Here is a 237,895-nt window from a genome sequence, read left to right as displayed (position 1 = left end):
GACAACACCCAATTATTCATGGGAAAGATCTTGACCGAACGTGATTGACTATTTCCAAGAGATCATTTAATACTTTCGATAACATATGCAGAAGTGATAGTTCTTAATATGTTTTGTATAGTTAAACTGGGTGAGTCAAGTACATTGTTCCGATTGACCTTTTCGTCTATTATATATTATCTTCCTTATCTATTTTCCCACGTACACGATATACGTATATACCAATAACACATCAGAGTTCGTGCGAATTTAATGGGCATGTTACGTCAAGTTTACGTTTACGTTCGCAAATCGTATTTTACAAAAACAGTGTTGCATACAAACATCCATGCATACGCATACTCAAACATACACATATATATATACGGTCTCGTAACGGTATTTACCTTTTATTATTTAAGTAGATTATATAATTTATGTTACGAGTCTAGACTCTTTTGATACATGCATTTATTATATATGTATATATATATATATAGTGAGAGAAGGAAGGAACTGAAACTAGAGTCTCACTCGATTTCATTTTAAGCTTAGAATGATGATTATCGTAATAGGTGAAATTTTACATAGAATTATTTTTAATAATTCAATTATTCATTCGTAGAAACAGGACACGACGAACAATACATAAGTACATACTTATTATACGATAAGTATTATCTGTGAGTTATATTAATTGTCTTTTGTTGATAATTTTCTACTTTTTTTGTTTCGAAATTACAAAGGATCCTTCTTCGTTATAACAATTTCTATACATTCATTATGAACGTATATTTGTCATTCGTGTCGAGAATACAGGAAGAAATTTAAGCTTAAGAGGAGGAAGATATAATACTTTTCACTGTGGAGGAAGATCTACCTTGACCCACATCCTGTCAAGTTCATTGCTCATCCGCCACGATGACCTCGACGTGCCTTCCTCGCATAACATGACGCATACTTTTACGTTCGTGGAGATCGTTCATCTTCTTATTGTTAGTATGTTTATTTTCCTTACTCTTTTCTTTTCTTCTCGTATTAATTATACAGGATGTTTCATAAATAAATATTAATACTTCAAGAGTTATGTCTACACACTAAAATTAGTATAGAAAATATTATATATAAACATATATCTGATATATTATTATTTCGAGTTTAATGATGATTAAAGAAAATGTTCAATATGTCCGCTTTTTTCCTATAAATGGATGAAAATATTCTACTATCCGTAATTATATATTTCAGGAAGTTTTCTAGTCCATTTCCATTGGCAACACACATTTATTGAAACTATAATAATATAAAAATGCGTTTGGTTAGTGTAAAAATTGGTGAAAACGTTTAGCAAATTAAATTAATATATAAGAGTAATTATTTAAAAGATTAAATAATTAGGTTTGGTATCAATATAATTAGTTTATTATTGTAATTAATATAATATATTAAATATATCATAAATTTTATTAGACGAAATTGAACAAAATCGATACCAAGCTAGCTAAATCGCTTTCTCTCAGTCTAATAAATAAATTAATTCCATTTACGTAAGAATTCTTACGCCTGTTCTTAAGATAAAATTGACAAATATATAAAAGTACAGGAATTACTTGCTTAATACTATAGGATTATAACAGACGAGAAGGCGCCATCCTAAAATATTAAAGAAACATTTCAGTAGAATAAAATATCTTTCAAATCAATGATTGTTGCGTAATTGACTAATAGCTTTTTATTTAAACAATATTCCTCATACATTTATAATTCATGAAGCAAGGAATACTAGTACTGTAATCAAAGATTGCATAATCTATTAAAGAAAAATACAAAACTAAATTTCACATTAAAATATTAATGATATGTAGTTCAATAAATTACCTTCTAATCCGTATATTGTTATGATTTAATTATTAATAATTAAAATTGATTATTATCAAAATCGCAATCGACATAAATGAGATTTAAGATAATTTTCTTCGAACTTTTACAGAGTCGAAGTTGATTATAGATTTCCACGTTTTACAAGAACATTTAAATTTCAATTAAGATTTCCATTAGAAGTTCATCAAGAAGATATACAGATATCATATCATTGTGAACTTCATTCGCCCTGTTTTCGCTAGGTAATTAATGGACTTAATGAACAAAACGATTAATCAACCCCAAAGAGAAATAGGAATAATACCGATCGATCCTATAGTTCTTTTATTACGAGGAATTACGAGAGTACAGTTGGAAAAGGGAAAGGATACTTTAATAATGAAATTGAAAAAAGTTAAAAAAGAAAGAGAAAGAGAGAGAGAGAGAAATATATGTCTGCCAATGGCTGATTATTATTAATGTAATTACATAAAGGAAAAAAAAAAGAGAAAAAGAAGGAGAAAGAATAAGAAGAAAAATAAAATAAAAAAGGAGAATAAAAAAGAACGTGGAAAAGAAGATAGAACGCGTAGTATTATTTTGCAGGCGGGTATAGCTTTCTCTTGCAGTAATCCCGACATTATTGGTTTTCGAATAAAAATCTATTGTCTAGCTACCGATCAATTAGCCCTAAACACTGGCAAGACGAATGGTAATTTCGTCTATCTTTTTCTAGGGCCACGCTGCTGCTGCGGCTTCTCATTCAGAGAACGAAAATGAAGGAGGAATCGTTTGAAAGAGAAAGGCCATGTCGAGAACAGAATATAAAGGAAACGCTCAAAAGAGAAAGGTAACGAGCCCGAGAGGTATGTTTCAACGCAAACAGATGTAGGAGAGACGAAAAAGAAAGACAAACGGAGAAAAATGGATGGGAAAGAGAAAAAGAATGAGGAAAAAAGAAAGACAGTGGGAATGAGAAAGAGAAAGATGTTACGAGACTGTTGTTGTGTTGGAAAAAGCAAACAGTGCAATCGGTGAAATGTAGCTCGATCGATGTATATACGCAAGAGGAAGAGAAATATATTCTTGTGTGCGATTCTATTTCGCAAGGACACACGCGACTAGTAACATTCAAGTAGTCAAACTTCCTTTTCTATGATACTATGACGGTTCTCTGAACATACCACGTATGTATATAATGTACATTGAACCGTTGAAGAAAGGGTGAAAGTCTCTGGAATGGGCCGCTTGCATCGATGGCAATTTTCAATGCTTTTGGAATTAATTGGACGATACACTTGACTAGATCTTTCCGAGGTAAGTGTTAAGAAAAAATATACGAAGAAAAATTAAATATCTTTATATATATATATATACAGAGGAATATCAACTTATCTCATGATCACTTTTGTAATTTTTGATCAGAATAACCGACTGATAACATTAAATATAGAATACATATTTTTATTATTGAATTCAAGTTTTTAATAACAATTATGCACTATTTATATTTATTGCGTTATCCTATTTACAAACAACATAAAATTTATTTGAAAAATTTGTCAATTATTGTCTGTACACTTCAGGATATGATTTATTTAGATATTTTATATGAATTTTTCCCATGCATTTGTGTAGAAGATAAATATTTTAAAGAAAGGCTTATTTAATACGCGATTTCATGAAAATTATTTATTGTTGGTTTCCATGTATAATTGTAACAATTGATACAAATAACCAAAATTTGCTATTTCGATTAGTTGAAAACTTTTGAAAATCATCACTCTTGTCTTGGCATCAGCAAGTTGTATGTTATGTATCGGGAATGTATCTCGATCGAGTTTGTTCGAACACGCCAATGTGGTTCTATATCTCTTCATATTAGCGAACGACACGATCAAGAAAAGTGAGAGGCAGCCGGAACGTGTGCTACTCTTATGCAACTTCTGATAGGAATCGTAGTATGGGTCACTTAGTCACTAACTCTTACGAAAATTCTCAACTCTCTTCTTTAAGGAATAGTTACGAACCTACTAGACGAATCCTTTTCAAGGACACGATTTTTAATCAAAATTCGAATAATATTTTGTAAGATATAAATATGTTCAAATTATTTTAAACTACAAATTAAATGTATAATTTCACTTTAGTAAGAAACATATATGAATTAGTATTTTATAACGAAATTTTTTGTCGATGAATTCATCAGGATATCCTATTGGTTTTCGTCATTAACGATATGAAAAAAAGTCATCCATGTCAAATCGAAACTAATCTTAACACGTCTTATTTTCAACAATTTGATTTATACCACTTTTAAAAAGGAATCTGTGACTTTCCGAAGGCCACATATGTATAACGAAAACAATATTTATTCTTTAGAAAGTCTTACAAACAAGAATCAATAAAAGTAATTTAACTGTCTTTCATAGAGGACAATGAATCAGTTTACTGTTGAATTTTTAAGAGAACGGTACGTCGAACTTATATTTCATGCTTTTAAACAACATTTTCTCTGATTAATTAACAATCATTTAGATCAACTATCGATCGATGTATCTCATACATACAAACACACACACATACACTAATACTAGAATTTTCCATAATTTCGTTTAACTGTCAATAGACTGTTGGTTTTTCCACTCCCCCCCCCCATTTTTTCAGGTATTTTTATAAAATTTTATTGTTACCGTCGTCTAAGAAGTTTAATTTAAAAAACAAAAAACTGGCACATGTAACGTTTGTCTTTCACTTTCTCAATTTAAACGAGAGTTATTCCTCTCAGGAAATTGCATTTGAAAAATATTCCGTTGAATCTCCTACGATAAGGTGATTGTATGAGCACACGCGTGTTTTTGAATGTATTTGTATATGCGTGATAATAGAGATTTCCTTCTCGATATTAGCTCTACCCAGAACGTGATGTATATCTTATGAAAAATGCAGAAAGGGAGGGAACAGGGATCCTGTACATACAATGGTAAGACGACGATGAAGGAGAAGAAGAAGAGTTCGAATTCAATGACCGGATATACGGCGCACTGATGATCGCATCTTGCGTATTCATTTCGTGTCTTCGATACAACCAAACCTCTGTAAATAAGTATCTGTAAATAAAACCATCATCTTTTAAATGTGTGTGCATGAAGCAGGTGCGCGCGCGCGCGCGTGCGTGTTTGTGTGTGTGTGTCAAAAAAGTAATAAATTGAAAACAGAGAAATCGCGTAGCCGGTCGGAAAATAAAACCAAAACTTTCCTACTCTCTATACTTTTTTGTCTTTCCCTTTCGTTGTTAATTACCCTCCACTAAAATAAGAATGAGTCTCAAGCCATCCGTGAAAAGAAGAAGTGGATCCACCCAGTGCCACTTGAGAAAGAAGTAATCTTTTGACGTTATTTCTATTGTATATTACAATGGGCAAATTGTCCCTCATAATTTGGATAAATACCATGCGAATCTTTGAGAATGAGAAAATAATATTATTTATTATAATTAAGAATAACATTATTTTTTATTAACAAAAAATGATTTTCTTTATTTTAATTATACAATTTTAATTATCTATACACAGATATTTAACTTTATATAGTTCATTTAAAAATACTTTCAAATTTATATTATTTATTCATTTATTTCTTATGTACGATAATAAATGATATTATATTCATAATAATTATATTTTACCGTACTTTCGACTTTTTTACGAACGTTTTAAAACTAATCTTAAAAAAAGCTATAATTAATTTTGCCCAGTAATCTTAGATCGATGCATCGTGCATAAACAAAGATTGAAATAGTATGCATAAACTACAATTTCTTAGAGTCTATAATAATTTGTATTATATCACTTACACGATAATGATACATATATATATGTGTGTAAATTTAAAAATAGTTTATTTAACAATGAAATAATCAAAATATCATACGTATCACAGGTGATAGCGGAGAATTCGACGGAGTCCTCTCCATCGTACGTTGACCTTGAAATTCATTCCTTTCTATTCTACATTCGAATGTTCTAAGCGAAGGAAGAAAATCTTCGTATATTTTACTTCTTACCAAGATAAATTCTTTCATCGAACGAGATATTACATAGGACAAGTTACGGGCTTAAAATCGACTTCTTTTTCTCTCTTCTGCACATCCATGCATGCATGATAACTCCTAGTCCATATACATGCACGTGAAGAAGCGAAAAGGATTCTGCGGAAACGTGTGTACGTATTTAAGTACATATACGTACATATATCTATACACACATCTGAGCTTTCCTTCGTCTATGTGTACGTTCCGGCCTAATGGATTGTACGCACACATACATAGAAATTCGTACCGATTTTTCTGACTTGAGCCAGTGAAAGGGAAGGATATTTCCAGTTCTTCGAGACCCAGATACTTAAGAACTCTCCTTTATACCCTTTATTTATATATTCAGTTTCCCGTTTATCTTCACCGTTCGATTTTCCACATTATTTTTGATGGACCATTTAATGGGCACTCCAATTGACCATTTTCTCGAGAATTCAACATTTTATATGAGACCACAAATCACTAAAAAACTATTCCTTTTAACGTACATGGTTAAGAATACAGATTCCGCTTGTGTATCCTGAGACGAGGAAAGATCGATGACCTTTTTAGTGTACTTCTATCGCAAAATGACATTCAAATCTTTTAGAAAAAATAAAGAACAGAAAGGGGGAGAGAAAAATGTTCTATAACTTTGAAACAAGCTCACTTAAACTTTCCATACTTGCGTGTAGTTCTTAAATGAAATAGAAAAAGATAAAAATAAAAGGGAGAAAAAAAAGTGTAATCTCGGTAGAGTGCTCGGTACGTTAACTATGCCATCGTTAATTAGTTATTCCATTACTCGAATAGAAAGGAGTCTATCAATAAACAATTTACGTTTTCACGAGGATCCATTATGGTTCATTAATAAACAAAAAAAAGATAAGAATATAAAAATTTCTTCTCTAGGCGTTTTACGATTAGAAAGGTAAAGAGAATCATATATTTCGTGGTCATCGAGTATCAAGTAAAATGATCCAAATATGAGGTTAGATTGTAAGATCGAAGAGAACAAGGTCACATAGTGATCGATCCAAGAAACATAAGTACGATCGATCCCTTCCGATCTTCGAAAAGTGCATCCAAGTGTATTTCCAGGATCCCGTTTTGTGTGGCCAATCAAAGGAGAGGCTTTCTCCTGGATCACCTTTCGTCTAGATCGCATCGAGTACACGTTTTATGGCAAAGCTTGTCTCTCTTTGGAGGGGAGTCTATATAGACTCTCCATTACGATGGTGCCCCTTCAAACTGTTCGCGTTTCTAAGACCGTACGCGTATACTCAAGTTGGATACCTCGTCGCGTGTTACCACCTGCGTTTTCATTATTTTCTTCTTCAGATTTAACAATATAAAATAAAGAGATAGACAAACACAAATAAATATAGGACATGCAAGAATATTCGTGGTGTTGTGTTATAGAGTGTCATCTACATTGTCAGTAATAAATATCTATTATTTATTTAGAAATTACATTTCTTTTTTTTATTGTCACGAAAGATAGAAGAATAAGAGATAAAGGAAGGAGGGGTGGTGAAACGACGGGGTCGCGACTATTTCTTCAAAGTCACCCTGCACAATGGTGAGTGTCCACGGGAGTGATTTCTTACATACCGTTCGTTCGTCATTTTTTTTTTTTACAAAATATCGTATCGTAGTTTTGAAATAACTTTCGAGCTTTTGTATGAAGAAAAAGTCATTCGTTCAAAGCGAGTTTTTTGTTTTATTCTGTTGTTTTCTACTTTCTTTTTATTTTCTTATTGGCTCCAAAGAAAATCACGCGCGAAGAACTTATATTTCTTGAACATTTATCTAACTTTCTTATATCTTCTAAAGTTTCCCCTTTTGTATATTTGCGTTTGCATACGTAAATATAGGATACCTATTCCATCTTGTTTTGTAAATTTGAATGAAACAAATGATATATGAAAAAAGTCAATGTAATTATTATTAAATTATCATTAATTATTTAAATGTGTAATAAATTGAAAAAAAAAATTGATTTTAGGATTAATTTCTTATTACAATTAATTACATTATAATAAAGATCATAAATTGAATGTTTTTTCTCTATTTTTTTTATTTATACCACACTTGATTATTGTAATGCATGTTTAATAAATTGCACGAATGCGATTAAATAAATCGATTTAGTCATTTTTATAGTCAAACTCATTGGCACTTTCGCATCCTTCTTCCTGTTGAAGAAAAATCAAATATAATGAACAAAGTAGTCAGAGGAGAGTCAGAGAATACGCCTCGGGGATCGAAATGGGGGTCAGTGTGTGAACGAACAGCTTCGTTCCTTATGTCGCAATTGAAGAGGTCGGTGAACATCCATCTTCCTAGATGTCGTATGTCGTGTCGACAATCTGTACAGCTTCCACATTTTCGTTTTATAGAAAATAGGAGGAAAAAAAAAGAGATAAATGTAAGACGAAGCATAGATATATTTGTTCTCATTGGGGTACGTGATTCTTCGTGTGGGTAATTCCTTTCTCGATCAAATCTCAATATCATTGCTGAACACGATTACGCAATTGGAAGGTTTTCATTTTCATGCTCGACCTGTCGCAAATCATTCCCGGATCTATATCTGGAGTTTTTGTCCCTTACCCCTACCCCCCACCCACCTCATTTTTCTTCCTTATTCATATATATTTTGTTACTCGACAAAAATATCTGTACGAATAAAAGAAACTATCCAAAAAAGTCTCGTTCCTTTCATATTCTACCGAAGAAATTAATTTAACTCTCTATCTATTATATTTTTATAATATTTTTATATTTAGGATTTATCATTTCTTAATCGTGGAATCAATTTTTTTAATTTTCAATTCTTTCCCATATTTTTTCCTAATGATTATTTATATTACGTGTTTCGGTGAAAAAATAAAAAAAAATATAAAAATAATAAAAGTGTATCGCGCATCACAATTAATCTTACAAAATACGCGTACACGGACAGAAACCCATGGAAAAAAATTCACCGAGTATCATCAAATTACAATTCTTCCGATGATAAATAGTATTTTCATTTTGCAAAGAAGGAACACACACACTCCTTTCTATCCAGAGATTTTTCTCATGTTTCTACATTACTTTCCGAGCGGATAGCCGGTTATTAGTTTCACTTTGAAAACTCGAAACTCCTGTGGACGGGCGTGTACCTCTTTCTCTCTTTCTCATCTTTCATCACTCGCTCTCTCTTTTTTTCCTCTCTCTCTTTCTCTCTCTCTCTCGTTCTCTCTAGAGAATAAGAAAAGAAAAAAGATATATTCATATGATTCGAGCGGATCCGAGAAAAGAAAAGAGACAAATGTAGTGGAACTGGTGGGAAGGTAGAACTCTCAAAAAGTTCGAAGGCGAAAGTAAAGGTGGGGCCAACGAAGAAAGTTCTATCGACGAGAGATATACGTAAAGTGGCACACCGATGAAACCTGTGTCCATTCATGTAAGATACCAATAGCACCAGTACCAGCATCAGCATCAGCATCAGCATCAACGATAGCAAACAGCAGCAGCCAACAGCTAAGAGAAACAAACCGGTCCTTCGATGGAAGCAATTCCATGCTCAGATTAACTAGAGTGGAAAAAAATGAAGAAAAAGCTATCTTCTTTTACGATTAGACTCGAAGAACATTTTCGAATTGTTCCTTATTGAAAGAGAAAGAGAAAGAAATAAATAATGAGATGCAACGTTATTAAATGAAGATTTTAGAGAGAAGAAAAGAAGCAATTCTCTTGCTCGTTCTACCATCACGTACATATTTACATTTTTCAGTGTACTATCTATGTTTCTTTTATTTTCAATACCAACACGGTCATGGTATGCAAGATAATATTTTATTTAATTGAAAAAAAAGAGTAATACGAAAGGTTTGATTAAAAAAGATACGAATACTTAACTGACATTTTTACATTCTTCTCTTTTCCTTATTTTTTTTTGTTCAATGACACAACAAAGCATATAAACAATTATATTTGATTTAATTATAAAGAAGTAGAGAATGAGAAAAGGTTTGATTAAGAAAAAAAGATATTTTTACATATTTTTTACTCCTCTTCTTTTTTTAATCATTATTCGTCTCGATATTTTTTTTTTTCATTTTCAGTGAATATTCTTTATTCTCTTTTTTTCTCATACGGATCTCAAAAGTCTCCATTCTCCTTTGAAATCTACTTCGTCGCAATAGTAAGTTCCCAATCCGTAATTATTCCAAGTATGCAATTTCATACAGCCGACATGTGGTATCCAAGCAATAATAACGTTCTATATTAGTATATATGTATCCAGAAGATGTTTCAATGTAACTATGTGTATATCTATATACATAATTCTCATCATTCTTATCGATCTGTCAAAAGTTCGCATTCTTGCGATAACATAGAATAGACGTTCGAGTTATGTTCATATTTAAATGTGCTTGTGTACGCATATTTACAGTTACAATTATTATTAAAATAGAATATTTTAATCGTTCGGATTCTACATGTTTCAATCGAATGATCAGTTTATCGATACATGAAGGAGAAATGAAAGTTCAAGAAACTAAAGGCAGTGCATACGAATAAGTGGAGCATGAAATTCCGAAGGTTGCAAATATGACATTTTCTTTGGTGTTTCCTTAATCATGTTACGTATTTAATAGATATCATTTCGTTTAAGTTGTTAGATGTTGTTCAAATTTCTCTCGATTTACGAATAGAACACGTTGAAGTTATTTATAGTACTTCAAACACCTCACACCGAGATAACCAGTATAGAACACGACGGATATTAATTTAAACATTGATTATCCTTAAATATTATAGATTAATGATTCTTTACGAAATTATCGGCTGTGTAATATTACGATCACTTTAAGTTATTGTAATCGATCTTCTTTACGATATTCTATCTCATAGAAATTAACAAATATATTGATAAAGTTCCAACATTGTTTGTTAATGGATTACAATTTTTGATGATTAAATTGGCATAAAGAAATTTCTATTGAAATTGTAGGAAATAATCTTTTATAAGATACAATGATATTAATCTTATTATAAAATGTATATAATATATAAATTGAATGTAATTAAATGTTATGAAATTATATTCAAGTAAAATATAATTTAATTCGAATGTGTAAAATTGAACTTTGAAAAAATACAAAATTTCTTTTCTTATTTAACTTTTACGATTTTGAGAACCTAAGAAGAAAAAATATTATTATTTTTATATTAACACGAATCAAATATTAAATAACGATAAATAAATATGCCTTGAATATATTAATATTATTTAAAATTTAAATTATTATGCATATATTGTTTATTTGTAACAACAAAAACAAATCTCAAGATTGTTATTAAAAATTTATAACTATACTATATATTTAAATGATAAAATAACATTTTCAAAGATAAATTCAAATATTATCCTATCATAATTTGGCACAGCGATGTCTCACCTATGTTTAAATAAAAAAAAAAAGAAAAAAAAAAAAAAAAAAAAAGATGAGAAGATGCCGTGTCGATTCCGGGCAAGGAGAGAAAGGTGCCGACCTCCTTTTTAACGCCTTCTTAAATACACGCGTTCTGTACACAGAGAAGGGATCGATAATTGCACGAGTTTAACGTTGAAATCGCTCTTCGTAGCGTTACGTTACGTGTCATGTTGCAAAGTTTTACAAGCAACGAGAGAAAAATCATTCCAAGCATCTATAGGTTTCTATCGAACGAAAGAAAGTAATTTTCTCCGGAATTATAAAGATTTCAACGAATATATCGATCGAACGACATTTTTTCTTCATATTTCTCAATTCAACTAAATTATAAATGATCGAACGAAAGAAAGTAAATTAAAATACATATACGTAGATTTAAAATATGCCAAACAAGAGTTTTAATTTATCGAAATAATTGAATTTCTTTATACTTTGTTTCTTCGTGATTAAAACATCGTTCGATTTTACAAAACAACGTGGATTTTTTCGTTCGAGAAACACATACAAAATATTATGCAAGAAAACTCGTTATAGGAATGCATTTTTACACTTTGAAATAGTTCGTAAGATATTTCGTTCGATTATTTCACACTCGAGAAACTTATTTTTTCTAAATGTAAATATAGATATATGCATAGACCGCTCGTCGTAGAATGCATTTGGCGAAGAAAGCAGAAAAATCGTACGGCGTGTCGGACACGCGATCTTCCGCAATGAAAATTGTTCGTAACCGTGTATCGTGGCACATAATCTAAATGATGTCAGTAGTACGTACTTATTATACATACATGATTGTTTCAAGCTCGAAATAACTTTCTCTTTATTCGCGAGAAAAAGCTCCACCAATTTGTCAAACTTTTTTCTCTTCTCTCTAAATATTTACATTAATTAATTAATTATAAAAGCGAATAATCACGGTAAAAAAAGATCCGGCAAAAATTAACTCGGCTCGTCTGTGTGTATTTATTAGAAATCACTGGTATGCTGTTGCTTGCTATGCTTTTAAACGTTTCACAGTTCGTTAGTTTGGTTGCACTCCAGATCTCACGTACAACTCGATCTCAACTCTCCTAATGGCAATATTAAAGGTGATAATGACAGCAATGATTAACAATTATAATGATGATAACAATGTTTATTTACAATCTCGAGAAACGGAGAAATGTTTTTTATTTTTTTTCCACGTTAGAACTTGTTTATTAATAAGTACGTTATCTGATATAATGATTTTAATTGAAACCGTTATTCTGGTCATTTCATTTGACATTCCAAAGGAAATTGGCAAATGACAAGAGATAATTTTACGTCCCTCACATTCGGGATTTATATTCGATCGAATGAATTTTGTCGAAATGACTGATTTACAAATACAGTAGATTTCCATATAACGCGGTTACTGTGTTACACGATGCATAAATTCGTGTTATAGGAAATCGGGTCGTTCGAACATTTTTTCTCCTATAAAATATTTTTTTCTTTTTTCTTTTTTCCTTTCAGATAATTTACAATTAATTCATGAAAAAATATGCATCAGATATAAATTATTCTTGATATTAGTTGTTTGAAAATTATCAAAAAAATATGATTACGAAAGAGAAGAAATTAATACAGATAAAGAAAGAAATGTGATCTCCGATTACTGCAAATTTCATTTTTAAATTCGAGAAGTTTCCGTATTTTATTATGTAGCGCGTTATACGAAAAATTGTTTTACATGACATAGTAGTCGCAATATCTTTGGCACGGTATAGGAATTTGCATTGTAGAAACTTGCGTTATACGGAAGTCTATCGTACACATATAACTTTAGAAAGATTTAAAAATAGTTTGTTTCATTTGAAACCTTTTATACTCGAATTTTAAATACTTTCGGAATGGAGCTTTTATTTAATAGAAAAAAAAATGTTTAGTTCAAAACATTATGATAAAAATAAAATAAAATAAACTTCTAGAAATGTAATCCTTTTTTAACAAAGTATTATGTACATAATATTGTGATAAAAAGACAAATGTTTATGAATAGAAAAAAAATTGAATTCAGAAGTTGAACACACACATATATATATATAAAAAATTTTAGAAAAAGATTTATTATTTAATTAATAAAAAAAATATAAATATAAATGTATATCACAGATAAATTTTAAAATAAAATTACTAGAAATATACTATAATACTATATGAAATATATATTATTACTAGAAATATACTATATAATACTATACTACTAATAATACTTAGAAATATAGATAATTTCGCTTTAGTGTGAAATATTTAGAATACTCGTGATGTGTACACATATATCTATTACATTAATAGAATTTCCGTTGAACAGTGTCATAAAGGAGAAGGTCAACTACATTCACTGTAGCACATTGCAACGGACAGGACATAAAATGTGGTTTACGCGGGAAAATGAATCTAGAACGTTCAAAGAAGATATTAATACAGCAGGATAATTCGAAGAACCGAAGTTGAGAAGTTTTCTTTACCTCTCCTCTTCCTCTCGAAATGATTTCATCCGATGTAACTACGAATTTCATGGTTCATCGTGTCGCTAGAAACATAAGAAAATCCTTCTCGAAAGGCGATTAGGAATTTGCGGAAGCGGAAATGAATCGGAAAATTGTATCGAGAATCGATAACGTATTTTCACACGTATACACACACACACACAGACACACATATATATACAGGCACACATATAGATACATTTAAATTTGAAAGACTTTGAGATGAAAAATCGATTGCACTTCTTCATCATCGTTTCCTCATAAAAAGAATGATTTTATTTGGTTTCTAATCGTAATTAACAAAATGATAGTATCCCATTGGCAAATCGAGAAATACGTACGAGATATCACGAGAAGAAGAATAATTTGAAAAGATTGAGAAGTTTTTAACGAAGTACTACGTTTAACTTCTGTCTCGTTACCACTAATAAACCGCAAGGATCCATCAGAAAATAGCATTGAGAGGAGTTAATTTATCGGTATCCCGCAAGAAATCTAAAGAATTTCTTATATATTTCGTGATCGAGTAAGACGAGATTGCGGTTTTATTTCGTTTTTGACATTATCATTACGGCAACGATATTCCGTATGATATTATCATCGTTTGACTTTCTACGAATTCCTTTGATTTATTCCCAAGTTGTTCAGAAGTTGTTATTACACGGGGAGAAAAGAAAACCGATGACATAATCGCGAATCACTTTTATCGAAATAAGTTAGTGAAAGTAACAAAAGAAAACGCTTTGAAATCCTCGATTTCGTCTATTCAGATCGTGCGGAGGTGCTGGTCGTTGATACTACTATCTACTGGTCTGATTCTATGCATAAGAATTGGTGGTATCAGCGGAGAACGATGGTCTAGACAAGTATCCAACAGCGACTGGATTCCATTGGCCAATCCAAGAAGTTCTTCGAGTCAAATCAGGCCGAGTAATAATGGAAATGGAGCTATTTCGTCGGGAAGTCCATCTTTACCGCATCTTTCATCTCTCTCTTTACCACCGGCACTTCAAGACCAATATCAGCAACAACTTTTGCAATTGCAAAAGACTCAAGAGAATATTCAAAAGTTGCTGATTTTGCAGGAACAACTTAGAACGCAACAACAGTTATTGCAGGTATTAATTTCATAAATGTATGTCAATACTTTCAGGATTTATATTTTTATGCACTAAAAAATTCAAAATATCATAGAACATATATGTGCAATATAGTTTATAATAGTTTTCGCGAATTATAGATGATAATTATTATAAATAAATAATTAAAGAATCATTCGTGATTAATTCTTCATTTTTAATCAATTCATTTTAGTCTCAAACATTTCTGCCGAGTGGCTTCAGTAGCCCGGAAAATGACAAGCGCATGCTTCAACAAAATACGATACCAAATTTATCAGGTGTATCGGGTTTAAGTTCGGACGTGCTGGTACCACCGTTACCTTCATCCGATGCCCTTCCACCCATTTATTCAGCTCAAAACTTCCTCGCCCAAGCACCACAGCGGTTTCATCAAGCAATAAGGGGTAATCAGAATTTAAACGTTAAATCTGAAGAATTCGGAAACTCGCATAACAGCAAAAGTCAAGTGAACTATAACGAAGGTCATGAAGATGGTTTGAGAGAAGGACAAAGTCTTGATCAATTGACCCAGGTAGATGATATTCGTGATAACGTTAAAGATTTCGTCGGGAAGCAAGAAAAATATCGGCCAACTGGAAAACAGGTGAAAGGTCAAGCGGTACAAGGTACTTCAGGCATATCTGAAAATGGAGAGAACGAAAACGAGGAGGTGAATACCGTTTAACGATTCTATCTTTCTAGGTTATGTTACTTTTTCACGTGTCGTAATAACTTATTCATTCTTTTCAGGTTCAACTAGTCTACGTTCCTGTAGAAACGTTAGCCCAACAAAGAGTTCAACCAAAAAGATTTCGAGGACAAAAGCAATATCCTTTCCGTCAGCAACAGCAGCAACATCAAAACCAGCAGCAGCAGCAATATCGAATAAACGATGAAATTGAGCAAACGACGAGAGAGCCGGATACTTTCGGTCGAGATTTTTTGGACCAGTTGAAGTTCGCAAAGGAAGAACGATCGAAGGAGGTCGCTCGAATAGAAGACGTTGAGAAAGCATTGGAAAGGAAGGCTCAACTTGAGCAAGAGATTCTACAAAAGGAACAGGAATTAGCAAGACAGAAAGAAGAGGAAAGAAGGAGAAAGGAACTCGAGAAAATCGAAGAAATAGCGAAGCAACGAGAACTCGAAAGACTTCGAGAGGTTAGGGAAAAGCAGAGATTGGAAGAACTTGAGAGACGAAGAATCGCGGAAGCTCGTGCGAAAGAGGAAAGACGCCGGCAAGAGGAAGAAAAGCGTCGGCAAGAGGAAGAAAAACGTCGACAAGAGGAAGAAGCGAGACAAAGGGAGAAAGAGAGACTCGCCGCATTGGAGAGACAAAAACAATTGGAGATTCAACGTGCTTTGGAGGAAGAAAGAAAATTAGAACAACAGAGGCAAGAGGAAGCGAGTACGAATGCTCCGAACGTCGATCAAAATCAGCCGGACACTCAAGCGCTTTCTTTGGCACGTAACAAGCAGTTACACCGACAACATATCGAGGAAACGACCCATAGGATAAAACACAGAAATCGCGTTAGACAACAACGTCCAAGAATCAATCAGCAGCCACCGACTACAACTGCACCACCATCGCCCAATCAACCTCCTCTTTCCGTTTACATGGGTGGTGATAGCATGGCACCGGACAGAGTCAAAATTGCGGATGTTTTGAGGATTCTTAAAGACGCTAAAACTATAGCAGTTTTAGACACAGTCGTACCTAACACGCCTAAGGTCTTTGTAGGGCCAACGAATTTAGATCCACCGGCTGGTTATACGAAGTTCGATCTCCCGTACTTATCGTCAATCGATCACAATCGAGTTGAAAGGAAGGTCGACAAATTACCCTTTTTCGTAGCGCCGCTAAGCTTCGATCCACCACCAGGATATTCTAAAATCCCATTCCCAGCGCCTCATATTGGATCCGTTGTCGTGAACACGATCGATGCTTCATCTCCCGAACCTGATACTCCAGAAATTATTCATAATCCAAGCCCGACGCCTCTTATAGAGCCAAATTCTTATATCGATGGTACTGGAAGTAATTTGGGTCGGATAGATCCTACTACCCTAGGCTACGAACATTCAACTACAGCTGGTTACACTCAAGAATTGTCGAGTACACCAAAGTACGATAATTCGTATTCCACAATATCAAATCCTGGTGGTTCTAGATTCCGATTTAGGCAATCGTACGGAGATAATAATCCTCCTTCGGTAATCGACACTATTTACCGAGGTGAATCATCACTTCCAACTGGAAAGTCCAAACAAAAGGCATATTACAATGAAGATTCCAGACCTGTAGCTCCTACTTTGGCACATGAAACTAGATTAGGTACCACTGCGGCCGCTTATCAAGAGGAAGCAATTTACTCGAGTACACCGAATTATCCAGAACACTCGTTGAGAACATTAGATGATCCTTCGACGAAAGAACAGGATTTAGCTGCACAATTAGCTTTGATTAACCACGAACTTGCTCAACAAAGAGATGCCAACAACAACAAAAACTCTTTTGTCGAACACCAAAACACATATACGCAATCGGATCCTCATCTGATCAATTCCTTCCAACCTCTACTCTCTCCGAATGATGTTAACGAAGTGAGAGAATCCGTAGGTCCAACGCAATATAATTTACCTGCTGAATTACCGATTTCACCCCATCTACCTGGCTTGGTAAATTCTTTGCTAGAGAAGCAGACAACGGTACCAACCACTACAACGACACACGTTGTAACAACACCAGCGTATACAAAGACTACGACCACAACTACTACAGCCAGACCACCCTCGACTACTTATAGACCACGTTCACGTCACAGGTAAATCTAATTACTACAAAGATGTAACAATATATACAAATATAATATGTGAAAATGAACACGACGATGTATTTTCAACAGGAGTAGGATAGTACCCACACGACCAACTACCACCACAACACCTACGACGTCTATTACTAGAACGACAGCAGACAGATCTAGAAGACCTTACAGCAGAACGAGAAGTGGGTCGAGATACACAACGACTACCGAATCATATAACGATTCGACTGCTTACGAACCTACCAAATCTAAGAATTCTGGAACTACGGAGAAATATAATTACGCAGATCACCACAAAAGACCAAGGGGTCAGAAACACAGGAATAACGATAAGACGGCTTATCAATCCGAGGTGAGGATTATTTATGAATAATGAAAAATGATCTCATATTTTATTTCCTTGAAACTTTATACGTGCAGAAAATGTATATTTCTTTTTTTAATACAGGCCTATGATCAAAATTACAACGTTCAAGCTCACCAAGCTGCGACTTACGAGCATACTGCTCCCGACGAATCGATCACTTCCTCGTCGACGGATCCATATTCGCAACCGGGCTCAAATTCGCATAATTCCAATCAACAAGAGTCAAATATACCTTTGTCGAACCTGAATGCTTTCTCCCAAGAAAATTATCCATCGACGAGTATCAGTTCTACCGAGAATTATCCACCTCCTCGTGAAACTACGACGAATTACAACACGCCGGTTGCATCCGAAGATTATTCTAAGATTCAAAATTATCCACAAGAAGCGAACTATCCTGTCGCTTATGGAAGTCAATTAAATGACTTGGACCAAAGTGTTCTCGAAAAAGCGCCGATCAATGGATTTAATTATCAGGCACAAAACAGCGAGACTCGTAATCAACCTACCGTTCAGAAATCTAAAGACACCGCTTATTACGCCGAGAAACTCGAAAATACGGACTTTGGTATAAGCGGTGGTACTTCGGAAAATCCGGGAAGTAAAATTGATAAAACAGCTCAACAATATTCTCCAGTTTACGATGTAGCACCAGTTCAATCGCATTTGAATTATCCTCCGACCGGTGAGAACGGTGACTTTGGACAAGTCGAGGATAGAAAAGTAGATGGGAGTAGCATTCTATCAGATCAAAATGAAGAACCGATATTCATCCCTCTTCCACCAGAAAAACAACAAGTTTATGATTTGTTAACGCCATCGACGGAAGAACCATTAAATGCGGTAAAATATCTGTTATATTAGTATATAATATAGAGTATATATATAGGATTCGGGAAAAAATGAAATTTCTGAAACGGAGGGGATTCGAACCCAGGATCTTTCGCTTTCCAGACCTCTGCTCTATCCATTAAACTATCCAAGATCATCGGTCAAATTCCCCACGAATACTTATTACATTTAGCACGGAGATGTTCGATCCCACATATACGTATAAATAATATCTACTTTACAAGCTCACTCACACTACTACCACTAGAAAATATTTTGTAATAATTCAATGTACGCGTATTTCACAGCATTTTCAAACACGATTATTTAAGAAACGTAGCCCCAAAAAATCTTACTCTTTCATTACGATTTATCTTCAAATGTAAAATCACCCTTAACCGGGTTGTATTACCTTTCCGGATACACCCTATATATCTGATATAAAATTTTAATATCGTGAAAAAAGATCAAATAGGTATAAATAGAGTTGGTGACGCAAATGCAGAGAGAATGTATCCCTTCTCTTTAATCCGATTACCTTGATCCTCAATAAATTACATGATTTATCTCCTTACTCTATTAAAAATTAATAATAAGGATATTTTATCTGTAAAGAGGGAAACGCAAACCAGTACGACAACGGAAGCAACTCCAGTTGTAATAAGACAACGTGTTCGTGGTCGTGTTGGTACACGTACTCATTCCGATTCGGTCGTGCAAACTCGTCCAAGAGGTTCGCAAGACGAGTACGTGCGTTTCAGTGCTGTCAATCATCAAGATTCCCCACGGTCGTCTAATATACATCGTCACAGAACTAAATCGAGATCTCGACCGCAAAGCCAAGTTAAAACGAGCGGTTACGAGTACGTGAAGATTCAGGCTGGTTCGCAAAGACAACGGCCTTATGTACAACAAACTACCCCATCGACGACAATCGCGACGACAACAACTACGACAACTACGACGACCACGCCGAGGACTACGACCACCACGACTACTGAACAACCATTAGAAGAAGATATCGATTATGGCTTTATAAGACCTCCTAGCTTCCGACCAGTGAATCCGGTAGACAATCGATTCCACGCACCACCTGTTACTTTCAAGCCAATACTTTCGCAAGTAAACAATTTACCCGTAAGTTTCTTTTTAACGGTATCTTCTTATCGGTTATAATACTTATCCAATGCGTTATCTGTTTTTTTTTTTTTTTTAAAATAGAAAAACCATCTTATAATTAGAAATTTTCCTCATTTCAAACATAGATGTAAACACGTACTCCTTGCTTACTTTTTTCGCAGTATCTTTTTCTAAAAGATATATTTATGATTAAATGTTAGACTCATTGTTAGTATTAAAAAACTATCATCCGCAAAGAAAATAATTAATGAGGTATGATCATCAAAACTTCATATTACAGATACAACAGCAGCCTTCTGGCAGTGCTCAAGAGATCGAAATAGAATACGATCCACCTCCAAATCATTCTTTAAAAAATCGTCCGAAATATCAAACGACGAATCGACGACCGTTAATTAAATCAACAATACTGCCGATTACGACGCCAATTACAACGACGACTACGGAAAATATATCACCGGCAACATTAAATCCCGATAATTCGGTGTACACGGTAAGACCAAAATATAAACCAGAAGATATCAAACAGAATAGAAGTCGCAGCAGGACTCGTCGACCCGGAGGAAGGAAACGTGTAACAACAACCACCACAACGGAATCCGGTTTTGATGCAAATAACGAAGTACCATTGGAGGGAAATTATCCGCGTATACTTTCACCACATCCGGCAGCAATCGCGGAACAACAAACTCTTTACGATGAAAATTTTGGAAGTTTATCCCAATTTGGTGAAACCTATAATCAGCCGGATCAAAATTATAAATCAGCCACGGAAAATGTAAGTAAAGTAAATTTTATTACATGGTTTATATGAACTCGCATCATAGAAAATTTGTATGTTGTATAAGCAATCGCATTATATGAAAACAGCAGTCGTAATATTTTTAGCTCGTTATAGAAATTCGCATTGTTGGGACTAATGTTATAAAGGAGTCCGCGATACATCGTATAGAATTAAATGTAATCCAGTATTAAATAAATCAAATCAAAATAAATTGATTATTTCAGTATCCACCGCAGGACTTTGTATTGAATTTCGGAGCGGTATCTCCCCAAACACAATTACAACAAGATGAATACGATCAAACTCAACTGGCGAGTAATTCTCCTCAAAAGTATGATCACTCAACACATTCAAAATCAACGACATTGAGCGATTCACAACTGATGCCTGCTGACATCTACGGTGCCGAGAGTCAATGGTCTACCAAATTATCACGAACCTCTTTTCAACCAAGCTTTGCAGCTAATTATGCTACCGATGGATTCAACGAGGCACGTAAAAAAGATGGAAACGTTAGAGAAGTAGCTGATATTATTACGGTTCGTCCGGAGAATTCAGTAACGTACGTGGTTTCCTCGGAATTAGAGAATAGCGATGAAACAAAATCGATAATGAGCGAAGAAGAGTCCATGATAAAGGCCACGACGGTATTTGGACAAAAAATGATGGCACGGGATCATACAGAAAATCCAATGAAACGTCAGCAAAAAGTAAGTTCGTACGAAAATGATGACGATGATGATGAAAAGTGGAGATCGAAGGAAGATAATTTGTCAAGGGAACCTACGGATAACGAAAACGGTGAGAAAATACCAAAGAAAACTGTGGATCCTGGTGCAGTCAGAAAGGTAAACAATGTTAGCTATTCAAATGTTTCATGAATTTTATTCAATTATTAATCATTATATCTTATCACATAACTTTTTGCGCAGACTAACAGAAGGAAAAGAGTACGAGTACGAGTAAGGCCAATCGTCGATGATTTTGTGACTGCCGAATCTCAACATATCAATGCTGCTGTTAATAGTCTAACGCACGATCAATACAAATACAATCCGATTCGGCAGCCAAGGCCTAATCTAGGTGAAATTAGTATTACGAGATCAACCGGTGACGGATCCCGACGATCCGCGTTACAAGATTTTCTTGAGGAAATGTTGAAAAGTGATGAAGTTTCAGTACCTGTATTGGCGACTTCGACTAGTACGGTATTACCTTTAAATGTTTGGCAAACATCAACACCAATAACATCTTCGATTGAAGAGGATGAAAAAGAAGAAGAAGCAGAAACAACAAATTACAAATTTTCACGTATCACTACCAGTATACCTACAACTATATCGGAAGAATTGGAAGGTACACTTGACCCTGAAGAAAGTTTAAGAGCTACCACTCAGTATTACGGTACACGCATCTATCCCAAAGATTCGATCACGAAGGATCCCACAGAAAATATGAAATTACCGACAATTCAGGAAACAGGAACAACTTCCAGCGATTTCAATAATTCTCAAACAACTCTAAATGATCTAAATTCTATCGATACCGCGTTAGAAACTACACCGATCACGGAAAAGTTAGAAACAACAACGATAAAACCGATCGATACGACAATAGAGGATTCTCCTATTGTTGAAAGTACAAAGACCGAGGAGTCAATGGACAACGACGATATCTCTTATCTGAAGAATCACCGTGCTAAATGGAGCGAGGTGAGATATCAATTAGATCCTTCGATAGCCTTAAATCATTCGGTCTTTTCCACTTGGAGTTACGATAAAAATGGGAAATCAGCTGATTGGAGTAAAACATCAACAAAGGATACGGCGAATAAAGAAGACAAAGATCCCGAAATTAAAATTCTCTCGGATTACGTGCAAACTGTATTCGACGATCTTAAGGGAACCAAAGAAAATAGTAAGGAGAGATCCGATGAGAAATCATTGAACGAGGAGAAAAATAATAAGGTCGGTACCTCGGAGAATTCAAGCGAAGACAATAACGTTAAGACAAATTCCCCAATGAAAGCTAGTACTATTAATGTTAAAAAAGAGATAAATCAAGTCGGAGATCGTTCCTTGACGAAATTGGAGAAAGAAGATACTCCAACGACGATAGTTGTTGAAAATATCGATGATAATTCATTTACGTCAGGTTATCATTCTAATCCAACAGTGATATTGGACACCACGATGCATGATATCTTATCCAAAGATGAATCTATGGTGACCGTAACACCAACGAGTTTGATCACGACAACGACAACAACGACAACGACGACGACAAAACCGACAATACCAACGACATCGGAGATCAGTCAACGCAATACAACGGAAACAATACTTGGTAAAGTGCTGAGAACTTCGACGACAACAAAGGTTTCGCACATGACCGAGATTTGTTACAGAGGAAGATGCATAATGACCAAACCAGACCGAGAAATTCGTTTGAGATGAAATAAGTCAAAGGATCATTGAGAAATGTAATTAAATTTCGATGTAGGTTTCTTACCGCGAAGTTCAACGAATGCAGAATTGTCCTATTTTACGACGAAGGGATGCGCATTCGATGGACCTCGCAATTAATGTTTCATATTTATTTGAAAACGTAGAAAAGAAGCTTGCTTTCGTCGAGGCCACTTTTCTCGGTTGCCCAAGTGATAATATAGAAAAGAAATATGATGAAAACATAAGCAATTATAAATACATAAATCCTTAGAATGTATAAAAATCTTATAAATGCGATCAAATATCTTAATACTAATATAAATGAAGAATTTCATTGCATCATACGACGAATCGTTTCCTAGTGGAATAGTTAAATACGCACGATAACATCACAACGCGGATATAAAAATATGATGTAAAAATGTATAAAGGATTTAGTTAATTGCATTCGTCGGAATCCTGCGAAATTCTTTATATTAAGTATTTCCATTATATAAATATTGTTAAACGGGATAAGAGTATACGAAGAAAAATAAAAAGAAGAAAAGAAGTAATGGCAACCTTGAGCACGGTCATTCCTACGCACCGTTGTTGCGCGTGTGTCGGAAAAAATGTGTGTAATTTAATTTAATTATTTACTGTCCCTAATCGCGTTGCGCGTGTAACTTTTAAGCGTCATAAATATTTTAATAAAATACGAAAAAACACGCGTAGATGTGATAATTACACTTTCCACCAACCTCTCCTTCATCTTCCAACCATTTTCTGTTTAGAAAGAAAAAATAAAACTAAAAGAACGACGCAATAGGCTACCACAATCAATGTACATATATATATTTCATCCTTCTTATAATCCAACACCGTAGGTATAAATATACAAAACGATGACGCAATATTCATTTCCCGAAGATACGAGAAAAAAAGAAAAAAAAAATAGAGAGAGAGAGAAAGAAATAGAAAGGGAGAAGGAAAGAGATAAAAGAGAGTGAGAAGTAATCGATCGTTTGAACGCGTCGACTCGCCGTCTTACTCGTACTCGTCACTTTCAATTATATTCCAAAAAGGACAAAAATATATAAAGAGTACCAAGAGCGCACAAGATACGTAAATGTCCATGAAGAGAAAGGGTGAAAATCTGATATGAGTCCATCGTACCGAGGATTGGCCGTGAATGGGAGGAACAACTTGCAGGAGGTGGTTGCATACGTCCTTGTCCTATAGAAACCAGCCCCCCTCTACGGGAAAGACGAGATTCATCGATCGGGAAGAGGGTAAATAGAAAGAGAGAAGATGAGACAGAGACAGAGAGAGAGAGAGAGAGTGAGAGTGAGAGAGGAGAATGCAGGTGAGAGGGACGGGCGGAGAGGTTAGGTGAGGAGGAAGAGAGTGCGACGACATCCGTGCAGATGGCGCGAGTTCGCAAAAGAGGACGTAGTCGTTGTCGACGTCGACGGTAGCGACTGGAAAACAAGGAAGAGAGAGAGAGAGAGAGAGAGAGAGAAAGTATGTGGGTAGGGTAAAGGTAAAGTCGGTGGGATATCAGTCCAGTTCAGGCGCAGGAGTTCTCGGTTAAGGACGACAGTCCTGCCCAATCGGGACATTATGCCAGGCGGCGAGGGGTCCCCGATCAAACTCCTCGACCACCACGGAACAACGTCGACAACCCCCAGCGGTACAACGTCGGCTCAGTGTCCGAAGAGCGATGACGAGGCTGAAATCACGAGTGGGAACGCGACTACTACTACCGAAAAGGACGCGAGTGCATCCTCGACGATGACGACTGTCCCGGCCGGTGAGGGACTTAGACGGAGGAAGGTCATACACGCGGCTAAAGAAACATTAGACAAGGGTAAGTTTATTTCAGACTTTTTCCTTTCTCTTAGCCTATTATCATCATCTATTTGATCATATTGTATTTTGATAAATTTCATTGTTCGTTATGTTAATTGATGAAATCTCTTATTGTAATATCGAATGGTGTGAAGTACGAATGGTACTTTCATTATTTTCTATCTTCCAGAACGTTACCCCAATTTATCTGCATCTCTAGGATTTTCTATGTCCTAGAAAAGGTGAATCTCCGACTCTCTCTCTCTCTACAATCATTTCCGCTTGGTTGAGAATCGTTACTTTGATTCTCTACGTGAAACACGCACACCCTGCATGTACCCCCTCTATCCCGTCTTACCACCCACCAACCCCATCGTGTTTCGATCGTCTCTCTCCCCACCCTAACAACTCTATCTATCTCTATCTTTCTCTCTCTCTCTATCTCTCTCTCTATTTCCTCTTTCTCTTTATCTATTTTTTCTCCTTCTCTTTTTTATTCTTTTATTTTATTCCTTTTTTGCACATTTGAATTACGCGTACATTACACACGCATATATGTATCTACGAGTTTTTGAAGTAGATTTTTGACCACTGTGGACGCGTTTTATGGTGAATAGACATCGCGAATAATGAAATGCATTATTGTGCTCTAACCGAAAAAAAAAGAAACGTGCGTAATATTTCACAGTGTATAATAATAAGCTAACGTCTAACAGTCAACTTGAAACAAAAGGGTCGGCGAATGCACATTGACATTCCGTTTTACACCAAACACTAAACAATGACCAACTCGCTCAAAGAAACTTTCTTGCCTTTATATTCTTTTCAAGTAATTTTGATCTTTAGACCTGGAACATTAGTGCAACGAGAATAGGGCTCTTGAAAATTGAGAAGTTGCTTTCTTTCATCCCTTTCTCTCCTTTTATCACGCTACTTGTTAATTGATAACAGCTGAGAACCTTGCGTGGTTTCCAAGCAAAGCACGTTTTATTCACGCGAAATCAACGAATAACGCTTTGTATAGAATATCTTTTGAGGTCGTTTGTCGAGCAACAAGGAATGTAACAAGTACATTGACTCTAATAGAAATATAAGAGCCCCTTTCGTGGCTTCCAACATGCACGGGTAAGTATATACGTGTGTGCGTGTGTGGTACTTATGTTTATACGTGTTTAGCAACGTCGTAATAAATCTAATTTTATTTTAGTACCTTCCATTTGGTATTTAAAAATAAGTTCACACCAGAGTCCTTCCATTACTGCAATATTGATTCATGTTTGTCTCTTTTCTTAGCATCACGTTTATTAAGACGTAAGATACCATGTACTGGCCACTTGATGACCCCCCGCCGCCTTTGGATACAAAAAGTACCAACTCAGGTTCGTACCAAAAATATACTTAAACAAAATAAGAAATATTCTATTTGTTTATCATAATCGTATTCTTAAATATTCATTATACTAGAAGAGAACATATTTGATCTCTTTATTAATGATAAGTCGTGCAAATTCGTGATATGACAAAATACGCGAAATATGCTTGATACTGAATAACCAAAGAAGAAAATAAAAAAGATATAATATAATATAATATAATAGCATATATTGTAAGAAAGGGAGAGCATGTATTGTGCCCGTTCGTTATTCATACCCTATAAATTATGAAAAGTTATTGTTCGAGGCATTAATGGTTGCTAGTTAACTGATAATCGCAAACGCGTTACGTGTTTGTAAACTTTCTAATGAATACGAAGGGCCGCTTTATCGCACTAAACCAACCAACGTTATTCATCGTTGTTGCTGTTTCGCGCAAAATGCCTAGTCCAGTTGTTTTCATTATTAAGAGAACGCTTTTGTATTGATTTTGAGTAACTTCAACAAAACTTTCTATTCACTAATGCGAGTGACTTTAACGTGTAGACATTGATAAAAGAACAGATAAGAGAAGAAGGGAAAGAAAAAGATAAAGAAAAGAAAGGGTAAACAGTTTCAACGAATAGATGAGTATATGAACATTCTTATACATGCGATCGGTACGATATTCATCAACGTGACGCTCGTTTAAAGAGTATTCTATGTAGTAGTTAATAGATATATGCCAATATCAGACAACCTGCTACTGTTCTGTGTATTTGGATGACAGCCAGGCCACGAAAAAGTCGTAACCCTTTGGCAAGATTCGCGGTTCAAAGCGATGTACCATATCAAAGTTAGAATCATTCACAGTTATCGTGGTTACGTTATAAAGGAAACGTGTTATCGTTCAAAAGTATCGTAATAATAAATGACGGAGTGAATTACAGTATCTGAGAACTGATACGTTTTTGATGTTTCTTTATGTTATAGAAATGCGACGTCGTGATGATGTTTCCGAATGGCGCAAGCGACGAAACTTTAATGTGGCTTTTAGGTCGACTGCGGGCTGGAACCCCTGGCCTAGTGGTTCACGTCAGGCATCATGCCTCCTCGGATAGTTACGGATTTTACTTAACCGCACCTTTTAGCGTGTAAGTACGTAGTAAGCTGTCTTATTGCCCGTTCAACATTGGACTCGTTAGAATTTTCAGGAAACGTTATACTTCTCTTGATACTTTACTCTTGGATTTTATGCAGTAGAAATTGTTTCCTTTTTTCCGTGCCACTTGTGTAACACCTTATACGTTCTAATACATGATATATATACGTTCTGATAATTATGACAGAGGGGACTGAATCAAAAAATTAAATAAATTCATTTTATGATTTATTTTATAATATAAATAATTCTAATATAAAATAATCACTTTGAAATCATAATTTTTTTCTATCTTTTGAAATATTCTTTTTGAATATCTCTTACCTGATCGATTATTCTTCTCTTGCACGAAATTCATCGATATAAAGAAAAGAAATCTTGTAGTTTGTTGAAAGCTGCAGAGGAAGTACACTTGCCAAAGGCTCTACGCCAAGAATATGGCGGAGGATTGAAGGAATTCGTAGGTTCGGAAGCGAGCTGCTTCGAAGGAAGCGACGACGAAGCTCATTTTTTTACTACTCAAGAAAGACAGTCCCTGGTATTACACTTACTTCATACGTTAAGAGCAGGTCCGCAGGATCTTCACAGTTTATCAGGATTAAAACTAGTTGAAGGACAAGCCATCATTCCAAAGTGTATCTCGGCAAGCATTATCTCACAGGTCAATATAAAAACGTATTCCCATTTTTATTTTCATTTATATTGACATGTGTAATAATACTTGATTAAAAACTCAACCCACAGGTCTTCCCATTACATGAACTACCGGCACTAGAACAATTACGAAAGACGTGGGTTCGTGCATTTTTTAGTCCCCAACCATTGGACGAAATTTGTAAATATTTTGGAGTGAAAATCAGCATGTACTTCGCATGGCTCGGACACTACACCACCGCTTTGATCGTTCCCGCTGCTGTGGGTGTCATATACTGGGTAAATATTGTAGGATTTGATTTATTGAAATATCAAATAAAATTTCTCAATATATTCTCTTTCTCTCGTTGCTCGTTCGTTCATCTCACACAGCTTTTTAATCATCCCAATTTACTCGACAATACATTATTTCCTTCCTTTCTTTTTGGCATGCACACTCAGGCTAGCACATATAACACAACACTTGTACATACAATAATCTTAAACGAAAAACTTGATAATCGTACGCTGCATACAACCACTCATTTACGGATACATACGCATACAACGTTCTTTTTCTTTCGTTTTTTGTTTTCGAATATACTTATTGTTGACATTATCTCAGCGCATCATACACCCTAACCTCATATTCTATACTATATTAATATATATTTTATAACTTTATGTCAAATGTCGATGATCATTAGACGTTTATCGCAAAGATTATTAATTCTAAGTAAAGTAAAAAGTTTTACAAGTGTTAATTTGATTAATTATAATCTAACCTTTATTAAGGTCGGCATCATCGGTAGGAACCAAGCGGTGGAGGACGTGGCATACGTGCTTTTCTCAGTCTTCAATGTAATTTGGGCGACAGTTTACCTGGAAACTTGGAAACGAAGAGGAGCTGAATTGGCCTACAGATGGGGTACATTGGATCAAAGAGATGACTTATTGGTCGAACCTAGACCACTCTTTACGGTAAAAATGTTGATAGATACTAATGATGGCTATTAATATATCAATGAAAACAAATAATAAATATGTCGTTTATCGGATGTCATATCATTTGATAGGGGACTTTAGAAATATCACCTGTCACGGGAAGATTGGAACCAACTTATCCAAGATGGCGAAGGAATGTTTTCCGATATTTTGTCAGCGTACCCATCATCGCCGCTTGTCTATTTTTCGTCTTCGTTGTCATGATCCTGAGCTTCCAAATACAGGTAAAATACGATATTATTATTATTATCCCTAATAGCGATTAATAAAACGTGTATAAATTTGTAACAACGAAAATATTCTAATTATCAGCGTTATTTCGTCGATTAATCAAAATCTTCACGGTATTTTTATAATCAGGATTGGTGGGATGCACGACTTGAAGCTGGAGGTTACGGATTTTGGTTGAGTTACGTGCCAAAAGTATTACTGGCCGTTGTAATCGCGTTAATGGATGAAGCGTACTTCAAAGTCGCAGTCTGGTTGAATGATTTGGGTATGTATATAAAGACAAAATTAAAAAGAGAAAAACGTATTAGACTACGTATCTTTTAATATAATCGTCCCGTTACGAATGCGGCCGATCTATACGAATATTAAACGATCGAGCAAGATCTTATCGATTGTCTCATAATGATCTTTCTTATTATATCCACGGGTACTTATATTTACCATATATATATAAATATATAATAAATATATAATATATAAATTTATATATATATATTATAATTATATATTATATATTATACATATATATTATTTTTATAATACAATATAATTTATAATTTATAATTATTTATAATATAATTTATATAATATAAATAAATACAAATTATATAATATATATAAAATATTATATATATAAAATATATATATATATATATATACACACTTGTGCACGTCTAGCTAAGAGGCCTAGCATATTTACTTCTAAATCTCTTTTCACGGCTTAGCTTCTATCTAGAAAGAACGATCAAGAAAGTACGATATATATCCTTAGACGATACTAAAAAGCTAGTCTCTTTTTCCGATTGTGTATATACTTCCGACATCTATCTACTCTTCTTCTCTATTATCGTTAAGAATAATTCTAAAATTATTCGGGATTTGGGTTTATTATATTATCTTATTACTTTATTTTTATACATCTTTTGGAGAACGCCTATCAATAGTCTATGGTAGATAGTATCTTTGATTTTTGTGTGTTGGACGCAGAAAACTATCGACTAGACACCGAGTACGAGAATCATCTGATCTACAAGGTGGCACTGGTAATGAGATATTTTTTGACAAGTCAAACGCAAATTATGAATGTTGTATTAGTATCGTCAATTTTGTCCTCCTCTAAATCGGATATTATTTCACGAGCTTCTCTCAAACGACAATATATTATCGTTTTTGAACTTCCAAAGTCTTGTGCTTTTGAAATGTCAATGCTAACAAAAAAGAAAAAAAAAAGAACAAATTTATTCAAAATCATTGCAAATTAACTATGCTCCAGTTAACAATAAGTAAATCATACGGTACGTATAACTATTGTCTTGAACCGTATAATATTCGTATTAATGATAATAGAAATGCACGTTCAATCAGATGTGAGAATGATTTCATGATTACAGATTGAAAAAAAGAACAAAAAAACAAACAAAAAATAATAATAAAAATTAATTGTGTAGTGATTTTTTAGAGGTGGACCTTTTAAAAAGTAAGATTAGATACTTCATTTTATTTGTAGTTATGATAAATAAATAAATGTCTCATCGTGGCTGCCTCTTCTATCGCTGCATGAAAATCCTACTTCAAAATTCGCTCTCTGCTTGCGCTTTTTTTCTAATAGCATTTAACAGTAATAAACGCTTTACTTTATAATCTTATAATAGTATCTATAGAAATATCTATTTTGCGTGTTATATATATGTGATATTCGTACATATATACGTATGCAAATGCAAAGAATAAATATGTGTATGTGACACTTAAGAAAAAAAAAAAAAGAAAAAAATAAGAAGGGAAGAAAATATAAAAAAAAAAAAATAATAATTTATTCTCTCAAGTATGGCGAGTGTACAGACAAAATTATTCATTTCAGTTTCAGTTCGTAAACTCCTTCCTATCGTTATTTTACATCGCCTTCTATCTTCAAGACCAAGAAAGACTCAAGGAGGTAAGGAACCCTCTCTCTTTCTCACTTTATTCTCACTACTTGTTAATAACTTCTAACTCACTCTTAATCCTTGTAAATGAACCTTTACTATTATCTAGGATAACATCACATTGTCGTGCACATACCTATGAAAGATTACAAAAATATCATGAATCATTAATGTACAATTGAATTATTCACGAGATGTTAAGAAATATAAACGAAAAAAAAAAAAGAAAACGTTAAATAACTAGCGAAAAAGTATGATATTTTATTTTTTAGCAACTGGCAGCTTTGCTAATAGCTCGGCAAGTGATTGGAAATCTTAAAGAATCCGCAATACCATATCTGATAGAGCAACTACGACTAGCGCAATTGAGTTTCGAGCTATTCGGTGCTCTGAGTCCAAGCGAAGCAAGATTACCACCTGGTAAGGACGAGGAGGACGAAAAAATCAAGAATTCCGATGAGAAGGACGAACGAGCGGAAAGTGGAAAGACGAAACAACCGAGGAACGTTAGCCAAGCTGAGTTGGAGAGTTCTCTCTACAGAGTAGGACACACCACTAATTCTCTTCTTAGTGACGTTACTTTGAAGGTTTGATTTAGATTTAGCCATTTTTTTCTTTCTTCATTCCTTTTATATTTTCGATGTACCTAATCAGAGTTCCCCTAAGAACGCACTAACGGATAACTCGTGCAAGAAAAGGAATACTGCAGTAACTATAGTCATTCAATTCTATTCAAACGCAAACATGCATGAACTTTGAAAATATTGAAATCTTTGATATATCGTAAAAATGTATCGAAGGTCGTTAGGACGTTAGTTCCTTGTAATTTGGAAACCCATAAATACTGCTGCTCTCCTATCTAATCATTTCCACTTTCCTTTTTATTTATTAACAAATAGCAAAATAATTTTGTGTACTATAATATCAGGTTGAGTAAAAAATTCGTTCACGTTTCTTCACTGTAATGTAAAGTATTATTATTTTAATATCAATGGTACATATATCATTTTGTTATGTCATGGCCTTATCCCATTTGTTTGCTAAAACAAATATTCCTTTTTCATAAATTTGTTATGTTTCTTCAGTCAACAAATTTAAATACATGTGTTTTTGCTTCTTCTGTCTTTTTCGAAGATCTTGGACTATTTTTTTAGCTTCTACCTTTGCAATGTTTAACATAAAGTAAATAAAAGTCAGATAATACACCAGATAATACACGTTACACCATACACATAAATACATTTTGTTTCTTCTACGCTTTCCTTCTTTCGAAGATAAAAAAGGATTAGATGGTGAAATGAATATTTTGTTTGCTCATATTTAAATATTTATGATTCGAAGACTAGCAAAAAAAACTGGCTAATTCTACGCAAAACATGTTTAGACTGTCCCTAATGAGATACGTTTATCGATTATAATCAATATGAACAAAAATATCAAACTATTATACATTAACGAGTCACCGTCGACGCGAACGGACTTTTTATTCAATCTAATAGAAAGAATTGAGTACATGATCACGTATAAAAAAAAAAGAAACTTCATATTTCATAGGTAGCTACAAATTATTGGTTATCTTAAATATGCCATTACTGCGATTGAAATAGTATCATGCATGCTCGTTAATAGAACGCAAACTACACGCAAAAAGAGCAAGCATGTAAATAGATAAATAGAAAATCGCACAATATAAAAAATATCGCGATAGCAAAAGTACAATTCGTTTGCTTTATGCTTTTGATAAACGCATCTGTATATAAAAAAATGACATTTTATTTACAGTACGATCGAGCATTTTCTGAACATCTGGAAATGCTCTCACAATTAGGATACGTATGTCTCTTCTCGTCAGCGTTTCCTTTAGCTGCCGTAGCCGCATTACTTGGTAACCTGATCGAATTACGAGGAGACGCATTTAAGTTGTGTTACGTGCTTCAACGACCTTTCGGGCGTAGAGTTTCTAATATCGGCACTTGGCAGGTAAATCGATCCTCCTTTTTACGAGTGTACCTATATCCCATCAATAATTTTCTAATCGATTTCATACCACGACATATGTATATTTTCTTTTCTATAGAACGCTATGGAAGCTATGGGATTTGTCGCAATTTTAGTTAATTGCGCGTTAATCGGTAGAAGCGGACAAGTACAACGTATGTTCCCAGAGATGTCAGCGACCCAAACAATTTTGTTGATAGTCGCTCTGGAACACATTATGTTGGCAATCAGATTTATCATCACTTGTGCCATACCGGATATACCACATTGGGTTGCCACGGAAATGGCTAAAGTTGAATTCTTGAGAAGAGAGGCAGTGAGAAGATTGTCCTCGACACCGTCACCTGAACAACAACCATCTACTATTATAGGTAAATATACGTTCACGTTGAAGAGATATATGTTACGAGTAATGTATATATTTCGGGCATTGTATAGAATACCCACGTAAATCGGGTAATGTTTATAACGAGCATCTATTTCACAGATTGCCCGGTCATTCTATGGAATGCCCAGAATGCTTCAACCACCCCTCCCACAATGAAGCACATTTTATAGAACGACCGAAACCCTCAGGGCTTTCTATAGAATGATCGGACATTTTATACAATGCACATAGTAATACATTGTTCGTAACATTTATATTTATATATGAGAAGGTCTAAGCTAAACGACGCACAGTGTTCCGAAATCTCGAAGAAGTGAAAAAAATATGAAGATGTAAGAAATAGACCCTATGAGATCCACTAAACATATTCCTATGACTTTTCCACGTTTTCGGGATTTGGTCATACTATGCGACGGTGGGACTTACCCAAGTTCGTCCCATTAGTCCTGAACCTTCTCCTATTAGCCTTTAATCTTGCTCAAACTCAGGGAGATTCGTGGTGAGTCCAGCAGACGGAGAAAGCGAAGAGCAAAACCTGTTGGACGAACGTACCGGAGAGACCTCGGTGCCCAGCCAACCAGATACACCTACTTTAGCTTCAACGACCCAAACACCGAGCAGACCATCTACTCCAAGTGCCGCGTCCATACCGAGAATCGCAGAGACACCATCGCTCACAGCCGAAACACCCGGTAGTATTGGAAGTAGCAGCGAGATCAGCAATTCTTTCCTTTCGGAAAATAATATTGGCAGTACTCGAGATATTCACAATACACCGAGATGCTCCATACCTGGAGGAGAGAGAGGTTCGAATATCTCCTAATATCAGTGTTTCGAAAATCCTTTAACGCGTTAACGCGTAACGTGAAATCACGTAACAAGTGCCAGCAATCAACGTGTTAAACAAATCAAAGAATCATATTATTTCGCGTTACTCGTTATTACAGGCCGACGATCAAGGGAGTGGTTAAACAACGAACCAGAGTCATCGAACACAGGAGATCACTACAGTCATCATTTAACGATCGGTCCTCACGGAGGTGTCGATTGGGTACGCAAATTAGGCTTGGAACCAGGTGGAAGAAAATCTAGCGATTCCGAAATAAGTGGGGTTGGCTCTGTAGCTGGAACTGCTGACGAATTAACTCTCCACAGATCAACCGACTGCATCGTTTCAAAGGATTTAGCTTCATCCTCGGACAGTGATCTATTAAAGTACGAATTAGAGATTAGATAAATATTATGTCGTTCTAAGGGTTTCTTTTTATTTTTTCTTATTAGTAAGTTTTATATGCACTATATTATTTATTTTATTTGTTATTTTACTGACAACGAGTACGATCCATTCTACTCTATATTATAAAAACGTAGGTAATAGGACAAAGAGAAATATCTTACATATAAAATTTACTAACATAACAAAAATCAAGAGACTTTAGGGACAACCTAATTTGCATCTATAACTGATAAATGTTTGTTTGTTTATGATCGTTAAGGTCTGCGCCACCATGGGTGATAACTCATAGAAATCCAAAGTTCCGTTTCTCGCCGGAGAAAGAGAAAGAACGAGAAAAGATCGAGAAACAGTTATATTATCAGCATCATCAGCAAAGAGAAACAACACACGAACATCGTGATCGACAAGCGTACGTTCCCGAAAAAGAAAAGGATTCGGGTGTAGGTGGTCTGTCAGATTCGAGCAAGACAATTTCCAGCCAAGAAGAAGAAAAACCAAGTAGGGAGGATCGGGAAGCAAAGAAAACGAGAGTTAAACAGAGTCTCATGAAGAGGGCACGCTCGGTCGCAATTTTCTCATTGAAATTAAAGGAACGAAGAGCAAGAGAGGCTGAACTTAAAGCTAAGGAAGCAGAAAGGGAAGCTAGATGGCAACAACCTCAGTCATGCGTCGGTGGTGAATTGTCTTGCATTCCCATAGAAAAGCTTATATCCGTGGACGACATTGCAGCCATGGAGATACGCAGAATGAATCATTAAAGAACACGCTTCGGAAACTTCGAATTTTGTTTTACCGCTAATAAGTAGAATTATTCGTATACGCGATCGCGATACATAAGAGAAAAAATATAAAAGGTAAGATAACAGAGAGAGAAAGAGAAAGAATGAGAAAAAGAGAGAGAATGAGATTAAGCACGTTTTTGTGTTGTTGTACAAAAAATACCGATGGATTCTCAAGAAAAAATTGTTTCAACGGTGATGATAGTGATTGGTAATAAAATGAGGGATTGAATGAAACGAACAGAAAGAGAAAGAAATTGAGAAAGAGAAAATGAAAGAGAAAGATAATATGAGAATGGAACAAAGGAACGTCGCACAAAATAACGAGTCTGCGCGAGATTACGGAACATCGTTCCAGTAGAGACGTCCATAGAAAACAAATCCTACACCACATACCATTCCTAGAGAGTCACGTTTTAACATAGATCATAGTCTCTTTGCAAAGTTAATAGAGAGAAATATCTCGTTGAGCTGTAAACGTCCTGCTAGTGCCGTCATTTTTGCTGTAAGTCCACGAGCGAGTAATAAACTAACTATTGACTTCTTTGTAACGTCGATTTATCTACGTTAACGCGTTTATCCTACATCTTTCCAAGATAACAAATTTTTCCTTTTATTTAAAATTGACCTTCTAAGAAAGGAAAAATAAGAAAAAAACAAATATACGATGCGTAAATGAGTAAAAATAACGTCAATCAGGCGTAATGCGTTACAAAGAAGCAGTTACCGCCACGAAATTGTGGAATACTTAAGATAAGCTAAAACATAAATATATATTATATAATAATAATATTATATAATATATATATATAATATATATACAATAACATTTAGATATTTGTAAAGTACATGCCAGATAGCTGACACGTTGGTAGCGAAATTCCGATTGGAAGATCACCGAAGGTGAAATTGTTATTGTTGCTGAAATATAAGTTGTTACTTACTGTTAACTAGACGTTGACGGGTAAACCGTTCAACGAGCGTTCGCTAAGTAAATTTCTAACAGAAAGCTATATCGTATAATGCACACACGCATGAGAGGTTAAGGGAAAACAAAAAAAGAAGGTAAACGTGCTACAGGTCGCACCGTACTTAGTACGCGAGCGTCTATTTCCGTTTTCCTGAAATTTTTCGAAAAACAATTTCACGCGTTCCTCTATGGTTCGCATAATGTTTTCCGTACGAATCGCGCGGTTAAATCGAAATGCTTCTATTTTCATTAACGTTGATGTTAACAATTTCTTACTTAATGAAGATTACAATATTTTTTTTAATACATCGAGTTTTAATGCGACGAATTTCAGGGTCGATTCTATTTGTATATAATCGAATTGCGCGACGAAGAAATATGAAAAACTACGAACTTATGAAATTAATTATATATGGCCTAGCACGCGCCTTCTCCCCTCTCGCCGTTCCTCCCCTGGCAGCCCTCTTGTCCTCTGGTTAAAAATATTTTTTATTTTGCATAGCGTGAAAGTATTTAATTCCACGTTTTATTACGAACTTTTAAGATCGACGATTATGAAAGATCAATGCGTCATTTAAAAACATATATAAATATATATATACAAGCGCATTCACACTTACATCCACAGACACATATACTTACATACAATATATTTACATACAAACATATTCACACTCCTTCACGAACATACATGCATACAACACACTCACGCTCATATACTACACACATATTTATATACACTTATACAATCAACAAGCGCGAGTTATCTTTTTAGCATATCCAACGAGAAAAGTGACAAAAGATTCATTCGATAAATGCAAAGTCGATAGAGATTAGTTGCTTCCGTAAAAGAAAAACCTTAAAAGCACTTCAGCGACAAGCATCTGTGTTTGTTAGATGTTTTGTATAAAACAGGAACCGAGCAAATAAAAAATATTCTATAAAGAACTTACTTGAAATCGTTTTTTTCTCATATCCTGTATGATACACTCACATGTTCATTGTTTAACTATAATATCTGTTGAAATACAAAATTATTTACATTCAGCCATTAATACGATTAGAAATAACTATAACTCTATTTTCAATATAACCCATATATGTATATAGCAGTACTATATCGCCAGGCTCTATTAGGTTAATTAATGAAGTGAGATAAAAAAACATTCTGCGCAAAATGTTGAGCGCAAAGTGTTGTGCGCAAAGAGTTGTGCGCAAGATATTATGTGCAGGCGATTACATATAAAATTAAATTATAGAACAAATATACACACACACACACACAAATAGTCACACGTAATATTAGAATATAACGTATAACACAAATTACTCATTTTCATAAAAAAAGCCTCTAATATATTTTAATAATAGGATATAAAACTTGTCTTATATAAATTGGTAAGAATAAAAGAAATAAATCAATTTTTTTCAATACTTTCATCCTCAAATAACGTATCTTAACATGTAAATTAACATCCCTACTATTTTTTATTTTATTTGTTATAAATTTTTAATAAAGCATTTAAAAATCCATACTTATAAAACATATTTTTTTTATTTTTACTTATAGAACGTAATGGTAAAATTTTTCAGAAAGAACTGGAACACCCTATATATAATCATTTTGTATCACTTGAACTTGCTTACAAACGATGTAGTTCACAGTACTAAAAATTACCAGTAGTTGTCGCTACGGTTCTATTTAAGTTTAAGTTGTCTGAAACCATCAAATGTAGCAGACAGCTCTGTGAAGCAATGAGGGTTATAACGATGATACGTTCTATAACTTTCAATCGTGAGTTTTGCGTAATTACACATCTTAAAAAAAACTTTTTAACATTATACATAACCTATATTTGGTGTTATTCTCGCATGATATATTTTTATTTAACATATATTTAATGATATATCTAATATTATTCACAACGTAAACTTTAATTAGTTATTTCATTAAAATGATTCGAATGAAATAAATTACATATTTTTTGGTCCAACTTTTTAAATGCAAGTGTTGTTAAAATTGTAACTGTGTTACATGATATATCTATACACAAAAGTAGAAAGTATTGTCACGTATCTATACAGCTCTTATACACGAGTTGCAAAGTCTTTTGTAACATTGTTCATCTATATTATAAATAAACTTATGGATTTTTGCACCAGATGTTACAAATTTATATTAACGTTAAAAAATCACTAATATTACTTACACATGATTTTTTTTCATGTTTTTCAAAAAATCTATTTATATGTTATTAATTTATTTATTGGTAAATATGTCCTTCTATCATATATATTTATTGGCATCATTTCTTTTTCAGAGAATTTACAGCAAGGACTGCTGTCCCTTGCTCGTAATAATGGAGCTGCGCTGTCATGTCCTGCTGTTACAGGAAATTTGGCTAAACAAATGAGTACCGCAGTTCAAAAATCTGACCCATCATTACCAGAAAAACCAAAGAAAGAACCGTACAGTCCTTTCCAAAATACCAGTAATGGAGTTGAATATGCTTTAGCCCGAGTAGATGATCTCTTAAATTGGGGTCGCAAGAATTCAATCTGGCCAATGACATTTGGTTTAGCATGTTGTGCCGTAGAAATGATGCACATTGCTGCACCTCGTTATGATATGGACAGATACGGTGTTGTCTTCAGAGCATCGCCTAGACAATCAGATGTTGTAATAGTTGCTGGTACGCTGACCAATAAAATGGCCCCTGCACTTAGAAAAATCTATGATCAAATGCCAGAACCAAGATGGGTTATTTCAATGGGTAGTTGTGCGAATGGAGGTGGATATTATCATTACAGTTATTCTGTAGTTAGAGGATGTGATAGAATTATTCCTGTGGATATATATGTACCTGGTAAAAATTCACTAAATAGTTATAGATGAAGTCATGAGAATGTACCATTCTATATAAATGCATATATTTAAAAATTTATGAATTTCTTTTAGGTTGTCCCCCTACTGCTGAAGCGTTGTTATATGGAATCTTGCAACTACAGAAAAAGATTAAGAGAATGAAGCTTACACAAAGTTGGTACAGAAAGTAGAATACATAAAATAATGCAACTGTAGTAATAAATATATAAGTTATTAAAAATTATAGGCTATATAGACGATTAATAAGTTAAAACTTGCAGTAAATTTCTAAATTTTACTGTACTGTATTTTAGCTTCTTTATCTTAAGTGTAACAAAAATATCTTTATATATCTAATAAAGAAGAAAATACAAAGATTTTTATGCGTTATATCTTAATATCATTTATGATAAATATTTTTGAAATAAATTTATCGTTTAGATACATTGCTTTTTATATATGTATTTTTAGTAGTCACATTAGAAACAAAAACTTAGTAATGTAGGAACTAGAAAGTAAAAGTCGATTCTAATAAACAAATTATTTGGTTACACTTTAATAACATTAAAACCAAGAAATATTTTTACATGATGTTCCTAGTTTATGGTTTCAGTTATATTTTCGTTTGTATATATCATACTTAATACAACTTTGTAATTTTGAGAATATATACATGACGAACATTTAATTTATTGGAGTAAGTAGTTTTAGGCAAAATTTATCACTTCTTATAGTCTACTAAGGCCCCATACACTATGTTTATGTATTGCTTGTATTAGCATTGATCAAGTTCTTTTGTAATTTGTAATCTTGCCTTTAATAACCTACCCCTTAATCTTTTTTGCTATTATTATACTTATTTGCATATTTCTATAATATAGCATATTTTATTAGAATATAAAGCAATTCCTATCGATTAAACATTTTAATTTAATTTTTTAGTAAAAAGAGTGACTATAATCCAAGAATTAATATTTGCACATCGATATATACACATATATATGTATGTATATATATATATATATATATATGTATATGTATATTTTATATTATATTATGTGCAGTAATATTTACCCTACATACATATATGAACCCATATCAAACAAGAATTACCATACAAGATACATGTGCTCTTGTATGCATTTAATATATGCTATAAGTACTATAACATTTTTTTACAAAATATTTTGCAGGTACTGTTATACAAGGTATAACTATGTTCCAATTTACAAAAATGCATCAGTGAATATATCTTAACCATTCATTTTCACCACAGCCTATAGTTTTAATGGCTACTTTAATAAACATACCAGAAGAGATTAAAATAAAATACATTATTGTCATTCTGCCAACTACTAACCACACCATATACAATTTTTGAATCTTGATATGTATCAGATACATGGTGTGGTAAAAAAAAGAAAAGAGATACAGACTGCAATTAAATGAAGATTTAATCACATATTTAATAGTGGAAAAAGCTGCAATACAGATAATGTCAGAAAAGCGTTTGAAAAAATAAATAAAACGTTCTTCGATTAAATTCGTATTAAGAAATTAAATTAATGCACAAAATGAGTTTAGTTAATATATTACTTTCTTATTTTATAAAACTCTTTTTCTTATCAGAGGAAAGTTAGAATTTACAAAAAATTCTATAAGAAATTTATTAAAATATTTATCTTAAATTGTTAAAATTTACTGTACATTTTTGCTATTATATAAAATAAGTTGTATCTCATTTTGAATAAAACTAATACAGAGAACACTCATCAGTCATTCTGGTAATCGCAATGTTTATCAATTATTGATTATCTTGAATATTATCATTTCTATCATTGTCATTATCAACGTTATTTTAACTTACTTTACTTTGGTATGATGTTATCATGTTAACCCTGCAATAATTAATCTAATTTAATCTAAAACTAAATTTCTTTCTAATACACAAATTAAAATATAATAACATTAACTTTTTTAACATAATAGCAAATTACATATAAAATTAATGATAAAAATATTTTTACTGTATTAATAAAAATTAAGAATACTCTAATTTTAATATATCTAACATACATAGAATATTATTACATGTAATATTCCATTAAATTCACTTAAAATAATATAATTTAAAATTAACTAATTTTTTTTTAATTTTCTATACATCTGTTTTATCAGGATGTGCGTTTTTCTCTGTTCATATCGTCTAAATTTGAAATAAATGTTATAGAAGAAATCTATATACTAAAGAATATTACATTTTTCTAAAAATAATAATAATTCAAACGCCCTTCTGATAGCCTTCAAATAACTTTTCCATATTAAATATACAATCAACACATGTCATTCTATGAAATGAATTCTAAATATATAACAAACTTACTTTTTATGTATTAAGTTTTGCACTATTAGTTTTTTTTTTCCTTTCTTGCATAATGACCATTCAGCAACACTATCACGCAAATCTGACATACTTTCACATTTTAACAACCATATACTTTAAGTAAATAAGCAAAATTAGTATTTTTTAATTTTATTGAAGAATTGTTTGAGATGTGGAAGGTGGTGGGTCATTTGGCAAAACAGGTATAGGACCATCTGTCCACTGAATAAGAGCATGCTCACTCATTTGTGTACTTTGAAAGTGGTCTTTTAAAAGGGTTTGAGAAAATGTACAATGCATTTGATATGCTTCATTTTCACGATTAGCATCCCCACAAAGTCTATACAAATCTAAAATTTTTAAGATAAATTAAAATATATAAAATCATATTTATTCATATATGTATGGTATATTAATTATATTCAATTACCTTTCAAAATAGCAGTAGCCCATAGTTGTACATGCACATCTGGTATTTTGGAAGCAAGTTGCATAGCCGGTGTTACCATATTCATTGATTCTCTGCTATTTCCTAATGAAAGAAATATATGTCCTAACAAAACGAGACTACAAGAAGTTAATCTATTTAAATCCTCTGCGCTTGCCATTATCAATGTTTCTCTTAGGTATCTCCTACAAAAAATGTTTAATCGATATAGAATGTATATTTTTAGATACTTTAATTACATTTGATCACAAATTACGTACTTGGCTTCATTATGCCTAGCTCCAAAAAAAGCTTGGAGACCTTGAACATAGTACGATGCTGCTCTTAAGGAATGTGAGTGTGATGGTAAGGCATCTGGATTTATTCTTTCCATTAAAGCACCCAATTCTGTGTCTCTTTTTGTTCTGAGATATACTATGGCCAAATTTAAATTAGCAAATGTCCACAGTTCTCGTTCTTGAGATGTCTGTAACATATAATTCTATATTATTCTAACACACATGCAAATTTTAAGGTACATAATATATGTTTATATATATCAACAATAGCTCTTCATAATTCTTATAGCTTTATATTCAAATTATCTTTTTTAAACTTATAATTTTACTTTATCACTTTTACAGTTTGTTTAATTATTTAATCTTCTAACCCTAAGAGCAGCTGTAAACTGAGCTTCAGCAGCTTCCATACAATTCATAGACATTGCATATAATCCCAAAAGAGCATGCAGTTGTGGTCGATGAGCTTGCAGTAATCTTGGTTGTCGCCTACAAAGTTGACATGCCTGAGCTATTTCCGCAAGCGCCACACTTTTATTTCCCATAACAAGACGACACATAACTATATGTTCTAATAACATGAGTTGAAAGACAGAGAGTATCGGCTTATTGTCAACGACTGTGAATTAAAACATGATATAATTAAGTAACTTAGTTATACAAAATTGCAAACATCGCACAAATGAATTTCAAAAAATTTGTAATATATTTATATGAGTACTTTTTAATTTTTCAATTTGAGTAAGAGCCTTATTTGTGTATTTTTGTGCTTCATCCATATAGCCAGCTTGCATGGAATGCATAACAGTTACAAGATAAACCAAAACATATAAATGATCCTTTGGCATCCATATGAACATATCTCCTATATTAGAACCTGTAACTACATCATCCGTTGGCCAATTAGGAGACATGATCGTTTGTATACTTTGTTGTAGTTGTTTTAAACAAGGCTTCACACTGTTTACCTGTTTCATAATAAAAATTTAATATAAAGTAAATCAACAAAAATATAATGGATAGATACTAATAATAATGATTTAGTCATTACCTGTCCAGCCATAAGAAAATGACAAACTTGAAGCACCAAATAATATACTTTCAAGTATTCTTTTTGGTACGAACTTCCTTGCCAATTTTCAACATGATGACCAGCCGAATTTAAAAGTGCATTAACTTCGCCAAACTGTTTATCTATTAATAAGACCATACATCGACTTAATAAAAATAATACACGCGTATAACTTGCATTACTAAGATGTGAATAATCAACGCCAACGCTCAGTAAACCATTTGCTGCTACAAAATCTTTCTCAGATGTGTGTATTTGCTAAAAGTACAAATAACATAAATAATTAATATGATATATTATAAAAAAAGCACAATTTATTATTAAACTTACCGCCAATTGAAATATAAGTCTACAATGCCAATAAACATTATGCTGAGATAGTTCTATGGCCTTTCTTAATATTGGTTTACTTAAATTTGGCTGTTGCTGTTGTTCGTACAATTCAGCCACTACACTTACTGATTCAAATTTAACATCATCAAAGGCGTTTATACTTTGACTTAAACGCCACTGAAAATAATGTTCATTTAAAAATATTTGTAAACTTGCTTGTTGATAATAACATATATAATATTGTTATCAAAACATACAAAGAGGTTAGAAAAGGAATCATTGTTATGTAGTTCTCAAAATAAATAATAGATTATGTAAGAAGGAGGAATGTTTAAAAATTCCTTAATAGAAAAAGTAGCGAATATAAAAGTCAATAAAGTTTTAATCAAAAACTTACCGCTTGTTCTAGATGCGATCGCGCCAAATCGATATTTTTTGTATGGGTAAGCAGAATATTCCCAAGTTGTAAATGAGTACGAGCTTCGACCCGAGGTGGTGGTTTGAAATGAAATACAGCTTGAAGACACTGAATACATGATTTAATATTCGGTGGGTTCGATGTTCGAAAATTTTCAGCTAAACCTAGCAACGATAGATACCAGGCGTCCTGTGAAGACGCCATTTTGGCATTTCTCGTACGAGTATTTTTTCGACCCTTTCAGCCTGTTGAAAGGCCACAATATATTCAACAATTGGATCATTTAAATACACCAATCAGGAAATTTCCACATCCGCAACAGAACTATATTGATTACAACCTTTTAAAGATTCGGATATCTAACTCGATCATCGTTTTAAAAGTTCTACGATGTATGAATGTTTGGTCAAGTTCGAAGATAGCTTTTAATACGAATGTACATGACAGAACGCGTGTGAGTGCTACGCGCGAAATATTGCGCATAAAGTAACCTCTTATTTGGATTAATACCATATAAAATACATATAAACGTGTAGAATTTTCCTTAAATAAATTTCCACGATAATACGTGGAAATAAATTTACATAGTTAAAAAATGTGTCATTACATTGATCATACGAAAAAAAGAAAAAACAATAAAACAAAAATCTAAAAGATTCGCTTAAAATGACATATTTCAGTTGACGTGTGCGTAGAACGTCGACCAATCAGATACGAGACTTTTGTAGAGAATCATTGGGAAGAATACACACGAACCAACACAACCATAGGAACGGTGGTGCGGTTGGGAGTTACAAGTTGAACGCAATACCTTGTTCGTATTTTGGTTTGGGTATTAGTTTCTAATACGACGGATAGGAACTGTAGAATAGGATTTAGCTAGATAAATAAAGATAACGATGACCAGCGAGTGGCTTAAAATGCTACACGCCGGAAATGAAGGTGGAATTTGGCTGGAAAAGTTAAAACACCACGAAGAAAGTGACACAGTAGAAGAGGCAAGAAAGTGCGAGAGCCAGCTATCCTCGATGAAGGCAAACAGCTGTTCGCCTTGCATAGCTCCTAATCGTACTATAGAAATGGAACAAGAGGACAACAATTCCTGTTGGAGCAATCTGCCCAGTGTTATTTTGCAAGAAATATTTTCATATTTATCTCATGAGAACAGGATAATAGCCTCTCAGGTATACTTTTACTTTTTGTTTTTTTTTTCTCCTGTCAACTGACACAGTAGGTAATCAAACGATTATATTTCACATAGCCGTTTGATGTTTACGAAACTCGACCTTTCTATTCATTGTATGTAAACTACAACGATTAAATGCTTGTCACGCGAGATTTCTTTCTAATTATTAATATTTTAAGAGTCAGTATGACGTATGTCATGTGTGTACGCACACACACACACACACATATATATATATGTATATATAATATCTATATGTCATTGTAAAATCTTGTATAATTTATGCAAATCTAATGCACTTGTAATCATTTATTTAGGTTTGTAGAAATTGGAGAACTACATTATTCCATCCGATTTTCTGGAGAAAAATCACTTTTGTTTTGAAAGACAGTGATAGTATTTTATGGTCTAGGTCGGTAATAGAAGCTTTCAATGATAAATGTATAGTGTCAATCTCATATACATTTGAATTGTACAATTTTATAGGAGTCTGGCAGATAGTTTTGGACTTAGTGTCCACGAAGCAACCATAAAATGTGACATAGCAAGTGATATTGTAGAAACTTCTTATATCCTGAAAAAATTAAGCTGTAATAGGCAATTACGAAAATTATTCTTGGAATACAGTAGTAACATATATGAAAGTCCTAATTGGTACATGGAAAGCGAGACTAACAGGTAGAATCATGAAAATATTGTTTTTTACAAATATTTAAAAGATACATTTAAATGTGAGCTTTTTCTTTAAAATGTTTCTAGTCCAACAAACAGTGTGTCCCTAATGAAATCTATTGCAAAAATTATTGAAAGATCTAACCGTTTGGAAGCTCTGAGTCTAGGATACATAGAAGAGTTAGCAACAAATGCTGATTTAATTTTAGAACCATTAATTTTACATCATGCTAAACATTTAACGCACCTCAGTTTAGCATCCGTCAAAGATGATCCAGAGCATTATGACTTTATAGAATTGGAAGAATATAATTTTAAATCACTTATTAGATTGACAGTTTTGACAGTAGATTATGACGTTGTTAACGATGCCTTACTCAGAGCTTTAGACAGTGGCACTATGAGAAAGTTAGTAATACATGTACATGGTTGGCATAGTGAGTACTTAGGAACATCAAATGCAGGCTGGGAACTGTTTGTTCAAAAGAAGTAAGATTATGTAATTCTATAAAATATTACTATTTTTTCAAAGATTAGTTTCTCATTAACTCGATTAATATTAATGAAAATTATTTTTAGTCCCAAATGTGAGTTACGACTAAATCTCATACATTCTTACATTGGTGTACAAGTATTACATACGGACATTCTTCAACCTGCTATGCCTCTAACACAATTAAAAATATTATTCTGTGAAAAATTTAACATGGAGGTACTACATCGATTATCAAGTTGGTATTTTGATACATTCAAATCTCTCATATGGATAGATTCTATAGATACGACGGTAAATACTCCTGCTACATACGACCCTAACGAGCCAGATAGGTAAATAATTAGCATTGTATTTTCAATGCAAATAATCAATGACGATAAAAGGTAAAATTAATTTGAAATCTGTTACAGCCCAGATCCTCTAGTATTCGTGGCTTGGAAGTGCACTAATCTCGTGGAAATAGTGTTCATAGGACACAAATATTACCAAGAGAATCTATTAGCCATCGCACGTCTCAGAGGAAATAAACTTGAACATCTTATATTTGCAGAAAGTGATATTGCGTCTGACAGCGAATCGTGGCATAAAACTGATGCCATTACTCATGTGAGTAAATCTATTATTTTTCATTGCATAATTAATAATAAATAATTGATCTTTGTATTATAGGAAATACAAGAGATAATGGGTAGACAATGGGCACCTTTAAGTAGGGAAGAATTACCAACAGTAGTGTTGAATCCCTTTGCCGGTGACAGCAGGGAGGTTATTATGCCATTTATCCTCTGTGACGAGAAGTAACTTCCAAGAAAAAATGCCAAGAAAATGTCATCCGAGGACTATCTACTAATTACCACGACCACTTATGGAAGGAGAACATTTTCAGAAGTACAGCTGTAAAGTTATATTCTTTATTTTTCTATAAGATTTTTTTTTGTACACAACGCGGTGAATACGTATAATGAGTTAATAGTCCAAAATCTAATTAACGCATACTGCCATCCGTCAGCTAGTTGTTAAATGTAACTTATTAAGTAGGAAGAGGATGAAAATAGTCGTACCGTACTATCGCGCCGTGATATTACCAGTTCTTCTATGGATGTGATATGTATACGGAGCTCGCATTTACAATTGCGCTATACGTTTGCGAGTTTAACGTGCATCAATGTTCCTTCTTTAACGATCATGCTTTATCTGAAACCATTCCTTAAAGGAAGACTTATTCCTTATATGCACAAAACTAAATTTGTGGCACAACCAAGGGAGAAATACATAGTTAATGGTGTTATGGATCGTCGTGGATCATCGATGTTCGTAAGCTCGATTACCGATGTATAGTACACGATCAATCCCTAATTCTCTATCGATAAACCTACCTCTCGTGTCTTTCTAACGACGAAACGTCCAAATTGAACGCAAATTACAATGTAATATTAATTACAATGATTATGAGAGAAAGAGAGAGAGAGAGAAAGAGAGATAGAGATAGAGATAGAATTAGAAAGAGAGAGAGAGAGAGAGAAAGAGAACGATTTTCTATAATCCTTACGACGGATGGTAGGAATGACTTATTTATGCTGTGATTTTTCTTCGTTGGGGAAACTATGCAGGGAATCGCGTCTTTATATTGACAATGATAATCTTAAACTATCAGGTATATATATCCTCACCGCGATCTTTATTTTATACCGATCGTTCCTCTCACCCAAGCAAATATCATCGATACCCCTGTGAGGAAGAATAATAAGTAAATTTCGTGTAGATATAACTCAGTACCTTGGTGGTGTATGTGAGAATAGGGTTAAATACAACCAAAAATTGAAGAAGATAACGTCAAGGTCAAGCTACAAGAATAGCATTTTTGACGTATACATAATGTTGTAGCGTATCATTACAGATAATATTTAATAGCCAAGGTAAATAATTTGAAGAAGAAAGACGATCATCTATGAGATAGACGTGAGAGAAATTCCATATTAAACTATTTAGAAAAAAAAAGGTAGAGAGGTACGATCTTATGATCTTCCACAGGAAAACTAATTAATGCGAAAATTCCAAAAACGTTTATGTGTATAAGTAGAAGAAGAGAGAAGTGTCGTTCTTAACGGATATTTTTTCAATCCATTGAAAGAAAATGAATGTAGATAAGAATAAATAAAGAAAAACAGGGGGTGCCAAGCGTTCGTTAAGAGCATGCTGTGTGCTGCGACACTACTAAGAGGGATATTTAATAACAACTCGATAGAATATACATACTTTTAAACGAGTATTGCGTAGTTTGTATTAAAGACACAGGAGGTACAGAGTCAAACTCAATAACGAGAAGTCGAACAGCGTTCCGAGGTTATTTTTAATACCAAAACCAATCGGACGCAATTGTAAAAAAGAGAAAAAAAAGAAAAGATACGAAGAAGAGGAAAAAAGCTAGAAAAAAATGCTTTAACACGAATGCGCGCACACCGAAGTCGGTGAAGGAATGTATATATATATATATATATATATATACATGCATACAAGAGATATAGCCGAGGAAGATGAATCATGCAGAATATCGTACGGCGCGATATGTGTGTTATATCATATAAACTATGATCAACAACTGTTTGTTCTGTACGTATGTACCATTTTTCTCCATCATGCTCTTAGCGAACGCCGATATGCGATACAGGAGTAATATAGTTATCTAACGAAGATCGAAGATAATTGCTCCACTAATCGTATATATACATATATGTATAAGCATATGTATGTATATATATGTAAGTATATCTGTACTACTAATCTATCGAAGTTTAAACGTTTAATATTTGGGTGCGATAAAAAGCACTCGCATTTCTATCGTGCGATTAAAATATAATGGTGATGATTTTGAATGTTATTTACAAAGGAGCCATATATATAATAATATAACACGTGAAAAAGGGAGGAATAACACACAAAATGATGAGTAGAAAAAATGGAGAAAACAAATAATGAAAAGAAAAAAAAGAAAAGAAAAAAAACCAACGTATATACTACGGTTAATACTATTCTGAGATGCGATTTACTTTTTTTCAAATCCTTGTATAATTATTAACGTCGTCGTATGTACATCTTAGTCACGTATTATATTTCATTCTTTTTATTCATGTGATCCTGTACATACACCTCATGCGTCGAAATCTTTAAACGAAAAGAAGAAAAAAGTAAAAAAAGAAAAAAAGAAAGAAAAAAAAAAAGGGAAAAAGAAAAGAAAACAGAAAATCAAATATCAAAGCAGAAGTATTTCCACACTTATATGCAAGAGAAAAAGCCGCGATAATGTGCCCCCTTAATAACACTGTGTGTGTAATTAAAATCAAGAATAAGAAATGCGAATAGCAATTGTAATACGTGTAATATATATATATACATATATATGTATATACATATGTATGTATTTATATATGTTTATGTACATCACGCATGCAGAAGATTCGATCAAGTGTAAGGCATAAAATTGTATGCGAAGGAACGATATTCCTCTAGAGTGAACATATAAAAACGAAAGTGAGAGACAATGTAATATGCCGCTATAATACAAGATGAACGGGCCTTAATATGTACCTGAGTCGCGGTGTAAGAATAATTTTGACGGAACGTTTGACGCGCGACGTTCGCGATAAAAAAAAGAAAAAAAAAATAAGAAGAAAAAAGAAAGAAAGAGAAGAAACATACACGTACACGCTAAAAATCTAATTAAAAAAAATCTTTAGTAGACAATTTTTGCGAACCATTTGGTAATAACGAAGCCAGTTGTTTATCAACAAAAAATGACTAGAGGTTAAAATAAATGAAGAAATGCGTTTGCGACCGCCCTTTCATTTCGTACTACATGCGTGAACAATTAATTCATTGTATTTTCTTTCTATTGAACGATGTGTGAAAACGTTTAACACGAAAAAGAGAATTAGAGAGAGAGAGAAAGAGAGTGGTAAAAGGGAGAAAGAAAGAAGCAAACAATTAGTGAGAAATATATAAGACTCGTATAATAATAATAATAATAATCGAATAACGCGCGCGCTCGTAGTCGCAATTTTAACGCGCGAAAGTCTGCCATTCTTTCTTTTCCCCCCTCTCTTTTCTTAACTTCTTTTAGTGTGTACTTTTTCTTTCTTTCTTCATTTAACGATTAATATTTTAATCATTTTCGTTGAATTTTTTTTTCCTTTTTAAACTTCGAAAAATCGCGTGTTTATAAATATTATTTAAAAAACTAAGGCATGTGTGCTCGCGTGCGTGCGATGCATGCGAGACCATGAATGAGAGTAAGAGAGAGAGAGAGAAAAAGGTCGAAAAATTGCGTATGTATGTTTAAAAGATCATGCGTGCTGTGTTTGCATTGCGAAAAATTTATCTATTGTGTGCGTGTGTGATGACGAGAGAGGGAGAGAAAGAGAGAGAGAGAGAGAGAAAGAGAAATTAACTAGAAAAGTAAAGATGAAACTATAGCAGGAAAAAAAGAATAAATCTAGATGATAATGTATAGTAACATCTCTGCGCGTTAAAAAAAAAACAAACAAACAAAGAAGAAAAAGAAAAACAGATTATTTAAAATACGTACGCGTGCAGCCGCTTAATAAGGGCACAACGCGAAAAGGTACACAGCGTGCGTATGTATTATTGATTATAGAGCGCGACGAGATTACAACAAACATAAGACTGATCTTACCTGAAAAAGGTTTATTTAAACAAAAATATGCATACACACGCGCATATTATACATGAAATTTTAAGCGAGCTGCACGTTGCGTAACAATCGAGATATCATATTTATAAAAGAACACGCACGACCTATACGTATGTATAATGCAAATAGGCGGAAAAAAATGAAAAAAAGAGAAAGAGAGAGAGAGAGAGAGAGAAGATAGAGCGAGGGAAAAAGAAAGATAGATGAGAGCAAGATTTTTCTCATTAATCCCCGGTTATTTATTGTCTTAAGAACATTGCCAGCGTTCTTATTATTATTCTTTTTCTTTTCCTTTTTTTCATTTCCGGTTCGCTTGATGGTGGAAAAACTTAATATATGTAAATGTATCATATGTGTGCATGGTGATTTCGTGTATTTTTTTTTTGTTTTTACTTTTTTCCGTATCGCTAAACGTTAACTGTATTTTGCTCGACACGCATTACATACAGATTTTCATTTTTTAATTGCTTCTTCGTATATCCTCTCTTGTTTAATCTATATGTATATGTCAGCATTAAATTGTATACTTTGGTTAAATCGTGGAAACGTCTTACCAGAAATAACTAGGCGTTTTTGGGAAAACATATAAAAGGAATTTTATTATACACTAATACTAGTAATTTTAGGAAATAAGGAAGTTATATATAAACTCACACGAGGCAAATAGTTAAAGTATGAGATTGAAATTTGATTCAAAGTATAAGAAAAATATTCTTCGATTTTGTTTCAATATTTGCATATATTACATTGTTGTAAATCAGGAGACAGAAAATGTGTTTTCGCGTTTATTTTATTTTTATTTTAACAGTTTTCGAAGGAAACCTTAATTAAATCTCTTAAATCAATAGAGAAATTCTATCTCGAGATTAGATAACCTTCGTTTAGAAGGCCTTCAAGTGAAGAAACATTTATAACAGTGTAATATGAACAAGTGTTGAAACGAAACTGAAAAATATTATTTCTATATTTGGAATTGAATTTCAATTTAATTCCTTAATTATTCGCCTCTTGTAAATTCATATATTACTTAAAATTAGTTGAAAAAAAAAATAATATGTAATTCTATAATATATATAATTCTGCCGTCTTTCATATTTAAACAGGTTCGTATAGTTATTTAAGGGTTTAGCTGGTCATTTCACGAATTAACGGATTTCACAAAGTAATGCTACATATATATAATAATTTTAGGAATATATGTTTGTCAACGTCAAATGAATCAATGTGAAAGATTATACAAGAGGGGATATTAAGAAGCAATTAATATGAGTGAGATTTGTGTGTAGTGCATAGTACGCAAAGTAAAACTAATATTAAAAAGCAATTAAGAAGAAGAGATATTTGTGTGTAATGCTTATTACACAAAGTAAGACTAATGTTTAATGATACGGAACAAGTAAAAACGAAAAGAAAATATAAACAGAAAAACCTCGTACACACGTATTATCCATGCTAAAAAAAACACGTACACGTACACGCAAACACACTGTATTCCTCGTTTTGAGGGTTCAATCGATAATGGTTCTCTCATAGCCGATAATTAAACTTAAGCAGCCTGCCAAGAATCAAAATACATAAAATATGTAAAATATCAAACGAACGCTAGCCAGTACAGAATGCTATAAGATCTATTTTTTAAGACGCGAATGTATATTTTTGTACTAAGGCAGGCCTTAGTGTGCGTGATCGTAACGAGAAAAACAAGATAAAAGAAGAGGAAAAAGAAAAAGAAGAAGAAAAAAACTTGCGAAAAAAATGGAAAAAAAAGTAATAATATTAATAAATACTAATAAAATAAATACTAAATAATAATAATTAATAACAAATTCCTCTTGAGCGCGCGCACAAGAACGCCAAAATGGAGGAGAGCTGTGATTAAATCATGTCGGCTTAAAAATAAAAAAGAACAAACGTAATAACTCCACGTTTAAACCATGCAAGCAAGCAAGCAAGCAAGCAAGAGGGATGGGCAATGTCAATTTTGGTCGATCCCGTTGCTGGATATTATTATACATCATGCATACATAATGTATGTTGTACTGATGTGAGTGGGCCACAAGAATAAAGAAGATGAGAAATCAGAGAATCGAATAAAAAATGGAACGATATGTGATGAAGAACAAAACATCTGTGATAAAACTAAAAATAAAAGAAACCAATATTAAAATCCTAAATAGGTGCTCGCTGATAAGGAAAAGTAAAGAAGGAAAAAAGAAAGAAAGAAAGAAAGGAAAGCAAGAAAGAACTATAACAGGAGATATCAAGAATCTTTAAAATAGGTCTAAAGAAAATGAAGACGAGTGCACGAAGTATATGATTCCTACAAGAAGAGAAGAGGTGTTTTCGATCGAGTATGATTCCGATGAGAGAGAGGGAGAGAGAAAGAACGAACGAACGAATGAATGAGAGAATGAGATACAAGATTACTATCTATCTATACGTGTGATCGATCGATCTATTTGCAAGAAACAAAATGGGAGATATTTAAAACGATACGAAGAGAAAATTAAAACAAAAATAAATAATGATAAAATATTGAAATAATATGAAAAGGATATTGAGAACACGTCGACCCAAACCTCCTCAAAAGAAAAATGCCGATCTAACAAAATCCTCGCGAAAATTCAACGAACGTCCAGTCTCGTCTATTCGCGTATTATGTAATTTTATCTTCTAAACGCGTTTAGACGAAAGTATGCGCGTATGCGTACGTAGTGAAAAGAGCGAAAGAGAAACAGAGAGAGAGAAAGAGAGAGAGAGAGAGAGATATTTAGTTATGTAGATAAAAACAATCGCAAGATCGTGCGACTAAAGGCCATAACACACAACAAACACACACACATATATATATACAAAAAACACGTAAAACACACAGAGAGACGCGTAACAAATTTAGTTCCGTGTAAAAGTGCACTCTGACATTCCATTTGGAAAAAGAAAAAAGAAAAAAAATGTATAAAAAGGGCGAACATCGTTGCCCGAGATCGAATGTTTCTTTCTCTTTTCTTCTTTTTTTTTTTTTTTCTTCTCTATATCAATTAACACGTATTAAGTAAGTATATAATTATGTGAAGCATCGATTCAACTAGAATTCGAATTTGAATTCGTGTATTTAGTATTAAAGTTGTGAACTCTAGTAAAACAGTTCATACGAAAAGAAAAATGTAAGACGAACGATTTAGAAAATACGCTGGACCTATCAATTCAATCGATTTTCGTGTCTTTGCTTTGCAACGAAAAATTCTTATATGCGTGTGTATAGACATATATATATATATATATCTTCTTTTGAATTGAATTTGAATTAATTGACAACGAGTATATAAAAAAAAAGAACGAGATAGGGAGAAAGGGGAAATTGAAAATATAAGCAAAAATTCAAAAAAGAAAAGAGATTGAAAATAAGATCACGAAATGCGTAACAACGTAAGACCGGTCCAGGGTAAAAAATACCACGAGCAGTATTATAAGTTCCTAACAAAAGAAGAAGAAAAATAAGAAAGAATTTCGCACTTTGTTTTATAGAGAACAACATAACATATAACATACGTAGATATTTAAAATATATCGTAGCTTCGTCGAAATCGCGCGAAATAAAAGAACAATGTGTTGTTCGAGCAAGATATAATCTTTTTTCATCGATCGATTACTTACTTTCGTATTACCAAAGCACTTAACGTGTATATATACGAAACATGACACACATACATACATAACACCTATATATACATTACCAATAGCGTTATCATAATTTACATACACCAAGTATGATCCATTCTAATTATAAACAAAAAATAAAGGACAACCGGTGATAATTGCGTTCGGAAGATCGCGTAGATCGAGTGTGCGAAAATGAGAGTTCTCATTAAAGAGAGAGAGAGAGAGGGAAATAGTATATCTCTTCATTTCGTGGAATTATTATATACGAATGTGTTATATATATATATATATATATTATGTGTCGAAAACAAGTATGAGCACAGAATAAATTGTTCTAAAAACATTCTCTGTACATCTGTAAAAAATTACGATTATATATTCGAATTTGTTTATTAATATATATCTCTCGGATTAAAGTTTAAGTATATTGTAACTCGTGATGATAAATTTTTTTTTGTTATTATGTCAATAAATATATATATATATAAATCATGGAGAATAAATTTTTGTTCAGTAAAATAGATTTTGACGCATTTGAATTTTGTTTCTTGTTTTTTTCTTTTTTGTTATTGCATGCCTATTTGATCCTTACGACTTAAGATAAAACTTTCAAAACGAGAGATATATTTAAGAAATAAAATAATCGTACTTTTTTTTTTTTTAAAGATTCGCATAGAATAATATATAGGAAAATTTAGTCCGTGTCGATAATTTTGTTCAACACTGTATGTATATCACTTGTCTAATTACAGGCAACGGAAAGAAAAAGAAAAAGAAACACACAATAGATACATATGCACGAATAAACTACACGATCTTATCGAAAATCTAACGCTCTCCTTGATCGATAATAATACACGTAGAAAGGAAGTTAATAAGTGTAACGTACGTAAGAAATAAAAGAATAGAAGCTTGCAGTAAGAGAGAATAAAACATACGTATAATACACAACATAACTAAATACATGTTTTCGTCATTGCGCAAACGGAAAAAGAAAGGACAAATAAAAAAGTACGTATTACAACGACTACATACCGATCTTTTTCGAGTTTTCAGAGAAACGAGATCAAATTATAATATAAAAAAGCGCAAAAATTAAAGCAAAAGCAGAAAAAAAGAGAGAGAGAGAGAGAGAGAAGACGAGAGAGAAAAATTGACCGTCGTTCGAACTTTCGCGCGTATCGTATTATCGCGAAAAAAATGAATGATGAAAATAAAATTAAAATTAAAAGAAAAAAAGAAATAAAAGTATATGTCGTTCGTCGTCACGTATTCTTTCTATCGCAAGAGAATAATAATAATTGAATATAGACGATCCAACGAAAATATTCAAATTCCCATGTTACTCGTTCCTCGAAAAGTTCGATCTTCGACTGATCTTGTATTTTCACCATTCAATTTCTCCGTTTACATTATGATCGTAAATATTACAAGAATTCCCCCATCGATAATTACTTCTCTCTCGATGTTAACGAACCGTGAAATTATTATTAATAAGCACAAAAATGAAATAATAATATGTGATCGCAAAATATGCTTCGCGATTTATACGAAATATAAAATAAAACAATAGTAGAAGAAGAAGAAGAAAAGAAGAAGAAGAAGACAAATGATCGAAAAAATTGAACGAAAGAAAAAAGAACTTATTGTTAAGAATGAATTTTACATTTTTCTCTGTACGAGCCAAACCATTGTGTTCTTATTCGGAGTTTGTGTGCGTGCGCGGGTGCAAACGGAGCACAAATTCGTTCGTAATCCTTGTTGCATTGTGTTCCATATACTTGTCGATGATGATGGCGAGGACGATGACGACAATGATGATGACGATGATTATAATGATGATGATGACGGTGATGAAACAATGACGACGACGACGACGACGACGACAACGACGACGATGATGATTCGTGATTGGCAGAGCTTGGTTAGCTCACGAATCGATTATGCGACAAAAGTCGTTTCTTCTTTCCTTTTATATTTTGAATTTGCGCGATCACTATACTATACTTGTATATATCCATCGACATAGTTCAATTATTCGACATGCTTGTGACGAAAACAAGAAAACAAAATGATTGAAAGAAAGCAAGGAAAGAATTTAATTTAAACGTTAACTTTTCTCTCTCTAAATTATTATACAAAAAAATTGATTATTTCTTATAAAGTATTGATGATGACGGTGATGAAACAATGACGACGACGACGACGACGACGACGACGACAACGACGACGATGATGATTCGTGATTGGCAGAGCTTGGTTAGCTCACGAATCGATTATGCGACAAAAGTCGTTTCTTCTTTCCTTTTTAATTTAATTTAAACGTTAACTTTTCTCTCTCTAAATTATTATACAAAAAAATTGATTATTTCTTATTAAAGTATCTATATATATATTTTGACAAAATCGGCTTATATAATTAGTATTATTATTATTCTTATTATTATTATTATTATATTATCATTATTATTATTATTATTATAATTTTCTTTTATAATTATTATTGTTATTGTTATTGTTATTGTTATTAATTTTTATTATTATTATTATTATAATAATATATTCGTATATACATCGTTGGCAAGTTCAAACTTATCTTCTCACAAGCTCGCTAACTTTGCACTGTCGATACACGAAGAAGGAACGAAGAATCGTCGTATTTAACGAAGACACTGATTTTTTTTTTTTAATTTACCATATGTAATAATATCTCGCATCGTTCTTGAATTCTTTTCGTCGTCGATGACAAGTCGATAAATTTAACGTAAAATAAATATCTATTGTATATGTATTTATATGTATATGTGTTTGAACGCACTGAAAAGACGCCTTTAAGATTCTATGCAAAGAAAGCGAGGGAAATAATAGAGGATTAAGAAATGAAAATAAAATTATAATAATAAGAAAGAAGGTGTCTTTTCGAGATCGACTCGAAACGTCGATTACTTCTTTTCTCTTATTTTTTTTTTTTAATTTTTTTTTTCTTTTTAGAATAAAAACTTGCTGTATCGTAAAACTAACCTGTAAGGATATTTTAAGCGATGAGAATTTTTGCCGAGTCTCCGTGTTGTACGGGTTATATATAATATATCACCGACCACTCGACCTAATTTCAAAAGAATCGTTGTTTTTAATTCGGAAAAGAACGAAGATAATAGTAGACTCGTTTCTTTTCTCTTTGTAAATCTTAAATGTACGTATTTACATACATACATAATTACATTCATTACATACATATTACATACATATATAAAATACATACACACACACATACATATAACAAACATACCAAACACATATGAGACGTGCTAATTTTACATCGATTTAGATGAGAGTTTTAAGGGACTCGGTTGAACTACATTAAATTGTTTTATCGTAAATGGCCCAAATAAATGGATATGTATATACACACACATACGTAAGTATATATATTACGACGTATATTTAAAGGAGAAAAATAATAAGAATAGAATTAAAATAATAGAAGAACAAAATGTAAGCGTACGTATATATATATATGTATATATATATATGAAAGATGGTATTCAGTAATCGAAGAGAACGATTTATTGAGATAACTCGATAATAATAGTCTTTATATTTGGATCTAGATGTTAGAGAAAGATATCGCACGGGAGAGACCCCTATGATCACCAAAGTTGAATGCTTTCCCGATGATTGTGTATGTATGTCGTGTGTGTGTGGTGTATGTTCTCGCGTATATATATGTAAATACATTATGTACGGCGACAATATCGATGATAATGATGAATTTGATGCCGCCCTACTACACACTCGGGATATTATTACACGAAAGTACGTCTCCGTGATTCACATATTTCCTACGTCCATTTTATTTTTTTTTTTCATTCCATATATTTCTCTCTTTTTTACTCCTTTAACATTTTATTTTCTTGCATTTAACAGACGTCAATTATATTACTGCATCGAATACACGATTCTTATTTCTATCTGTAGAAAATTTATATTATTCGACTTTATTGCATCAGATTCATCGTAAATCATGATTTTTCCGTACGAATGATCGAATTACTACTCATGCGAAATGATTCTCAGCAAAGAGTTATATGACAGTATTAATTGTTATTAACTCTTTGGCATTTTTGTATTAAAAAAAAAAAAAAAACAAACAAACAAACAAACAAACAAACGCGCAAGATCTCTTAATACTTAAAAACTTCGACGTACCTTCGAAAGCGAGTTTCGCGATATCTCTCTTTAGCTACTGGATATAAATATATCTGGACCATGCTCAGGACGACCTGACAAAAACAATTTATAAAAAGCGTATAAATATCTCATCGAAACGTAAAAGCAAAATATGCTTTTACGACAAACTGTAGTTTCTGTACTATTCGCGGGAAGAACAACAACCGATGGATGCTGCGAGACACGTGAGATTATATATCGTTCTAAACTCGTGTAATGTTTTGGTAAACGTGTAATAAGAAAGAAAAAGATTAAGATGTAAAAGCCGAGGAAATAAGAAGCGACTTCTTTTTTTTTTTTTTTTTGGGGTATAAAAAGTCCATAACGCGTTAGTGAATGTTATTTTAAAAAGATACAATTTCGGGTTAAATATTTGATTTCTATTATTATTATTGGTAATTATCAAGCGCGTATACAATGAATTTGCTTCGGAATGCAATTGTTATTCATAATATGAATAAATTATTAAGGAGAAAGTAAAATCACACAATATATCTATCTTCGTCGGGAAAAAAATTTGATCGCGTTCTAATATTTTACGAACTCTTGCTAAATCAATTGATGTTCGAATCGATGTTCGCGAATCGATATCGAAGAATCGAGGAGAAAAATGTAAGTTTATTAGAATAAATATTCCATGCATTCGTAAATATAATATGTATATATGTACATCGTATATACAACACTTCGACTATCAATTCGTAGCTCTTTGTTTCCTTGTTCGGTGATTAAAAAAAAAAAAGAAAAAAAAAGAAAAGAAAAAAAAACAAATCAAATGTTTTTGATCGTCTATTAATGTAACGAATTACATTTTTATCGCACAATCACAGTTCTCTCTTACCACTCGACAACCTCTGTGTGTGGTTAATTAATTATCGATTTTCGTATACAGATTATTTTATTTATAGTTTATCGAATTTCTCTTTCTTTTCCTATTAGCCGAGCTAATTTCGAACAATATATTCTTTATTGCGATAAAGTCCAATTTATTACCGCGCGAAGGTATAATCGTCTATCGGTTTGAGCAATTATTCAAAATTTACCAAGATTTCGTAATGTTTAAAAAATATGTTTATCTTTTTAATATACAGTCGTCGATAACTGAGGACATACTTATCTTTTTCTTTTTATTTTATTTTTTATTTATTTATTATTATTACCATTATTTCTTTTATTTTTGTTTTTTTTTTTTTTCTAAGAGAATTATTATCTCGCTTAATGCGTATCTAATTGGTATTAGTTTCTATTATGAACAACATTTACTATGTGCGATGGTCGGTTTATAATTTAAATATTTAACGTAATCTCTCTTCGAATAATAGAAAAAAAAAATCAAATGTTTTCTCAAATGTATGAATCGATTTTTAAAAGTGTATCAATCGATAAATAAATCGTGCATGGCATAAAAATGTACCATTTATATTCTCAACAATCCCATATCTATACTTACACCTATAAATATACGGTTATGAACTTTTGACCATTCTTCAATTATTAAAATTAGAATACCGATCATCTTAATCGATCCTTACAAATATTACTGCTAATATTTTTATCAATAAATTAAATCGTACAATTAAACTATAACGTTCGATTAAATAATTGTTTGCTATTAATAAAAGAGAAAAAAAAAACAAAAAACAAGAATTTATATGCTACCTTATAAGCCTTGAAATAAAAAAAAAAAAAGAAAACAAACTAATTCGATCGAGTAAGATTTAGAAGATATTGATAATTTCGATGTGTCGCGCGTAATAATAATGATGGAAGGAAAGAGAAAAAAATGAAACAAGGTGAAGGGAAGGGATGTGTTAGGGAGGAGATTGTGAACGACGCTTAAAGCGCAGCAGCTGTCCTCGTCGCACACATTCGTGTATTTTCCAAAGTCCGTGGGGTGCTTCCGGTAAGCCCCGTAGCCAGCGGCACTTTCTCGGCTCCTTCGCGGCGCTATCGGTCGCACGGTAGGGGCGAACACAGTGGCGGCTTCGGTGGCGATAAGGTCCACGGTCCATCCCCACCCCTTATGCGCGCCGTTACACCTCGGCCTGTGCCTCTCTTCATGCCAAGAGAAATAGGGATAGAGAAAAAGAGGAGTGGAGGGGGGAGAGAGAGAGCACGGACCGGAGGAAACAACGACAGCGACGATGCCGGGCAGCATCGAAACAAGGGCGGAGAAGAAATTGGAGGGGGAAGACATCGTGGCGGACAAGGACGCCATATTGAATCACTCTGGTTAATTTTTGTGCAGGGGAAGCATACATAAGCGAGCGAGGAAAAAAAGGGAAAATTTATAGAGAGTAAGAGAGAACAAGTAAAAGAGAGAAAAGTAGACGAAGGAAATAGTTGTTCGCGTAATTTAATACAAAGGACGAAAAATCGTTTGGTGGGTACACAACCTCGTGCTTACACAATTCCGTGCTGTGATTAAAAAAAGACGATTGTATTTTCGTGTCTCCTCGCTTGCTCTTTTACTATTCCCCTCTCTCTCTCTCTTTCTCTATCCATCTATCTCTCTCTATCCTTTTTCATTCGTCGGAAGAAGCGCGCGTAAGAGAGCGCGTAAACCGGCCACGGCGGCGTGGCGCTGCTTTGGCTGTCGTAGTCCGTTCATCCGTCCGTTTGTCCATCTGTTCGTTCGTCGTACAATTCGTCCATCAGCCTGTCCGTCCGTCGGTCTGTCGGTCTGTCCTCTCTCTTGCTTTTAGCAGTTAGGCGCGCCGCGCGGCGCGACGCGACGAACGACCCAGCGATGCGCGAGCATGCACGGAAGAAATTCACGCGCGGAAATTCTACGATCCCGACGACGATCGCTGGACGATTAATAGTGTCTCGTGTATTACATTTTTATCCAGTTTAATTAAAAAATTAAGTTGGACCGATGTACCAGTTAACGCGCGTGCACATCTGTGTTTCTACTTAGTGGGCCGACTTGTACAACAGAGAGAACGTATACGACGTGCATGTTGTGTGCCCGTGCAACGTGTAACCTACTCTATATGAACATAATTGTGGATTATTCTATCGTCGTCGTAGTGTCATAAAAACAAACGATTGTAATGTGATATTGATGGTGTGGCATCGTTTAATGCGAGAAGAAGATGAAGAAAAATTAGAAGCATTGTGACTAAAAACGTCCAACCGATTTAGCCGGCTCTTTCTTTTACATACGTTTACCTGTTCCCTTGCGTCTTTTCTGTAATCGATTTACATACATACTTGCTTCGTTTATTTCTCTGTGTATGTATACGTATGTAAGGATTACCGAGATACTCAGCTGAACGAATTTTCAGGTACGTCATATTGCTATTATTATTAATTATTCTCCTACTGTATTAGAATTAATTATCGTTCTGCATTATTTCGGAATCAATTGACTCGAGCGAACTAATTTTCAGATATATTTTATAGTATTTTATAACATATATATTATTGGTATTATTCTTACTATATTGTTTTAACACTACTACTACTACTATTACTACCAGGAACACTGAAATAAAGTGGTCCTGTCAAATGCTCGTTATGTATATATATATGTATATACGAAACGGTCGAGATGGCGAGCAGCGTTACTTTTGAAAATGGAGTAGATTCAACGATTGTTTTAAGTTAACCAAACGCGCAAGGCCGATCTCGTGGTCAAGAGCCACGCGTTACGATGCTCCACTCTCTCTCTCTCTCTCTCTCTTTCTCACTCCCTCCCCTCCCTCTCCCTTTCCCTCATTCTCATCTTACCCTCTCTCTTATTTATATAAGATTTATCTTTTCTTTCTCGTTGAGGATGATCGAAAAATGCGATCGAACTTCTTTAATGCGGTCTAGGATCGTCCTTGAATGGTCGGACTCTTTGGAGTTTCTTTCCCCTTCCCTCGGTATTCTCTCACGCAACAGCGGTCGACGTACGATCGTAAAATGTCCGATACTTCGCATCGATATCATTGGACAGGCTCGCCGATTTTCTTCTGTGCATATTTTCTTATGATGATCTTCGGTATCCCCCTTTTTTTAACCCAAATTTCCATATCTTACAAACTTTCGCTTTTCAAAATCAATACTAATTGAAATATCAATTTTCTTTCTCTAGATAAGATGAGAAAATAATTAAGACCGATTAACGAGACATTTAGTCGTTAGTCAAAGTTTTGACTCATTTCAAATCGAATTTCTTCGATAACATTAAATTATCATTCAAAGTGATGAGTTAGCTTCGTTTCAGAAATTGAGGAAAAAATATTTGCAATTAGTCCATCCATCCATTAAGCATGGTTAAATATGGAGAGGGGAGAGAGAGTGAGGGGGGGGAAGAGAGAGATGAGTCGTCTGTCTCAGCGAATTGAGAAGCGTATTACGATTTTGGACAAGAGTCACGTGATGCCTAAGCGAGGGAAGCGGGAAATCCAAAAGAAAAGAGGGACTCGCTTTTTTTTCGTGTCGTTGACACAAAAGCTGTCTAAACAATGCAAATTACGATGACAATGGCAATAGTAAAGATGACAAGAACGTCAAATGTTAATGACAATAGTTTAATCGTCGGGCCATTCCTCGACTTGCGAGTATGACACTCGTTTCTATGCGCGCACCTCGCGCTCGAAAGAAAGGAGGAAGCAGCGAAATAGATGTCGCGAACAGAGGTCGCGACGAAAAGCGAGGTGAAATCGTGAGAGTAGTATGGTAGAGGGGCGGGTTGGTAGGGGGGTAGGGGGGAGAGAGAGAGAGAGAGAAAGATGCGTGAACGGATAGCAAATTCGTTGGAAAACCGTTGCACCTCTCTTCTCTACGCGCTCGTCCACGTCCCGTTGCTGCTCTTGCAAGCTAGCAGTGGGAAGGCCCAGGCGAAAAATCGATTTCCCGTAGGGCAGAAGGGCATTCGAGAATTGGTAGGGAAGGAGGGCAGGCAAGGGCGAGCAGGGAGGGAATGGTACTGAGACGAAATTCGGGAAAATCTGCAGAGAAGAGAGTGGGAGTCAGAGTTGGAGAAGTAGTAGTAGTGTATTACGATGAGTATGAGGTGGCAGAGGAGAAGGGTTGAGAGTGGAAGGTGTTGTGGCGAGGGGTAGAGAGTGGATGGGAGTGAAAACAGAGGGGGTTGGTGGAGAGGGACAAACAGACAGAGGACAAATATATTGCTTTCCAGTGCGATTCCGGTGCCACCACCACTGTAGGATGTCGGCGGCGAGCACGCGCGTGTGTAGGTGAGTAGCCGAGTCTCGTTTGTGGCAAGGGGGTAGACAGTGTGTGTTTAGACGGGGTGGGAGGAGAAATAATTAATGTGCGAGCGTACCTCTTTCCCCTCTGGGTACTATGATGAGAAGGAGGAGGAGGAGGAGAAGGTGGAGGTGGTGGTGGTGGTGTTGGTGGTGGTGGTGGCAACCCCTCTTCCCTTCCATGATCTTATACAGCTACGCTTAGAGCTGCCATTGTGCAGAGACGCCACTTTCGAAGCATCGAATTTGATTCTTCTCGATCGCCATTCGTAAGGTATATACGCGCGAGGAAAGAACGAATCTAAACTCTACGAGATAAAGAGAGAAAGCTGCGTGAATGTGCGCGCGCGCGTTTGCTACTTTTTGTCGAACAGAACCCAGGACGATACGTCGTCCTTCATCGATATCTTCTTTGAAAGAATCGCGTCGTACGACATGTTAATTGTCGCTTAGTTCTTCGATAACGAGAAAACTACGAAAGTTAGGTTAGAATTCTACTTTTTAGGAATACACATCTCTCTTTCCTTCTCTTATGTGCTAACTTAGCGGTTTGCTTTGCTTTCTACATTTCATTTTAGTCATACTACTCTTCTTCTTCGTTTTTATCATAATATTTTCGTCTATTATAAGATCGTATGAACCCTCTGTGTTATCTCTTCACGTACGATGTTCGTATATTTGGAGATTGCTATTTCTAAATAACGAAAAAATTCGTTCTTTTACCGTACACATATGATTATTGCAGTGTTGCTGGGTAATTATATTCATTTTTCTTATAATTGCTCGAATAACCATGAACATCAATAGTATATTGGAACATTACGTATATCACTTAATTTACGTAATTACTCACTAATTGTTTCTTACCATTCCATGAAAATATTAGTTTTGGCTCTATAATATTGTTAATTTGCGCACGCGCGGCTATTTATTAATAAATATGCTTTTTGTAGATTCACTGTGCTTAAGGGAATGGAAACCATGGAGTTAGATGGTGATGCAGTAGTAGATCTGAGTGTAAGGTAAACAAACACTTCCATTTAAACTTATATATTTATTGTAAACTAAGAAACATTAGTAATTGATGATAAGATTTCTTTGTTGATGTTTTTGTTTTAGAAGCATAATAAGAATAGAATAAAGCGGTAAAGATAAACATATTAGATTTTTGATAAAACTATTATTTTTATTTTAGTAGCAGTGGCAGGAGAAATTCCCCATCTGTAAATACAAATTCAGGTGATGTAGGTCTACCTTTGGATCTTGGAATTCATTTTGCTGCAAATCCTAATTCTAATCCTTTGGAAAGCAATGTGCCAGAGGCACGTAATATTCAAAATGCAGCAAGAGGCATATTGGGTCCAAAAACAGGAGATGATAGGAGGACTCGACGTAATCTTAGACCAAGAATTGAAAGAAGTTATGCGGAGAGTCCTGATGAACCTAGAATAAATGGATTTTTAAATGGAAATGGTTCATCGGATAGCGATGAAGGTTATATGTCACTTTATCTATCAAATAGGATTGCAATGCTATTGAATATTCTTTTAATAAATAAAATTACAAATAATATTTCTTCAAACACAGTTGAAATGCCACCATTACTTCCAATCAAAGAACTGTCTTCAGATGAATTGGCTGAACGTGAAAGGACATTAAGAAAGTTGAAGGAGGAGTTACGATCAGAGGAAATGAAATTGGTTCTGTTAAAAAAGCTGAGACAGTCTCAACAATTAAAAGAAAATATAGCAGCAGTTCCCAAAGTTCCCAGCAAGTTGCCACCACCAGTAACAGTACAACCAACGCCTCATGGGTAAAACTCTACTGCAATGTTTTCTTCCAAGAATATAGTTTTATATATTGCCATGTTAAATTGGAATAACAATGGATTACAGACATAGAACAGGGAAAGCACCACCACCTTTGCTTAGAGGACAACCAGCACCAAGTAGAAGTAGCAGTCTTCATGCACCACCACCTGGAATGCTGTTACCACCTACAACTGGACGAAGTTCTACTTCAAGTACTGGAATGCCTCCTAATATGGTAATACCTCAACCACCACATCCTCGAGGTAGACCACCTAGTGCAACGCCAAGTGTGCCAACTTATCATGCTCCGGCTGATAGGACTGAACGTTCTACAAAAGATCCTACCCCTACACCAGCACATCAAGTAAGTACAATGATTATGATAATTACTTTACAAGGAGTTTGTTTCTATTGACATTTTAATTTAAAACTAATGGCAATTCTTATATTTTATATAATGTGAATAATTTACCAAATTTTATAATGTAAAAACATTGAATAATTAGAAAAGTTGCCAATAGTTTGTATATATATAACATGCATCTTTAATTAGATATATATATAAATGATATTTTCATATCTTATAAATAACAATAAAATTATTGTAAATTCAAAGCTACTTGTTGGATCTCAAGAAAATAAAACAACAGCATCTTTAAATACGCCCGTAATTTCGGAACAGGTATATTCATTGTCTGACCTATACTCGCTGTATGATCAGATTGACTTTTTGCAACTCTTATACAATTTCTACCTGTCCTCCTTTCTGCTCTTATTCTGTATGTGTGTTCTTTTTTTCTGCTTATTGATCTTCATTTTCATTCTATAATGTTTTTAACAAAAGCTTTTATATATCAGCCTGAGAATTATAGCTACGTACAATTCTATGATATTGCATCATTACAATAAAATATGATTGCTATTGGATTTTTTTACTATGTTTAGAGCTAATAATGTGTTATGAATATATAGGATAGATCGAGAGAAGATAATCAAACACCGGCGCAACGGCAGGCTGCTGCTAAGTTGGCTTTAAGAAAACAACTAGAGAAAACTCTTTTGCAAATACCACCGCCGAAACCTCCACCACCGGAAATGCATTTTGTACCAAATCCATCGAACACAGAGTTTATTTATCTTGTTGGCTTGGAGCATGTGGTCGATTTTATTACGAAAGAACCTGCTATACCTCCTCCTCCTGAGCCATTTGAATGTACACAGTGTAAAACAGACTTTACGCCTGTTTGGAAGTGGGAAAAACCAGTAGGTAGTGGGAAAAAAGAAGGTCCACGTGGACAACATGCCACTTTCCAACGACCTCCAGCAGGTCGAGATCCTAGAGTCATCTGTGAACATTGCGTGACATCCAATGTTAAGAAAGCTCTCAAAGCAGAGCATACAAATCGGTGAGTATATTTCTTATGTTTATCAATACTTTTAACATGTTTTTAAAATTAACTCCTTGTACTACGATTCAACACATAGAGTCGATGAAATAGTAGATCCCACCTCGATTCATATAAACAGTTCAGTGAAACATTCAGATATGCCTCAAACTTTTTGTGGTAAGGTGTATCGCGTCTCAAATACATTATAGTGCAAGAGGTTAAATAATTATTAACATTTGGCCGACCGATTTGTGTTTGCGAATATTATGAAATGTACCACTGCATAAACTGCCATGCTTTTGAACGATACCTCTATTACTTATACTTTTTGAACAACCTTCAAAAAATAATTGTTATGTACTTTTAATTTCACTTTTTGTATACAAAATTTGAGAAATTGTTATCGCAAGATATAATTGATGACTTCAATAATTTTCAGACTTCTTTGGTTTCGAGTATTAAATATCAGTCCGTGTCACTTATGAAACATGCGTGATAGAAACCGTACAGTTCGCTGCGGCGCGTGTGGTCGGCTAAGTGTTAAGTTAGCTAATGAAGCCATGCATTTGCCGTTTATGTACTCAAAAAAAACTACATGGACTTATGGCTAATCTATATATGTTCTATAATGCTCTTTACAGATTAAAGACCGCTTTTGTGAAAGCTCTACAACAAGAGCAAGAAATTGAACAAAGGCTTGCTCAAGCAGCATGTCCAAGTCCAGATCCACCAGCTCCAAAACCAGTTCCAAAAGCAGCAACTCCTACAAGGAGAATAGCGACACCTCCTGCTCCTCCTCCCCAGGTGCCACCAGCACCTACGCTTACACCAACACCACCTACACCTAAAATGCAAGAACACCCGTTAGTTAAACTGGCTGAAAGTGGAAAATTCAGTCCTCATCATGCGGCTACTGCAGCTGCTTTACAACAGCAATTGTTAAGAGGTAAGTAAATTTAACTGCAAACATTTATAAAAATATCATTTAAATATGTATCTATTTGTAATTAATTTTTCTTACATTTTTCTCTATTTCTTTAGAACTAGCGAAGAATCCTGTGACAAGCTTACCACATCAGCCTCTTCCTGCCCACATGATGCCCCCGTTTACTTCTATTTTATATCCATATCAGTTAGCAATGGCACAGGCAACTGGAGGTAAAGGTCTCGCAGAATTGCAACGGCAAGCAGCAGATCTTCAACGTCAGTACCTGCTTGATATGATTCCATCGCAAGCATCGCAAGCACAAGGCAACCAAGCTCCACCAAGAGCTCATCCGCATAATTGGAAAACGTAACCGGACGCATTTAAGGAAAGAACAATAAATCCAAGTAAATAATTATAATAAAACGGAGTAACGAAGTAATTCAAGAACAAGAAAAAGGTTCATGGTTATTGCGAGAGACACGATATATCTCAAATATCACGTCGTTGTGATTGGGAATATTGTGATATATCAATATGTTATTGGTATATCGCTCATTAAATGATAAGGAAGTATAAGGTATAATCCAAGAAATATGTAAAATGATTACGTGATTCTTCAAGTAACGGATTAACGTTTTATTTCTTATTATCGAACGATTTTATTAGTTCGACTTGTTTCAAAATTAATAAGTGTGGACAATGAAATCTTAAAAATTAATCGAAGAGCAGCAGTATGTTTTAATGTTAAAACTACAAGCAGTGTCTCTTTTTGATATTACTCTGCATCGATATTAGATATTTTACCGAAAAAAACAGATAAAGACGTTATTAATATGTAATGTTAAACACATATGTAATGTCTGAATAAAATGAAAATAAGAAAACAAATGGAATACTTGTTAAGGCACTAAGAGACGGTAATAAATAGAATATAAAAATATCGATGCATCGATTATTAAAAATGAATAATCTGAGTTACAAAAGTAAAAAATCATTGCGTTACAGTAAATTAAAATTGAAGTTAAGAATCCTTTTAGGCTCTTATAATGAAGCCTATCTTTGCCGCTGGATTGAATAAATCATTAACCAGCGGCGGTACCTGTACTATGTGTATATCTCTTTATTTTCTTCAATCGTGAGTATTTTTAAGGCGAATACATTGCATGTGTGAGAGACAGATATAGAAAGAAAGAGAGAGAGTGTATGAATTATAATTATAAATAATAATCTTCCCATGGAAATGTGTGAAAGAATAATTAAGCGAACATGTGAGCGATAAGAAAAATTTTTTGTTGCCAATATATGGCAGAGTATGTGCATCGACATGTTTTTAATAGAATGACAGAAATGTCATTCGCGCACAAATCTAATAAGAATTTTCCATGTATGGCAAATCGGCTAAAAAGTTTTTCTTCATCAAGAGGTACATCAAGACGATACACATTATGACTCGATAAAATTTTTCTATACATATACTATGATCAACGAATTTGAAAGAAAGAAACGTACGGACAAGAGTCAAATTTTCACATCACGATTGTTTTGATGTGCCACAATTCATATAAAGATATTAAAGTCATCAACAAGACGTGTGCATAATCGCAATTTTTCGAAGTGTTAAGGTGCGAGATAAAAAGAAAAAAAGGGTCTGGATTTTTAGTCCTCTATAAGAAAAAAAAAAAAAAGAAAAAAGAAAAAAAACAAGTTTGCACATATAACAGTTAAACTCTCTGGCACTCATCCCGAGCAATACTATTAATTATTATCACCTTCGCTAATAGCCTAATTTCTATGACTCTGGCTAACAAATCTCGGTCATACATTTCTGAATCAATAAATAAATAGTACTATACTGTAGTCTTGATATTTCTCGGTATTATGATACATACAAGTTAATAAACTAAAATAGCATAATCATCTCTCTTTGTATTACGTGATAGGTTTTGAGCTCGTACTGATATACATGTACACCATAATAAGTCTACGATCGCATAATAGATCAAGATCTGTGTTTTTTGTGTAAGAGAATTGAAAGAATATGTCGTCAACCTGCACTGTCGCCAGTGATACTATACTGCTGCCACCTTTTTACCATCAAACATGATTATTTCAAATTAGTGTCACGCAAAGAGAGGAGAATAGGAGAACACGATTTTTAATTTACCTATACATACATTCAAAAATGTACTTGTAATTCTATGCATTTATTATAAATTAATATTAATTATTTTGTTAATTAATTACTTCGTTTCTCTTTTTTTTTATTAATTTATTCAAAGAGGCTATAAAGTTTTATTCCACAACAACAACGGACGATCAACTAACCGTTCCGTTTTCGCGTTCTCCTGTTCCTTGTGAGAGCGTTGTTATTTAATGATAAAGATGTTTTTATTGAAATGTGTGATCCTTAAAAAATGGAGTAATTTTTATGTGATCGAAACAAATTTATAATGATATTAAGTACGTAACGTACTACGATTGTTGAATCAGAATTGAGGGTCTTATCCGATATTGATCATTTCACTTTATTGTTTTTTTTTTTGAAGTTATACTTCTTTTTTTTGACTAGTTTTTTTTCCTTTTTGTCTAGTCTGAATTTTCAGCTGGTGTTGTTAGAAAGTAATGCACTTAGAACGCCCAGAGAGATCTTTGCATTCGACAAATGTGATGATCGTAACAGCAAATACAAAATATAAGAAAAAAAAACAACTAAAAATACGATAACGAGATAGTGTGCAACGTTAACACATGCCAATTGCACTGGGTTGTGCAGCATTCGATGGCGGCCAAAACGAACGAACGGTATCGCAGGATTAGAATGTTAAGGTATTCTTCAAAAAAGCGCTATACAATCGAAAGCTTCATGGGAGAAAGGGGAGGAATAAGAGGAGGGGGATGCAGACTTATAAATAAAACTAAGCAAAAAATATAAAAGAAATCAGGTTGTGTAAAAGCTCTCGGAAGCCAAACTACTACTACTACTACTACTATTACTACTACTACTACTATTACTACTACTACTACTACTACTACTACTACTACAATTACTACTACTATTACTCGGCCCATTATCGAGATTGCGTTTCGATATGATGAACGTACGAAATCTTTTGAAAAAAATTGACACGTCGTAGAAAAACTAAAGCAATTGTCCAGTCCAAATTTGTATTTCGGCCTTAAAGAAAATGTAGGCGTATAAAACGCAGATGAAGGACTCTGCCCCCATAAACTTATATAATTAGTTATTACGGATTACTGAATAGTCTGAAAATAACACGAATAAAGCTTGTCAATGATTGTACCTAAGAGTAATTAATATTCATTTATACTATATGTATGCATATATTTACATAACACACGCACAAATAAATACATATACACGTTGATTAGTATCTATAAAAAAATTGCTGGTAATAATGAATTTTAATGGACTTAGAACGTTAAATTCTTTCGTGTTTGATTATCAAAAAAAGAAAAAGAAAGGGAAAATTGAGTGAAGACATAAAACACCAAACCAAACTCAATTGAACAATTCAAACAATTTGTACATTGCTGTGATCCCTAATCTGTTCATTTGGCTAAAGCTGCAGATTCATGTGGAACACCTGAGGTCCAGCTTCTTCTTCTCTGTTTGAGTCTTATTATCAGGACATTCAATGTCCTTGGCAAAGATAAAATACTAAACTCGGCATTTAAAACAAGGATAAGTAATATTTAAATCAAGGTTGCTTGGTGTATAATCGATATATTAATGTATAAGAATAAACATAAATATTCGGTCTTTCACCGACGTATTTGAAATGATCTCACCGGCGCCAAACAAAATAATTTCGATTAGACATGCGGAAGGCATAGTTTAATAGCCAACACGGATACTTTTTTAATGCTTATCAAAAATATCAAATATTTACAATATTTCAGTACTGTAAATATTCAAACTTCATTTGTTTAAAACTTTTATCGGTAAGAATTGACGATGTTACAATATCTTTTGTTTGTATGCTGGCATGTCAAAGAAATTCATAGAATTTATTTGGTTTTTTTTTAACTATTATCATATTATTTATTTACTTTTATTCAAAGAAATTTATTTTCTGATGAATAAGAATGATAAGATCAGTTGATAAATGTTATTTTCAAAATATACATATGTCTCTATTTTTAGTCATTTTGAAAACATAGCCTTACTTGAATACATTTGTGGGATAAGCCTATAATTTTAGTACTAACATAAGATCTAGTAAGTTCTGGTAATAAAGGTAACGCTGATGTACAGTTCAAGCATGTTTTCTTAAGTTGAGTCGCGGAGAAAGTCGGGATGACGACATTACACTCTCGATACCGTAGGACGACTATATCATTTCATTAACTTGTCCCATGCCGTAGGTTATTCCCCCCAAGAACATCGATCCTTGCGAGGTATCGATACTGCTTTGAGAACTTACCACGAGCTGTCGCTCGCAACTAGATGCTAGGGACTTTCCGTTGATTCCTACACCTTCTATTACGATAAATCGATTTCTTACCTAAAAAAAAATTTTCTCGAAAAAAAAAGTAGACAGGACCTGTTTATCCAGGTTAACGAAAGTATTATATTTCCTTTTACACGTTCACACACGGACACAACTCAAAACGTTAATTGACTGCGGTTAGATTATATTGTCTGAATTATTTGATATTATTTATTTTATTTCATCCTTTATATATCATATATATGTTTAGAAATCTTATGTAAATAGGTTTAATTATGCAATAATGCCTCTGATCGAAGTATAATTCTATCTTTCTTTTTTTTTAAATTAAACGTTTAATATTCAATATAATTCGACTACATTGCAAGAAATAAATATTGAAATGTACTTATTTCCATTGCATATACAATGGCAATAACAAATTGGACGGTTTCACATTTTTAAAAATTATCTAACAAAGATACAGAGAAAAAAGTTAAATAACGGTAAGAAAGAAAGAAATATATACATATAATGTATATAATTATCTTTTATGTTAATTTCTTTTGGTTCATCTGATTCAAACACTTTTTAAAATGCTTTGAACAAAATGGATATAGAGTGGGGTGATCGCACGTTCTACAGGCAGCTGCAAGATGCGAGCAACATCTCAGACTCTCGCGACAACAAGATGCCCAAAAATCGGGACCTGCTGCGGCACAATTATGACAATAACAGTCTCCTGAAAAAAAATATATTTATACAAAAGAAATAAGATAACAAATATCTTAAATAAAAAGCACTATCATAAAACGATTTTTCTATTTTTAATGATCGTTTGAAAGCAAATGTTTGATGTGGATTCATCTTCGGAAACAATTTTACTAATTTCAAGCTAATGAAGTTTTGTATAACTGTATTTTTATTAACATAATTTATAAAACACCCAGTATTATAAATCTCTCCTACGATTTTTGAATTCGATTAAAATTATATCCGAACTATGAATCATAAACAGGCGTAACGCATAAGATACAAATTTGTGCGAAAAAGAAAAAAGCCAGAAAAAGGAGCACTAAAGAGGCAACGAAAAAAGTAAAGTTTGTCTCGCGTGTCACGTACACCGCACGTGAAATTTTTCACCGATTTGCGAAACTGGTTTTAAATCTACATAGATACGCAACTCGCGTTCGCATTTCTGTGTATATGTGTACATATATATATACACATATGTAAAATTAAATAATACAATGATTCGGTCGCCGAAGTATCATTTCTCATTTCATTGTTCTCTTTCGCAGAATCCTCCGCGGAATTTCTCTTTTTAATTTATTCGAAAAGAATAATTTATTTGAAACTAGTGGGTAGAACGAAAGAATGCTTGAGAATGATAGCTAGTTGCATTTATAACAAGATACTTTTAATATGGTTATCTATCGATGGGCGTTGTTCGAATGTTTTCAAGCTTTTTTATACACATACATTATTAGTTATATGTTTATGTGTATTATGCATATAGATATACTAACTGAAATCGGGTTAAGTAACAAGCGAAAAGTGTCATGCGTCCACTTTGTTTCCCGCGCAGCAACATAAAATAAATCAGACAAGCGAAAGTGACAATTTTTCAAACGTAGGAAAAACGAAACGAAAACCTGAAAGAGAAACTATTGTACTTAGCGTTATTTCTTTTTTCATTTAAAAGCTCCTGTTAATCCGAGAGAGAACGTTTCCGTTACATACTCGTTTCACACCTGTCATTGACTAAAAACAGGAATTTATAGGAGTGGCTATTGTCAAGGTTACCTTTTGCATTGTAACATAGTGTTATTTTTTTTGCTTTTCTTTTCTTTTCTTTGTCATTATAAAAGTGGAAGAAATCATCTTTGATCCCGTATAAATTATTTCGTCAAATTTTAGAACAAAATGAAATTTATTTAACTTATTTCCATTATTATAATTTTATTCAATTTTGGATGATACTAAAAATTTCCAATAAACCTCGTCACCTGAATTCGTGTGACGCTTATAATATTATCTATTCGCGGATGATCTTAATGAGAATTTGAAAAGAAAATAAATATCAATTTGATGAAAGTAATAAATTAGTTATGCAGAAATTATAATAATATCATTTCCATAACCAGAAATAGTTTTTTATTCCAAATTTTTTCTGAATATGAAATTTAATACATAATAAATGTATACATATGTAATAAAAGACCGAAGGCGTGGCCTTACGGTGTTTTCTTTGTTTATTCGGATGGCATTTTAAGTAATTAGATTGTTATTCGTGTAAGATATTATTAATATGATAATAAGATATTATTCATTATAATTACATAAGAAAGAAAATATACAAAAAGTAATAGAGTTTACAGTCTCAGATTCTTATCTCCAAACACACCGAACATTCTCTCAATTCTCGACTCTTCACTCTTTCACTTTGACGCTTCACTCTTTACTCTGATTCTTCACTCTTACTCTGATTCTGATACTCTTACTCTCACTCTGGCAATCTTACTTTGACTCTCTCTCTGTCTCTCACACACACATACATTTAACTAACGCTAGAACCTTCCATACTTCTCATACACTCACATTCCTACATTTATATTATATTAATGAATTAACTAATTACCTTCTGGACAATCAACGGATCTACGAGCTTCCGCTCTTCTACAATCTAGACCTTCTTCACCTTTCGGACAAGACGTTGAGGATTCCTCAATCGAATTTTCACCGAGCAACGTATTAATCTAAAAGAAATAATAAATACGATCATTTCCTCTTGATTAGAGACAAATTAATTTATCTATGTCGATCGTTTATGCATTCCACAGTAAGATCAACGTTTCTAGTTCTACATCTATTACAAAACAAATCAGGATTGACATATTCCTACATATGGTATGTACGCTCGACCACACACTGTCGTTTTTCCTATTATAGAATCCACGAATTTTTTTCACGAATGCAAGTAAAAAAGAGAGAATCGAATAGAATGCGTTAATAGTCAATTAAACGAAGAAAAAATTTGTCTCCATCTCTAAAAATATAAAAAGAATAAACAAATGCAATGATATGCGCTATTTAAATTCTACAATTTCGTAAATGTTCCTAAAACAATTTCAAATCAGTTAATTGAACAGATTTGGATTGTTATCGCTACGAATTTGTTCGATCGGCAAAAGCGCGGGAAATATACGAAACCGTTTGAAATGCATGATTTATCGATAAGAAACGCATCGGACGTCGTGAAATCAAGTATTTTGCTTACTTTCTCATACGTAGTATATGAATACTTATGTATGTCTCAATAAACATACAATGTCTGTTTCACTCACCCGTTTAAACGCTCCCGGTTTGGAAAACATCCTCACCAATTTCGCGAGCGCATCTTCGTTTCGCGTTTCTTCAGTAACATCGGTTACATTTTCCTCTGCATAACATTGTAAACAATTGATTAGCATAACAATAAATAAGAACAATAACGTGCCCCGCAAGGACATATTGCAAAGGATTAAATTCAGCTTCAGGTACGACGCAAATTTAAATCACGACTGAACAGGTGATTGAGAGAAGTGTCCTCTACTGCTTTAGATCTCTTTCTCTCTCCCTCTCTCTCTCTTTCTCTCTCTCGATACTTCACTTTCTAGTGGGGATACGTATTTATATGTTAGATATACATATATATTATGCGGATGGAAGACGCTCATTCGTGTTCATATCGTTTCGAATGTTGATCTAATTAGATTTATTAATTTTAAAATAATCAATACGAATATTTTCATATCGTTGAAATTTTCTAACTTCGGTAAGTGCTACATATTTTTTTACATATGTTAAAATTAGATTAATTAGTATATTCAGTGTCAAACATAAACGTTTTGATCGCTCCTGTTGTACAAGACTTCGATCGAAAAAAACGCGCGAAATATTACCTTTTTCAAATTTGCGGAAAGGAAGAAAAGGAATTTACTTTTTGTAGGAAATTAATTAACAAATTTGAAAGTCGTTCATATACGAAGGAGATAATTTCCACTTTTAGAAGTTTTTTTTTAATTTTAGCATCAGAGTACTAGATTGGTGTTTAACTTTTTATATTTAAAATAAGTTTCTTTAATAATTTGCTTTTTAAACAATAAAATGACCAAAATTGTGTAGTAGTTAAATAATAAATGATATAACATTGCATATGCCATGTATTTGCACAGTTAAAGAAAATAAAACATGAAAAGTTAGGTCTAGCAAAATAATCGACACATCTATAACGATCGATGGCATCACGTTATCTAATAATACACGCGATTTCCCAAAAACAATCATTTAATCTGACTTTTAATCTTTCAGCAAATAACTAATATTGAAACGTCTTTTATCTACCATTTACCGTGGCTTGGTTAATATTATATAAAAAAAAATTAAAAATATATTGAATTATTTGAAATTAAATATTATTATATATAAAAATTGGCGCGAACGTTTAATGGAGGTTTAGTGACCTTCGGAAGAAGAAGTATTGGAAATGAAAGAAAAAAATAAGAGCAAGTATTCCAAGAAATGAAACAATTAAGCTTATTAAGATCTCTTAGATCAACGTTGCTTACGTTGAATGTTTCTTTGTGCTGAATAAGCATGAAATGAAAAAGACACGAGTATTATAATACACTTCTGAGTTTACGTTCATAGAGACCGGTCAGCAACATGTCGGCGTTGGCCGAAGGTGGAACATCCACCAATCGTCTTTAAGGTGGTTAATAACAATCGCATAAATGACATCGGGCAATGACGCGTTTCAAAATTCAAAGAATGAAATTTTTTATATTTTTGTCAATCTTCTTATTCGGCCAAATCGTGGTGTGCAGTGGAAGCTTTCGAGAACGAAGTACCGGCGATGATAAACCGCCAACTAATATAACCTCAAAATTGCCTGTTGAAGTTTCGAATGGAACGATACAGACGACAACGTTAATGTCAAAAGAGGTTGGTTAGGCCTAACTCATTATAGACATGGCATGCATGTTATGCAATATAAATATTTTTCTTGTATAGAAGACAGAAGAAGGTCATCAAACGTCCTTGAATTCTGGAGCTCTCCTACGTGGCTTTTGTGTCTTTATAGGATTGAGCATTTTGGTTATGGCCTATATCGTGTTCCGTAATTTTAGGTACGCACTGCTATAAATTAGTATGACTTTCGTTTTAACGTTTCTAAATTAATTAAATCTAAAACTTTGTTTACAGGTTAAGTAAAACACGAGCACAGATGATTCGAAAGTACGGTATTCTTGCTCATAGGCAAGATGTTGAAATGCGACCATTACCATTAGAAGAAGAAGACGATGAAGATACTACTGTTTTTGATGCCAGCAATGTTTTAACTAATAATGCTCAACATCTAAACTTGTGAAACTGTTTCTGTCAGGAACATGTCATTTTCTGTGCTTTTATGTATGATATATTAACAATATGCCTCTTTAACAGTTTGTTAAATCGAACTAATCTTTTTAAAAATGGCATTTGTACAAAACAAGAGAAAAAAGATACTTTATACTTGTATCTTTATTTAATGGCATTATTATATTACTAACAAAAAAAAAGCCAATATATCCTGCCATATGAGGGTATGCAGCCAATATATTGGCTGTAATGATTCTGCTATGTAGCATTGAATATATCATTATTGACAAAATATTCTTTGTCTTTCTAATGCAAATATATATATAGTACTATCAAATTTGCGGCACCAAATGTATTAATAAAAAAATATCGGGTTGCCACATCTACTACTACACAAAGTAAACTATGTTGTTATAATTAAAACTAAACAAATACAGATTATCTCTATTTTATTTAATGCTAAACATTTAATAAAAATTATGAATAAAATGGATTAAATTTTACTTATATATTTAAATTTTATAAAAATCCTTTTTCTACAGCATGAACAATTACATCTGCTAAACGTATTCTTTTTTCCTTTGTATCTAAATTATCAAGTATCCATACATCACATATATTCACTTGTTCATCTCCTTTTATTAATGTATCCAGGTCAAATGCTTGTGAATTAGGTAACATTGTAAATGGTATAGCTTCTATTGCAAAAACAACTCCATAGAAAAATTGTTCTTTTACCTGAAATGAAATTATATATGATATATTTATTATAATTCGACAAAAATGTTATGTTTTCAATAAGTTAACGATAACATACCTCTTTCATAAACGTTTCCCATGAATACAATTTGTTTGCATCTGAGCCAAGTGAATTAATTACACTAGTTAATTTATCGTAATAAATTTTCAACATTTCATCAAATCGTTCTCTAAGAGTTTTGTTTGTACAAGAATAAATAAAGAATGATACATCAGGAATTGGACTGACGCAACGTGCTAATTGAAAATCAAGTAACAGCGCTTGCTTTCTATTTCCTTCAATGGTACGTACTAAAACATTTGGAGCCCAAGAGTCTCCTTGATTTACAACAGATGTTGGAGCATCTAAACGATCACATATTTTACAACACATTTCCACGAGTGAACCAATTTTGTAAGAAGTAAAACGCTTTAGCGCTTCGCTGTTTGGATATTCAGTAGCTAATGCATGCGTTGCTATTTCCACCAATCGTTTCTACAAAACAGATCAGAAACTATGTACCGATAAAATAATTAAATTTTGAATCAAACATAATAGTTTTACTTACATGAAATCTTTCATACCAACCCCAATATTTTGGGCTAAAATATGTCTCTCTTAAATGCGATACACACTCATCAAATTCTTCTTTATTTTGATCTTTGTGAGCAAACGAAATTGCATGAAAAGTAGCAAAAGCTTCTAAAATCACAGTACATTGTTCCATATCTACACAGTTTTGACGAGTTATAGGGCCATATCCTAAATTGCAAACATTTTCTAAAATTAAATAGTCATTTTCACCATCTACGAGTGATTTTAAGTGACGTGGAACACTTAAAATATGAGCTTGATTTTTGCTTTTGAGAAATTGTTCAAATTTCGGTATAACCTGAAAAATAGATTTCAAATCAAATTCATTAAACAGTTCAAAATAATACTTGTCAGTGGAAATATTCAATTCAATTACCTTAGTATAAAATGCGACCTCATTTTCGAAGAAATCTGTACTTCGATAAGTTTTTCTTCTACCTATATTTGTAGGTAGTGATTTTATCACAATATCAGTTTGTATAGGTTTACCATTAGCAGTACCATTTATCTTGACTTTATTTACAACCGTTAAATAGCTATCACCTTTAACACTTGCTTCATCAAAAGTCCAATCGATTATTTTAACATCTTTTACATTATGTTCTGCTACAAGTATACTTTCTAATACTTCTTTAGTAAGTTTAGCACTTATTGTACTTAGATCAACTTGATTACTCTTTTCACTCATTGTTGAATTTCTCTCAAAGTCAAGTAAAAATTATTAAATTATATTGTCTGATCCATAAAGGAGTTTATATACTTTTTTGGAAATTTATCTTTCTCTGAAACACATAATTGTTTAAAAAAAAGATTTATTATTATTAAGATTTATTATCTTTTTTATTTGAAAGGCTTATCAGTATCCTTATCAGTATCTTTATCAGTATATTTTGCTTATCTATATTTTTTTGAGTTGAATAATAATAAAATAAAGAAATCTAACAAGATAAGTATTACAAATTAAAGTTTAATTATTTAATTATCAAGTAAAAGAATCAGTTAAATAATATTAAATCTTATTTTATAAATTATTTTTCTTTTTCATTCATTATTATTTTTAACTCAAGATCACACAAAAATTCATTTACACTTATCTTTAATATTTCAACAGTTTAGTATGTCGCATAATATACTAGTTATTTAACATTGACTATCTAAAATAATAGTTCTCACTACATATAGTGGGTATATTAAATATAAAATACATACTATTGTGTGTGTGTGTATATATATATATTTTACGACGTGCGCGAGAATCTTTCAAGATATAACTATTGAGAAATTGAGAATTAGTGACATAAACTTTTTTTATTATAAGCCGGAAGTAAAACATATCGCTATATCTATGAGTATTTCAAACTAAATGCACGTGCGAATATGAAAATGTTGTTTTGTGTGTATAAAACAATGAGTTACATGTAATCATTTACATAATTATTAAAATGTGAAGGACTTATTTCTAAGGATAATATGATGCCGAAAAAAAAAAAATGTAAAAATAATATAAGTATACATATAAAAAAAGAAATTACTTACTCAAACTGGGGGGAAAATCAAATTTTAAAAAGATGTATGGTTATACGAAAGAAGTAATTTCTATACTGAATAGAAAGCATAACTCACGGCTTATTTAACGGGTTAGGTCTCCCATCTAGAGTGTCTAGATGTGGTGCTTTCTGATTGGTCTTGATATCGTCAATTACAGTTGCCATTTTTTTTTTTGTTTCCTGCAGATTCTCCTCTATTAACTTTATGAAACAAGAAGATTATATTGATTATCAAGTTTACTCGTAATATATAAAAGATTATAGATAATATTTATTTTTTATAAGAGAAAAAATTGTTAAAAAGGAATAAATAAAAATTGTACATAAAATATAATCTCATTAAATAATTCATAATTATAATAGTATATAATAGTAATATAGGAATATTGTTTTTTGCCGATTTAAAATAAATAGTTAAGAAAGCTGTCAGTTTGTAATTATTTATTACATAATAAAAGGAATTTTTATTTCTTGTCATGTAATTTCTTATCAAAAATGATAAGCATTCTTATCTTTGTTTCATCAGTTTATAAGAATTTACTAATATTTTCTTAAAAAAAAGATAATTTAATTCTTTTTTTTTCCTTTGTCTTTTATTCCTTTAAAATGATTTTTATTTTTTTTCACAATGTTACAACAGATTAATAAAATTGAAAAAAATTAACAATAATAAGAGTTAAAAAGCTTGGAAAAACAATATTTTGAGAGAATTTTATTATTGTACCTTGAAAGGAACATATTAAAACGTCCATTTTCATTTTCTTTTCTTTGTGAAATTTCAAGTTTAGCTCTGTAACATTTGAAAAGCTAGTTGACTGATGTCTCTTATCAATAAGTAATTAGACAATAATCAACAATGAGTCCATCATAAAAATCTCAAGTTGAAAAAATAATAAAAACTTGAAATCAAATTTTTTTTGATCGCTCAAAAAATAATTGTCTTAGAGAACTGAATCATTCAACTTCAATCATTCAATCATAGAGAACTGAGTATCATTCAACAACCCCGCTGGGAGCAGTTTCAGTAATCTTATTTGGTTATGCCTTTTATAAATATTTCTTTGAAAATGTAAACCAAAAAAAATTGTTTATCCTACCCCCATATAATAAATTACAAAAAATAAATACGTTTAAATTAGTCAATCATTATCGTAGATAAAATAGATGCGTTTCTATCTTCCAATTGTATTTGAATATACATATATACGTGTTATGTTCTGTCATATCGTGCATCGATACGAAACATTTTTCACGAGTAAATATCTAAAATTGTCTTTTCCAAAATTAGATGCCCACCAATGGGCTGGCTATCTTAACAATTGTCGGAGTTCCTCCAGAAGAATAAAAATACGATTGATAATTTATGACGTCGTTAGGAGGAACCAGTAGTTGTAAAACCAGTTCCTACGAAAGAGAAAAAGTGTCCTCGAGAGAAAAGATAGTCCTTCGGCATTCGTTGCGCCCTCTAGATTATTTTTTCAAGGTGTGCTTTCTGCGCTTGCGCGTAGCGTAAGGCAAGCGCACTGGTATGACGTATAGAAGTAATGGAAGCTGAGACGTAAGGGGGGAGCTTTACTCAGAGCAATCAGAAAAAGAGAGATAGAGATAGAGATAGATAGAGAGAGAGAGAGAGAGAGAGAGAGAGAGAAAGAAAGAAAAGGCGAATGAAAGAACGAAGAAGACGAAGAAGAAAAGAGAGGTGTAGTCACGCGTATAAGAGAGAGAAGAACTAAAGGCAAGAGTGTAAGAGAGTAAGAGAGAAGGAAAATAGAGGTAGCGCGAAAGGGTGTGTGCGCATAAAACCGAGAATAAGAGATTGGCAGCCATTTTTACCGACGTTGGTGCAACCTATGGCCCATGGTGCTGTTTCTTCTTAGACTCTTTGAAGCTGCTTGTCCGTCCTCGACGAGGCAACGGATTCGTACTGCCGTCGTCGTACAGGAAGGTAAAGAGGACGGGTGAGCAACAAAGTTAGTGAGAGAGAGAGAAAGACAGTCAGACAGAAAGAGAAAGAGAGAAAGAGAGAGAGATAATAGAGACGAACAGATAGAGAAAGAGAGGAATTTAAGAAGAGATAACGATAAGGTATCGGACACTAATGATACGCCGTGGCGGCCACAAGAGTGTCGAGTGTGCGTGTAAACGGTGCTAGAAGAGAGCGAGATTCCGTGGATCGTAATTTCATCTTGCCTTTGGTAAAACTAGAAGGAAATATTACTAGTATTACTATCTCACCACTACTCAGTACTATTGCTCGCTGTGTGACGGGTAACACAACAAGGACGGGACAGCGAAAAACAGTCTTGACATTTTTGTGAAAGCAACAACAACGAAGGCGACGAGGACAATACAACAGTGAACAAAGAGGCTTTCAATCTTACAGAAAGTCTTGTCTCGTCTTTCTTCGTGGTTCATCATCATTCCTTAAACGTTATCTTCTTCATTTTCATCTTCATCTTTTTCTTCTCTTCTTCTCTTCTTCTTCTTCTCCTTTTCTCTCCTATTCCCTTTTCTCTTCTATATCGATAAGGTCCCCGTGCAAACGGAAACCTTTGGTATATCTCCCACATCGCACACAGTCACGCGATACCGCGTACATTAGCTCCACGAGATGGAGAGACGAGCTGCTTTTGTGCTGCTGGGAATGCTATATTTAGCAGGCACCCTCGAGTCCGTCCAGGCAGGTGAGTTCTAGTCTTTCCTTCGAATTGCCCGCCTTTAAAGCGAGCATGTTTATTAACATGTTTTTGCTATTTGACCTTCTCTCTTCTTCTTCTTCTTTTTCTTCTTTTTCTTTTCTTTTCTCTTTTTATTTTTATTTTTTTTCCTTTACTTACAAGAAAATCATATAATTTATCTTATTATTTCCAAGGTGTGTGTGTGTGTATACATTCCCAATGTTTCACGTTCCTAAATCTCTTCCTTCTCTTTTGTTTCTCTTCTTCTAACCAGTTTCTATTTCTGTTATTTCTGTCTTCTTTTACTCTTTCCTCTATTTTCCTTTCAATGTAAACAGCTTGCCAATGATGAATTTTTTTCATCCAACTCACAATGTAGACTTACGTTTAGTCTGTAAACTATAATCGAACGTATCTTTTAGAGAAGTACAAACTAAGAATTGTGGTTATCAGTTTGGAAAATCAAACTTATTCTTTTTATTTTCTATATTTTGTTGATAGCATATATAGAAAGTGATACATAATATACAGTTATAATATTCTCATATATATATATATATATATATGATAATTAATAAAAATATATAATAAGTATGCGACATGAGGTAATGTATATTTTTTCAGAAGATATATTTTGGTGTATCGTATTTTCTTCTTACCATTCATCTATTTGTCTACTTTTTTTTTTAAATGGAAAGGAATAAACGAATACTTTACAGAGAATATGTATGCACTGGTTCTTGTAACTAGTTATCTCAGCATTTAACAAACAATGCATTGTATCTATAGTAATTTCTACGATATAAGAAAAGTTGAGGAAAAAATGAAGGCATGAATTTGAATTTAATTAAAAACTGATGGTTTACGTTCATGTTTCATTAAATTCCTTGTTATTACTAACAATGTTTTCTCATTTCTCGATGAGAACTCTGCGTGGTCGTGCGCGGCACAGTTATTATAAATAACCTAAGATTAACTTGATAGAAAAAAAGGTCAAAGTCAAGTAGCACCTCAAAACAGTTTCATACTTTCGTGGATTCTCATTACTTTATTTTCAACGAATCATGTAGTTTGAATTAGCGATGATTATAATCTGTAGGGTTTACTGGCTCATGAGGTATACGGGTGGTTAGTAGGACGTTGAATTGTTATTGATCGTCCTCGAATCTTTTCACGTGGTTCTTCAAAGATCGTGCTGCTTATTGAACACAAATGGAATTGTTTTTATTGAATAAAACAAATAAAGTCGAGACGAGAACTTGTATCGATTTTTACATTTAATAAGAATGATTGTATGTACCTAATAAAAACGTGATATTATAATATATAATATTCTATAATAATTATGACGTTATTTAGACGAAAAATTCGCATCAAATTTCAAGTGACGCTCATTTAAGTATCTCAAATTGTTTTATTACAATTTTAACCGCAAAACAATTCGTTAAATATACGAAAGTTCCTAATTGAAAAATACATTTCAAAAAATTAAATATTTCTGGATGAATGATTATAAAATTGATCAAAGAATTTATATATGTATGAAAATTGTCGTACATTTTGAGGAAAGAGAAAGACGCTCAGATACGATTAATAGATATATGCATATTTTTATGTTATTCAACCCGCGTCGCGTTATTTTATTTCTCTCGCGGTGTATGCTTTTGAATGTTAAAAACACATTCGAAGAATTTCCTCTGTGTTTGCTCGCAAAACGTTAAACGGAGAGAGGAAAAATAATGATGCACATGCGCGCAGACGTTGGGAAAAAATTTACAAACGCCGAATTAATTTAACGTTCATTTAATTTTTAATGTGTCGCGTGTTTTTTTTTTCTTTTTTTTTCTGTCGGATAGGTTTGCATCTAATAGAATACATGCGACGTGGTAGCTTCGTTGGATTTTTATATTGTTTATCGCGTGTTTGATTTTTTATTAATTACATCTGACATCGATACTTGTTTGTCGCGAATGATTCCCGTTCGATGCCATTTGTCGTATCGTTTCGTTTCGTTTCGCATTCTGCATTGCGTTTTATAATAATCTAACGCCAAACGGCAAGTTTTGGTTGCGCAACGATCGACCTTATTTCTTATTCACGTAGCACCACGAAACGAAGAATCTGTGTTTGCTGTGTTTGATTTCCTTCGGTCATTTTGATCTTTTGGAAAATATTTTTTGTCTTTTTTCTCTTTCTTCTTATTCTTCTTTCCTCTTTCTTTCTCGATCACTTTTTCGTTTCTTTTCAATGAAACTATTCATTTCAGGGATAAAATTTATATATCTATACAATCCTTACCTTTTTAGTACAATGCATACCTTTGGAAGATTCATAGGATTAGAGAAGACAGTTATTTTTTCAAACTATGTTCTCTGGTGAACATTGAAAAACCAATAAATGTGTCATGATAAATTTTATTTTACTATTATCATATGTTTTGTTTTACACATAATTACAATTTGATAATAAATTTTGATATTTTATTTCCCTTAATCCTATATAATTTATTTCCTTTATTTATTACCACCAACCTACTCTCTATAAAATAAACAAAGTATTTAATTGAAATTTTCAGGATTTCTCTGAATGAACGTAATAGCATTTCGATGAAATTTAAGTAATGTATTTTAATACAAAGAGAAAATTGAGGAGTAAATTATCGAAGAGATATCGATTCTTAGCTATCTCGTGAGCTCAGCGTCTTCGTACTTCCATTATTTCCTATCTTATAATCATTGTACTATGGATGATTGTTCGGAATTTAACCGAATTATTGTGCTCTGATAGGATGAATTCTTCACTATTGATTTTAGAACAGTTTTATTTGATGTAATTGATTGATTGATGTTTCTAGCCGTTTATTTTAAAAATCAAGTATTTAGTACGTGAAGCTAATGACAACAAATTTCAAACAATTTAAATTAAGACAAATTTTTTAAAATGGTAAACAAAATTAATATTACGTATTACATAAATATTTTTTGAATAGCTGATTGATCACTAGTACACTCTTTTGTTTTTTTATTTTACTATTGTTTACAGATGCAAATAATTTATGGAATCATAAAAATATAAAATTATAAATTTAAAAATTAATTTTAATTTTATATATTATTAGTGATATTATTATATATTAATTTAATATTTAATTAAATCGATAATTATATATACTGATATAAAGTTTTTTTTTAAACACTCAATTTAATAAGGTTCATAATTGTCTTTCTTATCGAAAGACTGATTAAAATACTATCAATTGATAATTACCTTTTCGGTTCATTTATTTTTATGATTCTCTTTTTATTTTCATATTACCAATCTTCGTTAATACTAGAAGTGTATACCTATTTTTACCAAACCAGTCAAAATGAATTGACAAAATACATTATGCGAATAAAATAAGTCTGTTTATATTTTTATTAGTTCTTATTCACACAATCAATCTCTATTTAGAATAAATGCAATATTATTGAAATAAATAACTGTTCATTTTATTTGAAATAGCGTTATTTTTACTGGTTTTTGTAGTTCTAATGTTAAAGCTGGTAACGAGAAAAGTTTATTTCTCAACATTATGAAGGAAAATACAAAGAACTTAATTCGACTTGTTTTATTTGCGTTTATTTGATCTTTCATCTTATCTTTATCAATTTTACGACGAGATTTCCGTGATTTCCTTGTACCAATGTATACGAGCTATCTGCGGAATTCTATAATTATCTTCCGTAACGTCTTCTGTCGTATTTAATTTAAATATGTTTGGAGTAGACCGGATTTGATCCTTAAATTATATTCTTATTATCTATTCAAAGATTTTTCCTTCCAAAATAGAATCTAAAAATTGTCATCTTTTTATTCATCGTTCTTTTGAGTTATAAAACACATCTTGTTCTGTTGGTTGACCGACTTTATTGTTGAGAGAACGTCATAGGAGAATAAACTCGTGACTTGAGCACAAACATTAACGAACAATGTATGCGAAGATATAATACGAATCATACTTATCGTCGATACGAATGTGTATGGGTGCGCGCGTATGTGTGTGTGGTTAGTCATCGTACGCACACAAAGAAGAAATAAAGAAAAACATGTTCGCAAACTAATTTTCACATCTTTTTATAGGCTCAAAGTTCGAATTTCTGTATATATGTATATGTGTTATGTATATATTTAAATCTTAGAAAGAAATTTCGGTGAAAGTACAGTTATTATTCATTGTTTATTATAAAATTCTATTATTTATCATGAATCTTTTTCTCTAACAAGTAGAATGTTTTGTATCCGATCAATGACGTCACTAGCGTGGAATCGCAAGATAATTTCCTCTTGCCTCTTCTCTAGTTGATGTTTCATTTATGTATCGAATTTTCTATGTATGAGTGTTTTCTATGGAACGATAGAATTAAAATCGATGAGAGCTCGATCCAATAATTCTTTGTTCTCTAATTATTTGTTGTGTTAGGTATTTATTCAAATTGATGGTCTTGTATTTATCGTATAATTGTTATTACATTTTTTCCAATGAAACATGAATAAGAATCACGTGGTTTTTCATCCCCTTCAGGCACAATCGTAATAGAGAAAAAATTCATAAATTGAAAAAATTGAAAAAATTATTTTATCATTTTTTTTTATAATGTAATAGTTTTTTTTTTTTATTTAATTAATTCAATGTTACAATTACCATCACATATATGAATATGTATATATTAGGTTTGAGAATTATTTATTTTACATTATTTTAAGGTTTATTTTCATTTCTTTTTCCGAAACCTAATTATACGCGCACACGCACACACTTATATTCAATGTGTGTGTGTTGTGTGATGTTTCTTCTCTAATGACGTGGCAACGTTGAGAACGGGAAGTATCTTATTGACCAGCTATGACGTGTGATGCGTAACATGCGCACTTTTGTCTAGCCATTTAAGGGGGTTTCGTGGGAGATATGTCAAAATGCTACAGAGAGAATGAACATTTCTTTTTGTTTTTTTATTTCATGTTTAATCCACTTTAAACATTTCAAATTGTTCCATTAAGTCGTTTAAAAGTTATTGCAATTGAAAATAATTGTTATTTTACATTTGATCTTACGGCGATTCAGTCACATAACCTAAACACATAAATAATATAAGATTAAAAGCAACCAAGTGTCCTGAATCTTTATTTTACGTAATTTCAACTCTTTTAAATCAATTTTGCACAGTTTTATTGACTTTCACTAAACAATTATTGAGAAAAAATTACAAACGATCCGAAAATCAAGTTTTTACTCGATAAATCTCAATTAGTCTATAAGAAAGTGTGGCAACACTGTACCCAGCTGAAAATTAAATATGTGATTATAATTTTGCAGTTTTTTGTATACAGTACAAGCAGTTAGAGTATATTTTATGACATAGGTAGAAATAAAGAGAAGAATAGAGATTATTTTAATTATTATTCTTGTTCCTATTGTTCGTATTTTAATATTTATCAGGTGCGTTTGAATTTATGTGCGTCTGACGTCATGACAAAATTTAAATTGTTCTTTTCCACTGTGATCGTGTAGATTTATCTAAATAAGTATACGCGTTAAGTCCGTTAAAAAAATTAAAGAAGATCCGAGGAAGGAATCTCGTGGCTTTGGGTGTTGTGTGGACAAACCGTTATTGATCCCAATTAAAAATAGTTCGTTTGATTAATAAATTGATTGGTTGATTGTCGTTCTTTGTATCGAGTTTAGTAAGATCGTTAATTTAGTTCACGTGATAGACGCTCGGTTGATAATATCGTTATCGTTCGATAATGCATCAATTAATCGATTATTTTATGTTTAGATTTATTTTTTAATTTTTATAATAAAATAAAGAGTAAAAAAGAGTAAAACATATTTCTACTGCCATGAGTTAAGGTAAATCTTGATACTGGCACGTCCGAATTTGTTCGAAGCTCGTGTTGAATTAATCACGTGCTCGGGTTTTCTCTATTTCTCTCAAACATGCGCTAGTTTGAAATATTCGCTAGGGAGTACTGCGCACATTGACGAAACAGTTCGTAGTTTCGGAATTATGTACCGTCCTATTTCCAGATGGCAGCAGGTACGATCAAATTCTGATTCGTTTCTTCTAATAATCCAGTCGATGACCCTCTTATTCTTGTAAAATCTTATCAGAAGATTATACTGCTTTCTTCTTCTAATATTCGTTTTATTCGACTTAAAAGATCAAGTTCTGTAGATTACACACCAAAGTTCATTCAAATAGATACGATACAATAAGGTTATGTTTTCAAAATTAGTCACGTGATGCTCAAAATTGAGGAGTCGACTAGTTAGCTAACAATAAGTTTTCCAACGTCTACCGACAATTTTAGTATGATACAGAAATTTTGAAATCCCTTTTTTTTCGACAGTTATAGACAATGCCATTTATATTTCAGACAGAATATATAGATCAGAAATGACCGATAGTTCCTGATATAAAATGATTTAACAAGGAATCGTGATGACAACAATAATTTTTATTATTTAGCAAAACAGTATTTTTTCTCCGACAGTTACCGTATCAAACTCATTGAAATTCTCAACAAGAACAAAATCCTGTTATCTTTAACACTAAACGCATATACCGCAATAGGTTGAATAATCAGTTATAAATGTAGAATGAAAATTGTTTGCATCGAATGCTTTGCCTTTTAAAATTTGATTTTATGACAATTATAATTATAAATATCATTTTAATTATTATTTAATATCTAATTGAACATTATCTACATCAGGGCTGTCCAACCCTACAGGCCGCAGGCGACTTAACAGTATAATAAATGCGACCCAATAAAAAGTCGTAAATTTTGTTAAAACATATACTGTACATTATTTACTAATTTTTGTGCTGGACCAATGTTATTAGAATTAATATATTAATAATCTGCATTGCAAAATAATTGTTTCTTCTAATGTGACCCAAGAAAATCATAAGGGTGGATATCCCTGATCTCTATATTCAATAGTAAAAAATGAAACTTGTTGAAAACCGGTCACAGATGACCGGTTAGGATATAATTAGGTATACATAAGTTGCTGGGAGGTTTAGTGTTAATCAACAACAATCACATTCCTATTCCTTCCTTATCAGCCCAGTATTCCATGAAACAACATCATCGTGTTTTCTCGATGTATCTCTGTCTTTTATGTCTGTGTATTGTAATTCCCGATAAAGTGAACTATACGGGACCGAGGCTCGTACACAAGGGTCAACCTTGGAGTATTGAATGCAGCGGCCTCCAGCCGGACGATAACATTAGGTGGACTAGAAATGGTCAAACTCTCGAGCCGGAGTTGGCGAGCGGTCAGTTGGTCGTCCGTTCGAAGGCCAAAACAGGAGGAAGCGAGCTAGCAGCGATTCAGGCCACGGAGTTCCATGAAGGCGACTACAAGTGCACGCCCGACAGCTCCGACGCTTTTCATCTATTTCTATATTTCGGTTCGTAGATCGAACACGCGATTCATTTTCTTTCTCTTTCTTTCTTTCTTCTTCATATTTTTTTTCTTTTATCTACATTTTCGTTTCTTGTTTTATATCTTATTTTTGCAATTGTGTATTTTTACTTACGTCAAATCCCAAAGTATGTGCAAAACGCTTAAATCAATGTATGTATGTATGTATTATATATATATGTAAGATTGCATTGTTACTCTGCATGATCGCATATTCGTTACATTTGATGTATTCCGATATGTTTTTCTCTCTTTCTTTCTCTCTTTCTTTCTCTTTTTATTTCTTTTTTTTCTAATATCTATTTCTTTTCATTGCGATTCTCAACAAATCTAAACAATGTTCGGACTTCGCTAGTGACGTAGCGTAAGCTAAACAATTTCAAATTACTATTGAAATGATTTTATTTAAAATTGATTGAAAGCGATGAGTTAAACTACCTATCCCAATTCACTGGCGGATCCTCTTCTTACTCGTTAGCTTTTATTCGGATAAAAAGTAGGTACTCGAGACTACTCGAGGAATACGAGAAGTAGTCTAGGATACCTAGATAAGTTAATAGACACTCCGGAAGCTATGTTTTGGATATTGGAGTCACGTGCAATCGAGTTTTTTCTTATTGAGATCTTCTAATTTATAATATCGTGACGAGTTTATGATATAATCATATGATTATTGAGTTAGCGTGTTCCGTTTGCTATCCAGTCACAAATAAGATATTCCAAACATAGTCTATGACTTATTTTTTGTGTTGATTGCGAAAACAAATGTGTGACGCTGGATTCTCAATTAAACTCGGTGTGTCATGGATATGTGTGACGCTATTGGTAGCCATCGTATTAAGAGATGTTATTACGTGTTCTCTTATTTACGTGTTTAGTACATTGTAATTTAGAAAGTAGTCAAACGTCACTGTTGCTCATGGCTTTAAGAGTCGTGTAGAATTATTATTATACCACCTACACCTCCTGCCTATGAAAAATAATTTGCTATTTTCTTCCTTTACTTTTTTTCTCTTTTTTTTTTCTTTTTCTATTTGTTTTTATATGCGTGCTTTGCATGAAACAAAAATAGTAATATCGTAAATATTATCGACACCCCCATACACTTACACACACAAACATCGACAAATCAAGAACACTTTCTTTCATTCCGTTCACTGAATTTGAATTTCATTTTTTCTATGACATACGATGACATTTCATAGGAAATAATTATCGTTCACCTAATCATCACTATTTTGTCGTAGTAATTCGATTAATGATCAATGTTCGTTATTTGACTAATAATCCTCTATCACATCTTTATACGATGACATTCTAATTCTAGAATTAGATTTGAATGGTTTTATCTTCATTGGAAGGATCAGTTTGGTGATGTCGATGGATAAAAAAAACTCTACGCAAGAATAAAATTAATAAAATAATTAATCAATAATCTCCTTTTATTTTTCGTTAATACTTTTATGTGAAATAACGTTTTCTCATATGAAAAGAAAAAAAAAAAAAACGTGTCGTTAAAAATATTTGCATGCTTTTTGGAATTGAATAATATTTTTTTAATTGTACAAAGTTACCTACAAATTTGAGATTATTCTATGAAGATATTTAATGTGTTATATGAAGTTTTTCAAGAATAATAATAAAAAGAAATATCGATTAATTGTAGCATCAATTTTATCGATATAGTACTTTATATAGCATATAGATTTTGGTAACACTAGTTCAATCAATTTGCAACAAATTATTCGATTTTCAAATGCATAGGAATACTTTAGGGACACAATCTATGGGAAGTACGCTTAAAAAGCTTTTATTGTTTAATATATGTTGTTTTATTGACAAAACGTTCTTTTTTATTTATTTATTTATTTATTTATTTATAATTGCGTTTGTGAACGTTGTAACGACATTATTTTTGGTTGTTTCGTCGAAGCAATCCGTTATAAAATGTGTGTAATTAATTAAAAATTAAACGACAGCGTGCCGTTCGGTTTGCATATTTCGAGTTGCGACGTAAGCTTGATATACGTTGCCAAAACTCTACTTTGGTAGTTATTAATATGTTAAGGGTTTGACCCCATCTAATACTAAATCTTACAATGAGCCAAAATGAAAACAATTGATTATTTTTTTTCTTATTATATACATATTATATATGTGCCGGTATGACAATGAACTAACAATAAGTAAAAAAACTTTAAAAGTTAACTTTATCATTTATTTTATAATATAAATAATTGTAATATAAAATAAATCGTAAAATTAATAGTTTCAATGCGTTGATTTATTGTTAGAGTATATTGTCATAATTACTGACACATATATATATAAGTGCTGATAATGCTTAACGTTCTAAAAATTACGTAAAATCTATAAAATTTTGTTTTTTTTTCTTGTTTCGTTCTTACGCTTTATTTTCTTGTAATATAAGTTGCAATAAATATACGAAGAGTTTGCCGTAAATGTAATTGTCCATTACTCTGTCTTATGATACGAAAAAAATGTGAAAAATCATGTCTTTGACATGTAATCTTCTGTATATTTTTTTATCTATTTTTTTTTAAGTATAATATCCTTATTAATATTATTATTATTGTTAATACAAAGTAGAAAATAATTTACATGAATTTAAGTTATAATTCCGAGCTATTTAAATTTTCCAAATATCGTTTAATTACTTTTGCGTATATAACCTCAAAAATTGATTAAAACTATTTTATTTAAAACAAAAACTTCATCTAAATTCCGATTAATCTAACTAATAAAGTTTATGTATAATTAGGGATTTCATAATGTGACATAATTTTTGTTCTTATTTTCATTTATAAAATATGTTAATAACTTTTTGCGGGAAAATAACTGGGACACCCTGTATGAGGGAGCTTACAATAATGCCAAGCGATATCGATAATAATTACATATCCTAGATAGCACGGTATCACGATAAAAATTTCATGCTTTCGTCGATTACACACAAGACGGTGATATTTTTTCTTTTTTTTTTTTGTTGTATTTGAAGAAAAGTCAGAGACAATTTTACAAAAAAAGAAAAAAAATGATTCTAATTAACATTTCGAATATATATTTACGCATTATATACATTCGTATAATATTTTCTTATTCATTTTATCGTAAATAATTCGACATCGAAGTTAAATTATCTCCAAACGCTGATAACAGAAATGTTGATTCGTAACAGATAAGATTCGAGTAAAAGGTACTAATATCATTAAAAAAAGAACAATATTTTTTTATCATCTCTGTCTCTGTTTCTCTTCCTTTTTTTTTCTTTTTATACTCTTCCCTTTCAGATTGCTAAAAATAGTGCACGTTTTGTGTGAGCCGTAAAGTTTAATATAAAATCCTTCTATCTCTCTCTCTCTCTGTCTCTTTCTCATGGTGATTCTATAACGGAAGCAGAACATATCGAATCTAAAAACAGCGCGCTTCTTCGATTTATCGATATCTAGCCTACTTCCGAAGGGCTTTCGTTTTTTCGCACTTTACGGCTCGCACGGAAAATCTAAATCACCCGTCGTGTAATGGACTTGTATTATAACCTTTAGCTCGACGTTTTTCTTGCATAGAACGTTAGATTCCATTTAATTACCATCTAGTTAATTAGAAATGTAAATATAACGATTACACGACCGTATGTGTATTCATATAACGTAAGTACGTTAAATGATGATGTTCGTAAGAATATTAATCGAAGATTAATAGAAAAGCTTTTTTTGTAAATAATTAAAATCATATTTAGCTAGCTCCAATTAGAAATGGAGATCCATCGGTTAATTATTTGATCGTTAAGTAAACTTTAAATAAATTAAAACTCAAAAATCATAATATATATTATGTAAATAAATATATATGTGTATACATGTGTGAGATCATCTACATGCCAAATAAAAAATAGATATTTGTGAAGAATTTGACCGGAGGGCTTTGGATAACACATGGTTCGAGACCTGATCCGTTCGGTCCAACGGCTCAAATGTTTTGTACAAACATTGCGAGGGTATTCTATGCATAAAAGTTAGAACAAACAATTATGTAAACACATAGTTCATTTAAAGCTTCATTAAAAAGTTATAATATAAATTGTAAAATTTCCCCTACAAATAAAAATCTAAGGGAGTGAGGTTAGGTGATTATTGTTCAGAGAAGAATTTTGAGCACCATCTTTGAGCAACAATTTTACACAATTTACGTTATAACTTTTTTAATAAAGCTTTTAAATGATCTATGTTTATAGAATATTTTGTCTTATTTTTGTGCGTAGAGAGAATACGCTCGCAACGTTTGTATACCCTGACTAATATAGACTAATAAATTTTCGTTGTGTCGTTAGATGTGAAGATTCGAGTACTTACACAGAAGGAAGTACCTCTGTCGTTAGAGTGCGCTAATCGAAGCTCCGGAGAGAAAGTAGCATGGTATAAGGAAAAAATACCGATATTGACGGCATTGTCTGGTAAAGAGGAACTCATCAAGATAGATAACGAGACTAGCACCCTGGAAGTATTGAAAATCGAGGATGTTGCCGTTTATGGAAATTATTCTTGTAAAGTAGGCAATGTTTCGACAGACTACAGGATCGTACGTGAGTGATCATTTGTTTTCTAGCGTTTCCAAAAAATCGTTTGATTATATATCTATTAGTTAGCCTCTATTTAAAACATATTTAACATAATTTCTTTTAATTACATTTTACAGCAAAACCGACCGTTGCTTTACCCGAATCGGTAAGCGTCGTCGAAGGTGAGAAATTGCTTTTGGTATGTAACGGTAAACACAGTCCAGGTGTGAAGATCATATGGACGTTTGGCAATCAAAATTACACCACTAGCAAAGGTAGAGTCAAGATCACTCGCGATCAAGAGAGAGGAATTAACGGTGCCGTTTTGACCGTCGAAAACATTGAGATGAACGATCGCGGTAAGGTATACTGTAGGGTGTCTTATAATTGGTCCGACACAACGGAGGGTCATTCCGCGCAAGCTGTCTCCTTACTTAGGGTCAAGGACAAACTCGCCGCACTCTGGCCATTCCTTGGTATCTGCGGTGAGGTCGTAGTACTCTGCGCTATCATTCTCGTTTACGAAAAGAAACGAAATAAGGCCGAACTTGATGAGTCCGATACCGAGCAGAGTCCCGACACGTGAGTCTAGTTTTCATTTCATATTGAAATCATTATTTTATTGATTTTTTATCGACATCATCATAGACATTTATAATTTTTTTCTTTCTTTTTTTTTTTTTGTTTTATTTTTTATTTTTGAACACACATTCTTCACACAGTCCCGAGGCCGCAAAGTCTGATAATAACGAACTTCCTCTGCAAGTAACCCTCCCAGCTTCTTCTTCGACTGATTCGGTAGACTCAGCTGAAATTAAACCTGAACCAAAACTGAAACCGGAATAATTAAGTACGAATATCTTCAAATTAATGTTCCATTTAAAGAATTCTCGAGAATTCGCGATTAACAGAAATTTATCACGTGTAAGGAATATTTTATTCCATCAATCAAATGGAATGAATGATCATTTATACGAATTTCTTATGCATTCTTATCTTCTTCTCTACATCTTGATTCACAAAGAGAAGACGGAAAACAAGAAGACTTTACTAGTTTTTTATCAATACTGCCAATAACACTAAAGTGTAATTCTACATGTTTTTTGACAAGAAAATCTAAGATTTTAAATTTGACAGTATTTAATGATGAAAGATGAATAATGTCAAAGATAGTAAACTATTTAACCTTGAATTTAATACCTATCTATGTTACGTTAGATATTTTTTTATGAATTTTACATTACCAATCTATCCGGGTTAAATATTTTCATTTTCCAACACAATATCAACACAGGATTTCTAATTTCATTTTTTCCGCTTATTGCCAAGTCCCTTTAACTATTTCTTCATGTATAATTTTGTTATTTGCAGCAAACCAACGCCTAACAAAGATTCCGAGGTCAGGCAGAGAAAGTGAAGAAGCAGAATTTAAGCGGCGGAAGAACGAGAGCGATGCATATATACTAAGGAAAAAAAAAAAGCGATATAAGAAACAAATAACGTGGTATTTCATGGAGTGATTACTTAAATCAGCCCGGAATACTTAGCGAATACGGATTTTCTTCGAGGAAATAAAAAAAGAAAGATAGAAATTGGTAGATAAAAAGAGAGTGAGTGAATGAATGAGTGAATGAGTGAGTAAATGAATGAGCGAGAGAATGAGTGAGAGAGAAAAAGAGAGAGAGAGAGAGAGAACGAAAGTAACCATCTGTCAATGTGTATGCTATTTCGTGCGTAAAAGAAAAAAAAAAGAGAAATTATAGAAAGAGGTGAAAAAATAAAATGAGGGCTTGTGGAAATACGCACGCAGAAATTAACATTTACGAACAAATAAAATTAAGCCTTAAATACGATGTTCGCTCCATGTATCAGATGTTCGTCTGTCGTATTCGACTACACTGCTTTGATCGATAGAAAAATGATATATGATATGATATGATGTGATGTGGTGTGTATGTGTGTATGTATGTATGTGATGGAGGTGTATAAGTGGCGCGTATGTATGTGCATGTGTATGATTCTGTTCTATGCGCTGGTTTTAATGATGAGAATAAATATGTGTTCGTGTAATAAGGTTCACAGAGGAGGAGAGAAAGTAAAAGGGCGCGATAGTGATGATAATATAATGACTATATGATGATGAAGAAGCAGCATGCGCAAAATGCATTCAAAATGGTAGGCTAAATGATGTAACGTTATAATTATGAGATTTAATTACTGTGGAGAGAATGCGATTGCGCGCGCGCGCACGCGCACGTTTGCGAGAGACACACACACACAAATCTTATTCGTTGCGGTTAATCTTAATGCATTAGTATGATGACCGGTCGATCGCGCATTCGTTCACTACACATTTTAGTATCGTTCTTCTGGATAAAAAAAGAAAAAGAAAGAGGAACGGTGAAAGGTGAGAAAATCAATTTAAAAAGTGACTCGACTTCTCCTGTGTAACTTCGTGTACACGTAATCGACGAAAAGAGAAGAAAGGAAAGAAAGAAAATAAATAAATCTTATGAATAGGACCGGATATGTGCTGGATACTACTACCAGTTACATTATAACATTTATGATAGGGACGATATGGCAAAGCGCGTTCATAATTGACTTCAGATTTTACTTATCCATCTTTCGGAGGTACAGAGAACTTACCTTTGGCGTCGCCTTATTACAATTATAAATCATCAATCACTAAACGATATCGGAAGTCTTGCCGCACGTGACGCCGTTGTTAACAACATTACTGTAATTAATAATATTGCCATCGTTACTACTGCTGCTACTATCGTTATTATGATTATTACAAGTATTATCGTTAATTTTATCCGATATTTCTATTTATTTATAATCCATCAATTTCCAATCAATCCTTAATCCAATTAATTATGCTTTGGTTCGATCATGCTCCAAAGAGAGATATGAACGATGATAACTCGAACGTGATTCATCGTATAAATACCAAAATTCTTATTATATAAAAGAATTCAATTCTTTACGTTCTATATTTTTTACAATAGAAAGTAAGAGAGAAAGGGAGAGAGAGAAAGAGAGAGAAGTATCGTATAATCCATTTAGAAAAAGAACAAAAATGTACAAACTTATAATTAGCGTAAACATACGTGTGCCGCATTTTACTCGTACATTTTACGCATATATAATATATAATTTTCATATGTACATCATATAGTATATACCGCAACGCGTTTATCGTCTTTCCGATATGAATTTGATATATTTTATAATAACGGTGTGCGTTCGTCATGTCTCTGTAACACTGATGGTCGATCGCGGCTTTCATTTTCCTCACACTTTTGTACAAAATCACGCACGACTTGAAGCGCGTGCGCACACTATTGATTAATTCTTTGGTCGAAAGCGGCTGCTACTGTAAGTTTGTATCGTTTCCACTTTTCTTGAAATATTCTTTTTCTTTTCTTTTCTTTTTTTTTCCTTTTTCGTGCTCATATCGGAGTACGTATGATGAAGAGACATTCTTTCGAGAGAGAGAGTGAAAGCTTCGAAAGTAGATTTCCTTAGCGTTCAAACAGAAATGTTCTTAGCCTCTCTGAGAATTGATTGTTAATTTTTGTTCCGCTTTTTTTTTTTCCTTCACGAGATTTCAAGCTTATTTACATAACGCTTCACTGAAGCAAGAAAGAAGATGAAATTATTTGTAGGAAAGTCTCGATAGCCAACGCCACTATTACGATGCATCCATTATCATAGCGCTTTTTCTCCTCATTTTGGCATTTGACTGTCGTAATCCCATAAACACGCACAACTTCTCCGCGCTGTCTTTACGTTGATTGGCATGAAGTAAAATCCGGCTGATTCGCCTGAGTTGCTGCATTGTTCGTCGTATCCTGAAGACCCTTTGATCGTTGATACTGATCCTACGATCTTGAGTATAATAACCTGGTTGCATTGGTGTTAACACGTTTTGCCTCGAACCTGGAGCACGAGGTAAACTGTAAGTTGCTCTAGGACTGACCATTCTATTAGGACCCTCTACTGTGTCGTGACCAAGACTGGTACCGTTCCAGTCATTTCTAGGAAAGTCTCGATAGCCAAACGCACTATTTACGATGCTCATCCATTATCATAGCGCTTTTTCTCCTCATTTTGGCATTTGACTGTCGTAATCAACATAAACACGCACAACTTCTCCGCTGTATTTACGTTGACTTGGCATGAAGTAAAAGTCCGGCTGATTCGCCTGAGTTGCTGCATTGTTCGTCGTATCCTGAAGACCCTTTGATCGTTGATACTGATTCCTACGATCTTGAGTATAATAACCTGGTTGCATTGGTGTTAACACGTTTTGCCTCGAACCTGGAGCACGAGGTAAACTGTAAGTGGCTCTAGGACTGACCATTCTATTAGGACCCTCTACTGTGTCGTGACCAAGACTGGTACCGTTCCCAGTCATTTCTCTAGGTCTTGGAAGACTGGACACCGGTGGTGGATGAGTTTTTCTGTCTGTGCGAAAGACTCCGAATCCAAGTTTAGTGTTTGCTCGCGGAGGATATTTTTCCATGCATTACTGCTTATTAATCGATCCTATGAATACAAATTATAACATCTAATTATTTAAATGTAAAAGATTTAGTTCATTGTTATGACTATCGAAAAAATTGTTTTACAGGTACCGGAGTATGGACGCCTAAATATATAAATATACGAAAGATGGGAGTAGAATTGTGTGTTAACACCGAGATGAGCGAGAAAGATAGACAGAGATAAAGAACAAGATAAAGAGAAATAGAGATAGTGAGTGAGAGAGAGAGAGAGAGAGAGATAATTAGCGATACCTTGATTAGTGAGAAAACGAGGAAGCGATGAATATTTTGCTTGTCGATTGTATCTGAAGTGTGAGATCTACCAGCTGGGATTAGGCCGGTGCTTTTCATTCGGAGCATGCTGATGATGCCGAAGATGGTGATGATGATGATGGTGATGGTAGTTGTAGTGATGATGCTGATCGCCGTTTTGTCGGTGGGACCGCGTCGCGTTAGTTCGATGAATCGGGTTGACCGCGTCGGAGTAAGCCAGAGGCAGCGAGTAGACCCTCTTTATTTGTGACGATCGCGAGGAGAGCGCAATCATGCAACAATACAAGCAAAAGCAAAAGACGTACTTCGAGATACACACAAAGCTCGAAAAGATAGTAGGGGGCTTTTCTACTTTGATATAAAAGATCAATGATTCGTGTAAACGTGTTAATGAACGGCTAGTTAGATTTAGATAATCGATTGATAAATTAAGAACGACCGATTTTAATCTATTTCATAGTTATGGAAAAGTGGTTGTTAACATTGAAAGAAAGGATAACACACGACAAGCTGTTAGAACTAACACTTCAGTATACGTACAGATGGCGATAGAGAAAATCATCTGAAGAAGAAGAAGAAGAAGAAGTAGAAGAAGAAAAAGAAGAAGATGAAGATGAAGAAGAAGAAATGAAAACAAACAAAAAGGATAAAGTGATGAAGGGATCGTTTCGATTTCTTTTTTCTTCCTTGTTTCTTTTCTTTCCCTTTACGAAAGATATATGTAAGTATTATATATACCTTGGTCGAGCGTTTTCTCGAGGATTTGTAAAGTGTACAGCTAGCTTGTAAAAGAGCTAGTGCTATCAATGCAGCAACGCATCCAACGACGATGTACAACTTTGTTTCGCTTAACAGGAACGTCGGTTTTGATGGTCGATCGTCTTCATTGTTTACTTCGTTTTCTTCGCTTACTGTCAATGAACAATTTTATTATTATTCATTGTATTAGAGTAGATTTCTATAATTGATCATTTACAAGAATCATAACTAAATTGAAAGTTTTCAGTAATTTTTGACTCTTAGTACACTCCAGATAACAAGAGATGGATAAAATATCTGCTACATTTTTTGATGCAAATGTAAAGCAAATCAGTCATTTTCGATGTTATGGTAAACAAAATGTAACCAATCTAGCGTATTCTAACTTGTACGTTTGTAACAGAAGTAAAACCGCAAACACTGACACCAAAAAGTACCAGACATTAAGAATAATTATTGACTCACTTTCGTATATGATTAACCAATAATGAACTTTCTCTAATAACCAATTTTTAGTTGATCGCGTTAAACAGGTTTACTTTTTAAATGTGACTTGGATATCGTAATACTTACTAGGTGCTTTGATGGCTAGATACTGAGGATCAACGGAAAGGGCACCGACTTTGCCACTAACGAGAACTTCTTTTAATGCCTTTTCTGTAGCTGCTGTTGTGTCCAACAGATTTAAAGCTCTGCCTTTGATTTCATTCTTATCCAAAATTAGTTTAATGTGCGCTATTGATCCACTTTGTTCTTTATCCCTGTGATAACAATACGATAAACGTAAAACAAGAGAAACATATATTTTATTTATCTTGTTTTTATGATGTCCCAATACCTACTGTTTCAATTCTTCTAAATAGATTTTATAATATCCAGGAAGGTTTTTGAAAATCGGTCCAAAATTGTCTGTTATCTTGTTAGAGATGTCTTCGAAATCAGGACTATTACGTAATGGTGGAACAAAACCATCACCTAAGTTAATTAACTTAACTTCAATATCGTAATAGAATCTTGGTGGAGCTGGTGTTGTCATTGCTTCTATTTCTAAAGACATTAAAATAAATGATTAGAGGAGGAACGATTATGCAATGATAAGAAAAAGTTAATGTATTTATTGGTGAACACCTTCTGCACCGCAAGCCCTTATGCAGATTTTTTTTCGTGAAACCATTGGCGGAGTGCTGTGTTTTTGAATCTTTTTGTTAACTGCATTGTACTTGCCACCTTTTATCGGATACATCATGTACAGGCAATTATCATCGGTAAACGAGAAATCTCTAGCAGTGTCACTTGTGATACGTTTTCTTGAAAATTTTATTGTCATAATTCCATCCTCGATTCGTCCGTATGTGTTATAAATATCTTGGGAAGGATCTAACAGGGGAGGATTGTAACCGCTCATCCAAGTGTCCATGACGAATTCCCGACCAGTGGTTTTATCCACCCATCCTAGAACTGCATCCGTTTGTGTCTATAAAAAATACACATGACGTTACGTGTCAATCAAAATAGGAGCTTGGATAAAGATGTTAATATTTCATGATGCTAACCATTTTGTCATCCTTAGAAAATCCAACTCCAGTCCAACTACTTGTGTTCATTGTCGAAATCACGAAAGATATTTGATCCTAGGAAGATAGCTATATTTATCAATAATTATCCTAACAACAATACAGCCAGTAATAATAGGAGTTGTTAATTGGTTAGAGATCGATTTACCATTTTTGCTTTGTAATTCCATTCTATGGCGTACTCGCATGTATGATTTTCAACCGAACAATGTTTTGGATATTGCCATGAACCACCGCAGCCTCCACCTGGTACCGGTACGTTAACTTCCTCTTCTTCGCCATTGTTTTCTATGTGAAAATAATATAAATAGTTTATTATTTTATTTCATTATTTGACTATAAATTATTTCAATGCGTTTTATCTTTCACTTACCAAAGAAATCGATGGTTGTTACACCTCTTTGCGATTTATGTCCGTGATACTTTAGTTCATCGACCTTATAAAATTCTTTAACGGTGACCTTGGATTTTTCAATACCACTCGGCGGATGGTGAACGTACTGACCTGGCTCCTGACCTTTGGCCCATATCACATGCATATTACCTTCGCGGAAAGCATGATCCGTGGGTTCGTTTGTTTCTAGTTTTCTTCTGAAGAGTATCGTGGTGACACCATCTCGTTCGAAACCCATGGCTGCTGTCAAGCTGTCTTTTCCACCCCAATAATTGTCTTGACGAGGCGTTGATCTATCCCTTGTATAATAATCCCCGATTCTATGCGCCATTCCTCTTGCCGTACCGATTATTATATCCGTACAATCCATAGGATTAAAGTCGTGTTTCGGAGTATATTTATGTCCAACTGATGATACCGTTTCTTCGCGTATAAAATACAAAAATACAATTAAGATATATGCTAGATGGAATGATTATGAATAATGTTAATAGTAATTATATACTGTGCGTGTAATGCTATACTACTTGTACAAGGATTCCTTTTAATCTACTTATTATATTCTTATTGTTGATATAAGTGACTACGGTGAATTTTTGCATCAATAATTATATGCGTTTTTAAATAACTTGCCATATTTTGACATAGCTTGCATTGAGTGAATACATCCATATACCAAGAACGTGTAGTTACATTTGAATTTATCTTCGATTATACATTTTTGCATATCTTAGTGTGTATGCAATGTTAGTTATGCAATCATTCCAAGTTATACTTATGGCGTTCAATTATCAGGTTTTTTGTACGAGAAATACTAATGCGAGCAAATTGCAACCAAAGTATTGCAATCGAATTAAATATAATTCTTGATTACGCGCGTGATTTATTAGCGTGTTCGTTATGTGCGGAAACAAGCATTAAACTGCCTCATTACCTTTCGTTGCTCCCATTTTGAGGATTGACTTAGCTTCCGGTTCTGAGATGGGTTCAGTTGGCTCCGGCTCGGAAGTAGGTTCCGGTTCAGATTTTGGCTCTGGTTTAGAATTTGGTTCTTTTTCTAATAATGTTGGTTCTGGTTCGGATTTGGGCTCGGGTTCAGACTTCGGTTCTGGTTCGGATTTGGGCTCGGGTTCAGACTTCGGTTCTGGTTCGGATTTGGGATCGGGTTCAGACTTCGGTTCTGGTTCGGATTTAGGTTTCTGGTTCGGATTTAGGTTCGGGTTCGGATTTAGGTTCTGGTTCGGATTTAGGTTCGGGTTCGGATTTGGGCTCTGGTTCAGACTTTGGTTCTGGTTCAGATGTAGGTTCGGGCTCTGGTTCGGCTAAGGGTTCAGGTTCAGATTTAGGTTCAGGCGTTGATGGTGGCTCTGACTTGAATTTAGGTTCTCGTTGTGATTTGGATTCTGACACAGGTTGAGGTTCCGGTTCGGATATGATGGATCTGCTGGCTCTGCTGTGCCGATGATGACGGCCGACTCGGGTGCGCGCCCACCTGTGCAACAAAGCATGGAACAACGTGCAACTAACTACTTGCATGAAGAGAGACCATCACCTCGTGCGTCGTGTCTTGAGCGAGCGGAGGGAATGTTATTTAAATTTATAAGTTTATCTTAATATATAATATATCTATACGTGATATATATATATAATACTATTGGTATCTGTAAAGCAAACTACTAATTTCCATTGCAAATAAATTACAAGCGAGCGTTTGATAATAATTACTTTCTTTCATTGTTAATTTAACAATTACGTTTACGTACCGTCCGATAAAGATGTTTTTGTTTCCGATGATCTACGTTTACGACCTATTACGAAAAAATGACGAAGTTATTCCACTTATCATATACGTATTTATTATAAGATCAAAAATGATCTTATAATTAGATACAAGAACGAACCTTGTTTTGTGCTAACACGATAAGTCACGCTAGTCTGTACGGTAACATCATCCGGTTGATAGGTCACGGACATTGGACCGTCTACTTTAGCTGATCTCCTTTTAGCACCGGACCTTTCGCTATCATGTTCTGGCTCCGAGTCTGGTTCTGGTACTGGTTCTGGTTCGGCTTTAGGTTCAGCCACCAGTTCAGCCATAACAGATTTACTCGATTGACTTTTACTTTCCGTGATCTTTCCTTCTGATTCTGGTTTGGGTTCTGGTTCCGATTTAGGTTCAGGTTTTGGTAGTGGCTCATCTTTTGGTGGATCATTTATTTCGGGAAATGCTCGACATTCTGGAGTTAAGTTACTCGGTCTCCAACCAACACCGATCCAAGTGGTACTGTTTGCAACGAGGACACCTTCTAATTCCATGCTTGTCCATAAAATCCTCCAGTAAAAGGTTACGTCATCTGAGAATCGTTTCATCGTGTAAGATTCTAAATCTAAGTCGACCGTTTTCACCGGTGATCCTAAAAACAAAATTAATTTGTCAGTGTCGTACTATTTTTCCCCACTTTACTCTGATTTATTTTTCTTTCTCTTTTTTCTTTCTGAATTATGAAACGAGCTCAGACGGAATTAAGTATCACGGAAAAAAAAAAAGGAAGAAAAACTAAATATATTCGTTATTGCCGACACTTCGTCGTTATGATTAATAATACAAAGAAACATCCTGATGTGGTAACATCAACTAATGAATTATGCAATGTTTATTGCAGCTTTCGAAAAAAAGAAATATAAATTTTTCATGTAACTCGTTTAGAACAGAGTCATTCTACGTACGATGTTATGATAAGAAGTGTTAAAATGTTATGCATATAATGTTATATAAATTGTATCTACGCATTATGATGAGAGAAAAAGGAAGACTCATTCATATTGCATCTACGTTCGCTACTCAAATATTGTAAGTATTTAGTTTTATGTGAGTGAATACGTTTTACAGAATTATATGATCCTTGAACGTATCACGATTTTTGTTGACTGTTTCGATGACATCATCGATGATACACTCTTTGATCGTTATTATTATTGAAAATAAATTTCTTTAGTCGACTGGATGATTTTTCTATCTGTTGAACTTACTTTTTGCGCAACCTGGTCCGAACCAACCGATGTTGCAGTAGCAGAGCTTAGTGGGTGCGGTCGTACCACCATTGTCGATGCACGTGCCCTGAGTACCGCAATCCGTATCGTCGAGACACTCTTCCTTAAATTCGCATCTTGCGCCATGATAGAAACGATCGCATCTACATCTGCCCAGAAGGTATCTTCCGTGCCCGCTGCAGTCTTCTCTGTAGATTTTTTTATCAAGTATCGAAAGAGAAATGAAAGGAAACTTTGTTATAACTTTTATGTATTTCTTGTTCTTTTTTTGAAGTCGGAAATGTTTGCTTCTGAAGTTACGAAGTTTTGAAGTTGTTTTACAATGACTGGAGAAATTATTTCATTAAATCGTTTAGGAGTAACACAAACTACGTTTATTTATTGCCTCGGTTTTGTCACGAAACATAACCTGCTTTTAGAAATGAGGATTTTCACTACAACTGCAAGGTACTTAACAAACGTTGAGTTGCGCAGTTCAAAGTTCAAACTGGTTACATTTGCATCATTTATACTATCCGAAGATTAACGAAAGTGCTCAAGGAATCAAAATTAAAGAAATGTTAGTTAGAGGAATTATGAAGAATTTTAAAACTAAAGCAAAGCTATTTATTAAGATTTATAAATAATTAAATTTTAAGAAGCAGAAAGAGAAAGTGAGCGGTGTATCTTTTTGTATTAAAGTCCATTTAATTGTATTGATGAATTTAATATTATTTTCATCAAACTTACATCGATATCTGCACATGACCAGAACCTGTACCTAGAACCCCATTCCTCAGCTTTCCGAAGGAGTCTTATTGTGCAGTCGGAACAGGTAAAGTTTTGAGGTAACTGAACGTGATAACTTTGAGCTCTGCAAAATTACAATGCAAGGACATATTATAGAAATTTATACTATTTGTATTATAGTATAAATCATAAAATAAATTTATTCAATTTTCGTTTACTTAAATTAGTACAATGCCATAATTAATATTATATATAATAGTAATATTAATAATTATAAAAAACATTTCTAATTTTTATCTTCACTATTTTTATCTTATAAAAATGTTCTATATATAATTTGACATATTTTATCGAAACCGTATATTAAAAGTAGCATGATATACAATTGTTTCAAAAATTTTTAAACAGTAAACAAATATTGTGTCTCATAGTACGTGTTATTGTAAGATTCCTGTTATCTATATCAATGTAATATATAATCCCTAACAGATTTACTGTTCAAGGTAGATCCTGTCACCGATTTGTCATGTAATTTGATCCCACACGTACTGCACCTATCGATGCACGAGTCAATGAATTACTGTGCGGTCATCGTCTGGCTCTTTGTTCTTATGTAAAGGCTACCTTCGAGGTGGGTGGGTGGAACGTACTCATTCATCTATGTATCTTCTATGACTTCATTTCAAATAAATATAATCTAACTTACATTTAGTTGAATTAATCTAAATCTAATTTGACAATAGAACAATCGTAAATATTTTACAATCTGTATTAAAATCAACATTTTATTTCAATAATTAATTGATGAAAAAAATGTTTTAATTCTATAAAGAGTTGAATTTCATACATTTTATCGACTACAACATATTTTTAACCGATCACCGAGCATAATCTTGTTTGAATATATGTGCAAGTAATTTAGGTTATTATTAAAATATCAAATTTGTATAAGTTCTTTTATTTAATTATTAAAATAATCATAATGAGACGTAACAGATTTTTTTATTATAATAGCTGGTAAATAATGTATTAAAAAAGCGTGATATATTTCATAAAATCACTATAAGTTGAATGTATAAGACTACTTTCATACCAGTCAGTAGGTTATCTCAATTTTTCCCTAGTAGCTGTTACAAATTTGCATGCTGTCTTTTTCGTTCCTCAGATTATTTTCGAAGTAAACATGCAACCAAATGCTAGAACTATTAATTTGCAAGTGCATAAGATAAGTACAAAATAACGATTAAATATTGATTAACATACAATTATTGTTTATCATTAATTAAGATAATAACGATTTATAAATGAACAAATAATTTGAATAAATATCAAATAAATGATAATTCAAATAATCATTAAAAATACCTAATATCATAAAAATAATATTTTGTTTCATCTAGTGTTAACAAACTTAAAATAAACATTCAAATAATATTGAGAATGCCAATTCGAAAAGAATTTTCATCGGGTCAACATTCCGTAAGATCATCAGGGAACAGGTAAAAAAAAGCAAGCAAGACTTGGAATACGAGTAAAGACGTTGTCACCTTTGGTATATATGTGTTGGTTTGGTAATACGAGTTAACGACGATATTCGACTTACGGTATTCGACATACCTGTCGACCACCGAAACGGATGCCGTGTATTCATGTGTAGAAACGTACACACACACACATACACACTCAAATACACAGAGAGGATCATATTTAACCAACGGAAAGCTGTCTTTTCTCTACCTCCTTTTCAGCTAACCAACCAACCTACGTGCCTACCTACCTACATAGTACATGAGTAATACATACAATACTATACAAGCTTGTATATGTGTATGTACAGTATATACGGATGTCACATACCAGCAAAACTTAGCTTCTGAATTATTCATCGTGAGTTACCTTGAGCGACGAGCACTCGTTGTAGTCGTCGTCGTAGGTTGACTCTGTAGTTCTTTTCTATCTATCTCTCATTCTTTCTCTCTTTTTCTTTATAGTAAACGCTCATAGACAATTTGATAACGTATTGCACACCTACGCTTCTTAAAACTACTCGTCACGCATAATACGAAGCTCCAAAGCATACTTTTCTACCACCCAATTCGGTTTATGTTTTTTATTTGTTTCATTGTTATTATTGTGTCATTATCATTAAGGTTGTATCTTCTTTATACGGTGGGAAAGGATCAAAAGGCTTAGGATTTATTCGAAGGTTGATTCGATTGATGTTTTCTTTGCAGAAGTGCTCATCTTTGATTTGAATTTTATTTCTAAGAGATTTCTTATTTATCATTTTTTTTTCTTTAATATCTGTGATATATTGAGATGAAGATTTTTTGGTTTGTAATCATGAGAAAACTGGATTCGTCTCTTACGTACACTGATTATTGAATAAACATGAGAAAGAAGTTCAATTTATTCACGATTATATTAAAATGAAAGAATCTTTATTAATTTAACGCAGTATTATGTTGTGTGTTTATTACGAAACTCAATATAGAAACGGAAAAAGAAAAAGAATAAAATGTGATTAAACACAGATGGTGTATATAATATGATGATGTTATATAATATTACTTACGGTGTTTTACTGACATATTATTATATAAAAATTCTATTCTTGTTTCTTGAATATTTGAAATAAATAAAGAATTTATTAATGTTTTTTTTGCATTTCTAACGTATGATGGTTCTAAAATAATATATCAATTACATTTGTTTAACTAAGATCTTAAAATTAGCTTTAAGAAAATAATGGAATCTATTATACAATGGATATAAAAATTAATTAAGCGTATTGATATTAAATTATTTATTACTCTGATTTGACTGCAAGTAATTGGTCTGTTAATTGGTTTCTGTTCAAATTCTTTAAAATATATTATAAATTAATATTGTTATACGATATACCTCATGTACAGTTATTAAAAGTTATATATATACTGTATATACTGTATATACTGTAATACTGTATATATATATAAAAGTTATAAAAATTATTAAAATTTAATATTGAAGTCTATAATCGAAAACAATAGCAAAATGATCAGAATTGAATCGATTTAATCCGCGGTCAATGTCGAACACGATCAAACGCTTTCGTTGGTTTCTTAGTTTTAATGACGCACCTGCAAAACGGCCTAGCACGAACTCAGAGAAAGTATCGTAGTGAAATAATACTATGCGGATATGATTTTATCCGATTCCTCGCGTAACGGTTAACGTTTCAATTTTTCATGAGTTTTTTGTGCCTCGTTACTTTTTATATGAAATATGGTAAAAGTTAATACATATAAATGCATAACGAACAATTCTTCCTACATCGTGATCGGTTGTGTAAATTGTTATATTGCTAAGGATTTAAAAAGTCTTATGTAGGTATAGTGATTCATAATATTTACCATTTCTTTAATAAAACTGAATAACTTCTATTTCTTTTCTTAAACAACGTATAACTGCAATATCCTATTTAGAGACTTTCTTATCGAAACTTATTGTAAAAATGATTATTAACATTTTCGATATGGTATTCCTACAATTGATCGATTGCAATTTAATAATCATTTTTTTCTAATTAATTTTCATCACGTTTGATCCCACGAGTTTACTGGTAACTGGCATCAATTCTGCAGATTTTATTTAACGCACTTTGAAAATTTCTTTTGTCGCATTTAAAAGATTAAAATGAAAAATCAAATGTAAAAGGGGTACGATTACGCATTGTCCCCTAGTATCATTAAACTATACGAAAGTTCTAAAATGTATTAGGAGAATAAAAGATATTTATTCTAACGAGAAGTATTATTTTTGTTTGTATTTGAATGATAAAATGTGATAATTTTTCTAACTTATTGTAATCGATGGTAATAATAATGAAATTTGAAACTTACCCTGTGAGGATAAGATAGGTGCCACGTGATGTTGAAGTTACTTCCGGAAAGTAAGGTCGTCTTAATGGTTCCTGAAATAAAACAAGGTCCAGTTAGTTCACGAACGTTAGCAAGAAAGTCGGACGACGATGCGTCGTCGGCGTTCGAAGTCCGTTATAATACGTGTCATTTAAATTCGTCGAATGCTTTCAATGGCACGAGAAGTTGGTTGAATATCTTTCTTGGCACGTTTAACGGCTTTGTAATTTCATTCCACAGGAATTTGCGTGTTAACAACAACGATCGAATTCTAATCGGGAATTTGATGCTTCTTTTCGTAATCAAGGACACCAGAAGAATTATAAAATTTGCTCGGTTTGCGTAATGACGAAAAAATGCGCGTAAACTTTTTAAGCTGTTTATTAAACGATATTGTTTCGTAAATAAAAGTCCTTCGTTCGGCGTTATCGATGATTTAGAAAATATTATTTGCTTATGTTATCGTTCAGACTCGATAACTCACGATAACGAAACTTCGTTTTTCTAATGTAAACTTCGATTACAATTGGATCAATTTATCCAAAAATCTACTAAAAAAAAGATACTGATTTTTCTTCTTAATTTAAATTCTTCAAAGGAAATTTATTCAATTTGAAATCATTGAAAATAATTAATCTTATATATAACTATCCTAATTATTGTTTCCTTCTGTTTATTTTGGTTTGCAAATTTTTCATTAATTGGAATATTCAAACATTCTATTCACATCAAAATAGAAAGTATATTATATGATTGATGTGCTTATTAAATAAATTAATTAGCTCTATACGTATTGATGCAAATTTTTACACGTTATTTTGTATAATCACATAAAAAAGCTCAAATACATAAAAAGTAACTCAACTTTCGTGTAAGACAAGTGAAACTGAAGAGATCGTTTTTACAATTTTTTTACTCGTTGTAAATTTATTTTTTATTTGTTAAAATGTTTTCATTAAAAAACAAATTCATGAAAATACTTTCATTCTTCTCAACAATCTCTTCGATTGTATTTCTTAGACTGTCTCACCTTTTATTAAAGATAATCTATTTAATTTACTTATATTTTGAGAAAAACAAATTTCAAACAGTGATGAATCGGATTTTAGTAAGAAAATAACAAACCAGAGGGGGAAACTTTATTAACACCTTTCGTCCTATTATATACGAAAGTAAGGGATTATAGGGCATCACCTTTCACAACAAACTCAGCCTTTTATGGAAGACGGAACGTGAAGTCCCGGAAGGAAAGCCGAGAGTTTCCTACCTGGCACGTTGCTCACACAAGTCAGTGGCCAGTGTCGACAGCCCGTCGATTAAATTATGAGAGGAATGTTTTTGCCCAGTCTGACAAAAGCGAGACGTAGTACGATTTCTACGATGAAAAGAAAGAATGTCTAAAGATTGAACTACCAGTTTTACGTTTTTCGTTCGAAAAATATATTCCTACGATAAGATACACAAATTTTATATAAATTAAACCGTTTATTTTGAAAGTGGCGTAAATTTATTAATGTTCGAGTCGAGATATTGAAAGGTTTTTGCTTACGTTGGATTACATTTAAAAATATGGATAACAAATGACATAATAATGTTTCTGGGTTTCTAAGAGTGTCAAATTTATCATCGCAATTAACACATTTAACATTATCGAAGAAATAATATGTTTTCGATGACTACGATTGAACTTACGCCACATTTCAAATAAATTCTTTCATCATTTAATTAACCGGCATATTTTGCTGTTACAAAATCTTCATGATTTTAAATATATTGGTATTTTTGATTCGTTTTTGAAAGGAAGATTGTGAATGTGGTATTTCAAGCATACCTTTATAGAAGCATATATGTACGCGTACTTACATAGTGAACGGAAAGTTGCTCGGAAAGTACTATACCGTTCATTATATACCGCTTACTCACACTTTAACGATAAATTGAGGCTCAAACGTAAAGTAGTTTCTAGTAAAACGTTGCAATACTCAATCGGTATGTTATATTTGTAATGTTTTCTATATGTATTTGAAGTGTACATCAATGATCATATGCATATACATATATACTATATTATTATAATTTTATTTGATTTACTATAATATCATTGAGATCATTTCTAAATTCAAAATAAATGTATATATTTTTATTTGTGAATGTTTATATGGGTCTGATATGAAAACAATATTTTTTTTTCCAACTAATTTTTAATTAAAATGAATAAATTCTGAACATCTCTTATGGATATAAATGATACTACACGTGTGCCCTCGAAGGTAAATTCACACATGCAAGAACCAAGAGATATACATATACAAGTGTATAGATATATCTATGATGTGGAAGGTAATGCCCCATAAGAGTACAAGACACTAGAGGTACCAGCTCTCAGAGAAAGTCGCTTCGTATCGAACTAGCTTCGACTATATTTCTTTCTCCCTCTCCTTATCCCCCTCTGTGCCCCCCTCTGTGCCCCTCTTAGAACCTTAGAGATTGACTCTCCGCGTTAATGTCGTTTTCCCATAGACCTTGTCTTTTTCTCTTTCCAATCCTTTTTGCACCGATGAACATACCTGGTATAGTGCATCGCGTATTATAAACCGAAAACATGTGCATGTGGTTCTTGGGATCGTTCAACTGATCGTTCAAGATAATCGTCAAATAATCACATAATTTTTCTCATTTTTTTCTTTCAAATGATAATAATTGAATTAGAAATGATACTTTTTTCATCGAATTTCTTACGGTTAAGAGAATAATTTTTAAACGTTTCATCATACAAATTGTATTTGCGAGTTTATCTTAGGTAACACCTGTTCGGGTATTCATTAGTCTGTTATTTTAAAGTATTATATACGTAAAAGGTTTAGAAAACGGTTGGAATTAATATCTTAATAGTTGTTTTCAAATTATCGATATGAATAGAATTGTTGTAAAATATTAAATTGAGTTTACATGCAGCTGTGGTCGATATTTAAATTTCAGAAGATCGAAGAAGAAGTTTTCAGTTTGAAAAATATTTTTTTTTGAAAATAATATTCGCCTTATTTTTATTTCATTTCGTTAGTTATTATTTTTTCGTAATAAATTACTATCACTTATTTAATTCGATTTTCTTTGATGTTGCATTTATCTTTGCATTAATCATTCTGATTTATCTACGTGTACCATTCATATCCAACTCTCGTATTAAGTTACTATATTACTTACTAGTTACTATCTCGGTCGTCATAAATATTACGTAAGGTTGGTTACTTACCTCGTGGCATACCACAGGGGCCAGGTGTCCTGCCATTGTCTAAAAAATCCAAATCATATGTTCTCGCTCGTGGAAACGTCAATGCGACATGAGAATACACTATCTTCCAGGATAACGTTATAAAAGTAAGCAAAATTAGGAGTCGCGCGACGATGATTGACGCCATTTTGAAGAATCGTTTTCTTTCTTTTGTTTTCGTTAACGTCACGATCTCTCTTCGTTTTGAATTTTAAACGACGATGATCGCGACGATTACTCTCGTTTCTTTTTCTTTTTTTCTTCTTTTCTCGTCCTTTCACCTCCTTTTGCTTCTCTTCTTCTTCTTTTCCTGCAATTTCTTCCCGCAGTCCGGCATGGGCGTCTTTACTCGAGCCTCTCGAGCTCCACTTCTTTCAATGAGATGGACCTGAGGAAATTTATTATAAGTTAATAGATTAATTCATTCGTTCATTTATTTTATCTCGATGAATGATTTGATCCAACAAGATTAAAAATCATATAAATTTTAAAACACATTTTTTAATTAAAAGATTACAATCGAAAAAGAAAAACAAGAAACAATAATTTCACTGTTATTCGATATAAAATTTATCAAGGAAAAATCGTATACTATCACATAATTAACAATTATCCCCATAGAACTGTTGTACTAATTTTACTCGTGGATTAAATAACGGACGAAGAATTTTATTGATCTAATTATAAGATAATTTTGCTTAAATCTTTAATAATTTAAAAACCAACCAAAGAATGAAATATCGTATACTGGTTTGTTAAATCTTAACGTCGGTCGTAATAATTTGATTAACTGTTGTACTAATTTTACTCGTGGATTAAATAACGGACGAAGAATTTTATTTGATCTAATTATAAGATAATTTTGCTTAAATCTTGAACAATTTAAAAACCAACCAAAGAATGAAATATCGTATACTGGTTTGTTAAATCTTAACGTCGGTCGTAATAATTTGATTAACTGTTGTACTAATTTTACTCGTGGATTAAATAACGGACGAAGAATTTTATTGATCTAATTATAAGATAATTTTGCTTAAATCTTTAATAATTTAAAAACCAACCAAAGAATGAAATATCGTATACTGGTTTGTTAAATCTTAACATCGGTCGTAATAATTTGATTAACTTCAAAGTAATGCGTGAGTGAGTGAACCTGGGGTGTTACCTAACTCAATAGTATTTATACTGCTCGTTCGCGCGTCCTTAATTTTTTGTCTTCTTACCTCAGCAGTTAGGCTTGGTCGACGAGAGCTAGATAAACGAGAAAAGGAAGGAAAAATGGACACAGGGACGAACGAAGTGAAAGACACAGAGGATGAATATGGGTATTGCTTGGAAGCAAGTTAGCAAGCAAGCAAGCAAGCAAGCAAGCTGGCGACCACTTACGAAGCTTGGATTCTTCTCTCCTCGTGAATAAGGTTCAAGAAGAGAAAGACCAAGAGGAAGGAGGAGGAGGAGGAGGAGGAGGAGGAGGGAACGTCCTCCTTCGGCGTGTGTATGCTGAGGAAAACGTACCGACGCGACACGGCATTCCAATCGACTCCAATGCCGTACATCGTTCTCATTGACATAACGAGTAGGTAAGTATCATGGCACGCTTCTAGACTGGTTTCTAGTTGGTGTTAGAACGGGTCAATAATATCGTTAGAAAATCAAAGAAGATATACCTCCTGGTGTATAAGAAATCTAATAAAAATATTTACATATTCTGGAGAATTTCAGTATTCGTATAGAGTAAGAATATCAAAATTAAATAATATATTGTATAAATGTCTCTCTGAAATATTGTTTGATTGTTAATTTAAAAAGAAACATTTTAGAAAAATATTTACATATTGTGGAGAATTTAATTATTCGATTATTTGAAATTTGCAAATAAACGTGTATTATATTATTACGTTTTTGTAGTACGAATGTATAAATTTCGTGCTGTATACAGGGTGAGTCATGGAACGTGATGTCTCAAAACAATTTGTAAAATGTACATTGTATGAGAAAATTTTTCCTGCATAGTTAAACTATATTAGAGGGCGGATGTTATGATAAACAAAACTTTTTTTTGAAGGTCATTTTTTTAATGAGATATCAAAGTCGTCGATGTTTTTTTAAATAGAATGTCTAATTTTTTGTTTTGGATTCTGATAAAGAATGTAATTCTGCATAAAAATTTATGATATTGTGTAAAGCCTAAAATGAATAAATGCTGAGATATTCGCAAATAAATTATTCGACATTACATTGCTAATTCAACGAGTCTACAATCACGATTTGTTGTACGAATGTTTCTTGTAAATAAATTAGATTAAATTAACAAAATAAAATAATATAAAATAAAATAAAATATATTTGAAAATTATCTTAATTTTTGTGTTTATTTTGTTCGGTTCCTATACCGATCGAATAAATAAAAAGTTAATAAAATAAAAAAAATAAAAAAGGGCTGGATAATTATAGTACTTCCTTTGTTCCTAATTATACATTACTTTTTTTCTTTATGCATTTTACATTATAAAAATGAACAATTTCTCAAACGATAAACCTAAATTATTATTCGAGTTCACGCACTCATACAAATAACGAATTATTCTTTCTTGCATTCTTTCTAAATTACGAGGATCGTAAACTCAAACGAAAATAAGCACTTACTGTCTGTAAAAGTCTGTAAAAAGTACTTTAATCAAAATAAGAGTCTTTAACAGACATAACCATTTTTGGTTTTCGAATATCGTTCACGTATCTACGTGCGAGAAAAACGACTAGCCTGAAGAGATATGGTAATGAAAAAACTGTCCTGTCTTCTTTCGAGAAAGTCCATTCTTTCTACTATAATTTCATTGGCAGGTTCGTTGTGATCGTGCAAAAGGAATCATGAAAACTTTCGCTCTGCTCGTCGAAGACATATATAGGTATGTATATAAAGTAAATACATACTTATATACCTCTTCTCTCACTAATGTATACTTTCTATTTAGTTCCTCATTCTCGATCATTTTAACATCTAATTTTGAATGATCTATCCTTCGATATTTTACTATTATTAATGTGTATTTGTATTTTTATACTTAGGAAAAAAAAGAAATACTTTAAAGAAAGATAAATAATTTTCTATGATATATTAATGAAATATATTTTATATCCTGAAATTGGATTCTTTTCATCAATGATAATCACGATCGAAAGTAAATAATATATATTTCCGTTTTTATAATTTAGAGGAAAAAAAGAAATTTACGAAAGCGATAAATATTTTTTTTATGATATGTTAACGAAATACATGTTATTTTTTTTAAAATTAGATTATCTTAAAATTTCTTTAAAAAATGATCCTTGAAATATTTAAGTGTAGCAGAGAAATTTAAATGCAGAGGAACATTAAAGAGGAACAAGATACGATTAAGGTAATTGTTTCGTATTTGGAAAAATTTCTATATGTCATTTTACCTATTATGTAAATAAAAAAATTAAAATAAATCATTAAAACAATTTTTATATATCATATAAGACATAGATATTGATATAATATAATAAAATTGATAAAATATAATATAATACGTATATAAATAAATATATATAACTAAGAGGTACTCTAAAACATACTAAAAAGTAAATAAAGAAATGTATTTTTGAAAATATCATAACAATATGATAAGCTATATAGATTTAAGGTAAAATTATTTTGACAAGTATACGTGAAACGAAATTTTCGAGTAAAAAAACCGATGCTTATTGATGGTTTTTGATAGTTGTACATGCTATGAAGATATGCGAAAGGAATGTTGAGAAAAAAAGAGTGTGTCAAGTACCGTTTCTCGGAAGAGCATAGACGGAAATCGATAGAAAACAATTTTACTCAATTTCATCGATTCTTGTTGTCGATCGGCAAAGAAATCTCTCGGGTTACGCGCAGGAAACCGATGTTTTGCAATGTGTGCGTACCTGCTTGTAAATCTTAAAACGAGATAACTGAAATGCAGGTATATCTTTGAAACATTACGAAATACATTTTGTTTTAAGTAAATAAATACAAGAGTTATGATCGATTCTAATAATTTTCTTTAATCATTTATTCATGAGTTCATTTTATTAGACGTTAAACTATCATGATTGTCATAAACAACGATCAGTGAAAACAATGAACAACATTTGACTGATAAAGAATAGAAAATAAAAATAATATAAATAGAAATAATAAAAATAATATAATAAAAAATAGAAATAATTACAGTAAACTCACTCAAAAAAGATTAAATTTAAATATTAGTTTTTTAAAAAATGTACAAAATATGATAAATAGATTCACAGATTTTTGCAAAATACATTCGATAGGTATCTTATTTCACGTATATAACGAAGCAAATTTGTATACTTTTTTCATTTGTAAAATATCAAATATTTGTTTGGTAGAGTGCCGACAAAATTCTCATCATTTTGAAAAAAGTACCGTTGAGATACAAGAATAAGCACGCGTTTGTTCTTAATTCCCGCCCAAACCAGACGGAGATATGAACGTGCGCTGGATTCCTGTGGAGAAACCTCCGTGCCACAGGCATTCCGTAAGGAATTTGTTCCTCGTGCTTCTTACAGAAAAAAGAAAAGAATAAACGGAAAATAATATATAGAACGTATGAACAAATTCAAATAAAAATGATGATATAAATTTGTAAAAAGGTGACAGTACTCTCTTTTATTATAAATATATCGTATTATATTTTATTCGTGTGTGTGTGTGTTTCTGTTTACTCTCCCTTTTACAGGTTTGAATCACTTCTCTGCAAACACATTTTATTTAAAATTGAACACAATGAAAATATTTTTCTTAATTAATAATGTATTACAAAATAATAACACAATTTTAACAAGAACAAAATTAATGTAAAAATAAAAGATAAACAATATTTATTAATGCTAAGATCTAGTCAAAGTAATTAAACGAGATAAGCTTTGCGATAAAATTATAAAATAAAATAAAAGAAAGAGAGAGAAGATTTGCGGAATCTTTTTCTTCTTCGTTCCAGGAAAATAATATTACAGAACTCGTGAAAAATGTTTAAATACTTCCATGATCGTTGCAATATATCGAGATTCCTTTCGCGCCACGATATTTCTCGTTCAACCAGAGATAGAACAACCGCAATAAGAGTACGAATGAAAGTGGTTTCTGACGCTTCAGGAAATATTGCAAACATTGAGAGAGAGAGAGAGAGAGAGAGAGAGAGAATTGCAAGGAACGCGATAATAGTAAAATCGAAAGGAATATAAGAGAATCATGTGTTTCTTCTACCTACTAATAACGCATCCTCCTTCCAAGATATATTTACGTAAGACGAAAATATAATTTAATATAAATAGTAAACAAAAATGAGATAGATAGTATCATGATATAAAAATAAAAAATATAAAAAGTATACAGAGTTCACCTTACAAATTATTAGATCATTTAAAATGATAACTATTAATATAACGATTATAGTAAGTTTTAAAATATTCTTTTACACGATTAAAAATCAATATAGAAATATCGATTTATCGATTGAAATAATCTTTTCCATCAAATATTATTATACTACGTTGTATATGTAATATACTTTTTCTTTTAAGATAATTAAGATTCTTTAAGGATAATTTTGATCAATCCGTTCATACGAGATAATTCATTTTGTATAGACATTTAACAAAAAATATTATAATTATTATCGAGATAAAAGAGTACGTGAGAAAAATAACGAGGAAGAAAATAACTCCTCGCATATTTCTAACATGAAACATCAACAAGAATATCGCGTTGCAAATAAAACATTTTATTAATTCTTACCTTGATATAAGTCCACCTAAATGATATGATCGATTGGAGCAGCCAATATAGAAATAATTCAAACACCCGATGTTAAAAAAAAAAAACAAAAAAGCAACAAGAGAAAGAGAGAAGTAAAGGATTAGGTGTCCTCTATCTCTTTCTAAAATAAACGTAGAAAATCATGACGACAAATAGTGTCGTCGTCGTCGTCGTAGTCGTCGTTCCAAAGACTCGAAGCTGCTATTGGAGGAGAGCCACCAACCACCACTTTGATAGTCGCCCGGTGTTGTTCAGTACGCGGCCATTTTGGTAACGCTCGAGTATTTCCTCCGTACGTTTAACCCAACTCAGTTGAGACGAACTATTTGGTGATTTCAACGAGCCGTAATACGCGTAAAGTTCGATTAAGAAAGATCGACGAGAAGGAGGTCGATCACGGATTCTCCACTCGGATTGCTCAACGTCACGAGTGTGTATGAGTGAGAAGGTGAACGAGAAAAACAAAGAGAGAGAGAGAGAGAGAGAAGGTAACACGACGAGATCTCGTCTCGAACTGACTGTTTTCGCATGGAACACGGCGAATGCGCCCTCGAACAACGAGTACCCCCCTCCCCGCCCCCCACCCCCACCCCCTTACCACCTCTCATTTCCCTTCTTCCATAACCTCACCTTCTTCTTCTTCTTCTTCTTCTTCTTCTTCTTCCTCTTCTTTCCCTTTCTCTTCATTTACTATTCCTCTCTCTCTCTCTCTCTCTCTCTCTCGTTATTTCTTTCTCGTTCTTTCTCTGTTCTCTTCCCGCTTCCCCCATTTCCCCCACTCCCCCCTCTTTTCCAGATGTTGTTAAGACGTTCGTCGTACTGTGCTATGCTTATTTACCTGCCGTAGAAGCTAAGGTTATCCCACCACTCTGCTAACGAAAGAGACTCTCTCGCGTTAGTCACTAGTTACTCTCTTTACAAACACACCACTCTCGGCTACCTAGGTAATTCTGTTTCCCTTGCTCGGCTTTCAAAATCTAAGTATATTTGCAACAATCAACATCTTCTTTTCTCCTTCTTTATTCTCTTCTTCTTCTTCTTATTCGTGAATATGACGAAAATGTATGTATATATGTATACTTGGTTATTGTTAGTTGAATGACGTGTCAAATCTCGTGAAAATGTCTCCCATAAGAAAATTTGCTACTTTTGGAACAATGAACCCGTACCCTATCGATCTTCCTCATTGTTTTCTTCGTAATCCACTGAAGCATCGTGGTCCCATTCGTGCTCCGACAAAACTCGGTTCCGTTTAAATCGTTCGTTGCGTGATGATCGTGGGAACGATAGGATGGTTACGAAGAGAAAGGCTGTTTTCTCATGTAAAAGTGAAATGAAATATTAACGGTTGGAAGGAAGACTTCTTTCATTATTTTATTCACGCTATTTTCTTTTCCTTTTTTTTCGTTTTTTTTTTTTCTCCAGCTTGGAAGAGTATTTAGAAGGGAACGAGGGAAGAAACCAGAGAGAATTCGAATGAATGACTCCGAAGTTGACCTTTAACAGGTGTATTTATGGTTGTTGACATGAGAATATGTAAATTGAAGGTCGTTTCGCGGATGGGACATCCTTGAAGCGTGACTTTCGATATATCTATTTTATTGTATTCTCCGATTTTTTGATAAACGATAAAACAGAGGCTATTTAATTATACCTAATCTCTTCTTTTACTTCTTTTCTTTTTTTTTAATATAATACCAATAATTGGGTCGATATAAAAAATATTAGTCTTCTCTTTATTTCGATAAAATATTAAAGATTTTTTCGATAAGAAATAATATTAATTATAAGATATACAAAATTCATTTTTCTTTAGATATTCTCTAGATATATCTAATTATTTTCAAATAAAAAAATTCATACTAGTGTACGCATATTTATTAAGTGTAGAAATGAATGCACTGATTTAATCATTTTTAAAGCACTGCTATTAAATTATTTATAATTCTAGTTTGAATGCAAATAATCGATCTCCATTTTATAAGGTTTAAATATCAATATATTTATATTATTTATTTATAATATTTAGTATGATCTATAATAATAATTATAATAATTCATATAAAATTATCATAAATTGTTAAATTAAAACAAATGACGATAAGTTAAATGTTCGAATAAAAGATACGTTCACTTAATCTTCATTTCCTTAACAGATGTTACTTATTAGAGTTGAAATGAAATCGAAATGGATTTATAAGTGTAAACGATAATAATGATAATCGATATTCGCGTGGAATATGATTTATTAATCGATAAATGACGTGTATCCCGGTTTTAAACTAACCACCAACGCGTTACTTGGGCGGAGTTTGCGCAACATTTAATTGTGAATATGTACTCAATATCCTTGAACCGCGTGTAGTATGCGAACGCTATCGCTCGTAAAGATGTTACTTCATTCCTAAGGAAATTGCACTGCGTACAGAATAAAAAGGATGTTCGACTAGCCGATGAGAAGGTGTCACGTTGTTATCGAAGATGCATCTCGTCTCTGTTGTACACAAACTATTGATTATAGGAGTGGCATTCTTGAGATCCTTGCTTTATTTTTATATTTTAAAATACATAAAAATTGTATGGCAATTGTATATATAAAAATATAAAAATATGTATACTTACATAGATACGTTCAACGTAAATTTATCGATTATATCACTGATTCTATTATTAATGACACTTTAATCATTTAAAATTTTAATTAATTTCTTTGTTAATTCCTGTATATTTTTCTTTATTTTTAAACATTTCATAAGTAATATTAACCATCATATTAACCATCTTACAGGACAAAATTATTATTTATGTATCTCAAGAAATTGTAATTATTTGTACAAGGAGAATAATATATTATAATTAATAAACAAGTATATAAAAATAATAAATATATTAGATTAATTATATCAGTAAAATAACATAAAATAAGGAATTTTAATTAATAGTAATTATAATAAATCATTCTATCGAATGATATTAATACAACAGTACGAATGATCGTACTCGTTTCAATTTGTGGTATATCATAATTATTTATGATTGCAATTAAATATAATGAGATAAATATGAAAGAAAAATTGAACGTATATGTATACACTTTTTGATATAAAATACGTTATATAGTAATTACATAAATATTCTTTTGTATTTAAAATCCGTAATTTTCTCATGGAAAAATAGTTTTTCTTTTTTTTTATTACAAGGATACATATACTCAATCGAGCGATTCGTAAGAATTTTTACGTTCTTAGAGATTACGAGGTACGACTTTCAAATCAAGTATGTTGCTGAGCTCGCTGGTAACTCGTTCGAAAAATCTCGTTCCGAACGTTTATACACCGATTTTCCATTCAAGAATGTCGGCTCGCGTATTCAACCTATTACTCATGACAGAAATCAGGTTGATTTTTCTACATATTACGAATTATAATTAATATTCATAAATCGATCCGATTCGTAAGAATTTGCTGCATTTATTACGATATTATATGATCGAGACCTTCCTCGTATTATAATTTAAAATGGGTTGTCAAACGAAATCTACTTTACCGACCGATTTGATTGATGGAATATAATATTAAAAAATATGTGTTTTATTAAATAATCTTTCGATATTTTATCGTGATAACTAATTCATTAATTGGTCGCTTTTTTTTCTCAAATAATATTTAACAATTAAATGTATTAGAATATTCTATATTGTATTTATTATTAAAAAGAGACTATCCACGTTTGGCTAAAATTATCCTAAATTAATTTTTTGTATCCGAAATCGGACCAATAACACACATTTAAAAAGAACCATATATTAATATTTTTATCTTCTCATAAAAAAGAAATTTATACTGAAAGACGATATTGTTCTAATTAAGATATTAAACCAGTAACTTTTTGCATTACCAAGTTACACAAGAGAAAAACACGAAGAATTTGCTTCGAACGTAGGAAAAAAAATGATTCTACGTCGTAAAAGTACCGATGAATGGTCTCAAAGGTACGCGTATCTTAGCATGCCAGAAAACTAGTCGCAAAGGTGGGGTGAAGAGATCGTAACGTAGAGTCGAACACGCGTTCGAGTAGAAGCGAATGGGAAGGACGAAGCTGCAGAATAATATGTACAAGGTATATGGACACGTAGACGGTTGTTTTCGAAGCGAACCAGGGAGAGGCCACATTCCAAGCCACGGAGAAAGCCTCTCTGCAAACGAGCGCACCAGAGCGGCGAAAAGTTGCGCATTCAACGGAATACCTTGTGATCCGTTAATCCATGCCTTATAGTAGGAGGGATGTAACTGATCTATCGATAATGTGTCATTCCATTTAATTCAACTTCATTTTGCATTTATTTTTTCTATTTAAAAATAATTTTTATTTATTTTTGTTTATTTGCTTTTTTTATTATGATTTTTTATTTATGATTTATTTGATATTATGATTTATTAATATTATAAAGTGAATCATATAAAATCAATTTTTATCTATTTTCTGACTTATTTCGTTGTAGTAATTATTCATATAGATGTATAATAAATGGTTAATATTTAGAATTTCCAAAAATGTTTAACAAAACTATCACGAGACTCATATTTTCAAATGAAAAAAATAAAATATTATAATTATAATTATTAAATTAAATAGTATTGACTTTTTGTTTGACTATTTTCAATACTTCTGGGGCTTACTGGCAATGATTCATTCTAGATGCATTTTTTATGACATTTATCAACTTAAATCTTTTATCGCGAAAAGAAATTGTATTAAATTTATTTGTTCATTAAATAAACTACAAACCCATGATCGCGTTTAAAAACTGTCATAATAATGTCGCCAGAATTCATTAATGAGATCTTTGTTAGCGAGTGGGAATGCAATGGTCTTAGAGGGGGAAAAGCATGTGACCCTTCCACGATGAGAATGGTTGTGTAACGATGCTTATCCTTAACAGGATAATCTACTTTCCCTTGTTTCTTTTCTCTGCTTTTGTTCCCTTATAAAATATATTTTTATATTCATTATAAATCCAATTGCAGACAAAATATCAATGATACTTACGTTTAATTCGAGTCATCAGAAATTCTCGTAGAATGAACTGTAAAAGAGATGGGGGGATTTCATTCAAATAAAAATCTTTAATCGAAGCATCGATCTTCTTTAAAATATAACATCGTTATCATTATTGTTATTATTATCGTCATCAAGTGGTACATCAACGAGAATAATAAAAATAGACGAGGGTTTATGGCCGCGAGGCAAATACGTCACTGAGATTTTCTGGCACAGCTTATTTGGAAGAAAATCTTCAGTCGGATTATCCAAAATGTCTCTATTTTTTGTTGCATTGTGTATATATCGTTGCGAGCGAGCCGAGGAATGCTCTGAGGATTCTCTCAAAAAAAGTAGACCGTTTCCAAGTACTTAGAATTTTTTTAGGAATAACTATGAATGGTTGTCTTTAGGATGAATTCGATTAGGCCATTTTTTGTTTCGAATTGAATAAATTAACTGAAAATATATATATATACTGAGAAAAATTCTAATAAATCTGTATTAATGTTCCTACTTGAGTATGCAATAATACATACACATGCACAAAGAGACGACTTGCCTTAAAAAAGATTGCATTTTCAAGTTGTACAAATGTTAACGAGAGCGAGATACGAAAATGCCTATGCTCTGGAAGATACTGAAAAGCGTACACTATATTGTAACGCTTAGGAACTGTTTTATTTTTCTTTTGTTTTTCTTCTAAAGTGTCCTTAGCTCGTTTCTCGTCACGCACACTAAGAGAGGGAGAGATCCATCGATCGTACAAACGTTAAGCGTAACACAAAACCGCCGAATAAACGCGGATATTTTTTGAAGCACGATCATCAAGACACGACGCATTTTTCGGTGTCCTTTTGAGCTTGATTCGACGAGGAAGTAGACGGTTGAGTCCGTTTTCGCGCGCACGCAACCGCATCGTTCGGGACGTAAGAAATACGGACACCACCATAAGCTCTTCTAGGTGGTAGGGCATAAGCTGCAGCTTCATCGGAGCTACTCGAAGAACTACAAGTCGAACAGCAACTTTCAGCATCCTCTGTATCCTCCAGTCTTGACCTCGATGATCCTGCTGCACCTATCGATGATACGAATACATATTATGTCATATTACATATAATTGCAATTATAATAAAATAAATATTCGCATAGATAATTTTATAATACATTTTAGGAGAGTAAGTTTAAATTTCAATAGTTTTCTAATTTTCTTCACGATTATATATACAAAAATGTATGTAATATGAAATCAAGAAATATCGATCCTTTAAATACAAGTTAAACATTCATAAATTTGTGAAAGATTCTCGATTTAATCTTACGTGAATATAGTATTAATCATCTAATTGTCAAGAATTAGAAGAATTTTTGTATAGATACCAGTACTCGTAATTTTAGACAATGGAGGAATTCGCAAACTTCTTGGAATGTCTTTTATAGAGAACGAGTATAAGACCAGGAATTACGTTGATTTACAGTAAACTCGTGTAAAATTTCCATTTATATATGAAGAACGATAGGAATTCGACGCACCCCAAGTCGACGTACTGGCGACCTCCTCCGGCTGCAAACTTCTCGATCGAGGAACGCTCGACCTGGACAAAGGATTGTTCGTCGGTGGTGGAGGAGATGGCGAGGATGATGAATTGGTATCGTTTGCTGGTGAAAGAGGTATATTACTCGACGATGGTGCCCCATGATCGTGAACATCTAAGTCACCTTGGAATCGCACGCGTCGCGACGTAGGCGTCGGTGGATCCGTTTGACTCGCAGCGAGATTCGTTGGCGATATCGGTGACTCTTGAGCAAGCGTAATTGTTGATGCACCAGCTGCGATGCCACTCGTAGCTGGCACCGACGTAGAAGATGAAGCTCGCAATGGAGGCGCGGGAAGTTCGGGCATGCTTGAAGCGTGGGAAGGTGTACAGTTTTGAACGCATCGGAGTGGCTCTCGGTCCCTTGCTTGCATTAGCCTGTCGAAATAAATCTTTTTAATTTCATAAAATACGATCTTCTAAGATAAACTTTGGTAATTCTAATAGTTTGAGATTAGAAAGGTGCAAGAGAATGGGAAAAAAGTTGTTGAAAACACAGGTGTAGCTAAAGTATGAAATAAATGCTTTGTTTTGGATTAGATCAGTACATTTTTGTAAAACCAAATATTCGGTCTTTTATCGACGTATTTGGTATGTGAATCTTGACATTCTTCAATTTCGCTCTTTCACAGTAACATATATATAAAATACTTTTTTGTATATTCATGCTGTTAATTTCATATCGCTGTGCGCGCGCATCGTAAATACCGACAAACTTCATCCTGTTAATTTTGTGTCGCTGTGCGCGCGCATCGTAAAAATTCACTCTCATAATGTTTTCCCAGACGCTCCCCAAAAGAAGTATAACTTCAAAAGTAATCATAAAGCTAATAAGATGTGAAACCTAAATGAAAGAAATTGATTTGGGAAGCAACAAGAGAAGAACAGATGTAAAATATGTGGATAGCAAGAAAGAAGGTTAGAATCACAGTTTAGTGCATTAGGGAAAGTTAATTGTAGGTTAATAATAGGGTAAAGGTTTTTATCCAAAGATATTAAATATATTAAGAGAAGAAGGGACGATATTAGCGGAGAAAGTAGGTAGATGGATAATAAAGAATAAAGAAGAAATAAGAAATAAAGAAAAAAATGATGGATGAGTAGAAGGACCGAAGAAGTGTTAAAATAATTACTACAAATCAAATTCGTGTTTTAGGCTTTTATCCGAACAATAAATAAATAATTCTAATTCTTCTAATATCGTAATCATACCTTCCCAAATCGCTACGATTTTCTTCAGGATGAGAGCCACGTTCTTGTAACAATCTCTCGAGATTCCTTTCAAGAAGTACCCTATCAAGACCTCCACCCCTAGATCCACTAGTGGGAAATCCCTCCGTAGGGAATTCTGGACTCAAGGTACTCTGTGTTGGGGTTGTCGCTATCGAGGAAGAGACTTGCTGATGTTTCCTGGTCAATCTTGGCGAGTTTCGTAGCGAACCTGAAACGTGTCTAGATCCTGGTGGTGGAGGAGGTGGAGGTGGCGGTGGACTCGAGGAACCTTCGCTGGTTGTTGCTGCTTGTCTTCTACCTCTACAAAAAAGAACAATTTCTATTTAAAAGAGGACATACTTTCTTTTTTAGATTTAATGACTGATTGTTTATGATAATTCCTCAAAAGTTTTTAGTATTAATTCTCGAAGAATACCTACCTAAGGAAAGAAGGCGGAGGTGGGGGACCAGCCGAAGAGTCACTTGGAGTTGTTGGTGGTTCTCCTTTACTGCAGGCTATACTGCAATAAATAGCACCACGTCTAGGAAGAAAGGGACGGCCCAAAAGCGAGGTACGACAAGTTGCACAGCAAAAACATGCCTCTGTCGCGTGCCAATGTTGACCTTCATGCGACATTTGACCTTGGTCGACGCCGATCGGTTCGCCGCAGCTATCACAATACTCGGCGAAGGAGGCATCGAAGCAACGAAGACAATATGGTCGTCCTTCTCTCATAACATACCTCTGACCACCGAGCTGTAAATGTATCATTAATTGAATTGTATTTTAAATGGTTATAAAAACACTATCAAACACAATAAATTATATCATAATAACAATTTGTATAATATTACATTTTAATAATTACGTAAATTTGTTGAATGTGCAATACTAAAAGATATCTGCTTGAATGATTTATTTGAAATGATATTTCGAAGACTTTTAAATACGAGACGTGTTGATCAAATGCTTTAAATAATTTAAATCATCTAAATCGAAAAAAAATATTTGAACATTCGATTAGAGTTAAAATGATATCAAGCGAAGGGAACCTAAATTTTACCTGCCGATCACATTCGAGACATGCGAAATGTCTCATATGCCAGGCTCTGCCTTCGGCCTCGGTGCATTCGTCAGCCAGAATGATCTCATCGCATGCACAACATCGTGGCTTCAGAGTCTCTGCGTGATGTCGACCGCAGTAGATCCTTCCATCTCGCCAGAAATAAATGAGATCGACGAGAAGTTGCCGGCAAACGCAACAAACGAAGCAGGCTGGATGCCAAAGGGCAGAAGGACCGGCACGACTCGCTGCAACTGCCATCTCACCGGTCGCGATCGGCCTCGAGCATTCTCGACATCCGCTGGTGTGTGGCCTCTCCAATTGACTCGCATGTCCTCTACCAAGAGCTTCCCGTTTCCGTTGTGCAGCAAACACTCTCAATTCACGTTTCTCTTCCTCCGAAAGCCCGCTGCAATATCTAGCTTCGTTATCGTGCGGTGGTAGCTGTTGAAGCAGTTGTTTCACCCTCTCCCGTTCACCGGCACTACCCGCGTACGGTATTTTCTCTTCTGGTAGACTGCTGAAATACAGGTGCACCTAGAACGTTTACAAACAAACTTATTTTTATTATCGATACTCTATAACAACGATCTCTAACTTATGAATGCGAACTATCAAATTTGATTAACCGATTAACTCAGCAATACTTTTGAAAAAAAAACAACGATCAGAAAAGATCTTTTATTTCATCATTATTAAAATATTATCTACGCTAAACAATAGTCCCATATAAAACAAGTGTAACAATTTGATATATGACACGAATAAATTATACAAATAAAAAAATAAACAAACTAGGAAAAATATGCATTGGTTAATAAAGTAAATAAATATTCGCATTATGCTTTACTTTATTATTTAATAGACTGCATTTAAATAGAGTATTATAACATATTACATTATTCTATAATCATTGCCGTGGAAAACTAATTTTCTTAAGAAAATGTCTATTATTTTTGATATGTTGGAAGATGTACGATAACACGTACCTTTGCCATGCATATTTGAATAAATGAGAATCGATGGGGTAACGGAACGAAATCGATCTCGCGTTAAAAAGCAGTCTAATCTAATAAGTAGTCGCGCTCGAGCAGCAATTTTCCACGGCGCATTTTCTTCGCGCGTTACTCCTGCAACATCCTGTATAAGTATACAGTATACTATCGCGGTGGTGTTCTCATGGATTAAATTGCGCTCTCACGGTTTAATGGCTATGCACGCAGCGGTATAACCGATCGTGAAATGAGCGCGTTTGAGTCTAGTCCTGTTAAAATTGTAATTAGGTATACAAATAATTAGAATGTGGAAAGACTTAAGTGAGGAGGCGTAAGCAAGTGGTTATCTATCGGTTTTTCCATTAGATTCAAAAATGTTAATGTAAATGTAAACAACATAGGTACTCGCGATCGTGATGACAAGTTGTTCAATCGAGTTTTATCGAGCCGATGATAAATGACAAACACAAGAAGAAGAAGAAGAAAGGTATTTGTGAACTGTCGTTAATTGCAGGTATCCATCAAGACGAGGTGTAAGTTTCGAAGGGTCCGTTCGCGGAAACCCTCAAACACGATGTTAATAACTCGAGATGGATATAAGAATAAGAAGAATAACAACTAAAAGATAAAAAGTATTCGCTTGGTGAATGCATATGAGCTTGAGATAAGAATCTAAGAAGAGAAGCTAGCCATTCTTCCTTACCTGATCAGGCCTTAGGCCAGGCGGTACCCACGTGTACTCCTCGAGTGCGCATCCGCTATCGTCGTCGCTCTGCGAGTGCCTCTGATGATGCATCAGAGCTTCCTGGAGTGCAAGACCAGCTGGTGCCGCTTGCACCGGGCTCTTGAACGGTTCCTGATGGGAACCTGCCCCGGCACCACTTTGAAACGCCATTGCCATCGCCATCGGAGGGCCCGGGCCAAGGCCCAATCCAGATGGGCCGCCTGTTTCCGTCGATACTCGTTGATGTTCTTCTCTCGGACACCTGCAGCTCCTGCAAACCTTTCTGAAAAGCGAGAATAACGGCATCGATTAGAATTCGAAGATTTTATCTTAATAATTTGTCATTATTTCAAATTGTCTTTTGAGAAATAACAAGAAGCGTCTATCATACGTTAATTAACGGAACATTTTTAATACAATTCGTGTAATTCGATAATTGTTTATGTATCAATTTAATGCAGTATATGTGTAAATACTAATATAAATAATACTAGTATTGTGTATGCAATAAATAACTCAAAACTATTTAAAATCGATATTTACAAGAAAGATACTAGTGTTATATATTTAGTTATAAAATATTGATAATTCTAATGTTATTCATCCACGAATTCAATACTCATTTTACACGATATTGAGAACTCATTTCTCTGCTATTAGAATACGAAACAATCTATTCCAATTATCAATCTACATGCTGTAAAAAGAGAAGAATTCAGATATTTTCCTTTGAAGGAATAGTAATTAGATTTAGTAAGAAACAGCACTGAATCATGAAAATATATAAATATGATGCCACCGATATTTCGAGTGAAAACTTTCTCTCGAGTAAATTTTAAGCGATGTGACGAAAAACTTACTCCGTGACATCGTAACAAGAATGCAAGGATCCACACTCGTTGATACGATTGGGCTCGCGACGATCGTTTTCAAAGTTCACCGTGGTTGTCGCGTCATGAGCACCGTTCAAGTATTCCACGCACTTCTCCGTGGGACTGGCACGCGAGGCCGTCAGGGCCGGACAACCGACTATAACACCAACAACGTCCTCCTCATGTTCGTCAACAACATCGACGTCGAGGTCGTTGATATCGCCCTTATTACGATTCTTCAAAAAATCGTCGAGATAATGTTCGCAGTTCGGTGGTAAATCGTAAACGATCTGAGGAGACTGCGACCAAGTATTTCCAAGTTCCGACCTTCGACCTTCGACCTCGACGTTCCTATCCTCGGCATTACCTTTCGCGGTATGTTGTTCGTTCTTTCTCGCGTAGAGTCGTCGAAGGTAGGCCTCCTGGTGGCTTCTGGTTGCCCAACAACCACCCTGCCACCATCTCCTGGAACCAAGGACAGTAGCTGTTCGCCTTCTGGCTAAGCTACTCGAAGTCGAGGTGCTTGCCTCTGGTCGAACCAACGCGATCAACGCGTTCGACAGCTTCTCCTTCTTCATATCTCTTTTATTTTCTCTCTTGTATTCTCACTCGTTCTTTAGATTAATCAGCAACGAATCGACGACGTACGCGATATCATCATCGTCATCATCATCATCATCCAATTTCTTTTTCGAGACATCTCCCGTCCTTCGTAAACCGAAGGACGTCCTCCTCGGGTGATCTTTCGACGTTCATCGTTCACCTGGCCAATTGAATTTTATCGCGGGAAGTTTTTGACGGGAGAGTTGAATTCCTTGCGGTTCATTGAAGCGATCAGTGGTTTAGGAGGAACTTGTGAGATATGAAGGACTCGCAATTATGGACGATAGTGTGTTGAAGGGGTGAAGAAGAAGAAGATGAAGGAAGAGAAGACGAAGACGGGTCTACTAGTCGAAGACGAAGAGTTGAAGAGTTGAAAGGGGGAGAAAGAAAAGGGGAGAGTGAGTGAGAGAGAGAGAGAGACGAGTCGAGTACGCGTTAAGGCGAAGGCACCGGCCACGAACGAGCCGGAGGACGAAGGCATAGGGGCTGGGGAAAGGGAGGCGGTGGGCTGGAGAAACGACCAAGAGGGGGAGAGAAAAAGAGTGAGAGAGAGAAACAAGCAATCTGTACGTATAACCGGTAGTACACATCGGAGATTAACGTTTTAATACGCGGCACTGCTCGCGGACTACAAAGCCGAGCGCCGGGTAGTTGGACGGTGCAGCGTGTTGGACGAACAGCAGAAAGAGGAGAAGGAGGAGGAGGAGGAGAAGGAAGAAAAGGAAGAGGAGGAGGAGGAAAGCGAGGTATATGAAGGATATCGAAAAAGGAGTCACCAGGAAAATGGTGGTAATATTTCTTTGAGAAAAAAAAAAAGATCAATTGGAAGTTGTTCCAAGTGTGTTTTGTTTGGGGAAGGGAAAAAGGATTCTTAGCCAAACGGGAATCCAACGATCTCCAACGGGTTGAAAGTTAGCTCGAGTCCTCGTAGAAGAACACTGACCCGCGAGACATTCACTCGTTGATATCTCTAGCGATTTTCGTATTTGTTCCTATACCGTTGGGAGCGGTTATAACTCGCGTCGTGAGAGAGCCGGTGAGTAAGGCATTAAAACCTTCTAGAAACGGCGTTGAACAATCTTTCCTTCCTTCCCTCTCTGTTAGCACGGGGCGCTCTGAGGCCGAGCGAACACTGAGCTCACTCTCGGGGCCTTTCCTCGCGGAGAACGCAGCAGCAGCAGCAGCAGCAGCACAAGGAGGGAAGGTAAGTGGAAGAAGAGGAGAGAGAGAGGAGGGGGAGGAGGAAAGGGGCCTCGTGCGCGAGCGAGGACAGGGACTACTAGCCTTCTTCGTGCGTGTAACTTCGTCGACGGCACCAATACCCAGGAGATCTCTCCCACTACCGAACCCCCCCCTCCCCCAACCCCGCCAGTACCACACTCGATATATTTATATTCGTTTCTAATACGTGTGCCGTGTGTCGGGGTCCGACGCCTCGACTTATGTTCTCTACCGATCTTTCCTCGATCTGCCACGAGGATCGTTTCGTTCGGTGCTTTCCTTCAATTAGCCGCTATTTATTTCTTACTACAGTGTCTCCACATTCTTCTACCATAATCGTTTCGAACATCACGCACTGGAATATGTACGATGATTATCCCAAGATATCAGGGATTTATCATATACCTATTACGTAAATATAACGACGACCATATCGATGCATTGTGTTTTTGTATTATATTTACGAGTTTTAAGGTTTGTTATCGGTGATTCGGAAAAGGGGGAAGGGTGCGGTCGGATCAAGTGTTATCAGCTATTTTCTTTGAAATCATTGGTGATAGTGGGGGATCAATATTTTATGCAAGATAAATATTAAGTGTTGCAGTGATAGAATTTAAAAGATAAACAATTATTATTTTTTCCTTATGAACATTTTTTGAACATTTTCTTTATTTCTTATACTATATTTTTGTCTCGATTATTCGGATTATCTTTCACGTTCGGCAGTATCTTCTCTCAAAGTTAGTAAAATTTTCATCAAAGAACGAGATCCTTTGGCAAGTCTGGTCCTTTTTCCAGCACGTTGATTCGACATGGCATGGCAAGTTGGGAGCATCTCCAACGAAGCAACCTTTCGATGCGCTTGTTCCGAAACGAAAGCGTTTCTTTTGTTCTTTTTTCTTCTTTTTTTTTATTTCTCTTATTCTTTTAACGCTTCGCAACACCCGAGAAGAATTCTTCTTCCGCGGATCTTACGAATTTCCTGTTGACCGGCTCATAACGTCCGGCGAGCTCTCGTACGACCTTGAGAAATTTTACTCCTTCTGGTATATGTACCTTCTCGAAGAAGACACCTGTCATGCGAATGAAGAAGAAGCAGCTGTCGTTCTACTCGAATCCTCGTCCGTTATCAATTTGATTCAGCTTCGACGGTTACGATCACGTTACTTTCTCGATTCATTGGTTACGAACAGTGGAAACATCGTCAGGTAGCATCTTATCATTATTATTGACATGAATAAAAGAATCCGAAGAAAAAATAAATACTATAATATAAAAAAAACCTTTTTAGTGTTTGCTAATTAATATTTCAGGATAAGTAACAGGTAAACATGATCATAGTTTCAATTACGTAAAATTCATTGTTCATTGTTCAGTTTCAAATCTTTAGGCTAATATCTTCATTAACAAATATAATTATTGGTTGTTCTCATAAAAGTTGTTGAATCAAATTACAAAACTATGTTTTAATATATACCCTACACATATTCATTTATCTGTGACATGTTAATCTATAGAAAAAAAAAAATGTATTGAAGTATGAACAACGCGTAATAGCTAAACAGACGCTTCGTTCTTTTTTCCGTATTTTCCTGCGCTTCATATCCAGTAAAACCACACGACGAGCCCGACGTCTTCTTTTATTTCCCACGGCAACTTATTACGACTTCCCCTGGTTGGGTGTATGCGATGCAGAAGGAGAGAGAGGGAGAGAAAGCGAGAGAGAGAAACATAAAGACAGAGAAGGAGAAAACCCAATAACTCAACTTCTTCTTCAATATTCGGTAGGCTCGTTGTTCGTGGAAACTGCACTCGAGGATCTTCTTTAAATATTTGTTATGCGTTAGCTCGAGGGAGTGTTTCGTTCGATTCAACGTTCACTTCGAATATATTCTTTGTAGTATATACTTGTCTTTCTACTTTTTCGATGAACTTCATTTTCTTGTTTTTTTTTTTTTTCTTTTTCTTTCCATCAAGACGAAGTTCAAAGTAGATAATGATCGATGAAAGTTAAGAACTAATTTGAAATTCAATTTCTAAAAAACGAGATATTTATGCGAACCCAAATGTATATCTTTCAAAATTGATTATCCCGTGTATTATTCATTGATCGTTATTTTGGTTTTTTCTCTCTTTTTTTTTAAGCGATCAATACTAATTAATTTATAAAATATAATATGTTTTAATAAACGTGTCATCTTTTTACAAATCAATTTGTCGGATTTTATACATCGAAGTTGTCCAGAGTTGTGCAAGAACCCGAAAATGTCGGGAACCCGATATTCGAAACGGGTTGACTCGAGTCAGGTTCAGGAAGTATTTCACGATTCGAGAATTTCGTGAACCTTAACAGACACGTCTCGGTATTAGCTTTATTGAATACAACTATGGTTCCGTATTTTTATTTTGGGAAATATTGTCGAATATCGCGGTAGAAAATAATTCGATTATCAAAAATATGACGTTGAGAAATAATAACGTTTCAGATAAATGTGTGACGGTTAATCGGATTTTCGAAATTCTCAGGTATTTCAATATTGTATTTTTATATTTTCGAGATAGTTTCGGAATCTTAATCGTTCCAGACAAAAATTTTTCGACTCGAAATTCTCGAGGTTGTTGCACATTTATGAATCGAACATTAAAATACGCTATAATCAAGGCTGGCTTTAGGCTAAGGCACAAAAGGTATTGGCCTAGGGGTGCAATAGTTTCGGGACGCCAACATCGTAAAAGAAAGGTAATTCTATTCAGAGAACCAGAGTATCGAAGTGTTAGTAGTAGGAGTAATGAGTTTGTCTGGAAAGTTCGTGCAGATTTTTATTTATAAATATGCTTTTTTCTACATTTATTTTATTTATTTTAATATTAATTTCGTTAACAAATAAGAAATATTTATAAATAAAAAAAATCGATTATCCAATATACTGCAAGAGGCCAGTTTTTGTTTTAATGAAATATTTGAAAATAAAACTAGAATCTAGTGATATCACCGCACGCGTTTCAATCAGCCCTGGTAATAATTGAAAGAAAATCATTTGAGAAAATCTAACAGGCGAAGATTAAACATAATAGGAATAAAATTAATCAAGTTCGCGTTAAAGGATATAATCGATGTTTGAGAAGCATGAATAGCCCCACGATAACGGAACAATGACTGAGAGATCGTAGAAAAAGCTTGAATCTATTCGCATGCTCTTGGAGTTCTCTCAAGCGTATTCAGGACAGGCGTTGCATTAGCCAATGATCGATGCCATCAATTTATAACGTACTTCCGTGTCAAATCGTCGCACAAAACCCCTTTAGAGAGCGCAACTCGTATCCTGTTATCTTCGACACTAGATCTGAATATCTCTCAGCGATCTACGTCGAGTCTACGTATAACGTGTAATTATGGCAATCCCCATTAAAATTCAATATCATCCGTTCATTAGAAATTCGAAATCGGTTAACTAATCAACCTCAATCCTGACCAACTTTTTCCATAAATCTTTTTACATATTCACTATCAATCCATCTAAAACTCGATCATTCTTCTAAGTTTAACGTCAATAAAATCGTTGGTTAATCGTTAAAACACCGAGAGGCGAGAAAGTCATTAATTATCGAAGATTAATTGATCGAATTCCTTAAGACTTTGTTAACATTCCAAGATCATTCCTTATTTCGATTAGTTCAACGTATATACCCACATACACATAAAAGGAACTCGTTAATGCGATCCAAGTTCCGCAAAATGCGTGCATGTAAAGAAGGAACGAGGAGGAAATCCAGAAGGAAATTATGCAGATTGTAGACTCCAGCTTCTCTTCGTGGGCTGACCGGATGGTTTACCCTAACCCTTCCCCCCCTCCTACTCTCTTCTTCATCATCTTCTCATTCTCTCTCTCTCTTTCTCTCTCTCTTTTTTTGTCGTTTTCTCGCTCTTACTTACTTACTCATGTTCCATGAGGCTCGAATACATCCGTCGAATGGCTCGCGTCAGCACAGGGCAACATACTTCGGACGATCGAACATCTCGCGAGCATCTACGAACTTCCAGTTTCCTATCGACCTACCTGTCGCTTCATGATTTCTCGTCTTTCCTGCAAGTAACGCTCGTGCGCATTTCGATCTTGATTATATACGCCTACGAAAGATATAGAGAAAGAGAGAGAGAGAGAGAGAAAGGGTCGACTCTTGTGTCTGCGTAGAAAATTTCCTAGTATCGTCGAGGAAGAAATTCAACTTCAGAATAACATTATTTGTTTTCTAAGATTCATTTACAGTCGATTAGTTTTTATATTGTTATTCCATATTAGAAAATAACGTAAATGAGAATATCCGAGTTTTATTATGTAAATCAAAAACGATGGGAAAGTAGTTTGAGTCCATTTAAATCTTATTTTAAGATATTAATATTTGTTAATGAGTATATAGGTCATTTTTTAAAATATAAAGATAATAAATTGTAGGATTTGATAATATAATTAATACAATAATTAAACAAAAAGAAGGTTTTTTTAGGCTGCAAATGGATTCGTCATTTTCAAATCAAATATTCATTAATATTTTCTTAATAACTATAAAAAGTTACAAACAAATTAGTCATCCATGTTTCATTGAAACTAGTCATAAATTATTCCGTTCAAAAAATTGAATTTATACTACTTAAAAATAAAAAAAACAATGCATATATATTGTAAACCAATTTGTGCTTTGTTTTTCTGATTTTATAGTCGACTGAAAAGATAAATAAATATTTGAAACTTTTGTTTAAAAAAGTTTTGGTTATTCTCTCTTAAACATATTTACCGATGATTTTAGCATGAACTTAAGAAGATTTTGAGAATACACTTCGACGAAGAGAGACGGGTATTGTAATTCTTATCACGTACGGTATTTACATGTGTCTTTTACGAGTAGGAAAAAGCAAAAGAATGAAGAAGAAAAAAGGAAAAGAAAAGAAAAGAAAAAAAAAGCATTCCAATGTCGAGACCATTGTCCGATTAATTATTAATTATATCACGTACCACTGTGACCAGTCTTTACTTGACTCTGGTAAACACGATCAAAGTTATGTCTCTTTTCTTACGATGAAGACACTCGTGGTAATTACGACTCAACTATTTCAAGAAAAGAGAAAGAGAAAGAGAAAGAGACATTTACACCAAGCCGGTTCATCGTATAAAAAGCGTGATATCTCTTAATCGGTGTTGCTGGGATTGTTGAACTCGAATCGTAACGACGAACCAATCAAAAGAGAGAGAGAGAGAGAGAGAGAAAAGAGAAGGGAAGAAGAAAAGGTACGACCAGGTGTGGTCCAGTAAGAGGTACACTGACACACACAAGAATGGAGGATACGAAAAAGTCAGATGAAACTATCGGTAATCGTATTTGTTCTCAGATCTCTAATAAAATAGACAAAGATAAATAGAGAGAGAGAGAGAGAGGGAAAGAGTAAAGAAAGAAACATAATATAACAGTCTAGAAATTTTGCACGTTAAGCTGGGAGTCATTCCAACGGACCCCGGGCGTCGAGAGTACTTTCTCTATTTTCATTCCTCGAAGATGGGGCTTCGGCTTGGGTTCGAGCGATCCGGTTTACCTATCTCGTCCAATAAACATCCTGGCATCCCGTGAAAATTCTTCTACTGCGGGGCCTACGGTAGCTATAACACGACACGGCCGATATTTGCTTGACCGTGAAAAGCGGATTGCGATGCTCGTTCACCTGCTTCTCTCAACCCAACACGAGACTAACTCTATGTGTGAACAAAAACGTCTTTTTCTTCTTCCCCTCTCTCTCTCTTTCTCTCTCTTTTTCTTTTTCCTTCACGATCCCTCGTTCCTGTACCGTTTCTCTTCGCGATGAGGCTGACTGGGCAGCCAGTTCGGATTTCTTCTTCTTCTTCTAAAACGCGTTTACGACGTGCAAGTACGATGTTCTCTTAGGGGCCGGTAGATAGGTAGGTAGTACATACGTGTAAGTATCAAAGTAGCAAACGTCTTACGACTCGCCACAACGTGCTACGTATGCGGATTAACTTTTTATTTGATGAATGTATAAGGCACGCGTAGGGTAATAAATCCTTATAGTATTCCTCAGGCAAAAGATCTTGACGTATTTTCATGGAAATCTTGGAAACCTTACGAGACGTTCTTCAGTTTTTTTTTTTTACAAGAGTAAGAAAAAAGGAAGAAGGAAAAGAAGACGTTGCTACTTCCTTTTCCTCGTATCATCATCATCATCATCATCATCATCATCATCATCATCATCATTATCATCGTCATTATCATTATTATTATCTGCATCATTTTCGTCGTAGTCGTATTTGACACCTTTAAGAACGAATTCAAACGTTCAATCTTTTCTACGCGACAACGAAACATACATTAATGTCACTTCTTATATCGTCGTTGAACGAACGATCGATAACCAAGGCAGCAACATCTCTCTCTCTCTCTCTCTTTCTATCTTATGCACCGACAGGCTATCCATCTTCTAAGTGGCTCGACAAATTGTTTCATCTCTTATCCCATATATCTCATAGATCCCGGAAGCCGATGATGTTGACTGTCAGAATCCTATTCGAATGAAAATTCGAGATGGCATCAATTTAACTTCATTGGAAAATAATAAAAGAGAGAGAGGAAGAAAATAAAGGAATAAAGAAAATAGCGAAAATCGAATCAGAGGATATTTCGTTGTTTGCGGCGGTGATCGAATCAGCCCTTCTCACCGAGAATGAGAATCGGAATGAGAATGAGAATGAGAATTAGGGGAGAAAGAGAAACGAGATAGTGAATTCAGGTAGTAGCTAAGTTGGTGTAGTGGTAGTGGCTCTCGCTCACGGGAAAGGTACGACGGAACAGAACGAACGCAAGCGGTCGGGACTGTAATTTAGAGAAAAACGTTCCTTCGAAGCCGCGGGGCCCTACTTTTCGTGCCCGCCGACCCGCCTACCTGCCCTCTATTACCACGCTGGATCGGGAACAACCTGTGTCTTTCTCTCTCTCTCTCCCTCTCTCTTTTTCTCTTACTTATTCTGTTTCTCCGGTACAGCCTACATCCCCACCATTCGTTTATCCCCACCCTAATACCCAACTTCGAGGCCTTACCCCCACCACCAACTTGAGCAGAGCCACAGACATGCGCGCGCGGTTCTTTCGAATCGCAATTTCGTCTTCGAAATCATCTTCCGAGAAGTCCAACCATTCTTCGACTACTGCCATCTTTGATAATAGCACCCTTTAGATCAGAGAAATCCTTTTGTTTTGTTCCTTCAAAGATGATTTCCTTCGTCGACAAGTTACCGATGTTATTTCAACATTTTTTCAAATCAATTACAATCTCTTGCACTTTTTTCATTCGTTATGTTATGTTAAATTGTGAGATGAATTTGAAATTCAAGCGCAGGTCTTAAATTTTGCATTCGAATACCCCTGAGGCTTTACGAGTTTCTAGTCAAGGTTTCGTAAATGAGATTTTTTCCATTCTAATAAAAATAAAACAGCTTCATCCTTGACATAAGAAAAAAAAAGGGGAATAAATATATTTTATTTTTTATAACAAAAATTTCTATTTTATGAGTCAGTCTTATTTTAGTAATGTAAATGAGTTATGTAAGACAAGTTTCTTTTAACCCTGGATGACTTATTTTCATATTGTTAATGACGAAATATGAAAGTGGTTGTTTATTTAGAACAAAATTTCTAAATGTGAATGCTTATAAATTTATCTCATTTATTTTATTCTTATTATCGTATTATAAAAATTGAAAAGAATTAAATAGAATGTATATAATTTTGTATTCAATTTATCTAGTGCGAATAGTATTTTTATATTTGTTTGAGAAAAGTGTGAATTTATGAATTCAATTGAATAATATTTCTCTAAATGTATAAATTATGTTTCTAATAAGTTATCAATATAAAAACGATGTATAAATTTTTCGAAAACCGGATAGGCGAATTATTTTTGATGTATTTTATTATTTGCTACGAAGAGAGTGAAATAGAGAGAGAGAGAGAGAGATAAGACATCGATATTTGTGATTTATCGAAGAAATATTTTTCTGGATACCTTTTTAATCCCTCTTATGTTCTTTTATTCTTACGGTTCTGAGTTATGAAGGAAAAGTAGCATCATACAGGGTAGAGACGGATATATCACAGGGATATGACAGATTTACCTTTGTCGGAGAACAAAGTAAAGGACGAAGAAGTAGAACTAGAAGAAGAAGAAGAAGAAGAAGAAAGCAAAAGGAGGAATGGGGGGAAGCGAATGTTCGTTGGAAATCATGTTGGAAGATTCGGAATAGGGTGCGAAAATGTCTCGACATCTGCTACCACCATGGAAACTTTGGAATTATTAATCCTGTCAAAAGTACTAAATCATATCTGTTAGAGTAGTAGTGAAGAAGTCGCAATTTGAGAAAAATAATGGTCGTCGCGTCGTGAACGGCTGACCTTGATTTAGTGTTGTCTTAAATGTTAACGATTTACGAGCGATTAGGAAACTTTTCTGTAAGAAACAAAATATGACTTGAAAGTTGATATCATAGGAATGATAATTGGGATAATATCGGATTATTTGAATTCCTTTAGGCCGAAACATCGAGTGTTAACAATTTCGTTTCGTATAAAGAATGATGTGGTGGTGTATTCATCGACTTAACACTTCGAACCCTTTACCTGTGATTGGTTTGAAGCGATCGAAGTTCTCGAAAGGTATTCCGGTGGGTTGAGAAAGGCGGTTTGTAGGGTCAGCGGGCATTCCCTGTTGGATGTTGTTAACGCAGGTAGAAATGTAGAGAAAATATAACGTTTAATGAATTGCCCGTGCACTGACCTCATCTCACGAGTAATGGAATTTCTAAACATGGGTACACTTCCAACCTCTCTGCCTCTTTCTCTCTCTCTCTCGTCCTCCCTCCCTCTGTTTCTCTCTCTGTTTCTCTCATACTGTTTCCATTCACGAGTATGTGTTTCTGTTTCCTGCAGCCTTTCGCCCATATATGCCTTCCCCTTTTTATAACCTTTCCCGCTCATCTATTCTATCCTAACTACTTTTTGAAGCCATCTAGAAAGTCCCATTTTATACCCAAATTTGATATCAACCGACTTCTCTAGAGATTTCTTTGAAATTTGAATACAGTATACACGATCCACTCTGACTCGTCCCTTTTTTTCGTCTATTTTCAGCTTAAATTGTAATAGAAAGAACTTAGAATTCCATAAAAACGCTAAAAAAGATATGAAAACTAAATGGACATATAAACAGCGGAACCCATTCGTTCGTACACAGATCAAGTGAAAAATATTAGTAAGTACCGGATAGATGGAAGAAGGTGAAGGTAAAATCAGTGTGTCGCAATGTGTCCTTTGGTCGTCCAAAAGAATACAAATCGTCGTTAAAGACAAACACGAGAGATTCTGGCCTTAGCAAGCTGGTCACGCTCGGTCGGATCATGAAAATTCACCATTTCGTAACCGCCTGTCGAGCTACTACGGTCCGTTTATGATTGGTACGACTCCCAGGTTGCTCGTTTCGAGTCTCCTTTTGCTACCTCCCTACCCCTCATACTCATACTTTCTCTCCTTTCCACAATTTCACCTATACCACACTGTTAGGCTCCTGCAACGCATCACGTTGTATTAGTACGAGCGATCGCAGGGTGCTAAAGGCCCATATATGCCGTTTCTCATCGAGCTTAATTCGCTCCTATCCCGAAATATATTAATTAACGATGGGACCGACGTGCAACTCAATTTAGAAACAAGCACCTTGTTTGCATACAACAGGCCTTGTAAGCACTGCGAGAGAAATAGAGGACTGGGGGGTTGAAGGGGTTCAGGGGTTCAGGGAGTTACACCCTCTTTGCATATCGCCGAGTCGATGTTAATGGTTTTCGATAGAACAGAATGAGACGGAAAAGGGTTTGGAAGAGGATTGCGACGAATATCGTCAGCTTTACCAAGTGTTGGATTCCCCCTTAACTCTCATGAGAGTTTGCTACTCCTTTAAGGTACGGAAACTCTTTCTGTAGGCCATTTCTTTATCATTCGCGTCATTTAACGTTCAATTTCAAATAAATTATTTTCGAAATGTATAGAGATATTTATCTAAATTTATTTCTATTTTTCTCGTCGAAACGTGTTCATTATCTAATGGAAATCTAATGGAGTCACCGATTGGCTGCAGAAGTACGGGGCGCCCACAAAAAAGATGGTGCGACAATTTAACAGTGCAATAGGCAGAAAAACGTCGTTACGAAACAGACAACTTGCCTAAACTAAAGAATGAAGAAGAAGAAGAAGAAGTAATATATGTTATTATTATTATATATAGTTTCAATTATAATGGGCAATATATTTACGTAGGAATATAAATGTCTAAATGTAAGTGAATAATTATAAGCGATTATAAAATTAAAAAAAAAATTCTTTAACATAAGAGCGAGAAAAGATTAGTCTAATGATTTTGCATGAAATAAAAATGATAAAATGATGTTATAGGTTTGCAAGATAAATGACGTATTCTAAATCGATCTAATCCTTCTTAATACGTCAATGCTTAGGTCTAAAGGCAAATATTTATCCGAATCTTGAAAGGAAATTAACGAAACACGTTTGTTGAAATATCCTTCGGACCTTATATATACCTTTTTCATTTGTTTTATCTTTTCAACGTGCGTGCACACACTCAGGAACTCCGAAGGTAGTACTTCCTTACATTATCCCGATGACATTTCACGGAACGGATAGATGCATGTGAATGTGTGATTCTCGTCGTATGCTGGTACGACGCTCTTAGCCCGCCGCTTTGTGATGCTACTGCACGTTATTTCGAGTTCGCTCACTAAGAACGCTGAGAGTGCAGATTTTACTTCGAGCGGGCAAGGATGATGTGAATGTAGCTTTAAACGCCTTGCATGAGTCCTGTTGAAGCCGCTACCGCGAGTAATAGCAAGAGGGGAGAACGCAGAATGAGAGAGAAAATTTTACGTATACGTGTAAGTGTTAGTGTAAGTGTGCGTGTGCATTTACATGTGAGAGAGAGAGAGAGAGAGTGCAAGTTGTTTGTAGATACTTGGAATCTTTTATGAAACTGAATGACCGACGACTCCGCACATCTGACGCGTGATTTATATCCCTTCCCGAATCAAAGAGTAAAAGAGAGAGAAAGGTAGTGAAAGAGAGAAAGATAGCAAGGGAGCAAGAGACAAAGAAGGAGAGAGAGAGAGAGAGAAAATTACTATTTATAACTCTGTTTGAAATATATATGTTATGGGCAATTTATTACTGCGGGCATTGTATAGAATGTCCAGTCATTCTACAGAATGTCCAGAAGGTTTTGGTTAATTTATAAAATTTTTATAGTTTGTTTCACTTTTAATAGCTTCACATTTTCTTCTCCTACCACCCCCCCCTTCTCATATTCTAAACACAGTTAACTGAAGCATATTTTATAGATTGACCGAAATCATACTAGGTATTCTATAAAACGATTGGGTCATCTGTGAAATACCTGCTGTTATATATATTACCTGTTTTACGTAGGTATTCTATACAATGCCTGTAATATATACACTGCCTGTATAAATTTTGCAAACAAAAATTGTTAAAGTCTCAGTTTTTACTTTTCATTGATATTAGAATTTATTTAAATTTTATAACAAGTTTTATTACTTTCATTGTTACATTTTTTTCTAAAAAAACAACGCTTTGTAGATATCTGTCACTCGTTATTTTGAGAAATGATAATGGTTATACAATATATTAGAAAGTATTATAAGATTAAGCGTGAAACGTAATATTTATTCACGATAACAGATAATTCTTATCGTTATAAATTTTTTTTTTTATCTAATAAATCTAATATCCAATGGCCGGATGGAAATATTTTGTTCTACCAGCTTAGCAGTTTAAATATTTTTATGTTTTTTTTTATGCATATTTATAAAATTAATGAAATAAATTAGCAATGTAATACAATTGGTAGATAAAAATTACTGAGAGGAAGTTACAAACGATGCGTAAAACAAAAAATGAAACTAACGATATACGAACAAACATTTATTAAAAGTCTTTAATTTTTATTTCTATTACAAATCAGTAATTCAACGTTTGTTAGGCCATTGACTTGAAATTTATCTAATTTTAATATTTACAATGATAATCAAAACTGATACACATAAAATTACACATAAAGTGACACTTTATATGCTACCCTTTAAGACGTTACACAATATTGGTTTTGAATTTTTATATCTTTGAAAAAGATAAATCAGTTGTACTGATTGTAAGATGTAAACGATGCGATTTGTCGGAATACTACAATTTATACAGTTTAATTATTATAACAAATGTAAGCGACCTTATTAGTCGAATTTTTACAATTTCTACAATATTTTATACTGCTTCAAGTAAGATTTTCTATAAAAAAAAAAACTACAGAATACTAAGATAATTATCGGCAAATTCTAAATTTTTAGAATTCACATTTCACAAATGTTTCGTTAAAGGTCAACATGCACATCATTGGATTCGCTATAAAAAAATAATTAAGCTATAAAAAATAATGCAGTGTAAATATGCAGTTTCCTTTAAAAAAAAATATAAAAATAAAATTTTTGTACAATAATAATTATTTTTATACACGTATACTCTAATAATCATAATTTTGTTTCAGGTTCTTTACGTGAATCATTATCAGTTAAACGATATTTGATTACATCGTTGACACACAAGCAGCGCGTATAAAAGAGAACGTTCGTAGAAAAAACTCAACAGTTCTGCAGTTCAACAGAACTGCGCAACAGTTCTTTCATCGCAGTTCAGAGAGGATCACCGTACAACGAAATCTACGATTGAGAAGAGAGAGTGATTTATTTATAATAATATTAATAATAATAATAATATTGAATGGAGAATAAAATACCAAAATACGTGTTATTCAACGATGAGGAGAAAAAATTGGCGGATAAACACTTTGCGGCATCTGTCAGAGGTTTTATAAGAATCGGTGACAAAAAATGGACTATGCCCTACAGATTTATCGAAGAAGGAAGCGCAGTGTATAATTCAAAACCTCGCCCGGATGATACCTGGGTCGTTTCTTTCCCGCGGTCAGGTAAATTTCATATTTTCTAAATTACAAAAATTCACTTTTAATTTCTTTATATATTATATTCAATACGACTATTTTGTTGTGTGAGTGAGTGAGTGAGTGAGTGAAAGTGGGTGTGTTTGTTACGTAATAGTGATAAATATTATTATTATAGATACGTCAGATACATTACTAATATTTCCATTTTCTTGCATTTCATGAATAAATAAATGACTCGAGATAACATTAAATTATATTATAATAAATAGAATATACTCGAAAATTAAAAGAGAATACTCGAATTATTAACGTTACACTGTATTTTATTTTTATACATTTTATTCGAATAAACACGAATTATCTTATATATCCGGTTGGGATGATTGAACGACGGAAATTGCAATATTATTTTTATATGTTCCTAAAGTTGTTGACACGATAAATAGATAGTTTTATCTCGAGTGTATACACATATATATATATACACCTACATAACGATAGACAATTTGTTTCTTGAGCTAGGCACCACAGTGACATTGGAACTGGTTTGGTTGGTCGCGAACAACATGAACTTCGAGGAAGCGAAGACGCGAAGCCTGCATCATAGATTTCCATTCTTCGAGTAAGTTCCACTTCGGTCAGCCCGTTAGTTTCTCGTATACATGATAATTTATAAATAAAAAAACTCATCTACCATCTATTTCCAAAGGAAACCTGTGTATTATCAAATGGATTACAAAACTTTTGTTTATACAGGCTTGACATATTAACTGGCGATTACGATGATAGTTTAACTCGTCAGACTGGTAAACAAATTGTAAGATTGAATCCAGAATTCTCCAATAAATTACCATCACCGAGATTCATCAAAACCCATATGCCGTTTGAATTATTGCCCAATCTTTTGGATAGCGAATGCAAGGTATATGTGTATTTACAAGATGTATACATATGAAGTATTACGTCAAACTATTTCTAAAATTATTTGTTATTCAACGAAGTGTTTCTAATATATCAAATAATTGAGTTAATTAGATCGTCTACGTTGCACGTAATCCAAAAGACGTAGTGGTGTCTTGGTATCACTTCCTACAAGTTGTCAAGGGTTTACAATACCAAGGAAGTTTTGAGGAATTCTGTGAATACTTTATGAAGGATTTAAGTAAGTTTATAAATCATTTTTTTGAAGAATTTTATTCGATTAACGTATCTTATATATTTTTGTTTGTATGTTTAAGCTAATTATGGCCCCTATTGGACACATTTGAAAGATGCCTGGGCTGAGAGACATCGTTCGAACTTTATATTCATTTTCTACGAAGAAATCATCAACGTGAGATCTCATAATCGTTTTATTGTTATATAAATAGTACGACAAGTTGACGAAATCTAAATTATACGATTTTCTACAGGACCTGTCAAATGTCATCAAAAAGGTGGCAAAGTTTTTTGGAAAATCCTATAGCGAAGAGCAGATTTTAAAACTAGTTGATCATCTTGATATAGAGAATTTTCGTAAGAATCCTATGGTGAACATACCGTCACTCAATCCGGATGAAACCGTAAAACCAAATAGTTTCATACGAAGAGGAAAAGTCCAAGGATGGAAAGATTATTTCACAGAAGAACTTGAAGCAAAATACGATGCTTGGATCAAGGAAAACATGAAGGACACCGATCTCACTTTCCCAATAAATTTCGTTGAAGAAAAGTAAAAGGGTTGCTTTAAAATAGACTTTTCCTTCGACAACACATTTATCATGTATATAAATGTTGATAAAATGTTTGCTTTGGATGATTTTATCGACGGAATCATTTCTCATGGAAAAAGTTACGGAATAATCTTAAATTTAGGGGATAACCAAGGCGGAAATTGAGCGAAGATTTTGTTCGGTTCGTCCGGATATAATACAAAGTAGTCCAATAAATCGTGTTTGCCCCTATCATATAATCGAATCCAGTTTTCTTGAAAAAATCTATAAAAAAAAGTGTCTTTTGAAATTAATATTACTTTCATACAATAGTAAAAAAATATCTTCATGATTTCATGATGACGATGATGATGATTCATGATTTTAAATATATTATTAAAAAGTAGCTTCACAATGAAAAGATCACGTAAAAGTGTAACTATTAATGTACCTGATAATTTTGAAAAATGAACTTACACCACTTTCAAAATAAACAGTTCAATTATACTTTAAATTTGAAATGATATTATCAGCCCTGATTTCCCCTATTGTTAAGAAAGGTTATCGAAAGCTATAATAATGAACGTGAAATGAGTCAGGTAGATTAATATGATACACGAGACTTGAGTGGTAGTTAAAATGCAAGTTCCGGTTTTCCAAACGATCTATCTTTGCTGGAGATGGCAGATGAGAGAGAGAGAGAGAAGAGAATAGTTGGCTCCTGTTGGAGGCTTGTCGCGCCACAGCAATGGTGTATAACCTGTGTAATATGGGGAGGGGATTCCGAGCATTTAGCTTATCGCAAGCAACTATCTACCGGTTGGCATACGGTTCACCGTTAGGGAAAGCTTTCCACCCCTCCGAGGCCACCACCAGCAGTACGTTTATACAGGCCTTAAATCAGCCCGCGGCTTGCCTCGGGCCACCAGCCCAAATTTAAACTAAAATGTTATCGTACCGGTGGATGCTACTTGTGTCCTCCTCTGTGTACGAGAGAACGCGCGCGCACCTTCGAGGGCTACTGGACCGGAGATAAGCCCTATTGCTGCGACGAATTAGAAGCTTACCTACCATTGCTGTTACCTTCACAAACGCCTACTATCCCCCGAAACAAAATTACTATTCTATTTTACAAATAAAATAATAATAAGTACAAAAAGTGACATAAATTATCTCATTTTTTCTGCTTTTTGTTTCGATACTAAGTTTATATAATTAAAAATGATATCAAAAGCACATAGTATTCCCAAGCGTTCGTTCATTTAACATTTTCTGTTAAGAAATATTCAAAATAAATAAACACATTTCTTGTAGAATAATTGCTACAATGTTCGTAAATAAATGTTCTCTATATTATACTTAATTGACAAAAATTGATATAACAACGTATAATTTGACCGTTGCGACTGATAATAATAATAATAATAATCCTCCCTACAATGGAAAAATCTCATTTTGGAAAAAACGTAGATTCTACGAACCCTCGGTAAATGCCTGATATTAATTATATTCCTTTCATTTCTATTTCGGGTAATAAAATATAGCAAGAGCGATATTTCAAGTTACGCCTTACATTAGACGAAAACTATTCATTTGTTTCTCTCACGTAAACTAATACCAAGAAATAGAGTTCTTGCCTTTTCTACGGGAAATTCTAATTAACGGAAACAGGGCGGAAGGCAGTAACGAGTACGATCTCAATGAAATGGGAAGGGCGTGTTTATCGCGAAGGATGACCAAACGTATCCTAAATTAATCGACCCTTCTATCCGTCGATCTCGTCGTAACATTGTGAAAGAACCATGACCGTGGAACCAATTGAATTCTATCAATTCTCTTTCCATCTTTCTTTCTCTTTTTCATTCCCTTTTTTTTTTTATTTCCCTCTTTTTTCTCGGCTGTCGAAAAACAGCTGGTTACAGGGACTCGCTGAAATACGAGCGTAGAAATGTCCTATGGAAAGAAGGAAAAGAAAAAAAGAGAGACGGTGAAACGTCGAACGTAGGTCGATCCGTAAAGATGCTGAGAGAGACCCTTTTACTGCCGGTTAACCGTGTTTCTTGGGAGAAAGAGATCGAAGTCAATATCGTTATTTCGCGTCTCTGTCAAGTATGTACTTCGGGCTATGCCAAACTATAAAACCGAAAGCGACTACGACTCGACGACTCGACGATCATACCAAGCACGTGTCACCCTTTTTTCTTTCAGGACATTTCAGCCGTTTATTTTGAAAGTGGCGTGAGTCAATTTTTCAACAAAAATTCCAGTTACTTACCTTAACAGTTACATTTGTATATGATCTTTTTATTCCAAAGCAACTTCTTATCAATTTATTTCAAATTATAAAGATTTCGTAACACGAAAATATTTGCTGGTTAACGAAGTGAGGAAAAAATGTATTTTGAAAGTGACGTAAGTTTAATGGTAGTCATCAAAAACATATTATTTTTGAAATAATGTAAATTATATTAGTTAGGATGATAAATTTAAAATAAAATAATAATGTTTTTCTTCTTTTTATTTTATTTTCCCTTTTCTTTTATCCTATTAGAAAAGAAAATCTTTTGGAATATTTTTGGTCTCGGATTATCGTTTATCAAAAAACGATATCAGCTGGTTGAATAAGCTTGAAAAGATAACAGAGAATTGAAGGAAATATTCATATGGTATATATCCAGATTTAATAGAGATTCTCCTACCAAATTTTCAACGCTTTTACCCTTATTCCAATCCAACGTAACCCCACCTTTTAACCCTAGGACCTGACGTCGGCATATTGCATTATCGCTCGACTTATGGGATTCCATATTCAATATGGTAGTAAACGTGGACCCGACGACTCTTAAAGCTTTTTTCGATCATTCGCCAAGTTCCTTTTTTTCACCCTTATTTTACTGAAAAATAAAAAATGTTATTTTTCTCTTGAAAAAAAAAAAAGAAAAAAAACAAAGAAAGAAATTCAATTAATCGAGATAAAAAGAGGAAAAAAAGAAACGAGCCTGACTTGTGGCGCCTATCGAATTTTCAAGAAAAAAGAAAAGAAAAGAATGAAAAGGAAAAAAGAGAAGAGAAATGAAAGAATTGATCGTAAAAGCGGTGAACCATTTAAAAGAGACGCGTGCGATACGGGTACGGTCAGTCCGAGCACGATTCTTGTCACGATCAAAGAAGACGAGAAAGACGGAACGTTCCTAATACCTAAGTTGAACTGCTTGGTATTCGTCGCTCGAGTTTCCTCGGTATAGGAAGGGTCGTGATTGAATCTACAGGGAGCCTAACGATGAGAACAAGGACAAGACTAACCAAGACGAAGAGAAAGAAGAGGAAAAGTAGAAAAAGAAAAGGAACGAGAATAAGAAGAAGGAGAAGGAAAATACGAACCAGAACCATGGTAGATGGCCACGGTCCAAACGAAACACCCCTGTGGCATTTATATCCTATGGGATTCGACCCTTCCTACCACCCTCCCACCCTTCCTTCCTTCCTTTCTTCCTTCATCATTGCGTCTCACCTACCCTTCGCGTCGTGCCACGACAGAAATAGTTTTATTATAGCAAGCACGTTGACCGTAACGTGCAAAGACCCCCCATAGCATCACTACCACCTTCAACGTGCCACCGGCCCTTTTCTAACTTAACTTTTTCGTTTTTCGCGAACGTTTATCCGATCGCTTAAGAAAGCCAAGTTTTTCTCTTGAATATTTCAGTCTTCTTACTTAATACGAACTTCCTGATGGAAATGAGGAAACTATTTCATTCGACTAGTCCGAAATCGAAAAGAGAGAATGTAGACAACTTTTTCCAAACGATTAATATTTTGCGAATAAAAAAGATCTCAGAGATTTGGACGTTGATAGAAAAAAGTTAGGAGATAATAAAGTGTAAGTGATAATCAAATTTATGTAACATTAATCATTAATATAAATTATTTTTCTATTTTTAGTGGTATAAGTATAATTTTGACGATACCATCATGTGTATCGTGATTTCGTTTGATAAAATTTTAAAAAGACCTGCTTCTTGTTTTTTTAAAAAATACAACAATTATACTCATGAACTATTACAAGAAGTGTGCAAAGTTTAAAAAAATCTGACAAGATCTATTCCCTTGCGAGTACATATTCGATTACTCGGTTGATCAAGTAGTAACTACACTGTACTCGTTGAGATCCTTCAGAAATGTACAGTCGCGTCCTCTGTAGAGTAGTTTGGAAATAAAAGCGATACGCCTAAAAGACGGCAACCATACGTACGCCGATGCTATTCTACGCGTAGGTTGCCGGCGTTAAAGTCTAAAGCAAGCAGGATAAAGAAAGGAAAGGGGGGTATAACATCATGGTTTTTCCCCTCTCCCATAGCCGAAAATCCCAAAGCGATCGATTGTTTCTACGCTTGCAGGACGTACACAACGCAAATTTTTATTTCCTTTTTTCTCCCCTACGCCCTAACCTAAATTTCACCTTGAAAGATTTTTTGTTGTCTTCTTCTTCGAGGAAACGATATCCTCGTGCCTCAAGCGGCTTAAGTAGGCTGAAGCCAGGAATAAAGGGGGGGGGTACCGATTTTCTTCAGGCGATATCAAAGTTTCGATGGAACTGGTGCCATCTGAATACAAAGTATGCCCTTCGCGATAAGGGGATACGAAGAACTAAAGGGGGAGGATGATCGAGTTCTTCTTAAGAATCAGCAGAGAGAGAGAGAGAGAGAAAGACGATCGTTAAACCCTTCCTCTGATGAGACTTCTTTCGAGCTAATAGTCTCAACTACCGTATTCCAAATTTACTTAATTTAATTGAAGTCGTTGCTATTAACGCCAGATCCTTTCTTCTTCCAGCCCTCCTTCTCCTCCTCCTCCTCCTCCGATCTTTAAGATTAGAGTGGCTGGTTATGAGTAAAATTATCCGAAATATAAAATATTTCGAGAAAACAGATACGTTTAACGTACTTCGAATGTATCCTTAATGAAAGGTAAATCCTAACACAGAGAGAAGAACATCTTCCAACTAGATTTTGTTTACTTTCGAGTTTCAGAAACATTCGGGGTGGTTCACTTGGAAAAGGAGAAAATTGATATCAAGTACTTGCTTAACTAGTAGGATTATGAATAAATGATGTCACAGGACACACGTGGGACCCGAGTATGTACCTCTCTGCAAACGAGTTAATGGGCATTATTTCCTAGAACCCGTACACGCACCATGAGATCCGTCGTGTTGCTCCAAAGAGACATTAGTCTGCGAAGCCTAAGGATTTACCGGTAAGTACGTCTCTCCTCGTTAATACTGATTTAAGGATTTTCCCACACTTCGCAGCAGACCATTTATCCCAAATTAAGACGGTTTTGCGAGCGTCTTGCGACACACTATTTCTAATTCATTCGTATATTCTTGTTGCTTGACGAAATCGAGAACTTATGTTATTATATATTAATGCATTTCTTATGTGTGTGTTTCTTTAATGATAAATATGAACGTAAATATTTCAGTCAATATTTTGGAATTATAAATGATAAGTGTGAAATCATTCTTTTGCTTAATTTATTTATTGTTTTGTTTTTTTAATCTAAATGTGCGACTACTATTTTACTTTCTCTGCTTTACTAATAATAATTAAATATTAACGAGGATTTATGAATATTTATTTCAAGGAAATGTTATAGAATTAGAAATATCTAATATGTTGGTATTAGGACAATTTGAATTAGGATGATTTCGAATTTGAGTGCAAACAATTATTGTACCTTATAATTTTCATCACTTTAATCAATTTGTTAGATTTTCACATTTTACGGAATGAGAATTGTTTCAAAGTAGACCAAAATTCTGCTCGACGAGCTCGTTTAACTAGTAAAAATTAATTTATTCTAATCTATTGTAGATACTGACTCTAATTAATACCTGATGTTTGCAAATTTGATTCGAGTACGTTGCACGTTGCTCATCTGCCATCCTACCACCTCGCCGTGGAAGTATTGCGAATGTGAAAATCGATGATGCATCATAATTTCTAACTCGCACAGTGGCTAGTCGTCGTGTCAGCACGACGAATCGATACTTCGAGAAACGACGTTGAAATCTTTTGATCTGGAAATTGAGAAAGACGGTCGTCGACGTCTCGTCGATGATGTACTCCATGGTCTACGCAGCCGAACGGCATGCAGATTTTACCCCCAGCTGCACTCCCCCACTTTTTCAAGTGACATCGATTATTAAACAAGCAACCTGATATTCTTTCCAGTCTCTTTTAACAAAAGAAAAAAAAAAGAAAAGCGAATTTTTACAAATTTTATTAAACACTATAATAATATAAATTATATATATATTGTACTAATGATATTCATAAAATAATATAATAACATTTATAAAATATTTTCTTTTTATTCACGAATATTATCATAAAAGAAAATGAAAGAAAAAAAATAAATCTGTTTAAATTATATAAATATATATTATGCTAATTATGTCAATAAATTATCATAATAAAGATATTTTTTAACAATCTGTCAAGTAAGTTAAATAAATCAATAATAACAATAATAATATTGTGTCACTTCAAAAAAAGAATCTCTATACATCGAACGTTTAATTTATCCCCGTACAAAGAAACGAACGTTCATTTCGAAGTATTTATTACAAAACATAACTGACACGAATAAATACAACACACTAATACCGATTTTTACTTTCTCTATGATGAAATTGAAAAAAAAGAAATGTTCTGTTTATCGTGAACGAAGTGAACGGGTAAGCGTCGGACGAAACACTAGCGAAGGCCGATATCGGGGTGCTGCATTAGGGGCGCGCCCCTTCAACGAGGCCCCCTAACACATCGAGCTTTTCTTTCTTTCTCTCTCGCACCTAGTTCGTTACAAACGAGAGAAGAAAGGAAAGGACGATGATGTCGTTCGTTGTTTGTGCATGTCTTTCTTTCTCTTTCTCTTTCCCTCTCTCTCTCTCTCTCTCTCTCTCTCTCTCGTGCTTTGTATATTCGATACGTCCCATCCATCCGAAGGGTTCCCATAGACTATCGGTTTTGCCACACAACAGCCACACGGCTATGTCGTTGTGCATGCTCATCCTCCCTTTTCCTCCTCTAACTTCCCATAGACTATGACTAATAAGGACTATGGTACGATCAAGTCACACGAGGCTAACATATATATATACATATGTAAGTGTGTCCATGTTGAACGACGCGCTGGCTAACGTGTTGTTTATCGATAGAGGGTGCGAGAAAGGTTTCAAGATTAGATTACTATAAGAGTAGAAACGACGATTATTGATTTCAATGTGTTGGATAATTTTATACAGTAACTAACAATAAGAACTAAATACGTGACAATTGATTTCAATTTCATTAGGTTTCTAATCAATTATTAATTGGATTAAATGTAATAATAGAAAGTGTGATATACATTTAGGATTCATTTATTTTATTATTATTTATTAATTATATTAATAAGATTATATTATATATAGATTATTTATTTAAATAGATTGTTATAAATTTAATTGTATGTTATTGTTTCTTTATCATGTGTATAATATGTAATATGTGTATTATGTATTTAGAATGTAATACTTTGGTTTGAATATTTTATTTATTCTAATGTGTGTTATACAATTTTATTGTATTATACTAATAATATAATATTTTTTAATCGTAAATATTAAATATTAAAAGTACTCCATAGTGTAAACTAAGAGAGATAATCCAAAACGTGAGAGAATACATTCTACCCCATAATTCTAACACCATTCAAAGGTAAGCATACGCTTCCGTATCGTGGAAATATTTATGATCGCAAGAACAATGGCCGAACGTGATGCTTTTGTGATCTCGAACGCGTGCTGCGTGACCATGCACGCATTACTACTTCCACTATTATCGACCTACATAAAGCGAGATCGTGAATGATTAAAAATATGAATTATACGTTCACCGTGCAATGATTTTTGCATTCAATTAATAAATACTTGCTTACATATATTTGCTCAATATTTTTCATTATTTTCATATATTTTTCTACGTCCTTACGTATAAACGTGTAATACTATAAAAAATGTAGGATGACCCTTGCCCTTTCGTAAAAAGCCCCATCATTCCAGCTTCTCTTGCTGCTTAACACCAAAATATAACCTCTCTTGAATTCAAGTTAAATAAATCTCTCGTGAATCCTTCGATATTCGGTATATCAAAATATTCATGAAATTTTATTGTAATCCTCAAGAATAAAATAAGAAAATATTCTTTCCTCCTAATCCATCTTTACAATTTCTCATCCTTATATGTTTCAGAGCAATAGAAAATAATCTGATTACGTAGATTTGGACATCAATGATACGATATATCTATACACAATGCTTTACCTTATTCTTAGATCTTTAATATATTTTTCTCTCATAAATTTTTATTATCTCTTTTGTTATTATAAAAACAATTTTATCCAATGAAAAATCGTTTCAATTGATGATTAATATTATTAGGTGAAACACAATTATTGTCGGAATTGTAGTATCCAATTGTACAATTTATAAATAAACTAATCTTTTTCTTTTAAATAAACTTACTTTACATGTAGAATTCGCGATCAATATCAATAATCGATGTAACAATTAAAAAAATGTCTTTTTTCTTTTTTAATAGATTACTCATTGATTATCTGTCAAGTTAATAGTAGAATAAAAAAGTACGCGAGAGCCGCCATATAATTTATTCCTTTCCCATGTTATTAATCCTTTACACTATAATTATTTTCTCAGCTAAGTCTGATTTAATTTATGTACTTGTTTAATACTATGGGTCTGACGAAATGATATGCAGTTATTTTAAATACAAGTTTTTATCCATTACAGCTACGTTTATAAAATACGTCTGATGATAAATAGGTTATGTTTTTTTTTTAATTTTATCTTCATATAAAAATAGCTTCCTATTATGTATTACATAAAAATATATTTGTGTACGGCTTATTTCACTTATTTTTTCTTTGAAGAAGATAACAATTTTCCTTTAAGATCCGAAGTGATTATATGAAGAAAAAACAGAAATAACAAAAGTTAGGTTATACACGAAACAAAATGGAAGTTTCCCAAAGATGCCAATCATATTTGATTAATTTCTTGGCATACAAGAATTACTTATTTATTATATAATAATTTTATTCAATTATTGTCAATTAATATTATATATCAACCACATTAAATAATATTTAGCAATTTCCAAGATAATATAACTGTTCAGTGGGTTAAATTAAATATTATTTCGTAGACATTTTTAATTTTGTTTTATTTATATTTCAAAAGGTTAACAACATTTCAATTGTTCAGTGTGCAAAAAGTTACATACTCTTGTTATTCAGATAAGTCAAAAAATCTTGTTTCGTGACATTTATAACCCTTGATGTCACACAAATCATAAAGACATTGCTTTCGTTCAAGTTAACCCGTATTTATTGGAACAATTCAAATGATTTGATTTGAGGGTGAATTCTGTAACTGGTTTCGTTTTGTTCTTACGAGTAAGCTCGTTGTTACCCTCTCGAGGGTAAAGAAGAAACAAGCTCGTTTCTCGTTCATAAACGCAAACGTAGGTTTACCATATGCGTGCACGATGACGCCAGCCCGTGTATGTAACCCCATAACCCCTCGGAAGAAGCGTGGCATCGAATTTCCTTCGAGAAACGAAGGCCCCACGTGCAACGAGAAGACGTTTTCTCCTTCTTATGAAAGAATCGGAAATTCGCGGCGAGTCTCTCGGGGATTCGCTGACGATTTTGCTATCGGGATAAAAAAAAAAAAAATACTCGTCTGATCTTGATATGGCTTTGGTAGTAATATTTTTCATGAAGTAGAGATACGATATGATGTGACATGATATATGGTTTAGATAAATGCTCCTGTAAATCGTAAAGTATAACCAAAGAATAATAAGAAAATACAAACAAAAAAAAAGAAATAAAAACAAGATAAAAGTAAAATAAGGAAAAATATATATATATAAGTAGTAATAATATATCTAATAGTTAGTTACTATTATTTGATTCCCCGTTAGGGTTTTCCATAGACTTACTTAAGATATAATAAAGAGAAAAAATACAAATAAAATATAAATAAATTAAAAATACTGCACAAACTGAACAGAAAAACATAACAACTAAACATTTATTCTGAGATTTTGGAATTTTGAAGAATCGATCAGACGATATAGCAAGTGATACTAGTTTTATTGCTAGATAGAAATCTTCTTTTCTCGAATATATATTACGATTGAAGAGAAAAAGTATAAAAAAAAGTCTTAACGACTCGGAGAGACAGGATATTGTCTGGCAGCAAAAGCTGGATGGTCCAAACAGTGGTTATGCAAAGTAGTAAAGTTCTGCGGAAAGAAGAAAGAGAAGAAGCTTTCCATGAAATCCTTGCTTTCGATTTTTATATGTTTTCGCAAGTACTAACCGTATGAAGAATTCAAATCGTGAGGTTTCGTATTCCACGAAGTTCTGGGTTATATGCACTCCTTTTACGAGCTTCTTTCCTTTCCTTCCCTGATAATAATCTTACGATAGAGTATGTAACTATCTAACTTCGTTCACTGAATTATTCGAGACATTAACTTTGTTTTCTGTATCCTTAACCATTATCTCTATACAAAGTTGACTATAATCGCGATACTATCTCAAGATCATTGAATAGAACAAATGCAGAAGGAATCGAAGATCGAGTTCAAATAAAGAATAAAAAGAGAGAGAAGCACAAACATCTTTGATGGTCGAGAGAAAACGTATTAGGATATTCATAAGACTTCTGGTGTTAGTGGTCTCGAACGAGGTAACAAGAAAAGCCAGTTTTCCCAGTTGGGAATGGGCTAGTAGAGAAAAGGGAGAGGTTGGAAAAAGAAAAATCACATCAAATATTTATCTTGCAAGCTCCGGTGGTGACTGTCGTTATGAGGAATCGAAAAATCAAGGAAATCTCTGAACTACCCTCGATTTATATTTTTCTCTTTTACATTTCTTTTGAATTTCTTTTCTCGTCTATTTTATCTCGTTGAAGAAAGCTCCATAGATTGTCAGTTAAATCGATATCAAGGAATTTTCGTCCTCCGCACGAGTCACACAAGGGAAAAAAGGAATTTTCTTGAGTCACGGAGAAAGAAAGTTCAAGACACGAGACGTCTATTTTAGTCATCGAGCAATGCTATTCGTTCAGCTGGATATTTTTAAGGTTTCCGTCTCCGCCACACGTCTGTTGTGTGTGCAACGACTACCACTTTCTTTCTCTTTCTCTTTTTATTCTTGTTCCTCCCTTTCGAAGGATTCTCGTAGAATATACATGCTGTGCACACGCATGGAAACATCAACGAGCGTTAACACACCACGAACCAGACGCAATATTTTCAACCTGCTCTCTCTCTCTCTCTCTTTCTTTCTCTTTATTTCTCTCTCTTTCTCTGTTTCTTATACCGTTCGCCGACTTTCTCTCTTATCTTCATAACTTACGAGGAGTTTCGGGCCTCTGCCGACTGGACGAAAAGTCGTCTTCGCGAGCTTCGCGTGACTTTACGCCTTTGTGCCAAAGCCATTTCACCAGGCGCGTTTCTTCGTCGAGGAGGGTACGAGGAAATAGAATTTGTAAGCTTTTCAAAGAAAGGAATGACTCCACGATCAAATCAACCCACGCATTATTATCCTGACTTTATTTAACGACAAATTCCACGAGTAGATTCTCTTCTCTTTTTTTTTTTCTTTCATATTTTTATCAATTTTGACCGCGTACTGTAATTTATAAAAATCCTGTTATTTGTAAAACAAGCATAAGATGTGCATTGTTCATTTCTAATTAAAAGAAAATATTTCATTCGTTCAATATTTCGTTCGATTGGCTTAAATTCTATACGTGAAGATGTGTGTTATTTTTTGAAGCAATCATTTGACAACTCGGAGTGTCGGTAGTTTGTTAACCAATGAATCGTTACTTATTTCATATCGCGAAAGTTATTTCGTTTTTTTAATGGCAAATAATTGACGACTTTTTCATATTTAGAATCCAAGCTATTTTAAATGATCACGAACGATTGACATTGATAAATTCAACTTCTCAATTATTTTTCGTGTTGTTATGCGACTAATAACGTCCATCAAACGGTGCCTTCATTTAGTGCCGTCGTTCCCTTCAACTGGACGGCCCAACAAACATGGCGCATCTTTCAAATCGAAGTAACCAAAATGAAAGTTTAAAAACCCCATTATGATTTTGGCGTTCACTCGATACATTCTCTTCGTAAACAACACAAATTTTATCCTCCCTATTGTATGCGATACTAAAAAACAGAAAAATACGATGAAAATGTTTACTTTGATTTTCTATTTCTAATGAAAATGGCAAAACAACGAACGTCTTGACGAACGAAGAAAGTTTTAAATGACGTCTCAAGTGTTTGTTGCTAGATTGTAAAATGATTTTAATGTTTAGAGTGAATTTAAGTATTGATAAATTCGTACGAAAATAGAAATTACTTTCCGAACGTCGTAATAATAATATTACATTGCTCTTAAATACATTTAAAGTTTGTTCCTTTAATTATTGCGAAACAATTTGTATCCCATGAGATCCGCGTCTGTGTCGTAGCAAAGTTAACTTGGAGTTAGGTATTAACGGGCGCGAGGAAACGAAGGGCCGTTGCTAATAGGGTCTGACATTGACGAATCTTCAGGTTACGAAGTCGTCAAGCAAGAGAATTGGATGCTCACGATGTTAGGCCTCGCTTTTAGGACGATTTCGCACTTGCCAATTTGTTGGTTATAATGGGAATCCATCAATTTCCTCGCGGTCCTTTCGATATTTCGATATTTCGTTAGACGTGTCATTCGAGATTTCAACAACCAGTTATGTTCATTATTCGACTCGATAGGTTCCCTATATTGTTAAATAAAAAAAATAAATAAAAAATAAAATCAGAGATATACTTTTACTATTTGCAGAGGTATAAAGATAAGCAGGGAAAAAAATGGGAAGATCTCAGTCAAACGTAAGTTGCGATGGTTTTTGCGAGGAAAAATCGTTATCCTCTTCTCAAATCTGCCAACGATTTGTCGCCAAAAGACAAGATCCTAATGGGAAAGTAATCCCTTTCGAGTAAGCGACGCGAAAAGATAAAGACTCACCCCTGTACTTCCGAAGGAAGATTCAACGAGATTCCGATAATACCGAGGCCAGTAGCCCAACCACAGCGAGTAGTTCCTTTTTGCGATGAGGACTAACCGATAAGGAGATCTCTTTTTTTCCCGGAATCACGGTTGGAATTTGTTTCCCGGAAAAACGATCCTATTTGTCCAGGTCGAACCACACGCAAACCTAACAGCTACTACAACTACTTTCCAAAAAATGCTCATATCGTTTCTTCCGATTTATTGACGCATCCTACATTTTTTTCCAGAGGGAATCTGCGAGACCTAATGGATGCCATGAATCTCTTTTAACTTTGAATTTCTTTTCATCCTTAAGATATAATACGTCATGAAATTTTCATTTTATTTCTGTCATTATAAATATAATATTTTTTAAATGATTATCCTAATATCACCTGTATTATTAAATTAAATGTTTAATCTCTCTCTATCAATAATTAAAATAAAACAATGAAATCTTCAAATCGCATATAAATATTTGATTTTTATAACACATGAATAGTTTATAAAGAATTCAGTGATAAACTTATTTAATAATTTTTCAATTTCAACGAGAATTAATATTGCGCAAGTTATTCGTAAATAATTCGCACGTAAATTACTCGGGAAAAATTCTTACGGTTTTTTTCTTTTTACGAGTTTGCGAAAGAGAAAGAGAAGAATTCGTCGGTTAATTAAAAAATTGGAACTCGAGATGCGTTGAAAAGTGGATGCAAAAGTGACGCACTTCTCTGATCTTATACATGTCCCATACCTTGTCTAAAAAGAGTCACGACCGCTAATTGGCACATCTTCAAAGATTCTCGACCCTCTCGTGTTTTTCACCTGACTCTCTTCTTCTCTTTCACCATTTCGTTTCACCTAACATAAAGTAGTTTCTTTCAAGTTGACGTAAACATTCGTAGCGGATATTTATAAAGAAAAAAAAAAACGAACGTAATCTTTTTTGATAAAAGTCAATCATCGAATTTCAACAATAAACCTGATCACTGTTGTCATGAAAATCTTTGATGACATTCGCATAAATTCGTCAAACTCTTAAAAAAGTCTTCTAATCTCATAAATCTCATGTCAAATTTCGATTACCTTTTATTTCACGCGCAATCTTTGACGAGAAGTGATCCAGCCGGAAACTGTCATCTTCATCCTGTCATCCAAAACAAATTGTTACGATCTCTCGATAGTTGATTTTGTTGTTGCATATCTCAAAAAGAAAAATGCATTCCTTTGGGATAGATCCGATACGAGATAATAATGTATAACAAGAATAAAAAAACAATTATGGCGATGATAAAATGTCGAAAGTTTATACTGACACTGGCACCGATTAAATACGGCTGAATGTACGTGGCACGGAACAGCGACTGAAAGCAGAAGCATTCCAACAGCCAACGTTCCACTCAAAATCTTACAATCGGCCTGCTTCGTCAGAGTTCGTGCGTTTCCGTTCAAAAGCACGTGGCTGCTCTCGGGAGACCACGAGTCCGTGACGTACGTGATAGATATTAGATGAAAAATTGTTAATACGAAAATATTATAATTTTTGTAAGATAAAAAAACACTCGTTTTATTTAGGAATTCGAAGATTTTAGTAAAAAAAATTATTGAACGGCAAAGGATTACCAAATGGATGCAATTAATTAATTAATTAATAATAAGCGTAATAGAGTATATTGTAAAAGTTGCTACAACTGAAAAAAAAGCCAAAAATTAAAGCACGGTGTTGTTAATAAGATTTCAACTGTATTTGGAATAAATCGTTTGACCGTTCCTAAAATTTGGCACGCGGCTCAAAATCAATACAGTGGAGATAAAATTTCCTCACTTTACACTTTTTAATATCTTTAAGTAGAGAAAAGATTTTAAACACATATCTTCTATCGTTAAATCTGTCCTAGAAGATAAAAACAAGTTAGATAGATTACAATTTTGTTTATCAAAAGTAAGATCAATGAATCAAAGATTTGTACGATTACAATTATTTTGTATTCGAAATTTTATAAATGTATATCATATTTTCATTCTCATAGTGAATAATATTTCATGTTTGTAATAATAAGTTCGAAATAAAATAAAATTCTTCAAATGTTTTCACACTGACAAATAATACAATGTCTTATGAAATGTAAAAAAACAAATCATTATTGATATACAGTTACGATTTCCTATTTTATACGAAATTTGAGAAATGAGTGTCGTTTATTTGGACGTCTATCGTTCGACTGGAGTATTATACGATGCGGAGACGGAAATGGAGGGTGGTAAAGCCAATATACATATAGGTATGTACATTTGCAACACCCCCACAATATTGTCACATTAGTATTCGCCACGTATACCGGTTCGGTTGATGAGTTCAGTCTGACGTATCATTCCCCAAGCACGGTAAGTCTCCTTGTACCACCAACGTTGTGGAAACTTTCAAATTCCGAGTGCCATAAAAAAGAATCGCATTGTTGTTATGAACGCCGTCGATAACGAGAACATCTCGGTTTGGGTACAAAAGCTGGATACACATTTATATGCGTTTGTATTATACGTGTTTTTCGGTTGTCAGGTATGACAAATGTGAGTTATCACGAAAAAAAAGAATTTCAAATTTTTTATTATATTTATTATTACTTTCTTTTTAAATAATTTATTCGCAACGTGTTTGTGTGTGTGTGCTTTTATTATATCGATCCTGTCGACTGAAGTATTATTGGTGATTATATTCTGAAGTCAACAATAGTGCTGAAAAATGTAACCGTAATACGAAAAAAGTAACTTGATAAAAAAAACAATTGAAATGAGTAAAAAAATCTATATCTAACATTAGAAGGATTAATGTAAATTGCGTGGTGGAAGTTGACAATATGAAAAGACAAATCAATTCGTATCCTTGCAAAAGCATGAAGGGAGGGTGCCAGAAATCGTTTTAAGAGAACGAACGGTAAATGGTGGACGAAGGACATCGAAGCAGCTTTGCATACATTTTCCTTAGATAGGCAAGGCCGAACGTTGCGTTGTCGGCAACTCCACGCAAATCTAGAGTTTATCTGCCAGCTGAGTTTCTCCCCGATGAGCGATTCGGATGTAAATGACATCCGGTATACTGCCCTTTGGCGACCGCTCATAAAACTGAGGGTGGCACCTGCTGCAGGAACGCAAGCGAACCAGCATGCCGCCCCTTCTCTTTTTCTAACCTCTTTTTTTACTTTATCTTTTCTTCATGGTCTTCTTTCTTTCTATTAGTTATACTTAACTTAAACTTAAACAATGAATAATATACAAAAATAATATATAATATGTATATATATTTGACTATTATTGAGCAGATTTTTAAAATCATTTTTATGATTATTAACAATAATTATAATTTAATAAATATTATCTAAAATATATTGTGTGTGTGTGTGTGTGTGTGCAATGATATGTAGTCCGTTATGTTTCTTTTTATTTATTGTCTTATTGTCTTACAAGAACTGATTATCAAATTAATTTAAACAATCCTTGTTTCATACTTCTTTCATTTTCGTTAAAATCTTATGATAGCTTAGCGATAATTTAGTACACTTCGCGAAAAATAAAAAGTATCATCAAAATAAAAGAAATAGTATAGAAAGTAATATTTGGGAAAACTATTTTGGTGAAAATCGAAGGCAAGAAATACGCCGGGCAACGGAACAACCGCAAATTCTATTTGCTCTGATGGAAAATACTATAGCGTATGCTCCGTAGGAGGGTCCCACAACTGTGACCCAAGCTATATGCTCTGCTATCCGTATCTACGTTCCTTGTTGTAGTATTTGCTATTCGATTGCATACACGTGTACATATACACACATAGATATATATACATATGTGTGTGTGTGTACACATATGTAGAAGGCGAATGTCCCGTGTCTCAAGCACAACCCGCGTTGATTCTAATAGACCCTGCTGCGTTCCACTTGCTATAAATCCTAACACAGTTCCCCCCCCCTCTGCCCCTACCTCACCCTTCTTTCCTCGATTTCGAGCGCGAAAATTTTTTCTAAATAATTCGCTGCAACGAATCGAGCATACTTAACGAGTACCTATCGTTTACCGGTTTATAATAAATTCAGAGATTTAATGGATCTTTAAATATGTATTAGTAGAGGTGCGTATGTATAGGTTACTGTTAAAACGTGAGATCTGTTAACTCAATAAATAAGTAGCTTAAACATGCAATAATTATACCAACCAGTCAACATACGAAATAAGGCAAAATTTCATACTTTAAGTAGGTAATATATGAATTCACGAATTATTAACGTCAAGTTATTTTATGAATTAATTGAACTTTTTCTACAAAAAAAATAATTACCATCGTCTGATGACTCCTTCTGTACAATGTAACTTTTGTTAAACAAATTTGTTCGGACACTCATATCCTGTATACCATCCTGTATATCTACATATGTAATTGCAAGTAGAACAATAGAGTAATATGAGGAACCAAAACGCCTGAGGACAGGCAACTATGACTTCATACTTCGATGTATGAAACAGGAATGTTTGAGCGTACGCCGTGTTGCATACATGCAGGGGCTAGATGCAATGTACTTTCTGATTTTATATTTAACTCTCTTTTGAACGAATTTAATTGTTTATTTATCTTTGTTAAATATGTAAAATATAATTTTACGAATGCAACGAATAAAAATAATAACAAAGTGTTTTCTCGTTAATAGTTAATGTAAATAATTTTATTTTTCGTAATTTGATTTCAGTTTCTCCTCCTTTAACTTATCTTTCCTTGAGAGAGACGTCACAACGAGGAGGAATAAAAATATAAGGAGGAAAATCAGTGCCTCCTAGCATGAACGAAATTTTATCGTCGTTTAACGCACGGACAAAACTTATTCCCCCCCGAACGTAGTTTTTATCATCCCTACGTGCTGTTTTCCTCCCCTACCTCCAGTAAAGTTTCAAATGCTTACGAGCACCTACGATCACCGAAAACGAAGTCAGCCGGGGCTCTGTTTCTCCATTACCCGATGCGTTTTCGTCGTCATGATAAACGACAAAAGGAGAGGAGCTCAACTTTCAAGGACCCGTTTCCGTCCGCTAAACTCTTACGAAGAGGGAAAACGAAAGGAAAGGCAAGAAAAAAAAAAATAAAAAAAGAAAACAAAAGCATTTCATTTCCCGACCAGCTATCGGGAGGACGAAACACTCAACCGTTACTTTTTATTTTCGAAAGGAGTTTTTCTCCTTCAACAATTCTTCCATTTTTTTTCCACCACCGAAAAGGAACCAACGAGGTCTTTAGTATTCCACGTCCACGTCAATGTTATATGAAAATCGAATGACCAAGAGGAATTTGAAGATCACTCTCTCTCTCTCTCCCTCGAGTTTTTTTCGAAGAAGAAGAAGAAAAATAAGAAAATCTACCGATCATCTCGAATAATCGAAGTAGGATTTTGGTCTGATTGTGAGTCAAGTTTATCTTACAATGGGTAGGGAAGATGAAGGAGATAATCCGTCTTCTTAGTCGTGATTCCTTACCATTACGAATTCTACGACTTCGGTAAAATAAGAAACAAAGTTAGGCGACTGGAAATATTTTATACATTTGAATACATTTTTCGATACGAAAATACATGAATTACTTTTTTTCAAATATTTAAAGGTATACGCTTGAATTAATTTCAATTTGAATTATATTTTTTAAGATATAAGCATGTGTTAATTTTATTGTCTGATAACAATTGATCAAATTGCTAAAGAAAAACAAAGTTTTTCTAGACTGTTAATGAATTTTTATGACTTTAAATAAAAAAATGTATCCATTGACATTTTATAGTGAAATTATATTTAATAAATTCATAAAAATATTGTACCGGCTCACACATAATACGTGTGCCCTTATATTTTTAAAAAGAAAAAAGGTAATAATCGCGATCATGAAAAACAATGGAATAAAGAATCCATTGATTTCGTTTCTTTCTCTCTAACTCATTTATCTTTTTTCTTTTTTCTTTTTTATACTCTTCTTCTCATTTTCTACAGCACAACGGTGTACATACGTAATACGTACAAAGCACATCAGTATTCCGGAATCGCTTCGACCGTTCGTCTCGCGAGACAAGAATTCAAAGCATTCCGATCGAATTTTCCGGCTGTTCGCCGAGCGAAAATTTACGCACGCTCACAACAACCCCCATAGGCGAGTTTTCTGCCTACGTCACTAAAAGCCCTTCGAACTAAAAAAGACCCACCCATGTCACCCTCTTCGAAATGTTTCTTAATTGCCTTTTGAACAACAAGAAGTCATTTCGAACCTATTTTTCGATACTTTGAAAACGTTCGAACCTATCGATTGTCCATTTACTCCAAGGAAGTCTATTGAAGAAACCTAAACACGAGTAATCCAAATAATTTTATATTACGGAATTTTTTGCTCTTATATATAAACAAAAAAAAATACTCTTTCAATGTTACTAACAAATATGCATCAATTACACTAATTTACAGTACATCTGTTGCCGAAAAAATGTTAGCTATTGCTGACTATATATTTTATACAGTTTTCAAATATACAGATGGAATTTTTGTATCTGCTCGAGTTTTTTTTTGTTTTTGTTTTTTATTCCAAAATACAGAGGATAGGTATTCTTAACCAACTTTGATATAACTTTTCAATTTATGTATATATATTATATATATATTTATATATAACTTTCCAATTTTTGAGGTTAGAATTGACAACGAATCGCCATTGTCGAATCACAAAGACGCCTTGTAGACACGAGCGAGACGAAAATTACTGAACGAATAATAAGTACTTATATTTATTCTTAAATAATATCGTTATATCATCATATATTTTTACATTAGTTGCATTACACGGTTAATGTAAGGAAAACGTAGATTTTGTAGAATGACCAAAACAAATGAAAAAATTCGTTTCTGTATTCGTTTATCTGTCCATCTATGGAACAAAATTCTTTGTCTTGTTTTTTCTTACAAACAAAGCCCTTCTCGCCGTATTACTTTTAATTGAATTCCCGCGATGAAATTTCATCCGCGAGCGGTCCTCGAGTGCCGCGTCACTCTTTCGCTATATTAAGTCGAGAGAGAGAGACCATTTCGCAGCTTTCCTTTCTCTTTTTCACATTTATTCCCTCTGTCTTTCCCTCTGTCTTTCCCTCTATCTCTTTCTATCTTTCAGCACTCTTGTTTGTTACGCACTCACAAAACACCACTATTACTACTACCACAAACTCAACCATTCCACCAGCCATGTTTGAAGAACGTGCTTTCTCCGTAGCCACGCACAATCATGCTTTTTTCTCGTGGCATCCTTCCAGACTCTTGCTTGAGTGCGCGACACTTTGGGAAATGGAAATTCGAAAGCGACTGCCCGACGAAAATCTCAAGTTTCATGAAAAAAAAAGAAGAAAGAATTTGTGCCGACGACGAAAATGTTCCTTTTTTTCACGGAAATATTATTCTTCCGATTTTCATAGATTCAATTGATAGAAATATGAATCGAGTAATACGTTATTAATCGTATAATACGTGAAGAGAAAATTTGTGAAATTTATGTTAGTAAATAATATATGCAGAAGAGCAATCATACTCAATCTGTAGGCCCGGCGAGCTTTCAAGTACCGGCCCGGCACGCCCAATCATGAATTTATCTTTTTTCTTTTTTTAATAACCAAAATTGAGTGACGGCCACTTAACCCCTACCTCACAAATTTCCGCCCACGGGACCAATCGTTCTTATGAACGAAGTAAAACGTAGCATCATTGTTTAAATACATTTATTGTTTCCCCACCCTATGACCGTTTTTTTTTTCTAATCATTGATTTTACATCGACATCGATGTGGACTCGTGAAAGTAAAATGGTTGAATACCATTTTAATAGAGAAGCTAATAATAAATAAGATAAGTTAATCAAAAATTTATGTTATAAAACTTATTTTTAGTAATCGAAAATTTATTTAGATCGTCCAGTACCGTTGATAAGTAATCAGTGGAGAAACCTCGGTAGACGACAATGGTATAAACGACAGGTGCGATTAACGAGCGTTTGACTGAAGTTTAGCTAGCCCACACAACCGCTAATTAAATTAATTTGAGGGTATACCTCTCTCGTTCGATCCTCCCTCCTTCCCCTTTCCTTCATTCTACGCTCTCAGTTTAAAGCACCACTTTCAAGTTAAGTATCGTCCGAACGATATGAAAGCTCGATGCGTTCAAAATCAAGAAAGTTTTAACTGTGTCGGGGGGCACATAAATAATATTAGGTCAGTATATAAATTAATATTAAAATTTAAAAGAATCTATATGTTTATAAAAAAAAGTTTCATTTAATTTAAAGGAGTAACAAAATAGTATGTTTATTATCATTTAAAATAATTATTTCATAAAAAACCAATTCATACAAAATCCGAAGAAAATAAAAATGAATGAGAAGTATTGCATTGATCACGTTTTCGACACAAACGCGATTTCGAATTATTCGGGGATCGAGGTAAGTTCTAAAAGGAAACTTAGGGAACATAACAAAGAGGAAAATGAAGAAAAAACCGAAGACCGAACCCCTCTGACGAAAGTCGAGGAAATTGGTGCCGGACGTTTCTTCTCGCTCAGGAACGGTGAAGTCTTCTCGCAGAGGAGGAGGCTTGCCTCCTTTCAATTAACGCCTATCCCATCCCTACGAAGAAAATGCCCTCCCTTTTCCCTTTGTTCCGAGCGCGTACTCGATGAGGAGTTCTATGACCTTAGAGACTCGGCCTCGACGTGGAAAAGATACCTACTCTCGATAGAGATAGCAAGCGAGAGAGTAAAAGAGAGTTAGAAGAAGAAGAAGAAGAAGAAGAACAAGAACAAGAAGAAGAAGAAGAGAGAAAGATAGTCGAGAAGAAAAGTCTTTATCACAGTGAAGGAACTTGGCAGGGGTTGCTGAATTCACGATGAAGAAGCCAATGGAAAGAAAAGGAAGAGGTAAAGAAGATGTAGAATAAGAAGAAGGAGGAGGAGGAGAATGAGGATGAGGAGGAGGAGAAAGCGAGAAAGAGGGATATATCCACAAGAGGAGGAGGAGGAGGATGGTCTCTGTGTGTTATGGGGTTTTCACGGGTGCTCGGAAATTTGCATACAGAGCATCTGTCACCAGCCCCTTAGCCGGCTTCGGCTATTCTCAACTCGGAATATCTCCCGGCGCGGATCTATGGGATAATGGGGACCATTCTTATGGTAAACCTGCAGGGGTGCTGCCTTGTTATTCGTTCTACGCCGTCACCTACAGCCCAACGTTTCGCGATACACTTCGCGAAGTGCGGCCGCACACGTAAGACGTGAAAATTCTGCTAGACGGTTTGTGTTAGCACTAGTGATTACGGGAATGGAACTCTTACCCCTCTCTCTCTCTCTTTCTTAGGGGTTCTAATGATTCTCATCTTTCCTTATATTTCTCTCGCTTTCTATTTAATCGATTTAGTTGAAATCTCTAGGAATCATAACGCGTGATAGTCTACCGCAAGATTGAAGCGTGCGAGTATTATTCAGGTTTAACCGAACCCCTTGATTTCATATCAATGATGCATGACGAGCTAAGTATAGAAACAAAACTCTAGTTACTCGTCGATCAATTCAGGCAATGCTAGTACGGCGGATAATCAATAGGAAATATCGAGAGAGGGAACATCGTCGCCCGAAGGAATCATTAGAGTTAGTAAACTCGCAAGAATCGATCATACCAAGTCACGAAAGTTCACTTTTCTATACCAACTGCTCAAACACACGCGAGAATACTCACGTATATATAACTATACCATTACTTTTTCCTTTCTCTTTCCTTCTATCGAGTTTCCTTCACTTTCACTTTCCCCCGTTATTACATAGCAGCACCACCAGCCAACTTTCGATCATTTCTCTCCGTAAGCCAAGAGGAAGAAGAAGAAGAAGACCTAACCCCTCTATCCAAAGTCACCTGTTCCTTCCACTATCGCTACGCTGTTCATGGTGGTGTATGCAGTCAAGCAACACCACCCTTCCTCTTACACCCTTCTCCTGAAAATGGTTTTCCAAGCACGAACACTGCCGGAGCCCATTGAAATTCACCGCGAATCTTGCTTTCCATCTCTATTCCTGTCGGAGAAGGTAGGATGAGAAGAAATGAGAGAAAGAGAGAGAGAGAGAGAGTGAATCGTGCTTTGATCCACAGAAGAAGAGCCAAACGTAGACACCCCTTGCTTACCTATATAGGTTTTACCTATTCGCGGCTGTTTTGCTCTCGAGGCACATCCGCCTTTGTCCGCGACGCCCTTTAATTTAGCGTTCCACTCCCAATCCTCCTTTTCGATCCCCCTTATCTCTCTCCGTCTGTCTGTCCGTCCGTCCGTTTGTCTATCTATTTCACTCTTTCCCTCTCCCTTTCTTTCTATTCTCTTGTCTTTTCTCCTTTTGTCTTTTCCATCGCGAATCGATTTCGAGCAAATTTCGTATCTCACGAAACGTTAAGAAAAATTGAGAGATACAATTAAACAGAAGTAACGTATATTATCAAAATATAATTAGGTAGATAATATTTTGATAAGAAAATAAATTAACCGACACACTTTTTTTCATATCATAAGTCAGACATTATTTCTCGAACCGACGTGAATGAGTTTAACGCGAGTTTGACGCGAAGCTGAGAGCTCGTTTCGACCCCTTCGAAAGAGATAGAGAAAAAGAGAAGAAAGGGAGGAAGAGGGGTTGGACTGTCGACCTCTCGAGGGAGGAAATTCTGTGCCCCTCGACCCGTGAGAGAGTGAGTGGGGAGGGGGAGAGTGCGGGGTGGTAGCCAGGAAGGGTGAAAAATTGCAGCGACTTATTAAACGGAAAACTTGGCCGTCCGGGACAGGACCGTGCTTTCTCCCTTTTCCCTCCTACCTCTCCCTCTTTCCCTCTCTCTCCCTCTTTCTCTTTCTGTCTCCGCTTCGCCATATTTCTCACGCACTTTTCATGATATATGTATACCCATCGGCTAAAGAAAGTTTTGACGAGAACACGACTATGCCGCACCGTTATTATCACCAATGAATTATCGAGTTATTCATTCCGTCTTTCTCTCTCTCATTTTCATTACTCGATGATCAATGGTAACGTTTAAACACACTTGTTTTTCTACGAGGAAATTTCATAAACGTGAGCGCGATGGCACACGTATAAGCGAAGACTGACCCCTTTTGCTAGTTGCCGAGATGATTAATCTCGGCAACTTTACTTTCCGTTCAAGAATTTTCTTCATTTTTAGTTCGAACCATTCGTTAACGGATCAACAAATTATCTTTCCGAAAGTACAACTGGACGAACATTTTTTAAATGATTTTTTTTACCAACATTTATCTTCTTACGTTAAAAAATTATATTTGATTTGTATATATACAGTGAAATACAGTTAAATATTTAATTATTATAATTAGAAAAGAATAGTTGAAAAGTTTTCGTCACTTTTTTCTATAATTTCGTTTATTTCGTTTATTTCGTTTAGTCAAGAAATTTATGGGAATAAAAAAAAATAATAAATAAATATAAATAAACAAATAAATATTATTTGTACATAAAATAATATAAAAATAAAATAATAATATTAGATAAAAAAGAAAATTCGTGTCGTTTAATACTGAGTAGATCATTTTTTCACGAATTTTCATATCATTTATATAAAATGATACTTTTGTTGAAAAAAATGATAATAAACAAAAACTCTCGTAAACGTTTATCGAGAGAGAAAGTGGGACGATTACAAAGTATTAACGAAACGAGCAATATGCCCTCCTCCTCCTCCTCGAAATGAAGAATCTCGTTTTATAACCAAGAAGGGTGGAAGGAGCCAAACGTTTCTTCTACGAAGGAAGAAGCTGAAGTTACCCCCACCACTTGAACAGTTTGCCGTGGCTTTCGAGATAATTCGAGGCGATAAGTCCGTCACCGATGAGAGGGTTTATCGTCCCTCGGAGGGGAGCTTCCACGAGACGACATCGACGACAGGGTAAGACTACTCCGAAGGAAGAATTCAAAGTAACGGAAAGAGAGAAGAGAAAGTACTATGAATGTGGGTGTGTTCTTTGCGTAAGTAAAGAGCTACCTGAAAGAGGAGGATCTTCGGAGCGAGCTTTAAGCTTTCCAGCCCGTAAATCGCACTCGTCCGTATCCTCGTTCCTCTTGACACCCGATTGGCTCAACCGATCGATCCGAAAACGAGCCACAATCTTTTTATTTCTATCACTTTCTGTTTCTATCTTTCTTTAGGTTCGATCGAAAGATAGGAACAAAAATATTATATTTCTAGGTTTTTGTACACGAGAGGAAAAAAAAGAAAGCAAATTTTTATTCTATATATATTTAAATATAAAATAAAATATCCTTTCTCAATATTGTTTTATTTATTATATAAACAATTAAAATATTGACAATTATCTAGATTTCATTTTAAAAAGTGTAACTTTTGTTACTAAACGATCATTTGATTGGTTATGGTATAAATAAGTATACTTCAACTGTGCTAGGGGTTTAGTGTTAAATTGGATAGAGAAAAATAAGACAATTTTGGAATAAATATAAAAATTTCGAAAAAACGTGTTCAAAATGAAGGATACTTTTTCGTTCTTTCTTTATAAACATCAGATTCGATTAGATGGAAGACGACATAATCTAAATGATACTTAATTATTACGGCCCCATAACCCGTACTGGTAGTCTGGTCTTGTTGAAATTAACCTAGGCTCGTTTTCGCGTTAAATTCTAAGGATACGTGGAAACAGAACCGGTCCGGTAGGCTTCTCGAAGCGCATAGAAGTGAACAAAGTAGAGCTCCTCGGTCGTTAACCGGTTACCAAACGATAAGAAAAAACTTATGGCTCTTCGATCTCGCGCCACAGAATGCGTCGTTCGATTCGATTCACGATTGTTCACGCGTTTTCTTTAATAAATCTTTTTATTTCTTCGATTGCTTTATGAAAAAATACAAAAACAAACAAAACAAAAAGAAACAATAAGGCAAATAAACTTATCGAAGAAGAAGAAAGCAACGTTCTTCTAAACAAATACAGTTGTTTTTTTTTTCGATACAACTACCTTTTCCGATTATTTTATTTAGAAAATATGAACATTGAATCTTATAAAATATTATTCTGTAAACTATTAACTATACATGTATAGTTAAGATTAAAATAAAGTGTTATATTATCTATATGTCAATATAATAAATATTTCTTTATGAATATTATTACTTATTATAATTGCGAGTATCGTTAAGTACTATATTATCAATATTAACCAAAAGTTATTGTGTTGTTTCAGATAGTACAATTTTTTGAAGTAGTCAATAAAATTACTTTATATACAAGTGAAATATTAATTTTAAAACGCACGCACGTGAACTTTTAGTTCACCCTATCTATATATATGTATTAACATCAATATAATAAACATTGTTTTATAAACATTATACTTAAAATGAATTATTATAATTATCACTCAAGAGAAAATTTTCAAATAACGTAAAACAACGTTACCGAACGTAAAACTGTTAAACAGAGAGACATTCTGTACACAATCTTTGTTCAGAAAAAAGAATTGTGGGACAGAATGGGAGGGGGGTAAGTTGGTTATGAAAATAAGATGGCAGATTCAAGCAGAACGAGTCCTGTCCCGAAGTCAAGTTTATTCTTCGGAATGGCAGATCCTCGAGTGAAGGTACCACGATCTTCAGAGCAAGTAAGGCTTGCAAGAGAGGCCGGTTGGTTGCCTGTCGACCGGCCACGTTTTTTGTCAGACCAGTCGTCCTCTCTCTTCTCTCTTTCTCTCTCTCTCTTTCCTTTTCCCTCTCTCAGTCTTTCCCTTTCTCTCTTTTGCTTGCAACGTCCGTATCAAGAACCTCCAGTGTAAAATGCGAGCAATTTGATCAGCGATCCATCCTCGTACTGCGGCTGTTACTGTTGCTATTGCTGCTGTTACTATTGCTGCTGCTGCTGCTGTTGCTGCTGTTGCTTCTGCTGCTGTTGCTGCTTCTACTGCTACTGCTGCTGCTGCTGCTGCACCCCACTTCCATCGACTTCTACAGAGAAACAGCGCATTCGTTGACTATTCTCCTTTCATAGTATACATTTAAATACTTATGTACGTGTTTGTACATTTTATAGATTGGTATAATTCGCGTGTAAAGTAATACAAATGATTTTGATCATTATCATAACGATCATTTGCTTGGATATTTGTTTACATTAAATGACACGATTTATTAAGTACTCCTTATCAAGTTTGATAAGTATATGATCATTTTTAATATCGTGTTAGATTTCTATAACGTCATGCAACTGTTAAGTCACGCACTGAAGTATATATTGTATACTATACTTATATGTATACTTAATATTATATATTTTATAAATCATATTTATCTTTCAGTTCTGTATAATTATATACTAGATATTTTTTTAATGCCTGTTCTTTTTTTTTTTTAACTTTTAGTTATACTTCGATAATAATGTATTATAATTTATATATCGTATATTCTAAATATAGAATTGCAATTTTTATCATACTTTCAATGCATACATACAAAGTATGCATACATACTTTCAAGGAGAATATATTGTAGTATCTTATTTGGATTTAATGGAAAACTTCGAGATTATTTCGAGATTAATTTTTAGTTTTTTAATTAACGGTTCATATTTTTTTATAACAACATGTTTTTTCACTTAATCGTAAGTGAATACAAAAAATCCAACCAATGACTTCATTGTTTCCATTGACAAATAAATTGACGAATCTACTTTTGTTTTTGTGCCGTTTAAATAAAATAACACCTTAATAATTTCGATTATAAAATGTTAGCAAAAATATTCCGTACGCGTCAATCATGAAAGGGAAATAATACGAAGGCGTTTGACTTATCGAGAAAAATCTCATTCTTTCCCATCTTCCTTCCCTACAGTTTTTTCTCATCCACTTCCTAGCTTCCACTCGCATTTGCGTTCGTGTTCGAGAAGCAACCGGTTAAAAAAAAGAGGATAGATATCTCGATAATCGCGAGAGATGCCTTCGCGTATCGGATTAACAACAACTCATCTATGAGAAAAAGAGAAAAGTTTGTTCACAATAAACCCCATAGACCTAATGTAAGCTTCTTACCGACGAGTACATTAAATTTCATTTGCGCGTTATGTGAAAAATTAAATGGTCTTCAGAAACGATTTCTATTTCTCGTATCAGAAATATATTATTTAAAAAGAAAGATAGAAAGAAAATATGAGAATTTATTGCAACTATTATAAGAAAACTTTGGTCTAGATAAAATAAAATTAAAATAATTAAACATGAGATAAAATGTTTACGACGTTAATAATAATTAATTGAACCACGTATACGGAGTTATATAATAATCCTTCGAGAAATAAACTTCATGGAGAATGTTATAATAGACATAGAATGAAAATAATTCCTTAATTAACCGATACTAAGAAAAAAAACGCAAGGTTATGGTACAAAATACGGAACGTTTTGCTCAGGAAAACTGCTATTAGCATGAAATCAGCGATTGCGTACATTAATCGTGTTCCGAGTCTTGGTTTAATAGACGAGACTCTTGAGAAACTGTTAAACCTTACTTCATCCAAGGACACCAAAGAAAACATCATTCTCTGAAACATCAAAGAACTGCGCAGCTTCGAGAGTTATAAAAGCATCTCAACTTCTAAAACAGTAAATAATATGGAAATACACCCGTAACAATTATTCATATCAAAAATGAGTTTGAAATACTTGTTAAAAAACACACAAAAGATACGTTAAATAAACTAGATTTCATAAACAAAAATAAGAAAACCGAAACCAATCCTTGTGCACTCCTCCCAAGTACTCAATCTACCTAAACTCAATAATTGAAGATAACACAAGATTCATAGATTAATTTTGAGATAAAATTTCGAAGAAAACTTTGACAGTAAATATCTCGATGATAAAATTAAAAAATAATTCGAAGAATTCCATACTTATGCCAAAGAAGCACAAAAATCCTAGTAGTTTATAAAAAAAATTAATTAAAAAATAATTTTCCAATGTTTCGTTTGAAATTGATCGATGCATCAATACTTTCTACATCTACTGTACATTTAAGAAATAATAAAGAAAATTAAATGAAAATGATTTCATATTAAACTAATACATCATCAAATGTCAATAGAATGTTAATCTTATTTCAAAGTTTATCGTATACGAATCGTTAATTTATCAAATCTATTGAAAGAAAGAGAAAACGGAAGATTGAAATAAAAAGATATATTAAAAGTAACCGACCTTGATTCGTGCAACCTCCCATTCGATTTTATCTTCGTTACCGATAAACCGTGACTGTAATAAGTCGTAGTCGTCTTAAATCTTGGAAACGATTTCAAAGAGATAATACGATGTAGTCTTTGACTTTAATGATCTTAAACTTGGTACTCTTCTCGTAAAAGATCCGAAGAGAGTGACTGTACATCAACAAATTTATGATAAAGTTTCGGAATAAGTAAGTTCGCGTTTATATTAAACACAATGACGAAAAGTCTGTCGACGAAATGGAAACTCAGGAAACGCCTCGTGAGATTTCGAAGGACCCTTCGTCCTTCGGGACTATGTCTTCGAGAAAGGAAAAAAGGAAGGAAGAAAGGAAGAGGCACGAAGGTCTCTTCCTAACGAACTTACCGTCGAAGCTGCAGAGTAGTGCTCACCATGCTGGAAGATATACGAATTTTCTCTCATTCTTCGCAAATATTCGTGTGTATCTTTCCATTTCCTACGCATACGAAGAAAACTGCTCATATATACAGGGTGTTTCAGATTATTTGTTCCTTATATACTGGAATGTAAAATATTACATTATGTTAATATTATTAAATAATATTATGAGGTAACGAATAATGTCATGTAATTCTTTGAAATATTGGATTGACAGAAAAGTTAATACGGATCGATAAAAATAATATTCGATTTATGGTTTTAATATACGTACATTTTTCTCGAAATCAGTATTGGATTTTCTGAGCAACCAAATACTTGAGTTATAAGTATACTTAATATATATTAGGTAAATTATTATATATATTATATATATTATTTATATATATAATATTATTTTCTGAGCAACCAAATACTTGCAACCAATATAATTATGTTGTTATATTCGTTGTTAATTTTTCGTTAATGATTATTAACGAAACGATTATTAACGAATTAAGGCACGAACTTTCCGTTCAACCAAATATAATGAAATTTAAGAGAATTTATTTTTCTCATACTTTATATTTTACATGCCACAAGAAAAAACAGATAATCTGGAACACCCTGTATATATATATATATGTATGTGTATGAGAGAAAGAAAGAGAGAAAGGGACGCACAATATTCTCTTATATTAGAGAGAAAGAAATACCAAAAAAGGAATACCGTAGAAAACTCACTTTCCGCTTCGAGTCAGTCCGTCACCCCTGTTGAAAGGCTGAATCTTTCGTATTTCTTCGAATTTTTCGTCGAAACCAACAAGAATTCTTCGGGAAACGAAGAAAGAAAAAAAAGAGGAAAAAAGAAAAAAAGAAAGAAAGAAAGAGAAAGAGAGATAGAGAGATAGAAGGATTCCTCCAAATGTTATCTCGAATGAAGAACTCGAGTCACGTAATAACTAGTAAAATATGTGAAAACATCTCTTTCGTACAAATAGACTAAGGAAGAAAAGCGAGTATTTGAGGATGAGATAATCGTGAGTATTCTATTTGAAAGGTTAGAGATAATGCGTCTAAGACGATTAGATTTTAATAAAATTGCATTGACGATAATGCTTCGTGCAATTTTACTTTGAAACTTGAGTGGTTCGAAAAGAAAGGAGAGCCAACAAAATAGTAGAAAAAAAAATCAACGTTTCCGATTTGAAGATAAGAAAGAAGAAAGAAAAGATGGGGAATTGAAGAGGGGTGGGAGCGGGGGTTCGGGGGCAGGGGACCGGGGGTGCAGGGAGAAGAAAAGAAGACAAGTTTTTCTCGTCGTAGAAAGAAGGGGGTGTGTAAAAGTAGTAGGTACTCGATCTTTGCTCGCGAGAAACTACTTTTTTTTTCTCTTTCCTCTACCCTCCAATCCTACTGGCCCTCCCCCCTACCCCCCCCTATCTCCTCGCCACGATGGTCACGCTCCGCTCGCCACCCTAAAAATTACTCTGAGTAAAAAACGAGCTAGGAACGCGACAGAGACGTCTACGAGAATCGTGCCCGCAGTGTTCTACGAAATGGGAAGATCGTTCGAAGGAAATGGCACTGGGAAAGAAAACTCCGATCACCCCCCTTGTTTTCCACTTCGTGCGAGATTCAAATTACGCGGCCTGATTGAGAACGATCTATCCAAAATAACTTCGTATCGTAGATTTTGTTTCCTTTATCAAGCAAAATTTTTGTCCTTTCCTAATCGATTGGAAGTGATTTTTTGTTAAGAATATTAATTTTGTTAAGAATATTAATTTGTTTAAGAATATTAATTATATAATTCAATATTAAAAGCAAATATAAATATATTTAAATATATATATATGAAGAAAAATTAGGGATACTGCAGTTGCACAGTGTCGATGCACGAACCGTCCCTAATTTTATTATGACCTCAATAAAGTTGTTTATCATTCGTCGAGCTTGACTGAGTTTTCTCGTGTGTTCTCACGTAATCCGAGACGAATTTCTCAAAAGCAGCGTGCAGCGCCATTGACGGATGACGGAACATCCGTACAGATGAAATTCTTCTTAGAATACATAGATGCATAAATATTTCTCGTCTAACTTTTATGCGAAATTTCCACTCTAGTCGCGCTACTGCAAATCCCTCGTGCGTGAGGAACGTATTGGATTACGTGTAACGCAGGAACCACATTCCTAGGTAGACATGTGAAATTCGATATTGTTTGCTCAAACAAGAACTCGTAAGGGTGAAGAAAAAGAAGAAGATGAGAAAAAAAAGGAAAATGCTAACAATAAGAGACAAGCAAAAAGAGAAAGAATAGGCGTGAACGGGCATAACAAATCTTGAACGACCTCGACGAACCAATGTTTACTACAAATCACTTTCCACAGACTTCTTTTAAAAGATATGAGAGTACAAAGAAGTTTACATTAATCACACGACTAACACCTTAAAACCAATTCACGTTCTCACATGTTGGAACTCATTTCGAGAGAACCAAACGAGTTTTTGTATATTTTTTGTCTTCGAAAGAAAATCAAGAGAAAGATATGCAAGAATGTTGTTGAAAATCTTGTTGCCACTTAACGATATATTTTCTTTCTTTCGGTGACACTTCGAAGTCGATAAATAGTTCATTGTTAGTTGAAAAACTACTGGAAATCCGGCTAACTCGAGCAACCAGTTCTATCTGGAGAAATAAAAAATTACTCAAGTTCAACTCTTGCCTATGCTAGGGTAAGACGACAAAAAATTCAGATCTGATAGATTTACGATCATATTTATTATACAGGGGTGGCCAACAGAAGCTGATTTCAACCTTCAAGAAGCTTGATTTCAGCTTTCAAAAAGCTGATATTATTTAAAATAATTGTTCATTTAAATATTGTACAATTGTTAAAATATCCAAATCTTCTGATTTCGTTTATGATCATCCATCCAGCTGTATCAAATGCTGTAAACAATTTTTATTCTATTTTATTTCACTTATTATTAAATATACATAATTTTTAATAGTTTTGGGGAATACTTTTGGAACGAAAACAACGAAATAAATCCTGATTCCAATCATTTAAATTTTACATATTTGTAAATGTAATTTTTAATGTAATTTGTATTTTATATTTTACTTATATTACCTTATTTCTTTATTTCATTGTACACTGTTAAAGTATTTGAATAAGACTTATCCAAGTAATTTTAATTAACAAGGATATCTTACTGAACACCAGAATACTTGATGGGTCGGTTAGTAACAGCTGTTGTGCTTACAGTTACATCGGGGACACTGTATACGTAAACAAAGAAAGATAAAAAAAAAAGAATTTGATTAGCCTATTAAAGAAAACGATAATTTCATGAAATTGTTTCGTTGACATTAACATTAATCATTTTCGATTGAGAAACGTCATAGAGGACAAAGAAGTTCGAGTTAATGAAAATTGACATGAAATCGTCATACTCGTATCTCGTTCGTTTTTCAATCGTCGCACGAAATGTATGCAATTTAAAGGATTTAATCGGTGTTCTTTAATGCACGCACGCTAACGTGCAGTTAACGTGAATCGAGCTTAAAGTGAAAGCAGGCAACTTGAGGTATAGAAAACGAGCGATTATCTCTGAACGACAAAAAATACACAAACACACACACAGAGACACACATATATATAAAACACAAGATGCTTTTCTCTCAGTGTATATTGTGTGCTCGTTAAAATGCAGAAGAGAAGAACGTTCTCACGCCATTGGCAGAAAGTAAGTAAGTAAGTAGATATCTTTTACTCGTGGGATTTCATCGCGTGAGCGCACGCGCGCGCAAACGTAAGATCAAACTCCATTGCAAAGTTGTGACGATCAACGTAGAAAATATGTGGTTTATCCTCTTGAATATTCATTTATCTCGAGCTTGCACACGAATCATTAGATTCTAACGATCGTTCCTAACTTCTCGTAAGTAAATGTCAAATAAACGTAAACATTTATTAACAAAAGATTAGCCAACACAGGTTGAGATTAATTTCGTATATTCTCTCATTTTCCCTTGACATTTCTCAAGATACCTCGTAAAGATACGCAATGAAATTTATCTTTATTCGTTTGGATGAGATTAATCTTATATGTGAAAAGAAAGAAATGTATTTTTCAACTTTCAAAAGTAATTAACATCGTAGATATCATTCGGAAGAAATCAAAGTTGCAATTTAACGCATGCGAACTTTAGATATCACTTTTATTTAGGTTGTTAATATAAAAAAAGTTAAAAATAAATAAGAATGAAATGTTTTTTCAATATTATCACAGTAATCGCATAAAGTAGCTCTGAGAATCATAATTTAACGTTGATCTATATAAGCTACTAACAAAGCTTGCTTATGCAAGTATGTATTTAAATCGACGAATATGAGAAACAAACAATGCGAGACAAAAGCCAGGTTAATCCACAATCGTATCCACGGTTATCGCATGGTCACGCTAAGCCAACCAACAATTTTTCTACTCACGAGCTTTAACGAGAATTTCCCAATATCTGCGATTGCTACTACGTTAACCGATATTTCACAATTTTCACTCCCTCGCACGTGTCACCGTACGAAATGGGCTAGCATGATCCAATAAAAAAGAGTATTTAACAAAGAGATATAATCCGCAATTCGAACATAAATCAATCATAAATTATCAAATTTAATAATTGTAGACGAAAAAGAGAAAGGAAAAGATAAATAAAAAAACAAAAATTATAATAAAAAGAAAAAAAAGAATGGCAATAAAGGAGAAAAAGGTAGAGAAAAAAAGAATAAAGAGAAAAAAAAAAGAAAACCTACTAAAAAGGGGTAAGTAAATGAATGAATTGGAAAACCGCAAATGAGTTCGGCTAGCGAACAAACGATTCCACTGACTTCCTTGTAAATATGTACGCATGTATATACGTGTCCCAACAATGTTCACAAAAAAAAACATTCAAATTATTTCGTAACGTGGTTAAACGAAACACGATTTTAAAACCATGCGAAATAAATTAAAAGTCAACAAAATTGTTGTAGAAAATAAATTTGGGGAAAGGAAAACTAACCGGAAATAAAAAAAAAATAGAGAAAAGCAAACGGAGAAACGCGAATCATCGGAGAAGGGGGGGAAAGAGAGGAAAGAGAAGGAAAAGGAGGTGGGGGGATGGGGGAGGGGGTTGGGGGGAAGACGTAAAAGAACGAGTATGATGTACTGCGCTAATAACCAAACCCACGCCGGCTGTGTGGCAGATCCTAACGATGTTTTAAGCTGTAATTAATTTACTGGTCGACCCCTTACCCCTTATAAGGGCGGCCCTTACACCACAACGCGATATATATAGAATATAGTATACGTCGGTTGTCCCTGAACGAAGATTCGGCCCATTCGTTAATCCCTTTAAATCGGTAACGCGAGGCCAGATATGCAACAACCTGCTCTGTTGGTAGCAAAACTTAACATGGTTTGATTATTCTCGAGACATTGGTACGAAAAAAAGGGCCGTGTCATTTCCTACCGATGATCGCAACAGCTACTTTCGTATATCTAAATAGCGATCACCTTTCCTTGCCGTTTTACTGTTTCCATGGTTCTGCAACAACAGTAGTGCCTAAGTATATACATATTATGTATATAGAATTCATGTATATGTACATGTATACAAGGTGATCGTGTATTAAAGGCGCGTGGGCACGACGAGAGAACTGACTCCTTCGTTTCTGATTATATAAGGAATATTTTCTCACGGACGTTCTGTCCCTCGCGTGGGTTGCACACTTCTATTCCCTTTAGAAGAAGAATGGAAAGGCGACGACGTAACTTTGTCTCGTATTCCAATCTATGATATTATTTGGTATTGAAGAATTTTCTTATTTATTGTTTACTTTAAAGCTTAATTATTAATGGGAAAGAAGATTTTATAAAGAAATAACAAACCAATAGCACACGATTACATATTCACTGTGGAGTTAACTGTACTAAACGTTGTTTAATTTTAATAGTGGTTACGAGAATCAGTGCAGCATTGTTGTTTTTGTATTTTCAACAGTGTTTAATTATATTCTACATTATAAATTTGGAATAAGCAAAAACATAAACTTACATTAGTCATTAATCCCTTCTAGAGTAGTGTTTTTCTTTATATTCTAACATAAAAGCTTAAAATAAATGAAACGAATTTATTATAATCTATTTGTAAAAGAACAATATAAAAATCAACAGTGTGATAACAGTAATTAATCTGAAAAATATAAAGGTATTAAAAATGAACAATATTTTGTACTTTTTCAAATTATTTTCTTCTTGAGCTTTCAATTGTTCCAACAGCAAGTATAAAAGATAATATATATTAATAATAATGATGTTAATAAGATTATAGAATATTTTACATTAGTATAATATTTCATTTTACAACAATACAGGAATGGTATTACAACGTAATGATTTTTGTCCATTTTATATTGGAATATTGGAATGAAAAGAGAATCCTTTACGAAATCCCATGATAAGACTTGTCAGATAGATTAGCAAAAAATGAAAGAACTATTCGTATATTATTCGCGGAAAAATAAGTATTACGAAAGTTGCCAATTTGTCTGCTCTGTGCCAAGTGTTGTTTGGCTCTGACATAAAAAGCAGCTAAAGCGTACGCGACAGAAAGAGAAAATAAAAGGGGGATGAGTAGAGCGTAGTCGAGAAAGGAGGCGCCGAGACGCCGAGACGCCGAGACGCCAGGGGGAGGGTCGGGGGACGGGGGCAGGGGGCCGGCGGACGCCGGGCGCCGTACCGCGCCCTGTGTCCTAGACTCATCGGGACCGATGACCTTGATGTTTGTTGGACCAAATGATAAAAGATAGAAACTCCGAAAATGAAGACAAAAATCCTTTACCGTATTTTTCAACTTAAGGAACACCATTAAAACATAAATACTAATTTCAAACTAATCCATGGTATTTTGAAAAAATAAAATGTGAAAGTATCATTTCAAATGGACAATAATTTCTTACTTTTTAAAAATAATTTTCTTCTCAAGCTTTGAATTATCCTATCAGTGAAAATTAAAGACAATATTTATTATGATGACAGTGACCATAAATTTATACCAAATTTAATATTGAATTAAGACAAAAGTAATTTAATGCAAAAATAAAACAAATTTTTTTTCATATTTTATATCCAGCCTTCTCCAAATCCTTTGGAACTATTTTATGATCGATGGTTCGTTACTTATTGACATTAAAGGTTTAATGGCCTGACTGAGAATAGTTCCTCCGAAACTTGTCGTTTATTCTTTTTCTTTATCTTCGATTTAATCTCTAAGGATGAAAATTCCTTACAATTGATATCTATTTAACCGAATCGAATGATACCGATCTTAATTTGCTTTACTCTCGATAAGTTTCTGCCAGTAGTATCTTCTAGTCTTTCGTAGACCGGTCAGTTGGTTGGCTGTCTCGTTCGGAGAATCGAAATCTTTGGAAAGTAGATATTAAACGAGAAGAAAAATAATAAGAGGAGAAGAAGAATAAGAAGAAGAAGATATGAAAAAATAGAAAGGAAAGATCTCCGAGTGGTCGAGCAAGAGGGTAACGTTTATGACGTGGTCTGCCTCTGAGTTACGATCTCAATACTGCAATAAGTGTTCTTACCGAGGGCCATGTTTTTTTTATCCTCGTTCGAAACGATTTCTCCCCCTGTGGGCTCTTATCGTAGCTTTACGCCAACATTCACCGACCGTCTTCTTCCCTTTCCCTTTCCCTTCCAACCCCGGTGGTCGTCCTGCCCACTTCTCTCCTTTCCTTCCTTCACGAGAAATATTATTTAATTAACGATAGAGAAAGAAAGAAGGAACGAGAGAAGGAGGAGGAGAATCTTCTCTTTCCCCCCATGACTCGTAAATAAAAACGACGCGAGGTCCGTAGGTAACCTTTGCTCCCTTCCATCCAGCATCATCTCCACCACCACCACCACCACTATTCTACCTCTCCCGTGGTGGTATTTTCGGTAATCATCCCTAGACGCGTCGCAAGCCCGGGCAGGGCCCTTTTGAGCTTGACATTACTTCCGCTAGAAACGTCGTCCTTTGCTCGATTAGCCCTGCGGTGAATTTAAGCTCTGCTCGACGAGGTCTACTCGCGACCGAAACTATTACTATCTCTTTCTATCTTTCTCACTCGTTCTCTAAGAATTTCCTTCCTTTAATTGTTCTCCTCCGATAGAACACACTTCTCTCTCTCTCTCTCTCCCCCTTCCACAATCGTTTCTCTCTGCAAAATATATATACCGAAGCTAGCAACGGACTCCGAGTAAGAAACCGGGACCCGAATGACTCCGGAAAGTAATCTGCCTAATTACCCAGCAAGAGATTCATTCCGGCTGGAGAATCGGAGGGTAGCCGAAGAGTCGTAAAACGACGAGGACTTTGCTTCGCTATCTCGCCTATATCCTCCTCCTCCTCCTCCTCCTCCTCCTCTTCTTCTTCTTCTTCTTCTTTTGCACCATCTCCGATTTTCAGAGGACTTCTCACGAGACTTCAAAAGAGAACCCTTCTCTCTCTCTCTCTCTCTCTCTCTCTCTTTGGCTTCTTAAAACGAACGGAATTCTTTGAACGAAAGGGAAGTTCCCAAACCCTTTACCATTTCTTGCTACATTCAAGCTGACTTAAGGACACTTAAGTCTTCCATGTGGAATCTCATTTAACACTTCGACCTTCACGAATTTTCCTCTTCCTACCTTCTTTCCTTCCTTTATTTTTCTCTCTCTCTCTCTCTTTCGTATTTTACCGTGTTACTCTTCCCAAATTTCATTTTTCTTTCTTTTAAGATGAGATACCCAAAGAATTCGATAGAACTTAAAATCTACGATCGACAATCATATTTGGAATTTATTCTGGAAACGTAATCCCTACGGGAATGAGCAAGGACGATGATCATCCGGTAATATAATTGAAAAAAGCACAGAAGGCCCGACGACGGTATTTGATTCGCTTAATTTCAGTATCCGATAAGAACCTTCATTAAAAGAGATAAAGAGGCAGAATAACCCACCGTCAATTTGCGACTCCAATTTGGTGAAATTTTCACGAGGCACCTTTTACGAACCGGACGCTTTTAAAATCTTGGCAATTAACGAATCCCAAAAACGCATAAATGTGCTGAAAATTATAATGATAAGAATGCATCTACGATATCTCTCTCTGTCTTTTTTTTCTACGAAAATAAAACACAATCTAAAATATTTGTATTTATCGAGCAGTTATTTATTTTGTTCAGTATTTTGTAAAATAAATGGTCAATATATATAAGAATTTTATTCATTATAAATAATATAATAATTTGTCAATATTTTAAACAAATGGTAAGTATTTCAAATATTACAGGAATAAACTTTTATTAAGGTCGTATAATTATACTGACATTTTATTCCAAATACCGAATATTAATTTTTATATTAATCGATGTAATTGATACTGACCACTTATATTAAATATCGATATTTTATTATAAATACTAGTCATTTATTGAAACCAAAAGCATTCGCTATAAAACAGTCTGTCAGAAACACATTCAGTATTCATTCTTAGTGAATTTATATCAATATTAACCTTAACCTGATTTCACTATCTCTCTTACTCTTACTCTTACTCTTACTTTTTTTGAAAAAGCAAAATTGACTATACTTCAAATATTCGACTTATTGTATCTGTCATTAATCCATAAACCTGTTATGCTTGGGTATAACCCACATGCATTATTTATAAAGAAGATATAGAACGTAACGAAAACAGAGAGAAAGAAGAAAGAGAAAGAGAAAGAGAAGGAAGCCTAAAGTTAGCTCCCTTTTACGCAAATCGAGAAGGGTCTCGAAATGGCACGAAAATGAAAAGTAAAGTGAGAAACGCTTATTACTCATGAGCGTCTCATCTCACTAACGATAATTAACCAACCGAATAACTTTTTTCCAATTAATTTCTTAGCACATTTTTAACGCGATACTGATAATTAGTCATGAAATAACGAGTGGTCACTGTTCTTCATTTTTCTTTTGTCTCCTTCTTCCATAATTCTTTTCCTTTGTCCCCCTTTTCCTGCAATCCCTTCTTTTTCTTCTCGAGAACCTGCGAGTTTTCGAGTGGAACGAGGAGAAAATATTCATAATGTCGGATTAAGAGTAAAAGTACCCCTGGGTAGGAAAGCTAGAATAGCCAAACTAATCAAGAGTCCATCCCCCACCCCCACCCCCACCCCACTCATTCTCACCCTCGTGTTTCTTCACTTTCCAGCATTGCGAGCGAGTGCAACAAGCAAGCTGTCTGCGTTAACGCCGAGTGTCGACTCTTTTGCCTCGATTCTTCTTATTACGAAGTTGTCTGAACATTAACTGCTATTTCTCCTTCGACCCAACGCATTCTTTTCTCTGTTTATATTCTCTGTTTTTTCCCTACCTATCTTCTCACAATATTGTACTAGACCGTCCGCCTGTTACACGACAAAGTTCTACACGATTATTCCCCTAAATTGTTTAATATTATTTTATTATTCATTCAAATACACAGGTTACATTTAGTATTACATATTGATACAAGATACGTACCAATCATAATTATATAAATACTAATTATTTATTTAAATGATTGTATTTTAATGCTGTAACATTATATAATTATTAATAATATAATATTATTATTATATTATTAATAATATATTATTAATAATATAGAAATTATATTAAATTTTTTAATTTATTTTTTTTTATAATTAACAAAATAATTTATATAAATTAATAATATAGACATTACAAATGATTGTATTTTAATGCTGTACCATTATATAATGATATTTTATCATAAATGTTGACACTTTCATTTTAAAAATTTGACCTAAATTATTTAAAAATACTGATTAAACAAATAGCAGCTGATAGTTTCTTATCAGAAACGATGAATTATTTTTTAATCGACCTGATTTTTATAAAACACTGGTGTCATCCGGATAAACAAATATAATTATCGAGAATTTGTTTAAAGATATATTTACATGAAATACGTAAATGGAAAAATACATAAGTCAGGTTAAATAGCCGACAGTTATCGAAAGTTTTGTATGACTATCACGTATATGTATATCTATAGGAATGTACGTTTTACTCGTTTATCGTTCGCATATCGATTTGATCTCGAAGCGGTCATGGCTAACGTTGCATTAAAACGATGAGTCTGTGGGGACACGCAAAACGCATAGCACGCCATGGAACGGAAGAGAACGGCACGCGTGCACGCACGCTTTGCAACAGAGAGTCTGAATTAAAGCCATCCCAGACACATTAGTCAATGTGTCGAAGGCTTAGAGTAGTGTACTAACGATCAACCCTACCAAGAAATCTTCATATTCAATCTACGAATATTTCCTTTTTATTTTCTCTCTCTCTCTCTTGTTGTTTGTATCTTTTTTTTTCTTTATTTTCTTTATTTTATTCTATTCAAACGTTCCAAGGTAAGTGATTCTTCGATAAGACTCAACAAAATTCAATGTCCGATAAGAACGTCGCACTTAAGCTTGAAATTTTATTGTCTTATTATTTTTTTAAGAGAATATAGTAACAAATGATTGATAAAATTGACGAAATAATTATTTAATTTTTTCTCACGATTAAAAATCCAAATTATATGTTGACGTAACTAATTGATCGTTCGTAAAAAATATTTTAAAAAGTAATGTGGATAATTATCACGTGATTTATTTACGATTACAGCTCGTCTCGTTATTAATATTTAACTCACACACACAAACATACACACATGTGTTCTTCGTTTAATTATATTTAAGATAGTAACTCGTTAGCGACGTAATGAGAAAGGAAACTACTTTACCGACTGACTCATTTATAACCAATAATTATGAAGTTATTAATTATAAATATTTTTCTTTTTAAATAAGGTCATCCGAAGAGTAAGGCGTCAATCCAGTTTATATACGAATCTTTTGATTTATTTTTCGAAGTACATTAAACTGAAAGACTATTTAACCAGTCGGCCATTAATCAGGCTTTCATCAAACGTCCAACTCGAATTACTTCGTCCAATTCGTTTTCTTTTATTCGACGAAATCGATCATCGTCCTACGTCCAAAATGGATGAATTTATGAAACAAACGAAAGCTGGCTAGACGAGCAAACAGAACAATCAGAGAAAAATCCTCCCAGATCGGATTTCATCGTTGAAGTTACATTTACAATTGTGCATACCTGAACTGTTCCCGAACAAAATTTTTCATCCCAAAGCATAATAATTTTCTCATTTTTCCTCGATTTGCTTATTTCGAGAACATCTACCTTTATAATGCGAGAAAAAAAGATTAAAAAAAAAAACGTTATAGCCTAACCTGATTTCGTAACGACGCGTACCCACAAACTCTTGGTCGATGGTAAATGAAGTTACCAAACGAGATGAAATAACGATGTCCGAAGGGGAACATAAAAGGCCCTTGACTCCAAATAAAGACGTAGAAAATGTCGGAAAGATTGATCAACTTTCGTGAATAGCTTTAGAATTACTTGTTTTTATTACCTCTCGTCGATAGAAAGCTGGCTCAGAAAGCGGTCGAACGAAGAGAGAAGAAAAAACTAATCTATTAATTCAATAGATTTTATAATTATAAATTTACAAGTTAAAATAGTAGAAACGAAGGTAAGAAGCTTAAAATAAATCAATGAATCATTAAAAACAGATATATAATGTTTTCTTAATAGAAATAAAAAAAAAAACAAATACACGTATACGAATAATTTATTTTTTTATCATAAAAAAAGATTAAAATTCCTAGAAACTCGTAGTATAACTAAAAATGAAGTTTGAAAAGCAAAAACAAATTCTGACGTAGGAAAAATTAGCGACGTGAGAAATAAGGAGTGGTGGGGGGAGGAATTTTTACATTTCCATGATTTGTTTCATTTACAATAGTTCGAGATCACTGCCCACTTACCCCCCCCCCTTATTCTAAACAAACCCCACTGAAGCATATTTTATAGATTGACCCAAACCCTCTGGACATTCTATAGAACGACCATTCTATAATTTCACAAACTGTAAAATACTTACTCATTATACACATTTCCCGTTTTACGTGGGAATTATATAGAATACCCGCTAAATACACGTTGCCTGTAACACATACACGTATATACATTTGACGGATAAACGAGCATTATATCTCCGATAACGGCGTAAATATATACTGTAAAATTTTTGTGGGCCACCACACATGCGACATTCTCGACGTTTACGATGCCAAACGATGCCAAATGCAGACGATATTTCAACGTGTCGAGGTGTAGCAACAAGGTAGAAGAGAGTGAAGTGCAGAGCAGGCAGTGGGTGTAGAAAGGAGGGGGGAGTGAGAGGGAGGGAGGGGTGGTTGTAAGCTCGGTAAAAACACATCGAATGTTTTTTTGGTTCTTTCGGGAATCGATGCTCTCGCGGTTAATAGGCAGATTTATAGGTTTTTTGCAAAGTTTGTCCTGTTGCAAGGGATGCGAGTGAGATATGCGTATACAGTGTTGAACAAAAGTATAAGACATTTCGTATATTTATTTATATCGTATATTCGTAATGAGAAAAATTCATTTTAGATATTATAATATCGTATATATATTACTTTTTTCTTTTTTTTTCGAATATATGATATATCTAAATATATAAAGTGTCTTATACTTTTGTCCAGCACTGTATGTGTATAGGTGTGTGGTCTTACGAGGCGTTGTTTACGCGGCCACGTACCTAGCCGGTCGTTTGTCAAGCGTTAAACACTGGTCACCCTCGGACACACTATCCTCCCCCAACATTTTGCAACATCCCTATGCCTCGCGGCCGATAGCGCGCTTCTCTTGATTAACGAGACACCCCATATATATCCATGGGGGGTGAGCAGGCCCTTTCCATATGGGGGATATCGCATTGTTGCATTCGTGCTTTACTGCATATTGCGTTCAGTGCCGATCGCTTTCAACTATTCGAACGTGATCATTCGCCTTTATTTTTCTTTACAAATGATAATTGACGCTTTTTGTTTACATTTTTTCTTATTCGTCAATACGATTATAATTAAACACTTAGAATGTTTTTTTTTATAAAATCTGAGACACACGAACAAACATTTTGGTTGTGCATAATAATTTTTTTTTTTTCAATGCATACACAAAAGTTTATTTCATATTTATACGATAGCGAGTAATTATCTACAAAATTTACAATAAATATCGTTCTTGAATCGACACAATTATTATAATTCTATCATACAGTGTATTTTATATCGTTTATTCGGACAATATGAAAGAAGTAATCCAATCATTTAATGCAGTTGCAATTAAATTACCACGATATATACTTCAGCAAGAACAGGTTTTACAGAATTTAATATTTATAAAAACATTAAAACATTAAAACAATTAATATGAAAAATTTTAAGGCAAATGGAATGCAATTAACTGATTCGATAAAATTAATAAACGATATAAAGAAAATTAAAAATATATAACTTGTAGTACTGGAAAATAAATTATTTTCAAATGGAATGCAATTTTTTCTTTAAAATCACAGATATAAGACAGTATCGTATAAATTATCGAAGTAAATTTATATCAATAAAAACAGAAAAAAAAGACCGTAGTTGAATCAAATTTAAACATATTTCAATCGCGTAATGTAATTTCATTCATTTCTATATATTATTTACAGTTAATACAGAAAAAATTCTTGTAGTTAAATAATCATATTCAATAACAAATAAACTCGTTGTTATAATTAATACTACATATTTTATTATATCTCACATATTTCAAATATACGTTGTTTTATTTCTACATATATTAATGTACTACATTTTTATATTATTTACATAGTCTTACAGTTTTACAGTTCTACATTATTTTAAGAGCACAAACATTCATGTGATCAAATTTTAAACAAACATAACTAATTCAATACATTAATCAGGACAATGCAAACCATAAGACGTTGAATGATTACTGTAAATCTATTGAAATAAACGTATCCACTTTCTAATTACACGAAATTGACTAAGAATGTTTGCGAAAAGCATATTGGTTCGAATGCTATCCAATATCATCGAAACTGTAGGCGATAATGGATAGGACGATGAGAAACAGGGAGGCAAACAACTAAACTGGCTAAAATAAGCCCTCTCATCATTAGTGTCACGTACGAACGATTCTACGATGTTATTGTTCCTCGCCATCATCCCTTCCACCACGTGATTAGAGTTGTGCTTTATTAGATCCGAAGTTATCCCGTTAGTTCGTAGTGTTAACGTGCGGGGAAGGTTACAAAAAAAGACTGGAAGATTCTGTGTATACCGTTAATCTGCAACGTTACTGAATCTACATCTTCTCTCTCTTTTTTTTTTATTTTTTTTCTCTCTTTCTATCTCTTGTTCTCTTTGTACGATATCTTTTCTTCGATCAGAAGACCCTCCCTTTATCTTGCTACCTCTCTCTCTCTCTGAGTTTACAATAAAAGATGGATTTGAAGAGATCTTCGAAGAAATACCAACGAGTTTTAACGAGAAAATAAATTTCTATCGCAGATTAAATTACGAATAATTAAAATCTCCAATTATTGTTAGCGTATAATAGAATCCAACGATTTCGATCGTGTTAAATCAGACAAAGAGAAACTTAAAGTCAATTTATACGAGAGAAAAATCTCGTTAGTGAAAAGATTCCAAGAAAACAATTAAAATCTCTATAATTTAACGAGTAGAATTAAATTTCTTTTGTTTTCTTTTTTTTATTAGAAGAGAAATCGAGAACCTTGTTGATCTTTAAACTGTATATATGTACTCGAATCACAGTTACCGAGAAGAAACAAAAGAGAGAAAGAAGTGCGTTTGGATTGCGTTTGATTAGCGAACAGAACGTTAACAATTGCGGAAACATGTCGATGAAAGAAAAGTTTCCGTTGAGAAAATAAAGGTAAATGCGATTAAAGTAGAATGGAAGATTCCGGAGAGACGAGATTCTCTTCTCTTTCTCTTCAGAATTAAAAAGGTATACAGGAAAAAGAAAATGAGAGATAGAAAGAGGCAGCCAACTTGCTGCCGCACGTCGAATCGAGTGTACTCGATTCGTACGGTTAAACGTTCGGAGACGAATGTGAACGGACCTAATTAGCGGCTTTCTCGGAGGAACTCTGCCGGTCTCGCAGAAAGCTGTAAAAGGCGGGCACGAGAAGCAGCTCCAAAAAGAGAGAAAGAACTCAAAGATCCGAAGTTGGTAGGAAAAAGTTACCGGATCCATTGCCATAAAAATCGTTTCAAGATAAGGGCGACTTTCTGAAACTACGAAAATATTTCTCTGTGTGTGTGTCCAATGAAAATACGCGTACGTTATACTGCTGTAATATGCGACTGTAAATGTGTGCGAGCACGTTCACATGCATGATGCCGAACCTTCGAATCTTTTTCTTTTTTCTCTCTTATTGATCTTTATAGTCAGTAAATTATATAAATGTTAATGACAAGTCGTTCGTGTTTACTTACTTGCAGATATAGAGACAGTAATTTTACTTGTCTGACATATTTTTTCAAATAATGAAGATTACATGTGGTTAGTTTAAAACTTAAAAATAAGGAAAAATATTTTACATATATAACCCTGTCACATCGTTTATTTTCTGAATTATAAATGATCATTTTAATGAAGTAAGCGAACAACTAATGAAGCATTAAAATAATATTGCCAGTCGGAAATACATGAAATCATGTCAGACGTATACAGAGTGCTGAAGTATTTTAATCTGTAAATGTGATCGTTTTTTTCCTAATTTATGTTGTTCGACAAAATGTTTCAAACAAAACTTGCACTTCGTATGTTTTTATTAAAATGTTCAAAAATATTCGTTAAAAAGGCTGACATTCGTAAGAAAGTTAGGGTTTCTTAACAATAATAAAAATATTAAAATAATTTTTCGTTATAAATAGAATAATACTTTTAGAAAGAGTACCGAGATGGATCGATTTAAAATTACGATTACCATTTAAACAAAAACAAAAATCGATTTTCATATATCTTTTGCTCACGCCCATTTGCAAAAAGATTAATTACATTAAATTACTTTCCCCTTCGAAAGAGAACAGGTTCCGTTTGAAACATTCACCAAATAACAAAACTTCAAAGGTATAATTACATTCATAGATTAAAACGAGTCATTTTGCAATAGCAGAAATGATTTTTCTTGCATTTAAATTCCAGATGTGTCAATGTAATACTTCCCACATATTAATGTTTCTCAGCGACCTTGATTTAGATAATAAACATATATAATAATATGAAAGATTGATGCACTTTACATATACAGACACTCATTTTTAATTATAATATATACACGATTTAAATTCCGATATCCTTATCCTAAAATCTTCCTTCGTATTTTTAACAATATTTTAGAGTCGTAAAAGAAAACCTGACGCCTATCAATACGATGATCGATAAGCAATCAGAAAATTACTCTTAGCCGATTGAATCGGTCCGAAGAAGGTTGTTTCTTCCAAGAGATATAGTGACTTACCGAAGCAGACACTCTAGCGTACAAAACAGAAACTACGAAGCCCAAGAACACACTCTACTCCTCATCATCATCATCATCATCAGCAGCAGCAGCATCATCTTCCTCCTCTCCCATCTCTTGGCTTTGTTAGAAAGCCTATGATTTACTACGCGCCGTTCTCCCAATGTAAATGTTTATACGTTTCTTGCCAGAGCCATTTTAAGTAGTCGTTAAATCTAGTTAACTATTATGCCTCTCCTCTTCAAATGGAATTCGTTCTAACAACGAGATTGAATCCGAAACACTTCATCGGCTTGGTTAAGTTTAACTTAAACGTACGGTTGTTGTTAAAGATAGGATATATAAAAGTTTGGTCTATGATGAAAATAAAAAGAGATAAAAGAGTCTCCACACAGACACACGCAGGAAAGAGACGATGGAACGCATGCGTGGCCATCTTGAGATCTTCAAAAGGTCTCCAAGTTTTTATCGAAGCCCTACAAAAGCCAAGGCAGCGCCACCGTTGAACCACATTCTTTTCCCTTACCGCTTTTCCTTTCCCCTAGCCTCCTCTCTTTGAATAACCTTGAACAAGCTCACGTAGAAAAAGGAACATCGAAAATAATCGATGCAATTCCTGAAACATGTTCCTCATCGGTGCGCCGTTAAACGACAGATTAAACATTCCAATAAAATAAGCTTCGAATACTGGTATAATCAAGAACGATTATTATATACCATGATCAAGTAAACGATTATGCTAAACAAAAAGCCTGTTAATACCTAAAGAACTAGTCTAATAACTATCCAAAGATCTCTTAAATTTACAATGTCACTTCACTCGGTTTTCATGTATTACAAGTTCCCACTGAGAAGTGTTTAACGGCATCATCCTCGCTCTAAATTCATCCACTTGTTTAATAAAGTCGCAAACACTCGCTAAAAACTGGTTTACTATTTCCAACTTTCTTTTTATTCTGAATTAGTTAAGAACGTATTTTGATACAAATGGTTTTGATGGTTCGAACATTTTCAAACGAGTATTAAACTGATGGAAAACATGTAAACGTTTGGAAAGAACTACCTCGAAGGCAATTCTTCCCGGAGGCTTTTGTAAGTGTTGCTTCAACGCCATCATCATCATCATCATCATCATCATCATCGTCGTCATAGTCGTCGTCTTCTTCGTCTCGGAAGAAAAAGAAAGAGAGAAAAGATAGACCGGAAATGCTACCATCGCGATCGCGAGAACGACCGAGCCAGTCGATGAAACAACGCAGCGGGTCTCTTCGGAATGTTTATTACGGGATACTTCTATCTCTCTTTCTCTCACACACACACACACACACACACACTTCTATACTCTTCTCTATTTTTTTCTACCTCCTATCTTTCTTTCTCTTTATTCCTCCTTTCTTCCTCTGGTTATATCTTCGATAATTACACCGTTCGAATGTCGCTGACGTTATTTCGAAAGTCAACGAGCGTAACAAGATGAATTGACGTTTGAATTACAAGACGAGAGTACGGACACTTGACGACTAATACGTTCGACTTCGCAAGGTGCACGTTCCAATGATTACCCTCCGGTTCTACGTTTGAGTATCGGATTATCGGATTTTAAGTTCATATCTAGTGCACGTCCAGAATTATTGTGTTCTTAATTGTCAAAATTTAAGTTTCTAATTTTATATCTGTAGGTAGTACATTGTAAATATATAAATGAATGTGTTAAGGTTTTCAACTATTCGAATATGAATCGGTTATTATTATACGTTTCAATTACTAACGAAATTAAATGCATAATAATTACATCTATCGGATAATCCAATTAGAATTTCAATATACTCGTCTATACCAATTAATCAAATTTTCACTTCTCATAACTACACATTGATTTTCTAAATATTACACGAAGCTAATAAATTCTTCGCTAGCTCGTAAATCGAGAGAGACCAGGTTAACATATATTAAATCTCTAAACTGTTAGATCAAATCTGAAGATAAATCTTCATTAATCTTAACGATGTATAAGTGGTGTACAAATCAGACCAAGAAGAAAATAAGACAATCCCCAAGGTCCATGATTAAAAAATGGTAAGCCCGTTCTCTCTCTTCGGATCTTGAAGAAGATTTTTTTCTCAAACGGAGAACAAGGAGGTTCGAATACATCGAAAGGGAGAAAAGATACATTACGAAAATAATGGCGTATGAACAAAGTTCGGAGCGTTTCGTGAACACGATCGAGGAGGCAGCTTACGAGGCAACATGATAGGGAGGTTCGGTATGTTAATTACAGAGCAACGTGCGTCTCTCTCTCTCTCTCTCTCTCTCTCTCTCTCACTCTCTTTCTCTTCCTATATGCGTTTCCAACGTTCTTCTTTTTCTCTCCCTCGTTGGCTCGTCGGTTGCCAGCCGATTCGTCTTGGAACGGCCCATTGCGCTGTTCTCGTTGCACGCAGAGTTCGCGTGAGACCGACGAGTCGACCCTACGACCCGAAGCCGAGAAACGTTTCGTTTTGCCCTCTTTCGACCTTGCCTCCTTGTCTTCTTCATCTCCCCGTCTTTCTCTCCCTCTTTCTCCCTCTCTCTCTTTCTCTCTGAGCTTGAGCTTGAGCTTGAGCTTCTCTTTTACCTCGTTCACCGCCGATATCTCTCACGGTGCGTTAGAGAAAAAGAAAGCAAGAGAATGAGAGAGAAAGAGATAGGACGAGATCGAAGAAATCAGTAGACAATTCATGGCTCATGTTCAAGCATGGCTCACGTGCCTGGTTATCAAAGATAGCGTCTGTGTTAGCTAGGTATTGCAGACCTTACCGAACCAACTGTTACCATCACCTTCCCTTCTAATCGTGCTTCTGATCCTCTACCTCTTTCTTAGGTGCACCGGCTATATTCAAGGAAAAATCAAGGTCGTTCTTGGGAGATAAACGCACCTTTGCTCGAAACATTCTGCCAAGATTGTTCAACATTTTTCACGCTACGAATTAATCAAATCTATTAAAATTGTAAAGATAATCGTTGTTATATAGCTGCTCGACAGTTTATTTAAGGACCACGATATCCTAAATCTTAAATTTAAATTAAATTTCATTATTATCTTAGATCTTGAACAATTTTATTGATGGAGATAAGTAAACCGGTATCGACAAGTCAAATAAATATTCTTATATTATTAAAATATGAAAAAATAAAAAAAGTTATATCGTTTTGTTCTTAATTAAACGACATTTCCTCTATTTTCATTAACGAATTCGAAATCAATATTCCTAAGCTGAACAAATCACTCTAAATGTTTGAGTATATTCGTAGTATCTATTGTTTTCAATGTAAATAAAAAACGAAAGAATAAATTTGTAAAAATATTTAAATACTTTAACGACTCTCGCTTCTCGTATATATTAAATGCAAGGAAGAAAAAGAAAAAGATTCGTTCAGAATAAACAGAAAGCATCCGTAGTATCTGTAAGAGCATTCAATGTTAAAGAGGAAACACGGTTGCTCTTGGCGTCGTGACAACGCAGAAATCACATGTTGCAGAACTTCTTCGTGATATACAGCAGCAGGTAAGAGTAAAAATGGTCAAGACGGAAGCCTGAAAGGCGAAAAACCCGCCCTTTTCACTCATCCTTAACATGTTCGTTTAGTTTCCGCAAACATTCGATGCAACAATATTGAAACATACATATAAGCCGTTCACAGATTAAAGTGATAACTTAACTATTAGAATCTTTGTTATAAAAATTTTTTTTATAAAAATATCTAATGAATATACTTCATTTTTAATATTAATAATAAATTTCCTTAATCATTTTTATAACCATTCAATAATAAATGATACAAAAATGTATATTGTTTAATCAATTTTTGTCTACTTTTTATGTGTTGGAATCAATCGATTTTTCAAATGAATGGCTGATATGTATAGTTATGTATACTAAATGCATACTTAAATATGCATTCATTCATTTATATTTACGCTCACCTCCAAAAGTGTGGCACGTAACCGGCCGGACACAAATCTCGACACTGACCACACGGTGCACCTTGATAAACAGCATTGTTCGACGAATAACCACTCGAAGGGCTATCTTGTCCCTGTGACAACATTCTGTGGGTAAACGAAGAAAAATAAATTAATTCTGCAAATTGGTATAATGAAGATACATAATTCAGAAAATTACAGGTATATTCGAATAATTCGATTGAAATTAATAGAAATATTTCGTATGCATTGATCAAACTAATGTTTATGAATGTATAGTCTAATTGTAAATCATATATTATTTGTTTGAAAATAATTAAATTTCATAAGTAATTAGAGGAATCCAAAACAAAAAGAAAAGAAACTGTAAATTGGTAACTGTAAATATTTTTCTACATTTGATTTATGCCGTTATCATTACAACTACAAAAATTTTTTTAAGAAGATAAATTTTGTTTATGTAATTGAATTCATGCTAATATTTATTATTATTGATAAAATATTTTTTAATACAATAATGAGATGTATTTTTAAATAAGATTGCATATTTTCACTACAAGTCTTATAACTTATAATATAAAAAATAAAAAAACGAATCCAACGAGGTGCAATATGTTGATTTTTAGGTGACCTTTACCAAAAAGATTGTAAAATGTTGTCTCATTTTTTTGCTTGTATAAGTGTCTTATTTGTATTATTTACGACTTTGAATATACAGATATATATAAATATCGTAAATAATTATAACTATCGTTCGTGTGTAATAATAACGAGAACGTGACGATAAACGCCCGTTACATATATCCACTCTTCATTATGTCCTAACGATCGTAATATGGGAAAATTACAAAGAGCGAGAGAGAGGAAGAGGGTGACACATTTTTCAGCAAATTTATACGACGCACGATCCCCGAAAAGGAATTAATTAAAGGGCCCTATCTAATATGAGAAAATAAGAGGAGTTACGCCCACGGTGAATTAATAAAATCGAGGTCCGTAATTAACAAGTAAACGATGTCCCAGCGTGATCGCTGATCGTCATTGATTAAACGACAAACACGATGTAATTACACCTCTCTGGATGAATTTTATTACGTTGAAAACAGTTCTCGCGCCTCATATCGATTAGATTTTAATCTCACCATCAAATTCATCCTCACTCTCTCTTTCTCTCTCTTACTTTCGCTCTCACTTTTTCTTTCTTTCTCTTAGCTATGCGCATAAATAATTTTCTTATCAGTCTGTAATGTCAATCTTTTCCATTTTCTTCTTACCTTTCTTTCGCAGAAGCAGTAACTCCTCGCTAACTCAACACGTATGATCAAAATAAGTATATGCAGTATGTGTTTTTCAAAAGAGAAATTTTTCAAAAGTTTATTTATATTGATTACTGATATTATTTGTAAATATCTTCGTTTCAAATAAAATATCGATAATCTTAATTAATGTTTAATTGATATCATTAAGAAAATAGGATTAGTTACGTATGGGTTCTTATGATTATAAATATAAATATATTTAAAAAATAAGAAAGAAAGAGAAATTATTAAAAATTGTAGTTATATGCTATAGTATGTTGGACCACTTTTTTCTAATGAAACGAGAATGAAAGTGAATAAAAAGAACAACAGAGTATATCTACACGTAAAATGAGTTAGGGATGTAAGTACTAGTAATTAGTAGTTTTTGCATCGTTAACGTTAAGTATCCTAACAAATCTTATACGTAGTATACACTAACATTGACGATAATCATGGTATTTTAATGTCCACGTGATCGTCGAGCACTTACGAGTGTTTTCCACCGCGTAGTTTATAATTCGCAAAGCGACCAATTAACATTTTTCGAAAAGGGGAAAGAAAAAGAAGGTGCTTTTAACGAGATCGAAATACTTTCTAAACTATCTAGACCATAATGTCTCGTTTTGATTTGTTCCTGGTGGTTCATTCGTAGAAAATAATTATCTTTTTTCCTCTACCTCTGTTATTTCGTAAAAAGCTCTCTCTCATCGAAACCAATTACATTTAATAATTTCGTCGTTAAGAGAAATAATTTTCGGAAGATTCGAATTGGTCACACATCTCGTTCGATCTTAGTCTCGATAAATACTTTCTCATGAAAATAATCATTGCTTTCACTTTTACAAATAATCAGAAAATAAACACCGCGAAATATAATTCGCGTTCAAATTCTCTGATAACTTTCTCGCAAGATAAAGACGTACAATATCCCGCTGTGTTCGGTTGCTCTCGGAGGATGCTTCTCTGTTAGCAGCGAGAAAAGAGTACTTCGAAGGTATTCTCTTTCTCTTTTTCTCTCTCTCTCTCTCTCTCTCTCTCTCTCTCTCTCTTACTTTGTGGAAGTCAAACAAAAGCAGAACAAGTGCTTATAGAGTATTCATTTAATGTTTGACTCCTTTCGACTATGGCAAAAACCGTAACAAAGTATAATAAATTAAAACTAGAAGAAATAAGAATAAAAATGTTCTTTGGTATACGCAAAAATATAATTAATAAATATCAAACGAAAATAAACACTTTTACATTCTATGTCATAGTTTTTCAATTAATCAAAAATTATAAATTCATCTGCTCGCTTTGTCATACGTTATGCAAAACGTGATCTTACATTTTTATGTAAAAAGTTATCTTTTAAATATAAGCAATAAAAACATTCAATCTATTTCCCGATATCTATCATAGAAAAGAAAAACATCGAAGATTTCCTTTTGAAACACTAAGAGAAATACAAAATTATTCCAGATGTGTAATGTTTACTGATTCAGCCAGTATATTGATAATATGTATGTACGCGAGCAATAAATTCGACAGGTTACTCTCGGTATGGATAAGGGATCTTCGATCGAGAGCATACACGTATACGCTCATACTCGTGCCAAAAAAGAAGACGAAGAAGAAGACGAAGAAGAAGAAGGAGAAGAAGAAGAGATAAGAGGAAAGAAGAAAGCTTACGTATCTACCTATTGCTTTCCTCTTCGTACCAGTCAAGAGATGCTGTGCCGGCAAATCGGAGCGCGCGTTACACGGAATCCTTTTACTCGAGTTCCCCCTCCCGAAGTTTTCTCAGCTCCTTCTGAACGTTCTCCAGCACCTCTTCAACTTCTACTTCTGTTGATGTCTCTTACGTAGTAGCAACAACAACGACGATAATTCCAACAACGATCGACTAAACCTCGATTTTCAAATATTCTTCTGATCTGCTTCTCACCTTTTTCACTAACAACACTACTCGAGCTTTTAACGTGAACCACAACACTACCTTCACCACCAGCACCTGCACAAGCATAAGCACCTGCACCTGCATTCGCGAAACGAACAACCGGCGAATCCTGGCGTAGCAAAGCACAGACGCGAGATGATCGTTGCTCAATTAGAAGCTTACTAATCTCCAAGAAAGACAACAACGACAACGACAACGACCGGAATAACGAAAAGAGAGACGACGACGACGACGTTGAAGACGATGGCATCCTTGCGACATCGTCGTGCACTGCACTCCCGAGACGAGCCAAACGCTCGCTCGTTCCCTCGCTTACTTGCTTACTTGCTTGCTTCTTTACTCCTTTCTCTCTTCTTCCTGTCTTTGTCCCTCTCTCTCTGTTTCTCTTTTTCTCTTTCTCCTACCCTTTCTTCACCTTTTTTTCCTCTCCTCTCGTCCCTTTGATCCTTCCCTTTTCTCCATTACTCTCTCTCTCTCTATCTTTCTCTTTTCTACTTTTTTTTTATTTTACCGTAAAGATAAAATTCGAACGACCAAAAAACGTGGCCGACTTTCACGACCGAGGCCGATATTTACGATTAAAAATTTCATGCGTATATACAATTTGACAAGAAGAGAGTAGAAAGATATAGAAAAAGAGATAAAAAGGAGAGGAGAAAGAAGAGAGAACTGATAACGAAGCATCGATTAAGACTAACGCGAATGGATCTTTTTTTTTTATACTCCAAATTTGAGAATTAGAAAAAAAAGAAGGACGTAGCAAACGAAAAGGAGGAAGAGGTAAGAAAAATTCTTGATTGTCGATATCGATTCGATTCCCCCACGATCCCGCGTTAACACACGCACAGTCAAGAGACTCGAGCTGGACTGACCGCCAAGATGAGGCCCATTTCCCCCCTCTACGTCTCCTCCTCCTCCTTCTTCTCTCTGGCTTACAATCTCGGCCTGAAACCCCCTTTCTCCCCCACCCCATTCGCATGCCGCGGGGCCTTCTTCCTATATACGCCCTCCCCTTCCCCCATCTACTCCTCTTTTCTATTCTCTCTTTATCCTCCCACCGTGACTCTTCGCTCTATCTTTCTCTCACTCGCAAATTCATTTTATCCTTTTCCTTCTTCCTCGTCGATTCATCTCTCTCTCCCGCATGGTTCCTCCTTCATGCCGGCGAATCTACAAGGACACGTGCAATTCACTCGGATTGCCACTTTTTAACGAATATTAAGTAGAGCAATTATTATGTATTTATATATAATTTTATAAAATAAAAAAGAAAATTGTACAACCTAAAGCAGCGTTTTTCAAACTGTATTCTTCGAAACATTAATGTTCTATGAAAAAATTAATTTTATTATTTTTGTTTGTTTTATTGTATATGTATAGGGAAAGTAGGAAATGCTGGGCATTGCTTTGATAATGCCTAGGCATTATCCACAATACCGAACCGTTTTTGTCAATGTAGGAAAAGAAGAATTTTTATCTATATCTTTTGTTCCTCATCATTGTGACACACGCTGTTTACGCAATGTCTAGAAGCATACATTATTGGGCACATTGTGGGTACACACCCTGCCCACAAACACACACGCAAAAGCGAGCATGCAGCGGGTTGTTAAAATTGTGCATGCCGCTATTATACTATGCGTACCTCTATAAACTGAAATTTAATGTCGATGTGTAGGCAGCACACTTGTGATGTTTGTTCTTCTGTTTCCTACATTGACAAAAACGGCTTGTAACTATTTACTTAATTTTGTTAATATTAATTTTCCCTATAAAATTACTAGGATATTTCATTACAATTTCAGGATTTGTGAAGTATTACGTCATAAGAAAAGTCTGAGAAATACTGATTCATTATCAAAGAATAAATTATATATATATATATATAATTTCTAGTAAAAAACCATGTAAACTAACATTAATAAAAACCATTTTAAAGTGAATCATCTATAGAGTGATTGATTACTGGTTGATCGTTTAATTTTGTTGTTATTAACAGTGTATATTTTTTATCTATTGAATTTAAGTGGGGGATTTACCACTATAAATAGTTAATAATGCACTTTTACCAGGCTTTTGTGCATGCATGTCTGCATTTTGATATAACACAAAACTTATCAAATATGATTAAGTTATTTACACACAATTTTCTGTACATAATTAGTGACTCATAAAATGACTTGTACAATTGCTTTATAAATTTGAGGTTATATGAATGAATATTTTGTAAATGAAATGTTTGGAAGAGGTTACAATTCTATAGAAAAAATTCTTTTCTAATTGAAGCCATTAAAAATATAAAAAACTGATTTTTAAACTTCTATAACAATCTTTGTCAAATAGAAATTATTGTGGCATCAAGAAGCTCTCTAAAATAAAATATTTTTTATAGAAGAAAAATTAAAAAAAAAATTTTTTTAAATCTATAATGATATCCAAAAATTTGATTTATTACAATTAAAAACGACGATCTTAACATGAAATTGAGGAATCAGCAACAATACGACGTATAATAGCATAGTGGTCGTAACTAACCAGGTACCAAGATATCAGTATATTTGTTACATAAAGTTAATAAAATACAGGGTCAAATTGACTCGTTTGAATTATTTATATTCATTGTTACTTGATGATAATCATGTAATATATGTTAATACCTGATAATACACGTGTACATTACCATAGCGCTACAACGTGAACGTTAAATTCGTAAGTGTGTTTCATATATTTGAATCCTTCTTTTAATACAAACATTAAATTTCTTTTCAGCATTTAATAGAATAAAGTTCAAGAGAAAACTTTACTAATAATAAGAAGTCTACGAATGATCTGATAGGTTAATAATATTATTACTTAAAAGCGCGCTCTTTTTAAGTGGTGCCATTTAAAAATTGATATTGCGCATGCTCCGAGGTGTTGTTTCCACCTCGTAAACGTCACACGTTCAAGGTACGTAATTTAATATACAAGTTAGATAATAATCACATGAAACCGATATTTTTTTTTTTATATCCCAGATCGTATTGACAAAAAATTCTTTTACGTCGTTTTATTAAGGAGGAGTGTTATGATTCGATCGCCTCACGTGACGCACTTTATGAAAAATGGCGTGAAGTTGGCAGGAAGATGGTTGATCAGAATTACGAAAGAGTGGACGGTCCCTCGTGGGGTTACCGCTTCCCATTCCCTCGCAGAACTACATTACTTCGCTTTTCTTCGTTCACCGGAGTCAACGAAACATAGCAATACAATGTACGATATCAAGTGGATCATACCTAAACTCCGAACTCCAACTAAATTATGGAACATAGCGAGCAGCATAACCTTCGCCGCTGTTGGAATATTTTCAAAAATTCTTATAGGTATGTATCATTGTTACTATATATCATACATATTACGTAGTATTACTTTTGAATCAATCTATTCTTTTAAATCACTCGTCTACATTTTCTCTATACTTTCCAAAATCTCTTGTTTTCTTCATATTTTTTTTTATACTTTTTTCTTTTTTGTTAATGTTCTCAAGAATTTACAAAGAATTATTTATTATTCATGACGACTACTTTTAAATATTCATGATTTTATTTATTCTCGTTAATGATTTGTTTCTCTCGCTTGTACGAACACATTTGTTCATTTTATTTCTACTTTGGTCTACTGTGATCTACTATGTATTCGGTGTTTCCTTGTGAAATTCTTTAATTCGTCTAATGACTAGCTAAACCCTAAAATAGCTATACTGACCTGTTTAAATATAAAAGAAGGCAAAATTACTTGTTTCAGCTTGGTAATATATGAATTTACAAAAGGTAAATAGTTAAGATATGAAATTGAAATTAAATCCATAGATAAGATCCAATAAGACAGCACAACTAACAAAACATTAGATTGTAAAGTTCAATAATAGATAAGAACGGATAACTGCAAGTATTGTTATGGAAAGAAATGCGGACTATAAGAAGGGATCACATTTCAATCTCATATTTTAACTACTCGCCTCTTGTGAATGTATACGTATATAATCTTATGCATAACCTAAACCTACTAATTTTAATGAATAAGAATCATTTTTATACACACATTTTTACACACTTTTTATATGCTTTCCCAAAAACACCTAGTTATTATGGGTTAAATTTAGAATTTCTTTATTAACTCATCAAGTGCTAATTTGTTTTACTGCATTTAGAAATTATCATAATAAAATTATATATAATTATTAGTAATAGAAAATATATAACTTCAATAATTTATCTCTTTTAAATTAAATCTTTTTAATATTACATGTAAGAGTTATGCGTATGTCTGTCCTACGTGATCAGATAAAGGTAATTTTCCTTTACTTATATTAATACTTAAATTATTATTAATCAATTTCATCTTTTTTTTTAGAAATAATTATATAATTATAGATAATATACAATATGTATAAATATTTAAATATAAGAAATAATATAATAATGAATTAATTTTTATATTGTTTCATACCAATATAAAATTACAATACTAATCCTATTTGAGATTAAAAAAACATTCAAAAGTCAATTCAGTATTAAAAATCACTTGATTAACTTAATTTGAAATGACTTGCAATTTAAAATTATTTTTTAATTACTTTTTAATATCTGTATTTCATTGAGCACTTATTTCTTGTATTAGTATTTAATTTTTTATATCAGTTCAATATTAAATGATAAAAAACAATATATATTAATCTATCCATTTTTTCTTCATTTTTTTTTATCGAGTTAAATGGTTTGACATATGAATGTGTGTGTGTGTGATTCATGTGTAAGTAATACTGTATATACAGTATGTTATATACTGATTTGGTTTTAATAAGAAAAAAGAAATATAAATATATATATAATACAAGTATCATTTTTTTAATAAACATATTCTTTCGCATTAAGAATGGTTAAATAAAGCATTGGTGTACAACAAACATATCATTAACCGGGCCTTAGACGAACGACCAAAAAATGTTCCACTCATCACCGTCTCAAATCATCACAGTTGTTTCGATGATCCTGGCATATGGGGTAAGTTCAAGTTTTATTCGTATCACCGCAAAAACGAAATGTATGAAGCTTCGATCGATTTATCAATTATTTTAATTGCACAGCGCATTTGCTTGTTACATTTAACGTCTAAATAAATTATGCATGTGTACAAATACGTACATATGTTATACAGGTTGTTTCCCTGTCTTTCTTTTTCCTCCCCTCTCTGTTTTTCTCTTGTTCTTTCTCGTTTCTTGTATTCTTTGAATATGCCCGCAAACTCTCCCTCTGAGACATATATAATCTTTTCTTTCTCAGAATGACGTCGCTAAGCGATCGAATGAAAGAATTAAAGACAGAAAATCTCTGAACTCATTTAGCCACACTGGACCTGAGACATTTGCTGAATCGTCGTAAGATGAGGTGGTCGCTCGCTGCACATGACATTTGTTTCACGAATGTTTGGCATTCCTACTTCTTTATGCTTGGCAAGTGCATACCTATCATACGAGGCAATGGTGTTTATCAAGAAGCTATTGACTTCTGCATCGAAAGGCTGGCTTCTGGAGATTGGGTCCACGTGTTTCCTGAAGGAAAAGTCAACATGTTTAAAGAAAATATGAGGTATGTATATTTATATCATTACTTTCATTTTAATTATTCATATATTTATCTTTGCATTTTCTGAGCATTTTTTGCGACCACGTGTAGTTAATAATTCCAAGCACAAGTTAAATATTAAGAGCAATCATAAAAAAGTACATTTGATTTTGCAGGTTGAAGTGGGGTATTGGAAGATTGATATTAGAATCACCTGTTACACCTCTAGTAATTCCTATATGTCATCTTGGCATGGATCAAGTCCTTCCAAACGAACCACCTTATATGTTCAAAACACGAAAAAAGGTTACTATGAATTATGGTGAACCCATAGATTTTAGTGAGTTGTTAAAGAATTTAAAAGAAACTAAAGCCACAGAAATAGAGGCCAGAAAAGCTATCACAGATCGTATTCAAGAAGAACTTTTGAGGTAAAGCTTTCTTTAAATTTTATATTCTTTTTTTCCGTATTTTTTTATGTTTAAATTTAATTTTAATTGTACTATAATTTACAGATTAAAGGCAGCTACGGAAAAACTTCATGAAAAATTATGACAGCCGATAAAATATCGCAGATAATTTTTTCCTAGCCTTAATTACATATATATCAACAATAGAAACATGAAAAAATATTGACAAAGATATACATTTTTAATTTTGCATATCACTTTACTAATATTAACGAAGTACGAAGTTAGATAAAACTATTCGCTTATAATATAACATTTTCGTTATTCCTTTTTACTTTTTTTAGAGTTTTCTTTGAATATTTCTTTAACATATGCCTGATATTTACTAATGTAAAATGCAATTTATTTTTTAGTCATTTAGTAACACGTATCATTATGTATATATTATTTAATGCAATAATGATCAAAAGGCAGATAGGAAGAATTTATCAATATATTTTCTTCTTAAATAAAGAACATGATTCTTTAAGATTCAAAATGTAGATAATTTTGAAAATGCTATAACTTGTATTTTTAGTATGACTCGATGATTTAAAGTTTAATTTAAGGTAAATTATTGAAGTATCGATATAATTTCTTATCAATATAGTTGTGATTGAAAATATATATAATTATATATAGCTTTATAATTTATAATAATTCATTGAGGAACTATAACGTAATTAATTATTGCGAAAATTCTTCAGAGCCGCTATTCACAATATTGGCAACTAGATACGATGACAACTATATTATAATAAAATAATAATTTTATTGCAATTACCAAGTGTATAATTATCTAGATAAATCTATGAATTTATTTATCAGCTTTTAAAAGTTTGTTCCTAATAATAAGTTTATACTAATAATACAATTATAACATTTTTCACTATTCGTTGATATTCATAAATTCCTTTTTTTCATAGAAAAGAAGTCAATGAATCATTTCAAACTCAATTTAAAATAAATATAAGATAATAACATACAACTTTACAACATAAATACTATTTTTATATATGTATGATATTACAGACAAATCTTTGAACATACAATGTAGTATACAAGTGTGTTTTACATGTATAGTAAAATCTATATAAAATAAATATTCATGAAATAACATTTATAATAATTTGAAAAGTTTTTTACAAAATAGAATATTTATGTTATTACGATTTCTATTATTTCTTAGTTTAAAGAAATAAAGACACCTATATTTACAATGATGCTTCACAGTAAAGATCGTTTTTATAATCTTGTAATGTTTTCCTAATTTATATTGTTCTATAATGTTTCTTTTATTTATTTATTGTATGTTATTATTTTAAATAAACGTATTGGAAACCAAATATGTAAACTTTAGAATAGTTTAAAATTGATTACTAATGAAATTAATGAATTATGTATGCATGATTTATATTTGTTTTTATTAAAAAGGTATTGTTGAAAACCTGTTACATTTATTAATAATATATATAATTAAAAGGAAAACAAAATATTAACATCAAATTATAATAGTAATCAAAGTAAATCTTATTTAGTGAAATAACATCAATATTATGTAGATTATTTTTTGAATGTCAATAGAGCATTTATTTTAAACTTTGCTTTCATTTTATTGTAAGTATATGTTTAGTTTATATTTATATTTTGTATATTTCATTTTATATGGCTTTTTGTATGTGTCATTTTTTGTACAATCAAAATTTTATTATTGTAACTATTGTTATTTTTTTTTACTCTTTTATTTATTATTTCTATTAAAATAAATGTATGTAACAGCTATAAAAAGATCTTTGGCTAAGTCTCTCTCACAATAATAGAAAGATCTTCAAATTCTCTCACAATAGTATTTTATTTTCTAAACTGACTTGAGTTTAGACAATTTTAGTTCCTTCAGTGTTATGTGTAAGAATTCTTTTTCTTAAAATTTATAATTATATACTATTATTAAATATATGTTTAAGAAATGTATTTTGTTTTGATATGGAATAATTCGAATATTTTTTAACGTTTCTGAATACATCGACGTAACTATGGTAGCAATAACATTCTACTGTAAATTAATATTTTCAATATATTTCTGTTACTGTTTAAATAAGCTGTACAAACTACTTGACATTTTCATACAATAATTAGAGCCATACATATAATATAGTTTTTTCTATAATTCTTAAAGTGACATCAGAATATATATAATATATATATATATAATTTTATTATAATAATAATAAAAATAATAATTGTTAAGAAAATCTGAAGATAGTTGCTTTTTTTTGTTAAATATATGAATCTGCCTGTTTAAAATGTCACTAAAATTTTGTTTCAATTGTTGTACACACACGTATATCACATTGAAGCAAAAATGAATTCTTTTCATATTTCTTAAACTCATTTAAATACAATTTATCGTATTCTCTCGGTAATCTTCATTTTTGATTTTAGAAACATTTCAAAGCCTTACATACAAGACACTTATGCGTATTAAAATAATATTTATATTATATTCTCCGATTTAGATGATCAATAGACGAAACATGACATTCAATGCTTATCCTATTGAGATAATTTATTCTATTAACTAACATTATTATAAATTTATTAACGCAATAATTACGTATGTCTTGGCACGTTTTTCTAATTATGAAATTGATAGTGGTCTTTTACAAATGATACAAAAACGACATACGATATTCTTCTCATCTCTTACGCTTTGCATACATAAACATAAATTACGTATTTTTATTATCATAAACATTCAATAGAAAAACAAAATAAAACTAACGAAAGAAATAACTAGAATAAAGTATTATCACACTCTTGACACATATTGTTCTTTTGTTTATGCATAATATTCCATAACAAGAAAGTCCTGGTTTTTTATTCTGAAATATCTAGAATAAAAAAAGAAAAACAATTTGATATAAAAAATATTATTATATATATTTTTAAACAATTTCAAATACTATTAAGATATGACATAATTGCTCCAACTATTATATATTTGTTCTTGGACGGTTTTTAAAAGGAAGAGACAATAGAAATACTTTTTTTTTGTAAGATTCTGATAAAAACAATTGATGTTCAAATTTTCACTGTCTATATAAATATGAATTCAATTTAAAAAGTAATAGAGATATATACATATTACAATGTACACAGACAATAGGAGATAAGAAACCAATCATATTCTCATTTATCATTATAATCCTCAAGTTTTTATACTCTAAAATTTTGTTGAAAAGAGGTGGAACAGTCTGTACATGTATAATGTATATATACCTTTTAGAATTTTCTTAGAATTTTGTTATAATATAGGAGATTAATATAATTTGATATACATGTAATATATAAGTTTAAATACATTTTGCACATAAAATTTTTCTGAATAAAATAATAAAAGATATATAAATAAATATATATTAACATTTATATTTTATGTATTTCCTTTTTTATATGATATGATTAAATAGTGTATGTAATATAAGTTTAGATAGATTGCATACAAAATGCCTTGATAAAAAGGAAAAGATAAAAGATACATAAGGAAATACTAATATTCATATTTCATATATCTCTATTTCTTAACACGATATAATTAAATATCGTATTTATCCCGTGTGTGTGTTCGTCTTAATATTTGTCTCTTTCAAATGTATACTTTATTTTGAAACATTATATAAAGCATTTCATAAATTATTAATACTTTTCAAAAAAAAATTGCACGATCATACATTTATTTCTTATTTTATAGTTTTTTTTAATTTTACGATTTATTCACGATCTTTTAATTAGAATACTGTATATGTAATTATATATATATATATTTTTTAAATATTTTTTCTATATTACTTTTTACCAGTATATTCATAATTTTGTAAATCTCTATACACAGAGTGGTACTTGCAATACTAAATAATTTAAAAATATTGCACTTAAATTTTTGTTTACATAGAACAAACATTTTTTTAATTCAATAAAATCACATGTTTTTTTAACAAGAAAAAAATAACTTTACTTACGAAATAATTTGTTCTTTGAGAAGGTTTTTTAATGGTTACCATTGACAATTCTACGAAGTTTACTTTTATCAAAAGAACAGATACTTCCGAGTAAAGCTGAACGTTCGTTGCCTGCTTTCGATATACGAGGCTCTGTTCCACCAGACGACACAGGTACTGGTAATGGATTGATGTTTTTAGTAGGTACATCAGCAGCATGTGGCATTTCTGTAGAACCTTAGATTTAAAAAATGTCAATGTTATTACCTTTATAACGACATGAATTAAGTTTTTGTATTCTATATAATTTTATATATCTTGTAAATAAAGTAAATTATGAACATAAACTAAATATATCCATGTAAAGATACTGAAACAATTTTTGCTATAAAAATATGTATAAAATTTTTAGTAAAAAGGTTTGCAGGACTATACTAAGTATTAGTTGTCTTCCAAGTTCTGAAAAAAATCTTCCTTTAATATTTTATTTATATTTTAATCATGCATAAAGGTTTATAAATAAGGAATATAATTAAAATAACTATTTCACATAATGCATATGTTTCTAAATATGTATAAGGTATTTAATTCTATATGAATACGCATGCGATGATATGGGATAAATTTTAACAAACACGAATGCACAAATGAACGACCTACGTGAAAGAAATGACCGTAGTATGCGCCATCAACTTTTGTGCCCAGCTGATTAAAAAAGTGAACACATTGATTAGTATTAACGAAGGTAATAGTAATAGCTAAGGTGAACTTACCAAGTGATGGAGGCGTTAATGTTCCAACACTAGTAGCTGTAGACGTACTTGTAGGGCTGTCAGGTCTTTCTGAATTTTTACCATTTACTTGTTTCGTTCCATTTGTTCTCGATTGATTACACATTTGTTGTTCATGTACTAATTTTTGTTCCTTTTTCTAATACAAATAATAAAATTTCCATCAATATAGATAAAATAAATCTAAATCTATATAAAACTATGAATTTTACCAATTTCTGTTTCCAATTTTTGTTTTTTTTCTTTTCTTCATCAGAACTCATCATTCCTTGAACTCTCACAAGTCTTTTTTGATGTCTAGCTACTTTTTGCTCTTCTCTCAATCTTTGCTCTGCCTTATTCATTGCTTCTTGCAAAGCTTCCTTCAAATGACTGCTAAGCTTAAAATGTGGTTTTTCTATAGAACCAATAGCAAGATTTGCACGATGTACTGTTTCAAAAAATGGATGTTCTAGCAAACGCTGGACCTTAGGCAAATCCTGTTTGAGAGCCTCTGGAGATAAAATTACCTCCAGTAGATTTTTCAATGTCATATCGCAAGTTGGCATTTCGGAACACATTGCTTCCAATAATGGTCTGCCAAATGCCATTTCATATAATACATGTCCAAACGAATAGACATCAACTTGAGTCTAAAGAAAGTTACTTCAATTATTTACATAGAATGATTCGGCATTAATTATTAATATTTAACAAACCGTAGCATGGAGCTTTCGTCTTTGAACAACGTAAGGCCTATAAAATGCTGGTAATCCCAAAAGACCGTTCTCTATGTCTAATAATTTAGCACATCCTTGCGTCAATAATATGTTACCTGTATGTAGATGCCCGTAAGGTAATCCTTTTTCATGTAAAAAACTTAGTGCCTCCAAAATCTGTAATATGATACATTAAATTAGCAATTACAAACTTCAATACTTGTTTTTTTATCTTGAAAGTCAATAATTACTAACCTGATAACCATAAGTTGTAATTTCAGATAGTGTGAGTGATTTAACTTGTTTCGGATTTCCATATTTTTTTATAAACGACTGCTTAGGTTTGGTGATACAAAGTATATCACGCAATGTACCCATCGGACAAAAATTTCTTATCATAAGAGCTCCATTCTCCGTTACATGCTGATGAACCATTGGTTCAATGTAATTATGTTTCAAAGTGCCTAAACTCTTGAAAACTCCTTGCATGTCTTTATCCTGAAGATGCTTATCTGGTCCAAATTCTACCCAAGCGAGCAAATATTCTTGCTTTGGATGTTGACGATTCTTAACAGTATAATAATATTTTTTTAACCGCCATCCCATATCAGGAATAGCTTTTCCAACTTCAAAATTAGCATCACTGCGTAAAGCTAGTGACACTTGCTGCAGTGCTATTTCTACAAAAGAAGAAAAAATAATATGCATATATGTAAAATATACAAATAATAAACAATTTTGAATCTAACTTACCATGTAATGGCGTTGTATAATTATCAGGATCTAAAAATTTTTTCATGGGAAGAGATGATGCCAATATGGGATTCATTAGTACGATATTTAAATAATTCTGTAAAGCTAGTTGACGTTGAGCTATAAAGTTAGGCTCCATGTTCCCGATGATCTTTTTAGGAGGTAATGGCAAGTCAATGCCTGATACTGATAAAACCGCATTAAGCTGAACAAAGTCATTGTAACGTCTGCTCACTCTCCACGTTTTTTCAGGTAGAGGACCACGTTGTACTCTAATTACATACTCCTATATAAACAATAAAGGAACTATCAAATATCAATATTAAAACTAATTAAGATTATGCTTGTTATCATACTAAATAAAAAAATATATTATAAAATCGATATAGAAAAAATGGGCTATAACAATTCTTGCGAATATCAACGTGAAAATAATTCAAACGTCATTATTATTACTATTATTAGTAACAATTAATAAATAAATGATCTTATTAAATAAGAAACTTACCGTATGCCCGTCGATTGTTCTAGCATTTTCAATAACACTTGTCAGCTTTTCTGTATCATCTAGTAATATTTTATTTGTATACCTCTTCTCAAATAAAGCCATTGATTGATACTAATCCGATGAAACGCAGAGCCCGTAAGGGGCGATCTGCGATAATATTCCGCATAAACCCCACGCGTAACCAAACATAACGTGCTTCAGCTTCATTTCAGCATTGGTAAGCGTAAATTCAGTGATAATATCGACCTCACTGTTATCGGATACTGTTTCTAGGGTGTTAATTTCGCTGACAACTACATACGTGATTTAGTTAGAACATCAATTTGTAAGAACCATTTTTATTATTCGCTCGCCCACTGATGTCACAAGTAAGAACTATTACCTGCTACTACCTGGTGTGTTCTAAATAAAACGCAACTTGCAAACAGATGGATTATAGATAATTCACGATTATAAGTAATTCGTCTTTCTTCGATTATATGTGACGTACATAACGGATATTATTGTTAAATTATTTTTCTAATTAATTTCAGATTAAAATTAAAACCGTTTTTAAGCTTCGTCGGTGTATACACTGTGTCAAAAGTTATCAAAAGGTTAAATGGAAATTAAATGATAAAGTGTAAGAGAGAGAGAGAGAGAGAGAGTAAGAGAGATATCAGCGCTGCATCGACGCACCATCTAGTGGTATATATTGAAAGTTTTTAAAAGTATTTATGTTCACAATATTGGCGTCACTGTATCTTCTCTTTATAAGTTAATATTACAAGAATGGTATTTACTAGAGTGTTTATAGTATGTAATGTTTTATTAATCTTCCCTAAAATAATAACAAAATAACGATGTTTACTAAACCGTTTAAAGTAAAATCTAATAACCAATTAAAGGGTACTGAAAGGTTAGTCTAAAAATTATTTTTCTCTATTTATATTTATTTATCTTATGTTATTATTTTATATTTATATATAAATATATAAAATTACTTGATTTTGTTATTGCTTCTCTCTTCAGGAAAAAATTATGCGAGTATGTACTTAGTAAATATCCATCTCTAACAGAAGAAGCGGTACAGACTTTATTACCTAAGAAAGAATCAATTACTGTTATGAGGATAGTAACGCACAATGGTCAACTATGTAAATTATATTGTGTTGCGAAAATACCAATGTTCTTTCAATTAGAAATATCCTTGTCTATGTTTTTCCCAACGATTTACACATTATGGTATCATCCACATTTATTATACGCTTTTACTATGCATATTCAAGTATTACCAAAATTGGTAGAAGGGGCAGATTTGATGTTACCTGGACTAGTAGTAAAAGAACCAATAACATTCTATTCTTATGGTAAATTACAAAAAGGTACTCCGGTATCGGTGAACACAGAAGAAAATAAGGTATTACTTTTTTTAATAGAGGTAATAAGAGACAGAAGTATGAATAATTAATCGAATTAAATTTATAACAGGCACCAGTAGCTATTGGTATTACTGCACTCTCCAGTGAAGACATGTATTTATCTGCGGGTCATGGAAAATGTATACAAATTTATCATGTTATGGGTGATAATCTTTGTCAACTAGGAAAATCACCTCCTAGACCTGATCTCGGTCTTCCAAATGTTTGCCAAGAAGATCGGTTAGATGAGAATGAAAAGGATAACGAAAAACTAGAAATTACAAAAAGTGATTCCGACGATGCCCCTTCTGAGCCACTATCTAATTTAATTGATGAATTACAAATTGATGACGATGATAGCGCTATTAAAGTAGACTTCATATCTGAGGTAAATATATCTATATTTTTCAATCTTTTTATGTTAGATATATATATTTACAATTTGATATTATAAAAATGTAAATTTTACATTATATGTAGGATATTACAAATAAAACAGAGGAACATGCAGAAAAAGACTTTATTTCTGAATTCTTAAATCTCACAAAAGAAATGGATGAATTATTGGAATATTGCTTTTTGAAAGCATGTAAAACAACGTTGAAAGTCACTGATCTGCCCATATTAACCTCTACTTTTTTCAAAAATCATTTACTAACGGCCTGTCCATCAGATAAAAATATAGATATTAAAAAATCACGTTACAAGAAACTATCTGTTTTTCTAGCACATATGAAGGCTAAAGGACTTATTAATACATCTGTGACAAAAGGAGTAGAAAGTATATTATCAGTGGAGGTAATTTGCAATAACTAATTTGAAATTTGTTGAAATACTTGTCGATAGCCATTCTTCTTTATCATATTTTTTTTCATTTAGTTTAAGCATCCTTTAGTGAAAGAATTAATTGTTAATGAAACACCAGCCCCACCAGAACCAGTTGTTTCAAATACAGTTGGCGTATCGGACTGTTACAAAGTAACTACTGATGTTACACCAATATTATCACTATATGGATACGAGTAAGTAAATAATTACGCTTTATTATAATATGAAAAATATTTGTATATATTTTCCTGCAATGTGATGATTACAGAAAAGGCGACACTATAGAAAGACGACAAATCAGAGAGTGTTTTATGAAATATATCAAAAAAGAAAATCTTCAAGATGGAAAGTGAGTAGAAAATAAATAATTTTGAAAATAACCTTGGTGCATAATATACTGTCAATACTTTTTAGAATTTTGAAGTTAAATCCACAACTTGCTGGAATTTTAAGAACTAAAGAACATCAAGAAACTTTATCAGTCGAGGATGGAATTAATAAGTTTGTAGGTCGTATGACGCATATGCACCAAGTAACCTTAGCGGGTACAACGATTTTACATAAAGGAAAACTAGAACCAATTGATATGAGAGTAACCATGAGATCAGGAGGAAAGAAAGTGAGTTAATGTACAGTAAAAATATGAAACATAAAAAACGGATAATATTTTATTTTAATACCATGTATAAACTTTAAGGTGACATTGGTAAATAATCTAGAAGCATTTGGAATAAATTCTAAAGACTTTAGTAAAGAATGTCAAAATATTGGCGCTAGTGCTACTATCATTGATGATCCTGGGAAGAAAACTCCAAGCGTTCTAGTACAAGGAAATCAAATCTTGTATGTGTACAAATTATTAACAGGTATGAGATTATTATATCTAGATAATAGATATTTGTTGAAAGTTCTATACTATCAATTAAAAATTGTAATATTTAGAAAAATATGGAATCAAGAAGACTTATATTCGAGGTTTGGAGTTTGCACCGAAAAAAAATGCCAATAAAAAGAAATAAACTGTCTATGTTAACAGAATACATTTGAATATCATAACAAAAACAAAATGAAATATAATGTATCTTCGTAAATGTGATTAAAACCAGTCTGATTCTTTACACGAAAAATTAGTTTTTAAATTTATAATTTTTCATATGAATTATATGTTATTGTTGTATGGTCCAGAATGCATATTTCATTTAATAATGAAATTATAAGTACTGTAATTATACAATTTCTTTTTTAAATTAAATAAGTTTACGTATGTTTTAAGATATATATATATTTATATGTGTAGCAAATAAAAATGCATCAAATTAATGATAAAACGTAAATATATAAAATAAAAATCAAATCTTACAAACAATTGTGTCACCCTTAGAAAATTTGGAAAGTAATTGACATCGATTAAAGTTTGTTAATATAATTTATTGTATATCGAGGTTTCAACATGGAAAAGTACAAATATTGCAATATAGGGCCCGCGAGTTCTCCTCGGATAGGAGGGAGGGAGGGAGAGAGGGAGAGAGAAGGATGTCAAGTTAAAGGGTGGGACAAGACATCGCGACAAAATATACGCGCGTGTCGAAATGTTTTTTCTTCTCGCGTCTATACTTCCAATTATAAATCACATTCATATTAACGATCTTATTTATTGTTTCTCTTCTTCGTTCATTCCTGGTATTATTCGCTCTTATTATATATTCTGTTCGACGAGGAATAAAATCATTTTTTAATGGAAGAGAGACGAACACGCGGTTTCTCGTTCGTCAGATTGTTTTAATATATCTCGGTGTATGAGTGAGCGCATACGTATGTATAATACAAATGGTGTATAAGTACATACGTGTGTTCCTTTCTTTTCTTATTTTTTAATATTTTTTTTTCTCGTTTTTTTCGTTTTTTTTTCTTTTCTTTTGGATTAAAGGAAGATTCCCTCCTCTCCATGGCCCTCGCATATATTTAATACTCATTTTGTTCATTTTTTTTTTTTTTCTTTTTGTTCTCTCTCTCTCTCATCATCTCTACGCACGCGTGCATATCACGTAGTGACTCTGTTATTTAATTTTTTTTATTTACTTTTTTTTTATTCTTTTTTTTTTATAATTTTTTTCCTTTTCTTCTTCATTATTCAATTATTATTTCGAAACGCGCGCGTGCGTATCGTTACTATTGTTTTTCATGATCATCATAAATCGTCATCGTCATTCCATTCTCATTAACTACCAATGGTGCTCCGACAGTCGTAGCGCGTGAACGTTTCTCGCACAGCGATCGACCCCCTTTTATTCTTTTTTTATTTCTATTTTTCTTTTTTTTAATTTTTCTTTCATTTATTTCATTTAGCTCCTCGTCTTACGAGTACGCTCGATATCGATAAAGAAAAGGTCCAATATCTTCTTATAAATAGATTTTCGGTTAACCCCTATGCGATTCAGAAAACGTATATACATACGTGTGTAAGTATATATATATATATATACATATAATAAGTGTATATATATATGTACACGTACTTAAATATGTATTTACGGATACGCAACGTGTATGCGTTGTTCGTGAATTTGAAGAATTTTTGTCTTCTATCTAGCTAGTTAGCTTCGAGAGATGAACTTATGTCGATCCGTGGGCGGAACCGTGCTGCGAGGATTATTCGTGATCCCCGTGCTTTCAAAATAACTCTCATAATATACGCGCGAATAAACGCGCGAATAATAAACGACAAAAAATCCGGAACATTTAGAAAAACCGTTTAAGAGGAATGCAGCACGCATCGCGTCAGAATGCTCCGCAATTATTTTTCTTTTTTTTTTTCCCTTACATTTTACATATTTTTTCAATACGATATTCCTCTTTTACGATCTTCAAATGTATCATAAATACTATCCTTTTAATATTTTTTTCTCTCTCAGAAAATAAGGATCGACGAAGTTGCGCGCGGAAGCTTATTATATGTTAATCGAACGAATTCTCTGTAATTAATTAATTATGGCGCATTCCCGAAGCTAAACACGCTACAAAGATATCTTATACTGGGCTCGTACCGATCAAACTTATTTGCAACTTGTATCCGAACTGATACGTGCAAACAGCTCGCGAACAGTTCGCTAACAGATTACAAACATCGTTTGCTCGGATGTGTTTTACGGATTAAATTCGCTGTTTATCTCGCTCATATACAATATTCGATCGACAACGTATGGGAATACGTTGGAACGTCTGCAAGATTCCTTGGATTAACGAACAGGTAACGAGCACTGTTCGCTAAAGTGCCTACACGCTGCTGGTGAACATAATTTACGATTAGTAGGCTGGACCCAGTATTATATCGTTGAAATAACGAATCTTGCATTTTAAATATGCCATACGTATGTTAAATACGTATATCAATTAACGTCTCTATTACCGGAAATCGCAACATATTTTCTTCGATGGTCAAGTCAACATTTTCAATTGCTTTCAATTTATCGAAAACTTTATATAATCGAATCGAACGGATCGATCGCTTAGTAATCAACGATTTCCTTTTCTTCTCTTTACTTTTTTTTTTTTGTCAATTTTAAATTAACGGAGCGACATACAACTGTGGGGGAGTACCTCTACTTGATTCTCTTCTTTCTTTCGCATTCTCTCTCTCTCTCTCTCTCTCTCTCACACACTTTTTCATTCTCTCACACTCTCATCAAATTTGCATTTTTTTTTTGGAACATGGGCTTACTTTGTTACTTCTGCTCGTTACCCCCATCGCGATCGTAACGATCGTAGTCTTATAATCACTATCGATTTCGTATCTCACAATTTCGTTCGTTCTCACTTTCATTCAGTCTCTTTCTCTCTCTCTCTTTCTCTCTCTCTCTCTCTCTCTCTCTCTTTCTTTCTTTCTCTCTCTCTCTCTTTCTCTTTCTTTCTTACTGTCACTTTTGTTTGCGTTTGGAATTTTCATCATTTTTTATGCAACACATAATGCGACTAGATAGTACAGGTTAATTAATAATTAATATCATTAGTTATACAATAATAACATATGACTAGACAATGCAAGATAATAATTATATCATAAATAGTAATAATCATGGATCGCAATTTGTATCAACAATGTGATGACGCGCACGTGTTTTGAGAAATATATGTCAAATTTTGTATATGTATGTCGCCTGTCTCTGTCTTTCTCTCTATGCGTGTGTTTTTGCGTGTCTCTTTTTTTTTTTTTTTAATCCTTTGCTGCGCGTATTTGTATGTGTGTGTGTATGCATTCTTTACCGATTCCTCATTTATGTTACGCACACTATGGATTCCTTAATAAGAAATCATATATATGCATATTGTGTTTCTATGTGTTTTGACATGTATGAACGTGTATGTACGTGTGTATGCGTGCGTGCGTGCTTAAATGTGTGTCTTGTGTGTGTATGTATGTGTTTGTGTGTATATATGCATCGCGTCGAGTATTATTATACACGAGCACGCGCACAATTTCTACATAGCACAGAAAATTTACACCACCGAGTAAAATAGTATCGTTCGATAAATCGTTCTCTAGTTTTTCCCATTTTTTCGTGACGGTCACATAACTTTGTCGTCATTGCAGTTAACGAAACACATGATTTCATCGTATCTATTACGATCTATGTATGTATGTATGTATGTATGTATGTATGTATGTATTATTTAGTATAAAACGGAAAGATCTCATTTCTTTTCTTCTCTTTCTCGTGCGAATACATTAGCAGTTGGATTATCTTTTATCTGTAATTTGTTTTATTTTTTTTCTTTCTAATCCCGATTTCTAACCGTAATGAGATTTGCAATGAGAAAAATAGGAATCCGTCTGTTATACTTTTATTCGTCGTTCGCATACTTAACGTGGGAAGAAAATCCCTTTTAAAAACGGTTAAAAGTACGATTATAAATGTATACGGAGGAAGCTTCGTGCACTAGATTTCGGATAATCGATCATTTTATATATATATATATGTATATATATATATTTATATTTACATCGATATTCCGAGACGAGAGTCTGAGCATTCGCGGTGGATCGATATATATAATATATAATCGTAATCATTCGATGATATTTTTTTTTCGCATCGGGTGTCTTAGAGCGAAAAACAATTCTTTCGAAGAAAGAAGCAGCGGTGTGCTCGTGTGTAATTAGTTTATAATTCCTTATCCTTTTCCTTATTTATCCTTTTCCTTTTTTTATTTATTACTTTTCTCTCTCTCTCTCTCTCTTTTCAGCGATACAACTCACGACAAGAAGTAAACGTTGCTCCTCTTCCTCCTCCTCCTCCTCCTCCTATCTTCTTATTAATCTCTAATTAATTTTTTTTTTCTACCCCTTTCGTTTCCCTGTTCATTTCGGTAATCGTTTTTTTGTCGTGCAAATCACACACAACAACGAGTTATCAATTAATGATTAAGATTGCAATTTGTTTGTATGAGAGATTGTATAAGAATGTAATGAAATTTATCAGTGAAACACATATCTACGTACACAGGGCATATGTGTAAGTAAATACTTATGCATCCGTGAAACGATGATGAACCCCTTTTTTTTTCTTATCCGATCTCGTGATAATATTATATATTTCAATTGGAATAAATTACAAATCCAACCGTTATAAATAAATATCGTGCACGTTTAGAATGCGTCCTTATCGTTCAAACAATTTTTTTTATAGATCAATTCGAATAGACGCAATCATCGATACCATTGATATTTCATTTATTCATTTTTCTATTTCTCTTTTCATTTCTTATACTTTTTTTTTTATTTTCACGCACTCTCTTCTTCTCTCTCTCTCTCTTTCTCTCTCTTTCTTTCTTTCTATCTATCTCTGTCATTCTCACGCACGTTCATCTTACATTCAAATAATTCACAATTAGCTCACTTTCACGAGTCATCGACAATCTTCATGTGCAAAATTGTGCAAATGAGGAATGTGTACGATCTCTTGGTTACTATCAACTACAGTTTACGGTGTTTGTTTTTGTATTTGTATGTTTTTGTATATGTATGTGTGTGTATATATATACTTTGTCAATATACGCTATGATTTTTGTGTGTAACCCTCGAAGTGACGTGTTATTTTTTTTTTCCTTTCGATGATTCGTTTGTTATCATTATCATTATCATTATCATTATCATTATCATTACCATTACCATTACTATTATTATTATTATTATTATTACAATTATTATTATTATTATTATTATTATTATTAGAACATTATCCTTATAATATAATAATAATAATAATAATAATAATTATTATTATTATTACTCGAAGCGGAGGAAGTCCGTTTGCTTGTAAAACATAAACTCGTTTTCCGCGTAACGTTAATCTTATTGTTAGACATAGAAGAAGTTTTTAATCATTTTTTTGTTAAAAATCATTTTACGTCTTGTTTCGATAATATTGGAAGCATCGGACAAGAAATGAGATTCGTCTTAAGAAAGAGAGAAATCTTGAGTAGTCTTTTTTAAAAGCGTCTTTTTTTTGCCAGTTGCGGCCGATCCGGGACTTCTCTCGTTGCGCTTTTAGAATTCGACGTTTATTATTATTATTATTATTATTATTATTATTATTATTACTATTATTACTATTATTATTAGTATTATTATTATTAATATTAGCTATTAATATCTGTTTCTGCGTTTTTTCTTTCGTTACAAATTCACGTTTCTTTTTTTTATTCTTTTTTTTTTTTAAAAAGAGACGAAAGGGACAGCCGACCTATTCAGTCTTTCATTCGATTAACAATGTTTTTAAGCCTTTTCGAGCTTGCTTTCTTTCTTTCTTTCTTTCTTTCCTTCCTTCTTTTCGCTATTTCTATTCCACTATTCTTTCCTATCGATTCTCAAAATTCGTTACATTAGTTTAATGTGAAACGAAAGCGTCAGGAGTGGAGTATAATTGATTTACCCCCTTTTTATATTCTTTTACTTTTATTTATTTATTTTATTTATTTTATTTATTATTTTTTTTTCATTCTTTCCTCGCACACGCGAATAACGCGTTAGATATCTTTTGATAGAGAATACGTTATTTATTTTCTCTCTCTCTCTCTCCTTTTATCTTTTCTGGATAACAACACACCTCGGTAAAATGCCTATCATAATCATTAATCTTTTAGTATAGTTACCATATGTACTGATTTATTTTCTTTTGGTTGTTTAATACCGCACTTATCATCAGTTAGAGCAAAATATCGCTATTAATACCGTTATAAACCCGTCATAAAATACATTACTCTATTATAATTCATGTTTTTTATTCAACTTTTTCTTTCTTTCTTTCTTTCTCTTTCATCGTTTATTTATTCAACACGCATATTAGGACAAATTCGATCCGCACGATCTGTTAAACACAAACAAGCGTTCTTCATTTTCATCTATAGAGTATTCCTTTTTCGATTCGACTACGGTTGGTATTCGATTTAAAGATTTTTTTTCTCTCTTTTTTTTTTCTTCTTTATTTCGGCGCACTCGCGGAGTGCAAAACGCGAATTTAGTTTGCATAACATATACGCATGTATGCACATGTGTGTATTTTAATTCGTGGTTTCGTATATTTCTAAATCATCGTATTATGGTGTTTTTCTCTAATATTTTGTATTTTCTCACTTTTTATTCTTGAGATCACTAAACGAAAATCTAAATGCGATCTTAAAGCTATCTAACGATATTTTTGTTTTCTTTTATCGTTGACAAATCAATTAGCTTATTTTCTTTTTTTTTTTCTAATGACAAGCTAAGAGAAGATAATAAAATTAAAAAAAGAAAAAGAAAAAAAGAGAGTTAGGAAAGAAAGAATTTAATTTCTTATATAAGAAGCAAGACCCAGATGAAAAATAATATAGAATAATAAACGAATTTAGAATAAACGAAAATATTCGATAAAAAAATTCGACATCGTTATTTGTTTTAAGATCGCACAATATCCCACACTCGTGATCCTTATTTGATAATATTTTCAAGAAAATCGAAAACACCTCGAACAAAACGCATCGTTCGCCGTTACGATTATTTTGATTTCATTTCTAGCGCTAAAACGCACCAAATGAATTTTATCCCCCCGTTTTATTTTCATATTTTCTCTTTTCCTTTTTTTTCTTTTTTCTGTTCATCTTTTTTTCTCTCATTTCTAAGTTAATTACAATTAACACCGAGCCGGAAGTTACGAGTAACGAGAGAAATAAAGTAGTCGACGTTTGAAATGAAAATACCGGAGAAACGTACAAATTTTTGATAAAACAAACGAGAAAGAAGAATTCATCGTTTATTAATCAGGAAAAAGAAATATTATCAATAATAATGATGATCGACTGTGTTAAAATTCAAAAGAAACCTATTTTTAATTTGTTTATTTTAGTTTTATATTTAAACAAAAATTTTCTTTTTTTTTCAACGACACGATTATTTCTTTCGACTCGAAGATTGCTCGACGTGCGTTCTTACCGAATATTAGTTCGAGTTATTCTTTTTTTTCGTTTTTTTTGTTATCCTTTACACTTGACATATTACAATAATAATACCAATATATATCTCGTATATATTATACACATCGCGTATCACATTGTTAATTACATATTCATGATAATACATTTTAGTTGTCGATCATCGTATTCAACACTATAAATACATGACAAAGTATCATCACGTTGATGAAACTCGGCCGAACTCCGAAAAGATTTTATTCTTACGTCCGTTAAGGTCTTTCTCACCGTTTCTCTTTCTTTCTCTCTTCTTTATCTTGTCTTTTTTTTTCTTTTTTTCGTTTATTTTTATTTCAATCGGGTGAAATTAATTGTAAAAATCGTCGTATAGTACATGCTCCGTTTATTTCCTTTTTTTTCGAGTATCATTTTTCTCAATATTACCATTATCATTAAATTTATTATACATTTATTTATTTAATATTATCATTATTCATATTATTAGTATTATATAGTACGAAAATTTTCTTCTTAATCTTATCCGTATCTTTTGGAATCGTCAGTTGCTTCGACTAAATTTCTTTTATTATAACCAAAAAAAAAATTCTTATTTCATTTATTCATTTTCCTTTCATTTAATAATAATAATAATAATAACAACAATAAAAATAATAAAATAATAATAATAATAGTAATAATAATAATAATAATAATTTAAAACAAATGTTTTTGGGTTAAAAAGAAAAAAATACTTGGTTACACTTTTACTCTTTTGATCAAATTATAATTTTCATATATATATATATACTTCTCTGTATTATTCTATTTTTCATCTGACGTCGAACAAAGTAAATTTTTCGAGCAATCGAAAATTTTCGCAGCTTGAAATTTAAAAAGAAAATTAAAGGAAATGTGTGTGTTGCTTAAGTGGTACTTTTAGAACGAGTTTAAGAAATCGAGTCGAAATACGCCCTACGGATCATATTTTGCAAGAATTTATCTCACTAATCTCGTTCTCTTTCATCTTTCTTTCTTTCTTTCTATATTACTTGTTTCTTTTTTCTATAAAATTATTTCGTCGCGTTTCACGCTTAAGCTTACACGTTTTACTTATTATTCTCTTTCTTTCTCTCTCCCTTTCGAAACCGTCTTCCGTCTTTTTTCTCCAGCCTTTTTCTTTCTCTTTTTCCCCCATTATTATTTTCTTACATTAGATACTTCTTCGAGCGACAAGAGAAATATCGAAAACGGTAAAGTATTGCACTTCTTTGGCCTGTGCTAAACTCCCCTTTTTGTGAACACTTACATGTACATTGTTAATTCCCCTTTTTCTCCTTCTCCATCATTTTTTGTCCATAGTTTTTGTTAATAATAATATCGCGACGGTAGGTAGGTAGGTAGAATCGCTGGTATTAGAATAGTTTTACATTTACACGTTCGTCACTTCGCGATGATCGAGGATGTAAAATACCGAACTTTTCGATCCACGATCGTCGCGTCTTGTCGTCCCGTTGGAACTTCCTTTTATTATTTATATTTTATTTTTTCTTCTTCTTACGTTATTTTTTATTTATTTTAATTTTATTTTATTATTTCTCCCCCTCCTATTGCCTTCCTCTCGCCCTATTTTTAATAAAGCGTCCCACTGAAATTAATTATGTCGTATCGTTTGTGAACACCATTGATAATTTAATAAAGATTTTTATACGTCGAGCAAAATTCAGTTATCTCGTCAAGATTATAAGAGATTCCGTATATCACGTTGCTTTATATTCGAACGACGAGACACCCCTACGATCGCTTAATTTCGGCCACATACGAGATTGATAACGTTGTGGTACTCTAAAAACTGCTCGAAGTACATTTATCTTTTGCTCTTTTTCTCTCACACATTCTTCCTTTCTTTCTCTCACTCATTATCTTTCTTTTCCTATCATTTTTTCACTCTCTTTAACATATTACCGATTTTTCAGACTTCCTTATTAATGTATACACAGCTATGTATGAAAACTGATCATATATATATGTAGGATTCGTGAAAAAATTGGGGAGCCGTTGGACCGACTGGACCGGGATTCGAACCCGGGATGATCTTCCGCTTTTCGGGCGACTGCTCTTTAACCAATTGAGCTATCCAGGGTCCACCGTCCAATCTCCTCACGAATGCCTATTTAAGTGTTTGGCTTGGAGGCGCTCGCATCCCACATATATATATATATATATATATATGAAAACTCATCTCTTTTTCTCTTTTATTTTCTTCTTTTGCATGATAATTAAATACGTGTTTATGTATGTATGTATGCATGTGTGTATGTATGTGAATATATATTTATATATGATCTATCGCGAGTTTTGTACGATCGAGGGTTTCAATGGCGTTAAAGTGGAATGTGTGTAGGAATGTATGCGTTTTTGTATAATTTTCAGCTTCCATCGACAAATCGATACAGAGATCAGAGTAATCTGTACGAAAAATATTCTTTCTTTCTTTTCCTCTCTCTCTCTCTCTCGCTACTACTTTTTTCCATCACATTTTCACTTTCTTTTTCTTTATTCGTTTTTATGTATTTTTATTGTTGTCTTTTTCTATTTCTTCATTCCTTCATTCTATTATATATTTAAATCCTATCAACAGAATCGCGCAGTAATGTGATAACAAATAGAAGTCTATTTCTTTGACGTCACTGTCAAAATCTTACCCGCAATCGTATGGAATGTTCTGTTTTAAAAGCGCAATTCTTGAACGTTGACCTTGTGATTGTTTCGTCCACTCCTCAGGCTTCATTAACATAGTTTAATAAACCGCTGCATTCACTCTGTTTAAGTCACACTCATCATTTTTTCGTTTCTCTGATCATCGAATAAATAATCGATTTTTGTAACAAAAAGAAACAAAAAAAAAGAAGTAATTCTTTGACTGTGACACCTTAATCGGAACAAAAATGTTAAAGATAATTATATACGAACGGTGTTTTTGTTCTAAACGTTTTACGAAAAAGTTAACAGAGAAGAAAATAATTGTGTTTCTTTTTTTATTGTTCTTGTCTGTGTAAAATGATCAACTTTACTAATTCTTTCATATATTCTTTCTTAAATATTGGATCTAAATATTTGTTTTCATTTTTTTGGCACTTGGCTTGAAAATTCATAAATGATCTGTTTTTATCGATTAATTTTTCATCAAAATATTATTAAAATAAGGGGTAAAAGAAACATTAAGAAAAATTCAAAGAATTCAAATTTGTTCGTCTGCGCGTGTAATCATTTTTCCGATTTTCTTTCGTAAATATTTTTTACTCTAACAACTTTCTCTTATTCCTTCAATGTACAACACGAACTTCCCGTTGAACAAAAAGCCCATTCTGGTAACTCGCAAAAGCACAGATCAACCGACTCGACCACCACGAAAAGTCGAAGAAGAAACTATTCTTTGTATAATCGCGCGCGCGCACGCGTTTAACTCTTCAGTTCCATTGTTTTACAATTATATTTGTATTCTGTACGATATTTCGTGCTGTGTGTATACGTATACATGTATCGATGTATATCCTCCATGTATGTATGATGTGTGCGTGCGTACGTGTGTCTGTATGTGTATCTCATTCATTCGTTTTTTTAATAAATACTCAAAACGTACACTCAAATTCGCATTCGCATTGGTCCATTCAACTTGATTCGCTCAGAGGTTCGTTTACTCGCTCATTTTCTCTATTTAAATTTCTCAATCACTCGTTTCCCATTTTCTCCGTTTCTAGTTTTCTTTTTGTTTTGTAATAGTATCACTATTAATAGGGTTTTGTAATAGTATCACTTATAACAGAGTTTATCGTAATTAAATATTTATACACCCATTGACAAACTAGCTACCACGTTTTTTGCCGTTTAAATATATAGTTTTATAGATATTAATTAATTTAATTAATTGTAAGTCATAGTTATTATAAGTTACGATAATTAATAATTAGAATAATCAAAACATGTACAGAAGAGTATAGATTTTCTTTTGTTCCTTGTTACTCAATGTTTCTCTCTCTCTCTCTCTCTCTCTCTCTTTCTCTCTTTCTCTCTTACTCTCGCTCTCTTTCTCTCTCTCTCGCTCTCTCTCACTCATTTATTTTTTTTCTATATGTGTGCACGCAGATTTTTCCTCTTCCATGTTTACTTAATCGCATAACTTCATCTGTCTTTCTTCATCCCTTTATTCTCTCCATTTTCCTCTCCCTTTTTTTTCTCTCTTTTTTTTTTGTTTCTCCTCCTCCCTCCTCCCATATAACGTAATCATCAGTTTTTTTGTTGATCGTTGTAACCACAGTCCGGAGTTAAATTTCTCGAGTACTTTGAGTATACTTTTTTAATCTGTTACACATTCTCTCTGTCATTTATTCTCATTTTCAACCATTCTTCTTCTATCTCTCACACGTTTGATCCTACTTTTCGAACTGTTATTAGCACTCTCTCTCTCTCTCTCTCTCTCTCACCGGAATAATTAGATAGTTTAGACAGTACATAAATACTTTTCTTTTCATTTTAGTTTAGGCCTACGATGAGCTACTGAGCTGCTGCTTTTTTTTTTTTTCTTTTTTTTTTTTATACTGTCATACGTCGTCACCAACAATTACCACCAATCATTATTAGCATTGCTATCACCTTTTCATCACATTTAACACGTCCGATGATCCTGTAAAAGATCTGATGATGCATGTCCCATGTATGTGCGTGCGTGCGTGTGCGTGCGTGCGTGCATGTCCCCTCGAAATCGCATAAAAATAATTTTTATTCTCCACTTTTTCTCTCTCTCTCTCTCTCTCTCTCTCTGTTCTTTTCATACATTTCCCAACTCATCCGTAAATCCTCATTTCTAAGTTTACTTTTGTCTTCTTTTTTATTTTCATGCCTTTTTGTTTCCTTTTTTTTTTGTTTTTTCATATTTACTCGCAACACATAATTTTTAACGACGATCGAAACGAATTCTCATTAATAAGAAACACAAAAATCCTTTTTAACCCTTTAAAGTGAAGTTATTGCTTTTGTCGTAGACAGAAAATATCTCGCATTTGTTATTTTACCGCGTAATTTATTACATTTAGATTGTCGGTAAAGATGGTAATATTTATATATATTTATAAATGTTTAAATCAATCTAATTTAAATGAAAAATTTGACGCAAATTGGTAGGAAATTTCGTCAAAAGATGTTCGATATTAAAATTCCTTTTACATTATTCTACGGTGATTTTAATGCAAATGATCGAAATACGTTCGTTAAAAGTTCAACGATATTTGGAAACAAAGATAATTCCCCATTTTTCTTCGTTCAATTTATAAACGATCCTTTCTTACTTTTTTTTTTCTCTCTTCGAACGACATGAACGATGAAATTTGAGGGGTGGGGGGCGGGGCTTGGGGGCGTTTTTAATCAATTTTCTCGCCAATCGCATGTATATATATAAATATACACACGCGTGATTTGTTCACAACCGCAATTCCTTTTTCCTCTTCTTCCTTTTTTCTTCACCTCCTCCTCCTTTTTTTTTCTTTTTTTTTTTTTCTTTCTCTACAGTTATTTTGCCATCTTCTTTCTAGATAATATTCTACGGGACGGAAGGAAGAATACACGAACACCCTGTTCATCGTGGACGAATGTCAAGATCATTTTTTTATGCCGCTTGAGGATGTCACGTTCAGAGAGATATCTTGCTTTTTTTTTTTTTCTTTTTTTCTTTTTTTTTTTTTTTTCGTTTTTTTTTCTTTTTTTTTTTTCCCTACGAAATCATCGTACCTTTTTTTTCTGTTTTTTATTATTATTATTATTTGAAATATCATATAAATAGAGATAAATGATTAAACGGTATATTCGTAAAGGTTTTTCTTTCTTTGTTTTTTTTTTTTCGTGTGTTGTTTTTTTTTTTTATAAAAGTTCACGCGCAATCGTGCGGTTTTTTGTTCGTTCGTACGGTTTTGGATTTGACATTATCGCCGCAACAATTACGTCGCTTTTATACGGGGATCTCGAAAACGGGCGCAATCACATTTTTATCGAAGAAGGTTTTGCGTGTACGTGGAAATTAGATTAAATTACAAAGACGAATTAAATATAGTTTTTCGTGTGGCTTGTGTGTGCGCGTGTGCATAGAACGTTGTTATACTCAAGTACAAGTTACGAATTATTATTTATGAACGATCTCGACATATGATCCACGTTTTTTTATTTATAACATAAAAGAAAAAAAAAAAATAAAGGAAAAAAAGAAAGAAGAAATATTGAAATTTCTTTTTCGATCACCGTAGAAGAATAAAATTTACGAATAGAAAAAGCACAAAATCTCGAGTCAAGATGCTCCTGACGCATATTTCACCTTTCGTCTCGTACGTATGTATATATGTGTGTACATACTGGTTGTCTCATTTCAAATGACAAGAACAAATATCTTCGATCGTATTGGTTTTATAAACAAATGTGTCAAAGACAACTGCTATGCTTGGAAATGAAAATTGAATAAAAATTGAAAGTATTTTACCAAGAGCAATGTTTTTTGAGATACGAAAGTCATCAAATTTTTGTTTAAAATCGTTATTTCAAAGCTTAACAAAAGTTCTAGGAAATATCAATGAGAATACAACAAACAATCACAGTTTTTTCTTAATATTTCATCGAGTTATGTCATCTTGAAGTTTAACAAACTGTGTAATCGTAATAATTCGATTAATTTTTCTATAAATATCTAATAACCAATGAATTCATTATAATCTATTTTTGTTTTGTTCGACTTATTTATTTCTGCTCATATATTGTTTAAATTTTTATAGTTTGAGACAAAATATCTTGTAACTTTTTAACTACGAAACGCTCGTCAGGTACAAGCAAGCATTACGCATCGGACGTTTGTAGGCACCGTTCGTAGTTAAACAGTTAAACAATTATAAAAAACATTATTATTATTATTATTATTATTACACAGTTAGTTAAACTTTGAGATCCATGACTCCATGAAATATTGATGATAACTATTTTGGTTAGATTCGCATTTCTATTCTCTACAACTTCGTTTAATCTTAAAATATGAATTTTTATTTCAAACAAATTATATCATGATTTCCTTCATTCAAATTCCTAAACCTTTTACGGTTAAATGTCACTGCACATGTCATATCACACATGAGAATATTATAAAAATTAAATCTTTTTGCATTCTTATGAAAGAACAAAATTACAATTGTTTTTTTATTAAAAAAATCATCAATTCAATTAAATTAAATATTTTTCACAATACACACTACATAATTAATCTTGTTTTATAATAAAAAATATATTCGATTAAGTGGGAAGTATAATTGAAAAAGATCTCGATCTAAATGAAATTTTTCTTTGAAAACATAGCAAATTGTTTATAAAACCCACAGGATTGATGATGTTTGGACATCATCACTTAAAATAAGAAAGCTAGTATATATTGTTAAGTTGCATGTATATATATGTTTCATTTTATACTTACAATCTTTCGCTCTCGTTACATCTTATACACACACGCGCACACGCATACACTTTACTTCTTTTTCTCTCTCTCTCTCTCTCTCTTTCTTTCTCTTTCTTTTTTACTTGTCAAAAATGTCTAATTAGAAGATTGCTCTTATCACAACGCGCGAAACACGAGGGAAAATAATTTTCTACTAGAGCACCAGTTTGAAAAACATTTCGTTATAACCAGTTCGTCTCGAAGAATATATATTATATACGGGGTGTCCCATTTTATTCGATCGTCAAAAGAATCATTTCGAATATTTTATTGCGTTAGATTTAGGGATGTAAATATTTATGTTTAATCGTCAATTTCAACGGGTCACCTCGTATATTTTAAATATCGCGCGCTTTTAATTACGTTAATATATTATCCATGTACTTACGTACACATTATTTATTTTTGTTTTATTTTTAAATTTTTCTTTTATATCGACATCGTTGTCGTCGTCGTCGTCGTCATCGTCGTCGTAGTCATCTTCGAATGCTTTTTATGACTTGAAGAATTATCGGCAAAACCCCATTTTATTTCTCGTTGCCAAATGTCCTTCGCGAGACGATCGGACTGAGTAATCCAGAAAATGTGTATCCGTTATATTTTTCGTGTTTTGAGTGAGACAAATTTTCACACGTTCGATTTGAGAAATGACGAAAAGACAAATAAAGAAAGAGAAATGATCAGAAAAAAAAAACGAACATGTTCATTAATTTCCTGGAAGAACCTTCGCGTCCTATCCCTTTAAAAATTTCATTTTACTTTCATACCACAAATCTATTACATTTCCTGCGAATTTTTATTTAACATCAATTTCTCAATTCCTTTTGAGGGATTAAAAAAGAAAGAAAAAAATTAAAAAAAAGAAAACGAAACGTAGAATGGATAACGAGTAATAGGAAATGTTCTTTTAACGATAATCACTGATATCCTTTTTGACTAGCTCTACCTTCTCACACAACATTAACTTTTATCGATGACAGATATCTTTGTTGTTTTGCAATTTATCCTCGTATCTTGTCGCACGCGTAAGATTAGTACGTGTCCCTTTAAAAAGAATACAGACACTAATTTTAAGCAGTAGATAATTACAATAAATATCGATTACGCGACTAATTAGTTGTTAATGCAATAATACCTTCGGTTGTAATAAATAATGGTGAACGCAGCTTCTTATCAATCGCTAGAAATTATCTACAATCAGAAATTATCGTTGACATCATCATTATCATTACCATCATCATCACCACAATCATAATCATCATTATCATTCTTATTCATTATCACCATCATCATCACCAATCACCATCACCTTCACCATCACCATCACCATCACCTTCACCACCATCATCATTTTCTATCCATTATCGATTCACATTGATATATCATCTTAAGAATAATAATTATTATTTTATCCGATCGAGAGAGAACCCTCTTTTAACCTGTGTGTATTTATTCCGTCTCTCTGTGTGTATATGTTTGAGTGTATATGTAATATATACATACAAATTTGTGTTTGGATCCTAAATCTAGAAATCAATTCAAAATTCAAATTTTATTCTGTCTCCGAGATGAAAGAGATACGAAAAACCGTAAATTATAATTTTCATGAAACAAATACAATTTGTCAAACGAATTTATCGACAACGTAATACATTGTCAAGGAAGAGCATGTGTTCAAAATCCGATTTGCTATCAGATATATATGTAGGATTCGTGAAAAAATTGGGCCCGTGTGGACCGACTGGACCGGGATTCGAACCCGGGATCTTCCGTTTTCCGGGCGTGACTGCTCTTTAACCCATTGAGCTATCCAGGGTCCACCGTCCAATCTCCTCACGAATGCATATTTAAGTTTGGCTTGGAGACACTCGCATCCCACATATATATATATACAAGTTTCTATATTTTTCTCGTATATTTCCGTGTAAATGTAACGTGTATTTGTATGTATATATATATATATATTATTTGTATGCATGTTATCAAGAAAAAAAATGAACAAAAAGATTTTTACGTGTACGTGTCGATGAATATAATAATGCGTGTCACTAAACCCCTTCTTCTTTCATCTTCATTTTTCAAACTCCGTCGGTTAATTAATATTCGTTATCGTCATCATGATCGTAGTGATATAACTAGCGACGATTATTAAGACATAAATACAATACACAAAATGTATATATATCTAACATAATAATTGTATATAATATTATATTTAAGTAGATCAGTGTGTGCCTCTTTCTCTCTTTTCTTCCCTCTCTCGTTCTCTCCCTTCTCTCTCGTATACACGCATACACACACACACACATATTCACTCACTCGCTCATATACATACATACATACATACGTTTAGATACACACTAACACATTCTCACTTTATTTTAGTTTCTATTGAATTGTTGTTTTCGTTTATTTTTTTTTTCTTAATTTTCTTAATGCATATTATTATTATTATAATTTGTATTATTCTTCTGTAGAATTTCATTTCTTCTCACTCGTCAATCTTTTGAAACATTTCGTCAAAATCGTGTCTCGAGAGTTGTTTTACTCGATTTTGAACGTAAACGGTGGCCGGAAAGTGCAGCTGCGGGGGGGTGAGGGAGGGGGTAGGGCTCGCACGATCTCTGATAATTATCGATTCGATTTTTATCCCAATATTGTGCGTCTCTTTTCATCGCATTAATTCATTTTCTACCATCCTTATCTTTTTCTTGACTCGTTTACTATTTACTTTTCCACTAATTGTAAAACTTATTTGTTAATCGACTTCTTAATAAAATGATTGCGTAATATATTGAAAAATTGAAAAATTTCTTTTTAGAAATGGACGAGGTAAAAACCGAACAAGTGGAAGTAATTAAACTTAAGTAGAAAAGGTTGGTAAAAAAATACTTATCGATTAAAATAGTTGTGAAGTATGGTATTTGACAATTGTTTTCCAACGACAAATTAATCTATTGCATATTGTAATTATCAACGATATGTACGAATTCTTCGAGTACCTATCACGCCAATTAATTCATTATCCGTGTGTTTTTAATCCATAAAATAATGCATTCGATCAACTTTCGCAAAAATACGATTCCGTTTCGAAAACCGTAGAGCACGCATTTCTTTTTCCCCTAACACATTTTTTAACAAATCCTCAAAATATACATATTTGCATAGATATAATTCAAACTGTTAATATAAATTTTTGTTGGTGATCTATTTGCGATAGATTAGGAAGCTTCGTTCACATTAATGAAAAATCATTTTTCATTTCGATATATGCGTCA

At 33.2% G+C, this 237,895-nt stretch overlaps 16 protein-coding genes and 2 long non-coding RNA genes across 39 annotated transcripts; 12 read left to right on the top strand and 6 right to left on the bottom strand.

Annotated features, from left to right (window-relative positions):
- Positions 1-2,403: 2,403 nt before the first annotated feature.
- Positions 2,404-5,108, top strand: LOC122523398. The gene is made up of 2 exons (XR_006305293.1): positions 2,404-3,156; positions 4,749-5,108. It is a non-coding gene; the product is annotated as an uncharacterized LOC122523398 (long non-coding RNA).
- Positions 5,109-12,758: 7,650 nt separating this feature from the next.
- LOC122523312 (mucin-4) lies at positions 12,759-24,908 on the top strand. The gene is made up of 10 exons (XM_043644986.1): positions 12,759-12,778; positions 14,560-15,037; positions 15,234-15,710; positions 15,791-17,865; positions 17,947-18,220; positions 18,317-19,078; positions 19,682-20,203; positions 20,487-20,984; positions 21,215-21,838; positions 21,923-24,908. Exons 1-10 carry the CDS (start codon positions 12,759-12,761, stop codon positions 23,444-23,446), a joined length of 7,254 nt encoding a protein of 2,417 aa, XP_043500921.1. The 3' UTR covers positions 23,447-24,908.
- Positions 24,909-24,947: 39 nt separating this feature from the next.
- Positions 24,948-37,895, top strand: LOC122523421 (anoctamin-8-like). Of its 5 annotated transcripts, none has more exons than XM_043645148.1 (17): positions 24,948-25,286; positions 26,561-26,646; positions 27,613-27,773; positions 28,166-28,442; positions 28,526-28,714; positions 29,210-29,395; positions 29,491-29,643; positions 29,780-29,915; positions 30,638-30,693; positions 31,512-31,586; positions 31,848-32,162; positions 32,242-32,283; positions 33,358-33,555; positions 33,653-33,944; positions 34,474-34,767; positions 34,909-35,176; positions 35,458-37,895. In XM_043645148.1, the coding sequence occupies exons 1-17, from the start codon at positions 25,040-25,042 to the stop codon at positions 35,954-35,956; spliced, it is 3,474 nt and encodes a 1,157-aa protein (XP_043501083.1). In that variant the 5' UTR covers positions 24,948-25,039; the 3' UTR covers positions 35,957-37,895. The 5 variants fall into 5 exon arrangements, with proteins under 5 accessions (XP_043501083.1, XP_043501082.1, XP_043501081.1 ...); XM_043645147.1 differs by having other exon boundaries at positions 34,471-34,767; XM_043645146.1 differs by having other exon boundaries at positions 34,450-34,767.
- Positions 37,896-38,634: 739 nt separating this feature from the next.
- On the top strand, positions 38,635-40,190 carry LOC122523422 (NADH-quinone oxidoreductase subunit B 2-like). The gene is made up of 3 exons (XM_043645152.1): positions 38,635-38,742; positions 39,269-39,814; positions 39,907-40,190. Exons 1-3 carry the CDS (start codon positions 38,703-38,705, stop codon positions 40,002-40,004), a joined length of 684 nt encoding a protein of 227 aa, XP_043501087.1. The 5' UTR covers positions 38,635-38,702; the 3' UTR covers positions 40,005-40,190.
- A 2,140-nt stretch (positions 40,191-42,330) lies between these two features.
- On the bottom strand, positions 42,331-45,034 carry LOC122523419 (MAU2 chromatid cohesion factor homolog). The gene is made up of 8 exons (XM_043645144.1): positions 44,725-45,034; positions 44,325-44,504; positions 43,974-44,252; positions 43,644-43,890; positions 43,294-43,541; positions 42,905-43,110; positions 42,627-42,829; positions 42,331-42,546 (listed from the first exon to the last, which is right to left on the bottom strand). Exons 1-8 carry the CDS (start codon positions 44,947-44,949, stop codon positions 42,347-42,349), a joined length of 1,788 nt encoding a protein of 595 aa, XP_043501079.1. The 5' UTR covers positions 44,950-45,034; the 3' UTR covers positions 42,331-42,346.
- On the top strand, positions 44,932-51,022 carry LOC122523420 (F-box only protein 33-like). The gene is made up of 7 exons (XM_043645145.1): positions 44,932-45,929; positions 46,249-46,343; positions 46,418-46,609; positions 46,691-47,092; positions 47,183-47,431; positions 47,510-47,705; positions 47,769-51,022. The coding sequence occupies exons 1-7, from the start codon at positions 45,645-45,647 to the stop codon at positions 47,898-47,900; spliced, it is 1,551 nt and encodes a 516-aa protein (XP_043501080.1). The 5' UTR covers positions 44,932-45,644; the 3' UTR covers positions 47,901-51,022.
- Positions 51,023-62,271: 11,249 nt separating this feature from the next.
- LOC122522883 (transcriptional repressor p66-beta) lies at positions 62,272-72,329 on the top strand. Of its 10 annotated transcripts, none has more exons than XM_043644239.1 (9): positions 62,272-62,987; positions 65,855-65,923; positions 66,100-66,395; positions 66,489-66,714; positions 66,797-67,076; positions 67,329-67,394; positions 67,685-68,118; positions 68,742-69,046; positions 69,142-72,329. In XM_043644239.1, the coding sequence occupies exons 2-9, from the start codon at positions 65,874-65,876 to the stop codon at positions 69,396-69,398; spliced, it is 1,914 nt and encodes a 637-aa protein (XP_043500174.1). In that variant the 5' UTR covers positions 62,272-62,987; positions 65,855-65,873; the 3' UTR covers positions 69,399-72,329. The 10 variants fall into 10 exon arrangements, with proteins under 10 accessions (XP_043500174.1, XP_043500170.1, XP_043500169.1 ...); XM_043644235.1 differs by having other exon boundaries at positions 66,097-66,395; XM_043644234.1 differs by lacking the exon at positions 62,272-62,987 and adding an exon at positions 64,434-64,889.
- A 1,267-nt stretch (positions 72,330-73,596) lies between these two features.
- On the bottom strand, positions 73,597-77,259 carry LOC122522885. 2 transcript variants are annotated; one of them, XM_043644243.1, is made up of 3 exons: positions 76,827-77,250; positions 76,121-76,238; positions 73,597-74,221 (listed from the first exon to the last, which is right to left on the bottom strand). In XM_043644243.1, the coding sequence occupies exons 1-3, from the start codon at positions 76,989-76,991 to the stop codon at positions 74,031-74,033; spliced, it is 474 nt and encodes a 157-aa protein (XP_043500178.1). In that variant the 5' UTR covers positions 76,992-77,250; the 3' UTR covers positions 73,597-74,030. The 2 variants fall into 2 exon arrangements, with proteins under 2 accessions (XP_043500178.1, XP_043500180.1); XM_043644245.1 differs by lacking the exon at positions 73,597-74,221 and adding an exon at positions 74,482-75,243 and having other exon boundaries at positions 76,827-77,259.
- Positions 77,260-78,053: 794 nt separating this feature from the next.
- LOC122523512 lies at positions 78,054-79,318 on the top strand. The gene is made up of 3 exons (XM_043645299.1): positions 78,054-78,465; positions 78,535-78,650; positions 78,727-79,318. Exons 1-3 carry the CDS (start codon positions 78,268-78,270, stop codon positions 78,890-78,892), a joined length of 480 nt encoding a protein of 159 aa, XP_043501234.1. The 5' UTR covers positions 78,054-78,267; the 3' UTR covers positions 78,893-79,318.
- Positions 79,319-79,375: 57 nt separating this feature from the next.
- LOC122523511 lies at positions 79,376-82,867 on the bottom strand. Its single transcript, XM_043645298.1, has 6 exons — positions 82,487-82,867; positions 81,839-81,963; positions 80,592-80,997; positions 80,190-80,513; positions 79,700-80,116; positions 79,376-79,620 (listed from the first exon to the last, which is right to left on the bottom strand). Exons 3-6 carry the CDS (start codon positions 80,901-80,903, stop codon positions 79,402-79,404), a joined length of 1,272 nt encoding a protein of 423 aa, XP_043501233.1. The 5' UTR covers positions 80,904-80,997; positions 81,839-81,963; positions 82,487-82,867; the 3' UTR covers positions 79,376-79,401.
- Positions 82,868-84,255: 1,388 nt separating this feature from the next.
- LOC122523510 (basigin) lies at positions 84,256-99,317 on the top strand. The gene is made up of 5 exons (XM_043645297.1): positions 84,256-84,446; positions 91,640-91,903; positions 96,269-96,520; positions 96,634-97,078; positions 97,868-99,317. Exons 1-5 carry the CDS (start codon positions 84,374-84,376, stop codon positions 97,911-97,913), a joined length of 1,080 nt encoding a protein of 359 aa, XP_043501232.1. The 5' UTR covers positions 84,256-84,373; the 3' UTR covers positions 97,914-99,317.
- A 1,284-nt stretch (positions 99,318-100,601) lies between these two features.
- Positions 100,602-121,359, bottom strand: LOC122523311. Its single transcript, XM_043644985.1, is given in 19 exon segments — positions 100,602-101,023; positions 101,026-101,053; positions 102,064-102,236; positions 102,658-102,845; positions 102,927-103,131; positions 103,213-103,558; positions 103,638-103,715; positions 103,807-103,946; positions 104,032-104,475; positions 104,987-105,248; positions 105,250-105,544; positions 105,812-105,860; positions 105,954-106,466; positions 107,083-107,314; positions 107,833-107,956; positions 110,646-110,695; positions 111,717-111,787; positions 114,988-115,393; positions 120,818-121,359. Coding segments are annotated over 18 exon segments (3,777 nt in total). The 5' UTR covers positions 115,154-115,393; positions 120,818-121,359; the 3' UTR covers positions 100,602-100,610.
- A 4,993-nt stretch (positions 121,360-126,352) lies between these two features.
- Positions 126,353-206,398, bottom strand: LOC122523447 (protein prickle-like). Of its 5 annotated transcripts, none has more exons than XM_043645195.1 (8): positions 206,312-206,398; positions 200,392-200,517; positions 131,448-131,751; positions 129,750-130,286; positions 129,126-129,442; positions 128,686-129,006; positions 127,412-127,851; positions 126,353-126,956 (listed from the first exon to the last, which is right to left on the bottom strand). In XM_043645195.1, the coding sequence occupies exons 2-8, from the start codon at positions 200,514-200,516 to the stop codon at positions 126,706-126,708; spliced, it is 2,295 nt and encodes a 764-aa protein (XP_043501130.1). In that variant the 5' UTR covers position 200,517; positions 206,312-206,398; the 3' UTR covers positions 126,353-126,705. The 5 variants fall into 5 exon arrangements, with proteins under 5 accessions (XP_043501130.1, XP_043501129.1, XP_043501132.1 ...); XM_043645194.1 differs by lacking the exon at positions 206,312-206,398 and adding an exon at positions 203,372-204,545; XM_043645197.1 differs by lacking the exons at positions 200,392-200,517; positions 206,312-206,398 and adding an exon at positions 163,220-163,479.
- LOC122523448 (sulfotransferase 1C4-like) lies at positions 145,143-149,060 on the top strand. Its single transcript, XM_043645198.1, has 7 exons — positions 145,143-145,161; positions 146,841-147,281; positions 147,780-147,879; positions 148,014-148,179; positions 148,293-148,419; positions 148,496-148,590; positions 148,670-149,060. Exons 2-7 carry the CDS (start codon positions 147,074-147,076, stop codon positions 148,970-148,972), a joined length of 999 nt encoding a protein of 332 aa, XP_043501133.1. The 5' UTR covers positions 145,143-145,161; positions 146,841-147,073; the 3' UTR covers positions 148,973-149,060.
- LOC122523451 lies at positions 197,941-199,510 on the top strand. Its single transcript, XR_006305299.1, has 2 exons — positions 197,941-198,690; positions 199,288-199,510. It is a non-coding gene; the product is annotated as an uncharacterized LOC122523451 (long non-coding RNA).
- Positions 206,399-206,473: 75 nt separating the features above from the next.
- Positions 206,474-210,182, top strand: LOC122523449 (tafazzin). Of its 3 annotated transcripts, XM_043645199.1 has the most exons (7): positions 206,474-206,580; positions 206,689-206,993; positions 207,954-207,959; positions 208,545-208,673; positions 209,015-209,258; positions 209,411-209,665; positions 209,750-210,182. In XM_043645199.1, exons 2-7 carry the CDS (start codon positions 206,699-206,701, stop codon positions 209,787-209,789), a joined length of 969 nt encoding a protein of 322 aa, XP_043501134.1. In that variant the 5' UTR covers positions 206,474-206,580; positions 206,689-206,698; the 3' UTR covers positions 209,790-210,182. The 3 variants fall into 3 exon arrangements, with proteins under 3 accessions (XP_043501134.1, XP_043501136.1, XP_043501135.1); XM_043645201.1 differs by lacking the exon at positions 207,954-207,959 and having other exon boundaries at positions 206,475-206,580; XM_043645200.1 differs by lacking the exon at positions 206,474-206,580 and having other exon boundaries at positions 206,591-206,993.
- Positions 210,183-212,016: 1,834 nt separating this feature from the next.
- On the bottom strand, positions 212,017-217,006 carry LOC122523446 (PX domain-containing protein kinase-like protein). Of its 2 annotated transcripts, XM_043645190.1 has the most exons (9): positions 216,814-217,006; positions 216,432-216,724; positions 215,924-216,209; positions 215,426-215,850; positions 215,171-215,347; positions 214,685-215,104; positions 214,455-214,611; positions 213,703-213,918; positions 212,017-212,574 (listed from the first exon to the last, which is right to left on the bottom strand). In XM_043645190.1, exons 2-8 carry the CDS (start codon positions 216,531-216,533, stop codon positions 213,731-213,733), a joined length of 1,755 nt encoding a protein of 584 aa, XP_043501125.1. In that variant the 5' UTR covers positions 216,534-216,724; positions 216,814-217,006; the 3' UTR covers positions 212,017-212,574; positions 213,703-213,730. The 2 variants fall into 2 exon arrangements, with proteins under 2 accessions (XP_043501125.1, XP_043501126.1); XM_043645191.1 differs by lacking the exons at positions 212,017-212,574; positions 216,814-217,006 and adding an exon at positions 214,342-214,386 and having other exon boundaries at positions 213,876-213,918; positions 216,432-216,690.
- Positions 217,007-217,097: 91 nt separating this feature from the next.
- On the top strand, positions 217,098-219,786 carry LOC122523445 (eukaryotic translation initiation factor 2D). The gene is made up of 9 exons (XM_043645189.1): positions 217,098-217,329; positions 217,443-217,830; positions 217,902-218,219; positions 218,312-218,629; positions 218,711-218,853; positions 218,928-219,008; positions 219,074-219,278; positions 219,357-219,525; positions 219,602-219,786. The coding sequence occupies exons 1-9, from the start codon at positions 217,274-217,276 to the stop codon at positions 219,676-219,678; spliced, it is 1,755 nt and encodes a 584-aa protein (XP_043501124.1). The 5' UTR covers positions 217,098-217,273; the 3' UTR covers positions 219,679-219,786.
- The last annotated feature ends 18,109 nt before the right edge of the window (positions 219,787-237,895 follow it).

This window comes from Polistes fuscatus, unplaced genomic scaffold, assembly GCF_010416935.1.
Source record: "Polistes fuscatus isolate 324 unplaced genomic scaffold, CU_Pfus_HIC Scaffold6, whole genome shotgun sequence".
NCBI lineage: Eukaryota > Metazoa > Arthropoda > Insecta > Hymenoptera > Vespidae > Polistes > Polistes fuscatus.
The sequence above is the reverse complement of the archived record's forward strand: the minus strand, read 5'-3'. Positions and strand labels throughout refer to the sequence as shown.

Coding starts and splice junctions, on each gene's coding strand:
- LOC122523512 (XM_043645299.1), top strand. CDS start 78,268: ATGACGCGTTTCAAAATTCAAAGAATGAAATTTTTTATATTTTTGTCA. Junction 78,466..78,534: donor CAACGTTAATGTCAAAAGAG/GTTGGTTAGGCC, acceptor TTTCTTGTATAG/AAGACAGAAGAAGGTCATCA. Junction 78,651..78,726: donor ATCGTGTTCCGTAATTTTAG/GTACGCACTGCT, acceptor CTTTGTTTACAG/GTTAAGTAAAACACGAGCAC.
- LOC122522885 (XM_043644243.1), bottom strand. CDS start 76,991: ATGTCCTTGCGGGGCACGTTATTGTTCTTATTTATTGTTATGCTAATC. Junction 76,239..76,826: donor AACCGGGAGCGTTTAAACGG/GTGAGTGAAACA, acceptor TATTTCTTTTAG/ATTAATACGTTGCTCGGTGA. Junction 74,222..76,120: donor ATCCGTTGATTGTCCAGAAG/GTAATTAGTTAA, acceptor ATTTTTTTTCAG/GAGACTGTTATTGTCATAAT.
- LOC122522883 (XM_043644233.1), top strand. CDS start 64,762: ATGGGAGTGAAAACAGAGGGGGTTGGTGGAGAGGGACAAACAGACAGA. Junction 65,924..66,096: donor GTAGTAGATCTGAGTGTAAG/GTAAACAAACAC, acceptor TTTTTATTTTAG/TAGCAGTGGCAGGAGAAATT. Junction 67,395..67,684: donor CGCCCGTAATTTCGGAACAG/GTATATTCATTG, acceptor ATGAATATATAG/GATAGATCGAGAGAAGATAA.
- LOC122523449 (XM_043645199.1), top strand. CDS start 206,699: ATGATTCGATCGCCTCACGTGACGCACTTTATGAAAAATGGCGTGAAG. Junction 208,674..209,014: donor CGATGATCCTGGCATATGGG/GTAAGTTCAAGT, acceptor GAACTCATTTAG/CCACACTGGACCTGAGACAT. Junction 209,666..209,749: donor ATTCAAGAAGAACTTTTGAG/GTAAAGCTTTCT, acceptor TATAATTTACAG/ATTAAAGGCAGCTACGGAAA.
- LOC122523421 (XM_043645146.1), top strand. CDS start 25,040: ATGCCAGGCGGCGAGGGGTCCCCGATCAAACTCCTCGACCACCACGGA. Junction 29,916..30,637: donor AGTCTGGTTGAATGATTTGG/GTATGTATATAA, acceptor TGTTGGACGCAG/AAAACTATCGACTAGACACC. Junction 30,694..31,511: donor TGATCTACAAGGTGGCACTG/GTAATGAGATAT, acceptor TATTCATTTCAG/TTTCAGTTCGTAAACTCCTT.
- LOC122523447 (XM_043645193.1), bottom strand. CDS start 132,918: ATGAAGAAGGAGAAGCTGTCGAACGCGTTGATCGCGTTGGTTCGACCA. Junction 127,852..128,685: donor AATCGTAGCGATTTGGGAAG/GTATGATTACGA, acceptor TTATTTCGACAG/GCTAATGCAAGCAAGGGACC. Junction 126,957..127,411: donor CGCCAGTACGTCGACTTGGG/GTGCGTCGAATT, acceptor TATCATCGATAG/GTGCAGCAGGATCATCGAGG.
- LOC122523446 (XM_043645190.1), bottom strand. CDS start 216,533: ATGGCTTTATTTGAGAAGAGGTATACAAATAAAATATTACTAGATGAT. Junction 216,210..216,431: donor GAACAATCGACGGGCATACG/GTAAGTTTCTTA, acceptor TTGTTTATATAG/GAGTATGTAATTAGAGTACA. Junction 215,105..215,170: donor GACGAAAGCTCCATGCTACG/GTTTGTTAAATA, acceptor AACTTTCTTTAG/ACTCAAGTTGATGTCTATTC.
- LOC122523510 (XM_043645297.1), top strand. CDS start 84,374: ATGGAGAGACGAGCTGCTTTTGTGCTGCTGGGAATGCTATATTTAGCA. Junction 96,521..96,633: donor GACAGACTACAGGATCGTAC/GTGAGTGATCAT, acceptor TACATTTTACAG/CAAAACCGACCGTTGCTTTA. Junction 97,079..97,867: donor ACCGAGCAGAGTCCCGACAC/GTGAGTCTAGTT, acceptor TGTTATTTGCAG/CAAACCAACGCCTAACAAAG.
- LOC122523511 (XM_043645298.1), bottom strand. CDS start 80,903: ATGAGTGAAAAGAGTAATCAAGTTGATCTAAGTACAATAAGTGCTAAA. Junction 80,514..80,591: donor AGGTCGCATTTTATACTAAG/GTAATTGAATTG, acceptor TCTATTTTTCAG/GTTATACCGAAATTTGAACA. Junction 80,117..80,189: donor GTTGGTATGAAAGATTTCAT/GTAAGTAAAACT, acceptor TCTGTTTTGTAG/AAACGATTGGTGGAAATAGC.
- LOC122523420 (XM_043645145.1), top strand. CDS start 45,645: ATGACCAGCGAGTGGCTTAAAATGCTACACGCCGGAAATGAAGGTGGA. Junction 46,344..46,417: donor GATAGTATTTTATGGTCTAG/GTCGGTAATAGA, acceptor ACAATTTTATAG/GAGTCTGGCAGATAGTTTTG. Junction 47,706..47,768: donor AAACTGATGCCATTACTCAT/GTGAGTAAATCT, acceptor TTTGTATTATAG/GAAATACAAGAGATAATGGG.
- LOC122523448 (XM_043645198.1), top strand. CDS start 147,074: ATGGAGAATAAAATACCAAAATACGTGTTATTCAACGATGAGGAGAAA. Junction 147,880..148,013: donor CATAGATTTCCATTCTTCGA/GTAAGTTCCACT, acceptor TTGTTTATACAG/GCTTGACATATTAACTGGCG. Junction 148,180..148,292: donor TTTTGGATAGCGAATGCAAG/GTATATGTGTAT, acceptor TGAGTTAATTAG/ATCGTCTACGTTGCACGTAA.
- LOC122523419 (XM_043645144.1), bottom strand. CDS start 44,949: ATGGCGTCTTCACAGGACGCCTGGTATCTATCGTTGCTAGGTTTAGCT. Junction 43,542..43,643: donor TCAAATTGAAAAATTAAAAA/GTACTCATATAA, acceptor TTTAATTCACAG/TCGTTGACAATAAGCCGATA. Junction 42,547..42,626: donor GGCTACTGCTATTTTGAAAG/GTAATTGAATAT, acceptor TAAAAATTTTAG/ATTTGTATAGACTTTGTGGG.
- LOC122523445 (XM_043645189.1), top strand. CDS start 217,274: ATGTTTACTAAACCGTTTAAAGTAAAATCTAATAACCAATTAAAGGGT. Junction 218,220..218,311: donor AAGTAGACTTCATATCTGAG/GTAAATATATCT, acceptor CATTATATGTAG/GATATTACAAATAAAACAGA. Junction 219,526..219,601: donor TGTGTACAAATTATTAACAG/GTATGAGATTAT, acceptor TGTAATATTTAG/AAAAATATGGAATCAAGAAG.
- LOC122523422 (XM_043645152.1), top strand. CDS start 38,703: ATGAGGGTTATAACGATGATACGTTCTATAACTTTCAATC. Junction 38,743..39,268: donor ACGTTCTATAACTTTCAATC/GTGAGTTTTGCG, acceptor TTTCTTTTTCAG/AGAATTTACAGCAAGGACTG. Junction 39,815..39,906: donor TGTGGATATATATGTACCTG/GTAAAAATTCAC, acceptor AATTTCTTTTAG/GTTGTCCCCCTACTGCTGAA.
- LOC122523312 (XM_043644986.1), top strand. CDS start 12,759: ATGACTGATTTACAAATACA. Junction 17,866..17,946: donor AGACCACGTTCACGTCACAG/GTAAATCTAATT, acceptor TATTTTCAACAG/GAGTAGGATAGTACCCACAC. Junction 18,221..18,316: donor AGACGGCTTATCAATCCGAG/GTGAGGATTATT, acceptor TTTTTAATACAG/GCCTATGATCAAAATTACAA.